Source organism: Homo sapiens, chromosome 7 (assembly GCF_000001405.40).
Source record: "Homo sapiens chromosome 7, GRCh38.p14 Primary Assembly".
Classification (NCBI taxonomy): Eukaryota; Metazoa; Chordata; class Mammalia; order Primates; family Hominidae; genus Homo; species Homo sapiens.
In genome coordinates this window covers 57056914-57345271 of record NC_000007.14, presented here as the reverse complement: position 1 = coordinate 57345271, position 288358 = coordinate 57056914, and the positions used below count along the sequence as shown (strand labels likewise).

Below are 288358 nucleotides of genomic sequence, written 5' to 3'. Positions count from 1 at the left end.
GAAAGAGACATGAGGGCAGGCATGTTTCCACCTTGTTCCTGGCTGTTTCCTGGGGCCTGGAACAGTAGAAGGAGCTCAGGGTAGGTGTTCAGCCCGCATTTGTTGGCTATTTTATAGTGCACCTGTTTGCATCAGAGAGCACAAACTGTTTGCCTCAGCTTGACTTCGTGGGCTGAGTCCAACCCACAAGCGGGTGTCATTTGGCTCTCAGAATGTTTTCGACATTTTTACAAAATTTATTGCCAACATTTAAAAGTCAAGGTTTTTTTGCTGTTGTTGTTGTTTTTCATGAAATCTCACATAAACCTAGATTTGTACCTTCTCCTGGAAAATCAGAAGCTCTGGACCCAAATCCCTCATGACAACAGTGGCTGGAGCTGAGGGGCGCGCAGCCAGCCCCTTCAGACTGCGCGTGGGCTCGCCAGTTTCCTCAGGCCCCACCCCTCCCCGAAGTCTCACACCAGGCCCACTTCATTTGTTAGTGTAACCCACTGGGCCTGTGGATATTTGAGTTGCCACTGCCATCTTGGCCTGCATCTTAGCACTTGTCGCAGTGTGGACCTGTCACAGTGTCCCTGCCAGACAGTGAGCACCTTGGGGACAGGCTTTGTGAGGGAGTCCCCCTGGGGTCCCCACTCCTGGCACATAGTAGGTCCCCAGGTTCTGGAACTGGATTAAATGTTTGTTGTCCAGTGAATCCCAACCCCCGCCCAGCTACCTGAATAGGGGCATGCACTAAACTCAAGCCCCGACCTGAATGTGACAAAAAGGTTGGCCGAGGCCAGGGTTTAAAAATACCCCAGGGCTGGTCAGCTGCGAGATGCTTGGAGGTGTTGAAACAACCAGGCCAGCGCTGGCTGGAGGCCAGTCCACCCACTTTACTCTGTGTGATGTGGGCTAACGGGAGGGGTCACCAGCAGGTCCTGGCATCGGGGGGTGGGGGGTGGGAGGACTAGGTGCAGGCCCCTCCCCCATGGCCCTGCTTGGGAAACGTCAGAGCTGTTTATAAACAGCATGGGGTGACATGACATAATTTCGCATAAAGGGTTACCAGGCAGTGCATGGACACAGGGCAGCCTCCCCTGAGCCACGGTCTCCTGGCATCAAGAAAGCTGGGATGCTGCTATAGCACTGTGGTCTCCCCGCAGCCTTCAGAGCCATGGCCCAGCCCGCCAGAGCCAGGCTTGAAAATAATGCTTCCAGCACAGTCTCCTGGGGGACAGCCAGCATAGGGGCTGGACAGGGAAGGAACGAGCTCTGCTGGAGCACCCACTGGATGCCAGGCATGTCAGAGGCATGAGCTCATGGAGCTGCACACGGGCCTTGGGAGGGAGGGACTGTCATCCAGATGGGGAAACTGAGGCTCGGGGAGTGGTGCCACTGGCTCAATGTTTCCCAGTAAGCAGCAGTGCTGCCATGCCAATCCATGAGACAAGAGTGACGAGAAGGCAGACTGTGTGACACGCTGCTGTTCTGGAGTCCCTGGAACAGCATCTGGCCTTAGCAGGCCTCAGGAGGCAGCTCCCATGGAACTTGGCCAGGATTGAAACCTGCTCTCCCACCACAGCTCATCTCCATCCAGGGCACCCCCATCCTTCCAGATGCTCAGGCCAGATACCAGGGTGTCATCCTCAACTCCTCTCTTTCCCTCACCCCTCACACCACTTGCTGCTCCATCCAGACACAGCCACCCCTCCCTGCCCTGGCCCAATCCCACCTCTCTCACCTGGCCCCTGCAGGAGCCTCCTTCCTGGTCTCCTGCTTCCACCCTCACCCCGACAATCTTGCCTCCATCAGTGTCCAAGATAACACACTTGACTCATATCGTCCATCACCTGAATGTATTAGGATGCAACAGTGAACAGAACACACATGTCCCCGCCAGCGTAGAGCTGGCATTATGGAGTGGGGGAGGAAGGGGGCATCAGACTTCATAGGTAAATTAAATAGATCATGTTTCTGATGGCAGTGAGTGCTAAGGTGAAAAGTAAGCTGGGGAAGGAGGAGGGGAGCATCAGAGAGGAACAAATCTAAGTAGAGGGTGGGGGTGCAGGGCAGGAAAGGTCTCACTGAGCAAATATTTGAGTACAGCCTCAAAGAGATGAGGGATAGGGCAATGGGGATTTCCAGAGGAAGGGCATTCCTGGTAGAGTAAACAGCAAGTGCAAAGCCCTGAGGATGGACCGTGCCTGGCATGAGCGAGGATGGCAGAGAAGAGGCCCGTGTGGCTGCAGCAGAATGAGTGAGGGGCAGCATGGGAGGATGTGAGCTCAGAGAGGTGAAGGGCAGAGCCCATGGAAGCCTGCATGTCGAACGAAGGACTTAGCTTTCCTCTGGGGTAGGTGGGAGCCATGGAGTGTTCTGAACAGAAGAGGGCACAGTCTGACTTCTTTCTGAAAGAATCCCTCTGGCCGGGTAGAGGATGGGCTGTCAGGAGCCAGGATGAAGGGGACAGTCAGGGTGACTGCAGTGGTTCAAGCAGAAGAGAATGGCGAATGGGCCCAAGGGGTGGCTGTGGAGGTGAAGAGGCAGGGAGGACAGATCTTGGATTCCAGATCTGTTCTAAGGTGGAGCAGATGGGGCATGCTGCTGGCCTAGATGTGATCAATAGAAATCAAGACGCCAAGGATGTTTGGGTTTCTGTTAACACAGGAACAGAAAACCAAACACCGAATGTTCTCACTTATAAGTGGGAGCTGAACGATGAGAACACATGGACACAGGGAGGGGAACAACACACACTGGGACCTGTCAGGGGGGTTAGGGGAGGAAGAGCACCAGGAAAAATAGCAAATGCTTGTCGGGCTTAATACCTAGGTGATGGGTTGATAGGTACAGCAAACCACGATGGCACACGTTTACCTGTGTGACAAACATGCAAGGCCTGCATATGTACCCCGGAACTTAAAATAAAATCTAAAAATAAAAGCCAAGGATGGCTCCAAGGTTCCAGATAGAGCAGCCAGAAGGATGGAGCTTCTGCCTTATGAAGATGCCCAATCGCTGTGCTGGGCTCCGGGAAGGATGGGGGTGGGGCAGCCCTTCCCTGGGGGGCACATGGGCCCTGTGTGAAGGTCATCCCCGATACAGTGGCCTTTGCTTTATGAAATTCCCTGCTGATTCATGGCAGGATTCTTCTCCAGCTCCTCCTTCCCATCCCTGTCCCTGAGTCCCTTGTAAATTGTGCAGGAACCACCAGGTCCCTCCTCCCCCTTGATTCCTGAAGAGCAACATATGCTCCTATAGCCCTCATCATGCACCTGGCAGGATCCTGGCCCTTTACCTTTGTGAACTTAGGTGATCATCACAGCAATTCCAGGAGCTGGGGGCTCTTGTTACACTTATTTCATAAATGGAGAAAAAAAGGCCCAGAGAGGTTAAGTCACTTGTCCAGGATCACACAGCTATCAGGTTGTAGAGGCAGGATACGATCCCAGGCAGTCAGGCCTAGGCCTCATGCCCTTAACCACTACACTTACTATCTCACCCTTGGTCATGAGGAGTCAAACTGGGCTTGAAAGATTGGGTGAGGGGAGAGGGCTTCAGTGGCCCCTTCCACATAATAGAAACAGTTGCCATTTTCTGAGTACCTCTCCTGTGCCTAGTTCTATACCCAGGCTTCTTCCATCCTGCATATCAACAGAAGGGGTATTACAAGGATTGCACCCATTCTACAGATAAGAAAACTGAGGCTCAGAGAGGGGAAAAGCCATGTCCACAGTTACAGCCAGGACTGAGAATGTGGAGCTCTGGGACTCCAGACCCCATTCTGTCCCCTCCTCCACACTTCGTGTGCTTGTCACCCACTTCCTACCTTGGTGGTGAGGGGGGTGCTCAGGGGTCAATGGCCACGCTGCATTTTCTTCTTGCTGGAAGCATATGGAGGACAGGAGAAGTGACAGATTGCACAGCTGCACGGATTCCTGCTCTAAGGGCATGTAGATTTTGTCTGGCACAATCAACATGTCTGAGGCCAGCTCTGGGCCAGGTGCTAGAGAGACCTAGATAGGAACACAGAGTGGAAGGTGAGAAAGATCAAGGCCCTAGGTGGCTTTGATGAGATAGACAGTGGTGGGGTTGTCACAGAAGTTCACAGAAGCCTCTCAGAGGAGCAGGTGCACGTGAACCTTGTGCCCTGGGCAGCCTCTTCACCTCTCTGGATCAGTTTCCACCTCTGTGACACGGGGTGGTCATGCCTGCCACCCCATCTCACAGAGCTGGTCAGGACTAAAAGTGAGCACCAAGGGGGCACGCACTATCTCCACCTTGCCCTCTGCTGTCTTCCAGGACAGAAAGAGCACAGGCCCCAGCTTGTTGAAGGCATTCTGGGGACCTGGCACACAGGAGGTGCTCACAGCCTGCTGGAAAGAAATAAAGAAAGAGACTTCTTTGGGACTTATCTTCTTCCCCCATAAGGTGAATTATTTCCATGCAGTTTACAAAGACATAGACCCTCTCAACCACCTGGCAAGGTGAATACTAAGATCTTCTTTGCTTAACAGGTAAGAAAAACGAACACCTAGAGAAGTTACGAGATTTCACCAAGGTCCTAGAGCTAAGAAGGGATGGAGCTAGGATTTGAATTTCACTCCCTCTGCCTCCTCAGCATTCACAGAACTAATCACAGAACTGAACTAATAACAGCTTGTGTTTTGTGGAGCATTTATTACATGCCATGTGTTACTCCAAACACTTTACCTATATTAACTAATATTAGTCTCTACCTCGAATGTGTGGGAGAGGTGATATTTTCTTCCCATTTTACCCATAAAGAAAGAGGTTAAGGGCCAGGAGCAGTGGCTTAGGCCTGTAGTCCCAGCACTTTGGAAGGCTGAGGTAGAAGAATTGCTTGAGTCCAGGTGTTTAAGACCAGCCCGGGGAACATAGCAAGACCCCCATCTCTACGAAAAATAAAAAATTAGCTGGGTGTGCTGGATCATACCTATAGTTCCAACTACTTGGGAGGCTGAAGTGGGAGGACTGCTTGAGCCCAGGAGGTCAAGGCTGCAGTGAGCTGTGACTGTGCCACTGCATTCCAGCTCTGTCTCAAAATAAAATTTTAAAAAAGAAAGAGGTTGGCCGGGTGCGGTGGCTCATGCCTATAATCCCAGCACTTTGGGAGGCCAAGGCAGGTGGATCATCTGAGATCAGGAGTTCAAGACCAGCCTGACCAACCAACATGGCAAAATCCTGTGTCTACTAAAAATACAAAAATTAGCTGGGCATGGTGGTGGGCTTCTGTAGTCCCAGCTACTTAGGAGGCTGAGGCAGGAGAATCACTTGAACCTGGGATGCAGAGGTTGCAGTGAGCCAAGATTGTGCCACTGCACTCTAGCATGGATGACAGAGCAAGACTCAGTCTCAAAAAAAAAAAAAAAAAAAGGAAATAAATAAATAAATGAATGGAAAAGAAAAAAGAAAGAGGTTAAGTAACTTGTGCAAGGTCACAAGTAATTTGCAAAGCCAGGATTCAAACTCAGGCAGTCTGGCTCCAGAGCATGGTCTTAAATCACAACGCCCTGCAGGAGAGGGTTGGCAATGTCAGGCCGGGCACAGAGCCTGGCACACGGGGAGCACTTATTGGATTGTAAAAACCTTGCAAACCACGTAGAGACAAGTAGGGCTTTCCTATTCTGAACCACACTGAGGTCTCCCTTGAGAATTAACTTATTTCTATTTCTTCCTGTGAGTCCCACTTGACAGAGAAGAAGCTGCCCATGGGCCATTTTCCCCCTTTCTCCCCACTCCTCTAGGAAAATTCTGGGCAGCATCCACCAGGTCACTGCTGCCGGCCAGAGGACTGGCTAGAGCAGAGTTTGGCCAGGTTATCGGGTTTTGTGGTCAGCCACCTTTGCCTCTGACCAGAGCTGTCTTTCCAAAACAGAACATTCAGTCACTGCCTGTCCCTGTGCCCAGCTGTCATCCCTGTGCCCAGCTGTCCTTGTGCCCCGAACTTTCTTTCTGCCCACTGACCCGGGGCTTTTCCTCATATTCTTGTCTCTTACTGACATCTCGCGAAGAAGACCGGAGCAGAGAAAAGAGAGTCAGGGGGCAGGCTGAGAGAAACAATGAGGAGACAGAGAGAGAAAGAAGAGACAGAGAAAGAGGCAACAGATAGACAGAAGAGAAAGAGGAGACCAGAAAGACAGACAGAGAAAGAGGAGACAGAAAGAGGCAACAGATGGATAGAGAAAGAGACAGAGAAAGACAGAGAAAGAGGAGAAGACAGAAAGACAGACAGACAAAGAGGAGACAGAGATGGAGAGAAAGACAGAGACAGGAGGGCCCTGCAGGTGCCCTCCAAAGCTGTCTCAAGGGCAGGGTTTGTAAAAATGCATCTTGACCTTCTCCCAAGGCTGCAGCATCTTCTCCCAACAACCCCCAACCTGCCACCAACCCAGCAAGTCCTAAGAGACCTTGGTTTCCTTCCCCCCTCACCTCCATGCAAAATCCCACACCTAACTAACTCCTCCTTATTTCCCTTCCTCCAGGAAGCCCTGCCTGCCCCCACGGCCCCTCTATGCACCCTGATTACACCTCTCTCATACTTTTTGGTTCATTGATAGGTTCGCCTCCTCCACTGGAATGGCAGCTCCTAGAGGGCAGGGTCTGGATCGGTCTGGCTCACCCTACATCCCTGCACTCAGCCTGGTGCCTGACACATAGTAGGTGCTCAATAAATGTTGGTTGAATGAAGGATTAAGCCAGCTGCTATGTGTCAGCTCCTTGGAGAATCCTTCCCTGGTATGGCTTACAACTGTTTGGATTTCATCGTGTGATTTTTTGATTTAGGGTCTGTGTGGTCTCTGGTCCCAAGAAGGCAGAGTCTAAGTCTGCTGTGTTCATCCTTGTCTACCCAGCGCTTAGAACAGTGCCTGGCACAGAGTAGGTGCTTCAATATTGGTTGAACGAATGAATGGATGCATGAGCAAATGAATTGACCACTAGCCCTCTGAAAGTTTTGAATCAGATTTTTTAACCCATTTGAACCAGTTCAAATGTTCCCCATTGCCCTTCAAATCAGACCCCAAGTCCTGCCAAGGCCCATGAGGCTCTGCAAGATCTGGCCCTTGCCATGTCTCCAACCTCTGCCCTTCTCCCGCCACCCCTATAGGCACCAATGTCTCCAGGGTGCCCAGTGTGGTAGCAGTTCTCATCCCCCTCCACACCCCACCATAAGTCATGTCAACAGAGCTGGGTTTGTTTGTTGGTTTTTTCTGTGAAGAAGACTGCCTAGAAAAATGGAGCACTTTTGCACAAACAACCTCAATGTCACCAATGGACCTTGGCCACTGTGGGACAGTCTCCAAGGTTTGGCCAGCCAGCTTCCCAGGGCCCTGACCTGAGACAGGGTTTGCGCCCTGGTCACTCTGTCCCTCTCCCACCCGACCCTCTAAAGGGCTGACTGTCTCGGTGGGAGGGGTGTCCTTGGAGCCTCTGAGTCTGACCTTCATGTTCTGCAGGAAGCCAGGGGAGAGGACCCAATGGAGTAGACCCCACCACATCCTTTAGGCTCAGACCAGGCCTCACCCCCTCCAGAAAGCTGCCTTGGCCACTTTCCTGGCATCTATGGACTCCTCACCCTAATTGAATCTCATATCATGCTTGGCTGAAATTCTCTACTGGACTGTTTATTCCACTGGACTGTGCTCCAAGTGGTTAAGGCCAAGTATTTTCTGTCTTGGTGTCCCCAGAGCCCAGGTCTGGCCTATGAGGGTCATCAGCAAATATGCACTGAATGAACAAAGGATTATTGAACAACTGCTTCCTGCCTTGGTGCATGCTGACCTCTGTCTCTCTCACCAGGATGGGGTCCCAAGGACCTTGTCTCTTTTATCTTTGCTCCTCAGTGTCTAACACTGCTTGACACATTGGTGGCACCATGAAACATGTGTGGAATAAATGAACAAGGCCTTCCTACCATCCATCATATCTACCTCTCCTCCTGGACTGGGAGCTCTATGAGGTCAGGGAGCAAGCCTTACTTATTTCTAGCTCCTCTGAATCTAGCACTGGACCTGGTACAAAGGAGATGCTTGGTAGGTACTTACTGGATGGATGGATGGATGGATGGATGGATGGATGGATGGATGGATGGAATTGAAACTGATGGATCAATGGAGGAATGAATGGATGGTTGGACAGAGTGAATGAATAGAATGGGCAGATGAAAGTGCAGGTGGGTGGATGGGTGGCAGATGGGTGGATGAAAGGCTGAATAGATAAATACTACAGTCCAGGTTGTGAATGTGGGAAATACTGCTTTCCCCCCTACCCCCCACACACAAAAGCCACCATTTTAGAAGAGCTAAAATGAGGTCAGAGAATGACTCAGCTAGAGTTTTTATGAGAGATGTTTAAAATTAAAAAAAAATGAGAAAGATGGGTCTCAGAGGCTCTGAACTTCTTAAGCAAAACCCTATAAGCTGGCCATGCTTTCTTGCAGCTTTTATGTGATAGTTATGGAGGGCCTGCCATATTTAGTGCCCCTGGGTTTGGCCTAGAAGTAGAAAGAAATTTCAGATGTGGACCCTAACCCCAGGTTGCTCAGCGTCAGGCATATGCCCATTCATCCTCAGTGCGTCTTCTTGTTGGGGTGTCCAAATAACAAAGGTTTGGGAAACAAACACAGATTTGTATCCTGACTTCTTTTCTGTGTGACCTCAAGCAAGTAGCTTGGCTTCTCTGAACCCTGGTTTGCTCATCCTGCTTTGCAGGGTTGTTGCAAGCACACAACCTGCCCATGCTTATTAAATGCTGAGCCCAGGCTGGGATTGCCATCGGTGATTGGTAAACACTAAACTGGGCCTCAGTGTGTGATGCTGTTGACTTGCTGTGTGATGCTGTCAGAATGTCGGGAATTTTCTGTTCCTTCATTTCAGCTCAGTGACATTCATCCTTAACAAGGGCCATGAACTAAAGAAGAGCTCAAGCTGGGGAACCCAGTAGACCTGGGTTTGGGATCCTTTGCTCCCCGGCTGCATGGTTTCAGACAAGCCACTGTGCCTGTCTGAACCTCAATTCCTGCATCTACACTGCAGACCTCCTTGCTGTTTCTCAAGCACAGCTATCACCCCTGCACCCAAGCACTCCTTTGGCAAGAGAGCCGAAGAAAGTGAGTTCCTGGCATCCACCTTGGGGAGGTGTGGGCCCCTAAAGGTGGTGCTGCCCACACAGGTCTGCCTCGAGGCACTCCAGAGTAAAGAGGTGTGCAGAGGGATCTGGAAGGGCAAACAGAAGACATCTGGCTTCTCATCCTGTCTGGAAGAGGACCCCCATTCCATGTGGTCCCACTAGCCTACTGATTTATGTTTCCAACAGTTTATACCACATGGCTTCATAGAACATGTTTATTCAGCGGGGTGTGGTGGCTCACACCTGGAATCCCAACACTTTGGGAGGCCAGGGCAGATTGCTCGAGGCCAGGAGTTCGAGACCAGCCTGGGCAACATGGCAAAACCCCATTTCTACTAAAATTACAAAAATTAGTCAGGCATGGGGGCACATGCCTGTAATCCCAGCTACTCAGGAGGCTGAGACAAGAGAATTGCTTGAACCCAGAAGGTGGAGGTTGCAGTGAGCTGAGATTGCACCACTGCACCCCAGCCTGGTTGACAGAGCAAGACTCTGTCTCAAAACAACAACAACAAAAGAACATGTGTATTCATTTTTTTTTCTAGTCTATCCCCCCACCTGATACTCCTGTGTGCTCCATGAGAGGAGAGTTTCTGTGTGTTTTTGTTTTTGTTTTTTTTTTGACATGGAGTCTCACTTGGTCGCCCAGGCTGGAGTGCAATGGCATGGTCTCAGCTCACTGCAACCTCTGCCTCCCGGGTTCAAGTGATTCTCCAGCCTCAGCCTCCTGAGTAGCTGGGATTACAGGTGCATGCCACGACACCTGGCTAATTTTTGTATTTTTAGTAGAGATGGGGTTTCACTATGTTGGCCAGGCTGGTCTCAAACTCCTGACCTTGTAATCCACCCCCCTTGGTCTCCAAAAGTGCTGGGATTACAGGCATAAGCCACTGCACCAGGCCTACGTTTCTGTGCGTCTTGATTGCTTTTCCATCCTCGGGTTCTAAAGCCCAGACAGGCACATGGTCTTTGTTAAGTAAATGTGTTGAATAAATGGATGTATGAATGGATTAGCACATAAAGAAATGAATGCATGAATGGATAGGTGCATGAATAGCTGGGCCTAGCAGAATCAGCTAAGAGGCTTAACCACACACACACACACACACACACACAAACACACACAGAGACACAAACACACACACCTACATATGCATACAGAGGTGCTCCAGCCCTGCTCCAAAAATAAAAATAAGAATCAACCCTTAATGATCACTTACTCATTAAGTATACCAACCCCCATGTTTAGCCTGTGATGTAGGGCATTTCACTGAATCCTCATGACCACCCTCTGCGGTAGGGACTAATGCTATACTTTTTTCATATGTCAACCCTGAGGCTCAGACAGGTAAAGTCACTGATCCCAGGTCACACAGCCAAGAGGTGGAGGAGCCAAAATTGAATCCAAGATCTGATTCCAGAACCATGCCTGACCTTACTAGGCCAGCGGGGTCGCCTCCGAATCTAGATTTTTAGGGTTCCCCAGGGGATTCTGATGCATAGCCAGGTTGAGAACTCCTCGGCCAGAGCACTGAGGTTTGGGGGAGTCTGCTGGCTTTGGGACAGCTGATCCAGCCCCTGTGCTGCCTCGCAGCCTGGTTCCTTATCTCTGACATGGGCGTGATGGCAGCGCCTACCTCAGGGGATTTCAGGAGAACCTAATGAGTTAATCCACGCAACATGTGAAGCAGAACACAGTAAGCACTTCTCACAGCTCCCCTGTGTGCAGACAGATGCATTTCCAACCTCCTAGTGCAGTGCCTGGGACAAGCTGGAAAGGGCATCTCATCAGCATTCAAGAGGCTACTGCATCTAAGAGTGAACAGGGATGCTGGAGCAGTTCTGTCCCCCAGAAAAACATCTTGCAGAAATACTCGCACATGTCCACAGACGTGTGTACCCTACAGACCATGACAACATGGCTCATGATAGCAAAAGCCAGGAAGCAGGCCCAATAGACATGTTTAGGGCAGGGGTCTCCACTTCAGCAAGGCGGACATTTGGGGTCACATAATTCCCTGTTGTGGGGGCTGTCCTTGGCATTGTGGGATGTTTAGCAGAATCCCTGGCTTCTACCATCTAGATGCAGTAGCATGCCCCTACTCCAAGTTGTGACGACAAAATATGTTTCCAACATTGCTGAATGTACCCTGGAGGAAAAAAACAATCACCCCATCCAAGTGGAGAAGTATGTGACATGCCCAAGATGATGGAGCTCATATTTCAGCAAACCTGTGACTTTATACTGCACGAAGTCCCAGGTCACAGTTTTCCTATTTGCTTTTTGTGTGTTACTTAGACTTTGCTCCATTCACAATCATGTGTTCTATGACTAGAAATAATTTCATTTCTTCTTTTCCCATCTGGCTGCCTTGGCATGTTTGAGGACAGAACTTGCACAACACAAATTGTAGCTCAAGTGGATTATGTAACTGCACAGGGATGCTTTTACGGGAATTTAACTTTGTTCAAATATTGAAAATTTGTAAAATGGAGAATAAAAAGAAGAAAATGAATTTTTTTAATGGGATCACCCACAGAGGGCAATTTTCTAGCAGTTTGCTCCTCTGAGTAGCTTTCTCCATTTTGAAATTTTATTATAAAGGTGTGATCACACTGTGTGTACAATTTCAAATCCTGCTAGTTTCAAAGTCTTCAAAATCATACTTCTCATGTTATTACAAAATTTTCTTTGACGTTCTCTTCAACTGTTGTATTTTTTTCTCTCTCATCCTCTGATCTTCCCTAATCCTTAATAATGAAAATTGCAGGCTGAGCGTGGTGGCTCACACCTGTAATCCCAGCACTTTGGGAGGCTGGAGAAAGCGGATCACCTGAGGTTGGGAGTTTGAGACCAGCCTGACCAACATGGAGAAACCCCATCTCTACAAAAAATACAAAAAAAGCCGGGCATGATGGTGCATGCCTGTAATCCCAGATACTTGAGAGGCTGAGGCAGGAGAATTGCTTGAACCCAGGAAATGGAGGTTGTAGTGAGCCAAGATTGCACCATTGTACTCCTGCTGGGCAACAAGGGCAAAACTCTGTCTCTAAATAAATAAATAATGGAAATTGCAAGCTTTCATTGGGCATGTGACCACCCAGAAGAAAATCTACACTTCCCAGCCTCTCTTGCAGCTAGGTGTCCATGTGGCCAATGGGATATAAGTAACTTCCAAGTAATGTCCTTAGGAAGGGGTGCCTCTACTTTTTCCCATCCTCCTTGCTGGCTGGAGTGCAGATGTGATGGCCAGAACCTGAGTGGCCATCTTGGGACAAAGTGGAGCAACAAGAGAGAAGGACCCTGAGTCCCCAGTGAATTTGTGCAGCCACACTACTAGTCCTAGACTGCCACCTCCATGCATCTTTTATGTAACAAACAAACTTCTGGCTGGGCACAGAGGCTCATGCCTGTAATCCCAGTACTTTGAGAGGCTGAGGCAGGTGGATCATGAGGTCAGGAGTTCGAGACCAGCCTGGCCAACATGATGAAACTCCGTCTCTACAAAAAATACAAAAATTAGTCAGGAGTGGTGGCGGGGGCCTGTAATCCCAGCTACTTGGGAGGCTAAGGCAGGACAACCACTTGAACCTGGGAGGCAGAGGTTGCAGTGAGCCAAGATAGTGCCATTGCACTCCAGCCTGGGTGACAGAGCAAGACTCTGTCTCAAAAAAAAAATTTCATTTGAGCCCCTGTTATTTTGGCTTTTCTGACTCTCAAAGGTGAACCTAATCCTAAGTATTACACTAATATTTTGTGCAGAAGGTGTCTCTAACATCCTTTTAGGAATCATTTCCTGATTTTTTTTTTTTGAGATGGAGTCTCACTCTGCTGCCCAGGCTGGAGTACAGCAGTGTGATCTCAGCTCACTGCAATCTCTGCCTCCTGGGTTCAAGCAATTCTCCTGCCTCAGCCTCTGGAGTAGCTGGGATTACAAGCACCTGCCACCATGCCTGGCTAATTTTTGTATTTTTAGTGGCACTTCCTTAGAGAGATGTGAGCTATTAAGGTAGAAAATTCCCTAAAGGGTGACCACAGGGTGTGGGCCAGAAAGTAGGGCAAAAGTCAGCTCCTCTGGCAAAGACAGCTGGGCTTGTGGGAAGAATCCAGAAAGGCTTCTAGCATCACCTTCTCCATTTCTCCTCCACTGAGGGCAACAGAACAGCAGGGAGAAGTAAATGACAAAAGTGTCATTCCCATTTGTGTCACCCTTGGGGTTCAACCAGCTCTGCAGAGGCTAAGTTAGAGTGGAGACCTTTTGATCTGTCCTCACTTCACTGACCTGAGGCCAGCAAGTCAACGTGGATGTCGCTATCTGATGGATGTGTGTCTCCTGGACCCCTGACCACATCCTTCAAGGAGACATTTGTGAAGGATGTGTTTGCTTTGTCCACTGTTGTACTGAACGGCACCAGCATCCAAATAAGCCCTGGCACACAGTAGGTGCTCAACAGATAAATCTTGAATGAATGAATGATGGCATTGGACTCTCAGCCTTGGAAGTAACCTTGGAGTCTGGAGTTAACATGGATTGACTCAACCAGTATTTCCTGAGCACCAACCATGCTCCAGGCCCTATTTTAGGTGCTGGGGATACTGCAGGAAAGAAAAGAGAGTCCCAAGTCCCTGTCCTCAGAGTGAAGGAGATGGGCAATCCATTTTAAAACCCCAAAATATTAATATAACACAGCACAACACAGCATAACATCATATAATCTGATCTAATACAATACCAAGTAAAATGTTTTACAAGGAAATGTAAAACTGGGTAAGAGACTTGGAGATGCTAATTTAGAAAAATAATTGAGGAAGACCTCTCTGAGAAGGTGATGCTCAAGCAGAGATCTGAAGTAGTAAGGGAGTGAGCTGAGCAAATATCAGAGGGAAGTGTATTCTGGGTGGAGAGAACAGCCAGCGCAAAGGCCCTGAGGCAGGAATGAATGAGCTTGGCACATGCCCTTTGTGGTGAGGTGGCCAGGGAGGCAAGGGTTACACCAAGTTTCCCAACTTCAGCAAATCTACAGAACCCTTAACTGGTGGAAACGGGAGATAGGAGAGATGAGCTCTTCACTCTTAAGCCTCTCTGGGCAAACGTGATGTCAGGGACAGACAGTAAATCTTGACTTGTCCCAGAAAACAATGGGCCCATGTAACCAGTGAAGTGTAAGCCTCAAAGTAATTGGCCGAAGGGCTGGGGCATGGGTGGGTCATATGGAATTTGTTAACAGATCTGCATTAGAAAAAGAGCTTCCCACTTGGGGGCAGCAGAAGCTTCTGGCTAACATCAAAAAGATGTTTATTGTGGTGATTCTGTGCAGACATGAAAAATGGAGACTCACCACACAGAGATGTGGAAAGATATCCCCAATACATTAAGTGAAAAGGTAGGTCACAGGACAGTATTACATACTGTACATTCCCCTTTGAAAATTCACTAGTCATTCATTCAGAAAATATTCATTATGGACCTACTGTGGTGTGGAAGACCCAGACGCAGTCAAGCCTGCCTCTTGGAACTGACCACACAGTGGAGAAGGCAGATAACGATCAGATCAGTACACAAATATATCATCCAAACCTTTGATCAGCACTAAGGAAAGATACCTGAAGCTACTAAGGAAAGATACCTGATGCTAACAGAAAGTGAACATATATCAAGTGATGGAAAAAGCCTGTGAGGATGTGCTCCAAAATGTCAAAGGGGTAGTAAGGTTTCAGATGATTCCACTTTCCTTTTTTGTTTATTTGTGTGTTTGTTTTTTTGGATGGGGTCTCACTCTGTCACCCAGGCTGGAGTGCAGTGGCATGATCATGGCTCCTTGGGCTCAAGCCATCCTCCCACCTTAGCCTGCTGAGTAGCTGGGACCACAGGCGTGCACCACCACACCTGGCTAATTTTTTGTTTTTGTTTTTTTAATTTTGTAGAGACGAAGGTCTTGCTATGTTGCCCAGGCTGGTCTTGAACCCCTGGGCTCAAGTAATCCTCCTGTAAAGTGCTGGGATTACAGGTGTGTGTCACCACACCTGGCTTGATTCCACTTTTCTTATGCTCCTCTTTCTTTTGATTGTCTGTAGGTTCTGATTTTTTAAAATAATGTCATGATTTATAATCGAGTGAATAAAAAAAAAACCTCAAAATGAGTAAGAGCAGGACAGCTGCAACTCATGGGTCTGCAGAGGACTTAGACCCAGGGAAGGAAGAAAACACAAGAAACTGATCAACAGAGGCTCGAGTGGGAGGTTGCCTCACTTCTCCATGGACACCTTTTGAACCTTTTGAATGTGTAAGTATTCAAATAATAGTAATAAGCAAAAGTATTTTTAAATGAAACTTTGAGTCAAGTTTTATTTTCATGAAAAATGAAAAAGCAGACAACAGTAGGATCTCAATATAAATACATGAGCTGAGCTGAATTCCCATGGACATCTTAGAATGGTTCTCTCGGGGTCACCTTTTTAGTTTTCTTCTTGTACTTTTCTGTGTCTCCTATATTTAAAATAAGAATAAAAAAAGACAAGAAAGAAAGGCTACTGAATATAGAGCATTTACCACAACAGGCAAGATCTCATTCTGGGTGCTTTACAAACATGCTTTTGCTTCATCTCCACAACCTTCTCATTCCTTACTTTCATTTGGCAGATGAGGAAACTGAGGGTCAGAGAGCAAAGCCACTGGCCAGGGTCACCCGGCTGGATTGGACCCGCATCAGTCAGATCCTAAAGTCTGTTTTTAAACTAGGAAGCTCAAATACCCTTCCAATGTCCTTCAAGGAAACTACTTTGCTTTGAAAATCAGGGGGAAGAAACAAACAAACCAAACAAGAAATATGACTTTTTTTAACCACTTATTTAAGCTCTGATGGGACTTGAGACCAGCTGGGCTTGGAGAGGGTTTCTCAGCAGGGCACTGTTTGTGTTGTGGGTGGGGCTGTCCTGCCTGGCAGTCCCCCATGGCACATCCCTGCCTGCTCGTCAGCCATGCTCCCTTGTCATTGTGACATCCAGATCCCCCCATCTCTGCCAGCCTCCCCTCCTTGAAGACTGCTGGCCTAGACACTGCAGTGACACCAAATTCCTACTGGGGCCTCGCTCCTGCTGTGCTGTGAGCCACTGTGGGTAGATGCCCCCTCCGGACCTGAGAAGCAGGTGCCTCAATGGCCTTGTTTTACAAGGAGACTCAGAGAGGCTGGGTGACTTGCCTGGGTCACACAGCCAAGACTTGGCCCCATGCTATACTGTCTACCCTCTGGGACCAAGTCTTTGTGGTTGTGGGGTCAAAGTGGGGGAAGGGAAAAGATGAGTGGCCTGCAGCCCCAGGCTCACAGGGAAGGCAGCCACCAAGCGCTGTCCACTCTCCAGCCAGCTGAGGCCAGGCTGGGAGAAGCGAAGCTTTGCTACCAGCCTGGGCAGGCCAGGCCTGGCGGCAGGCATGCGGCCACTACAGTGGGACTGGGAAGCCGAGCACTCCCTCCCGCCTGCCCGGCAGCATCCCATGGCCACCCGCCAGGCCCTGCCTGACATCTGGGTCTGACCAGGGACATAACGTGCTGGCATGGGGACAAGGGCTGACTGCAGAGAGACAGAGCCACAAGGCAGGATGGCCAGGGGAGGCGGGCAGGCAGAGGAGAGAGAGAAAGGGAGAGAGAAACAGGCAGAGTGAGAGAGAGAGAGAGCGAGAGACAGGGGGTGAGAAAGAGAAACACAGAGACGGAGAGAGAAGAAAACAGAGGGAGGGAGAGAGACAGAGAAAGTTAAAAGAGAAACAGACAGAAAAGAGACACAGAGAAGGAGAAAAATACAACTAGGAAGACGACTGAGCCAGCTGCCTGCCTGGGTGGGGGCAGCCGTGCCTGCATGTCCTCCATTTGTGCAGGGGCACACACGCCAGAGGCCTCAGGTAGCACTTGCAGAGGTGAGGATGCAAACAGCCCTTTCTCTAGCTCCCACTATTCCCAGAAGCCTTCATCAGCCTCAGCCTCAGCCTCAGCCTCCAAATTCCCACTGTGTGCCAAGCATGCTTCTGAGCACTTCACAGGATTAATCTACTCAATCCTCCTGACAGCCCCAAGAGATGAAGTGCTATCATTATCTCATTTTACAGATGAAGATGCTGAGGCTCAGAGAGCTGGAGTCACTGGTCCAAGGCCATCTGCTAAGGAGTGGCAGGGCCAGGCAGCCACTTAACCATGGAGCAGCTACGATTCCCTGCACAACTTGAGCACCAGCCTGTGCCGGGTTTTACCACAAGCACCCGGATCATCCGAGCAGGCAGTGGTTCTTGGCTAGGGGTGATTTTGCCCCCACAGGGGACATTAGGCTATATGTGGGGACATTTGGGGTTATCACAACTGGGGAGAAGGTACTGGCATCTGATGGGTGGAGGCCAGGGATGCTGCTCAATGCCCTACAGTGCACCGGACAACCCGCACAGCAGAGAATTATCCAGCCCCAAATGTCAGTAGCACCGAAGTTGAGAACCTTCTATAAGGTAAGTTCTGTTACAATCTCCATGTTATAGATGTGGAAACTGAGGCACAGAGAGAGGGTGCCACTTGCACAAGAAGCTCACTTCATGCCCCTGCTCTTCCATAAGACCCCACTGCCAATCTGCATTAAGACACCCCTGCCTCCATTCTAGGCCTTCTGAGTCCTCACTTGCTCAGTACAGATGATGCTTCGCCTCCTCTCAATATACGAAGGTAGTCTTAGTCATTGACAGAAAAGAAGATCAAGCCACAAAGTCACTGGGAATGTACGAATGCCTTAAAATGAATTTGTATTTTATTCACTGCAGCATTGAGGAACATTTGAAAGAAACCATACATGGATTCATGGGGCAAGTATTTCCTGAGCACCTACTATGTACCAGGCCCTGTCCTTGGTGCTGGAGATACAACCGAGAACCAGACAGACCCAGCCCCTCCTGGGTCTTTAGGAGGTGACAGTCTGGTGAGGAAGGCAGATGATAGACAAGAAAACAAACACACATCCAAGGTTACTTTTGACTGTGTGAAATATAATTGTGGGGCAGGAGAAGGGCTTCTAGGGAGGGTGATGTCCAACAGGGCCTCTCTGAGAAGATGAGACCCAAAGGAAGAGAAAGGTCCAGTCTTACGAAGAGGCAGGAATGAAAAGTTCCAGGCAATAGGGTTTGTGCAGTGGCTCACGCCTGTAATGGCAACACTTTGGGAGGCTGAGGCAGATGGATCACCTGAGGTCAGGACTTCGAGACCTGCCTGGCCAACATGGTGAAATCCCCTCTCCACTAAAAATACAAAAATTAGCCAGGCATGGTGGCACACACTTGTAATCCCAGCTACTTGGGAGGCTGAAGCAGGAGAATCGCTTGAACCTGGGAGGCAGAGGTTGCAGTGAGCTGAGATTGCGCCACTGCACTCCAGCCTGGGTGACACAGCAAGGCTCTGTCTCAAAAAAAAAGAAAGGAAAAGGAAAAGGAAAAGGAAAGGAAAGGGGAAAGGAAAGGGTAATAGGAAAGAGAAGAGAACAAGAAGAGAAGGGAAGGGAAGGGAAGGGAGAGGAAAAAAAGAAAAGAAGGCCTGGCACGGTGGCTCACGCCTGTAATCCCAGCACTTTGGGAGGTCAAGGCAGGCGGATCACAAGGTCAGGAGTTTGAAACCAGCCTGGCCAACAATAGTGAAACCCATCTCTACTAAAAATGCAAAAATTAGCTGGGCGTGGTGGTGTGCACCTGTAGTCCCAGCTACTTGGGAGGCTGAGGCAGGAGAATCACTTGAACCTGGGAGGCAGAGGTTGCAGTGAGCTGAGACTGCACCACTGCACTCCAGCCTGGGCAACAGAGCAAAACTCTGTCTCAAAAAGAAAAAAGAAAAAGAAAAGAAATGAAATGAAATGAAAAGTTCCTGGTATAGGGAACAGCATGTGCCAAGGCCCTCACGCAGGTGCTTGCCTGGAGTGTTGAAGTACAACCAAGAGGCCAGTAACTGGAACCAAGTGAGGCAGGAGAGGAGAAGATGAGATGGGCAGTCACAGGAGAAGAGATGTGTGGTACCATGTGACCACTGTAAGGGCTTTGCATGTGGGAAGTGGGAGCCATGGCAGGGTTTTGAGGAGAGGAGGCACAGGGTCTGATTCACGCTCTAACAGGAGCCTCTTGGATGCTTTGGTTAGCTGAATAGTGGCCCTTCAAAGATGTTCATGTCTTAATCCCCCGAATCTGTGAGTGTTACTTTATATGGCAAAAGGAACTTGGCAGCTGTGATTCAGTGAAGGCTCTGAAGATGGGATGGTTATCTTGGATCACCCAGGTGGGGCCAATTAATCACAGGAGTCCTTATACCACCGAGGCAGATGGAGACCTGCCCACAGAGGAGGAGAAGGCAAAGAGGAGAGAGAATGACAGAAAGAGACTGCAGTGATGTGCTTTGAGAGTGGAGGGCGGGGCCATAAGCCAAGGGTCATGTACAGCCACTAGAAGCTGAAACAAACAAGCAGACAGATTCTCTCCTGGAGCCTCCAGAAGGAAGTGGTCCCACCAACACTTTGACTTCTCACCTCCAGAACTGTAAGAGAATAAATGTGTGTTGTTTTCAGCCACTAAGTTAGTGGCCATTTGTTTTGGTGGCAAGAGGAACTGAGTGAGATGTGGTGGGGAGGATAGACTGTAGGAGGGTGAGGGTGGGAGCAGGGGGACCCATGGGGAGAGGCTACTGTGATTGTCCAGGCAGAAAAGAATGGCAGATGAAGAGAAGTGGATGCCTCACTTGACCATCTCTGGTCTGGTGCCCAGGACATGGAGCTGGCCACCGTGTGGTTCTTGTTTTGAAGAAGACTCCAGCTACAGGAGGCCCAAGAACAGTTCTGGGAAATGGGAAGGATGGGCTTAGCTGGGCTAGAACCTCATGTCGGTCAGGTCTCTGACCCAGTGTCCTCATGCAGGGCGGTGTCCTGACCACCCCAGCCTGAGGAGCCCTCCCATGGCTCCTGCTCCCTCACTCGGCTTCAGTTTACTGTGCGTGTTCCATCATCATCCTGTGTGCTACACCTCTGTCTGTTTCTTCATTGTCTGGCCCCAAATGAGGAAGGACTTTGCCCATCCTGCTTTATCTGGGGAAACAGCCCCTGATATTTCAATGTACGTCCTTTTCTATTTTCCCTAAGTGTCGGCTGGTCTGAGAAATAAAGGGAGAGTACGAAAGAGATAAATTTTAAAGCTGGGTGTCCAGGGGAGACATCACACATCAGCAGGTTCCATGATGCTCCCTGATCCACAAAACCAGCAAGTTTTTATTAGCAATTTTCAAAGAGGAGGGACTGTATGATTAGGGTGTGGGTCACAGAGATCACATGCTTCAAGGGCAAAAAAAGATCACAAGGCAGAAGGTCAGGGCAAGATCACAAGGTCAGGGTGAAACTAGAATTACTAATGAAGTTCCATGTCCCACTGTGCACGCATTGTCATTGATAAACATCTTAACATGGTTCAAGAGCAGAGAACCGGTCTGACTGGAATTCACCAGGCTGGAATTTCTGAATACTAGCAAGCCTGGGGGTGCTGCAGGAGGCCAGGGCATGTTTCATCCCTTATATGCAACTGCATAAGGCAGACACCCCCAGAGCGGCCATTTTAGAGCCCCCGCCCCCTGAGGAATGCATTCTTTTCCCAGAGCAGTTAATTATTAATATTCTTTACTGGGGAAAGAATTCAGCGATATTGGCCAGGCATGGTGGCTCACGCCTGTAATCCCAACACTTTGGGAGGCCAAGGTGGGCGGATCATGAGGTCAGGAGATTGAGACCGTCCTGGCTAACACGGTGAAACCCCATCTCTAATAAAAATACAAAAAATTAGCTGGGCGTGGTGGTGGGCACCTGTAGTCCCAGCTACTCAGGAGACTGAGGCAGGAGAATGGTGTGAACCCAGGAGGCGGAGCTTGCAGTGAGCTGAGATCATGCCACTGCACTCCAGCCTGGGTGACAGAGCAGGACTCCATCTCAAAAAATAATAATAATAATAATAATAATAAAGGCATTCTAAGCCATAGGATGAGATAAGAGGTCAGCACAAGGTCATAAAGACCTTGCTGATAAAACAGGATGCAGTAAAGGAGCTAGCCAAACCCACCAAGACCAAAATGGCCACGAGAGTGACCTCTGGTTATCTTCACTGCTACACTCCACCAGCACAATGACAGTTTACAAATGCCATGGCAACGTCAGGAAGTTATGCTATATGGTCTAAAAGGGGGAGGCATGAATAATCCACCCCTTGTTTAGCATATCATCAAGAAATAACCATAAAAATGGGCAACCAGGCAGGGCACAGTGACTCATACCTGTAATCCCAGCACTTTGGGAGGCCAAGGGAGGCAGATCACCTGAAGTTGTGTGTTCGAGACCAGCCTGACGAACATGGAGAAACCCCGTCTCTACTTAAAATACAAAATTAGCTGGGCTTGGTGGCACATGCCTGTAATATCAGCTACTCGGGAGGCTGAGGCAGGAGAATCGCTTGAACCTGGGAGGCAGAGGTTACAGTGAGCTGAGATCATGCCATTGCACTCCAGCCTGGGCCACAGAGCAAGACTCCATCTCAAAAAATAAATTAATAAAATAAAGTCTACTTTTAAAAAATTCAGAAGGTCTGGCTACATGGCTCCCACATTTTTACAGGACCACAATGGCTGCAGTGAGTTCCAGGTGCCTCTGTAGATAAAGTGTGTGTGCCCCACACTGCCAGTCCCTGTGGGCACCTGTGTGATGACTCAGGCATGAAGGGAGAAGTTCCTGGTGAGAAAGAGAACAGGGTGAAAGTGTCGCCTGCAGGAGTGGCCAGTGAGGAGGAAAGAGGAGGGTGACACCCGCCTGTGTCAGCCCCTGCTCATCATCTCCCCAGCAGGAGCCTCCTGTGCACTTTCCACAGGGCAGAGTGAGCCACTCTTGATTCGCCCTTCCTCTGCCCAGGCCTGCTGTGGGCGGCTGCCTATCGAGGTACACAGCCCGTGAAGCAGCCACGCTCTGCCACTGAGGCTTGGCAGTTTGAATGGAGGCCAGCCTATGAGATTAGGCTGGGCAGGATGTGAAAAATCAGAAGCTGCCTGCCTAACTACTCCTGGGAAATTGTTCCCGAGACCATGCCCTTCCTGCGTCTACTTGTAGCATCACTCTTTCATTGACAAACATGTATTGAGTACTAGGCAAGTCCAAAGGAGGCCTTGAAGTAGATACAGCAGGACAGGCAAGTGGCTGGTTCAGTGGCCAGCTGCTGTTTGTACCTGACTACTATTCCTCCCCCATGTTCTGGTAGCAGCACCCTTCCACTACTATCACCACATGTGCCTCTCCAACTAGAGCAGGTGGATGAATTAGGCCTGGGAATCAGCATACTCCTTTCCCCCAGCCCCAGGGATTGGTCTGAGATAGACATGTGACCCCAGTCTGGCCAATCACAGTCAACCCCCAGATATGTGCTGAGGCTACATAGAAAGTCAGCTTCTGCTCACTTGGCTTGTCAATCTGGCAGAACGGAAGCTGGGGGATACTGGGGACTATTTTTGCCACCACATAAGGTGACCCTAACGGACATGGAGGAAAACAGAGCTGAGAAGTGGAAACAACATTATTCCTAAACAACACGTGCATACCTGAATCCAGCCATTCCTGAAGTTGAAACCATCTGGACTTTTCATTTACATAAACCAAAACATTCACAGAAACACACACTATTTTTTTTAAGTCACTTTGAGTTGGGTTTGTTTCTGTCACTTTCAACCAAAAGACCCTTACTATACAAGTGGATGTGTATAGTTGTTTCCAGGCTGGAAAACAAATAGCTATGGCAAAAGCAGACCACGAGACATTCATGTAAAACCTGGGAGTTGATGGCCGGGTGCGGTGGCTCACACCTGTAATCCCAGTACTTTGGGAGGCTGAGGCAGGTGGATCACTTGAGGTCAGGAGTTCAAGGCCAGCCTGGGCAACATGGCAAAACACTGTCTCTACTAAAAATACAAAAATTAGCTGGGTGTGGTGGCATGCACCTGTAATCCCAGCTACTGGAGAGGCTGAGGCACAAGAATGGAGAATTGCCTCCCTCTGAACTTTTTATTTGGTGCTATAAATAAACCCTTTTGGGTCTGAGCCACAGTCAGGTGGATTTCCAGTTACTTTCAGCCAAATGCATTTCTACCTGTAACACCTACTCAGGACCATAAGTTGCTCTGGATTCCCACGATACACATGGAGATACTGAAGTCTGCAATGCAGAGAAAACTTCTGCAGTGTCATGGGGTGGAGTCATGAGCTACTGACTCACAACCCAGTGCTCTTTCCACTCAAGACAACCTCATGGTCCATTCCTTTCATTCAGGCTGCTGTATACATGGCCAACAGCTGCTTTGTAAATTAAACACTTCCCATGGAGGCAGTGATGAAGATGACCTTGCCCCTGAATCTTTCCAGCCTCTTATATAAATCGCCCCAGGTCACTGTCTCCATGCCTTTGGACCCAGGACAGCTTCCCTACATCCTTTAAAATGATGAGATAACCAAATGTAAACCCAGTGCTCCTGGAAAGGTGTGAGTCATGCATTATGGAACAGAAGGTTCACAGCCAGGAGTCTGCCTATCATACTTGTCACCCAGCCTTCCAGGCTTGTGTGGAGCTTGTTCACTGAAAAACTGATTCATCTGCAGCTTGTGGCCAGCTCTGACACTCAGATCATTTTCTGCTCATCTTGTGCCTGGCTAGTCACCTTTAATTAGGTGCTGTCAACTTCCTGTCTTCCTGTCTCTGTCCATGTTGTCTTTCCCCCTATTTTTTTTTTTTTTTTTTTTTTTTGAGACGGAGTCTTGCTCTGTCACCCAGGCTGGAGTGCAGTGGCGCAATCTTGGCTCACTGCAAACTCCACCTCCTGGGTTCACACCATTCTCCTGCCTCAGCCTCCCAAGTACGTGGCACTACAGGCACCCACCACCATGCCCGGCTAATTTTTTGTATTTTTAGTAGAGATGAGATTTCACTGTGTTAGTCAGGATTGTCTCAATCTCCTGGTCTCATGGTCCATCCGCCTCAGCCTCCCGAAGTGCTGGGATTACAGGTGTAAGCCACCGCGCCTGGCCTTTTTTTTTTTTTTTTTTTTGACAGAATCTCACTGTGTATCCCAGGCTGGAATGCAATGGCGTGATCTTGGCTCACTGCAACCTCCGCCTCCTGGGTTCAAGTGATTCTTGTGCTTCAGCCTCCCAAGTAGCTGGGACTACAGGCACACAGCCACCATGCCCAGCTAATTTTTGTATTTTGAGTAGAGACAGGGTTTCACCATGTTGGCCGGGCTGGTCTTGAACTCCTGACCTCAGTGATTTGTCTGCCTCGCCTCCCAAAGTGCGGGGATTACAGGTGTGAGCTACTATACCTGGCCTCAATTTTGTTTTGTTTTGAGACAGGGTCTCACTCTGTCACCCAGGCCAGAGTACAGCTATACAATCACAGCTCACTGCAGCCTCAACCTCCCTGGGCTCAGGTGATCCTCCTGCCTCAGCCTCCTGTGTAGCTGGGACTATAGGCATGTGCCACCACCCCTGGCCAATTTTTGTATTTTTTGTAGAGATGGAGTCTCCTTATGTTGCCCTGGCTGGCCTCAAACTGCTAGACTCAAGTGATCTGCCCGCCTCAGCCTTCCAAAGTGTTGAGATTATAGGCGTGAGACACCGTGCCTGGCCTTTCTTTCAAATTTTAAAAATCGTTTAAAAACATAAAAACCAGCCAGGCGTGGTGGCTCATGCCTGTAATCCCAGCACTTTGGGAGGCTGAGGTGGGTGGGTCACCTGAGTTCAGGAGTTCGAGACCAGCCTGACCAACATGGTGAAACCCCGTCTCAACTAAATACAAAAAATTAGCCAGGCGTGGGGGTGCATGCCTGTAATCCCAGCTACTTGGGAGGCTGAGGCAGGAGAATCACTTGAACCCAGGAGGGGGAGGTTGTAGTGAGCCAAGATTGCGCCGTTGTACTCCAGCCTTGGTAACAAGAGTGAAACTCTGTCTCCAAAAAATAAAAAAAAAGTAAAAACCATTCGTAGCTTGCAGGCCATACAGAACAGTGAGACAGATTTGGCTTGAGGACTATAATTTGCCAATCCATCTATAAGCCACTGATGCAAAATGAAATTGTAGAGAAGGCGTCAGAGATCGATTTTGTTTCTGCCACTCATTAGTGCGTGACCTGTGCAAATGGCTTCTCCCTCCATCCCCACTATCCTCTTCTGTAAAATGGGTCTTTCTGCATAAGCTTTATAGGGCTGTTGTGAGGATCTGGGAAGCCTTGGGCAAAAAGCCTTTAGCACCATTCAGGGCTCTTAGAAGCTGTCCGTGTTAGGTGTTGCTATGAACCTTAAGAGGGAATGAGAGGATAGCTGGAAGAGAGTCAACCCTGCAGAGGCCAAGAAGGAAGAGAGAAACACATTTGTCCTAAGATGGGACAAGGCTGTTTTTTTCCAGGATTTTCAGTAAGAAAATGAAAGAGCATCCAAGCATCTCAGGGCACAGTCCAGGCTGCAAGCTTCTTGGCTGTCTGGCCTCTGCCCGTCTTTCCCACTCTCTGCTCCAGCCTATAGCTCCCTTCCCCACAGCTCTGTGAGCCCCTCAGCTGCCCCGGGACCCTCTGCTCCTCTGCTCCTCTGGGAATCCAGTCCCCTCTGGCTGGATGCCCCACCTTCTCCTGGAGTCTACAACTCAGCCCTCTGCAGCCAGCCCAGCTTCTGTGCGGAATTCCCTGGCAGCTGGTATGAGGGAGTGCCCGGCATCCCCTCCTCATCCTGTAACAGTGGATAAGGGCCAGCTGTTAGCATCACTGCTGTTATTACTATTACACAAACCCTTCCAATGGATCCACACCACCTAAGCAGCACCAGGAAGCCAGGGAAATGCCAGAAGCAATAACAGTCAGCAACTGTGTAGTACCTCCTGTGTACTGTGCTGCATTGCACATAGGTGCCATTCCAAGCCCTTCGTGCTATTAACTCATTTAATTGTCACAACGTATGAGGTGGGTACTGTGTTAACTCCATTTTACAGATAAGGAAACAGATTTAGAGTGGTTAAGTAACTAACCACTGGGAAAGCTAGATTCAAATTTGAGGGTTGGTTCTAAAACCCATTGTTTTAATTAATACCATACACTGCTGCCTTATGGCATTTTATCATTTGAAATAACAACATTTCATTTCCTGAACACTCACCTTGTGCCAGCTACTAGGCTCAGGATTACCTCTGCTCACCCCCAAAGACCCTATGAGTTCATTTAATTATTAAATAGTCCCATTTTACAGAAGATGGAACTGAGGCATAGAAAGATAATACCTCACACAGTGTGGCAAATTGTGTGTGTTTTTTTTTTTTAGATACAGCATCTTGCTATGTCACCCAGGCTGGAGTCCAGTGGCAAGATCATAGCCCACTGCAGCCTCCTGGGCTCCTGCCTCGGCCTCCCAAAATGCTGGAATTACAGGGAGTGCACCCAGCTGCACATCGTGTTTTCTTAAGATGCTCACAGCAGCATCTCTCATCCTCATGATCTATTTCTTCTTCTTCTTTTTTTTTGTTAAAAAACCCCAGCTTTATTGAGATATAATTCACATACCATAAAACTCACCCTTTTAAAGTACACAATCCAGTGGGTTTTGGTATATTCACACAGTTATGCAATCATCACCACTATCTAATTTTAAAACACTTGCATTGCCCCCAAAAGGAATCTCACACCTATTAGCAGTTACTCCCCCTTCCCACCATGTTGTGAGGAGACCCAAACCAGCCCAAATGAAGAGACCACACGGAGAAGTCACACACAGGTGTCTTCTGTGGCACCTGCTGCGCAGCTGCCAAACACACAAGTGAAGACTCTCTGACCAAGGCCAGCACCCCAGCCACCAAGTCACCCTCAGCCTCCAGGGTGTCCCAGCCAAGGCCCCAGACACTGTGGAGCAGAGACAAGCTGTCCTGCTGTGCCGTCTGCATTCCTGACCACAGGATCTGAGAGATATCATTCCAGGTGAGTAGAATGGCTGCTTTACACTGCTCTGCTCTAGGGTGGGTTTGTTATGCAGGAGGAGTAACCAAGCCACAGCTGGTAAGGGACAAGGCTCAGATTTGAACCCCAGTCCATCTGGCTTTGGGGCCATCCCTTAAACCACATGTAGGCTGGATGATCCCCTGGACGTGGAGGAGTCAGCACTCCCTTTCTTGTGCAATTGACTCAGTGCATCAGGGTGATGTGGCCTTTCTGTAGCTGACCTTCTGGAAGCACATAAACGGGGACAGAAATGCTTTCCTTTTGTTTTGTCAGTTTATTGCTGCTGCTGCTGCAGTTGTTGTTTAATACATATGAATTCTTGTTCTTATTTTTTGCTAGTTAGAGTAAGGCTGGGCGTGGTGGGTCTCACCTGTAACCCCAGCACCTTGGGAGGCCAAGGTGGGCAGATTGTTTGAATCCCACAGTTTGAGACCAGCCTGGGCAACGTAGTGAAACCCCATCTCTACAAAAAAAAAAAAAATTTAGCCAGGCACGGTTGCATGTGCCTGTAGTCCCAGCTACTTGGGAGGCTGAGGTGAGAGGATGGCTTGAGTCTGGGAGGCGGATGTTGTAGTGAGCCGAGGTTGCACCATTACACTCAAGTCTGGCTGACAGAGTGAGAGCTTACCTGAGAAGAAAAGAAAGAGAGAGAGAGGAAGAAAGAAAGAAAGAGAGAGAGAGAGAGAGAGAGAGAGAGAGAAAGAAAGAAAGAAAGAAAGAAAGAAAGAAAGAGAAAGAAAGAAAAAGAAGGAAAGAAAGAAAGAGAGAGAGAGGAAGAAAGGGGGGAAGAAAGGAAGCAGGAAAGGAGGAAAGGAAAAAAGGAAGAGAAAGAAGAAGGAAAGAAAGAAAGAAAAATTAAGAAAGAAAGAAGGAAAGAAAGGCAGGTGAAAAAGAAAGAAAGAGAGAGAAAGAAAGAAAGAGAGAAAGGAAGGAAGGAAGGAAGGAAGGAAGGAAGGAAGGAAGGAAGGAAGGAAGGAAGGAAGGAAGGAAAAGTTAGAATAAATAGATAAGGAAACACAAAAAAATCAACCTGCCATCCCCGCCAGGCAGGAAAAAACTCCACGTAACACTTGAGTCTTGTAGAATTGTATCTTCCAGGCATTTAATTCACACAATTTCACTGTGCATCAGCAGGCCAAAAAAGGGTGATGGGGAGAGTGGCCCTTTTTTTTTTCTTTTCTTTTTCTTTTTCTTTTTTTTTTTTTTTTTTTGAGACAGAGTCTTGCCCTGCTGGTCAGGCTGGAGTACAATGGTGCGACCTCAGTTTACTGCAACCTCTGCTTCCGGGGTTCAAGTGATTCTCTTGCCTCAGCCTCCAGAGTAGCTGGGATTACAGGTACACACCACCACGCCTGGCTAATTTTTGTATTTTTAGTAGAGATGGGGTTTCACCATGTTATCCAGGCATATCTCGAACTTCTGGCCTCAAGTTATCTGCCTGCCTCAGCCTACCAAAGTGCTAGGATTACAGGCGTGAGCCACCAAGCCTGGCTGAGAATGACAATCTTAATATGGCAAGTGAGTGTAGTTGGCAGATCCTATTTTTTGTTCAACATGGTCCCAAGCACAAGATGACCCCCCAGATCTGGAGGCTATTTTGATTTGCTAAGTGTTTGTAATGCACCACAGTTGAGAGGAAATTTAACATATTTTTCACGATCATTTTTGATTCTACATAAAAAAGACATTTTTTATCCCTTCCAAAATGGGATTGAGCTACACAGATGGTTTTGTACCTGACTTTTTCACGTAACAACGTACTTTGAACTGCTTTTGTGCAAGCAGCTTTCTCCTGGCCTTGTTCATGGGAAGGAAGCATTCTGGGAGTCCACCTGTGCTCTCGCAGCGTGGCAGTCAAAGTCTAACAGAACACCACAAGCTGTGCAGTCAGGATGCTGAATGAAAGAAGCCAGATGGGAAGAGCACACACTTTGTGCTTCCCTTTATAGAAAGTTCAAAACCAGCAAAAGTCATCTATGGAGTTAGAATTCAAGACAGCCGTTAACCTTGGGGGCGGTGGTGGGGAGGATTTACCAGGAGAGTCATCAAGGGGGCTTCTGGAATGTCCTGTGTACATCTGGGTGCTCATTCCACAAATGTGTCCACTTGGCGAGAATTCACTGAGCTCTTTGTGTATGATGTGTGCACTTTTCCTTGCAATTAAAACACACACAAAAAAGCACACGCAGATGCATGCAAGCACACACACACATACATAGACACACACAAACAGTGTTCATAGAGCACAGGCTGTGCTGTCTGGAAATACATGTTTAATGCTTTTGCCACATATGGGCAGAGGTGAAGGTTGAGAGGACTGGGTATGAAGTTGGGAACCCAGGTCCAAATCCTGGCTCAGCCACTGTTAAATGTGTGACCTTGGGCAAGTTACTTAACCTCTCTGAGCCTCAGTTTCCTCATCTGGACTCTGTACCAAGCCCACAAGACCACAGAAGCAGCCCCTGCTTGCATCTCCATCTGGCTCTTCCATTCTTCTCTGGCTGTCTCTCTAAGCCCACGCCACACTGGCCACCATTCTTGTTCCTATCACAGCGAAGCTCAATGTGGCCTCAGGGCTTTTGCCCTAGCTATTCCTGCTGTCTGGAGTTACCCTTTCCCTGATTTTCTTGTGGCTGGTTCCTTTTCCTCCTTCATGTCTCAGTTCAAAGGTTACCTTCTTAGAGAGGAGAGCCCCTCACTGACCACTCTCCACACCTGCCATCATCAATTCCATTCCCTGGCCTCAGTTTCTTCCAGTGCCTCTCGGGTTCTGAAATTGTCATATTTGCTTTTTGCATTGTTGTTGCTCTTTGCTTGTTATCTGCTTGGCACTCCCTCTAGACCCATGGGCTCTAGGAGATGAGGAATCGTGATTGTCTTGTTCATTGCTACATCTCCATCACCTAAAACAATATGTCTTTGTTGAATTAATCAATCAATCTATACAGTGATCTGATTCTACTTTATGGAATTCTCGGGAAGTTTTGAAAGTGTGTTTTAAACAGCCAGGTTTATAAGAATGAGGGAACTTTGAAAGCTGTTTGAATGTGGTTAACTCAGATAGCTGAGAAGAATCTAGATGAGATAGCACCTCATCTCTCTCAAGATGCTTCGTGAGCTGCGTCTTCCATAATTTCATCTACGCTGAAAGTCACTACACCTTTTGTGACCACCCGCCCCCCACCTCCACCTTTTGCTATTTGCATCTTTTGTTATTGGCCATTTGGCTGGAACAAAATCACTAATATTCTTATTAGTGTATTTATTTCTATGTTGTATTAACATGGTTTTGTTTCGTTTTGTTTTGATTTGTTTTGAGACAGAGTCTCACTCTGTTACCCAGGCTGGAGTGCAGTGGCGTGATCTTGGCTCACTGCAACCTCTGCCTCCCAGGTTCAAGAGATTCTCCTGCCTCAGCTTCCCGAGTAGCTGGGATTACAGGCATGTGCCACCAAGCCCTGCTAATTTTTGTATTTTTAGTAGAGATGGGGTTTCACCATGTTGGTTAGGCTGGTCTCAAACTCTTGACCTCAGGAAATCTGCCCGCGTTGGCCTCCCAAAGTCCTGGGATTACAGGTGTGAGCCACCATGCCCGGCGAACATGGTTTTAAGATGATCAAAAGGTACAAAGAGTGTACAAGGAGGAGTCTGTCTCCCTCTGACTCCTGCCCTAGAGCCAGTTAGTGTTTCTAGGTACCTAGTAAGTGCTTCCAGAAATGTTCTGTGTGGAAACAGGCATGTGGGCTACATCCTCATCTTTCCTGTTTACACAGAAAGGATCTAGTTCAAGACCCTGCTTTATATCTTTGCTTTTTCTTCTTTTTTCTTTATAATTGATCTTGGAGCTGTTTCCATATCACACATTGTATGTGTGTGTCTTAGTTGCACAGAAAGGTGTACTCATCAAGAGCTCAGAGAGTAACTGGTCTCTTTCTCTCTCTCTCTCTCTCTCTTCTTTTGAGATGAAGTTTTGCTCTTGTCACCCAGGCTGGAGTGCAGTGTCCTGATCTCGGCTCACTGCAACCTCCGCCTCCCAAGTTCAAGTGATTCTCCGACTTCAGCCTCCTGAGTAGCTGGCATTACAGGTGTGTACCACCACGCCCAGCTAATTTTTGTACTTTTAGTAGAGACAGGGTTTCACCATGTTGGCCAGGCTGGTCTCGAACTCCTGACCTCAGGTGATCTGCCTGCCTCCGCCTCCCAAAGTGCTGGGATTACTGGCATGAGCCACTGCATCTGGCCCCTTTTTCTTTTTCTTTTTCTTTTTCTTTTTCTTTTTTTTTTTTTTTTTGAGACGGGGTTTTGGTCTGTCACACAGGCTGGAGTGCAGTGGCACAGTCTTAGATCACTGCAGCCTCTAACTCCCAGGTTCAAGCAATCCTCCCACTTCAACCTCCTGAGTAGCTGCGACTACAGTCATTCTTTTTAAAAACCGTAGAACACTGATGGACACCTCGGGCAGCTCCAGTCTTTCGCTTCTGCAGGCAGTGATTTGGTGATGGTCCTTGCATGCACCTTTGGGCACAGGAAAATCACTGAGTCCTTTTGAATCTGGTGAAGTGGCCCGAGAGTTTACCCCTCCCCAACCTCATCTTCACCCCTTCAGCCCACCCCACCCTTGCTGGTGTTTGTGTCTTGGCCTTTTAAGGACTTTTTCAAAATTGACTTTGGCTTCTTGGCCTGAACTCTGAAGTGTCTGAGATGAAAAGATAGCAGGCTTGGCTGAGGGGGCTGGGGGCAAACAGTGAACCTGAGGCCCTCAGCCCCAGCGCAGGAGGGGCCACAGTCCCAAGTCTCTCCCGTCTCCAGCTGTGGGAGCAGGTGATGTGGCTGGAGGAGGAAGCTGAATTGTGTTGGGCTCCAGATGAGTTTGGGAACCAGAAGGAAGCGGGAAGCTGGCCCCACACAGACCCACTTCTCTTGGCCTTCGAGAACAGCACCAAGAGGCACAACATGGGTTCAGTATTTACTGGGGCCTCTCCTAAACCAAACAGGACACCACGGGCAAGTTGGAGCAAAGTCCTGGCAAACCTGAAGACACATCCCGTGGAGCCCCAAGGAGCCGAGGGTCACAGGAGGGGCCCTGCCTTCAAGGCCGTGGCAGACAGCACTGGCACCATCTCCACACAAAGTCACCGAGTGATGTTCAGTCGTCTGAGGCCGGGGATTGTAACTGCCCTGCTCTGATCTAGGCCACAGAAGTGAACAAATCAGTTCGGATTCCCACCCTCTAGAAATTTCTTCAGTTTAGGTGGGAAGAGAGAGGATAAACAGGCAAAAACTGGCCAGGGTGCAGGGGGCTACAGTGGAGAGTGGCCCGGCTGTGGGGGCAGAACAGGGGTACTGCCCAGCCTGGAGGGGGAAAGCCTCCCCAGTCATGCCTCGTCCCAGCTTAAAATGCTTTGGGGCCTCCCAGGGTTTCTCAGGGCTCCTGGGACCATGGCCTCTGCATGATCTTCCCTGACCACCTCTACCAGCAGGGTCAGTGGTGCCAGCTTGGCAACATTTGGTGCCCATGTCTACCTGGGGTCCCTGCATGGCTGCTCCCTCTGCTGGCAGTGCCCTCACCTCCCACCTCCCACTCGTCCTTCAGCTCTCAGCTGAGATGTCACCTTCTCCTCCAGGAAGCCTTCCTTGATGTCCCTGGATAGTCTTGGGGCTATCACATGCTCCTGTACATTCCTCATCCCTGCTTCAGTCACTCTGGATTGGGGTTACTTGTTTGTGGGTGGCCCAAGGTAGCCCAGCATGGCCAGAACCCAGCCCTGTGGCTGACCCTGCTGGATTCAAATGCTAGCTCCGCCTCTTAGCTGTGCAATCTTGGGCCTCAGTTTTCTCATCTGGAAAAAGGGCATAGTGATGGCACCTACCTCACAGGGTGGTTGTGAGGAAGAAGCAATTTAATACACGTACTTAGAATGACATCTGGCACCGAGTTTGCACTCAGTAAATGTTGGCTCTGCCATTATGCCTGTTTTCTCTCCCACAGAACATAGCAGGTGCTCACTTCACATTTGCATGCTAAATTAGTGCAGCCATTCAAATATGCTTGTGAAAATGAGCAATGAGGGGAAAGGCTTAGGTAATTCAGATGCTACTCGACTTGGGATGGGGCTGTGGCCTGATAAACCCACTGTAAGTTGAAAATATCATTTGGTCAAAATTGCATTTAGCACAGCCAACCTACTGAACATCATCATAGCTTAGCCTAGCCTCCCTTAAAGGTGCTTGAAACCTTTACACTTGCCTACATTGGGTAAAATCATCTAACACAAAGCCTATTTTATAATAAAGTGTTGAATATTTCATGTAAAATTATCGTACTCTGTATTGCTAGCCTGATAAAAGATTAAAATTCAAAATTCAAAGTATGATTTCTACCAAATGCCTATCTCTTTCATATCATCATAAACTCAAAAAATCCTAAAATGAACCATTGTAAGTCAAGGATCACCTGTAATGGAAATATTTTTTAAAACACAACAGTAAAGAGTGGAACAGTAATGATTTACAACTATGCAACACACACACACACACATACACACACAGTCCAATACCCTGGCTTGGGGGAAAGAAAGAAACAGACTGTTTAGTGTGGTTTTGTTAGAAGGATGGGACAAAAATTTTTTTTCTTTCTTGTTTGATGTGTGTTTTTTTCTAATCTTCTTTAATAAGCACAGTTTCAATTTAAATGGGAAAAAATAACAACGAATCTAGAGAAGGAACCTGCAAGCCCTCTCTGTTCCATAGAGTTTTCCCACAAACTGGGGCAGTGGGTGGGGTAGGTGGGGTGTGGCAGGGTGGTCAGAGAAAGAGCTGCCCTTTAGAAGTTAAGCAAGAGCTGGAAAACCAATGTGTGCCAGGTGGGGATAGGGTGTGAGCTTGACCAGGGGAAGTTGTGGCGACTAATAACAAAGCAACCCATTTCCTAACTCTGGGCATGGCAAGACATGCTGGATGCCCCCACTCCCCAGACCCCAAGATGGAGCTAGCAACCCTGCCTAACGCCACAGCCCTGTGTTTCCCTGCAGCATAACACGTGTCACACCGCAGCATCTGTAAAGAAAGGGCCTCGCCACATGCCCCTACTCGCATATGTTACCTCACCTCACCTGCCTAATCCTGAAGACCTGCCTGCAAGCAGTAAGGTACTACTGTTAGCCCCATTTCACAGAGGGGGAAACTGAGGCTCAAAAGGTGTAATAATTTGCCCAAGGTTGCCCAGCTGATCAATGACAGAGTCTGAACTTAATAGCATTTGGGCTGGATGTGGTGGCTGAGGCCTATAATCCCAACACTTTGGGAGGCCAGGTCAGAAGAATTACTTGAGTCCAGGAGTTCAAGACCAGCTTGAGCAACATAGTGAGATCTCATCTCTACAAAAATTAAAAAATTAGCTGGGCACTGTGGCATGCACCTGTATTCCCAGCTACTCAAGAGACTAAGGCAGAAGGATCTCTTGAGCCCTGGAGGTTGAGGCTGCCGTCAGTCATGATGGTGCCACTGCACTCCAATCTGGGTGACAGTGAGACTGTGACACACACACACACACACACACACATATTTTAACACCATTTGGTTTTATCCTTGTCCGTGGTGTCTGTGATTTGTCATCTTTTTTTCATTTTCACTAAAGTAGATGTTAACAAATGGAAGGCTGGAAGAATGGATGGATGGGATAAATGGGTGGATGGATGGATGGAAGGATGGATGGATGAATGGATGAGAGATGGATGATGGATGGAGGGATGAATGAATGGAAGGATTGGTGGATGGATGGAAGGATGGACAGATGGATGAAAGGAAGGATGGGCAGGTGGAAGGATGGACAGATGAGAGATAGATGATGGCTGGAGAGATGGATGAACAGAGAGATGGGTGGATGGATGAATGGATGGTTGGGTGGGTGAGGGATAGATGATGGATGAAGGAATGAATGAATGGATGGGTAATGAATTAATGGATGACTGGGTGGATGGAATGCATGCATAGAATGAATGGGTGACTGAATACATAAAAGAACTAACTAAATAAATAATGATGAAAGGCAGGGGACACTAACAGGGTGAAAGGGTTTGTTCCTGGACACTGAATGTGTCCTTTGGAAAGATTGGAAACTGGCAGTTATCAGGGTAAATTGGGCTGCAGACATATTTTGTTTGATCTTCACAGGGTTTTTAATTTTTTGAATTGTCATTATTTTAAAATTAGAAAATTTCACATTGAAAATCTAGACTTCTGGTTTCTCCTGCAAAATTGGGCCAGCACCCATACCAGGAAATAATATACTGGGACTGACGGGGCCGAGCCTTCTGAGTGCTCACAGTCCCCACTGCTCCACAACGCAGCCCTGCTATCGAGGTTGTGTCAGCTGCCATTTATCATGGCAATTTGGGCTGGTGTTTTTCTCAGTACCATTATGAGGAAAATGAAAAATCTCTTACAGGTGGCTCTTCGTCAAAAGTGGAAAATGAACTTAGGTAAAGAGGAAATTGGGAAAGAAGTGTGTCTTTGTGGCCATGGAGAATACTCCTGGGGATTTGATGGATGAGCAATGCATCTTGCCTGAGTGGTTAGGGGCACAGATGCTAGAGCCTGATGGCCTGGGTTCAAGCCCCTATTCTACTAAATACTGGCTGTGTGGCCTCGTGCAAGTCACTGAACGTTTCTGGCCTCAGTTTCCTCATCTGTAAAGCAGAGGTGGTGTCAGTCCCGCCTCACATAGTGTCAATGATTTTCTCTCCGTGGGGCTCTCTAGGTGTGAGCTGCTGTTATCTTGCACAGGGCTGGCTCCCGTCATGTATATGACCTGCCCACCCTGGTCCACAGCAGCGGTTCTCAACCAAGGGCAACTGTGCCCCCCAGTGGACATTTAGCAATGTCTAGAGACATCTTGGGTTGTCACAACTTGGGTGGGGAGGGGCTGCCAACATCTTATGGGTAGAGGCCGGGGAGACTGTGAACAGCCTACGAAGCTCAGGACAGATCCCTGCAGCAAAAGATTCTGCTGCCCCGTGTGCTCCGCCCCGTGTACTACGTGCGGAGGCTGAAGAACCCCGATCTACAGCAATCCAAGTCCCCAGAGGGGCTGAGCCATGACCAGATATCTAGGAGTCCCTGAAGGCTGCCAGAGGTGATTCCCTCCAGACGTGGCAGGAGCCATTCACTCAGGCCTGAGCCACCTCAGCCCTCAGGATCATCAGGCCCCAAGTAGTGCTCTGTCCCAGGGTGCCTGGCCCCAGCCGGCTCCCAGCTCCCACAACAGGCAAGAAATGTGTTCCTAGCACCCCCTGGTGGCCCGGCCCTAAACTACATGATGTTTCCCAGCCCGGAGTGGTGGGAGGGGAGGATGAGGACATACCTCCCGGATGTTTAATCCAGACTAGTTGGGAACATGGGGATTTAACGTCATGGAAGGCGGTAGCCAATGTTCCAAAGACGAATTGACATAGGTTTGAATCTCAGATCGTCCACTGACCATCTGGGAGGCCTTGGACAAATCCTGTGACTCTCCTGGGCCTCAGTTTCCTCATCTGTGATGAGTATGATGTTATTTACATCACAGTTTCGTTGGGAGGATTAAATTAAGTGCATAAACAGATGAAACATACGAGATGCTTCACAAGCCTCCTCTCGGATACTTGTTATTGTTGTGTTCATAGCAATTCATAGCCACTTGTGTTTGATGAACTGCCAGTGTACCCAGAGTGATTTTTTCACTATCAACAAATAATCTTGCTGCAAAGAAATACAGATACAGGAAAGGATGCACAATATATTATCAAATGACCACAGGCCTCAGAAACATTTTATACAATGAGATCTCATTTTTTTGTTTGATATATCTATATCTGTGTGTGTGTGTGTGTGTGTGTGTGTGTGTGTGTGTGTGTGTGTAGAGAGAGAGAGAATCTTGCTTGTTACCCAGGCTGGAGTGAACACAACTCACTGCAGCCTCCACCTCCTAGGCTCAAGCAATCCTCTCACCTCAACCTTCCAAGTAGTTGGGACTACAAGCACCTGCCATCATACCAAGCTAATTTTTGTATTTTTACTAGAGACAGGGTTTCACCGTGTTGCACAGACAGGTCTCGAACTCCTGGACTCAAGTGATCCTCCAACCTCCGCCTCCTAAAGCACTGGGATTACAGGTGTGAGCCACTGCACCCTGCCTGATATATCTATATTTTTAAATATGTACATTTATAACATGTATGAGAAACAAAGACCTCATTTTCTTAGCATATAAAAATCCCTGGCAGATCAACAAAAAGACAATTATCCAAGAGAAAAATAGACAACTTGAATGCTTTGCCACCAGAAAAGGAATATAAATGGTCTTTGAACATATTTTTTAATGTCCAATCTAACATATAAACAATGAATATGTAGATTAGAACTATGGTGAACGCCTTTTTCCCTAGCGGCAAGGCCAAGATCAAGAAGTCCAATAATACTTGGCCTTGGCTAGAATGTGGGGAAACCAGAGCTCACGTAGGTTGCTGGTACAAATGATGATTGGTAGGTACAACCTTAGAGAGCATTTAGACAACCAGTGTCAAGATGTTTAAATGCACCTGCCATATGACTGGGCGATTCAGTTGTTAACAGTGTATCCATCAGAAATAGCTCTGAATACATGGAAAGACTTCTGTGAAAAGGATACTAATTGCAGCATTGTTTGTTGCAGCAAAACCCTGGAAACACCTCCATGACTATCACCAGAAAACTTGTTAGATAAATTATTATATTCAGACAATGGAATTGTGCAAAGAACGCTCTCCTAGTGCTGATCTGGAAAGATCTGCCAAGGTACATTGCTAAGTTGAAAAAAACAAAATCCCAATGCAGAACAGGGTGTGTGGTATGCTTCTATTTAGAGAAATGTGTACAGGAATCCATGCACATGTTTGCTTATCTATGTTCTGGATGTCTCTGTAATGATCCCCAAGAAATGATAACCAGGATGGATTCTGGGGAGGGAAGCTTGGAGTTTTAAAGCTGGGAAAGGGGGCTAAGGATTAGAGGGAGAAGACCCACTGTAAATCCTTTGGTATCTTTTGAATTTTTGCGTGTGAATACATTCCCTTGTTAATTTTTTAAAAATGAACTTTTTAATGCATTGATAGATGACAGAGAGAAAAATGCCTCGAAGGATATGCTCCAAGGTGTCAACAGCACTTATCTCTGGGTGGCTGATGTGAATTAAAAGTGACTTTTATTTTGTTCCTTTTTATTATTTCTTTAATCAATTATTTATTTTGAGACAGGGTCTTGCTCTATCACCCAGGCTGGAGTGCAGTGATGCGATCACCAATCACTGAAACCTCTGCCTCCCGGGCTTAAGCAATCCTCCTAGCTCAGCCTCCTGAGTAACTGGGACTATAGGCACATGCTACCATGCCTGGCTGATTTTTTATTTTTGATTTTTTTTTTGTAAAGATGAGGTCCCACTAAGTTGCCCAGACTGAACTTGAACTCCTGAGCTCAAACTATCCTCCTGTCTCAGCTTCCCAAAGTGCTGGGATTACAGGTGTCAGCCACTATGCCCGGTCTGTTCTTTTTTAAAAATACAGAGACAGGGTCTCACTCTGTCACCTAGGCTGGAGTACAGTGGCACAATCATAGCACCCTGCAGCCTTGACCTTCTGGGCTCAAGTAATCCTCCAGCTTCAGCCTCCCAAGTAGCTGGGACCACAGGCATGCACCACCACTTCTGGCTATATTTTGTTCTTTTTACTTAGATTTTCTAGTTTTAAAAAATAATTACCAGCCAGGTGCGGTGGCTCATGCCTGTAAATCCCAGCACTCTAGGAGGCCGAGACGGGAGGATCATTTGAGCCCAGGAGTTCGAGACCAGCCTGGGCAACATAGTGAAACCCTGTCTCTACTAAAAATACAAAAAAAAATAAAATTAGCTGGGCATGGTGGCGCTCACCTGTAGTCCCAGCTACTCAGGAGGCTGAGGCAGGAGAAACGCTTGAACCAGGGAGGCAGAGGTTGCAGTGAGCCCAGATCACACCACTGCACTCCAGCCTGGGTGACAGAGTGAGACTCTGTCTCAAAATAAAATAAAATAAAAATAAAAAAAATAATTATCAAGGTATATTCAGCTAATTTTTTTTAATTAAGTAAGTAAACACCTCAGTGTTCTCTTGGTAGAATCAGGTGAAGACTAACTTCTACATGAAAAAAAGAAAAGACCAAAAACACATACACTTCTCTAAACAGGCAGATTATTTTCATTGCCAAGGACATTACAGAGACTGAGGTCAGGTGGTTGGAAATATATTCTATGAAAAATCAAGAATTAATACAACAGTCCCTCCATGCACTTTCTGGTCATTGAAACGCCAAGCTTCTAACTCAGAGTTCAAATTCTGACTGCCACTTACCAGCTGGGCAAGTTGCTCCCACGCCGTTGACCTCAGTTTCCTCGCCTGTAGTCTGAGACCACATTGCTGCTGGCAGGCTCGAGTGAGATCATGCCTGTGAAGTACTTGGCTCAGGCGTACTCAGAGACCTCGTTCAAACAGGGAACAGGCAGAAATTCTGCACCCCTCAAGGGTGACAGGGCGGAGGGAGGACAGGAGGGGCTCCTTTGCCGGACTGGGGATTCGTGTGCAACTAGCTGGGCAGGGAGTCCCCCACAAACCGGCCGGCTCAGAGGTTCTTCCGACAGTTTGGAGAGAGTGACACCAAGTGGCCAAGTCTGAAACTACACCTTCAAGCCGGAGGGTTAGAGCCTCTCCCGGACCCCTCCAGCTGCAGTCCTGAGCCAGGCACTGAACTTCCCTGAATCTCAATTATTTTTCTGCTGTGAAATGGAGGTAATGCTGCCTACCTGGCAGAGCGGAGGTGGGAATTAAATGAGGTAGCCCGCAGAGATTCTCTCCAGGGCCGCCATGTTGCACAACTTCAGGGGCCCCATTCATAAAATTGTGCACCGTGGCGGCACCTCTAACAGGTGGCTGCCATTATCATTACTCCCTCAAACACTGAGTTTCCTTCTGTACTCCCCTAGAGCGATTCTGAAGCCGGGTCTTCCAGAGTATAGACCAAGTACCAGTGGGGATTCGTGAGGAGATCTTGGTGGGTACACTACCCCAGTATCAAGTAACATTTCATTCTCTGCCAATCATTCTGATCTCATCTAGGCGACAGTCTCAGTTTGATAGGAACATGACGTCAACGCCTTTCTAACACTTACCTGCCTCCCTTCCAAACTTTCTGTTTGAGAGTGGGCCTCAGACTTAGTGTCTTCAAGAGGCAAAATTATTTGGCTAGAATTTAATAAAGTTACATGTTTTCATAATATTGACTTTTTGTGGTCACCTTCTATTGAGAGCAAGTGGTGCTGGTTTTCCCTTTACAGTAGATGTGGTAGATTGTATTATTGTCAAAGTATTTATTCCATTGGCAATTCCCTGGTGACCCTCCTGATTGAAGTCAGGCTTAGCTGTGTGACTTCCTTTGGGCAACAGACTGTGAGCTAAGCTTTCAAGAAGCGGCTTTGTCACGTGGTTTCTGTCTGCTATGAGAATGGCCTGCCCCAGGAATGGGCTGCACCTTTAACGTGGATCAGAGTAAAGGTGACATACAGCCCAGAGCTGCAGTGACCCACTATCAACAAGCAATGAGAAAGTAACTGAGGATTCATATTCTCAATATGAATAAGAAATCGACCTTTGTCATTAACAGGCTCCTGAGATGCTGGGGCTGTTTGTTATTGCAGTAAAACATAGCTCGAGTTGACTGATGCAGTAGAGATATCAAGTTTCCTTCAAAAATAAATATACTGGGCCTGGCATGGTGGCTCACGCCTGTAATCCCAGCACTTTGGGAGGCCGAGGCGGGTGGATCAAGAGGTCAGGAGTTCGAGACCATCCTGGCCAACATGGTAAAACCCCGTCTCTACTAAAAATACAAAAATTAGCTGGGTGTGGTGGCACACGCCTGTACTCCCAGCTACTCAGGAGGCTGAGGCAGGAGAATCACTTGAACCCAAGAGGCAGAGGCTGTAGTGAGCCGAGATTGCACCACTGCACTCCAGCCTGGGTGACACAGCAAGACTCTGTCTCAAAAACTAATTAATAAATAAAATAAACTGGCCTGGTGCAGTGACTCATGCCTGTAATCCCAGCACTTTGGGAGGCCAAGGTGGGAAGATTACCTGAGGTCAGGAGTTTGAGACCAGCCTGGGCAACATGGTGAAACCCATCTCTACTAAAAATACAAAAAAAAATTAGCCAGGCGTGATGGTGCACACTTGTAGGCTCAGCTACTAGGGAGGCTGAGGTGGGAGGATAGCTTGAACCCAGGAGGTGGAAGTTGCAGTGAGCTGAGATCGCGCCACTGCAGTCCAGCCTGGGCAACAGAGTGAGACTCTGTCTAAATAAATAAATAAATAAATAAATATACTGGCCTGATGCAGTGGCTCACCCCTGCAATCCCAGCACTTTGAGGCCAAGGCGTGTGGATCACCTGAGGTCAGGAGTTTGAGACCAGCCTGGACAACATGGTGAAACCCCTGCATACTCCTGCCCTCCTTATCCTGTTTGGTTTTTGCTGTTGTTGTTGTTTTTTGTTTGTTTGGTTTTTTGAGACAGAGTCTCTTACTCTGTCACCCAGACTGGAGTGCAGTGGCATGATCTCAGGTCACTGCAACCTCCACCTCCTGGGTTCAAGCAATTCCTCTGCCTCAGCCTCCAGGGTAGCTGGGATTACAGGCGCCCACCACCATGCCCAGCTAATGTTTTGTAGTTTTAGTAGAGATGGGATTTTACCATGTTGGTCAGGCTGGTCTTGAACTCCTGACCTCAAGTGATCCACCCACCTTGGCCTCCCAAAATGCTGGGATTACAGATGTGAGCCATCACACCTGGCCTTTGCTGTTGTTTTGTTTTGTTTTGTTGCTGCATATCACCTATCGTCCTCTGACCATATTCACATTTATTTGTTTATTTTCTGTATCCCTGTCGCAATTAGAATGTCAACTCCCTCCTTAAAGGCAAGCATTTTGTGGGTTTGGTTTTTTTTTCTTCCACTTTATAGCCCAGTGCCTAGAACACTGCCTGGCACATAGTAGGTGCTCAGTAAGTATTTGCTGAATGAAGGAATGAGTACATGATGGCAAAGGTAGGCAACAGCAGCTCCAGGCCCATGCTGCACTAGCTTCAAGTCCAGCTGAAAACACTTCTCTTTCAGCCGGGCACGGTAGCTCATGCCTATAATCCCAGCACTTTGGGAGGCTGAGGCTGGCAGATCACTTGAGGTCAGGAGTTCAAAACCAGCCTAGTCAACATAATGAAACCCTGTCTCTACTAAAAATCCAAAAAAAAATAGCCAGGCATGGTGGCAGGCACCTGTAATCCCAACTACTTGGGAGGCTGAGGCATGAGAATCTCTTGAGCCTGGGAGACAGAGGTTGCAGTGAGCCGAGATCGCTCCAGTGTACTCTCAGCCTGGGCGACAGAGCAAGACTCTGCCTCAAAAACAGAAAACAAAAAACCTTCTCTTTCCCAGTGTTCTGAAAAAAGTACAGAATTGAATCCTTGGAATGAAGCACACTGATTGTCCAGGCCTAGCTCAGATGCCTGTATTTAAATCCAGAAGTAGGCTCAGCCCCATCTAAACCATGTGAACTGACAAACAATTTAACAGCATTTCACTGAGCAAAGAACAGTTCATGAATTGGGCAGCCCCTGAACCAGAACAGGTCTAGAGAGTCTCTGGCACAGCCATTAGGTGAAGGAAGATTTATGGACAAAAAAAGGAATGTGACCTACAAAAACCAGAAGTAAGATACAGAAACAGCCAGGTGGATCACCAGAGGTCAGGAGTTTGAGACCAGCCTCGCCAACATGGTGAAACCCCATCTCTACTAAAAATACAAAAATTAGCCGGGTATGGTGGTGCGTGCCTGTAATCTCAGCTACCTGGGAGGCCAAGGCAGGAGAATCACTTGAATCCACGAGGTGGAGGTTGCAGTGAGTCAAGATTGCACCACTGCACTCCAGCCTGGGCGACAGAGCATGATCCATCTCAAAATAAATAAATAAAATAAAATATACCAAGAGGCAGCTTTAGACTAAACGTAATTTAGTGGTTTATTGTTTAGTGTCTCTCTCTTGACCCATCCCCACTGCAACATGCCCAAGGATGGAAGCTTTGGAAAGACAGGCTGTATTTGTTTTGTTTCCTGATGAATCACAAATAGTGCATAGTATGTGCTTAATAAGTGTGTTGAATGAATGTATGAATTAGTAAAACTTAACTTCTACTGCTGTCACCTTGAGGAAGTTGTTAAATGTCTCTGAGCCTTAGTTTCCTAAGCTACAAAAGGCTCTAATGGGACAGGTATGGTGGCTCACACTTGTAATCCTAGCACTTTGGGAGGCTGGGATGGGAGAATTTATTGGGCACAGGAGCTCAAGGCCAGCATAGACAATGTAGAGAGACACCATCGCTATTAAAAAAAAAATAGAAAAAAATAGCCAGGCATCATGGCATGTACCTGTAGTCTCAGCTATGAAGGAGGCTGAGGTGGAAGGATTGCTTGAGCCCAGGAGTTCAAGGCGCAGTGAGTTATGATTGCACCACTGCACTCCAGCCAGGGCAACAGAGTGAGACCCTGCCTCAAAAAAAAAAAAAAAAGGCCTGGCGCGGTGGCTCACACCTGTAAACCCAGCACTTTGGAAGGCTGAGGTGGGCAGATCACTTGAGATCAGGAATTCTAGAGCAGCCTGGCCAACATGGTGAAACCCCATCTCTACTAAAATACAAAAATTAGCTGGGCATGGTAGTTTGCACCTGTAATCCCAGCTACTCAGGAAGCTGAGGTAGGATCATTGCTTGGACCCAGGAGGCGGAAGTTGCAGTGAGCTGAGATTGTGTCACTGCACTCCAGTCTGGGTGAATGAGCGAGACTTCATCTCAAAAAAAGAAAAAAAAAAGCTTTAATGTGTCTTACTGAGGATCAATGAAAGCATATAATGCACATGAGTCATGAGTGCTTAGTAGCACAGAGCCCGCACATGTGGGAGTGATGATTTTTGTGGTTAAAGTTTCTGTCACTGTTGTCATTTATCCGTAGCCTATCTCACCTGCACAGACCTGACACCATGAAGAGTCCAGCATTCTCAGCCTTTTCCCTTAGTCATCAAAAAGAAAAATATTTAATAATGTAAATAGAATTCACCTGACGGCTGTTCTAATGTCCCTTGCATTATATTATTTGAAAGCTTGATTTGCACCCGTAGGCTCAATAAATGAATTTGAGGAAATCACTGAAATGATTTAAAATGAAATGAACTGACACAAACAGTACCTTGTGGCCAGGCTCAGTGGCTCACGCCTGTAATCCCAGCACTTTGGGAGGCCGAGGCAGGTGGATCATGAGGTCAGGAGATTGAGACCATCCTGGTCAACATGGTGAAACCTCATCTCTACTAAAAATACAAAACAATTAGCAGGGCGTGGTGGCATGTGCCTGTTCAGGAGGCTGAGGTGGGAGAAACGCTTGAACCAGGGATGCGGAGGTTGCAGTGAGCTGAGATTGTGCCACTGCACTTCAGCCTGGCAACAGAGCGAGACTCTGTCTCAAAAAAAAAAAAAAAAAAGCAAGAAAGAAAAAGAAAAAGTACATCCTGAAAGGCTTCTAGAGAGATGAGAAATGAAAAATGCAGTGTCTCCTTGTTACTATATAGTATTAAAATGTTCTTAATACTATTCTCAGTTAAATGTTATGAATATTATTCTCAGTAATAGTTAATACTATTACTCAGTTAATACTATTCTTAGTTACTGATCAATATTATTATATTTTCTTTCTTTCTTTTTCTTTTTTTTTTTTTTTTTTTGAGAGAAGTCTCACTCTTGTCCCCCAGGCCAGAGTGCAATGCCGCGATCTCGGCTCACTGCAACCTCCACCTCCCAGGTTCAAGCAATTCTCCTGCCTCAGCCTCCCGAGTAGCTGGGATTACAGGCAACCACCACTATGCCCGGCTAATTTTTGTATTTTTAGTAGAGACAGAGTTTCACCACGTTGGCCAGGCTGGTCTTGAACTCTTGGCCTCAGGTGATCCGCCTGCCTTGGCCTCCCAAAGCGCTGGAATTACAGGTGTGAGCCACCGTGCCCAGCCTATATTTTCATAAAGAAAACAATTTATGAAGGCTTATATATGTTCATTGTGGTTCGCTCTCAAACATCCTCATTTTTCTAAAAGGACATCTGTTTATTTGATCACACATTTTTCAACCACGATTGACAAGACCCTAACCTCTACAGCTGAACAGAAATTATTATATTTGAGGAGGGGATGTCAATGTATAACCAAATTCAGAGATTAAGGTTTGAAACTTCAATTCTGGTATGAAACCAGAATGCCAAATTACTAATTTACAGGCAGGAAATATGACAGTTAACCTCACGTTATTAGCAATCTAAGCAGAACATTTTTTCCCAAGGAAAAGGGAAAAATGTTAAATGACTTTATAGACTTTGGGCCTTTAATTTTTTCTAATGATTAGAGCAGGGAACTAGACTTAGCACCCACTCTCCTAATACAATAGATTTGTATTTTTAGTAGAGACAGGGTTTTGCCATGCCTGGTTCCCAGCTTGTTTCTTAAGTACTGGGAAGCATTACTGGTGCATGTCATTTGGTACCATATATTCACTGCAATTTCAATGAAATTTCCATCAAAATAATTTTTGGAAACGTAATCAGTTCATTCAAAAATGAATCTAGAAAACTGAAGAAAAGTTCAGAAATGGAGAATAATGAATCTGGAATTCCTCTCCAGTTATCGACCTATCCTAAAAGCTACAATAATTAAGTAGGTGAGTGGTGGCTTAAGAACTGACAGACCAGTAGACGATACTGGAGAACTTATGAAGAGACCTACGTGCAGACAAGATTACTAAACAAATAATTTGGGGGCGTTTAAAATGATCTAAACCTCCCCCTATATCACACACACACAAATATATATTCTGGGTAGTTTTTTGGGGTGTTTTTGTTTGTTTCTTTGTTTGTTTTTTGAGACAGAGTCTCACTCTGCCATCCAGGCTGGAGTGCAGTAGTGCAATCTCAGCTCACTGCAACCTCTCTCTCCCTGGATCATGTGACTCTACTGCTTCAGCCTGGGATTACAGGCACCTGCCACCATGGCTGGTTAATTTTTTTTGTATTTTTATTAGAGATGGCATTTTGCCATGTTGGCCAGGCTGGTCTTGAACTCCTGACCTCAAGTGATCTGCCCTCCTCAGCCTCCCAAAGTGCTGAGATTACAGGTGTGAGCCACCACACCCAGCCATTCTGGGTAGACGAAAGGTTAATTATTAAAAATAACTTAAAAAGGTAACATAACATTGCTATGTATTCTTGGTACAGGTAACACCTTCTGGAACCTGGCACAAAAATCAAATATCACAAAGGAAAAGACTGAGGCTTTTTCCTATATAAGAATTAGAAATTCCTGGGAAAGTTACAAACTCAAGAGCCAGAATTTGGGGAAAAATATGTTTTAAGGCATATACTGCACAAATGGTTAATATTTATGACATCACATCTCTTTCATGTAGTTTTGTGAAAGGTGATCCTACAAATTGAGTCATTCTTGTCATGCTCAATGAAAGCAGAATAGAGCGACCGGGGCAGAAAACACTCAGGGTGCATAGCATTGCTCCGAGAATGTAATTCTCTGCAAGCCTGGCTGCAGATACTGCCTGCTGTCACCTGAAACCCTATTTGTCTAAGGCCACTGAAACAACCTGCTGGGAGTCTATGGCTGGTCTTACCCACCACTGTCACTCACCCATCAGAGCGTGCCAGCTCCCCAAAACTCACTAGTGCCAATGAACTTCCTTTCAAGACAATGCACGACATTTTTCCTTTTTTTAATAAAACCTCCAATCTCGGCTGGGTGTGGTGGCTCATGCCTGTAATCTGAGCACTTTGGGAGGCCAAGGCGGGTGGATCACCTGAGGTCAGGAGTTCAAGACCATCCTGGCTAACATGGTGAAACCCCGTCTCTACTAAAAATACAAAAAGTAGCTGGGCGTGGTGGTGGGTGCCTGTAATCCCAGCTACTCAGGAGGCTGAGGCAGGAGAGTCGCTTGAACCCAGGAGGCGGAGGTTACAGTAGCCGAGATTGTGCCACTGCACTCTGGCCTGGCGACAGAGTGAGACTCCATCAAAACAAAACAAAACAAAGCAAAAAAACAAAACAAACAAACAAACACACACAAAACCTCCAATCTCCAGTTTGTTCTTTGGACATATTGAAGGCCACCTGGTCTGTGTGTATGCCCCAAATGACAAGTCCTTCTTGCCAAATAAAACAGTTGAATTTAGAGATTCATCTCTACATTTTGGGTTCAACAGTTTAAATCTGAGGATGAAATAAATGATAAACTCATAGACTAAATTTGCCATCCTGATATATAAATCTGAGGTAGGGTGTGGTGGCTCACACCTGTAATCCCAACACTTTCGGTGGCCAAGTCAGGTGGATCACCTGAGGTCAGGCGGTCGAGACCAGCCTGGCCAACATGGCGAAACCCAATCTCTATTTTTTTTTTTTTTTTTTTTTTTTTTGAGACGGAGTCTCGCTCTGTCGCCCAGGCCAGACTGCGGACTGCAGTGGCGCAATCTCGGCTCACTGCAAGCTCCGCTTCCCGGGTTCACGCCATTCTCCTGCCTCAGCCTCCCGAGTAGCTGGGACTACAGGCGCCCGCCACCATGCCCGGCTAATTTTTTGTATTTTTAGTAGAGACGGGGTTTCACCTTGTTAGCCAGGATGGTCTCGATCTCCTGACCTCATGATCCACCCGCCTCGGCCTCCCAAAGTGCTGGGATTACAGGCGTGAGCCATCGCGCCCGGCCCCAATCTCTATTAAAAATACAAAAATTAGCCGGGCGTGGTGCTGGGTGCCTCTAATCCCAGCTACTCAGGAGGATGAGGCAGGAGAATGGCTTGAATCTGGGAGGTGGAAGTTGTAGTGAGCCGGGATTGTGCCACTGCACTCCAGCCTGGGTGAACTCCAGCCTGGGTGACACAGGAATAATCCATCTCAAAAAATAATAATAAAATAATTGAAAAATTTGGTTAAAACTTTTTACAACTCCCTCAAAGAAAACGAGGCCTTGACTTGGGGAAAGTGATTCTATATATTTTTTTTTGAGACATGATTTCTCTCCCACTACCCAGGCTGGAGTGCAGTGGTGCATTCTTGGCTCACTACAACCTCCACCCCACCAGGCTCAAGTGATCCTCCTGCCTCAGCCTCCTGAGTAGCTGGGACTACAGGTGTCCACCACCATGCCTGGCTAATTTTTGTATTTTAGTAGAGATGGAGTTTCATCATGTTGGCCAGGCTGGTCTCAAACTCCTGACCTCAAGTGATCTGCCCACCTTGGCCTCCCAAAGTGCTGTGATTACAAGTGTGAACCACCATGCCTGGCCTCGCCCGGTCATTCTGCAATCCTTCCTAAGCTTCCATGAGCAGCCATGGTCCCTCACCTCCAGCAATGAGGTACCCTGACATTCCAGAGGAGACCAGAATTTTGAGGACTAAGATCACCAGAATTCACTGCGTAAGCACGCGTATCAACAAAGCTGTGTTAACTTAACTAAAGTTACAGAACAGGATATGGAGTTTAACACCTACTTTTCCAACTCAGCCCTGTATTCCACCTCGTTTGTACATGAGTAAATCTCTGTTCTAGCTTTTACACAGACCAATGTCTCTTCTCTTGTTCTATCATCTCAAACTCAATAGCAAGTTGTACTGATTTGGTTCTCTTCGTAATGTTTCTATCGTGCCCTTGGCACTTCAAGCCTCTACTTATAAACTTCCTCTTTTCTTTCCCTTTCTTTTTGACCTTCTCTGGTTTCTTCCTACCCAACCCTCAATCTCACTTTCTTTTCTTCAGAAACCACATGTGGTTTTATTCACAATTATTTTCTCACTGCCTAGGATAGCGCTTTGCAAATACTAGGATCTCAATACACACTTCTTGGATAAATAAATAACACATATGGATGCTACAAATCTATAAGAAAATATCGCATAGAATTCAGCACAAAAAAATGGGCAGAACTTATGAACAAGTAAGCCACAGGAAAAAAAATATGTCGATTGGGGCTAAGGAGTGAGGTACTGTTATATAGTATAAATAGCTCATGTCAGGATAATTTTGGAGGGAGGGATTTTACCACTATCAGAGTAAAACTGATACATACCCTTTGGTCCAGCAATCCTGCTTCTACCCAGAAATATGCTGTCATATACACAAAGGTACTCACTGAGTCATTGCATGAAATACTCGATAATTGGAAATCATTCCAGAGTCCACCTATAGAAGAACAGTAAATATGTCCAGCTGAAATCTAGATCATAGCCCAGGTGACTCTCTTTAAAGATGTGAATTCAAAGGCCCAGTCTCTCTTCAAGTTGTGGCTCTGCCATCTTAGAGTCCTTTGCTTTCACTGTGTGGGTGAGGGAGAGAGTGAGGAAGGTGTTATGAGATATTTCGTGGCCAGCCTGGAAGTGTTCTCCACCACCTGTGCCCACCACTTAGTTACATGGTCCCACCTCGGTGCAAGAGGAGTTGGGTTCTTTCTGTGTACATGGGAGAAAAATTAAAAAGTTGATTTGGAAATAGTTTCAAGGTCATTTGCTAAAGTGCAAAATGTAAGCTTCGGAATGCATCAAGGAATGATTTCATATATTTAAAAACTGCAATGAGTGTGTTCTTGCCCTTACGTAATAGTTAACATTTCTCTAAATATATTAATAGTTAACATTTTTCTAAGTAACAGTATAGTGAGTGGAATTTTTCCTGTTGCCCTGAAATTAATGACTAGAGTTCAAAGTTGATGTCAAAATGGGCTTAGCGTTTCCATATTCTATTATTTTTTTTCTTTTTGAGACAGGGTCTCACTGTGTTGCCCAGGCTGAAGTGCAGTGGCACAATCATAGTCCACTGTAGCCTCCACCTCCCAGGCTCAAGCAATCCTCCCACCTCAGCCTCCCAAGTAGCTGGGCCTATGGGCACATGTCAACACGCCCGGCTAATTTTTTAATTTTTTGTAGAGACGGGGTCTCACTATGATGCCCAGGCTGGTCTTGAACTGCTGGAGGATCACTCAAGTGATCCTCATCTGGGCCTCCCAAAGTGCTGGGATTACAAGCATGAGCCACCATGCCCAGCCAACATTTCCATATTCTAAAGAGGACTATACTCAAATGTCACCCCCACACCCTAATCATCTGAGAATCCACTCATGTACAAGTCTAAATAGGGAAGATACTGTGGGGAGGAGGAGAGTCACTTGAGCCTTGAGGGGGGGCAACAGTTATACTCTGAGGCTTTTCTTTTCTTTTCTTTTCTTTTTTTTTTTTTGAGACAGAGTTTTGCTCTGTCTCCAGGCTGGAGTGCAGTGGTGTGATCTCGGCTCACTTCAACCTCCACCTCCCGGGTTCAAGCCATTCTCCTGTCTCAGCCTCCTGAATAGCTGGGATTATAGGTGCTTTCCACCACACCCAGCTAATTTTTGTATTTTTAGTAGAGACGGGATTTTGCCATATTGACCAGGCTGGTCTCGAACTCCTGACCTGAGGCAATCTGCTGGCCTCAGTCTCCCAAAGTGCTGGGATTACATGCGTGAGCCACCATGATCAGCCTTTGTTTATTGTTTAAACCATCACTCTTCCTACCTACTTCCATCAACCATGTTGGCCAGGATGGTCTCAATCTCCTGACCTTGTGATCCACCCACCTTGGCCTCCCAAAGTGTTGGGATTACAGGTGTGAGCCACCGCACCCTGCCTCTGAGGCTTTTTCTTCTGTCCCCAGGAGGACTCCAATAGAAAAACGTACAGAGATGCTGGGAGCCTGCTAGAATTGGACATTTGTATCACCTGCCCCAGCTGTGTTTTGTTGAGCTGAAGGATCCACATGGTCACTCAAGTGCAGTCCTCAGAACAAAGAGAAGTATAGTGAGGAGTTGTTGGAGGGTTTGTCACGGATTCCTGGAGTTTGGAAGCCTATGTGAGCCACAGACACTCCCCTTCCAGAGATTTCTTAATGCAGGAGGCTCACTGCACCACAAGGGCAAAAGGAAACTGTAAGGTATTGTGCCTGGAAAAAAAGGATAGGTGGACGGAATGAGTCATCCACAGTCCACCTCTTCCATTCTTTGGAGAATTAATAGATCTTCCTGGCTCTTGCAACTGCTCACAAGGAAGTCCTATGGTCAGAGAAGGGGACGGAAGGAGTAGGGCTGCCAGGCCAGCAGGCAACACGTTATTTGTCAGAGGTCGCATGACCTGATGGTTGGAAGGCAAAGGAAGAAAGCCATTTGAGAGTCCAGATGAAGGATGGGCTGAGGTGCAGTTGAACTTGACCGTAAGAAAACTCATATTGCATCTATGAAGATATCAATGGCTATATCTGCAGAAGACATAGGCAGTTAGAACCAGAAATTCCAGAAAAAAACCTGAGAAACCGCTGAAAAATGACAATTATTTCCTGAATCCCCACTTCTTTCCTTCAACCAACTAGAGAACCTAGAGCATTAGAGGAGAGTAGCACGTGGCTGGTCTCAGGATTAGGCCCTGCTTGCCAATCCTTCCTTCTCCCCTGGGAGGTTGGTGAAGGCACCGAGAGGAGAGTTTAGAATAAAATATTAGAGTAAAAGCCATGATGAGACTGAAGTCTTAGACGGGATGTTTAGTAATCAAAAGTCACTGAAGTTATTGGATCTCCCAGAGAAACCCTTAATGGCCAAAAATAGGTGATCTGATACCTTGTGGTTGATCAAAAAGAGTGTAAAAAAGTTTTATTTTTATTTATTTATTTTTGAGACAGAGTTGCACTCTGTTGCCCAGGCTGGAATGCAGTGACCATCACTTTGCCCGTGGCTTTGTGTGTCACCTATAGGGAGGGTGACTGTTAATGGTGCTGAGACCAGAGGAAGTTCTGGAGAACTGTTTGAGAAAATCTATGCAGCTCACTGCAGCCTCCACCTCCCAGGTTAAAGCAATTCTCTTGCCTCAGTCTCCCTAGTAGCTGGGATTACAGGCACCTGCCACCATGCCCGGCTAATTTTTGCATTTTTATTAGAGGCCAGGTTTCACCATATTGGCCAGGCTGGTCTTGAACTCCTGACCTCATTTGATCCTCCTCCCTCCACCTCCCAAAGTGCTAGGATTACAGGCAGGAGCCACCATGCCCGGCCAAGTTTTATCTGTATTCCCCACTGAAGTACAGCTCCAATAAGCTTAAATTATGTCTTTGAATTAAAAGAAGAAAGTTAAAAAGCTGTATCTTCGTAATGCTCTCTGTTTATTAGTTTTACCTGGAGTTGAGTAAACATTTTAAAATTTCCTTTTTTTTAAGCTATGCATCATTCTTTGTTTATACTGTTGGTTGGTTATTCATTCTGCACCATTACTTTGTCTTCTCCCCTTTTTATCATGTCTTCAGCAGGGGGTTGGAATTCCACATGCTCTCTCCTACATTCATCACTTTGCATTATTTTTCTATTAATGTTTTATATGGTGTCTTTTTCTTGATTCTGACTTTTATTTGGCTAATTTGATTTTCTGCCACATCAGTTCAATCTTTTACTGTTTTGCTAACAATCTGATTTTGGTCATTGCATTTCTCTTCATGGACTGACTTCGTACATTAACTGCAACATCTTTTAAAGCACCTCTTGAATTACAAGTAAGATGTCTTTTGGGGGATGAGGATTACTTGATTTTAAATCCTAACCCTTCCATTTAAAAACTGTGGTGACCTTATCATCATAGAGAAAGGGATAAGCCAAGAACTTTGAATTCATTGTGATATGTTCCATAACAGCAGAGAGAAGCTGGCAGCGTGTATTTAAAGGGCCAAGGGAGATTTGGGTCCGTGGAGACAGAGAAGGCCATGCTAGGGTGTTCAATCTTTTGGTTTCCCTGGGCCAGGGAAGAAGGACTGTCTTGGGCCATACATAAAATACACTAACACTAACAATAGCTGACGAGCTAAAAAAAAAAAATGCAAAAAAAGTCTCATAATGTTTTAAGACAGTTTATGAATTTGCATTGGGCCACATTCAAAGACGTCCCGGGCCACATGCAGCCCATAGGTGGCGGGTTGGACAAGCTTGATCCAAAGATTCAGTGTGATGGAAATAGGAATTGCTGGGTTTGTGTGCTAAGATTAAAAGTCAAAAAAGAGTTAGGTCCTGCAGGTTCTTGTATGATTGAATCAAGTATAAGATTTTATCTTGTAGATAAGTACTTCTTAAGTACACACCCTGGACTCAAGAAACCTCAGGTTATTCTTGTCACATGCCCCTGGATTTTAATTTTATTATCATTATTATTATTATTTGAGACAGGGTCTCACTTTGTCACCCAGGCTGGAGTGCAGTGGCACGATCTTGGCTCACTGTAGCCTGGAACTCTTGGGCTCAAGCGAACCTCCTGTCTCAGCCTTCTGAGTAGCTGGGACTTCAGGTTTGTGCCACCACACCCATCTAATTTTTAAAAAAATTTCTGTAGAGACAGGGTCTCACTATGTTGCTCAGGCTGGTCTCAAACTCCTAGGTTCAAACAATCTTCCCACCTCAGCCTCCCAAAATGCTGGGATTACAGGTGTAAGCCACCATGCCTGGTTTTAAAACATTATTTTAAAAGTACTGGCTGGGTGTGGTGGCTCATGCCTGTAACCCCAGCACTTTAGGAGGCTGAGGTGGGTGGATCATCTGAGGTCAGGAGTTCAAGACCAACCTGGCCAACATGGCAAAACCTGTCTCTACTGAAAATACAGAACTTAGCAGGGCGTAGTGGCGGGCATCTGTAATCCCAGCTACATGGGGGGGCTGAGGCAGGGAGAATCGCTTGAACCCAGGAGGCAGAGGTTGCAGTGAGCCAAGATCGCACCATTGCACTCCAGCCTGGGTGACAGAGTGAGTCTCTGTCTCAATAATAATAATAATAATTAAGCAACATATACTCTATGGCATAGAATGCAAAATCAAAATAAAATGCTAAGATAAACCTGATGTCTGTCCAAGTATCTCTGGTGGCCCACTCCGAGCCTGCAAGAGTGCCTGGTCATTCCCATATACCACTTGGGACATCAACTAGGAGACTCCGTCAGCATCCCCACAACCTCTCCATGCAGGCTTCACTCTCTGAAGAAAGGGCTTCCTCTTAATCCTTCTCACATAAGCCATGAGGGGCTCTGATTAGATCGTTTAGCTGTAATAACATCCCAGCCCTTCAGAAGCCAGTACTGCAAACAAAGATAAACTAAAGACAGTATTCTCCACCAATACTGATGTCTTTTCAATTTATGCAGTCCAGAGTGCTGTGGTCTGCACCGTCCCCTGCCTGCAATGATTAATGGCCTGGCCCTAGCTAGGGTCCAGAAAGAGAGAGCCAGGAGAAGGAGACACAGTGGGTTTTATATTATCATCACTGCAACAAACTCCTTCGGGGGTGTCAGCGCTGACTGTGGGGTTCTGATTATGAAATATGATGCATATTGAATTTAATGACCTTCTCTGCCCTTCTAGTGAGTTCACTGCTTCCCAATGTCATTTTCTGTTCTCATCTGAGTGGTAATAAAAGTTATATAATTGATTATGGTGGCTCTGTAACCACTGTGTGTTTTACGATAAATTGCATTTTGAGACCTTACTTCCCAGGGGAAAAGTGCATCGTCAGAAGGATTATTCTGAGATGGGCTCTGGGACCCCAGTCTCCAAGACAATGGGGAATAAGGTGAAGCTGCCATTTTTTAGGGAATGATTCCCTAAGAACACTCATTTCAAGCAGTTATATATCAAAGGTCAGTGTGGACCAGTGGAAAATGATAAAACAGTTTCCAAAGCAAAAATGACTCTGGGCCAACCAGAATCAATGTAGACTTGACAAGGTCTAACCTGTTACTAATTCAAGAAGGGGAAACCTGGGAGAATATGAACTCAAAACTGGGCAGGCAGTCCTGAATGTCCTATTCTTTTCGTGTGTGTTCAAACTAACCTTTGGTTATTCTCCCATGGGAAGGTCATCCCCATTTGTGGGTAGGAAGGAGGAGAAGAAGAGAAATACTTCGTGAGTGATAACTGTGTACCAGACCTTTGCTAGGCACTCCATGGCACGATGTCACCGACTCTCACAGCACGTGTGTAAACCAGGCCTCATCACCCCCAATTTGTAAATAGTGCAATTTAGGCTCAGCTAACTTGAGTAAAATTCCCAGAATCCCAGATCCAGTGGGGGTCAGGGCCAGGGGTCCAGTGCAGGGGCATCTGATGCCTAGGAGTGTGTTCTGCAGGCCAAAAGCACTCATCTAACCTAGGAGCTCAATAGAGATGCAAACTCTCAGATCCCTGCCTTGCTGAGCCCGTGAAAGGGTGAGAAGCATGCCTTAGACTCCAAGCCATGAAGCTGGCAGGGGATGGAAAGTTTCCTAACACTTGGGGCCATTAGGTCATGCTCCTCTCTTTACTGTCCAGAGGGACTGCTATGTTATGTAGCAGTGACCACCAGAACTTTCAATTCATTCATTAGTCATCCAGCTGGAGGTAGTGGTATTGGGGACAGGGCTGCCCAAACTTCAGTGTCTGACAATCGCCTCTATTGATGGTCAAAGGACAGTTTCCTTAATTCTGTGCTGTAATAGTCATAATTCTCCAGACAAAAAGAACTGGGAGAGAGAGATATGTAGATAAATACATAGATAGATAGATAAATACATACATACATATACACAGACAAATACACATATACATACATAGATTACAAATAGATACATAGATACATGATAGATACATACATACATACATCTGTATATACACAGATAGATACATAAATAGGTACATATGCAGATACATAGATAGGTACATAGATAGATACATAGATAGACACATAGATAAATGATATGTAGATACATAGATCCAGATAGGTAGATGATAGATACATAGATGATATATAGATACATAAATAAATAGAGTTAGAGACATAGATAGGTGATATATAGAGACATAGCTACATACAGATAGATGATTGATAGATACATAGATGATAGATACAAAGATACGTAGAGACAGATGATGATGGATAGAGATAGATAGATAGATAGATAGATAGATAGATAGATAGATAGATAGATAGATAGATTTTAAGGAGAAGGCTCATAACATTATGGAGGCTGACAAGTCTAGACTCTGCAGGTTAGACTGTCAGGCGAGACCTGGGGAACAGCTGATGCTGCAGTGTAAGTCAAGGCCAGCCATCTGCTGTCAGAATGTCCCCTTGCTTAGGGGAGATCAGCCTTTTGTTCTATTCACATCTTCTACTGATTGGATGAGGTCTACCCGCACAAGGTGGGGCGATTTGCTTTACTCAAAGTCCACCAATTTAAATGTCAATCTAATTCAAAAACAACCTCATAGGAACATCCAGAATAATATCTGGCCACATATCCAGATACTGTTGCCAGCCAAGTTGACACATAAAATTAACATCCCATGTATCTTGGTTGTGGTAGTGGTCACACACATCTAGATATGTGGGAAAATGACATGGAACTATACTCATAGATTGTACCAATGTCACATATTAGGTTTTGACGTACTATCATTATTTATTCAATAATTATTTCAATTACTTAAACAATTGTTTAATAATTATTAAGATAAAACCATCAAGGGCACCTACATGGGAGTTCACTGTACTATCTTTGCAACTTCCTGTGTGTCTAAAATTATTTCCCAAAAAAAAAGCTTGATTTTTTTTTTAATCGTGCACATTCCTATCCATTTGTAGCTGCTCCTCCAAATTCCCCAGCTCCAGGATTCTGATCCACTTGGACAATTGGCAGTTTGGTTGCAAATAGGCTACTGCTGACCTCCATGTAAAAATTGTCCCTAGTGGAGACATTATCTGAGTGGAGCTGTGATAATATGTACAAAAAGGAACTGTTTAGCACTTTTTTACTTTAGAGGGGAAAAAAAGGAGTAGCAAATTAGGAGAGAATATAGTACTGCAAGTAAACAATAGTCCTTTGTAATTTTTGGTTTATAGCATCATTCAGTGTTAGAAAAGGAAGGGACAGTGGGGGTTGACTCTTCCAGGTACCTCATTGGACAGATGAGAAAGAGACCAGAAACATAAATTGCCTCCCTCTTGAGTTACCTGTCCAGACACTCTCCTCGTTAGTAACAAAATCTGGACCAGAAGCAGAGCCCTGGGACTCTCAGGGCCTGAGCCAACCAATCACAATATCCCTTCCAGATAAGTTTCACAAGACTTCCAACACTTTGTCATATTTTATTCTCTCCAAAGTCCTCTGTGGTAGGAAGGGTAGATATTGCTAAGGTCATTTTACAGGTGCAGAGACCAAGGTTAGGGAGGTGACTCTCCGTGAGACAATAGACTTGGCAGGTGCTCTTTCCCCTGCAAGAAAGTTAAGTAACACATTTTAAGTCCCACAAAGCACCTGCCTTGGCCTCCAAAAGTGCTGGGATTACAGGTGTGAAATGGGTGTTTTCAATGGAAGAGAACAGACTAGTCAATCCCTAGGATCCAGAGAGAGTAAATAAATAAGCCAATTAAATGTTTGATAAATAAATGAGTGAAAAAAATTCTTGTTGGATCCATTGATCAATGAGTATCTATTAAATACCAGCTATGAGCCTTACTATGATGAAACTAAAGAAAGGAAGATGACACCACTTTTTTTCCTTTTTAATTGAGTTTAATTTTATTATAGATTCAGCTGGGTGCAGTGGCTCACACCTGTAATCCCAGCACTTTGGGAGGCCAAGGCGGATGGATCACAAGGTCAGGAGATCGAGACCATCCTGGCCAACATGGTGAAATCCCATCTCTACTAAAATATAAAAAATTAGCTGGGAGTGGTGGTGCACACCCGTAGTTCCAGCTACTCGGGCGGCTGAGGCAGGAGAATCACTTGAACCTGGGAGGCAGAGATTGCAGTGAGCCAAGATTGCACCACTGCACTCCAGACTGGCAACAGAGCAAGACTCCATCTCAAAAAAAAATTTATTATAGATTCAGGGGGTATATGTGCATAGGTGGATTGCACACTGGTGGGACTGGGCTTCCAGTGTGCTCATTACTAAGAGTGAACATGGTACCCAATGGGCACTTTTTAATCCCTTGCCCTTCTGCACCCTCTCTACTTTTGGAGTCCCCAGAGTCTGTTATTTCCATCTTTATATCTATGTGTACCCACTGTTTAGTTCCCATGTATAAGTGAGAACATTCAGCATATGGTTTTTGTTTCTGAGTTAGTTCACTTAGGATAATGGTCTCTAGCTCCACTCATTTTGCATCAAAGTACGTGATTTCATTCTTTTTATGGCTGCATAGTATTCCACAGTGTATATGCACCACATTTTCTTTATTCAATCAACCACTGATGGACACTTATGTTGCTTTGATGACTTAGCTATTGTGAATATTGCTGTGATGAGCATAGGAGTATAAGACATTAAATCTTTTCTTAAAGAATATACAATTAGTTGCACAAAGAAGAGAAATATCTATTAAACACCAGAAAGCAGGATAGACTACTATGGAACTAAGTGCTTTGTAGAGACGTTTATTGCTGGGTGGAATTCACTGGAAATGGCTCCGTGGAAGTCATGCCAGTTACCCTAAACCAGGCTACAATGGGTAGCTCTTGGAAAGCAGAGAAAAGCTGGGACAGATTTCAAAGAGAATGCCATAGTTTGGATGTTTGCCCCTCCAAATCTCATGTTGAAATGTGATCGCCAGTGTTGGAGTTGGGGCCTGGTGGGAGGTGTTTGGGTACAGGAGGCAGATCCTTCATGAATGGTTGTGTGCCCTCACTATGGTAATAAGTTACCATGAAATCTGATTGTTAAAAAGAGTTTGGGACCACCCCCATCTCTCTCCCGCTTCCTCTCCAGCCATGCGACACACCTGCTCCCCTTTCACCTTACCCCATGAGTGAAAGCCTCCTGAAGTCTTGCCAGAAGCCAAGCAGAAGCTGGCACCATGCTTATACAGCCTGCAGAACTGGGACCCAAATACACCTCTTTCCTTGATCAATTATCCAGTCTCAGGTATTCCTTTATAGTAATGCAAAGTGTGTCTGGACTAACACAGACAATAAATGCCTAAGCTTGTGCACATGCCCATGAAAACCTGAAATGGCCGGAAGGATTTGGACTGGAAGGTGGTGAAAATTCCACTGATGAAGCCAGGAAAAATGTCCATTGATCACATGGAATCAAAGAATTTCTGGATTAGAAAAAACCTTGAAGGTCATCTACCAAACACTTGAATCCTTTCTACAGCTTAGCCTCCTACCATCTCACTTCCTGTTTCCTATGCATAAGAAACAACAATTTGTGTCCATCAATGGATGATTGGATAAAGAACCTGTGTTTTATATATATACATAATGGAATACTATTCATCCATAAAACACAGCAAAATTATGTCTTTTGCAGCAAGATAGATAGAACTAGAGGCCACTATTTCATGCAAAACAACTCAGAAACACAAACACAAATGTCACATGTCCTCACTTATAAGTGGGAGCTAAATAAATGTATATACATGTAAAAGGAGTGTGGAATTATAGATATTGGAAACTCTGAAAGGTGGGAGGGTGAGTGGGGGCTGAGGGATGAGAAATTGCTTAATAGGTACAATGTACATTACTTGGGTGATGGACACACTAAAAGCCAAGACTTTATTACTATGCAATATATGCATGTAACAAAATTGCACTTGGACCCCTTCATTGTATACCAAAATCACAGAAACAAAAACAAAAAACCCTAGAGGAAGTCTCAGTCAAAAGACCTGGAGTAAACCCAAGGTACTGATAACCTCAGAAAAGCAAATTACAAATTAAATATAGGAATCACGTCTCCCAACCTCTTAATTTTACAAGGCAGCAAATTGGATTCAGACAGGTAGAAGGCTTTCCAAAGGTCACACAGCTTGCCAGAGCTCCTTACCGGACACTCTGCCTCCCGACTCCCTGCCAGGTCACATAACACCTGGCCCAGGTCTCTACTGTGCCCAAGAATTCCCTGGCTCTGTTTTGCACCTAACTGGATTTTTCATCACCATGGATGAAAAATGTTAATAACATTTTCTCTCCAAACATCCTTTCTCCAAGGAATAATAGATCAAGGAAAGAGAAAGGTTTGCTGTCATGGAGGGACATTATCATTTTTATACAAATGCTAAAACACTTCTGAGCTCTCAGCCTGAACTAAGCTACCTTAATCTTACCTGTGTCTCACACCTGGGGAAACTTGGTTTAGCAAAAGGAGTCGAATCCGTTTCAAGTGTTCTATCTTAAGCCTCTCAGTTCGCACTCAGTTTGTTTTATCACAGAGTCACAGGAATCAAAGGCCTTCACTGCAGTTTAGGCAGCTTGCCAATACCTGTTTTATAGCAATAAAATATGTACAAATTAAAGAATCTCATGTGGAAAATTCATTCAACAGCCTCAAAAGCCAAATGAATGGTATTGACTTTGAACACAATGTGGCGGCAATCAAACTGGATTGGATCATGCTTTTCAATGTATGTCTACATTTTAAGAAGGAAGATAATTACGAATTATGAAAATAACTAACAGAGACAATGGCACAGCAAAGCTGTTGTTTATGAAACATGAAAGGGACATTTTCAGAGGAGTAGGGGGAATGAGTCGTTCTCAGCACCTGCCAGGGAATAGTGAATATGAGACAGAGACAAAGTACAAGTCTGGCATCGGCTTCTCTCCCTAGTCATTTCACATGGGGATTCGTGCTACTGAGCTTGTATTTGAAGAGGTTGATGTGGAGGTTAGGGGGTGGGGGGCGAGGTTTCCAGCTCTGTGTCCCACACAGTATGGGATTAAATATGCATTAATCACCCTCTACATCACAATTCTCTAATAGAACCAGGCAATACCTAGGTACATGGATGAAAATGTTCTCTGGATGATCAGTTGCCAAGCTCTCTTTCTCTAAATGAAATTATTCTGTAAAACATCTCTTGCAACATGGGGTCTGTGAAACAGGGTTTCTTTTGCCAGTTTTCCTATCAGATGTGAGACCCTGGGGAAGCCATTCAACCTATCTGTTCCTCTATTTCCCCAACTTGAAGGTTAGGGAGGCTGGGCATGGTGTCTCATGCCTGTAATACCAGTACTTTAGGAGGCCAAAGCAGGAGGATCACTTGAGGCCAGGAGTTTGAGGCCAGGAGTTTGAGATCAGCCTGGGCAACATAGTGAGACCCCATTGCTACAAATAAATTTCTAAAATTAGCCAGGTGTGGTGGTGTACACCTATAGTCCCAGCTATGTGGGAGGCTGAGGTGGGAGGATCATTTGAGCCCAGGGGTTTGAGGCTACAATCAGCTATGATCCTGTCGCTGCAATCAGCTATAATCCTATCACTGCACTCCAGCCTGTGCAACACAGTGAGCCCCTGTCTCAATCAAAGAAAAGAAAAAGAAAGTTATGGGATTGGCTAACAAATCTCCAACATGTTGTGTGTCTGTGCTACAATGCACATGGTGTCCCTTGGAGATGTGAATGTGGAGGCCATGTAGACACTTGGGGGAACAGCACCTTGGGGGGAGTAGGCAGCATGATTTTAGAACATAAGCATGTCTAGGGTGTTTGGGGAGCAGCAATGAGGCCAGGGTTGCTGAAGTGAGAGAAGGAAAGAACAGGACATGAGACTAGAGTTAAATGGGGGCCTGATCATGTTGAGCCTTGAAAACTGCTGTGTGTCGCTTTTTACCCTGAGAACAATGGAAGTTTGGTGGGATTGTGAGTTGAGGAATTGTGTGATCTGACTTAGCATTTTACCGGGGTTCCCTCTGATCTGTGGGGTAAGAATACACTGAAAGGGACTGAGGGTAGAATCACAGAGATCGGTTAGGTGGCTGTGATAATCCAGGTAAGAAATGACAGTGGCTGGTTACCAGAATAAGAGCTCTGGAGGTGATGATAAATTGTCAAATTTTGGATTTGTGGGGGAAGGTTGTAGGGGACATTCAGCAGAATGTGGTGCTGCTAATCCTCCCTACCAGCCTTTCATATAACTGAGAATCCCGATGACCTCAAAGACAAATATAATCTTCCATCGTAACACATGTTGGTGACACTGTTCCCAGCTCATGGCTCTGACATCTTCCATTTGCATTTTTAATTTTCCAATAAAGCTTCAAGTACATATATATTACTCGGGTTCAGTTGCAGTATTTGTGAACTTCTCTCTGAATAACAAGTCCTTATGGTCAGACAAAAAATGGCGTATCACAGGCTTTTCCTGAAACAATGCAAAAGTGACTTTTTTTTTCCAAATACCTACCAGCTTAGGCTGAGTTCTCTCAAAAAGCAGAAACTCAGACAAGGGCTTATTCTGGGCAGTTTATTTTGGGAAGTCATCCCAGGGAACAGGAAAGGAGATCTTGGAAAAGGGACATGGAGAAGGAAGTTATGTCAGCCAGTGCATTCCAGAAAAAGAAAATTAGTCAATCAATCAATCTATCTATCTATCTATCCATAAAACATTAGATCTGTCTACATCTATCTATAAAATATTAAGAGATTTATTTTAAGGATAGGCTCATGCAATGATAGGAACTGGCAAGTCTGAAATCCACAGGACAGGCCAGCAGCCTGGACACTCAAGGGTGAACAGATGCTGCGGCCTCGAGACAGTATTTCTTCTTCTTTGAGAAATCTCAGTTCTAACTCTTAAGGTCTTTCAAATGATGGGATGAGGCCCTGCTGTTACAGGAAAGGGGTCTCGATCCAGACCCCAAGAGAGGGTTCTTGGATGTCACACAAGAAAGAATTCAGGGTGAGTCCATAGAGTAAAGTGAAGGCAAGTTTATTAGGAAAGGAAAATAGTAAAGAATGGCTACTTCATAAACAGAGCAGCCCCGAGGGCCATGGGTTGCCCATTTTTATGATTATTTCTTGATGATATGCTAAACAAGGGGTGGATTATTCATGCTTCCCCTTTTATACCATATAGGGTAACTTCGTGATGTTACCATGGCATTTGTAAACCATCATGGTGCTGGTGGGAGTGTAGTAGTGAGGGTGACCAGAGGTCACTCTTGTGGCCATCTTGGTTTTGGTGAGTTTTGGCTGGCTTCTTTACTGCAACCTGTTTTATCAGCAAGGCCTGTATCTTGTGCTGACCTCCTGTCTCATCCTGTGACTTCGAAGGCCTTAACCATCTGGGAATGCAGCCCAGTAGGTCTCAGCCTCATTTTACCCAGCTCCTATTTAAGACGCAGTTGCTCTGGTTTAAACACCTCTGACACAGCCACATTACTAAGGGTAATCCCCCTTACTTAAATAGAAGTGGTTATGGATGTTAACCACGTCTTAAAAATACCTTCACAGCAACATCTAGATTCCTCTTTGATTAAATAGCTGGGTGCAACAGCCTACCCAAGTTGACACATCAAACTCACAGACATAGAAAGTGTAGCCAAATATTTGCAAAAATGGTTGCCATTATTCACTTCACTGTGTATAAGTTCATCTGCAATGCAGCCTTGTGGCTCCTTTCATCCAGAGATAGAGTATATTTGAATCTGGGCTAACCTTGTGATTTTCTGGGACAAATAGAATGGATCAGGAGTGACATTGTTTCAGTTTCAGCCTAGACATCAACAGGATTTGCACGCTTCCTTTTGCTGCAACCTACAATGTGAAGAAGCCCAGGCTAGCCTGATGAAGAACAAGAAACCACAATGACATCCCAGCAGGGGCTGCCCTAGCCTATCCTGTACCCATCTGACTCAGCACCTGCCCACAGAATGCATGAGCCAGCCCAGCTGAGATCAGCTAATTCTGGAATAGATAAGCAGAACGCCCATCTGATCCACACATTTATGAGCCAAATAAATGGTTGTTGTCTTAAGCAACTAAGATCTGGAATGGTTTGTTATACAACAAAAGCTATCTAATACAGAAGCAAAATCAATACAAGGGTGATTTATCAAGCTAGTCACTGCTAAGGGAAATTGGGGCTGGGCTATGAACTTTAGGACTGGTAACCTGAGAGTCAGAAAAGCATTAATTCACTGGTCCACTTCTTAGTTGGTTAAGGATTGCCCCATGGGGTGTTAATGTTTTCAAACCTCCAGAATATGCACACATAAGTGTCCACAGGATTCCTCTATGGGTCCCATGCTGCAACATCAAAGAAGCTCTTGATGCAAAAGCAAGACCCCTGCAGTGCACCTGACTCAAGGTACTGTCAGTTTATATACGGACAAATGAGGCAGAAGATGAACTAAGGGTATGTAAACTGGGGCACAGTGTATTCCCAGTATAGTTGCATGACTACAAACTGCTCAAGCTCACCACTAACTTCAGTCTGTCTCAGACCTTTATAAGGTGGCAGACAGCTGGCAGCAATCTTTAATATAGTGGGTTAATGGACTAAGCTACAATTCCTGCTATTGCAACTGGTCTTGAGAGTGCAATAGATCTATCTCTTCAATCGACCATTCTTTTAAACACTCTTCACTTCGGCCAGCACCTTAGTAAGTCTGGAATACTTACTACAAGATCTTTTTGTGCAAGGGGTCTGAAACCTTCTTTGCTTTGCTCTTCCTGAACCGGGTTTGCTGCACTTGCCATCTCCAGCTATCTCTGAGCATAGAAGCACCAAGAAGAATCTTATTGCTCATTTTCTGCTCACTAATGTGTAGCCATAGCCTCATTTTCTCATGGTAATCAGGAAAGTATTAATACAATATTTCTTCTAAAATTGATTTTTTTTTGCCTCTTGGTCCACACAAATGAAGAATCCAACATGCCCAGGTGATAGCTGTGGTTTCAAGATTAGTGGAATTCTTACTGTGACCCCTAGGGGAAGAATTTCCTCCTTAGAAACCAGAACTTCTTTTCCATCAGGGACTAAAGTTTTGGGAAGAAGAGTCATAAATATTTTAAATGCGTCATGAAGAGTGATAGTGAGAGGATCCAAACCCACTTTCACTGCTTGGTTCCTGGCCCCAGGCATTGGAGTTTCTTGGGGACACCATAGATTGGCTTCACTGCATATACTGCATCCTGGAGGACAAGTCTCCAACACAACAGGATTTTCTTCCCTTGAGCCGGCACCTTCACCAAGACTTTAGCAGATCATTTACATATTGTACTGGAGTGGCTGCTTCAGGGTGATGTCATTTATGATAGAAGCAGTGGATCCCATGGTCATGCACGCTTTGTCACAATTCCAAAAAAATCCTAGGTTGGTGCAAAAATAATTGCGGTTTTTGCCATTAAAAGTAGTGACCCATGTACTGCATGTGAGTCAAGGTACTGTCAATTTATACATTGGCAAATCAGACAAAAGATAAAATAAGGGAATGTAAAGTGCGGCACATGGAATACTTTAAAAGTAATGGCAAAAACGGGAATTACCTTTGCTCCAACCTAATGGATCTCTTGATTTGAAGCAATGTGGTTGGTAATTCCGTATCAGTAAATCAGGCATTCCTTCACCCTTGTATGGTAGTGCCAGCAGAGGCACCAAGGCCAGGGAAGACAGACCATGTTGGGAATAGGTAATAATTCAAATAAACGCAAAATGCTTTCATCTCTAGGTTGAAGGAAGATCAGTTTAATCAACTTGCCACCTAATAACTAGAGGAGTTTCTCACAGATGGCACTGTAATACATGCTCAGAGCCAATCTTTGCTGCTAGCAAGCTAAATATTCAGCAATAGCAACAACTAGATCAATCTCAGACCATGTGTAATGTGCCCCATGACCAACTCTTTAGTCAATTGTATAAGCGCCAATGTAGCCTAAGACAGAGAATGACTAACACCCATCATCGCTGAGTCATCCCATCCATCTGGTCACTAACCAACCACTGTGGGGAAGATGTTCTCTAGCGAGCATTACAATGAGTCATGGACTGGGTGCAGTGGCTCACGCGCATAATCCCAGCACTTTGGGAGGCTGAGGCAGGCAGATCACAAGGTCAGGAGTTTGAGACCAGCCTGGCCAATATGGTGAAAGCTCATCTCTACTAAAAATACAAAAAAATTAGCTGGGCGCGGTGGCGCATGACTGTAATCCCAGCTACTCAGAAGGCTGAGGCAGGAGAATTGCTTGAACCCAGGAGATGGAGGTTGCAGTGAGCCAAGATTGTGCCACTGCACTCCAGCCTGGGCGACAGAGCGAGACTCTGTCTGGGTCAGAGTGGTGTTTTCCCAAGCACTATATGCTACCTAATATTAAGTAATACTAAGTATATTAACCTATCTGTGAGCCACGTCTGACTGTCTTATCTGTAAGCTGATCGGATGGAATATCCATCATGCCCTAAGTATAAGCTCAAGGAGAGGTACTCAATATGGAAGTCTAGACCATCAGTTCATGCTTCCTATTTGTGCTTTCTGGCCTTGTTCTGATCCAACTCTAAATGAGCTATTTCCATCCACAATAAATTGTTGTGCCTACCCAAGCTTGTGACTCCAGTGTCTTTCATAATTTTTAGCTAATGATGGGAAACGTTTTTCTGAGGTCCTGTGGTTGTTCAGTCTCTACTAAGGCACGATAACATGTCTGGAGGTGATTTTTCTTTTTTATTCTTTTCTTTTTTTTTTTTTTTTGAGATGATGTCTCACTCTGTCATCCAGGCTGGAGTGCAGTGGCACGATCTCAGCTCACTGCAAGCTCCACCTCCCAGGTTCACGCCATTCCCCTGCCTCAGCCTCCCAAGTAGCTGGGACTACAGGTGCCCACCACCACGCCTGGCTAATTTTTTGTATTTTTAGTAGATACAGGGTTTCACTGTGTTAGCCAGGCTGGTCTTGATCTCCTGACCTCAGGTGATCCACTCACCTTGGCCTCCCAAAGTGCCGGGATTATAGGCATGAGCCACCATGCCTGGCCCACATAAAACTTTGGAAGCCTATAACCTTTTTCACTGTGGACACCTGTGTCCTTGACATGCACGAGTCTCTGAAGAATGGGAGCTTCCTGGTATAAGGCTCAGCCCCCAATCTGCCAGTGGTTCACTCTGCTGTCACTGACCATATGTCTTTTCTTGTTTCCCACCATATAAAAATAAGTCTACCCTAAACCTTCAGATAAGAATTACGCAGATACTCCCAGACAGGTACAAGGAAGAAGCTGAAGGAGGCTCTGGTACTACTCAACATTGTACTCCAGGTAGAACCACCTTCTCCTTTACCACCTTCCTGAGCTCCTACCAGGACTTCACCACCAATCCACAGTTCCTGGGCCAGTTATTTAGTAGGTGTCTCTCTCCTCCAAGACACAGTGGTGACTCTGCAAGCTACCAGGTGGGTGCTAAGGATATCACTGCAGCTCTCTGAGCCTGTCTATGCCTCAGAAAAGTGGGAAGATGAACTTCATAGAGTTCTTGTAGGGACTAAATGGCGTAAGATGCAGCAAGCAGATGCCGAGTGCCTGTCTCTGTACAAAAGCTGCTTAGGATGCTCTGGTTGCTTATATATCTTTTTTCTGTCTTTTTGCCCAAGAAGTTCTCTGTCTCATTGGCCTGTGTCCCTCAAAATTTGGAAGATGCACCTAGAAAGCAAAGCTATTTTTGCATTGGTAAGCCATATTTGGGATTCCTTCTAGCTGGATTTTGTCCTTGACACAGAATGAACAAACTTCCCAGGGTGCTGAAGAGGAGTCCCAACCCAACTCAGATATCTGAGGAGATTATTGTTGAGGTTTGTTTATTCAATACATACATTTTCAGCACAATGTGTAAAGTCAGTTTTCTAGATGTTTGGCATAACTCAGTGAACAAAGATGACAGTCCCTGGGCCTCTGCATGTTTACTGCTAATTATGGAACTTCTATTACACAGCGAGCACTGCCCTGTGTGTGTTCATTTATGTGCCAAAACAACCTCATAATGTATGAAGCCTTCTATTGTTTACATAAACAAATTGGCTCAATAAACTTGACTATGTCCATTACAAAAAGAAGAATCACGAAAGAAAAAGTGGCTTAAATGGAGTTCTCCAATTAAAAGAGAAAGGATGGAATGTAACTTAAAACACTCACTGTAGAAACACCAACATCTAACAGTTATTTTCTGAGCACGATTAAATTTCATAAAAGTCATTCTTATAATCACAGAGGACATCATAAAAAGAATACTTCATGAACCTTGGAATGAGAAAATTATATACTAGGTCCAGCATAAGAGATGGAAAAGAAAAAAAACAGAGGACTTCCATGGAGATTCTGAGCCAAGGGGCCATAAGATTTTAGATAAATGAATTTAGTACAAAGCAGAGAAAATATATTTGTTTTCAGAATCTTTGAGGTTTTGATCTGCCTAGTAAATTATCAACACTTTTAAAAATTATCTGCATTGATCTAAAGTTTGTCTTTTTTGTAAAAATAGGCACACACTCACACACAAGCATAGTTACATTCACCACAAATCTCTTCCACCTGAAGTTTACCTATAAAGTGATATATTTGTATATGTAAACCCTTGTAAATCAAAACTAAAAATCTGTGTTTTGCAGATTAGAGTGAGCATATTCAGAAAAAATGTCAAATAAAAATTTTGAAATAGTCATTCAGAATTCAGAAATATGTGAAAATGCTTTATCATACTCATGCAATCTGTATTATAACCATAATAATGATCCTGTAGTTACAAAAAGAAAAAAAAATGAAAGTATTACCTCTAGTAACAACATTCCACTGGGAAAAGGGATTACAAAATATGTCTTTGTACTATGTTATCCTCTACTATGCTATCCAATAGTATATTGTTACCATCAGTTATCTACAACATGCGATAAGGTGGGATAGGTTAACGTTGGTGGCAGGATGCATTTCATTCAATGGAAAACAGTCTTAACACATTAAAAACAATTTTATTCCATTAAAATAAATTAAGTTCAAACATTATCTCAAAAAGTACTTTAAACTCCACTGCATTTCATTATTTTAATGTGTAACTGGTAAAATAATTTACTTCTAAGATTCAAAATGCTTCTCTTATACTACAATGCAGAATAACATTACCCTGAACACCTACCTCAAGAATCACAACACTATTATAACCGTCCTCTCCACTTAGATTTTCTTCATGAGTCGTACGTTTAAATGTCCTTAGTGTTCCACGGAAAAGTGTATTAATGGTGCTCACCTAATAGAGAAAGTTGTCTCAGAGCTCTGATGCAGAAACCATTGACCACATGCTTTCACATAAGCACTAGAAATGAAGATATAACATCAAGAAATTTGTGTTTAATTTGCATAAATATTTGCTTTTCAAAACAACTAAAATTATTTCAATTCCAAAAAGTATCATTGTAATTATATCTGTCCAAAGAGAAAATCAATATCCTTCTCCATTTAAACTTACATACAAGTAAGCAACCTATTTTAAATTATTCTCTATAATCAACATGATTAGAGTAATGCCTCAAAACGTTATTGCCTTAGTCCTTTCTACTGTCAATCTATGACATTTACTTTGGCTTGATTTCTACTTTACTTTTTCACATTATTTAAATCTGTATAATATGTTATAGTAGAAACTCTCCAGTGTTTTATGAGGTATATGTATGGAACAAAAGTTTTTCCACATTAATTACATCCATAGAGTTTCTCCTCAATATAAAGTTTGAGGAACTCCTGGAGAGTTTCCCTTCGGTATAAATTCTTCAGTGTACAATAAAATCTGTGATATAAGTAAGGTATTGGGACTTTCTTTATATTTGTAATGTTTTTCTTCAGTAAAATAATCTTGTGCATTTTAAGGGTTATATTTTGTGAAAGATCTTTCAACAGTCATTATATTTATACCAATTTTATTTAGTATGAAATCAACAATGTAGATTGTGATGTCAGCATTCATTAATGGTTTTGCCACATTCTTTAACTTGGTAGGATTTCTCTCCAGAATGAATTCACTTACAGTAAAAGTTGAGCACAAATTACAACCTTTGCTACATTCCCTACAATGGTAGGGGTTCTCAATCATGTGAATTATCTTATATTCAGTAAGGATTGAGCATTGATCAAAGACTTACCACATTCTTCACATTTCTAGGGTTTCTCTCCAGTGTGAATTCTCTTATGTTTAGTAAGGTTTGAGAAGCAGTTAAAGGCTTTGCCACATTTTTCACACTTATAGGGTTCCTCTCCAGTATGAATTCTCTTGTGTCCAATAAGATGTGAGCTCTGGTTAAAGGTTTTGCCACATTCTTCACATTTGTAGCATTTCCCTTCAGTATGAGTTCTCTTATGTTTAGTAAGGCTTGAGCCATGCATAAAAGCTATTCCACACTCTTCACCATTGTAGGATTTCTCTCCAGTATGAATTCTGTTATGTCCAATAAGATGTGAGCGCTGGTTAAAGGCTTTGCCACATTCTTCACATTTGTAGGGTTTCCCTACAGTAAGAATTCTCTTATTTTGAATAAGGTTTGAGAACCAGTTAAAGGCTTTGCCACATTCCTCACATTTCTATGGTTTCTCTCCTGCATGAATTCCCCTATGTTGAGTAAGGATTAAGCACCAGTTAAAAGCTTTCCCACATTCATGACATTGAATGATTTTGCTAAGAGTAGTTGATAAACATTGGTTAAGTCCATTACAACTTTTTTTCTGTCCCTTACACTCACCCACACTTTTCCAGTCTTTTCTTATGTTTAAATTTTCAGTGCCAAACTTTCATATCTTCTCATTATCACTTTTGGGAATAAATGTTTTATGCTTTGCTCAGGCAAAAGGTCTGGAGTAAGATGAGAGGACACAGCTAAAAGAAATAAAAATAAATAAAGAAAAATAAATAAAGAAAAATAAACTTATTAGACTCAGGTGAATATACTTTACAAATACAAAATATAAAATTATACCAAGCACAATAAGATGGCATAATACCACAAGTCCAAACTCCTTCATAGACATGTAAACTTAACAAAAATATATTGGACAAAATGCCTTTGTAAAATCTCTAAAAACCGGTTAAGAGATTGCAGTGCCACAGATGAGAACGATGCAAAAAGCCACATAGAAGACAAAAGAACATTTGTTACATTTACCCACCACAGCCACACCTCCTCCCTAATATAAAATAATGCCTTTAAGTGTAAACTCTCAACTCCTGGCTTCTCTCTCAAAAGTGAAAAAAAGTGGCACATGTGTCCATACTTCTGGCTTTGAGGGATCTTTCCAAAGACTGGTTTCTGTCTACTGTGACACAGAGTGCTGAAAGAAATGGTGCTATACTTTGAATGACAGGTGAGTGTCTGTGAGACACAAGGTAAATGATTGTTACAGCAGCAGAGAGACTGTAGGACCACAGAGAAACAGCAGGTGTACCAACTAATTACAGGCTCTTCAGCAGAAACATGGGCAAATCCACATAACTCAATAAAGGGAACAAAAATCTAGGGAAGAGACATCTTAAGAACAGGTTTGAGAAATTCTCAATATCTAGCTCGGTAAAGTGATGTCAGACACTGCAGGGAAGTAAGCCCCTTTATACAGACTGTGACAGCTGACTTTTTTTAATGTACATATCTCAACCAAATGTTACAATATATATAAAGTGTCAGACTAACATGATCCAATCAAAGAAACAAGTGTGCAGAAATCAACCCTAAAGAAATAAGGATGTATAAATTGCCTTAGAAAAATCAAAAGAACCATCTCAATTATGCTCAATGTGTAAAATGGGAACCAAGAAAACTAACTGTAATCAGGAAAATAAGAATATCAATAAAATGACAAAAAGAAACAAATTTTAGAGCAGAAGTATACAAAAAAATGACTGACAAATTATCCAGTGTAAGAAAAAAAAATACTAAACCTGAAGCTCAACAAACTTCAACTTGGATAAAGAGACTCATAACAAGACACAATATAAGCAAAGTCTTGAAAGTCACAGAAAAGAAGATAATCTTGAATGCAGAAAGTCAAGAGATGTATCATCTGTATGCATGCTCCTGCAAGATTACCAGTGAATTTTTGAACAAAAACCCTGCAGACAAGAGGGGAGTTGGGTTATATAGTCCATGTGCTGAAGGAACAAAACGTTTTAGCAAAATTGTCCTACAAAATTTTTAAAAATAAAGATTTCCCAAGATAACTAAATGCTGAGAAAGTACCTCACCAGTATAACTGTCCTACCAGAAATGCAAGAAGAAGTCTTTCCCATTGAAAATTTAGAATGATAGAAAAAAAACAAATCAGATAAAAATACACAACTCACTGGGAAAGATATGCACATACATAAAAATAATACTTTGTAGTATGATAAAAATTAGGCAGAAAACAATTGTGCTTTAAAATTTGAAAGACATCATGAAAATTAAAACACCCATTAATATATGATATACTTAGTGACATTATAATTTGAGGGCAGATGTAATGAGCAAGAATGTTTATATGCAACTGAGTGCAAGTTGTTACCAGTTTAAAATATACAGTTGTAGCTTTAAGAGATTTTATGTAATTTACATGGGAACCATAAAGAAAATGCAGATACACAATAGAAAATAAAAAAGCAAAGCATGTCACTGCAAATATCAACAAGACACAAAGGAATACAAAGTAAATAGGGACAAAATAGCTACAACAGTCAAATAAAACAATAAAATGGTAATTGCAAGTCATTTCCTTTTAGAAAAGTATTAAAATATTCATGGAGTAAACTTCCCAATCAAAAGGCAAATATTAAATAAAGGGATTTTTTTTAATTTAGAGAACAAAATTCACCTATGTCATGTCTCCATGTCTCCTCACCTCAGATCTAATGATGAAAATAGACTGAAAGCTACAGGATGGAAAAAGACATTCCATGCAAGTGTTAACCAAATGAGAGATGCAGAACTAATTATATTAAGTCAAAAGCTGTCATATTTTATAAAATATAGTTTAAGTCAAAACTCACAAGAGACAACCAAGGACATTATATTATAATAAAATGGTTCATTCACTGGGAACCTATTTATATCTCCTATCAGGGTTCCCAAATATATAAAGCAAGCATTGACACAAATGAAGTAATATAACAAGGGGAGAGTACTTCAATACTTTCAGTAATGAATAATAAAGCATGACAGAACATTAATAAGGGAACAAAGAACTTGAAAACAATGTAAAGCAATTACACCTAAAACACATATACAGGACATGCCACACAACAGCAGAATCCACAATCTTTTCAATAGCTCATAAGAAAATTCTGGATACAACACCCGTTATCTCACAAAACAAGTCTTAATCTGTTTTTTAAACTTGAATCTTACACACTATTATTTTTGGCCAAATTGAATGAAACTAAAAATCACTTACAGAAAGAAAACCAAAAAAAAATCACAAAATATGAAAATTAAACAATACACTCTTAAGCATGCTCTTGTTCAAAGGCTGGAAGACTTCATACTGTGAAGAGGGCCAAACTGACCAAATTGATCTATCTACACATTCAATACGATCCCTTTCAAATTCCAAATTTCACTTTTCCAAAAATAGGAAAACAACTCCCAAATCATATGGAATATCAAGAAACCACAAAGAGACTGACCATTTAAAAAAGGAAAACAATATTGGAGACATTGTGCTTAATGATTTCAGAATACAAAATGAGGGTAGGGTAATCAAAGCACTTTGGTACTGGCATAAAAGTAAAACCCTACACCAACAAAACAGAATACAGCACAGATAAAAACTCTCACATGTATGGTTAAATGAGTTATTAACACCATTTACTGTGGCATTATTCACAAAAGCCAATAGGTAAAAGCAACCCAAATTTCCCTCACCAAATGAATGGATAAATATAATTTGGAATATAAAAATAATGGAATGTAACTCAGTTTTAAAAAAAAAAGACATCTTCTAACATCTACCATAAACATAAATCTTGATGACTTTATGTTAAATTTAACGAGCCAGTCGAAAAAAGAAAAATACTGTATGAATCTGCTTATATGGGATATCTAAAGTAGTTACACTATTAAAAAGAGAAAATAGAATAATGTTTGGAGAAAGACAGACAATGGGAAGTAGGATTCACATGGATTGTGTATTAGTTTCACAAGATAAAAACATTCTAGGCTGGGCACGGTGGCTCACGCCTGTAATCCCAGCACTTTGGGAGGCCAAGGCAGGCAGATCACGTGAGGTTGGGAATTCAATACCAGCCTGACCAACGTGGTAAAATCCCGTCTCTACGAAAAATACAAAAAATTAGCCAGGCATGGTGGCACATTCCTGTAATCCCAACTACTCAGGAGGATGAGCCAGGAGAATTATCTGAAAAAAAATCAAAATAACCACCGCAATTATGCTCAATATGTAACATGGGAACACAGACAACTAAGTGTAATAAGGAAAATAAGAACTGGGGAGATTGCAGTGAGCCAAGATTGCACCACTGCACTCCAGCCTGGGTGACAGAATGAGACTCTGTCTCAATGAAATAACATAAAAATAGAAAACTTTCTACAGATATATTGCTAACGGTGTCAATATATGTAACATAAACTAAACTACATAATTTGAAGTGTTAAGATTGTACATTTTGGTGTGTATTTTGACAATAAAAATAAATAAAATTACAATAGATAGAGTTATGAAGCTTTTCAAAACTTACCTCCAAATCACAAAATGTTTCTCACACAAGATCATACATATTCACCAATAAACAGGTGTGGAAAGTAAGACAATTTCCATGACTACTCACTGACGCAGAGAAAATAACCATCTATCACCAACCAAAATAACAATTATATACAAATTATTTTTAAAATGTGGGTAATATTTATACAGGCAAACAAACATAAAAATAATTATGGTGGCAATAGACGTATGGCTGGTTCATATTTGACTTTTGCTGTACACTGGCTTAAAGTGTATGAAGTTGAATATTGTCATACAGAATTATAATATATAAATCAAAACAAAAACACAATTAAGTAAAATGAGGTAGCCTATCCTAAACCATGAGATATCGACATATAAAGTTGCAAAACAAAAATTTAAAAACATATTAACCTAAAAAGTCTTGAATAAACATAGTTCACTACTGAATCCTTCTAGATACCTAAAATTTTCAACTATGACTGGGCATCCATAAAGAGGAAATATTTGATTTCATTAAAATGTCATCTTTTAGGTTCAAGGGTTACATGTGCAGGGTTTTTACATGGGTGTATAGTGTGATGTTGAGGTTTGGGGTAGGTGAGCATAGTACCCAGCAGGTAGATTTTCAACCCTTGGCCCACTCCCTCTCCCCTCCCCGTGGTCTCCAGTGTCTGCTGTTCCCATCTTTATGTGGCATGATCACTGCTTACTGCAGCCTTGACCTCCCAGGTTCAAGTGATCCTCCTGCCTCAGCCTCCTGAGTAGCAGGGACTGCAGGCATGCACCACCACATACAGCTAATTTTTGTACTTTTAGTAGAGACTGGGTTTCAATACATTGTCCAGGTTTGCCTCTAACTCCTGGGCTCAAGTAATCCACTTGCCTAAGCTTCCCAAATTGCTGGGATTACACGTGTGAGCCACTGCACCTGGCAGAAATGTTTTAATCTGAGGAATGTGAACTACCTCTAAGTTATTAAGCCCATGCAGGCACAGAAATTAGGCAGCAGTTATGTCTCACTTCCCCCCTTGAGCTATGTAATCATTTTGTGAAGCTGCCTGCTCTGCGGAATCTGGACTGACTGATGCAGCAAGTGGCTAGAAATTAACCTAAAATTCCACATGCTGGACAACAAAACCCACACCCTATAGTTCAACGATGTATATTCAATCACTATCAGTGTTATTTCTTGTGCAGTTTATGAGCATCATTCCTCAAAGTGTCACCCAAGAGCTGTGAATCATGGGCCAACCCTTTTGTGTACCAGTGCATAGGTAAACCAGTGTGAATTCCTGACAATATTGTATCAGCCCACTTTCTATTCTTTTGTCTTTATAAACCTTGTAACAAAGGGCAAATGTGGTTCCTATTTGAGGTTACTTCAGTCTGAGTCTCCCAAGCAGCCGTCCTCACCATGGCCTCAAATAAATTCTTTAAAATTATATTTTGTGGCTGGGCGCGGTTGGCTCACGCTTCTAATCCCAGCACTTTGGGAGGCCTAGGTGTGCAGATCTCCTGAGGCCAGGAGTTCAAGACAAGCCTGGCCAACATGATGAAACCCCTTCTCTACTAAAAATACAAAAACTAGCTAGGCATGGTGGTGGGTGCCTGTAATCCCAGCTACTCAAGAGGCTGAGGCGGGATAATTGCTTGAACCCAGAAGGTGGAGATTGCAGTGAGCTGAGATCATGCCACTGCACTCCAGCCTGGGCAACAAGAGTGAACCTCTCTCTCAAAAAAAATTATATTTTGTGCCTTAGCTTTTTTCGTTAGGTCAATATTTCTAGTGTGGTGAGCAGGACTGCAGGTTTCAGAGACTCTCTTCCCACCCCTCAACCAACCAACACTCCTGGACTCGGTGCCTGGCTGACCAGAACCTCTTGCGTTCCTCTGGCTCCAAGTACACTGTTGAGTGTAACGGGCGAGTCCTCCTGAATTTAGACCTCCTTACTGGTTGGTGAGGCCTAGACTTTACTTGAGTTATTCTTTTCAACCCTCCCTTTCTAGAAAAGATGTTTCCATCTCCAGCCACAGGCAGGAGATTCAGGTTTCGGAATTTAAAAGAAAGAAAGAAAGAAAAGAAAACTTCTTTCTCTGTCTCAGGATAGGAGGTCTGGGGTATGATGCTGGCAGTCTAACACTGATGGTTTCACTTTTTTTTTTGTGATAGAGTCTCACTCTGTCACCCAGGCTGGAGTGCCATGGCATGGTATTGTCTCACCACAACCTCTGCCTCCCAGGTTCAAGCGATTCTCCTGCCTCAGCCTCCCGAGTAGCTGGGATTACAAGCATGTGCCACCACATCTAGCTTATTTTTGTATTTTTAGTAAAGATGGGGTTTCACCACGCTGGCCATGCTGGTCTCAAACTCCTGACCTTAGGTGATCCACCCACCATGGCCTCCTAGAGTGCTGGGATTACAGGCGTGAGCCACCGAGCCCAGCTGATTTTTTTTTTAAGACTGCTCTTCTTTCACTCCCTCAAGGAAATCCTTAAGCTCAAACAGCCTGTTGGACTTTGCAGCAAAATTTATAATAGATCACTTGGAGACTTACCATGTCTTTGGAGTACTCATTTGTAACCTTTTCTAACCCCATAAACAGTGTTTGTTTTCCCATTTTACTGACTGTCTCTTTTAGTCTTCTGTCTTGCCTTTGTGGGTAGATGGTCAGCTGAGAAGCAAAGACCCTAGAAGATAGGGCCTGCAGACATGATTGCACCGCATTTGATTATGAATGAGCTAAAACTTTCTGCTCTCTTTGGAGACCCTGGTTAAAGCCATAAAAGACTTTTTAGTTTTGGTCTCATGTGTGTTTATTTGTGTTGGTTTTCAGTCACTTATTCAGGTATACTTTTGATTTAAATTTAGGGTTTAGATTTATAGTGTAATAGCACCCCTTTGCTCTGTCCTGTTAGCCTTCTCTCCTAAGCTAAATAAAAACATATACTCAGAAAGAAAGGAAACTGTTTATTAAAACATTTCAGAGACAAACAACTTTAAATAGTGGTTACCCTAGACCTCTTTAGTAAACAAATATGCCCCATCTCCAAAACTCCCTCTTGATGTAAATTTCAGACTGGAAAAGCCAATAAACAGTAATGTTTGCTATTTACCTGGTTAAAACCTGATTTTACAAAAATTAAGAGCTCTACAGGAAAAAGTTCACTTCAATAAAACTGATATTTAAGTTATATATGTATAAATACATTGATTTGAGGTGTTTTCTCTAACTGACCTCAAATCAATGTACGTATAACTTAAATATCAGTTTTAAATATCAGTTGCTTGGCAGTCAACTGAATTCCTCTCTTCTCAAACCCCTGCTACTATATGTGCTTCCCCTGTCTGTTCTTCCTCTTGTTGATATGACTTTTGCCAAGGATAATGTAAAAACTTCATTGGCCTTTTGGAAAACAAGATCTTCTCAAACTGCCTCCTCTAGGACTAATTCTTCCATTTACTTCTATCTGTCTCACTTCCCTCTTGCCACCTTTCACACCATGTGAGGGGACCTAAAGGAAACTTCTAGCAGCCTGGGAGCCCCTTGAAGAACACAGAAAAGGGTGGCCAGGCTGGGCACGGTCACTCACACGTATAATCCCACCACTTTGGGAGGCCAAGGCAGCTGGATCACCTGAGGTCAGGAGTTCAAGACCAGCTTGGCCAACATGGTGAAACCCCATCTCTACTAAAAATACAAAAATCAGCCGGGTGTGGTGGCATACACCTGTAATCCAAGCTACTCGGGAGGCTGAGGCAGGAGAATCACTTCAACCTGGGAGGCAGAGATTGCAGTGAGCCGAGATCAAGCCACTGCACTCCAGCCTGGGTGACAGAGTGAGAATCTGTCTCAAAAAAAAAAAAAAAGAAAAGAAAAGAAAAATAAAAAGCAAACAAAACAAAACAAAAAGGGAAACAGCCTGTTTCATCCACCGTTCATAAGGAAGCTCATACTCTGGACTAAACACAGGCCCAAGCTTAGTAACCACTCTGACCATGGAGATGGAGCCCAGGGTAGCTCACTTCTAGGTGGTGAGTGAGAGAAACCCAAGCAGCTGGGAAACTTATTTCTGGGAGCTCCACACTCCCTCCTGTTCCAGATGGAAAACCTCTCTCCTCCAGGGAAATGATTCTCACCAGTGGCCACACTCACCTGGAGTCAGTTTAAGGTTCTCACCTGTAATGTCTTTTTTCTTTTTCTTTCTTTTTCCTTCCTTCCTTCCTTCCTTCCTTCCTTCCTTCCTTCCTTCCTTCCTTCCTTCCTTCCTTCCTTTCTTTGTTTCTTTGTTTCTTTCTTCCTTTCTTTTTTTTTGAGACAGGGTTTCCCTGTGTCACCCAGGCTGGAGTATAGTGGTGCAATCTCGGCTCACTGCACCCTCTGCTTCCCGGGCTCAAGTGATCCTCTCACCTCAGCCTCTGGAGTAGCTGGGACCACAGCTACTCTAATTTTAATAGAGATGAGGTTTCCCGTATTGCCCAGGCTGGTCTAAGACTCCTGAGCTCAAGCGATCTGCTTGTCTTTGCCTCCCAAAGTGCTGGGATTACAAGGGTGAGCCACCACACCCAGCCTGTGATGTCTTTTTTCTGACAACACTTCTGACAGCAAATGTGTGCAGCTTGCTGAATACAAACCAATTCTCCAAAACAAACTGGTTGTCCACCAATTCAATTCTGTCACCACCGAGTTAGCACAGATCTCACAAGTTCAGGGCTCAGTCCCACCAACTGCCCCCACTGCAGATGCCAGTCACAAGCTCTGGGGCCCATCTATACTGAGCAACTGTCTATAAATCAGGGGCTCCCATAAGCCCTCACTTCCAATAATTTGATAGAACTTCTCACAGTACTCAGGGAAACATTTTACTTAAGTTTACCAGTTTGTTATAAAATATACAACTCAGAGACTGGGCATGATGGCTTATGCCTGTAATCTCAGAACTTTGGGAGGCCAAGGTGGGTGGATCAGCTGAGGTCAGGAGTTCAAGACCAGCCTAGCCAACATGGTGAAACCCCGTCTCTACTAAAAATATAAAAATTAGCCAGACGTGGTAGTGAGTGTCTGTAATCCCAGCTACACGTGAGGCTGAGGCAGAAGAATCACTTGAACCTGGGAGGCGGAGGCTGCAGTGAGCCAAGATCACGCCATTGTATTCCAGCATGGGGGACAGAGCAAGACTTCATCTCAAAATAAGGAAAAAAAAGAGTGAATCTTATACTATGCAAATTTTTAAAAATTTACTAGGATTTTTGGGGGATTCAGATAGAATGCAGAGAGTGACAAATGAGTCTAACTGTACTACAAATGTATAATCACCCCTAAAAGTGTGGAGATAGAGTCCTGACCTAAGTAACTTTGGAAAGCAGTGTTTTGATTGAAGGCTGTAAGACTCAAGTTTGTATACAAACACTGGAATCTAGTTGGTAAATTCGTTTCCTGCAAGAATATGGGTTAGTAATTCTGAAACTACTTTATATGTTAGAATATATTTTGGAGACAATTACTGCCCATTTCTCAATATAGTTGTAAAACAGCTGCACATAAACAAAGGAAGAATGTTAGAAAAAACCCATGGTTCTGGACTGAAGTTGGAAATGTCAGAATGAAGCCATGTCTACTGTAAACATACATTCAGGATGGATGGATGGGTGGATGGATGGATGGATAGATAGATCAATTGATTGATCGATCGATAGATAGATAGACGTGGGCATATTTGAGTTTATATTTATATACACAATTTCAAAGTCAGTCTCCTGAGAGGTCCAGAAGCAGTTATATCCCAGTATCAATGACCACAACTAGCTCTGTAGATCTTGATTTCTAAATACCATTCTTTAATAAAAGGAAACAAAGCTTGTAAAAATGGATAATTCTAGGGCTGAAAATGGAAAACAGAAAAGCTGAGTAGAGTTTCTTGTAGAACCAGAAAGTTGAAAAGTGGTTTTCAAAAAAGAGAGATGTCAAAACGAGCTTACCTGGCAGACATCCCAATAGCCCAAGCTGGAATAATATGAACAATGAAATGATGATAGCATTGAACTACAACTCACAGAATAAAATAAATATCCATGAGTTCATATGATATAAAAAAGATTAGGTAAATAAGGAAGGAAAGAATGAAGAATGGAAGGAAGGAAGGAAGTTTAAAATTTTCCTTGCAGAATTCCAGAATACTAAACATTATAGATAGATAATTCAGATATAAAATTACCACTAGAACACCACAGTAATAATTATTATAAGCAAGATTCACTGAACAATTCAAAAATGGTGACTGAAAATTCTAGGAACGGTGTGAATTTGTACAGTGCCAAAGCATCGGCCTCCAAATATCAGGCAGATACTTAATTTTTCTTTTAATTTTGTGAAAAGACTTACGACTTTTTTTTTTGGAGACAGAGTCTCACTCTGTCACTCAGGCTGGAGTGCAGTAGCATGATCTCGGCTCACTGCAACCTCCACATCCCAGGTTCAAGTGATTCTCCTGCTTCAGCCTCCCAAGTAGCTGGGATTACAGTGCCACCAGGCCCGGCTAATTTTTGTATTTTTAGTAGAGATGGGGTTTCACCACGTTGGCCAGGCTGGTCTTGAACTCCTGACCTCAAGTGATCTGCCCACCTCAGCCTCCCAGAGTATCTAGGCTCACTGCAACCTCCACCTCCCGGGTTACAGTGATTCTCCTGCTTCAGCCTCCTGAGTAGCTGGGATTACAGTGCCACCATGCCCAGCTAATTTTTGTATTTTTAGTAGAGATGGAGTTTCACCACGTTGGCCAGGCTGGTCTCGAACTGACCTCAAGCGATCTGCCTGCCTCAGCCTCCCAGAGTATCTAGGCTCACTGCAACCTCCACCACCAAGATTCCAGCGATTCTGCCACCTAAGCTTCCCAAGTAGCTGGGAATACAGGTGCCCACAACCACGCCTGGATAATTTTTGTGTTTTTAGTAGGGATGGGGTTTCACCATGTTGGCCAGGCTGGTCTCGAACTCCCGACTTCAGGTGATCCGCCTGCCTCAGCCTTCCAAAGTGCTGGGATTACAGGCGTGAGCCACTGTGCCCAGCTGACTTATGACTATTTATAGCAAAAATGGTAACATTGTAATGTGTAATTCATATCAAGCAGATGTAAAATTTGTAATGATAGCACAATAAATAGAATGAGTTCAATAAAATTGTTCCAGAGCAAAGTTTTTATAATGTACATTGATTAAAATCGCACAGTATTAACTCTACATAGATTGTGGTATGTTAAAGGTGCATATTCCAAACCCTGGAGCAACCAAGAAAAAATGCAAAGAGGTGTCACTTAAATGCTAATAAAGAAATTAAATATTAAAAATTATACAAGGTTGTTCATAGACCTTTTAGTCATAATAACCTAAAGCAGAAAGACACATGGATGAACAAATTACAGGACAATTATACAACAAGATACTCTTCAGCAGTACAAAGGAACCAACTACTGAAGCATGCACCGGGATGACTCTCCTAAACCTCCTAAATTTGACAGGGTGGACAGAAAGTAATACAGACCATATGATTCCAGGCAAAAGTAACGTATGTTGAAAAAAAATTAGTCCAGAGATAGCCTCTGGGGAGAAAAAAAAATGCCTGGGAAAAACAAAAGGGAATTTCTGAGGATAATGAAAACATTCTATTCTTTTTTTTTTTTTTTTTTTTTGAGACAGAGTCTCACTCTTGTCACCCAGGGTGGTGTGCAATGCCACGATCTCAGCTCACTGCAACCTCCCACTCCTGGGTTCGAGCAATTCTGCCTCAGCCTCCTGAGCAGTTGGGATTTCAGGCACCTGCCACCATGCCTAGCTAATTTTTGTATTTTTAGTAGAGACGGGGTTTCACCATGTTGGCCAGGCTGGTCTCAAACTTCTGACCTCAGGTGATCCACATGAGCCACTGTGCCTGGCTGAAAACATTCTATTCTTAAAACAGGTGAAGGTTACATGGGGGGTGTATTTATTTCTTAAAACGGTGAAGTTAAGATTTGTGCCTTTTAACATATGTAAGTCCAACCTTACAGAAAAAAAACCCTACAAAGTAATAATATGGGTGTGGGGAATGGGTTGAAGTATAGACGAAACAAAAATAACACCTGATTAGTAGTTATCAAAACTAAGTGACAGGTCTATTATATTGGTCTATTTTGCATATGTTTAAAGTGTTCTGTGGCCAGGCACAGTGGCTCACATTTGTAAACCCAGCACTTTGGAAGGCCGAGGTGGGCAAATTGCTTAAGGTCAGGAGTTCAAGACTAGCCTGGCCAACATGGTAAAACCCTATGTCTACTAAAAATACAAAAGTTAGCCAGGCATGGTGGCAGGTGCCTGTAATCCCAGCTACTCAGGAGGCTAAGTCAGGAGAATCGCTGGAACCCAGGGGGCAGAGGTTGCAGTGAGCCGAGATTGTGCCACTGCACTTCAGCCTGGTTGGCAGAGTGATATTCATTCTCAAAAATAAATAAATAAAAATAAAACGTTTTGTAGCAAAACAATTGTATAAAAAGGCAAAATCTATCTACAAGGCTAATGTTTAAGATCTTGGTGACCTTTGTTGGAGAAGGAAAGGAGGGGGAAAATGATGGTTGAGGCATACATGAGGCTGGTTATAAAAATACATTCGCTTTGTAATAATTCATTGAGGTTTACATGAATGCTTTGTGCATGCATTTCTGTATGCATGTTATACATCAGTAAATATATTTTTTTGAGACAGGATCTCACTCTGTTGACCAAGCTGGAGTGCAGCAGCAAGAGCTCAGCTCACTGCAGCCTCCACCTCCTGGGCTCAGTGGATCCTCCCACCTCAGCTTCCCAAGTGGCTGGGACTACAGGCACGTGCCACCACACCCCACTTTTTTGTATTTCTTGTAGAGACAGGGTTTCGCCATGTTGCTCAGGCTTGTTTGAACTCCTGGGTCAAGGGATCCACCCGCTTCTGCCTCCCAAAGTGCTGAGATCACAGGCGTGAGACTCCACATCTGCCCCACCAATAAAAATTTTAAATATTACATATTTGCAGAAAAACCCTAACACGGCACCTGAGAATAATGGCAGCATTTTGTTTATTTGCTTGTTTGTTTTGTTTTAAAGTGGAACACATTTGCTCAGGTCACCATGAGATGGATTTTAATGTTTTGAAGTATCTATTCATGTTCCAACATTCGAGTGACCTCCTGGGTCTTTCCATTTTTGCCTGCATTTGGTGAGTGGTATGGTGTGCATTTTGGGGGATGCATTTCTCCCCAGCAAAGTCCTCTCCCAATAATGATGCTCAGCAAGGTTAGGGAATCTAGCACAGGGCCCTGTGCATACAGTAGGGCGCTTGTGGAACTGGGTTGAATCAGAAACAAAATGAGTAGTAGAAGCCAATTCCTACAAAGGATGCTAAATAGGTAACGCAGGTAGGTCTGGAAGACCAAAATCCAGCAGCCAATATTTTTGCATTCATTGGAGAAAACATTTACAACTAGTTCACCAGAAGATGTTGGTGTAAGGTAAGTTTTGGGGACTTGGCTGCACACTATAATCATCTGGAGAACTTTAAAAACATTGTTGCCTGGTGGTGGTGGGCACCTGTAATCCCAGCTACTCGGGAGGCTGAGGCAGGAGAATCTCTTGAACCTGGGAAGCAGAGGCTGCAGTCAGCCTCAATCGCACCATTGCACTCTAGCCTGGGCGACACACACACACACACACACACACACACACACACACACAAAGAAAAGAAAGAAAGAAAAAAATTGTTGCCTGGGACTCACTCAGGGATTCTGATTTATTGGTCTTTTGCAACTTGGCTTTGGGAGATTTTTGGCCCACCTGTCACCTCCAGTGATTCTGATGTGAAGCAAAGGGTAATGTTCATTGGTTCAGTGTGAAGGATGGATTAAATGTACATGATTTCCATGTGGACTGCTGGTATTTTCCCTCATGGATGCTCCTGAGTTTGGGCTTTTGGAAAACAGTTCTGGCCTGTAAAATCAAAAGATGGGCCATGCACGGTGGCTCACGCCTGTAATCCCAGCACTTTGGGAGGCCAAGGCAGGTGGACTACCTGAGATCAGGAGTTCAAGAAGAGCCTGGCCAACATGGTGAAACACTGTCACTACTAAAACTACAAAAATTAGTTGGGTGTGGTGGCACGCACCTGTAATCCCAGCTACTCCATAGGCTGAGGCAGGAGAATCGCTTGAACCCGGGAAGCAGAGGTTGCAGAGAGCCAAGACTGTGCCACTGAACTCCAGGCTGGGCAACAGAGTGAGACTCCATCTGAAAACAAAAAACAAAAGATGACTTAAAGATGTACTCAGTTTTCTGGGCTAAATTGCAGCAAGGGAAAATGTCTTCTTGGCACCTCTATTTTTATGTCACTTGTTTTCAGAGTAACAGGTTGTTTCAGGTGCAGTATTTTTTTTTTTTTCTGAGATGGAGTCTCACTCTGTCACCAGACTGGAGTGCAGTAGTGCAATCTTGGCTCACTGCAACCACCGACTCCCCTGGTTCAAGCGATTCTCCTGTCTCAGCCTCCGGAATAGCTGGGATTACAGGCACGCGCCACCATGCCCAGCTAATTCTTGTATTTTTAGTAGAGATGGGGTTTCACCATGTTGCCCAGGATGGTCTTGATCTCCTGACCTCATGATTTGCCCGCCCCAGCCTCCAAAAGTGCTGGGATTACAGGCCTGAGCCACCACGCCTGGCCCAGGTGCAGTATTTTGATTTAGTCTGTGTTGAAAGGAAACAGCCTAGATACCAAAAAGGGATGAAAAGAATTTGCAGACACATGGAGTGCATTATACATGCTTTTAAATTTATTCTATGGTGAGAAATGAAAAATAAAATATTGGGCCTTGATTTCCTAAACTCAGCCATTCCCCCAAATTATTTCATGTCCTTTCAAGGGTCTTCAGAAGCATTTTTTGGAGGGATTATTCCAAGAGCAGTGAAGGGGGCTAGATGGATAAGAATCTCAATGGAATCCTGCTTCTTCTGCAGAAGAGTCATTCTCTAGAAACTTGAGAGCCCAGGGATGCTGCATAAGTAGCATGGCCTATGGAGGTTCATGGGCTTTGAAATCAGGTGAGGGTGATCCTGAGTCCCAGCCCAGCAGTTTAGTAGTTGCACAGTTTTGGACAAGTCTCTTGACTTGGAACATGTATATAAACCTTGTCTGCAAGAAAAGGCAAAGTGATACTGATTGCAAAAATGACAGCTATTCTTCATCCTTCCCTATATCTATGCCCTTTGGAATGTGCTTTTTCAGCTACTCCCATCAATAGGTAGAGTGTGTTTCTCAAAACTTAAATCTGTCCAGCCTTATTTGTTCTGGCCAATAGAAAGCTGTGAATATGACAGTATGCCAGCTTTGGGCTTAGGCTGAAAAGATCTTAAAAACTTCTGCCTTTTCTTTTGGAATCCTGCCATTCCCATGGGAAGAAGCCCACGATGGAGGATGAGATACCATGATGGGAAGGGGGAGAATCAAGGTGTCTCCATTGACAGCCAGCTCACTCTCAGAAACAGAGCTGCCTCCTCAACCAGCAGCTGACCACATACGCCTGAAGGATCCCAGGTGAGACCAGAAGAATGGCCCAGCTGAGTTCAGCCTAAATAGCTTAGCAGCTCAAATGTAAGCTAAAACAAATTTTGGGTTTTTTATTATTTTTTTTCGAGATGGAGTTTCGTTCTTTTTGCCCAGGCTGGAGTGCAATGGTGCAGTCTCGGCTCACTGCAACCTCTGCCTCCCGGGTTCCAGAGATTCTCCTGCCTTAGCCTCCCAAGTAGTCGGGATTACAGGCACCCACCACCATGCCCAGCTAATTTTTGTGTGTGTGTGTGTATTTTTAGTAGAGACGAGGTTTCACCATGTTGGCCAGGCTGGTCTCGAACTCCTGACCTCAGGTGATCCACCTCAGCCTCCCAAAGTGCTGAGATTATAGGCATGAGCCACCACACCCAGCCTTGGTTTTTGTTTTGTTTTGTTTTGTTTTTTAATGTAGGCATAGTTAACTAATACATACCCTCATTACAGATAGGATGCCAGGATTCAAGAACAGGTTAATTACAAGTTCCCTGACAAACAGCACATTACAGGTACTGATTTTCTATATCACTTATTTATGTGGTGGTGTGCACCTGTGGTCCCAGCTACTTGGGAGGCTGAGTTGGGAGGATCGTTTGAACCTGGAAAGTTGACGCTGCAATGAGCCATGATTGTGCCACTGCACTCCAGCCTGGGTGACAGAGGGAGACCTGTCTTCCCCCCGCCCAACCCCCGCAAAAAAAAGGAAGAAAAGAAAGAAAGAAATTTTCCTTTAATCTATTACCTCCACATCTAAACTCTGGAGGTCAGGGCTGTGGACACATCTGAAGACATGGGATTTCATCCTCCTGGGGCCTCATCATTCTTTTTTCACTGTCTGGTTTCTGGAAGGAGGATGGCCCCTCCTCAAGCAGCAGATGGGTAGCAGTTGTCTACCTGTGGACACTTTCTGCTTGTGAGCCCCATGCTCTCTTTCAGGGCACCACCTCTCCCACCTATCAGCCTGAGGGGAGATGCTGGTAGGAAGGGGGTGTTCCCTTGCCTCTGGCAGAAAAGGAGAGAGTTCAGGCCTTCACCTCCCCTTAAGTCAGGGGAGCCAGTGCTCTCAGAGCTGTGCTTCAACGTGGCAGCCACTGACCACGTAGGGCATCTGGAATGTGGCTGGTTTTAAGTGAGATGTGCTGGAAACTTAAAATATAGAGTGAGTTTCTAAGATTTCCTACCAAAGAAAACTTTATTAATAACTGTATGCCCCCTGGTCTCGAACTCCTGACCTCAGGTGATTCTTCTGCCTTGGCCTCCCAAAGTGCTGGGATTACAAGTGTGAACCACTATGCCCAGCCTGTTTCCTTTTCCTTTAAGCAGTGACTAGAAAAGTTAAATGACACACATGGCTCACATTTTTTTTTCTAATGGAAATTGCTGCCTTAAAGAATTGCCTCTTTTCAAAGCTCAGGCTGCCACCTCAAAAGACCAAACAAACGTCAGGAAGAATTCAGGAAGTGCAGGAGGCCAACAGTGGAACCCAGAAAGGCACAGCCAAGTTCTGCTTAAATGTACGTGTTCCCCTGGAGGAGCCATGTGCCAGCACTGGAAGGAAGCCCTGGAGCAAAGAGTGGAGCCAGCCAAATACCGGTCCTTCGGGCCTCCTGTCCCAGGCCAGAACACAGCTTCTGTCAATCAGGGCCCTGCGCACCGCGCCCGGAGCCCTATCCAATCAGAGGCGCTTGTGTGGGAACTGTCCACTAGGAGGAAGGGGCAGCCTTCCACTGTATGGCGGGGTCTTTAGTTTTCGGACCCGTGGAGCTCCGCGTTTGGTGTCCGTTGCTCCGTCCGGTTTTCTCCGTGAGGCTCCACGTGACTCCGCCATTGCCTCCGTGGACCTGGGACCTGCAGGTACTGGAAGGTCCCTTGGGAAGATGTTGGGACACCACAGAAGACAACCACTGGTGAGTGTGCCGGAGGCGCCTGGTCGGAACCGGCTGTGGGGGGAACCCGGGCCTCCTCGCGGTCGGTGCAGGGACCAGGATTCGAGTCCTCTTCGGCGCAGCTCCGCCCTCAGTCTGCTAAGGTGCAAGATGGTAGCAAGGCGGCCGCCGGGAGCCCGGGCGTCCAGTATCGCCTGGTCCCTGGTCGGTGACTTTGGCTCGCTCCAGCCCTCCCGGGACAGCTCCACGCCCACAGCCCCGCATTTCCCCAAGTTGTGCGGGACCTCTGGGGAATCTTCAGGGGAGAATCCCAACTCGAGGTGCCGCATTCCTGGGTGGGAGGAGCTGTGGTCTGTGGGGTCCTTAGTCCCTCCTTTTTCCTGTTAAAAAACAAAAAACAAACAAACAAACAAACAAACAAAACCACAATTGGGCATGGTGGCTCACGCCTGTAATCCCAGCACTTTGGTAGGCCGAGGTGGGCGGATCACCTGAGGTCGGGAGTTCGAGATCAGGCTGACCAACAAGGAGAAACCCCGTCTCTACTAAAAATACAAAATTAGCCAGGTGTGGTGGCACGCGCCTGTAGTCCCAGCTACTCAGGAGGCTGAGGCAGGAGAATCGCTTGAACCCGGGAGGTGGAGGGCAGTGAGCAGAGATTGCGCCATTACACTCCAGCCTGGGTGACAGAGCAGGACTCCGTCTCAAAAACAACAACAAAAAAATAGGCTCCATTAAAACTGTTAAAAAGCTTAGTTGAGCAAAGAGTGATTCACGAATTGGAGAGAACCCAGCCATGGTTTGTGTTTTTAGGGCTACTGGAGGGGCTGGGAGGAAAGGCTTTCATCAAGTGCATGAGGAAGCCGACCAAATCCAAATTCAAAACTGACGATACTGAGGTAGTCGCCTTATTTCAACTCTCCAGGTGGAGATTTTCTGGAGATTGACAGGAGGTTTGGTTAAGCCTGAATTTTGCTTTCCCTAAGGCAGTAATTTACAAGAAATACATTTAGTTCGATTTTATTTTGTTTGTATGTTGTAAGATCCAAGGGCATTAGAGCCACTTCCATCAAATTCTCTGCTTTTTAATTATTTTAATACTCTACTGGGGGACTGGTTTTCCCCTGCATTTTGTGTGTTGTTTGTATGTGTGTTTGACACATCATGTCTCAAATCGCCCACTCTGATTTTTTTTTTAAATCCACCACTCTGCTCCCCCAGCCTAATTCAGGCTCGCAGTAAAAACTAGTCCTTTATTGTACACTTTTTTTTTTTTTTTGGATGGAGTTTTGCTCTTGTTGCCCAGGCAGGAGTGCAGTGGTGCGATCTCCACTCACTCTGCAACCTCCGCCACCCGGTTTCAAGTGATTCTCCTGCCTCAGCCTCCCAAGTAGCTGGGTAGCTGAGATTACAGGCTCCTGCCACCCCGCCCAGCTATTTTTTTTTTTTTTTGTATTTTTAGTAGAGACAGGGTTTCCCCACATTGGCCTGGCTGGTCTTGAACTCCTGACCTCAAGTGATCTGCCTGCCTCATCCTCCCAAGGTGTTGGTATTACAGGCGTGAACCACCATGCCTGGCTTATTGTACACTTTAGACACAGTATTTTAATTGTTAGTCTTTTTTTCACAGAGCACTGGATGGCACTCTTTTTTTTTATTATTATACTTTAAGTTTTAGGGTACATGTGCACAATGTGCAGGTTTGTTACATAAGTATACATGTGCCATGTTGGTGTGCTGCACCCATTAACTCATCATTTAGCATTAGGCATATCTCCTAATGCTATCCCTCCCCCCTTCCGCCACCCCACAACAGTCCCCAGTGTGTGATGTTCCCCTTTCTGTGTCCATGTGTTCTCATTGTTCAATTCCCACCTATGAGTGAGAACATGCAGTGTTTGGTTTTTTGTCCTTGTGATAGTTTGCTGAGAATGATGGTTTCCAGCTTCATCCATGTCCCTACAAAGGACATGAACTCATCATTTTTTATGGCTGCATAGTATTCCATGGTGTATATGTGCCACATTTTCTTAATCCAGTCTGTCATTGTTGGACATTTGGGTTGGTTCCAAGTCTTTAATATTGTGAATAGTGCTGCAATAAACATACGTGTGCATGTGTCTTTATAGCAGCATGATTTATAATCCTTTGGGTATATACCCAGTAATGGGATGGCTGGGTCAAATGGTATTTCTATTTCTAGATCCCTGAGGAATCACCACACTGACTTCCACAATGGTTGAACTAGTTTACAGTCCCACCAACAGTGTAAAAGTGTTCCTATTTCTCCACATCCTCTCCAGCACCTGTTGTTTCCTGACTTTTTAATGATCACTATTCTAACTGATGCGAGATGGTATCTCATTGTGGTTTTGATTTGCATTTCTCTGATGGCCAGTGATGATGAGCATTTTTTCATGTGTTTTTTGGCTGCATAAATGTCTTCTCTTGAGAAGTGTCTGTTCATATCCTTTGCCCACTTTTTGATGGGGTTGTTTGTTTTTTTCTTGTAAATTTGCTTGAGTTCATTGTAGATTCTGGATATTAGCCCTTTGTCAGATGAGTAGGTTGCAAAAATTTTCTCCCATTCTGTAGGTTGCCTGTTGACTCTGATGGTGGTTTCTTTTGCTGTGCAGAAGCTCTTTAGTTTAATTAGATCCCATTTGTCAATTTTGGCTTTTGTTGCCATTGCTTATGGTGTTTTAGACATGAAGCCCTTGCCCATGCCTATGTCCTGAATGGTATTGCCTAGGTTTTCTTCTAGGGTTTTTATGGTTTTAGGTCTAACATGTAAGTCTTTAATCCATCTTGAATTAATTTTTGTATAAGGTGTAAAGGAAGGGATCCAGTTTCAGCTTTCTACATATGGCTAGCCAGTTTTCCCAGCACCATTTATTAAATAGGGAATCCTTTCCCCATTGCTTGTTTTTGTCAGGTTTGTCAAAGATCAGATAGTTGTGGATATGTGGCATTATTTCTGAGGGCTCTGTTCTGTTCCATTGGTCTATATCTCTGTTTTGGTACCAGTACCATGCTGTTTTGGTTACTGTAGCCTTGTAGTATAGTTTGAAGTCAGGTAGTGTGATGCCTCCAGCTTTGTTCTTTTGGCTTAGGATTGACTTGGCAATGCAGGCTCTTTTTTTGTTCCATATGAACTTTAAAGTAGTTTTTTCCAATTCTGTGAAGAAAGTCATTGGTAGCTTGATGGGGATGGCATTGAATCTATAAATTACCTTGGGTAGTATGGCCATTTTCATGATATTGATTCTTCCTACCCATGAGCATGGAATGTTCTTCCATTTGTTTGTATCCTCTTTTATTTCCTTGAGCGGTGGTTTGTAGTTCTCCTTGAAGAGGTCCTTCACATCCCTTGTAAGTTGGATTCCTAGGTATTTTATTCTCTTTGAAGCAATTGTGAATGGGAGTTCACTCATGATTTGGCTCTCTGCTTGTCTGTTATTGGTGTATAAGAATGCTTGTGATTTTTGCACATTGATTTTGTATCCCGAGACTTTGCTGAAGTTGCTTATCAGCTTAAGGAGATTTTGGGCTGAGATGATGGGGTTTTCCAGATATACAATCATGTCATCTGCAAACAGGGACAATTTGACTTCCTCTTTTCCTAATTGAATGCCCTTTATTTCCTTCTCCTGCCTAATTGCCCTGGCCAGAACTTCCAACACTATGTTGAATAGGAGTGGTGAGAGAGGGCATCCCTGTCTTGTGTGGATGGCACTCTTTTAAAGACTTGGCTTTTGTTTGTAAACATTTCATAGGAGAGGAAATCAGGGAATTGTTCCTTGACACTCCACGGTAAATAATCTTTGTCCCTCTCCTTTGATCTTCCCTAGGTACAGGGAACTGACAGTTTATCAGAATGTCCTTGGGTTGAGGTTTTTGCTCTGGAAACTTGATGGGTTATGTGTCCTTTGCCACAACTGTCTGGGAGTGACCCAAGATGCCCTCACTGGCCACGTGAATTTAGGATGAACAAATGGTGCTGCCAGGTCTTCTACTTGAGGGATAATTATGATTATCTTATTTCTGTCTTTGTAATCTCTTAGCAGGTTTTATGTCACTTATGTCATGGTCTGGTTTAATGATGTAATAAAACAGTTTTCAGCTGATCACCTGAGGTCAGGAGTTTGAAACCAGCCTGGCCAACATGGTGAAACTCCGGCTCTACTAAAATTACAAAAAAATTAGCTGGGCATGGTAGCAGGCGCCTGTAATCCCAGCTACCTGGGAGGCTGAGGCAGGAGAATAACTTGAACCCAGGAGGCAGAGGTTGCAGTGAGCCGAGATTGCACCACTGCACTCCAGCAGCCTGGGAAACAAGAGCGAGACTCCATCTAAAAACACACACACACACACACACACACACACACACACACACACACACACAAAATTTGTGTTCTACCATTCTGAAGAATTCTTTTAGGGTCAGAAATGATTTTATTTTTAATTATATTTTCTAAACACTGTCCAGAATTGCCAGGTGTAATAAAAAACATATAAGATGCACACCAGGCTTCACTGTAGAGGGGGCTTCCAGCCACAACCACAATTGTGCGGCAAAGTGCATGCTGTCCTAAAAATCAGTTAGCAGAATACTCTTCCTGTGTATTTGAGATCTGCATTCCCTTCTAGAGCAGTTTGACCAGTTTGCAGCAAAATAACTGCACAGGGCAGCGACCAGCCATACCACCTCTGTCCTTCAGCACTCTGGCATCTTCAGATCTGAAACTGATTAGGAGGCAATGGAGCCCAGGATCCCAATCAGATCACACATGTGCATTGAGTATGCCAGAGAATATCAAGCTTCCCCCTCCTCCTCTTGCCCCAATGCCCACAAATTGCAGAGGGCACCTGCTAGTTCCCCACCCCTGCAAAACTTAAATCTGCAGCTCCAAATTCTGAATTTAGGTCCTGGGATTTGAGAAAAGAAGAGAACTTTTATCATAAAACTGCAAGTCCTTTTAATTATCAGGCCCAGAGAGACATTAAATTGAGATGGCAATCACAGGTTTTACTCCCCACTTTGAGCTATATATTCATCTCTTAAAACTTCTTGCTGTTACCACAAACTAACAATACCTATACCCACGCACTATATAGCCAATCACTAATAACCCACATACTATATAGCCAGTCACTAATAAGTGTTATTTCTGTAAATCAGTGAGAATTTCTGACAACTTTATATGAACCCACTCCCTGCCCCCATTTTTGTCTTTAAAAATCCAGTTGTGGCCAAGTGCAGTGGCTCATGCATGTGCTTGGATTACAGGCATGAGTCACCTATAATGCCAGCACTTTAGGAGCCTGAGGTGGGCGGATCATCTGAGGTGAGGAGTTCGAGACCAGCTTGGCCAATGTGGTGAAACCCCATCTCTACTAAACATACAGAAATTAGCCGGGTGTGGTGGCACATGCCTGTAGTCCCAGGTTCTTAGGACGCTGAGGTGACAGAATCACTTGAACTCAGGAGGCGGAGGTTGCAGTGAGTCGAGATCGTGCCACTGCACTCCAGCCTGGGCGACAGAGCAAGATTCTGTCTTCAAAAAAAAAATTAAAAAAATCCAGTTGTAACTGCTACTAATTGAAATGTGTATTCAGGGCAAGCTGAATGTATGTTCCTGGGTGGCAATCCTCTAGCCTGGCCCAGACTCTCTGCTTATGTTTTGCTTCAACTTCTTCCTTTTGATCAGTGTGTCCTATAGAATGTGTTAGAGCAGCCTCCATGGGGGGTAGTCTCCTCTGGTTTTACTCTGCTTGCTGTTATATCCACGAATACAAAGCCAGGTTGACCCCACCTAGAATCTGCACATAAGAGCTGGCTTCCACCTGGGATTCACAAGACAGGGCCAGACTTTGAATTGAGGATGGACAGAAAACCCAGGGGAGACATCTTCTGCCTCGTGAGAGGTCAACATAGACATTGTGAAGCCCCCTTTTCAGAGTGGGGTCCTTTGAGTTGTTCAGATTTTGTCCAGTGACCTGCTGCAGTTGCATGAGAGGTTCCTGGTGTGAAAAGAGTCTGGTGGTAGAATCTGTAAGTGTAAGCACCTTGACCATGGGAGGTCAGAGCCACAGAATCTCTAGAGCCATGATCACAACAGTTAGCTGCACACTGTGATACTGGAGTAAGATATTCTTGCCCTTCCTCTTAGCTAATCAGGGACAAGTAATACCACATCTGGATCCAGGATCTACAGCCCTACCAGAGTGACTTCATTCTGTCTTCTGAACCCACAGGGACAGCCCAAGTCTCTCCTGCCTGGATCACCATGGGCCATCAACCCAGGGTCACTGGGGACCCTCTCACCAGAACCAGGGTGTCTTTGAGACATTTGGTGATGTCCTATGCAGACTGGGGTCAGGGTAAACACAGAGTCTAATTCTGCTTTTATTTCAGAGGAAGAGGAATGCATTATCTAGGGTTTGTTCCTCCTCTCACAGAAGAAATCTCCTTGGTTGGTACCCAGATGGGAGTTGCTGCAGCTTCCTGGTACTTGGGTGAAGAACGGGGAGGAGGTTTGTAGATGCAAACTGATAGATAAACCAGTTGCTTCCATTTCATATGGCTATTAGAAAAACACGAAGCAGCCATGACATGGTACCTATTTTCTGGAAACTTTCAGTCTAGAGCAACCAGATAAACTAGCATCATGTACTTAGTACAAAGAAAGGAGGTGTACAGAGGACTTGGCCTTCATCTGGGCCACCTTCTCATGTCGTTATTAGTTCCAGTTTTGCTGCCTGAAAAGCCATTCATGGGCAGAATTGTTGGAATTGTTGTTATGTTTTTGGGGTTTTGTTTTGAGACAGAGTCTTGCTCTGTCACCCAGGCTGGAGTGCAGTGGCATGATCGCTGCTCACTGCATTCTCAACCTCCTGGACTCAAGCACTCCTCTAGCCTCAGCCTCCCAAGAAGCTGGGACTGTAAGTGTGCACCACCACGCCTGGCTAATTTTTGTGTTTTTTAGTAGAGATGGGGTTTCCACCGTGTTGCCCAGGCTGGCCTGAAACTCCTGGGCTTAAGCAATCAGCCCACCTCAGCCTCCCAAAGTACTGGGATTACAGGTATGAGCCACCACATCTGTCTGAGTTATTCTTGTTGTTATTATTACTTCTACTGATTTTATCTTGCTAAGAATAAAAATTCAGCTTCTAATGAAATTGTCCTAGAAAACCTAAGGGTTTTGGTTAAATTGCTTGTTACCGTATGTTATAAATAGGTAAGTGGCTAATTAGGTTTCAAGTATACAAACTCTGGGGGTCAAGTTTCTCCTGTGCAGTCTTAGGAAAGATAGAATTGGACATACTCCAGCTGCAAAGTGATCAGAAGCCTAGGTCTTGCTCCCTGGCCCAGCTCTGCTCAGATCCACTGTCTTCTGAGCCTTGCCTAGGTCTGGCCCAACTCTGGAATCTCCCCTCACAGAACCTGGTAGAGGAGATGAGAGTTTTGTGCTCCTGCCATCTCTTCAGAGTTGGTACTCCCAATTTTTCCAAACCCTAAAGCAGGTAAATGGGAGTAAAATACTATATGTTTAATTTCTGTCTTTTAAAACCATTACTTCTAGAGACATCTCCCCGACAACCTGTTTTCCATTTGCAGATCCAGTAGTTGCTCCACAATTCACAAAAACGTTCATATAAACAACAATGAAAAATCCCTCTGAACTTAATCCTTAATCCTACTTCATGCTTTCTTTCTGTATCCCTCCCATCTGTCCACATTTAGAATCTCTTCTCTTCACCTTCTCATTTCACCTGGAGTCAAATTAAGAACTTTGCCCATGGCAACTTGGTAAATATGGTGTGGGTTTTTCTGTTTTTTTTTTTTTTTTTTTTTTTTCAGTGACTGTTGACATTCAGGGATGTGGCCATAGTATTCTCTCTGGAGGATTGGGAATACTTGGACTCTGCTCAGTGGAATTTGCATAGGGACATGATGTTAGAGACCTACAGAAACCTGGTCTACCTGGGTGAGGATAACTTTAATATACAAATTTTATTCCGTACTAAGGATTCCATATTCTTTCTTCGTAGTGACCCAGGTGACCTCCCTGTTATTATCACACCAAAGGAAATGAACAGTAATTCCGTAATCACTCCCTTGCTCACAGAGACACAAAGGTATCTTTCACCTTGTTCCTCAAGTCTTTTCCTGCCTCAGGGCCTTTGCACTTTCTGTGGCCTCTCCCTGGCATCTCTCTCCCCAGATTGTGCTCTAAAAACTCTTTCTCACTGCTTGGGTTTCAGCATAATGTCACCCCCTGGGAGAGTTTGTCCCTGTCTGTTTCACCTAAAAATGCTTCCCAATCACTCTATCCTCCCTCCCCATTTTAGCGTCTTCCTATGACATACCACTATCTGAAATTCTGTTTTTATTTTCTGTCTGTGACTGCGGTCTATGTCCCCCTCCCCACTCCCCACCCCACACTACCTGCAGAAGAGCAGGGGCCATGTCCATTTGTTCACTGTTATAGCTGCAGTGCCCAGAAGATTGTCTTGCATGGAGTAGATATTCAATAGATATTGGTTAAACGAATGAATGAATATCCTATATGTGATGTTTTCAAACAGAAGAGGTAGTAAAATGGAGGGATTGGACCCCATTTTTTAGAGATAAATCCACACAGCTTCAATCCCAGTGCTACCACGTACCAACTGTGTGTTACTGTGGTAAGGCCTCTGTCCCTTAAACTCACCTGCCAAATAGGGACAATGGCAATCTTCTCTCCACCTTCTAGGACTGTTGTGAGTTATTAATGAGCTTATACACCAAGAGCTTAGAACAGTGTCTGGCATCTAACACCAACCTTTCTTAAGCACTTACGATTAATGTTGAATAGTCTGGCCAGAGGCCCATGATTTTAAGCACCACTGGCTGTTCACAGGCTCACACAGAAACTGTCTCCAAGCATAGTGCCCCAGGAGAACTTCTTGGAAGTGCTGATGCTGCCCTGTGTGAGACCAGCTAGGTCAACATGTGCCTGGAAAAAGCTCTGGTTGTTTACAGCAGGCATCTGGGCTGATGGGTCAGGGCCTGTGGTTAAACATTTTGATTCCCACCCCTGAGACCAGCCCTTGGAAGCTCACGCAGGAGCCGAGGCAGGGAACCTGGAGAGAAGAGGACAAACAGAGATTTCTCTCTGCTAAATGAGAGTGAACCCACTGGCAAGGGTCTGACTCTGTGGATTCCCTCCCACTCCACTCTGGTAGGTAGACTTTGTTATGCATTTTACCTTATTAGTGGCCTGTACTTTTTTTTTTTTTAGACAAGGTCTTGCTCTGTTGCCTGGGCTGGAGTATAGTGCAATCATGGCTCACTGCAGCCTGACCTTCTGGGCTCAAATGATCCTCTCACCTCAGCCTCCTGAGTTTCTGGGACCACAAGTGCATGCCAACACACCTGGCTATTTTTTTAATTTTTTTGTAGAGATGAGGTCTCACTACATTGCCCAGGCTGGTCTCAAACTCCTGGGCTCAAGCAGTCCTTCTGCCTTGGCCTCCCAAAGTACTGGGATTATAGGCATGGGCCACCATACCCAGCAGCCTGTACATTTTTAAAAAGAGAATATTTGGTACTGGATGTCCACATGCAGGGGCATGTAGGTGAAGATGCTTTTGAGCTAAAGCTGCAATAAAAAAAAATGAGTTAGGACTGGGCGTGGTGGCTCACGCCTATAATCCCAGCACTTTGGGAGGCTGAGGTAGGCAGATTGTCTGGGGTCAGGAGTTCAAGACCAGCTTAGACAACATGGCCAACATGACGAAACCCCATCTCTACTAAAAATAGAAAATTAGCTGGGCGTGGTGGCACACACCTGTGGTCCCAGGTACTTGGGAAGTTGAGGCACAAGAATTGCTTGAACCCGGAAGTTGGAGGTTGCAGTGAGCTGAGATCGCACCACTGCACTCCAGTTAGGAAACTAAGAGAAGTGTTGGAAATTTGGACAATAAAAATTGCATTTAACTGGAAATAAATAAGGTAGTCTACCCAAGAAAGTGTGTATGTAATATAGGTAATGGGATGACCGGCTTTAATGCAGTTGACTCGGCTAGCATTTCCACTGTGCTGGGTGGAGCAGTGTCCCCCCACCCCACTTCATGCCAATCCAGAACCTCAGAATGTGACCTTCTGTGGAATTGGGGACCTTGCAGATGCAGATAGTTAAGATGAGATTATACTTAGATTAGGGTGGACCCTAATCCAATGATTGGTATCCTTCTAAGAAGAGAAAGTGGGGGCCAGGCGTGGTTGCTCATGCCTGTAAACCCAACACTTTGGGAGACCAAGATGGGTGGATCACTTGAGGTCCGGAGTTTGAGACCAGCCTGGCCAACATGGTGAAATCCCACCTCTATTAAAAATACAAAAATTAGCTGGGCTTGGTGGTGTGCACCTGTAATCCCAGCTACGAGGGAGGCTGAGGCAGAAGAATCACTTGAATCCAGGAGGCAGAGGTTGCAGTGAGCCAAGATTGCGCCATTGCACTCCAGCCTGGGTGACAGAATGGGACTGTCTCACACACACACAAAAAGAGACAGAGAGAGTGGGGACACAGAGATACAGGAAAGAAGTTCATGTGAAGGAGGAGACAGAGATCAGAGTGATGCTGCTGCCAGCCAAGGACATCAGGGATTCTGGCAGCCACCAGCAGCTGGAAAGACCCTCCCTGGGGCCTTTGGAGGAGTGTGGCCCTGCTGGCACCTTGATTTTGGACTTCTGGCCTCCGGAACTATGAGAGAGTCAATTACTGCTGTTTTGAGTCTCCCAGTTGGTGGTTATTGTTATAACTGCCCTAGGAAATGGATATGCCCATCAATGAGTTGGGGTGGGGGGGTCACTCCTCTTCTCCCAGGGTGAATGAGTGATGGTGGCAGTGGAAAGAGATGTCCCCACGGTGACACCAGAGCAGGAATCTCAGCCCAGGCCCCAAATCAAAGATTCTGATTTAATGGTTCAGTGATAGATCCAGGCCTGGGTATTTTTTTTTAAACAAGTTTATTGAGATATAATTTACATAACATAAAATTCACCCATTTTAAGTGTACCATTGAATGATTTTTAAGTTTCCCAGGTTGTGCAACCGTTACCGTAATCCGGTTTTAGAACATCTTCATCATCCCGATTCTGTCCCTCGTGGGCATGGGTAGTTTTCAAAGCTCCCTAGGTGGCTCCAGCCTGCACCAGGGCTGAGAACTCCTGCTCCCTGGGGAGTCCTGGGGGAAAAGGAGAGTGGTATAAGGTTTCCCCAGAGGTGCTCAGGACTAGTTGACCTTGAAATAAATGTGTAGGTAACTTCAAAACATGCCAGTAGGCATCCACAGAAGCAGTTTTGGTTGCGGTGGTGGGGAGAGGGTGGGAGGCTGGCTGCTGAGGTGGATGAAAGCCCATCCGGGCTGTGGATAGTGTCTGGGGAGGGGGTGAGGAAGGAGGGGGTGGTCCCATTTCCACCCAGCTGGAGAGAGCCCTGTGTCCACTCCCCAGTGCACACATCGTGTCTGCCCTGGAAGTTAGGGTGGGGGATGGGAGCTGGGAACTGGGGTTGCTAGCAGGGAGTCCAGTGGGTGTCAGGAGGCCCAGCCTGGCCCCTGCATGGCCCAGAGTCAGGTACGTGAAGCTCACTGTCCCAGAGGGGTGAAGCACCACCCCCAAGAGCACATAGCAAGGCTAACACAGGGGAGAAGAGGACCCAGGGCTTTGACTCTTTTATTTATTTATTTATTTATTTATTTTTGAGATGGAGTCTTGCTCTGTCACCCAGGGTGGAGTGCAGGGGTGTGATCTTGGCTCCCTGCAACCTCCAACTTCCTGGTTCAACCAATTCTCCTGCCTCAGCCTCCCAAGGAGCTGGGATTACAGGCACACAGCACCATGCCCAGCTAATTTTTGTATTTTTAGTAGAGACGGGGTTTCCCCATGTTGGCCAGGCTGGTCTCGAACTCCTGACCTCAAGTGATCTGCCCACCTCAGCCTCCCAAAGTACTGGGATTACAGGTGTGAGCCACCGCCCCCAGCCTCTACTCTTGTTCCACCTTGGTGCAGCTCCCTGAGCCCTGTGCAATCCTGGAGAGAGTCTGGGGCCAGCTTGGTCCTGATCAGCACCCAGGGCCGGTCTCTGCTGGGCTCCCGCTGGAGCATTTCCTTGCCTGCCTTCCAGCAAGACCTTGCCTTGCCATGTGAGTCTGACCTGAGAAGTGTCTCCTGTCCATCACATCCTGGTCCTCTGCCAGGACTTGGTGGAATCTCTGCCCACTTGGCACCCAGGTCTGTCCTCACCCTGCGATGGCTCTTGGGTGACTCATCAATTTGTGCTTGTATCCGGTCGTCTGTGGCTCTGGCAGGTCCTGGTACCCACAAGGGCTGGGCTGCCAACCAGGGTTGCAGCAGAGGCCTCTGGGGTGAGCCTGGCTTATCCTATCGGTTCCCCTTCACCTCAGAGCGAGTGATTTATGAGTATCACAGCTACTGCTGATTGAATATTCACTGCACACATACAGGACATCAGCTCTGAATAGCAGATCCTCATCGGTAAACGGACTCCCAGATCTCCCCCAGCCTTGGATCCTTTCAGGACCACTGCGTAGATCACACGTGAGTGTGAATGTAGAACAGAAGGATAAGGTGTTTTCTTCTTCATTAACCATATTCCATGCTAGCAACTTTCCAGAAGTTTCCCCTGTGGCTAAGGAATATGTAACAGGTACTGCCTGTTTGCAGCTGCATTCGCTCAGGGTCATAAGGCATCACACGCCGGGCTATAGGAGTTCTCAGCTGGTGGTGTCTGTTTAGACGATTAGTGAATTAAGGGCTTGTTTCTTTGACTTCAACAAGGGACCACATCCCAGTGGGCAATTAACAGACGCTATTTGGGATGGATGGCCACAGGCTCTCTGTGTCAGCGGTGAAGACCCCCAAACAGGCATTGTTCTTGGGTTACCCACAGGCTGAGTTCTGACCCTGCAGTGTCACTGCAGAGCAGGGAGCCAGCCTCCCCAGGAGGACAGGCCGACAGGGAAGACACCTGAGCTGCTTTGTAGGGGAGCTGCCATCCTGGTAGAGAAGGGGCTGCTTTGGGGTTTTTTGTTTGTTTGTTTGTTTGTTTGTTTGAGTCTTGCTTTGTCGCCTGGGCTGGAGTGCAGTGGTGCGATCTCGGCTGACTGCAATCTCCGCCTCCTGGGTTCAAGTGATTCTCCTGCCTCAGCCTCCTGAGTAGCTGGGATTACAGGTGCCTGCCACCACGCCCAGCTAATTTTTTTTATTTTTAGTAGAGACGGGGTTTCACCCTGTTGGCCAGGCTGGTCTCAAACTCCTGACCTCATGATTCACCCACCTCGGCCTCCCAAAGTGCTGGGATTACAGGTATGAGTCACCGTGCCCAGCCTGCTTTGTGTTTTGGAGGCTGCCTGCATGGGCTCCAGGAAGGTGTTTTGATCAAGGTGACCTGAGGGTGCAGCAGCCTTGGACATGTTTGGTGACATGTTCTTGTATTCACTCATTTGAAAAATCCGTTTAAAGTTGCCACCAAGTCACAGTAACTGTATCAAGACCCCAAGGCCCAAAAAGGTGACTTTCATGACCCCCTGCTCCCAGGGGGCCTAGAGTCTACTGGGCAAAAAAGCTACAAGTGAGCTCCTCAGAGTTTGTGACAGAAAGTCTTGTATTTTACCACCACCTACCTGCTTTTTCCCTTTGATTGGTTTGGGTGGTCATGTACCCAGCTCAAGATCACTGAAGCCAGTGGTCCTCGAAATGTCGTCCCTGGACTGGCAGCATCTGCATCACCAGAGAACTTGTTAGAAATGCCAAATCTTGGGCCCCATCCCAGTTCCACTGAATCAGAAACTCTGTGGGTGGGGCCCAGCCATCTCTCCTTTAACTAGCACCACTTACCCTGCACCAGTCATATGCATGGGCACTTGACTGGTTCTTGCCAGTGAGATGTCAGGCAGTATTTGCTGGGTTTTGGAGAAGTCGTTTTCTTCCTGTTAAAAAGGCCAGAGTCTTGGAAGGAGGAGGCCTTGCCTCATGCCCCCTTCCTGCTGCTCTGTGTGTGGTCCTGAGCGCACATGTGCATGGCATTGAAGAGTCAATGTATGGCCAGGAAGGGCAATGTCACTGTCACCAATCAGCTGAGCCTGACTGAGCAGAAAAGACCAGCCCAGGGAGTTCTTATTAACAAGACAGCAAATGCGTTCATAACATTGCTACTTGTAGCCAAGAGCACCCCCAACTGATCCAGGTTCATGAGGTTGATAATGATGTAGGTATGACCAGAACACCTCCCTGGCTTATTATGATGTTGCATAAGTCCTTTTCTTGCTGTGTACCTTTGTGACATCTGTAGTTCAAAAACCTTGGCCAGACCAACTTAGACCCTTTACGATGGCTACTGTCAAAACCCAGAAAATCACAAGTGTTGGTGAGGATATGGAGAAATTAGAACTCTTATACACTGTTGGTGGGAATGTAAAACGTTTGAGTGTAGCCACCGTGGAAAACAATATGGCAGTTCCTCAAAAAATTGAACATAGAATCATCATAGGATCCAGCCATCCCACTTCTAGGTATATACCCTGAAGAACTGAAAACAGGGACTTGAAGAGAGATTTGTCCCCCATGCTCATAGCAGCATTATTCACAATAGCCAAAAGGTGAAAGCAACTCAAGTGTCTATAAATGAATGTTTAAGATGGTAAATTTTATGTTTGTGTATTTTATCATAATTCAACATTTTTTCCCATGTCCATAGAAATGAAATAATAAACTTTATTAAAATTAAACTTTTTTTTTTTAAGAAACATGGCTGGGCCTGGTGGCTCACACCTGTAATCTCAGCACTTTGGGAGGAGGCCAAGGCTGGTGGATCACTTGAGCTCAGGAGTTTGAGCCTGGGCAACATGGCAAAACCCTGTCTCTGCCAAAAGCAAAACAAAACCAAAAGTTAGCTGGGTATGGGTGCATGTGCCTGTGGTTCCAGCCACTTGGGAGGCTGAGGTGGGAGGATCGCTTGAGCCCAGGAGGTCAAGGCTGCAGTGAGCCATGATTGTGCCACTGTGCTCCAGGCTGGGTGACAGAGCGAGACCCTGTCTCAAAAAATAAACAAATAAATAAAAAAAGAAAAAAGAAACATACATACACAACTCTTAAAATCCACACCCTTTCCTTCATTTATGTCTACAGGGCGATGGTCACTGTTGTTCTTGCCGCTCCTCTGAGTTCTGGTCTCATTTATCCAACAGACATCTTGACATCTCCACCTGGATGTTTTGAAGGCAACTTAAGCCAGTGCGCCTGGGTCTGAACTCCTGACCTTCCTTCCCAAACCTGCTCCTCCTGCTGTGTTTGTCTTTGGAGTGACTTCCACTTCTATCCATTATAAGTCAGAAATCACCTCCTCCTCAATCTCCTCCGCTGGCTTAATCCATTTCAAATCCCTTGTGATTGTCCTTCCTAAATACCTGCCAAGGGCGGCCACCCCTGCCAATCTCCTCCAGTGTCACCTCTGACAACTGCAGTGGTACCCGACCCAGCTCCCTGTGCAGACCAGGGCACCGCCCACATTCACATTTTACGACAGGAGCCAGAGTGAGCTTTTCCAACTGCAGATCTGATTGATTTCATTCTAGTTTCACTCTCAGTAATCAATGCCATATGAAAATATTTCACAGAAAAATCCAGCCCCTCCCATTATAAATTGCCATACAGGCTTCTCCTGGGTTGATTTCTTATCTAGTTATAAGAGCCAAGCTGTCTTCTGGGTCTCTTTGGACTGAGTCTCTCAGGTTTGGGGTCTGACCTTGAGGGTGGGTGGGACAAATATCACTGATGGTTGATGCCTTAGTTTGGGTTGTCCCACGTGCAGACTCTGAGACAAGAATTTGAGAGCAAGTAGTTTATTTGAGAGGTGACCTTAGGAAGCTCTGGCAGGGCTTTAGGAAGTGCAACAGGAAAGGAAGGAGGCCAATTCAGGGCGTAGTATTCAGCCAGGTGGTGCAGAGGACAGCTGGAGTTCAGTCCCATGGAGAAATCACACACAACAGAGGAATCCCAGGAGCAAGGGAGCGTGGGTATTTATACACCAACTCCTATGAGTTATTATTTGGGGGTTGTTGGAGGTGAGTGTTAATCCCCTGGCACCGCCCACCTGCCGCAGGTGTGGGTAGAGTGGCCTGCTGAGGTCATGGACAAAAGCCTGCAGGCAAAAAGAAGAAGATATTGGCAGTTAGAAGTGGCTCTGTGCCTGCTGGAGTGTTCCAGGGCTATGTGCAGGGCACGAACAGCACCTGCTCCCCTGGGGATGATGACAGGTGACACTGGGTGACTCAGATCTTCCTGACATAACATGGAGACACGTGGTTAGAAAGCCAGTCCATTGTCTGAAGGAGAAGAGTCCCAGTTTGGTGCTAATATTCTTAACACCTTTCCAACACTGTTCATCTCCATCTGGAACCAAGAAAGAGCCAGCCTTTGGCCTAGCGTCTTTGGTAGGCCATCGTATGTACCTACCTGCAATTGATGATGTTGCTTTGGTTTCTACTTAATTTTTTCCAATAAACTTAAGCATATAAAGTTTGCTATTGAAATAAATTTATATACTTAAAAAATAAATTGATCTTTAAAGTGTTCGATGCCATCCCAGGCTGCCCTCCATGTGACAGGTGGCAGGCAATGCCTAAATCAAGGGGACACAGTGCACGCTCTGCCATGGTCATCTCAGGCCTCTGCCCTCTGGGTTCCAGCCCCTCTCTAACCTGGTTCTCACTTTTCCCTGTCCACTCCATCCACCAAAGCCGCCTTCTCGCTCCCACTAAGTACGTTCTTGGCTCTGGCTTTGTTCCCACCCCACCCCTCCTCCCTCCTTTCTTTTCAATGTCCTGCTTATGCTTGGAGGCCTGACTCCAACACCACCTCCCCACCCCACCTGAGTCCCCGACCACCCCCGCCCACACACTCCCAGTGGGAGCTGAGGACTTCCTGCTGGGGCCACCCCCACTCCAGGATTATTTCATCCTGGTGCTGTGCTATTGACTGTTGACAGGTGGGTCCCCCACCAGCCCCAGTGTTTTGTGGGAACAGAGTCCTGGCCCTCTCTGAGCCTGGCCTGGTGCTGTCTCAGAAGAGCCCATGGTCTGCGCTGAGCCAGTGCAAGAGCAGAGTGGACCGCAGCTTCCTCCTCCATGGCGCTCCCGACGCCCCTCAGGTGACTCCAGCCAACCAGGGGTTCCAGCAGAGAGAAGGATGATTATGGGTGTGACTGTGGCCCTTTTCCTTCCATGGCTCAGGCTGCACTGTGGGAGCTTGTCCCCTTTTAGCTGCTGCACCAGTCCATCCATTTCTTGCCATTGCCCCGTGGAGTCTGTGGCATTAGCCTTTTCTCCGGGTTCTGACTGAGACCAGGTAGAACTGCCTGGGGGCAGTTCTACACTACCTTGAGTGCCTGGTTACAGGGTGACAGCACTTCCAGGGTCTCTGGGTTGGGTTTGGGGAGGCACCAGAGGCCTGAGCAGATGGCTGGGTTGGTTATGCCTGCTGGGCAGGGTACAAAGCCAGGAGTGGGTGGGGCAGGGAGACCATGAGGAGCCTGTGCAGCCCGTTTTGTCTCAGCAGAGGGGTGAGTCCCAGCAGCTTCCCCGGGCCAGGGCGTCAGCCGAGTCCTGGGAGTGCAGGCAGCCCCCAAGCTGGGCATCTGGGCAGCGGGTGGGGGGGGGCTTCAGGGAGGACGCGGTGGGTAGCATATGCCTCAGGGGACGCGTGTGCATGTGAGAGGGTGACAGTGTGTGTATATGTGTGCCTATGAATGTGTTTGTGACTGTGAGAGTGAGGGTGTGTGTATGTGAGTCTGTACATGTGTGAATGTGTGTATGTGAGTGTATGAACCTGTGTGTATGTATGTATGCATGTATGTGTGAATGTGTGTATGTGTGAGTGTAGGTGTGTTGGGGCCTGTGTGTATGTGTGTGTGAATGTGTGTGAGTGTAGATGTATGTGAACCTGCGTGTGTGTGAGCCTGTATATGTGAGTGTGAGCCTGTGTGTGTGTGTATTAGTCTGTGTGTGTATGTGTGAGACTGTATGAGTGTGTGAGCCTGTGTGTGAGAATGTATGTATGTGTGTGTATGTGTGCGTGAGAGTGTGTTTGTAAGGGCGTGAGAGTGTGCGCATGTGTGGGAGACAGAGTGTCTGGAGGAGGCAGGCAGTGGGATATGGGAGCAGGGAGAGCAAGGTGACCTCCAAGGAGAAATGGTGTCTGGGCAACCCCGAGAGCCTGAGATGTGGCCTGGGGGCTACCATGGACGGGAGGGAAGCAGGAGGGTCAGGATGACTCATGCTCTGGTTCTTGTCACTAAAAGTCAGAGCAGCTGAAACTCACCAAGCATCACTCACATCAGACACTGGTCTAAGCACCTTACATGCATTCTCTATATTTTTATTTAACAAATACTTACATTGCGCTTGCTGTGTGGAGGCACTGCTCTAGTTGATTTACAAAACGAAACAAGAAGCATCGAAAACACATTGAATCAACAAAACACCATCATGAATTCTCACAACTGCCCTGTGTGGGAGGCACTGCCACTCCCTCCATCTGCAGAGGGGTAGGGGAGCCCGAGAGCTGGCGGGTGGAGGGCTGGGTGGGGTGGAACTGGCATCTGCCTCCAGGGCTGGGCTCCTCCCATTGGTGATGCCTGGGTTTCATTGTGCTCGTAAAAGCCACGGGTCAATTATGCTTATTAACTGTTCTGCAGGTGGGAAAATGGAGTCACACAGGGGTGAGCAATTTGCTCAGCTTGAAAGTGGCAGAGCCAGGACCCAGCCCAGGCCATGGCTCGGGACCCACTCTGTAACCACTAACTGGGGGCCCCACAGTAATGAGCTATTTGAAGAAAGGCGAGTCTCTGACCTTGGCTGTGCCTCAGTTTCTTCATTTGCCAAGTGGGGCTCTGCTGCCCCTGCCTCTGCCCTGCTGACTTGCAAGAAGAGTGAGAGAATGGAATTGGACGAAGGCTTCCAGAAACTTCCATCAGGAAAGCTCCCTAGCCTGGGAGAAAGCCGGTCCTGGCTGGCTCTGCCTGCAATGCCCTCAGTGGCCAGTCACGTCCCCTCCTTGACCTGCAGGTTCCTCACTGGAGCGGGGGTGGCCCGAGATGAACCCTCAGATGCACCAAGCCCCACACCCTGATTGTCCGGCTCTGTTCTGATGGACAGCCAGGAACTGGGTGTCTGGAGACGGGCAGACTCGACCATTTGAGGCTCGTTCTAGGAAGTGTGTTCAGTGCGGCCAAGCTTGGTGACTCTGGGGCTTCTGGAATGGTTCCCATGCCAGAGAATTACAAAAAGATCCTTTGTACTGAGAAGATAAAGTACAACTTATTCTCTTAGGGACACCTTCCTGGAGGGAAACCAGACAAGAAGTCCAGCCCCAGGAATCAGACTCCCTGGGCCAGGCAGCTTCTGTCTGTCTCCCCGAGTTCTCCGCAGAGGGAGCACTCTCAGAAGAGTCCACCTTTCATTCATACTCCAGCTCTTTTCAGAGCAGCTTCTACGTGCCAGGCATGCTCTAGGCACCAGCGATGCAACTGTGGATGAAAAAGACCAAGGCGCTGTTCTCGGGGAGCTGGCGGGGTGGGAGGGGCAGTGAACAACAAGTACAGCCTGCCCCCGCAAGTACAGTCACAGACATATGTGTGTATGTGTGCACATATACTTGAAATATCAAGTGGCTGGAGGGTTTGCTTTAGACTGGGGGATGTGGAAGTCCTCTCTGAGATGCGCCCCCTTTGAGCAGAGGCCTGAAGGAATTAAATGAGTCTTCCGTGTGTGCACATCTGGGGGAGGAAGTTTCCAGGCAGACGGACCCGCATGTGCAAAGGCCCTGGGTGGAGTGTGCTGGGTGTGTTCTAGGAGGGTCAGCATGGAGGGAACAAGGAGGAGAGCTGGAGCTGAGGTTATGGAGAGCCTCGTGGGTCATGGCAAAGACATCTGGGTCATATTCTGAGATAGATGAGGTGGGGTTTGGCACAGAGGACTTGATGTATTTTGCCTTAATATTTTAAAAGGATCCCTCTGGCTGCCTGTGAGCATGGATGGTGCAGGATCAATGCAGGGAGTCGATGTAGGGAGACCAGCAAGGAGGCGATTTGCCACAGTCAAGAAGGGATGATGGACACCCAGGCCTCCATATTCAGAGTGGTGTGGTCAGGCGATCACATGGTGGCCATCATCAGAAGCTAAAGCCAGCAGGTTTGGTAGATGGTTGGGATATAGAGGAATAAGAGAAAGAGGAGGGTTATGCTGACTCTAAGATTTGGCCTAATCGCCAGAAGGTTTGTAGGCGCCTTTTTTTTTAATGGGAGTGACCGGCTTGGAGGGAAGACAAGGGGCATCAGAAACCTGCAGGAGTGTGCACTGTGTGACCCTGATGCCCAAAGGTGACCCTGGGGCCAAGCAGTGTCTTCACCCTTAGTCTCTAGGGCCCCTGCCCACCTGCAGAAGGGACCCTAAACACTAACCTTTGATTTAAATCCAAAACATTCTTCCCTAACGTAAAGTTGCCCAGGGCAGTATTGGTTTCTCTTTTAAAGGCTCCACCTGGATTCTATTCTAAGGGTGGGGGTGCATATCTAGAAAGGATGGGCAGCCCCTGCAGGGAAAGAATGAATGGGACTGGGTGCAGTGGCTCACACCTGTAATCCCAGCACTTTGGGAGGCCGAGGTGTGTGGATCACTTGAGGTCAAGAGTTCGAGACTAGCCTGGCCAACATGGTGAAACCCTGTCTCTACTAAAAAAATACAAAAATTAGCTGGGTGTGGTGGCACACGCCCATAGTCCCAGATACTTGGGAGGCTGAGGCATGAGATTTGCTTGAACCTGGGAATCGGAGGTTGCACTTGTGGTAGGCGTTATTAAGAAATTATTTTAGGCAGATAGAAAGGAAAAGGGGTCCTTGGGAAGTTTTCATTTTTTAAAGCATCTCCGGAAAAGTTTCTCATAAAGCCTGGGCTCTTAGAGCCAGGCTGGCAACCTTTGATATGCAAATGCCAGCCATTAGAAACTGGGTACACCCAAACATGGAGATTCCGGAGCCTTCTTGCCCTTTCCTGACCTGTTCCTGGCAACATAGCCGCCCCCACATATCCCCACATATCCCATCATGGCGCCCTGTATTTGCATATTAAAAGACTAGGGTGGGAGGGCCAGCTTTTTCATGGGCTACCATGAATGACATGCCTGGTCAAACCAATCCCCTGAGCCCTATGCAAATCAGACACCGCCTCCTCCAGCCTCTGTATATATACCTGGCTGGTATCCGTGGCAGGTGGGGACCTCCTTTTTAGGCTTTGGAGCCCCCATTCCTCTGTCTCTGTACAGGGGAGCTTCTTCCTTCTCCCTTCCTTCTTGCCTATTAAACTCTCCGCTCCTTAAAACCACTCCATGTGTGTCCGTGTCATCTTATCTAATTCGACATGAGACAAGAGCCCTGGTGTTCCTCCCCTCATCGGAACTGTATCACAGTGAGCCAAGGTGGAGCCACTGCACTCCAGCCTGGGCAACAGAGTGAAAGTTCGTCTCAAAAAAAAAAAAAAATTAATGGAAGAAGCCGGGCCTGGTGGCTCACGCCTGTAATCCCAGCACTTTGGGAGGCTGAGGCGGGTGGATCACTTGAGGTAAGGAGTTCAAGACCAGCCTGGCCAACATAGTGAAACTCCGTCTTTACTAAAAATACAAAAATTAGCCGGGCTACTCGGGAGGGCGGCTGAGGCAGGAGAATGGCTTGAACCAGGGAGGCAGAGGTTGCAGTGAGCCGAGATCGCGCCACTGCACTCCATCCTGGGTGACACAATGAGACTGTCTCAAAAAAAAAAAAAAGTAGCAGAGAGAAACCAGTGAAACAGGAAGGCAGAGGAGGTGAAAGAGGAGAGCAGGCAGGGGCCAGATGGCACAGAGCCTGGCAGCCACTGTCAAGGGTGCTGCCGGGCTCGAAAGCTGGGGCATGAGGGCGTCAGGTGAGTGCTCTTAAAGTCCAGGTGGCCTGAGGAAAAGATAAAGCATGGGGGACATTCAGCCAGACAGGACCAGGTCCCACCCATGTGCCACCCCCATTGTGGCCTCTGCCCCTCCCTCCCAGCAGGTGACCCCGCATCCCTCAGAGGCTGAGGTGTGGGGTAAGTGGAGGCTTTGAGTCTCTATTTCCTGAGCCCACATGCCCCCCTATCTCTAGGCAGGGACCCTCGGCCAGCTCAGGGGTAAGAATGCAGCAACGGTCAGCGGTGATGTCCCCTGTGAAGAGCCCTGATTGGATTTCTAAGGCGTCTCCAGCCCCGAGGGCCGCAGAGAGGCCCTGGCCAGGGACCTTTATCCACATGCCTCTCACTCCCCTGATTGAATCTATCGATTCCCTGTCTATCACCACCTTCCCCGAGACACAAGGATGGGATGGTTAAAATGATTTACTTATTTCAAGACACTGGGGCTTGGCAGAGAAACCAATAGGTGAATGTTAGAATGTTTTCCCTTAATTATTCAGGCTCTCTGAAGAAGAATCTGGAATATCTTGCTGTGAATGGAGCCAAGGTAGAGATGAGGCTGCAGCCACTGGAAGGGTTCTCTGAACCACCTGCCCTCCTGCCTGCGTCCCCCCAGAGCACAGGTGTGTTTAATTCACCTGTAGTCAGTGAAAGTTGGTGGAGCATCTCTGCCACATCAAGCACTGGTCTAGCTGCAGGGACACAGAGATGGAAACCATGCGGCCTCGGACCCTTCAGCTACTCACAGTCTATTGAAAGAGGAGGAGTGTTTGGGGCATGATTAGAGCTATAGTTTAAGGATGGATAGACCAGGTTAGGAGTGCGGTGAAGAGGAAATTCATGGAAGGGATACAGAAACAGAGCTGGAAATGTACACAAGGGTGAGGATATTTGATGCTTAAGAATTTTTAATAAATTATTTCTTTTGTTTCTTTGAATACAAAAGAAACCTTTACAAAATTTTAAAAATAAATATTATTATAGGCCACACTCTGATCATTACAAATGACATTAAAATAAATGGTAAAGAAATAGCCCTGGCCAGATGTGGTGGCTCATACCTGTAATCCCAGGACTTTGGGAGGCCGATGCAGGTGGATCACTTGAGCTCAGGAGTTCCAGATGAGCCTGGCCAACATGGAGAAACCCCATCTCTACCAAAAACACAAAAAATTAGCCAGATGTGGGGGTGTGCACCTGTGGTCCCAGCTACTCGGGAGGCTGAGGTGGGAGCTCTCATCTGAGCCCAAGAAACAAAGGTAGTAAGCTGAGATCACATGCCACTGCACTCCAGCCTGGGTGACAGAGTAAGACTCTGTCTCAATAAATACATAAATAAAATAAAACATGGCCCTGCTAGGAATGCTCTGTGTCTTGATTGGGATGATGTTTACTTGAGTAGACACATTTGTCAAAATGCATTGAATGGGACACAGAGAACAGTGCCTTTTACTGGGGAAGGGATTCTCTCCTAGATAACTCCCAGATCAAAGCAGAAACCAAAACTAGAATGATGGTTTCTAGAAAACAACAAGAATAGTTTACACCAGCATCTGAGGGACTCGGCTAGCGCTGTACTCAGAAGAAAATTTATAGTCTTAAATGCTTGTATTGCTCCAGAGTTTCAAAAGGGCGATGGTAAAAGTACTGAGTTCTTAAAAAATAGGAAAAAACAAAAAAACAAAACAAAACAGAACAAAAAACCCAAAATAATCCAAGATAAAATGGGGAGAGGAAATTAAAGATAAGAGCCAACATCGAATATGCACAGGGTGTGGACGGTGAGTTTTTCGGGGAGTTAGTGATGGGAGCACGACACTTTGGAAGTGTATTTTTCCATTTCAGGAGCTGGAGGGTTTTTACGCAGTAGAGTGACTGTGCTTGGAGCTGGATGGAGAAAGACCATGGAGGGTGCAGGGTGGAAAGCTGACTGGGGAAGACCGATAGTCACTGTCTGCCTGGCCTGTTCTTGTTCTCTTCCTGGGCTCTAAGATCTCTCTCTCTCTCTCTCTCTCTCTCCGCCCCCCCCCCCTCTCTCTCTCTTTCTTTCTTTCTTTCTTTTTTTGATGGACCCTCCCTCTGTCACCCAGGCTGGAGCGCAATGGCGTGATCTCAGCTCACTGCAACCTCCGCCTCCTGGGTTCAAGAAATTCTCCCATCTCAGCCTCCCATGTAGCTTGGACTACAGGCACATGCCACCACTTCCGGCTAATTTTTGTATCTTTAGTAGAGACAGGGTTTTGCCATATTGGCCAGGCTGGTCTTGAACTTCTGACCTCATGTGATCCACTTGCCTCAGCCTCCCAAAGTGCTAGGATTACAGGTGTGAGCCACCATGCCCAGCCAAGATTTCTTTTCCTTCTCTAAATCATTACAGGGGGTCTGGATACCAGCTGTGCCCTGCCTCTGGATTATGCAGCCCAGAAATGCAATTTCAAGAGAGTGGGTTGATCTGTGCCAAGTCACATCTTCACCAAAGAAATCTGGGCTCTGATGGGGTCTGTGATGGACTTGTACATGTGCCATCTGGGGGATGGAGGGTGGGGTGGTGGCCAGGATGGGCCTGTCTGGAAAAGAGGCTTCCCTGAGCCAAGACAGTGGGGGCCACAGGGGACTCTGGGATGGGAGGGCCAGCCCAGCCAGGGTCCTTGGGGGATCTGGAGGGGACATGACAAAGCAGGAGGGTAGGAGGGGAGCCAGGAATGGGAAGCTGGGGAAGCCAGAGCAGCAGAGGCTGGAGCAAATCCCATGGGAAAGAACCAGGAATGGGTGGTTCCTGAGGGAGTGGCTCAAACAGCCTCGCAGTGGGGTGGCTCACCTTTAAAGAATGCCTTGCTCAGGCTGGGCACGGTGTCTCAGGCCTGTAATGCCAGAACTTTGGGAGGACAAGTGAGATGAGGTTGGTTGCAGTGAGCCGAGATCGTGCCATTGCACTCCAGCCTGGGCAACAGAGCGAGACTCCATCTCAAAAACAAAACAAAACAAAAAATGCCTTGCTCTTCCTCAATCAAAATCCCACTGGGAGTAAAAATATTGAATGACAGCATGCATAAGAAAAGTGCCCAGGCCAGGAGCGGTGGCTCACACCTGTAATCCCAGCACTTTGTGGGGCCGAGGTGGGTCGATTACTTGAAGTCAGGAGTTTGAGACCAGCCTGGGCAACATAGTGAGACCTCATCTCTATTAAAAAAAAAAAGGAGGAGGAGGAGGAGAGGAGGAAGAGGAAGAGGAAGAAAAGAAACGTGTCCAGATCATAAGAGTACATTTCAATTAATCCTCACCAGGTACACGCACCTCTGCCCAGACCCTCTGTCCAGACCCTAGATAAAGAAACAGCAATCTCACTACACAGAGTCCAACTGAATGCCTCTCAGAGGGCCACATTCTCCTCTTCAGTGTTGAGGAAATTGGATCCAAAAGAGACTTGGGTCTCTTTCAGTTGTTTCATTTGAGTATTCTATGGGCAGATTTTTATGTATTGGACTTCTTGAGATGGGACTTACCTGTGTTTAATTTATCTTGATTTCACCCCACTGGGTAACAAATACAGTGGACCCTGAACAACACAGGTTAGAACTACCAGAGACCACATATACGCAGATTTTCTTCTGCCTCTGCCACCCCGAGACAGTAAGACCAACCCCTTCTCTTCCTCCTCCTACTCCTCAGCCTACTCAATGTGAAGAAGACAAGGATGAAGACCTTTATGATGACCCACTTCCACTTAATGAAGAGTAAATGTATATTCCCTTCCGTATGATTTTCTTAATAACATTTTCTTTGCTCTAGCCGACTTTATTATAGGAATACAACATATGATACATTTAACATACAAAAACTGTTTATGTTGACCAGTAAGGCTTCTGGTCAACAGTAGGCTATCAGTGGTTAAGTTTTTGCAGAGTCAAAATTACATGTGGATTTTCGACTGCATGGGGTTTGGTGCCCCTAACTCCCACATTGTTCAAGAATCAACTGTATTCCAAATGACAGAATGTAATGCCAGACATCTGGAAAAGACTGATGTATTTTTCTGACCACCAGAAGAAAATCCACCCAGGGAATCGGTCAGCGGAGGCAGGCACTCAGGTTTCACGGAGCCATGAGTTGGAGGGATTCTGCCAGCTTGGGTGATGAGGGGCTCACAGGTCCCACGAAGGTGACAGTAGCCTGGGAGCTGCTTCCTTGAAAACTCTGAACGGGCTGGGACCTGTGGAGAGGGACCAGTGAGGGCTCAAGGGACGGGTCTGAGCTGGTTTTTAAAGTTTATCTGTGTTAGAGAAACTGCCGCTCCAACATCAAGAATAAATCAGCTCCATTTCCCATCACCTCGGTTGCTTCTTTTTCCCATCTCTTCCTCTCTGTAAATTTTGCCTCAGTAAGAAAAATGTATTATGGTTTCTGAAGGCAACCACTTCCCCCTGTTCCCTTATGAACAGTTGGGCAAAGAATGAATTTAGATTTTTTTGTAGTGTCAAGGCCTCTCTCATTAAATTACTGCCACCATCTCTTGTCTCTCCTGGTAAGTGAGTTTAATGATCTTTTGCTCCTTATTCTCTTGAAAACTGCTTCATGTGCTTCTGGCTTAGGCAATCTTAATGCTTTGGGCAGCTTTCGGTTTCCTGACTGTAGCCTGCACTCCAGACCTCATCCCCAGCCCGTCCCTATCCTCATCTCCGCCCAGCGCTTCCCGTCTTCCCACATTCCTCTTCTCAGCCCCTGTTCTCTCTGCACTTATTTGCTCTCTGACATTCCCGTATTTTCTACTTCTACTGAAATCCTGATTGTATCTAGTCATGTTTTTTTGATTTTTTAAAAAACTGAAATGTCTGTAATTCCAACACTTTGGGAGGCCGAGGTGGGCGGATTGCTTGAGCCCAGGAGTTTGAGACCAGCCCGGGCAATATGGCAAGGCCCTATCTCTACAAAAAATACAAAAACTAGCCAGGCATGGTGGCATGCACCTGTATTCACAGCTACTCAGGAGAGCGAGGCAAGAGGATTGCTTGAGCCCGGGAGGTTGAGGCTGCAGTGGGCCATGATCACACCACTGCATTCAGCCTGGGCAACAGAGAGAGACCCTGTCTTAAAGACAAACAAACAAACATCCCTGAAATGTTGGCTGGATGTGGTGGCTCACACCTGCAATCCCAGCACTTTGAGAGGCCGAGGTGGGCAGATCACTTGAGGCCAGGAGTTGAAGACCAGCCTGGCCAACATAGAAAAACCCCATCACTACTAAAATTACAAAAATTAGCTGGGTGTGGTGGCGGGTGCCTGTAATCCCAGCTACTCAGGGAGACTGAGGCATGATAATTGCTTGAACCTGGGAGGCTGAGGTTGCAGTGAGCTGAGATCATGCCACTGCGCTCCAGCCTGGGCAACAGAGTGAGACTTCGTCTCAAAACAAACAAACAAATACACACACACACACACACACACACAAACCCTGAAATGTGATGATGACCATTGTGTCTTTATCAACAGCCATTGCTTGCCTGCTTACGTTAGTTGGAGTGGGAGGGTAGGCAGCTGGAAGTATTGGGCATTCCCCTGGCCTGTGCATTTTGAATGATGAATACAAAACTGCTCAATTCACCAAAAGCAATCATGTAAGAAAAGAACGTTTCACTTCTTCATATGGGCCCCTGATTACATGTGATGCAGGTGACAATTACATATGTCCCCTTAACAGTTTGGAAAATTCTAGTGAAGAGAGGAGTTTAATTCCCTTCACACTGAACTGAAACAATTAATTCTCTATAAAAATCTGCATGATGGATCATGTTGCATTTCAAACCTCTACAGACTGTCTCATATAAATGTCTGTTTCTTTTTTTTTTTGAGACAGAATCTCACTTTGTCACCCAGGCTGGAGTGCAGTGGTGCAATCTTGGTTCACTGCAACTTCTGCCTCCCAGGACCAACAGTGGTCCTGGTCTCAGAGTTCATGCCCTGTAGCTGCTGTGTGTCCAGCAGCTGGCAGGGCGAGAGGTTTGCGGGGGTGCATCACTCCCACAGACACACAGCACCCAGCAGAACCCTGGCCTAAAGCCATGCAGCTCTGGGGTCTCCCAAGCCCACCTGGGAGCAGGCCCTGGGGCACAGCTGTGGGGGACAGGGACTTCCAATGTACAAAACAGGCCACAAGCTGGGCAAGCTGCTCCTTCCATAACCTCAGACCTTTCTTCTGACCCAGTCAGGACCAGCTCCTGGGAGCTTGCAGACAATCCTGGGCCCAGAGAAGCAGGCAGATGTGGCTGTTGGTAGCACTAATATGGGTTATGAATATCATCCTGTGGTTATTACTTTACTGACGTTACCCGCCAGCACACTCGATCCTGCACGTGTCCCTTCACTTCACGCTCACGGGGTTTGCATGATGGGATGAGCACTCCCAGCAGGTGATGAAGGTGATAAATGGCACCGGACATTCCTGGAACACCTGTTGGTGCCCAGGGCGGGGCTTAGTGCTCCATTTGAGTCTGGAGACTTTACTCTGCAATAGTAGCTGTGTGACCCCAGGTAAGTGGTTTAACCTTTCTGTGCCTCTTCTTTCTCAACTCTAAAGGAGGATAATAAAGTCCCTGCCCTCAAGCAATCAAAGATGTGTAAGAAGGGCCTGGCACATGGCAGGCAGGCAGTATACATGGTTGGGATTAACCCCACTATACAGATGAGGAAACTGAGGCTCAGAGGCACTGGCCTGGCAGGAAGTAGGAACTGCATCCAGGCTTATCTGATGCTGAGCGCTTTGGCCTCCTTCCCTTATGGCTGCTCCCCACTCCACACTGGGACAGATGCTGGAGGGGCAAACCCCAAATACCCTCCCTAACCAGAAACTGAAATACCAAAATCCACCAGATCCCAGCCCTTATGGCTGCCTTCAGAAGGGACAGAGCAGAGGGCCACCCCCTCGCATACACACAGGGGCTGACCATCCAAGGACCCCAATCACCTAGCTGAGAGCACCCCTGCTCCCATGGGGACACTGACCGCTCTGAGTGCCTGGCATTCAGGCCTCGAGCCACCCACTAGGCACAGCACAGGGCCTCCTTGGAACGCATCCATCTCCAGGGGCCGTTTCTCTGCAGGATGGCGCTGCTGCTGTGGGGAGGACCCCTCCTTCCTTCACGACAACCTGCCCTCACCTGGCTTGTCTCTTGGTAGACGTTGTCCCACACATCTCTGTCATTTGCATGCCACAATGGTGACAGTCTTCCTGGCCATGCTTGTGATAGGGCCTTTTAGTTTCTGACTGACACATTCCAGCCCGGCTTCAACTGCTTTCACTTACAAAGGCAGGTTTCCCTTCCCAGCCTCACATGGCGGTGGTCTCAGTGGAATTCAGGAGGCTGTGGGCTGTGAGGAGGGCAGCAAAGAACCCCAGCCCACCCCAAGCAGGAGATGGCAGGGTCCATCCGGCTGTCTGGAGACAGCCAAGACCCTCGGCCACTGCAGTTCTCCCCACTAAGCCTGGGCCCCCACTCCCGCTCCACACTGGGACAGATGCTGCAGGGGCAAACCCCAAATACCCTCCCTAACCAGAAACCGAAATACTGAAATCCACCAGATCGCAGCCCGGCCTGGTCAGATAGTGTGACTTTCCAACGAAGTCGAAAATACATATTTTTAGAATTAAACTGTAAATGTTGGCAACTAATTCAAATTCAATTGTGTTTTTTTTTTTTTTCATGGAGGGCTTTCTGGTGAAAACCAGACCCCACCTGGGAGCAGGCCCCGGGGGGACAGCTGTGGGAGAAGAGGATCTCCACCGCAAGTGCAAAGAACAGGCCACGAGCTGGGCACAGATGCCTCTTCCCGAGCCTACCTGGGAGTGAAAACCGGAAAACATACTAGACAAATTCTGAAAGAGCTGTAACACCTTATATTATTTTAAAAGTCTGCAGGTTGAGTTTATCCCAGACCCTTTACAGCTTTTTCCTTCTGACTGGTGAGGCCTCAGCTCAAATGTCACCTCCTCAGAGAGGCCCTCCCCCATGGCCCTATTTAAGTTGCCCCCACCAGAGTCACAGTCAGCGACACGCACCCTTCATTTCCTTCTTGGTGCTGAACGCTACCTGCAAGTGCCTCATCATTTGCGGTTGACATCTGCATTGTCCACCAGCGCTTAGGGTCCGTGAGGAGAGAGGCACGTCGCCTTGTGCCCTGGTGAATCCCAAATCCCCGCCCTGAGCACAGCACCTGGCACAGAACAGACACAGGCAATGAGTGCTGCTGAAATTTCCCCATGGAGCCAGTGGTGATCTGTCCAGGCTCTACAGCCCTCCCCCTAAATGTGTTCAGAGATGGGGACACTGGGGCCATCCTCCTTGCTCCACTCCTGGTGAAGAGCCCTCAGACCCATAGGATGGGCTTGTCAATATCACCTTCTCAGGTGAGCCTCATACATAAGCAGGTTCGGTGGGTTAACCAAGCCTACGTCTTTAACCCATGTGACAACCACAGTACCAGGGTTCTGCCATCAAATCTTTTCTATCCTCAGTCCTGCCTTGAGAATTCAGACTCTCCCAGAATTCAGTTTCACAGACTCAGAAGAGAATGTGATGCCAAATTGTTCTGAAATGTTTGGTAAAGCAAGATCAAATGATTACATTTGTGATCTGAAATCATTTGTTTGTGTCATGCCAACCCATATCTCCTCCAAATTATTTTCTTTAAATTCTCCCCAGAACGGGGAGCAGTATTAATTGTTGCCAATGAAAAGACTGCCCCTTTCATCAAAGCCATGAGCTTTATCTGCCATTTTTGAATATAACACTGGCTTAGTGAAAGCGATTGTAAATAGCAGGTCTTCTTTGTGCATTTTATGCTTCCAAATGTGCTAGTTGGAATAAAGAAGTGAAAAGTTTAAAAATCCTCTCTTGTAAATGTTTGGAAATTGCACTAGAGTTATTTCTTGCTCTTTGAGGGGAGAGGTCATCCTGCAAACGCACAGTCACACCTGTTCGGCTCCCCCGGGTTCTGAATGTCACTAGACCCCCACATCCCCCCGACCTTGGCAGGTCAGACTCTGTGAAGGATGCTCACTGTCTGTGTGACCTCACACCAGGTACAGGGACCAAGGGAAAGAGGCACATCTGGCTTGTAGGACAGTCCTGCAAGGCCACTTTTCTGGTAGGGAGGTGACACTTTCAAAGGAATCTCTCATTTCTCCCAGCTCCAGTCAGTTTCAACAGCAGGTGGGGTTTTCTTTCCTCTCAATTATTATAGATTTTTTTTCTAATAATCAAAGTCACAACTCATTTTGAAAGTTTTTAAAAATAGAAGAAAACAAGATTTTAAATCACAAGTGATTCCAACACCAAAGATAAGCAGCATTCGCATTTTGCTATGTAGTGCTCCTATTAGACAATACACACACATATGATCACACACACTTATGCATTTTTGCTTCATTAAAACAGAATAAAGCTTTATGGGCCAGGTGCAGTGGCTCATGCCTGTAATCACAGCACTTTGGCAGTCCAAGACAGGAGGATCACTGAAGGTCAGGAGTTTGAGACCAGCTTGGACAACATGGGGAAACCCCAGCTCTACTAAAAATATGAAAATTAGCTGGGTGTGGTGCATGCACCTGTAATCTCAGCTACTTGGAAGGCTGAGGCAGGAGAATTGTTTGAACCCAGGAGGCGGAGGTTGAAGTGAGCCGAGATCTCACCATTGCACTCCAGCCTGGGCAACAGAGTGAGACTCTGTCTCAAAAAAAAAAAAAAAGAGCTTTGTTTACACTAAACAATATTTTGTGTCCATATTTACATATAGATAACAACAGATCACTATTAGTTTTGGTATGTGCATATGTAGATATAAGTATTACATGAATTTCCTGCTTTTTATTCAATTACAGTTATATCACCTATCAGTGATGTAACTTCAGCCAAGACAGAAGTTTATCTCATAAAAACCAAGACTGGGCCGGGCACAGTGGCTCACGCCTGTAATCCCAGCACTTTGGGAGGCTAAGGCGAGTGTTTCACTTGAGGTCATGAGTTTGAGACTAGCCTGCTCAACGTGGTTAAACCCTATCTCTACTAAAAATAAAAAAATAACTGAATATGGTGGCACGCATCAGTAATCCCAGCTACTCGGGAGGCTGAGGCATGAGAATCACTTGAACCCAGGAAGCAGAAGTTGCAATGAGCTGAGATCATGCCATTGTACTCCAGCCTGGGCAACAGGGCAAGACTCTGTCTCAAAAAATAAAAAAGTAAAAACAAAACCGGAGGTTGTCAGTCTGGGGTGGCATTAGGGACTTTCATTTCCTTCCAGAGGACATTCTGCTATCCGCAGGGTAGAATCAAGGTTCAAGATGACAAGAATAGCTCCAACCATCATATGCTTATTCCAGGAAGCATGTCAAAGGATGGAACAACTAAGAAATGACACTAAAGATATGTGTCAGTCCATCTGCATTGCTATAAAGGAATTCCTGAGGCTGGGTTATTTATAGAAAAGAGGTTTAATTGGCTCACAGTTCTGCAGGCTGTACAGGCATGGCACCAGCATCTGCTCCTGGGGAGGCCTCAGGAAGCTTCCAATCATGGCAGAAGGTGAAAGGGAAGCAGATACATCATATGGCGAGAGAAAGAGCAAGAGAAGGAGGAGGATGTGTCAGGCCCTTTAAACAACCAGATCTCCCATAAACTCAGAGCAAGAACTCAGTCATTGCCATCGGGACAGCACCAAGCCATTGTGAGAGGGATCTGCCCACATCACCAAAACACCTCCCACCACGCCCCACCTCCAACATCAGGGATCACATTTCAACATGAAATGTGGAGGGGACCAACATCCAAACCATATCAAGACAGAAGTTACAGAAGGGGGTCTCCAAAAATACCACCCAACAATTTTATTACCTCCCATTGGCCAGAACCTGGTCACCTGGCCACAACTCACTGCAAGGAAGCCTGGGAAAATGTAGGGTGTGCCCACCCACTAGGAGAGGGGAGCACTGGTGCCAGGGTGCAGGACCACCAGCGGGCATTTATGCTTCCTACTCCTTTCTTCTTATAAAAATCCTTAGAGATTCATCTTTGCATATTTTTCTGACTATTTCCTAGGGATAAATGCCTATTAATGAAATTTGGGACCAAAAGTTATGCACTTTCATTGGCCAGTTGCCAAATTGCCCTCTAGAAACGTTGTACCAATGAACTCACCCAAGAGGTGGGGTTCTATTTCATGAAATGTTTCTCCACCCCACATTTCCTTTTAATCCACACCCTTTGGCCTTTATTAGGCTTACACATCTCTTCAGAATCCCTGCTTCCTACATCATAATCTTGGGATTTAATACATGTTTTTCGTTCAGGTTATTATTAATATCAGATTTATCTGACTATGCATGAACACAGCCACAGCCTTAGGGAAAGAGATGTGTCTTTCAATGGTGAAGAGAATAAAAATTAATAATCCTTAGAGACTTTGAAACTGAAGTGGTCAGGGAAGGGTGGAAAGAACAGATCTCATTCTATGAAGAGCATGGAGGGATTTTCACAAAGCATGTAGTGCTGAGTACAGCAGACCAGGCACCCGGGGGGCACCCAGAGAGCAGCCTTTCCTCAACAGAAGAGGAGTGAGCACCGCACAGAGTTGCAGAAAGGGAATCCCGGACAGGGGTAACAGTAGATGCAAAGGCCCCATGGCAGGCACCAACTTGTCCAGGTTTGCCCAGAACTTTCCCGGTTTTAACACTAGAAATCCCACGTCCCAGGAAACTTCTGAGTCTCAGCCAAGCTGGGATGATTTGCCTGGAACTGCCCCTGTTATAAAACTGAAAGGTCTGTGCCCCACCAGCCCCCTCAGTCCTGAGCAAGCTGAGGCAGTGGGTCACCCTAGACTGGAGCAATGTGCATGACAGTGGGAAGAGCCAGTGACTCTCTTTCGTGTCCCCTCCCCCCTCAACTTCAGAAGTCACCCAGGTGGGCACTGGCATCCAGGATGAAAACTTCCCAGCATCCTTTGCAGCAAGGAGTGGCCACATGACCAGGCAGTGGCCAATGCACATGAGGCCAGTGCACAGCAACTGCCTTTAGAGGAAGGAAGATTTGTGTCCTCATATTCTCTTCTCCCCTCCCTGCTCACTGGCAGTAGATAGGATGGACACTGTGGGGGAAGCTACACCCTAAGAAAGTCAGAGCAGCAAGATGGAAGTAGCCTAAGACCCTGAAAAATGCACAAAGAAGAATCACCCGACTGGCTTGGACTTTCATGTGAAAGGAATGAACCTCTGTCTTAGTAAAGCCACTGTCTTTACTAAGTTCAGGGTCCTTGTCACGTTCACTGAGGCTGTAACATAATTGTTAGAAAGAACAGGAGTGGGAGGGGAGATGGAGTCGGAGAGTCAGGCAGAGGTTAGATCACATCGGGCCTGTAGGCCAAGGCGGAGGAAGAAACAGGCGACACAGGACTCAAGGACAACACCTGCTCCCAGGCAAAAGGAGTTTGTTGTGGGTGCCCCTCCCTGTCTGTGTGTCCAGTGTGTGGATATTCTTTATACTTTGCCCATACTGTACAAATGCTTTTTTTCTATTCAATATTTAGAAGACATTGCATTAAATAGCAAGATGGCAGATGAACATCAGGAAAGAACATTAGGAACATCCACAGTGTTCCATCCAGGAACCTTCACCATGGAAACCCTTGTGCTCATGGGCCTGGTCTCAAGACACATTCAGCTGTTGGGGATCAGAGGCCGCACTCATCGTAGCAGAGAGGCAGGACCAACTGGGAGAGGGTCATTCTGTGACACCTACTGCATCACCGGGCTGTGTGAAGTGACTCAGCTGCCAGAACTCACACAATATCATTCTACACCAAAACCTCACGGGAAAAATCGTAAGTTCTCAGTTTCTCCATTAATAGCAACTCTCAGATTAATCTCCGTCCTCCATTGCTTCTCCATGAAACAACTTTTTATAGCTTTGCTTGGGTCTATTTTTCCATTTATTTTTTATTTTACTAACTGATTGAAAGATATATATTGTGTGTGTGTGATTTTGTCTCTGTCAGCCAGGATAATCATGGTTTAATTCCTATTATTATTATTACCAACATCCTTTAGTTTTTTTAAGCTTTTCAATTCCTAAGGGTATTAATCAGGAACTTTCTGTCTTATGAGACAGAAAAGAAATCCAAACTGTATAAGAGGAAAAAGAATGCACTCATCACTAGCATTGAGAAGTTCCCAAGCTTAGCTTGCTTGGGCTACAGCTACATCACCGTTTCCAGGGTCATCCTGTAACTCTCTCTACTTCCCCAACTTTGGCTCCATGTTTAGCTCCCCGACCCTCAGACTTAAACAGCAGCACTGGCTCCTCCCCAGATCTCCAGCTCCCTGACCCTCAAACTCCAACTGCAGCACCAGCTCCACCTGGGTCTCCAGCTCCATGATCCTCAAACTACAACAGCAGCACCAGCTCCCCCGTGGATCTCCAGCTCAATGACTCTCAGACTTGGGAGGTGGCACTGGCTCCCAACCAAGGCTCCAGCTCCACAAACCTCAAACTAGAACAGCAGCACCAGCTACTCCCTGGGTCTCCAGCTCCCTCAAACTTCAACTATAGCACTGGCTCTTCCCTGGGGCCACCAGCTCCACAACCCTCAACTTACACGGTGGTAGCACCAGCTCCTCCCCAGGTCTCCAGCTCCACGACCATCAAACTTGAACTGCAACACCAGCTCCTCTTCAGCCTCCAGCTCCACAATCCTCCAACAACAACAGCAACACTGGCTCCTCCCTGAATCTCCAGCTCAACAACTCACAGACTTGAGAGGCAGCACCGGCACCTCCCCAAGGCTCCAGCTCCATGACCCTCAGATTTGAACAGTGGTAGCACCAGCTCCTGTCCAGGTCTCCAGCTTCACTATCCTTAAACTAGAACAGCAGCACCGCCGCCTCCCTGGGTTTCCAGCTCCATGACTCTAAGACATGAATGAAAGAACCGGGTCACCCCAGCACTCCAACTCCAAGACCCACAGATTTGAACGGCAGCACTGGCTCTTCCCGGGATCTCCAGCTCCACGGCCCTCAAACTAGATCAGCAGCACCGGCTCCTCTCTGGTTCTCCAGCTCCACAATCCTCACACATGAACAATAGTACCAGCTCCTCCTTGGGTCTCCAGCTTCACTACCCTCAGACTAGAACAGCAACACTGGTTCCTCCGTGGACCTCCAGCTCTACAATCCTCAGAAATGAACAGCAGCAGCACCGCCTCCTACCTTTGTCTCCACTTCCACAACCCTCAAACTACAACAGCAGTACCGGCCTCTCCCCAGGTCTCCACATACATGACCCTCAAAATAGAATGGCATCATAGGCTCCCTCCTGGATCTCCAGCTCCCAAACCCTCAAACTTCAATTGACACACCAGATCCTCCCCACAGCTAAATAGCAGCACGGGCTCTTCCCCAAAGCTCCAGATCCACGAACCTCTGACTTAAGTGGCGGTAGCACCGGCTCCTCCCTAGGTCTCCAGTTCCACGACCCTCAAACTATACACCAGCACCAGCTCCTCCCCAGGTCTCAGGCTCCATGACCCTCAGACTTAAAAAGCCATAGTATGGACTTCTCCCTGGGGCTCCAGCTCTACAACCCTCAGACATGAACAGCAGCAGCACCGGCTCCTCGCCCTGTCTCCACTTCCACGACCCTCAAACTACAACAACAGTACCAGCCTCTCCCCAGGTCTCCAGATCCACGACCCTCAAAATAGAATGGCATCACCGGCTCCTCCCTGGGTCTCCAGCTCCCAAACCCTCAAACTTCAATTGACACACCAGATCCTCCCCACAGTTAAACAGCAGCACGGGCTGTTCCCCAAAGCTCCAGATCCATGACCCTCTGACTTAAATGGCGGTAGCACCGGCTCCTTCCTAGGTCTGCAGTTCCATGACCCTCAAACTACACAGCAGCACCGGCTCCTCCCCAGGTCTACAGCTCCACCACCCTCACACTAGACACCAAGACTACCTCCTCCCCACTCTCCAGCTACATGACCCTCAGACTTGAACAGCAGCGGCTCCTCCCTGTACCTAAAGCCCCATTATGCTCAGACTTGAACAACAGCAACACCAGCTCCCCCACAGGGCTCCAGCTCGAGGACCCACAGATTTAAACAGCAGCACCGGCTCTTCCTGTGACCTCCAGCTCCACTAACCTCAAACTAGAACAGCAGCATCGGCTCCTCCTTGGGTCTCCAGCTTCACTACCCTCAGGCTAGAACAGCAACACCGGTTCCTCCCTGGGTCTCCAGCTCAATGACTCTCAGATTTGAAACGCAGCACCGGCTCCTCACAAAGTTTCTGGCTCCAAGGCCCTCAAACTATAATAGCAGCAGCTGCTGCACCCTGGGTCTCCAGCTCCACAACCCTCAAAGTAGAAAAGCAGCCCTGGCTCTTCCCCAGGTCTCCAGCTCCTCGAGTCTGAGGGTTGTAGAGCTGGAGACCCAGGGAGGAGTCAGTGCTGCTGTTCTAGTTTGAGGGTCGTGGATCTGGAGACCCAGGGTGGAGCCGGTGCTGCTGTTCTAGTGTGAAGGTCATGGAGCTGGAAGACCCCGGAAGGATCTGCTGCTGCTGTCCTAGTTTGAAGGTCATGGAGCTGGAGACCCAGGAAGGAGTCATTTGAACAGCAGCACTGGCCCCTCCCCAGGTCTCAGGCTCCATGACCCTCAGACTTAAAAAGCCGTAGTATGGACTTCTCCCTGGGTCTCCAGCTCTACAACCCTCAGACATGAACAGCAGCAGCACCGGCTCCTTCCCCTGTCTCCGGTTCCACGACCGTCAAACTTCAACAGCAGTACCAGCCTCTCCCAAGGTCTCCAGATCCACGACCCTCAAAATAGAATGGCATCATCAGCTCCTCCCTGGGTCTCCAGCTCCCAAACCCTCAAACTTCAACTGACACACCGGATCCCTCCAAGGTTAAACAGCAGCATGGGCTGTTACCCAAAGCTCCAGATCCATGACCCTCTGACTTAAATGGTGGTAGCACTGGCTGCTCCCTAGGTCTCCAGTTCCATGACCCTCAAACTACACAGCACCGGCTCTTCCCCAGGTCTACTGCTCCACCACCCTCACACTAGACACCAACACTACCTCCTCCCCGCTCTCCAGCTACACGACCCTCAGACTTGAACAGCAGCAGTGGCTCCTCCCTAGATTTCCAGCTCCATGACCCTCAACCTGCAACCGCAGCACGAGCTCTTCCCTGTACCTCAAGCCCCATGACCCTCTGACTTGAACAACAGCAACACCAGCCACCCCCAGGTCTCCAGCTCCACAACCCTCAGCCTTAAGCAACAGCAGCACCAGCTCCTCCCTGGGTCTCCAGATTCACACCCCTCAGATTAGAACAGCACCCCTCCTCTCTGAGTCTCCAGCTCCATGACCCTCAAACTACAACAGCAACACGGGCTCCTCCCTGCATCTCCAGCTCAACAACTCTCAGACTTGAGAGGCGGCACCGGCAACTCCCCAAGGCTCCGGCTCCATGACCCTCAGATTTGAATAATGGTAGCACCATCTGCTATCCAGGTCTCCAGCTTCATGATCCTTAAACTAGAACAGCAGCACCACTGCCTCCCTGGATTTCCAGCTCCACGACCCTAAGACATGAATGGCAGAACTAGCTCCCCACCAGTTTTCCAGCTCCAGGACCCACAGATTTAAAGGACAGCACCAGCTCTTCCCGGGATCTCCAGCTCCACTACCCTCAAACTAGAACAGCAGCACTGGCTCCTCCCTGGGTCTCCAGCTCCCAAACCATCAAACTTCAACTGACACACAGGAACCTCCCCACAGTTAAACAGCAGCACGGGCTGTTCCCCAAAACTCCAGATCCACAACCTTCTGACTTAAATGGCAGTAGCACTGGCTCCTCCCTAGGTCTCCAGTTCCATGACCCTCAAACTACACAGCAGTACCAGCTCCTCCCCAGGTGTACAGCTCCACCACCCTCACACTAGACACCAAGACTACCTCCTCCCCGCTCTCTAGCTACACGACCCTCAGACTTGAACAGCAGCAGCGGATCCTCCCTGTACCTCAAGCCCCATGACCTCGGATTTCAACAACAACAACACCAGCTCCTGCCTAGGGCTCCAGCTCCAGGACCCACAGATTTAAACGACGGCACCGGCTCTCCCCAGGATCTCCAGCGCCACTACCCTTAAACTAGAACAGCAGCACCGCCTCCTCTCTGGTTCTTCAGTTCCACAACACTCAGGCATGAACAGCAGCACCGGCTCTTCCTTGGGTCTCCAGCTTCACTACCCTCAGACTAGAACAGCAACACTTGTTCCTCCCTGGATCTCCAGCTCAATGACTCCCAGACTTGAAAGGCAGCACCAACTCCTCCATGGATCTCCAGCTCCATGACACTCAAAACAACATGGCTCCTCCCTGGGTCTGCAGCTCCAGGACCCTCGAACTACAACAACATTGTTCCTCCCTGGGTCTGCGGCTCCATGATCCTCAAACTCGAACAAGACCTCTCCTCCCTGGGTCTCCAGCTTCCGGACCCTCAAATTACAACAACATTGCTCCTGCCTGGGTCTGCAGCTCCACGACCCTCAAATAAGAACAAGACCTCTCCTCCCTGGGTCTCCAGCTTCCTGACCCTCGAACTACAACAACATTGCTCCTGCCTGGGTCTGTAGCTCGACAACCCTCAAACTAGAACAAGACCTCTCCTCCCTGGGTCTCCAGCTTCCGGACCCTCGAATTACAACAACAATGCTCCTGCCTGGGTCTGCAGCTCCATTACCCTCAAATAACAACAAGACCTCTCCTCCCTGGGTCGCCAGCTTCCGGACTCGAACTACAACACTGCTCCTCCCTGGATCTGTAGCTCGACGACCCTTAGCTAGAACAAGACCTCTTTTCCCTGGTTTGCCAGCTTCCGGACCCTCAAACTAAAACAACATTGCTCCTGCCTGGGTCTGCAGCTCCACGACCCTCAATCTCAAACAAGACCTCTCCTCCCTGCGTCGTCAGCTTCTGGACCCTCAAATTACAACAACATTGCTCCTGCCTGGGTCTGCAGCTCCATGACCCTCAAATAACAACAAGACCTCTCCTCCCTGGGTCGCCAGCTTCCTGACCCTTGAATTACAACAACATTGCACCTGCCTGGGCCTGTAGCTCGATGACCCTCGAACTAGAACAAGAACTCTCCTCCCTGAGTCGCCAGCTTCCTGACCCTCGAACTACAACAGCATTGCTCCTCCATGGGTCTGCAGCTCCACAACCCTGAAACTAGAACAAGACCTCTCCTCCCTGGGTCTGCAGCTCCACCACCCTCACCCTAGAACAGCAGCACCAGCTCCTTCCTGGACCTCCAGCTCAATGACTCTCAGACTTCAAAGGCAGCACCAGCTCCACCCCCAGGCTCCAGCTCCAACACCCTCAGATTTGAGCAGCGACAACACCAGCTCCTTTCTGGGTCTTCTGTTTCACGATCCTTAAATTAGAACAGCAGCACCATCTTCTCCCTGGGTCTCCAGCTCCATGAGACTCAAGCTAGAATAGCAGCACCAGCTCCTCTTGGATCTTCAGCTCCACGACCCTAAGACATCAGTGGTAGCACCGGCTCCTCCCCTGGGCTCCAGCTCCAGGACCCTCAGACTTGAACAAAAACACCAGCTCCTCCCCAGGCCTCCAGCTCCTTGACCCTCATAAACAATCCCTTCTTATGAAATGTAGCAGTCAGGAAAACTGTAGAGGAAGTAAATAAATACATGTTTTCTTTCAAATTGATGTTTCTTTTCTGTTCACGCAAGTCTGGAAGCTTTGCTACTTTCCATCAACCTTGCAATCTACTTATATTCAATTGTAAGATGGAAATCCACCATTTGAAATAATTTTAAAACTTAGTAATTCTTTTTTACTATGATCTTATCTCACAGCTCTAGAAACGATCTTTCCCTTTGCCTGTGCAGAAGTCTTATGAACATTCAAACTATGAATTTAGTTGGTTGAGATTGCTAGAATACACATTATCCCCAAATGTTACTGCCCTCCTTAAAATCTTCTAACACGTTCCTATCATCCGAGCATAAATGCCAGTTTCCATCCCCAGCCCACAGTGCCCAGCACAGCCCTGCCCTCTGCCCTGACCTTAGGGTCTCCCCTCTGCTGTTACTTTCCTGCCAGACAGGCCTCTGTCACTTCCTCAAACCACACAGGCTCAGGCCTGACTCCGGGCCTTTGCCCCTGCTGCGCCCTCTGTGTGGAGTGCCATTCCCCGGCTCCCCATCCTCCTCTCAACCGGCTCAGCTCCAGCCTGCTGGTCAGGTCAACTAACACACAATGTCCTCCCCGCTAGGCCTTTGCACATGCTGTTCTCTTAGCCCGAAACACTTCCCCCCTCACCATGCGTGTTCACTTTTCTAATTTCCATTCATCCTTGGAGTCTCCACTGAAATATCGCCCCCCTGCCTGCCCCCACCACTTGGACTTAATCTTGGTTAGATTGAAAACCCTGATCTCCTGACTCCAGGAAGCTAGATGCTATCATGGCACTTGGAAGTTTCCCATTGCAACGTTTTGCACACTTGTAATTATTCTATTAGGTTGGTGCAGAAGTCATTGCAGTTTTTGTCATTACTTTTAATGAATTGCAGCACCAGCTCCTCCCCGCTTTTGATTGCCATTACCTTTAATGGCAAAAACCAGAATTACTGCTGCACCAACCTAATAGAATAATTTATATTTATTCACCCATCCTCTGTCTTCCCCTCTAGAAAGTAAGCTCCACGAGAATAGGGACCAAATCTACTCCAATCACTCCACCTTCCTTGCACATTGTAAATAATCATTTACCAACTGACTGATAGAGAAATATCTTCATTGTTGCTGGGATGAGCCACGTAACATGACACTCCCCTTTGAAAGTCAATGTCATGGACAGTTAGCATTTGCTTTTCACTCCTGCACCCGTGGCTTGGCTGGGCTTAGGCTGATCTAGTCTGGGCTTGACTCCAGGCTGAGGGTTGGAACCCTGCGTGCTCCACATGCCTCTCATCCTGCAGCCAGAGCCAATGTTCCCTGGGGCACACTCACCTCGTGGGAAAAATCAAGAACATTAAAGGGCAGGCCTGGCAGCGCAGACACATTCCAGGCTTCTGCCTGTGCCACGTTTATGAAAATCTCATTGGCATAAGCAAGTCTTCCAGCCACGAGCAATACCTGTGGGATGGATACGTCTCTCCATCCTCCCTCAGGCCCTGGTAAGGATGTGGATGTGTCATACTCTTACAGGGGGAGTGAAATATTGAGGCCCAACATTAAATCACCTACAGCAAGATATGTCAGCCTCTGTGTCCCCACACTGGAATCATGCTTCATCAGCAGGTTTACCTGAGCTGACTCCCCTTTGCAATGGTGCCTGCAGGTTTAGGCCAATGCTGTTCCTTGTGGAAGACAGAGAAGCCTCAATTGGCCTCTGACTGTTGGCAAGAACAAGATATTAGGTTGGTGCAAAACAACCATAACCCCCAGGTGGCCTGTGCCCAGTAAGACAGGAGAGTGGCAGGAAGAACTGTGGAAGCTCAGGGAGGCTCCCATCCCCAGCCCCTCCCCGCTTGCTCCCATCTCTGCTTTCTTGTTTTTCTTTTTTCTTTTCTTTTTTTTTTCTCAAGACAGGGTCTTACTCTGTCACCCAGGCCAGAGTGCAATGGCGTGTTCTTGGCTTACTGCAACCTCCACCTCCCAGGCTCAAGCAATCCTCCCACCTCAGCTTCCCCAGTGGCTGAGACCACAGGCACATGCTATCACACCCAGCTAAATTTTTTTTTTTTTTTGTAGACACAGGATTTTGCCATGTTGCCCAGGCTGGTCTCAAACTCCTGAGCTCAAGCAATCTGCCCACCTCGACCTCCCAAAGGGCAAGGATTACACACATGAGTCACTGAGTCCACCCTGCTTTCTTTTTCTTTTTTTTTTTGAGACGGAGTCTCGCTGTCGCCCAGGCTGGAGTGCAGTGGTGCGATCTCGGCTCACTGCAGGCTCTGCCCCCCGGGGTTCACGCCATTCTCCTGCCTCAGCCTCCCAAGTAGCTGGGACTACAGGCGCCCACCACCTCGCCCAGCTATTTTTTTGTATTTTTAGTAGAGACGGGGTTTCACTATGTTAGCCAGGATGGTCTCGATCTCCTGACCTCGTGATCCGCCTGCTTCGGCCTCCCAAAGTGCTGGGATTACAGGCGTGAGCCACTGCGCCCGGCCTGCTTTATTTTTCTTTACAGTAACTGGAAACTTCTAATGTGCTAAGTACACGTGTATTTTCTTTCTTTTTTGTCTTCCCTAGAATAGGAGCTTAATGTGGGCAAGTATTTTTGTTTATCTCAGTTATCACCCTATCCCCAGTGGCGGAACAGTGTCCGGCACATGAATTGAATGGTATGTTCTAAATAAATATTTTTAGCAAATAAATAAATGAAATATCCTACAAGAGAAAGCTAGTATTTGGAACTTACCCATCAACAGAATGAAAAAGCCGAAGACCTTTAGCCTGTCACTACCTCTGAACGCACCCAACCCCACAGGAGCCAGCAGAGAAAAAACAAGAACAAAGGTGAGGAAAAGAGCGGGTGCTTCCCCCCGCAACTAAGGACTCTCGAGGCTTAGGCTGAACTTGAGCTGAAGAAAGGACTAATCTAGGAGATGGGTGTGAGATAAAAGTTTAGATTTGTCTGGCCTGGATTTTGTAACACCTAAACACCAGTTATTCCATTCGTTTTTGTTCTTGTTTTTTTGAGACAGAGTCTTGCTCTGTCTCCCAGACTGGAGTGCAGTGGTGTGATCTCAGCTCACTGCAACCTCCGCCTTCCAGGTTCAAGTGATTCTCCTGCCTCAGCCTCCTGAGTAGCTGGGATTATAGGCACATGTCACTACGCCCAGCCAATTTTCTATTTTCAGTAGAGACGGGGTTTCTCCATGTTGACCAGGCTGGTCTTGAACGCCTGACCTCAAGTAATCTGCCCACCTCAGCTTCCCAAAGTGCTGGGATTACAGGCGTGAGACACCAGGCCCTGCTATATTCCTTTCATTATTAACAAATCTGCTATGATAAATCAAAGTGACCAAAACCCTAGGGAAACTTCCCCTGATGTCATCAAGGAGCAGAGACCAGAGACCTATCAGCAGGATGGGGACTAGGGCGAGGCAGGGGAGGGAGGCGTTCATCTGTGGATTATCAGGGTCCAGCAAGGGAGGCATGAAGTTTAAGGGGGCACCAAAAAATTCACTCATCAGGCTGGGCGTGGTGGCTCACACCTGTAATCCCAGCACTTTGGGAGGCTGAGGCAGGCAGATCACGAGGTCAGGAGATCAAAACCATCCTGGCTAACATGTTGAAACCCCGTTTATATGAAAAATACAAAAAATTAGCCAGGTGTGGTGGTGTGAGCCTGTAGTCCCAGTTACTTGGGAGGCTGAGGCAAGAGAATCACTTGAACCCGGGAAAGAGAGGCTCCAGTGAGCCAAGATCGCGCCACTGCACTCCAGCCTGAGCGACAGAGCAAGACTCCGTCTCAAAAAAAAAAAAGAGAAAACAATCTCAGTTACAGGACCTCAGGCCTCCACACAGACACAATCAAGGAGTTTATTTATTTAAAACACAGCCCTGTGTAGGTGTAGGATGGGGAATGATTCTTATTTTCAATTTTATTCTCTTTCTCTGTTGCTTGGCATCTCTGGCCATGAGCCCGTCATTTCTGTAATCAGAGCACAGAATGTGGAGAGGAGAAGGACAGGCCGCCTGGCAATGTGGTCCTGTTTTGCCTGGACCAGCCTTTGTGTGAGGACCTCTGCCCAATGGGCAGATTCGCGTCCCTGAGGAAAGAGGAGGAGCCAGGTAGTGGAACATTTGAGGTGACGGCCCTTCCCCAGCTGCCCAGGGCCCGCTAGGCACCGATGGTCATTCCCAGCATGTGGGGTTGGCCTTTGGGGGTCTGGTCAGGACTCTTGGGGCTATCAGGGTCTGGCAGACCCTGGTCTGGGTGTGAAGACACCTGGGGCATCTCAGACGCCCTCTCTGGCCACTCACACACCCAGCACTGAGAGGCCACGGCATGTCTGCCCACCCCCATGTTCTTGTTCACTTGGCAGCTGGCCAGTCATCGTGGACACTGACCGTAGCTCGAGGGTAGGGTCCCCAAGTTCCTGCTGGGCCAGCAATTGTGCCCCTTGTGCTGCTGTATCTTGGGGTGCCAGCACGGGGTCTCCATAGGGATAGAGACAGTATCTCTGCACCAACCAGTGGGCACATAGCTGTGTTTCAGTACAAACACCAGGGCCAGCTGGACAACGCAGCCTAGGCCCAGCAGCTCTGATTTGCCTGAATCCCAGAGTTGGCATGGTGGGGTCATTGATTCCAGCCAAACCAGAGAGCACGTCCTTGGGCAGGACGAGGAGTGCTCAGAGCAGGTAAATGGAGCTCTGCAGGGAATGACATCTCCTCCGAGAAGTGAGGGCCATGAAATCAATCCAGGGACACTCTCTGAGCACCCCCAGGGTGCACACCCAGCCTCAGGGAGCAGGGAAATAGCCAGCAAGGACAGGTTTTTGCTCTGTGGATGGGCCAGAAAGAGGGGGTGCAGCAAAGGAATCATAATCACAGAGGAGAAAACGGCCAGAGTCACAGCCTGCTTTGTCCCTTTCTCACTGGGTGCTGCCAGAAGTCCAGTCCAAGCCAGCAACTCCCGAGCACAGGTATCAAAATGGACTGAGACCCTCTAATCACCTCCTGGTGTCTTGAGACAGCCTCCTACCCACCAGCCCCCACTGCGGGGCCCTGCACTGGCTTCTCCAAGAAGAAACTGGGAGGCTGAGGGGCTGACCTGCGGGGAGACCTTTCACTCAGTGCCCGAGAACCTGTTGAATGTTTAACTCATCCTTAAAAAACATGCCTGCCTCTTTGTATGTCTAACTCTCTGTAAGGAGCATGTGTTACTTTGCTGAAGAAGGAAAACATCACTCCAGACCACCTGTGCATTTAGCAAACACCAATTCCCAGCCCAGAGCAGTGGATTTGCTGCTGCAAAAAGCAAAAGCCCAAAACCCACGTGGAGCCTTCAAAGGCCGCCTGGCCCCCAGCTCACCCTTCAGAATTCACTGACGGGTGTGTTTGGGGCTGTTTCTTCTTGGTGTCTGGTGTCAGGAAAGAGAAGACACAGGGACACCAGTTGGGGGTTTAATCCCATCAGACCCAATCCTCGGTTCTCTGTGCCCCTTACATTACACCCATTGAGATGCTGCTGGGGCTGAATGAACCACCAGCTGCTGCCCTGAGCAGGGAGTCAGATCTGTCCTTGGTCAGACGGTTGAAGCCATGCACACCCTCTAGGGCCCTGCAGGGGGGTGGGGAGTCACCCCTTGGTTTTATCTCACAGCAAGGATGACCCCTCACTGGGCACCCCAGCTCAGACCTCAAGGGAAACAGGATCTACGGAAGATGGGTGGAAGGATGGGGCCCTGGTGGGAGGACTCACAGGGTAAGAGACCCCACCCACTCAGGCGATTCACACTCAGGGTCTTTGGGGCTCTCAGAGGAAACATTGGTTCACAGTGAACACAGGTCCAGCTATTCAGGGTCACAATTATCTGCAGCAGGCACAACCACCCACTCTCAAAAGATGAATTCAGTAAGGCAGAAACTTAAGCTCAAGATGAATTTTTATTGAAAATGATTTCTGTAATCATGTTTTATTTACCTGTATTTACAGACTAAAGTTTCAATATGGCACCTTAATTCCTTAACGAAGAGAAAGAATGTATATCTTGTGGTAATGGGGACCAGCAGCTCCATGAATCAAAGCTTTCTGTGGCTCGATCTAGTTCAGAGTCTGAGTGATACATTTAATGTGCCAGCAAAAGCCTCTGGTAAACAGGGAGCAGTGTTACAGCCAGCAGAGCCCAAGAGCTTGCCAGAGCTGATGGAGATTGAAGGGAGCAGGTTGGAGCTCCTCCTGAGGCAGAATGAGAGGAAGGCTCTCCCCATCTCCTGAGTGTCGGGCTGGACTCAAAGGGGAGAGAAAATATTTTAAATAAAACAAAACACTGTCGTTGCAATAAAATGTGACAATTCTCTTCTTCCCTCTCCTTTTTTTCTTTTCTTTTTTCTTTTCTTTTTTTTTTTTTTTTTTTTGGACACAGGTTCTTGTTATGTCACCCACCTAGGCTGGATTACAGGGGCATGATCTTGACTCACTGCAGCCTCAATCTTCCAGGCTCAAGTAATCCTCCTGCCTCCTCAGTAGCTGAGACCACAGGCATGTGCCACATCTGGTTTTTTGTTTTTTGTTTTTTTTTTAAGACATGAGGTCTGGCCACATTGTCCAGGCTGATCTCAAACTCCTGGGCTCAAGCAACCTGCCCACCTCTGCCTCCCAAAGTGCTGGGATTACAGGTGTCAGCCATCACACCCGGCTCCCTTCTCTTTCTATTTCACCTGACACTGTCTCTGCATCCCCATCTCTTAGCACTCTCCTGACTTCTTAGATACCCTGGCCTCATCTCTGATCTGCCTGATCTCTGGCCTTTGCACTTGCTGTTCCTCCCACCTAGTACACTGCTCCCTCAAATCACCCGTTGCAGCCCCTTCTTATCCTTCAGGACTCAGCCCACAAGTCACCTCCTCAGAGAGGCCCTCCCAGACCACCCAAAATGAGACAGTAGCTCCACCCTCACGACTCTTTATCCCATATCCCAATCTGTGTCCTTTGTTGTACTTTTCACAGTCTGAATGATGTTTATGTGTTGACCTGCATGCTGTCCATCCTCATAGACTGGAACTTCCTGAGAGTGTCGTGAGATTAGACGGCTCTTACTCACCGCTGTGTCCCAGACACCAGCACAGCGGCCTGTGTTTAAAGGTGTTAAGTGACTGGACAATATTTGTTAAGTGACTGGACAGATACGGAAGTGGACGGTTACACTGACAGTTTTTACAGGGGGACGTGTTGCTTTGCCTTTGACTTGTTCCACTGTTCTCGTATATAACATGGGCCTGACCAGGAAGAGGTGGTGCCTGGACATGACGAAAAACTTTCACACGATCTGTTGGACAATAAACCACATAAGTACCCCTTCTCTATCCCTTATTCTATACCTTCATGGATAAATCACTAGACCTCACGTGGGCCCAGGAATTTTGAAATATATTTTTAAACAAATTGCTAATGTAGACAGCGATCCTAAAATATAGAGAGACATATAGATAGTCGCCTGAGCCCTGCATGCTCTACTCATGACTTTGCAATCCATCCTTCGAGGAAGTCTGCAGTGAAGATGGCCCTTCAGAACTGCGATGAATTGAGTCAAGGGGCTGGATCTTTAGACCCCTGTGTTTACCACCAGTCTTTGGAGATGGAGGGACCTCAGGAAGGGTGATTGGGCAAAGCAGCTCCTGTCAGCCAGAGGCATTTTCTGGGGAGGGTCTCAGCTGTGAGCTCTCAGCAGGCAACCCCCTAGGCAGTGGGGCTGCTTCTGAAAGGCGACATGGGGGACACATCCCAGCATCTGGACCAAGCCATGAGTCTTTCTCACCCGGGCCATTGCGCAAAAGCTTCCCGACAGGCCTCCCTTCTTCCACTCTTGCCCCATTTCCCTATTTTCCACACAGCAGCCAGAGGAAGCCTGTGAAACCTAGGTCGGGTCTTGTGCTTCCTCTGCTCAGAACCCTCCATGGCTCCCACATACTCAGAGTAAAACCCCGAGCTTCATGGTAACCACTGAGGCCCACAGATTCTGTCCCCAAGGCTTCTCTGACCTCACCTCCCACTGCTCCTCTCCTCACTTGGCCGCAGCTGTGGCTCCCTCCCCGGTTTTCCTGGAACATGCCAGCACACCTGTTGCCAACTTTGTACTCATTGTTCTTTTGCCTGGAAGGCTCCACCCTCGATGTCATCCTGGCCCACAGCTTTAGCTCCTCTGGTCTTCGCTCAAATGGTGGCTTCTCAGCAGGGTCTTCCCTGACCATCCTACAGAAAATCAACAACCACCCTCCATAGGGGGCTGAACAAGGGCCCCCCATATGTGTCCACATTCAAACCCCTGGGACCTGTGTGCATGTCCATTGCAAAGGGGCTTTGCTGATGTAGTTAAGTGAAGGATCTTGAGATCGAAAGATGACTCTGGATGACCTGGGTGGGCCCAGTGTAATCACAGGGGTCTTTATAAGAGTGGGGCAGGAGGGTCTGAGTCAAAGGAGCTGTAGCGACAGGGCAGATACTGGAATCATGTGCTTGAGGATGGAGGAAGGCGCCACGAGCCCCGGAATATGAGGGGCTTAAAAGAAAATACAGGCCGGACCAGCACTTTGGGAGGCCGAGGCGGGTAGATCACTTGAGGTCAGGAGTTCAAGACCAGCCTGGCCAACATGGTGAAACCCTGTCTCTACTAATAATACAAAAATAATTAGCTGGACCTGGTGGTGTGCATCTGTAGTCCCAGCTACTTGGGAAGCTGAGGCAGGAGAATCACTTGAACCCAGGAGGCAGAGGCTGCAGTGAGCCAAGATTGCACCACTGCACTCCAGCCTGGGTGTCAGAGCGAGACTCCATCTCTAAAAAAAAGAAAGAGACAAAGACAGAGAGGGAAAAAAAAGGAAGGAAGGAAGGGGAAGGGAAGGGAAGGGAAAGGAAGGGAAGGGGGAAGTGGAAGGGGAAGGGGAAGGAAAGGAAGGGAAGGAGGGAGGGAGGAAAGCAGGGAGGGAAGGAGAGGCAAGGGGAGGGAGAAAGAGAGAAAGAGAGGGAGAGAAGAACAAAGGAAAGAAAGAGGAGAGGAGGGGAGGGCAGGGAAGGGGAGGAGATGGAAGATAAGGGAAGGGAAGGAGGGGAGGGGAATGAAAGGGAGGAGAAAGAGAAGGGAGAAAGGAAAGAAAGAAAGGAAAGGAAAGGAAGAGAAGGGAAGGGAAGGGAGAAAGAAAAAAAAGAGAGAAAGAGAGAAAAAGAAAGAAAGAAGGAAAGAAACAAAGAGAAAGAAAAAAAAAGAAAGAGGTGGAGGGGAGGGGAGGGAGGGAGGGAATAGAAGGGAATGGAAGGGAAGAAGGGAAGGGGAAGGAAAGGGAGGAGAAAGAGAAGGGAGAAAGAAAGAGAGGAAGGAAGGAAAGAAAGAAAGGAAAGGAAGAGAAGGGAAGGGAAGGGAGAAAGAAAGAAAAAGAAAGGAAGAAATGAAGAAAGGAAGGAAGGAAGGAAGGAAATACAGACACTGAAAATGCAAAGAATCCTGCCCTCAGGGCATCCAGCAGGAGCCAGCCCTGTTGACACCTTGACTTAACCCAGTGAAACTGATGGCAGACTCCTGACCTTCAGAGCTAGGAGAGAGTCCATCTGTGTTGTTTGAAGCTATCAGGTTGGTGGTGATTTGTCACAGCAAGCACAGGAAGCTAACACACCCTCCCACATACCTGGGACTTCCTATCCCCAAGCCTGCTGAATGTCTCCCCGTAGCATGGATTAGCAGCTGACATTCGTACCTTTCACTGATTTGTTTATCCCTCTCCACTTACTGAATGTCTGCTCCATAAAAGCAGTGATTTTGTTTGTTGCGAGATCCCCTGCACCTAGCACAGTGCCTGGCAGATAGCAGGTGCTCAGTAAACATCCTCTGCAATGCTGTACCTGAGTCCTGAGGAGGGAGGAGGAGCAGATCCTGGGATGAGCTGGGGGCAGAGCTCCAGGCAGAGGCAGCAGCAAGGGTAGAGTCTGAGTCACAGCCAATCCCATCCTTCTAGGTGGTCGCTGTAGGACCCCTGGATAAACATCCTCCTAGCCCTGCCTCCACGGAGAAGTCCATTCAACTGAAGCCATGGAAGTTGAGGACTCACTTAAGAGCCCCTACAGTGAGACATTAAGAGCATAGACCCTGAAGCCAGGCTGCCTAGGTTCAAATCTCAGCTCTGCCACTCACTAGCTGAGTGACTCTGGGCTAATTAATTAACCTCTCTGTGCCAATTTCCTCATCTACAGAATAAGGATAATGATAGTGCCCATCTCATAGGGCTGTTGTGAGGATTGAAATAGCTAATGCATTTAGCACAGTGCCTGGCACACAGTACACATGGTCTACTGTTCCTATTTGGGTGGAAAAGTCCAGCAAGTTGCAAAGATTGCTAAAAAGCAATGAGAGTATACCAGGGTGTCTAAACTGACAAGCAAAGGGTGTGATTAAAAGACAAACCAGGTTGGCAGCAGAACATTCACTTTCCTTGGCCTGGGCCACAGAAAAGGAATTGAAAGGTAGCCTGGCAATGCTTTGAGAAAAATTAATCACCCCTGTTGCCTGTCTGCCCCTGCCCATCCCATTTAACCTGCACTCTCCCGCACCTTACCCTACCCCTAAAGGGATCCTGGAGCCTCCTGTTGCACAGGCTGGGCCTTGACGTTCACAACACACCCCAGCTCGGCCCAGCAAGTTGTTTTCCAGCCCCATCTGCCCAGACACAGCCCTGTAAAGAGAGGGCTGAATGCAGAGCCAGGGCTGTGTTGACTGCAGAAGGGAAGGAAGAAAATAGATGGGATGGCGTCTGCACAGTGGGGGTTGGTGCGTCGTGTGGGTCTCACATGTGGCTTCCCTCCAACAAGCCCCCTGCACTCTCCACCAGATGTAAGGAGGGAGGGGTGAAAGTGGGGTTTTCGCCAGAGGCAGTAGAGCTGGGGAGGGGCCCGGGCTGTAGGGACCTGTGTACAGGGCATGAGATGTCACTGGGGGCTTCCTATATGAGACACAGTGAGTCATCAGGGTGCAGAGTGGAGGCTCTGAAGGAAGAGCCCAGGGGAATATGGGAAAGAGGTGACATGAGAATCCATCAGCCACCACCCCAGTCCTTCCCTCCTCCGTCCAGGAGCAGGGCGAGGGCCCAGGAGACAGGGTGAGCTTTCTGCGGGAGGGACACCTGCCCTGAGAGGAACCTGGGCTGTCATAGCCGCACAGACACTGCAAGCCAGGAGCAGTGGCCACACCCGTAAAGCAGGGGCATCAGAAGGGGGCAGAGGCACAAGCTTGTCACCCGAGGGCTGTGAGCATCTGTCTTTGTAGTGACCAAGGGGAGACAAAGCAAATGACGGAGATGCCTTCTAGTCAGAAGTGGTTCTCTCCACAGGTCTCCAGGGACAGTGGGTCCAGGGGGCAGGAACGGTGGGGGGCTGTCACGGGTGCCGCATCAGGATGTCCCCTTCTGCCCTGAGCAGCGGGCAGTCCCCTTGAGGATTCCATGTCATCAGCCTCTGGCCCGAGGGCTTCCCAGTGCCTCCCTTTCTCTGTTTTGGGTGACTTGGGCAGGCACTGGCATCTACATCTGTGCACTCTTGGCCCCTGGTGGGTGTGAACTGGGCCTTCCCATCAGACACACTTCAATCGCATCCCACACAGCCCAGGGCCAGGCCTTGGCACCTCATGCACAGACTCAGATGACGCACCCGGGATCCGGGCACTGAGACTCTGCACATGGCCTCATCCCAGTGTCTCAGAGGGAAATGAGGCTTGAATTTCTCCTAGGACACTGGACACCCCGCATCTCACAGTGCTGCATAAGAGGATGCTTGGCGCTACATCCTCCCTGCAATAACCATCATTTAATAAGGCCAGAAGAAGTGGAGAAGGCGCGGCCCACGGGGCAGACATGTGTTAAAAAGCAGCCCCCACCCACGCACAAGCAGCCCTCAGAGGTGTCCAGGCAGCTCCAACCAGCAGATACCGGGCACCCAGAATGTGCAGAGCCAGCCCAGATCGCAGCCTGGATCTCAATTTGCAAGAAAGAACTTGCCGGGTTGAGCAGCTGCCACGAGTCCCAGCGGCTTGGCAGTTTCTCCTGGAGGCTGTTCTCAGAGCCAGACCAGGGACGAGGGCTCCCCCTTGGCCACTATGGGCCCCCGCAGTCTGCACCGAGCTTGGAGTCACCAGGCTGATTTCACGGATGTTTACAGAGCCTGCAGGAGACCATAGCTTAGTGTGTCCCCTGCTAATTAAAGGACAACGGCCAGTTGTTCCCCGTCAGAGATTACAAAGGATGATTGCTTTGGACCCAGGGAGCGGATGGGTGACAGGGGGTGTGGGTCCCTCTTCCCCGGGGTTCCCAGCCATTGGCTCCACTGGGCAGCACCCGGCCCCGCCCAGCCCCTCATGGTCTGGCACTCGCCCTCAACAAAGATGGCGCGAACGGCCTCAGGCGCATCACGTGACATGTGCGTCACGCGACCCACCTGCAAGGCTCCTCCCGCGGTGCTCTTAGCCCTGCAGACTGCTGCCGAGCAGAGGAGCGGGAAGCGTGGTCTGGAGGTTATCCTGGCGGCGTTCTGGCGCAGTTATGGTGCTGCGCGCTGGCGCTGCAGGGCAGGTTGCTGTACCCCCGGGAGAGCCCGTCGCGGGAGCTCAAGAAGCTGGACGGCCTCTGAAGCTTCAGCGCCTACTTCTCCGACAACCGGCGCCGGGGCTTCTAGGAGCAGTGTTACGGTCCTCGGCTGCGAGAGGTGCGTGCTCGGGGCAGGGCCGTCAGGCGCACGGAAGCCCGGCGGAGGGAGTGGGAGTGGGGGAGCACGGGCATCCCGTCAGGCTCCTTCACCTGAGCGCCTTGAGACTGGGAGCCCAACTGGGAGGAGGTTAAAGGTCAGCGGGCTTGGAGGCGCGGGCTTGGAGGACAGGGAGACCAGGGGGAACCAGGAGGGCCGAGGCGGAGGAGGCGGGAGGAGGAAGCACTCCTGCCGAGCCCCCTCCCGAGGCGAAGCCTGAGCCCTAGCAGTGTCCTTTTTTTATGTTTATTTTTAATTTTTAAAATTTTTTGAGACTGGGTTTGGCCCTGTCGCCCAGGCTGGAGCGCAGTGTTGCAATCCTAATTTCTGGGCTCAAGCGATCCTCCCACCCCAGCTTTGCAAGTTAGCTGGAGCCACCACGCCTGGCTAATTAAAAAAAAATTTTTTGACCGGGCTCGGTGGCGCACGCCTGTAATTCCAGCACTTTGGATGGCCGAGATGGGCAAATGACCTGAGGCCAGGAGTTCGAGACCAGTCTGGCCAACATGGTGAAACCTTGTCTCTGCTAAAAATATAAAAACTACCCGGGTGTGGTGGTGCATGCCTGTAATTCCAGCGACTTGGGAGACTGAGGCAGGAGAATTGCTTGAACCCAGAAGGCGCAGGTTGCAGTGAGCCGAGATCACGCCACTGCACTCCAGCGTGGGTGACAGAGTGAGACTCCGTCTCAAACAACAACAACAAAAAACAACTTATTTTTTTTAAGGTATAGGGTCTCACTATGTTGCCCAGGCTGGTCTCAAACTCCTGGCCTCAAGCCATCCTCCCACGTTGACCTCCCAAAGCACTGATTATAGACATGACCCACCCAGACACTCGTCTGGCCAGAGCCGCAGGCGCTGCACAGAGCTGGGCCCAGGGATGGGGAGGAGGGGACAGTTTAGACGTCCTGAGGTCAGCTCTGCCGAGGCAGGAGGGTCCCTTGGTTTTCAAGTTCAGATAGAGGACAGAACGTGACAGGCCAGGGATGCCACCCCTGTTCCCCTCCTGACTTGGATGTGGTTAGCAGAGAAGTGGGACCAGGTGAGATCTGAGCCGCTTTTGCCTGGTCTCCATCCTCTTTTTCTGACTTTGCGGCATTCAGTACAGGAGGAAGAGAGGAGAGGACTGGGTGCCAGTGTGTGCCCTACTCACAGTGTCCTAAGCAAAGCCCCCCATCCCCCCAACCAGCTTTCCTCCCTGTGCCAGGCAGTGGGTCATCTGCCTCTTAGTTATGCGTCTGAACTTTCTTGCCTCGGACTGGGATGTGGCCCTGGGCTCGCTCCTGTCTTGGGAGATATTGGGCCCCATCCACTCCGAGAAGGAACTCCTGGCTCCACTAGCCCAGGTGCACAAACCACTCTGGCAGTTGACCTGTCATCAGCGAGTTATCTGTCCGTTCTGTCAAGAGTCCCCGCTATGTGTCAGGGCTTGTGCTAGGCCTGGGGACACAGCTGTGCAGCACACTGGTCCCAGATCCCTTTGGGGGCCTAGGAGCTGAGTCCGGCCCTTCTTTCCACAGTAAGGCCCCACCCTGGACATGCCGGTTTCTTCCACCTTCAACGACATTGGCCAGGACTGGTGGCCGCAGCCTTTTTTCGGCCAGATGTGGTACGAACAGGAAGTGACCCTGCCAGAGCGATGGACCCAGGACCTGCACACAAGAGTGGTGCTGAGGATTGGCAGTGCCCACTCCTATGCCATCATGGTCAGTGTGGCCAGGAGGAGGCAGGGTGGGTGGGTAGGAATGGCTGCTGAACAGCATGGGACCCCCAACTGCCACCCACAGCCTATCTCCTGGGGTGGGACAATGGGGTGCCCAGCCTTGTCCTGGGGGCTGTGCCCTGTGTAGGGGGATAAGTGGCCTGATCTACCCCATTGGGATATCATTCTTCCCGTCTCGCTGGCAGGCCCCTAAGCCCCATGCTGCAGGTTATGTGAGGGAGTACCTGATAGCAGGGCCCCTCCTCATGCCCTGACCTGCTGCCCCCTCCCCATATCTCCTGTGTCTGCAGTGGGTGAATGGGATCGAAGCGCTGGAGGGTGAGAGGGGCTGTCTCCCCTTCCAGGCCAACATCAGCAGCCTGGTCCTGGTGGGTCCCCTGCCCTCCCACCTCCACATCACTGTCACCATCAACAACACACTCACTCCCTCCACCCTGCCACCAGGGACCAACCACGATATGACCAACACCTTTATGTGGGTACCATCCTGCCTCAACCACACGCACACACCTTCCTGCCCAACCCTGTGGTCTTCCTGCTAGGGACAGGGTGGCCTTCGCAGAATGGAGGCCCTGGATCTGGGGAGACTGGGGAGGCCTGTGAACTGAGGTCAAGGGACCCAGGGCAAGGGCCCAGCGAACCGTAGTCCTCCCACCCTAGATATCTCAGGGGTTACTTTGTCTGGAACACAGACTTTGACTTCTTCAACTATGCAGGACTGCAGCGGTCTGTGCTTCTGTACACAACACCCACCACCTACATTGATGACATCACCATCACCACCGGCGTGGAGCATGACAGTGGTGAGGGTTTCTGGTAGGACCCTCCCTCAGCAGGGCCAGGGTGGCTCTGTTTGTTCCCTGTTTGGAAATTTCTCCCAGGAAAAAGGAGCTGCCAGCATCTCTAAACCCTCACAGGTTCCCATCCCCCTAGGAAGCTAAAATCCAGCTTGTCTGAGTGGGCACAGGCTCCTGAAATCACCCATGTGGTTGACCTGGCTTGGAGAAGAGGGGTCTGGCCTAAGGTGACACAGCTCAGGGTGGCAATCCTGTCCCTTCCCCATGGTGCTGCTCTCACTCCAGCTCTCCTTGCTACACATCGTGCTCAAGGAACAGGCAGCTTCGGGGGGCTGGGCACAGTGGCTCACTCCTGTCAACCCAGCTCTTTGCAAGGAGGCCCTGGTAGGAGGATCACTTGAGGCCAGGAGTTGAAGACCAGCCTGGGCAACATAGCGAGACCATCACCACAAAAAATTAAAAAATTAGCCAGGCATGGTGATTTGTGCCGGTAGTCCCAGCTGCTGAGGCAGGAGAATCACTTGAGCCTGGGAGGTCAAGGGTGCAGTGAGCTATGACTGTGCCACTACACTCTGGTCTGGGCAACAGAGGGAGACCTTGCCTTTTATTTATTTATTTTTTTTGTGATGGAGTCTCACTCTGTTGACCAGGCTAGAGGGCAGTGGTGTGATCTCGGCTCACTGCAACCTCTGTCTCATGGGTTCAAGCGATTCTCCTGCCTCAGCCTCCCCAGTAGCTGGGATTACAGGCACCCAACACCACGCCCAGCTAATTTTTGTATGTTGTTAGTAGAGATGGTATTTCACCATGTTGGCCTGGCTGGTCTTGAACTCCTGACCTCAGGCGATCCATCCACCTCAGCCTCACAAAGTGTAAGGATTACAGGCGTGACCCACCGTGCCCGGCTGGGATGCTCTGTCTTTAAGAAAAAAAAAAAATTCAGTTGTTTTACTTTTTTAAAATATATCTTTTTCTTTTTCTGAGATTAGGCCTTGCACTATCACCCAGAGTGGAGTGCAGTGGCGAGATTATTGACAGCTGTTGTGGGGCCGCAGTACTAAGTTTAAAAGAATTAAGGCTGGGTGTTGTAGCTAATGCCTGTCATCACAGCACTTTGGGAGGCCAAGGTTGGCAGATCACTTGAGCTCAAAAGTTCAAGACCCGCCTGGGTAACATAGTGAGACCCTGTCTCAAAATAAATAAATAAATTAAATTAAATGAAAAATAAGAATTTAAACAGAATCACAAGGCAAAGACAAGGCAGCATAGAGCAGTTGCAAAGGAAAAGTATTTTGGAAGTTAAGTGCAGAATAGCCAGGGCGCAGTGGCTCATGCCTGTAATCCCAGCACGTTCAGAGGCCGAGGCAGGTGGATCACTTGAGCTCAGGAGTTCAGACCAGCCTGGCCAACATTAGCTGGGCATGTTGGCGTGTGCCTGTAATACTAGCTACTCAGGAGGTTGAGATGGGAGAATTGCTTGAACCCGGGAGGTGGACGTTGCAGTGAGCTGAGATTGCAACACTGCTCTCCAGCCTGGGTGACAGAGTGACACCCCGTCTCAAAAAAAATAGTGAAGTGCAAAATACACGGTTCACCCTGAGAGAGAGAATTCAGGGCAGGCTGCTCACAAGGATGAGACAGCACTGATTATTACAAGGGAAACTCCCTTTAAGGCGCTGGGAAGAGGTGTTACTCTAAGAACATTCTGGGTCGTCCTCTTGGTGCACATGCGCAGTAGCTGCACTTGCTTGTTCACAGGTCGCATGTCTCAGTGCTGTAGTTGTTGCATCCAAAGGACATGGTCACTTTCTTGACGGCGTACCCTGCCTCAAGATCGTAGCTCACTGCAGCCCCGAACTCCTGGCTCAAGCAATCCTCCCACTTCAGCCTCCCAAGTAGCTGGGGCTGCAGGGGCTGCTGGGGCTGCAGGCATGCACCAACATGCCCAGCTAATTTTTTTGTATTTTTAAGGAAGAAGTGGTTTCCCTCTGTTACCCAGGCTGGTCTTGAACTCCTGGGCTCAAGCGGTCCTTCCATCTCAGCCTTCCTGTGTTGGGATTACAGGTGTGACCACTGTGCCTGGCCAAAAAAGTCTTTTTTTAAATTTAAAAAAAGCGCCGGACACGGTGGCTCATGCCTGTAATGCCAGCACTTTTGGAGGCCACGTCAGGTGGATCACCTGAGGAGTAGGTGTGACTTCTACAATTGGTTTGGTGGAAATCAAATCCAAGTACTACTACAGCCGATGGACAGGGGACCAGGCCTTCTGTGATGGTGAATGATAGCATCCCCAAAAGTTAAAAATACCAAATGTGTGACAGTGCTCCCGTGACTGGTTAATAGGGTGATAGTCGGTAGTCCATGGAGATGTCTTATTTAAGGGGAACATGTGGGCAATCTTAGTTTTATGGTCCTGAGGTAAGAACCAGATGCCAGGTATAGTTTCAGTATAGTCACCCCCAAGTATTATAGGCCTGGAGCGAGGAGGGTAACATGCCCAAGTGGGATGAGGATTTCTAGAAGGTTGGTAGATTAAGAGACCAAAATTTGGTAGGAGATATCCATGTTGGGAGGGTGGTTTTGACTGAAATGTGCTATGTCCAATGAACAAATGAATGTACTATGTAATATTAAGCATTTTGAGTACTGGTCGATATCCATGTGGAACTAGTTCTATATGTAAGTGTAGTATTATGTACGATAGTTAAAGAATTGCTAATACTTGCTTATATTCATGTGGAGCAAGTTTGTAATGTCATATAATCTGAGAATATACTGTGTACAATCAAGCATTGATAGTGCTATATATTCATGGAGACTAGCAATAACGCACAAAGTACATAAAAGTATTAATGTATTAGTGCTGATGGTCAGCACTTACATAGTAGTTAAAATGCGCGCCAAAAAGAATACAGAGAATAGTTTAATTAGAATCTCGGCTTTGGGTGTTGATGGTGAAGTGGGAATGCTTTTTCTCTGAGTTGTCCTAGGGAGGGGACTCTCCATTTCTGCTTTACAAGACTGGTGTATTGGATTATACTACAAGGGCAGTTTCATTTAAGTAGTTTATTTTCGATTAGGGTGGTGAGTGGTATGAGGGCAAGAATAATAGAGAAATATATCATAGATGCTATCTGTCCGATGGTAATAAAAGGATGTTCAACTGGCTGTCCTCCAATTCATGTGAGTGTGAATAGGTCGGTGACTAAGATTCAGGACAGATATTGACTTAATGGGCGGAATATGATGCTTTGTTGTTTGCCATGTGTGGAGGGCAGGAACAACTGCTAGAATGAGAATGGATAATCGAAGGGCCAGTACGCCTCATAGTTTATTGGGGATGGATCATAAGATTGCGTATGCAAATAAAAAGTATCACTGTGGTTTAATGTGGGGCAGGGTATTTAGGGGGTTGACTAAGGTGTAATGATGTGGGTCACTCAGGAGGTCAGGCGAAAACAGTACTAGAATTATTAAAAGGAGGAGGAGAAAAATTAAACCTAGAATATCTTTGGTTGTATAGTAAGGGTGGAAGGTGATTTTGTCAGAATGTGATGAAATTCCTGAAGGATTTTTAGACCCTGTTTCGTGTAGGAATAAAAGGTGGAGAAGTGTTAGGGCTATTATGGTGAAAGGTAAGATGAAGTGGAAGGCGAAGAATCGTGTAAGAGTGGCTTTGTCAACTGGAAATCCACCTCCGATTCATTGGACAAGGTCAGTTCCAATATATGGGATGGCTGATAGTAGGTTTGTGGTTACGGTAGCGCCTCAGAATGATATTTGGCCTCATGGAAGAACATAGCCTATAAATGCTGTTGCTGTGGTTGTGAGTAGGAGCATAATGCCACTATGTCAGATTTCTAAATATATGAATGACCCTTAATATAAGCTTCCGCCGACGTGTAGGAAGAGGCAGATGAAGAATGTTGAAGAGCCATTAGTGTGAAAATAGTGGACTCTTCAGCTGTAGTCCACATCTCGGTTAATATAGGCGACTGAAGAGAAAGCAAACGAGGTATCTGGTGTGTAGTGTATGGCCAGAAATAACCCTGTGAGGATCTGGAGGATTAAGCAGGTACCAAGAAGTGAGCCGAAGTTTCATCATATAGAGATATTAGATGGTGCGGGGAGATCAATGAATGAGTAACTAATGATTTTTATTAGTGGGTTTGTTTTACATGTAATGGTCATTAGTGTTCTTGAAGTACAGTGATGGTTTTTCATATCATTAGTCATGGCTATAACCCATGTGGGAATCATGACATATGCTTTATTCTTACTAAGTGTTCTTTTGTTATGGGATTTGTAGGTTTTCCTTCTAAACCTTCTCCTATTTATGGGGGTTTAGGGTTAATTCTTAGTGGTGCTGTAGGTTGTGTTGTGTTGAATTATGGTGGGGCTTTTATGGGATTAATAGTCTTTTTTATTTATTTGGGGGGGATGATGGTTGTTTTTGGATATACTGCGGTGATGGCTATTGAGGAATACCCTGAGGCATGAGGATCAAGTATTGAGGTTTTAGGAACTTTAGTACTGGGGCTACCAATAGAGTTGTTGTTACTTTGATGAATGGTGAGTATGATGGGGTGGTCATCATAGTTAATTTTATTAGTGTGGGAAGTTGAATAATTTTTGAGGGTGAGGGGCCAGGGTTGATCTGTGAGGATTCTCCGGGTGCTGGTGGTTTATATAATTATGGGTGTTGATTGGTGGTAGTTGCTGGTTGAACACTGTTTGTTTGTATTTATGTTGCAGTTGAAATTACTTGGGGTAATAGATTAGATAATTAAGAGTAAAGTTAAAAAGGGTGGAATAAAAAAATAAAATTTAATTAGGCGTTTTTGAGTAGTTATGGTAATGGAGGCTGTGATTTGGGTCTGTGAAATTGTCTTTGGTATGAACTTTTCTAGTCAAGTTAGATCTAGCAGAAGTGATGCCAGGTTTTGGCTTGTAGATAGGTTTGAGTGAGGGGTTGTACGATGAATTGTGATTGAGTAGAATCCTAATATATTGGAGAAGTTGAATGTTTGTAATGGATATGTTATCTTAAGATTATTAGTTATAAAACTAAGTTCCATTGCCAGTAAGAGTCCTAGGACGGTTACACCCAAGGCTGTAAGTTTTAGTTGTTTGGGGGGATGAAGTTAGGGATAATGCTGTTGGTGATGAGAAACCCAGGGAAGATACTGCTGACTATAAAGCATTTAATTGGGTTTATTAGGGAAGGGTTATTTTCGTCAATGCTGATTAGGGTTGGGAAGCGGGGTTGTCCTATTAGAGCAAAGAAAATAATTTGGATACTATAGACTCTTGTTAGGGAGGTGGCAATAAGAGTAGTAGAGAGGGCTCAGGCTTTGATATATGATGTGTTTGCAGTTGTGATAATGAGATCTTTAGAATAAAAGCCTGTGAGGAAAAGCATAGCCGTAAGTGCTAGGCTGCCAATAATAAGGGAGGAGGAAGTAAGGGGTAAAGTCTTAAATAGTCCTCCTGTTTTTCGGATATCTTGTTCATCGTTGAGGTTATGGGTGATGGATCCTGAACATATAAATAATATAGCTTTAGAAAAGGCATGGGTGCAGATATGTAGGAATGCTAGGTGTGCTTGATTAATGCCAGTTGTGACTATTATAAGGCCTAGTTGACTTGAGGTGGATAACGCTACGATTTTGTTGATAACATTTTGTGTTAGAGCACAAATTGCTGTAAATAAGGTGGCAATAACCCCTAAACACAGTGTAAGGGTTTGGATTAATATACTATTTTCTATTAAAAGGTGGAAGTGGATAAGCAGGAAAACTCCTGCTACAACTATAGTGCTAGAGTGGAGTACGGCTGAGGCTGGGGTTGGGCCTTCCATGGTGGAAGGAAGTCAGGGGTGGAGGCCAAATTGAGCTGACTTTCCTGCTGCTGCTAAGAGAAGGCCAATTAATGGAAGAAGGTCGGGGGAAGGATTTAGGATAAATGCTTGTTGAGGTTCTTATGTATTGCAGGATGAGAGGAATCATGCTATAGCTAAAATGAAGCCAATATTGCCAATGTGGTTATATAGAATTGCTTGGAGGGCTGCTGTATTAGCATCTGCTCGGCCGTGTCATCAGCCAATCAGTAAAAAAAGACATAATTCCTATGCCTTCTTATCTGACAAGAAGTTGAAAAAGGTTGTGAAAAAAGGTTGGTGGTAACTAGAATATTGTGGTGAGGAAAATAAATATTTGAAAAATTGATTAATGTTGGGATCTGATTTTATATACCATATTGAGAATTCTCTAATAGATCAGGTGACAAATAGTGCTACTGGGATAAATTTTATGGAGAAGTAGTCTAGTTTGAAGCTTAGTGAGAGATTAAGGTTTGGATTGTTATTCCATATCAGTTTGAGATGATGGCTTCTTGGTCTATATACACAAACATTGTGGGAATGAAGCTAATGGTGAAGGTGCATACAGTAGATATTTTTACGTGATATGGATATGAGTTCTTGTGAGAGTTGATTAATGTAGTGATTGTAAGGTTAAGGAGATTAAATTTATAGTAATGGAAAAATACATGATTATTACTTGTATTTGGAGTTGCACCAATATTTTTGGTTCCTGAGACCAATGGATAGCTCTTATCCTCTACAACTTGAGAAAGCCATGTTGTTAGGCATGGGGGCATGAGTTAGCAGTTCTTGCATACTTTCTCAGTAAATAAGAAATTGCAGACTTCTATTACTAAACCCACAATCTAATGTTTTGATTAAACTATACTTACAGGGTATAAAACCTATAATAATCTTAGGGTTTAGGGATAATAGGAGAATAGGTGCAAGGTGTGTAAGTATTAGCATCTTTTCTTGTGTGGAGGAAGGTTTAATACTGTTAATGTAATATGTAAGTGTTCCTTGTGTTGTGATAAGCATGTATAGGGAATAAAGGGCTGTGATTAATATATTAGTCCTATAAGCATAATGATGATGTTTGATCAGGAGAATGAAGCCACCATTACAAAGAGTTCTCCTATTAGATTAGTGGTGGGGGGTAAGGCAAGGTTAGTAAGGTTTGCTATAAGTCATCAAAAGGCTGTTAGTGGGAGTAGTGTTTGAAGACCTTAAAAGAGTAATATGATTCGGCTATGGATTCACTCATAGTTTGAATTTGCTAGGCAGAATAGTAAGGTTGAAGTAAGTCCATGGGCAATTATGAGGGTAATTGCACCGGTAAAGCTTCAGGGAGTTTGAATGAGGATAGCCTTAATAACAAGTGCTGTATGACTTACAGAGTAATATGCAATAAGTGATTCTAGATCAGTTTGTCGTAGACAAATAGAGCTTATCATAACTATCCCTCATAAGGATAACATGAGGAAGGGGTAAGGTGTATATTCTGTCAGGGGGCTGAGGATAAGGGTAACCCGTATTATGCCATAGCTGCCTGGTTTTAGGAGAACTGCTGCAAGTACTATTGAGCCTGCAATAGGGGCTTGTACATGGGCTTTAGGAAGTCATAGGTGAAGTCCGTGTAGGGGTATTTTTACTATAAAACCCATAATACATGTTAATCATACAAGGTTATTGGATCAGGAAATTAATAGTTCTTGGGTGTTAAATATTATTATTATCGTGTTCAGTGAACCGAGGTATTTTGAGTATATAAATAAGTATAGTAAGCAGGGGGAAGAGATCCCACTAGTGTATAAGATAAGAAATACGAGCTTGCATTGAGGCGTTCTGGTTGGTTACCTCAGGGGGTGATCATAATTAAGGTAGGGATAAGTGTAGCTTCAAAGAGAATATAAAATATAATTAGTTCTGTGGCTGTCAATTCCATAATTAAAGAAAATTGTAGGGAAACCAATATGGAAATAATAGAGCTTTTTCCATGGGGGTGACTCATTGGAGAGGTGGTACTGGCTTGCTATAATTCTAAGAGGTAGTAGTCAGGCTGTTAAGATTAGAAGGGGTGATGTCAGCAGATCAGAAGAGAAAGTTAATGAGAAGTTGAATAGATTGTCATTAAATTGATTAAAAAATAACAGGGCAATGAAGCTGATGATTAGGCTGTGAATAGTCATATTGATTCAGATTATAGAGTTTTTAGAGAGTCATTTTATTGGTAGCAGTGTAATTATTGGAATAATAATAATTTTTAGCATTGAAGTAAATTTAGGTTATGTACATAGTCTAGGCCATACATGTTGGAGATTGAAACTAGTAAGGCAAGGCCCGCTGTGCCTTCGCAGGCAGCAAATACTAGGAGGGTAATGGGTATTATGAATGCTAGGGTGAAATGTATATTTAAAGGTATAAGGGTATTTATGATGAATAATGATAATATTATTCCTTCTAGGCATAGTGGGGATGATATCAGGTGGGATCAATAGATTAATATCCCCAGAAGTGATATGGTATATGCTAATATGATATTGATACAAATAGAGCACATTTGGTTAATATGTTCTATCATAATCTAATGAGTCAAAATCATTTATTTTGACTTAAACTATCTACCAAGTCAGTTCAGTCTAATCCTTTTTGAGTTCATTCATGAGTTAACCCTAGGACTAAAATGGTAACTAGTATTAAGAGCTGTGCTGATTATTAGTGTCAGGTTGCTTGTTTGAAGGGCTCATGGCAAGGGTAGTAGTAGGACGATTTCTAAGTCAAATAGGAGGAATGTGATGGCTACTAGAAAAAATTTTATGGAGAAGGGAATGTGGGTGGGGGGTAATGGGTCAAATCTGCATTCGTAGGGGCTGGATTTTTTTTATATAAATATTAAGTTGTGGGAGCCAAAACATAATAACTATTAGCGATAGAGCTAATAGGGTGTTGACTGCTAGGGCAGGTTAATTACTCTTTTTCGGATGTTGTCGAAACTGATTGGAAGTCAATGGTACTGTTTATATACTAAAAGAGTAAGATCCTCATCAGTAAATAGAAATATAGAAGAATAGTCATACTACATCTACAAAGTGTCAATATCAGGCCACGGCTTCAAAGCCAAAGTGATGGCTAGATGTAAAGTGGTATGTAAAGTTGGCAGGGGAGACAGATAGTGAGGAATGTTGATCCCATAACGATGTGAAGTCCGTGAAAGCCTGTAGGTGTAAAGAATGTTGAGCCATAAATTCCATCAGAAATAGCAAAGGGAGCCTCAGAGTATTCTGAGACTTGTAGGAGGGTGAAGTAAATACGTAAGGTAATTGTGATAAGTAGTGCTTGAATTATTTGTTTTCGATTATTTTCTATTAGGCTGTGATGGGCTCAGGTAATTGAAACCCCTGATGCAAGTAATACAGATGTATTCGGGAGGAGTACTTCCAGAGGGTCAAGGGGAGAAATGCCTGTTAGGGGTCGGTGTCCTCCTAGTTCTAGAGTTGGGGCTAGGCTAGAATGGTAGAATGCCAAGAAGAACCCAGCAAAAAAAAAAAAATTACTTCTGAGATATTAAATAGAACTATTCCATATTGGAGGCCTTTTTGGACAGTTGTTGTATGGTGGCTTTGAAATGTACTTTCTCAGATAATGTCATGTCACCATTGATATATAGTCAGTGTATTGTTTAGTAGGCCTAAGGTTAAAAGAGTAATAGAGTTAAAGTGAAGTCATAATAGCTAGGCCAGATGTTATTAGGAGAGCTGAGAGAGACCCTGTTAACAGCCAAGGGCTGGTTTGACTAAATGATAGGTGTGTGTTTGGTGGGTCATTATGTGTTGTCATATAAATAAAGGCTTACTAATAGCATGAAGACACAAGTTTGGATAAGGGCCACAGCGAATTTGAGAGTGGTCTATAGAATTAGAATAATAAGGGTGATTGAAGCTGTGGGAAGATTAATAGTTGATAATACTAGTGTGGTTCCTCCAGTTAAGTGTATGAGTAAGTGACCGGCTGTAATGTTGGCTGTTAAATGTACAGCTAGTGCCATTAGTTGAATAAGTGGACTAATGGTTTGGATGATTACTAGTATAGGGGTAAGTGGAATGTGTGTGCCTGGTGGTAGGAAGTGAGCTAAGGAGTTTTTAGTTTTAAATTAGAAGCCTGTGATTACTGTGCCTGCTCATAAGGGGATTGCTATACTGAGATTTATTGATAATCGGGTAGTTGGTATAAATGAGTGGGGTAGAAACTCAAGGAGATTGGCTAAGGCAGTAAAGAGAATTAGGGATATTAGTATAAGGGATCAGGTTCATCCTTTAATAGTATGTGTGATTATTATTTGTTTTAGAACAAGTTGAACTAGTGATTGTTGAATAGAAATCAATTGGTTATTGATTAGGTAGTTGGAGGTTGGAAGGAGTGTGGTGGGAAAGAAGATGATTAGTGCTGCTGTGGGTAAACCGAGGATTGTCGGGGCAGTAAATGAGGTGAGCAGATTTTCGTTCATTTTAGTTGTCAAGGGTTGTTACGTTTTTGTGTTTTGATTATTTTTGGTGTAGGGGGTGTGTGGTAAATGAACTTTGATAGTTTTAATTGAATAATGGAGAATAAAGTTATGATTGTTGATACAGTAATAATAGGTCGTGTGGAAGTATCTAGTTGAGGCATTCACTGTAGAGAGGTGTGATTTCTCTCAGTCTTTAACTGAAAAGGTTAACGCTGGGGTAGCTTTACAGTGATATTATAGTGCAGATGTAGACCAAGTTTTGAAAGTTTTTAATGGGACTAATTCTAGAACAATAGGTATAAAACTGTGGTTTTATACAAATTTCTGCACATTGTCCATAGTAGACAATGTTTAAGCATCCAGGGATTGCATCTGTTTTTAACCGTAGTGAGGAAGTAGTTCATGAGTGCAGGAGAGCTTTGGGTGCGATTAACATGCAGATGGGAATTTCTCTTGGGATGACTGTTCAGTTATTGACTTCCAGGAGTCGAAGTTCTCCTCGTTTTAAGTCGGCTGTCGGAAGCATAAGAATCGAAGCTTAATTCTTCAGAATCTGTGTACTCGTAGCTTCAATACCATTGATGTCCAATTGTTTTAACAGTGAGAGAGGGGTTATTGATTTCATCTGTTATATACAGGCTGTGTATGGATGGGAGGGCAATTAAGATTAAGCTGATGGCAGGCAAGATAGTTCAGACAGTCTTTAATTCGTGGGCATCTGTGGTGCTAGTATGAATTAGTTTTGTTGTGTTAGAGAAATAATGTATAGAACCAGGGAACTAATTAGGAAAATAATTATAAGAGTGTGGTCATGGAAGGTAAGTAGTTCTTCTATAGTAGGGGATGAAGCGTCTTGAAGACCTAATTGAACTGGATGGGCCATTAAGATATATAGGGCTTAACCTATAACTTAACTTTGACAAAGTTATGAAATAATTTTACTAATATCTTATCGAGAAACTTGTAGAGGTTATGGGATTGGCTTGAAACAGTCTGTGGAGGTTCTATTCCTTCCTTTTTCACTTAGGTCTTCATGTAGGTTGGTTCTTCGAATGTGTGATAGGGTGGTGGACAGCCATACAGTCATTCTAAGTTGGTAGATGGTTGTGCAATTGTTAGAACTTTTCGTTTTGAAGCAAAGGCTTCTCAGATCATGAAAATTATTAGCATTACTGCTGTTAGGGAAATAAATGAGCCTCTGGATGAAATAATATTTCATGTGGTGTATACATCGGGATAATTGGAGTAACATCGAGGCATACCGGATAGGCCGAGGAAATGCTGCGGGGGAAAAAAGTTAAATTGGCACCTCTAAATATGATGGCAAAGTCAGTTTTAACATAGATTTGATTAAGCGTATAACCTGAAAAAAGGGGGAATCAGTGGACAAAGCCTCCTATAATAGCAAATACGGCTCCTATTGATAAGACTTAATGGAAATGGGCTACAACATAATATGTGTCATGTAAAACAGTATCTAGTGTTGAATTGGCTAGTACAATGCCGGTTAGACCTCCTACTGTAAAAAGGAAAATAAATCCCAGGGCTTAGAGTATTGTGGGAGATTATTTAATGTTACTGCCTTGTAGTGTAGCCGATCAGCTAGACTTTGACACCAGTAGGAATAGCAATAATTATAGTAGCTGAGGTGAAGTATGCTCATGTATCTACATATGTTCCTACTGTAAATATGTGGTGAGCCCATACAATAAACCCTAAGAAGCCAATTGATATTATGGCTCACACTATGCCCATGTACCCAAATGGCTCTTTTTTTCCAGAGTAGTATGTTGTGATATGGGAAATTATCCTGAAGCCTGGTAGGATGAAGATACAGACTTCGGGGTGACCAGAGAATCAGAATAAGTGCTGATATACGATAGGATTCACCTCCACCAGCTGGGTCGATAAAAGTAGTATTAAGATTGTGGTCAGTTAACAGTATTATAATGCCGGCAGCTAGGACTGGGAGAGAAAGGAGTAGGAGAACTGCTGTAATTAGGACTAATCAGACGAAAAGGGGTGTGTGACATTGGCACGTAGCTGGAAGTTTTATGTTAATAATTGTGGTGATAAAGTTAATGGCCCCTAAAATAGAAGAGACACCTGCCAAATGGAGTGAGAAGATGGGTAAATCTACAGAGGCTCCCGCATGTGTTAGGTTTCCTACTAAGGAGGGGTTAGACTGTTCAGCCGGTTCCAGCGCCGGCCTCTACTACAGTGGATGCAAGTAATAGTAGGAAAGAGGGTGAGAGGGGTCAGAAACTCATATTATTTATCCGGGAAAATGCTATGTCGGGGGCGCCAGTTATCAGAGGGATTAACCAGTTGCCGAAACCTCCAATTATAATTGATATTCCTGTAAAGAAAATTATGACAAATGCATGACCGGTAACAATGACATTGTAAATTTGATCATTTCCTAGTAGAGTACCTGGTTGGCCCAGTTCCACTCGAATAAGGAGGCTTAAGGCTGTACCCACTATCCCTGCTCATGCACCGAATAGCAGGTATAATGTCCCGATATCTTTATGGTTGGATGAGAACAATCCACGGTTGGTGAACATAGGTGAAGTGAGAAAAGGTAAAAAGGCCGAGTAAGCATTAGACTGTAAATCTAAAGACAGAGGTAAAAAGGCCGGGTAAGCATTAGACTGTAAATCTAAAGACAGAGGTCAAGGCCTCTTTTTAGCAGTCCTGAGGTGATTTTCATGTTGCATTGCAAATTCAAAGGAGCACCTTCAATCCTGCTGGGGCTTCTCCTCCTTTTTTCCCCCAAAGGCGGGAGAAGTAGATTGAAGCCAGTTGATTAGGGTGTTTAGGTGTTAGCTAAATTTTCATGGGTTTAAGTCCCAACAGTCTAGCCATGGCTTAGCTTAATTAAAGTGATTGATTTGCATTCAATTGATGCAGAATACAGTTTTGCAGTCTTTAGGTTTTTTGCAGAAACTAAGTATAATTCACTTGTTAAGAGCTTTGAAGGCTCTTGGTCTTACTTAACCTAAATTTCTAGATTATAGGTAGCGTTAGTGGAGAGATTGGTAGGAGGAGGGTAGAGAAGATGATAAGTGGGGGGAGAAGTAATATGGGTTTTGTGTTTTCAAACTACCATTTTATTTTTATATTATTGGATGTGGGGAATATTGTCACTGAAGTGGAGTAAACTAAGCATATGTAAATATACAGATTGAGTAGAGTTATGATAGCTATAATGGTTGGGATAATAAGACTTATTTTTTGTAAACTCTTGAATGGTGATTCATTTAGGCAGGAATCCTGTTAATGGGGGTAAACTTCCTAGGGATAATAAAATTGATAGAATTATAGATAGTAACCATGTTAATTTGTTTCAGGCGTGAGATAGTGATAGGGTTGTGGTGCTTGAATTCAGGCTGAGTGCTAGGAATACAGTGGTGGTTAAGATGAAGTAAATAGGTTAAAAGTGGTAATGTTTGGGTTATATATTAGTACTGCTGTTATTCAACCTATATGAGTAATTGGGGAGTAGACTAGAATTTTATGTAGTCGTGTTTGGTTAAGTCCTCCTCAACTGCCCACTGTAATAGGTAGGATTGAGATAGATAGGAGGATGTTCGTGTTTACTGATGGAAAAATTTGATGTATTACTGAAATAGAGGCTAGATTTGTCATGTGAGGAGGAGTATACCGGATGTTAGGAAAGTTCCTTGAGTTACTTCTGGAGCTCAGAAGTGAAAAGGGGCTATCCTTAGTTTTATTACTAAGGCTGTTACTATTATTAAGGATGAAAATTGGTTAATAGTATTTATTATTGTTCACTGTCTGGAGAACAGGTTATTGGAGAGAATACTTATTATGAGGACTGTAGATGTGGTTGCCTGTATAAGGAAATATTTAGTGTCTGTTTCTGTAGAGCGGGGGTTTGTTTTTTTAACTAAGATTGTGATGAGGGCTAATATATTTATTTCTAAGCCTGTTCAGATGAAAAATCAGTGTGAGCCTAGCATTGTGATAAGAGTACCTGTAAAAATAGTAAGGTAAAATAATAAGTTGACCTTATGGGTTAATTAGGACGGGAAGGGTATAACCAACATTTTCGGGGTATGGGCCTGATAGCTTATTTAGCTGACCTTACCTTAGGACGTGGTGTGATAGGTAGCATGGGGAATTTTGGATTCTCAGGGGTGGGTTCAATTCCTATAGTTCTAGAAATAAGAGGTTGAAATCCTCTGTTGTTTACTCTATCAAAGTAATTCTTTTGTCAGCCGTATTTCTTACATTTGAGGTGGGATGCTGGAGATTAGGATGGGTATTGAGATATGTCATATACAGAATGCTAGTGTAAGTAGTAGAAAATTTTTTCATAGGAGGTGTGTGAGTTGATTGTAGCCGAAACGGGGATATGCTGTTTGAATTCATAAAAATAGGGAGGTTAAGAGGAGGGTCTTGGTAATGAAATATGTAGCATAGAGTTCTGGTGAATATATAGTGTGTAATGTTCCTAGAAAAATTGTAGTAGTTAGGGCATTTATTACGATAATATTCATGTATTCTGCTATGAAGAAGAGGGCAAATGGACCTGCGGTATATTTGACGTTGAAACCTGAGACTAACTGATTCTCCTTCTGTTAGGTCAAAAGGGGCTCCATTAGTTTCTGCTAATGTAGAGATAAATCATATTATGGCTAGGGGTCATGATGGTAGGAGCAGTCAGAGGGACTCCAGAATTGCTGATCCAGAGAGAGTGTCTAAAAATCTATTCTCAGAAATGAAGGAAGGCCTTATGTCCGTGAAACAGCAGATAGTATTAAAATAATCATTGTACTACCTATAACACAAGGAGAACTGGAATAGAGAACCAGAAGATTGCTGTGGTGACAATTCTACTGACTCCATTGATGGGGCACACCCCATTCTAAGTGGGAAATCTGTTTTTAGACAATTGCATTAAAAAGTTCCTGTCACTGGGTATGGTGGCTCACACCTATAATCCCAGCACTTTGGGAGGCTGATAGGGAAGGATCTTTTGATCCCAAGGTAGGAGGCCATCCTGGCCAACATAGCAAAACCCCTTCTCTACAAAAAATAAAAATAGTGAAAAATTAGCCAGTTGTGGTGGTGAATGTCTGCAGTTCTGGCTATTCAGGAGGCTGAGGAAGGAGGATCCCTTGAGCCTGGGAGTTCTTGAGGCTGCAGGGAGGTATGATCACACCACTGCACTCCAGGCTGGGCAACAGAGTGAGACCTTGTCTCTAAAAAAGAGAAAGGAAAAAGTTTTCTCCCTAACCAAACCACAATCAGCTGACCAGTGCCTGTCACCCATGAACTTGAACACATGTGTTCTGACCCCACCAGAAGGAACGAACCTGTCTTAGTTCAGGGAGATCCAGGGTTTGCATAGCTCTTCTCCAGGACTGAGCTAATACTCACATTTGCCTCCCCTGTTCTGCTATCAGCTGGCTTGATCTTTTCCTCTTCCTTTGTCTTTTAACATCTATTTACACCAAAGCTCAGTACTGGCTTCCTATGGCTGCTGTAATACATTACCACAAACTTAAAAAATTTTTTTTTAATGATTTTGGCCAGGCATGGTGGCTCACACCTGTAATCCCAGCACTTTTGGAGGCCGAGGCAGGCAGATCTCTTGAGGTCACAAGAGTTCAAGACCAGCCTGGCCAACATGGCGAAATCTCATCTCTACTAAAAATACAAAAGTTAGCTGGGTGTGGTGGCATGTACCTGTAGTCCCAGCTACTTGAGAGGCTGAGGTGGGAGAATCGCATGAACCTGGGAGGCAGAGGTTGCAGTGAGCCGAGACCATGCCCCTGCACTCCAGCCTAGGTAATAGAGTGAGATTCCTTCCTAAAAAAAGAAAAAAGAGAAACCAAACTTTTAAATAATTTTATTTTATTTTTTTAAAAACTGAGATGGGGTCTTAAACTCCTAAGCTCAAGCCATCCACCTGCCACAACCTCCCAAAGTGCTGGGATTACAGGCATGAGCCACCATGCCTGGCCTAAACCATGAATTCAGTGACTCAACGTAATATGTGTTATCTTATAATTCTGGATGTCACAAGTCTAAAATTGGTTTTTCTGAGATGAAATCAAGTGGCATCCAGGATCTATAGGAGGATCCATTTCCCTGTTTTTTCCAGTTTCTAGAGGCCACCTGCATTCCTTGGCTTGTAGTTCCTTCTTCCGTCTTCAAGACCAGTGGTGTAGCATCTTCAGGTCTCTCTCTGCTTCCATTGTTGATCTTACTTTTTTTTTTTTTTTTTTTGAGACAGTGTCTCGCTCTGTCACCCAGGCTGAAGTGCAGTGGCTCGATTGGCTCACTGCATCCTCTACCTCCCAGTTTCAAGCAATTCTCCTGCCTCAGCCTCCCGAGTAGCTGGGACTACAGGTGCCTGCCACCATGCCTGGCTAATATTTTTGTATTTTTAGTAGAGATAGGGTTTCGCCATGTTAGTCAGGCTGGTCTCAAACTCCTGAACTCAGATGATCCACCCACCTTGGCCTCCCAGAGTGCTGGGATTTCAGGCATGAGCCACCACACCTGGCCTAGTCCCATTACTTTCAGTGGGAAAATCCCCAATTACTTTGGCACCAATATAATAGTAACATCAAGGATCACTGGTCACAGATCAGCATGACAGATATTATTATAACATAATTATAGAGTGGGCGTGGTGGCTCATGCCTGTAATCCCAGCACCATGGAAGGCTGAGGTGGGTGGATCACCTGAGGTCAGGAGTTCAAGACCAGTGTGAGTAAAATGGTGAAACCCTCTCTCTATTAAAATGCAAAAACTTAGCCGGGCATGGTGGTATATGCCTGTAGTCCCAGCTATGTGGGAGACTGAGGCAGGAGAATCACTTGAACCTGGGAGGTGGAGGTTGCAATGAGTTGAGATCACACCATTGCACTCCAGCCTGGACAAGAAGAGCGAAATTCTGTCTCAAATAATAATAATAATAATTATTATTATTATTATTGTTATTCTGGGCACAGTGGCTCATGTCTGAAATCCCAGCACTTTGGGAGGCCAAGGCGGGTGGATCACATGAGGTCAGGAGTTCAAGACCAGCCTGGCCAACATGGTGAAACCCCGTCTCTACTAAAAATACAAATATTAGCTGGAAGTGGTGGTGGATACCTGCAATCCCAGCTACTTGGGAGGCTGGGGCAGAATTGCTTGAACCCAGGAGGGGAAGGTTGCAGTGAGCTGAGATCATGCTATTGCACTTTAGCCTGGTTGACAAGAGCAAGACTCTGTCTAAAAAATAAATAAAATAAAATGAAGAGGAGGAGGAGGAAACAGCCAGGTGAGGTGACTCACGCCTGTAAAGGAAGAGGTGGAGGTGGAGGTGGAGGTGGAGGTGCAGGTGGTGGTGGAGGTGGAGGTGGTAACAGCCAGGCGTGATGGCTCCTGCCTGTAGAAGAGGAGTTGGAGTTGGAGGAGGAGGAGGAAACAGACAGGTGAGGTGGCTCACACCTGTGAAGGAGGAGGAGGAGGAGGAAACAGCCAGGCAGGTGGCTCAGGCCTGTAGAGGAGGAGGAGGAGGAAACAGCCAGGCACACTGCCTCCTGCATGTAAAATGAGGAGGAGGAGGAAACAGCCAGGCGTGGTGGCTCACCCCTATAAAAGAGGAGGAGGAGGAGGAAATAGCCAGGTGTGGGGCTCACGCCTGTAAAGGAGGAGGAGGAGGAAACAGCCAGATGTCATGGCTCATGCCTGTTAAAGGAGGAGGAGGAAACAGCTAGGTGTGGTGGCTCACGCCTCGAGGAGGAGGAGGAGGCAGCAGCGGAAACAGCCAAGTGTTGTGGCTCACACCTGTAAAAGGAGGAGGAGGAGGAGGAGGAAGAGGAAACAGCCAGGCATGGTGGCTGATGCCTGTAAAAGAGAAGGAGGAGGAGGAAACAGCCAGGCATGGTGGCTCACGCCTCTCAAAGAGGAAGAGGACAGCCAGACACAGAGGCTCACGCCTGTAGAGGAGGAGGAAGAGGAGGAGGAGGAGGAGGAAACAGGCGCGGTGGCTCACACCTGTAAAAGAGGAGGAGAAGGAGGAAACAGCCAAGTGTGGTGGCTCACGCCTGTAAAAGAGGAGGAGGAGGAAACAGGTGTGGTGGCTCATGCCTGTAAAAGAGGAGGAGGAGGAGGTGGAGGAAATAGCCAGGCTTGGTGGCTCAGGCCTGTAAAGGAGGAGGAGGAGGAAACAGTCAGGTGAGGTGGCTCATGCCAGAGGAGGGGGAGGAGGAGGAGGAGGGGGAGGAGACAGGCACAGTGGCTCATGCTTGTATAAGCGGAGGAGGTGGAGGAGGAAACAGCCAGGCGAGGTGGCTCATGCTTATGGAGGAGGAAGAAACAGCCAGGTGTGGTGGCTCACGCCTGTAAAAGAGAAGGAGGAGGATGAGGAAACAGCTAGGCTTGGTGGCTCACCCCTGTAAAAGAGGAGGAGGAGGAGGAAATAGCCAGGTGTGGTGGCTCACGCCTGTAAAGGAAGAGGAGGAGGAAACTGCCAGGTGCCGTGGCTCATCCCTGTTAAAGGGGGAGGAGGAGGAAACAGCCAGGCATGGAGGCTCACGCCTGTAAAGGAGGAGGAGGGGGAAACAGCCAGGCATCATGGCTCATGCCTGTTAAAGGAGGAGAAGGAGGAGGAGGAAACAGCCAGGCATGGTGGCTCACGCCTGCAAAGGAGGAAAAAACAGAGTCATGTGCCTCACGCCTGTAAAGGAGGAAGAGGAAGAGAGGAAGGAAAAGGAAACAGCCAGGTGTGATGGCTCACGCCTGTAAAGGAGGAGAAGGAGGAGGAGGAAACAGCAGCTCACGTGTGTAAAAGAGGAGGAGGAGAAAACAGTCGTGGTGGCTCACGCCTGTGAAAGTGGAGGAGGAGGAGGAAATAGCCAGGTGCGATGGCTCAAGTCTGTAGAAGAGGAGGAGGAGGAGGAAAAAACAGCCAGTTGTGGCCGATGGCTGTAAAGGAGGGGAAGGAGGAGGAAACATCCCGGCGAGGTGGCTCAGGTCTGTAGAGGAGGAGGAGGAAGAAACAGCCAGGCGTGGTGGCTCACATCTGTAAAGGAGGATGAGGAGGAGAAAGTAATAGCCAGGCAGTGGCTCCCGCCTTTAAATGAGGAGGAGGACAACAAAGAACCAGAGGAGGTGGCTCACACCTGTGGAGGAGGAGGAGGAGGAAGCCAGGCTTGATGGCTCACGCCTGTAAAGGAGAAGGAGGAAGAGGAATAAACAGCCAGGCACGCTGGCTCCTGCCTTTAAATGAGGAGGAGGAGGAAGAGGGAAAAGAAAGCTGTCAGCGTGTACCACATCTTGGAGGGCAGCATCCCAGATCTGCGGAGTGTTAGCTTCAGACTGGTACATTCACCGAGCCTTTCAGGGCTGCCCCATCTTCCTACCAGGCTGCTCATTTCTTCTTTTTTCTCTTATTATTTTTTTTTTTTTGGAGACAGTGTCCCTCTGTGGCCCAGGCTAGAGTGCAGTGGCGTGATCTCGGCTCACTGCAGCGTCTGCCTCCTGGATTCAAGTGGTTCTCCTCTCTCAGCCTCCTGAGCAGCTGGGATTACAGGCGCATGCCACCACACCCAGCTAATTTTTTTGTATTTTTAGTACAGACGGGATTTCACCATATTGACCAGGCTGGTCTCGAACTCCTGCCCTTGTGATCTGCCTGCCTTGGCCTCCCAAAGTGCTAGGATTATAGGCATGACCCACCACGCCCAGCCTTAATTATATTTTTTGTAGAGATGGGGGTCTCACTGTGTTTCCCAGGTTGGTCTCAAATTCCTTTCCTCAAGAGATCCTCCCACGTTGGCCTCCCAAAGTGCTGAGATTACAGGTGTGAGCCACTATGCCTAGTCTTAATTTTTGTATTTTGGTATTTAGTATTTTTGTATATTTAGTAGAGACAGGGTTTTGCCATGGTCTTGAACTCCTGGACTCAAGCAATCTGCCCACCTTGGCCTCCCAAGGTGGAATCTCACTCTATTGCATCCAACAGGCATGGAAGAGGCTCTGCTGTGGCCTGCTCAAATTCCTGCTGTGGAAAGCAAGAGAAGGTGCTCCTTGAAGAAACAGGGGGATCCCACCGATCTCAGGGGTTCTTTCCTGGCCTGCAGCCCTGGATCGTCCAGACTGTGCTGGGGTGGGGAACCGACCTTGCCCTTCTTGGCTGGGGCTGAGAGTGAGGGTCCCGCTTCCCCAAAGGCCTAGCCCGGGGTTCCAGCCACAGGCCCCACTGGGCAGCGCCAGGCCCATCCCGCCCCTCTAGGCCTGGCACTCGCCCTCAGCAAAGATGGCGCGGATCGTCTCAGGTACCTGATGCGACCTGTCCGCAGCCTCCTCCTGCACTGCTCTTAGCCCTGCAGACGGTGGCCAAGCAGTGGAGTGGAAAGCGTGACCTAGTGGACAGGTGTGGCCTGCACGGCGTTTGGGCCGCTGTTGCTGTGTGCTGGCACTGCAAGGCGGGATGCTGTACCCCAAGGAGAGTCCGTCGCGGGAGCCCAAGGAGCTGGGTGGCCTCTGGAGCTTCCCTGCCGATTTGGACAACCGACGCCAGGGCTTTAAGGAGAAGTGGTACCCGCGGCCACTGCAGGAGGTGAGGACTCGGGGCAGGGCCTGGAGGCACCCGGAAGCCCGGCAGTGGGAGAGAGGAGCCCCAGCCCCCTGCAGGCTCCTTCCCCTGGGCATCCCGGAGCTGGGGGCCCAAAGGAGGTTAAAGGTCAATGGGCTTGGAGCGGGACTAGTGGATGGGGACCCGGGGAAACCGGGAAGACCAAGGCAGAGGAGGTGGGAAGAGGAGGAAGTGCTCCTGCAGAGCCCCCTCCTGAGGTGAAGGGTGAGCCTGGGCAGTGTCCTTTTTAATGTTTATTTTTAATTTATAAATTTTTTTGAGACTGGGTTTGGCCCTGTTACCCAGGCTGGAGCTGAGTGGTGCAATCCATTGAGCTCAAGTGATTCTCCTGCCCCAGCCTTGCAAGTTAGCTGGGGCCACCACGCCTGGCTAATCAGAAAAAAACCTTGGACAGGCTAGGTGGCTCACTCCTGTAATCCCAGCACTTTGGGAGGCGCAGGCGGGCAAATCACCTGAGGCCAGGAGTTCGAGACCAGCCTGGCCAACATGGTGAAACACTGCCTCTACTAAAAATATAAAAATTAGCCAGGTGTGGTTGGTTCATGCCTGTAATCCCAGCTACTTGGAAGACTGAGGCAAGAAAATCGCTTGAACCCAGGAGGCGGAGGTTGCAATGAGCCGAGATAACACCACTGCACTCCAGCCTGGGTGACAGAGTGAGACTCCGTTTAAAAAAAACACTGAAAAAACTTTTTTTTTTTTTTAAGATACAGGGTCTCACTGCATTGCCCAGGCTGGTCTCAAATTCCTGGCCTCAAGCCATCCTCCCACGTTGACCTCCCAAAGTGCTGATTACAGGCTTTTGATTACCCACACACTCATCTAGCCAGAGTGGCATGTGCTGCACAGAGCCGGGCCTGGGGATTGGGAGGAGGGGACAGTTTAGACGTTCTGAGGTCAGCTCTGCCGAGGCAGGAAGGTCCCTTGGTTTTCAAGGTTCAGATAGAGGACAGGACATGACATCAGGCCAAGGACGCCACCCCTGTTCCCCTTCTGACTTGGATGTGGTCAGTAGAGAAATGGGACCAGGTGAGGTCTGGGCTGCGTTTGCCTATTCTACATTCTCTTTTTCTGACTTTGAGGCATTCAGTACAGGAGGAAGAGGAGAGGGCTGTGTGCTAGCGTGCACCCCACTCAGAGTGTCCTAAGCAAAGCTCCCCCATCCCCCCAACCAGCCTTCCTCCCTGTGACAGGCAGTAGGTCATCTGTCTCGGGAGATATTGGGCCCCATCCACTCCCGAGGAGGAACTCCTGGCCCCACTGGCCCAGGTGCACAAACCGCCCTGGCAGTTGACCTGTTGCAGCAAGTTATCTGTACGTTCCACCAAGGGTTCCTGCTGTATGTCAGGACTTGCGCTAGGCCTGCGGGGGGGCACAGCTGTGCAGCACACTGGCCCCAGATCTTTTTGGGGACCTAGGAGCTGAGCCTGGCCCCTCTCTCCGCAGTCAGGCCCCACCCTGGACGTGCTGGTTCCCTTCAGCTTCAACGACATTGGCCAGGACTGGCGCCTGCGGCATTTTGTTAGCTGGATGTTGTACGAATGGGAGGTGACCCTGCCGGAGAAATGGACCCAGGACCTGCGTGCAAGAGTGGTGCTGAGGATTGGCAGTGCCCACTCCTATGATATCGTGGTCAGTGCAGCCAGGAGCAGGCAGGGTGGGTGGGTGGGCATGGCTGCCGACCAGCATGGGACCCCCAGCAGCCACCCACAGCCTGTCTTCTGGCGTGGGATGGTGGGGGTCCCTGCTCTGCCCTGCCCTGGGGGCTATGTCCTGTGTAGGGGGATAGGTGGCCTGATCTACCCCATCGGGATGCCATTCTTCCCATCTGCCTGGCAGGCCCCTGAGCCCCATGCTGCAGGTTATGTGAGGGAGTGCCCAATAGCAGGGCCTCTCCTTATGCGCTGACCTGCCACCCCCTCCCCATATCTCCTTTGTCTGCAGTGGGTGAATGGTGTCAACACGCTAGAGCATGAGGGGCTGACATCAGCAGCTTGGTCCAGGTGGGGCCTCTGCCCTCCTGCCTCTGCGTCACTAATCAACATCAGTAATATGCTCAACCCCAAGAGGGGGGGTCCCTGCCACCAGGGACCATCTGCTACATGACCAACACCTCCAAGTGGGTACCATCCTGTCTCCACTGCACGCACCCACCTTCCCATCCCACCCTGTGGTCTTCCTGCTAGGGACAGGGTGGCCTTCGCAGAGTGGAGGCCCTGGATCTGGGGAGGCTGGGGAGGCCTGTGAGCTGAAGTCAAAGGACCCAGGGCAAGGGCCCAGAGAACCACAATCTTCACACCCTAGGTATCCCAAGGGTTGTTTTGTCCAGAACACAGACTGACTTCTTCAACTACGCGGGACTGCAGTGGTCTGTGCTTCTGTACACGACACCCACCACCTACATCGATGACATCACCATCACCACCGGTGTGGAGCATGACAGTGGTGAGGGCTTCTGGTAAGATCCTCCCTCCGTGGGGCCCTGAGTGGCTCTGTTTGTTCCCTGTTTGGAAAGCTCTCCCAGGAAAAAGGTGCTCCCAGCATCTCTAAACCCCCACAGGTTCCCATCCACCTACAAAGCTAAAATCCAGCCTATCTGAGCAGACGCGGGCTCCTGAAATCACCTGTGTGGTTGACCTCACTTGGAGAAGAGGAGTTTGGCCTAACGTCACACAGCTCAGGGCGGCTGTCCTGTCCTTTCCCCACGGTGCTGCTCTCACTCCAGCTCCCCTTGCTACACATCATGCTCAAGGAACAGGCAGCTTTGGAGGAACAGGCACAGTGGCTCGTGCCTGTCCTCTCAGCTCTTTGCAAGGAGGCCCTGGTAGGAGGATCACTTGAGGCTAGGAGTTCAAGACCAGCCTGGGCAACAGCGAGACCATCACCACAAAAAATTAAAAAATTAGTCAGGCATGGTGATGTGTGCTGGTAGTCCCAGCTACTGAGACAGGAGAATCACTTGAACCTGGGAGGTCAAGGGTGCAGTGAGCTACGACTACACCACTGCGCTCCGGTCTGGGCAGCAGAGGGAGACCCTGTCTTTTTTTTTTTTTTTTTTTTTTTTTTTTTTGTGATGGAGTCTCACTCTGTTGACCAGGCTGGAGGGCAGTGGTACAATCTCGGCTCACTGCAACCTCCGCCTCCTGGTTTCAAAGGATTCTCCTGTGTCAGCCTCCCGAGTAGCTGGGATTACAGGCACCTGCCACCATGCCCAGTTAATTTTTGTATTTTTTTTTTAGTAAAGACAGGGTTTCACCATGTTAACCTGGCTGGACTTGAACTCCTGACCTGAGGTGATGCACATGCCTCAGCATCCCAGAGTGTAAGGATTTTTAAAGTTTTTTTTTCTTGTTTTAAATATATCTTTTTCTTTTTCTGAGATGAGGCCTTACACTGTCGCCCATGCTGGAGTACAGTGGCGAGATTATTGACAGCTGTTTTGGGGCTGCAGTTCCAAGTTTAAAAGAGTTTAGGCTGGGTGCGGTGGTTAATGTCTGTCTTGGGAGGCCAAGGTGGACAGATAGCTTGAGCTCAAAAGTTCGAGACCCGCCTGGGCAACATAGTGAGACCCTGTCTCAAATAAATAAATAAATAAATAAATAAATAAATAAAATTAAATAAATAGGAATTTAAACAAGAATCACACAGCAAAGGTGATGCAGCATAGAGCAATTTATTGCAAAGAAAAAAGTATTTTGGAAGTTAAGTGCAGAATAGCCCGGGCACAGTGGCTCATCCCTCTAATCTCAGCACTTTTGGAGGCCGAGGCAGGTGGATCACTTGAGGAGTTCAAATCAGCCTGGCCAACATTAGCTTGGCGTGGTGGCGTGTGCCTGTAATACCAGCTACTCGGGTGGTTGAGATGGGAGAATTGCTCGAACTTCTGAGGTGGAGGTTGCAGTGAGCTGAGATTGCAACACTGCACTCCAGCCTGGGTGACAGAGCGAGACCCCTTCTCAAAAAAAATAGTGAAGTGCAAAATACACAGTTCACCCTGAGAGAGAATTCAGGGCAGGCTGCTCGTAGCAATGAGACAGCACTGATTATTACTGGCGAAACTCCCTTTCTGGGAGTCTTCCATGATGAATTCCTAAGGAGCTGGGAAGAGGTGTAAGCACGTTTTGGGCTGTCCTTTGGTTGCGTATGCATAGTAGCTGTACATGCTTGTTCACATGTCACATATCTCAGCACCATGATTGGCACGTCTCAAGGACGTGTTCGCTTCCTTGACTACCTACCCTGCCTTAAGATGTATCTTACTGCAGCCTCGAACTCCTGGCTCAAGCAATCCTCCCGTTTCAGCCTTCCAAGTAGCTGGGGCTGCTGGGGCTGCAGGCAGACACCACCACGCTTGGCTAATTTTTTGTATTTTTAGGGAAGAAGTGGTTTCCCTATGTTAACCAGGCTGGTCTTGAACTCCTGGGCTCAAGCGATCCTTCCACCTCAGCCTCCCCAAGTGTTGGGATTACAGGTGTGACCACTCTGCCTGGTCAAAAAAATCTTTTTTTAAATTGAAAAAAAGTGCCAGACACGGTGGCTCACGCCTGTAATCCCAGCACTTTGGGAGGCTGAGTTGAGTGGATCACATGAGGAGTAGGTGTGATTTCTACAATTGGTTTGGTGGAAATCAAATCCAAGTATGACTACAGCTGATGGCAAGGGGACAAGGCCTTTCGCCATGGTGAGTCATAGCATCCCCAAAAGTTAAAAATACCAAATGCATGACAGTGCTCCCGTGTCTGGTTAATATGGTGATAGTCACTAGTCCATCGAGATGTCTTATTTAAGGGGAACGTATGGGCAATCTTAGTTTTATGGCCCTGAGCTAAGAACCAGATGCCAGGTATAGTTTCAGTATAGTCAACCCCAAGTATTATGGGCCCGGAGCAAGGAGGGTAACACATCCAAGCAGGATGATGATTTCTCGGAGGTTGGTAGACTAAGAGACCAAAATTTAGTAGGAGATAACCATGTTGGGAGGGTGGTTTTGACTGAAATGTGCTATGTCCAATGAACCAATGAATGCACTATGTAATATTAAGAATTTTGAGTGCTGGTCGATATCCATATGGAACTAGTTCTATGTGTAAGTGTAGTATTATATACGATAGTTAAGAAATTGCTAATACTTGTTTATATGTGTGTGGAGCAAGCTTGTAATGTCATACAATCTGTGAATGTACTGTGTACAATCAAGCATTGATAATTCTATATATTCATGGGGACTAGCAGTAATGCACGAAGTACATAAAAGTATTAATGTATTAGTGCTGATGGTCAGGACTTACATAGTAGTAAAAATGCGTGCCAAAAAAAATACAGAGAATAGTTTAATTAGAATCTCAGCTTTGGGTGTTGATGGTGAAGTGGGAATGCTTTTTCTCTGAGTTGCCCTAGGGAGGGGACTCTCCATTTCTGCTTTACAAGACTGGTGTATTGGATTATACTACAAGGGCAGTTTCATTTAAGTAGTTTATTCTTGATTAGGGCAGTGAGTGGTATGAGAACAAGAATAATAGAGAAATATATCACAGATGCTATCTGTCCGATGGTAATGAAAGGATGTTCAACTGGCTGTCCTCTGATTCATGTGAGTGTGAATACGTCGGTGACTAAGGTTCAGAACAGATATTGACTCCTGGTTTATTGGGGATGGATCGTAAGATTGTGTATACAAATAAAAAGTATCACTGTGGTTTTATGTGGGGCAGGGTATTTGGGGGTTGACTAAGGGGTAATTATCTGGGTCGCTCAGGAGGTCAGGCAGAAACAGTACTAGAATTATTAACATGAGGAGGAGAAAAATTAAACCTAGAATATCTTTGGTTGTTTAGTAAGGGTGGAAGGTGATTTTGTCAGAATGTGATGAAATTCCTGAAGGGTTATTAGACCCTGTTTCGTGTAGGAATAAAAGGTGGAGAATTGTCAGGGCTATTATGGTGAAAGGTAAGATGAAGTGGAAGTTGAAGAGTTGTGTAAGAGTGGCTTTGTAAACTGGAAATCCACCTTCGATTCATGGGACAAGGTCAGTTCCAATATATGGGAAGGCTGATAGTAGGTTTGTGATTACTGTAGTGCCTCAGAATGGTATCTGGCCTCATGGAAGCACATAGCCTATAAATGCTGTTGCTGTGGTTATGAGTAGGAGGATAATGCCAGTGTTTCATGTTTCTAAATGTACGAATGACCCATAATATAAGCCTCCGCCGACGTGTAGGAAGAGGCAGATGAAGAATGTTGAAGGGCCATTAGTGTGAAAACAGCGGACTCTTCAGCCGTAGTCCACATCTCGGTTAATATGGGCAATAGAAGAGAAAGCAATTGGGGTATCTGGTGTCTAGTGTATGGCCAGAAACAGGTACCAAGAAGTGAGCCAAAGTTTCATCATATAGAGATATTAGATGGTGTGGGGAGATCAATGAATGAGTAATTAATGATTTTTATTAGTGGGTTTGTTTTACATGTAATGGTCATTAGTGTTCTTGAAGTACAGTGATGGTTTTTCATATCATTAGTCATGGCTATAACCCATGTGGGAATAATGACATATGCTTTATTCTTATTAAGTGTTCTTTTGTTACGGGATTTGTAGGTTTTTTTTCTAAACCTTCTATTTATGGGGGTTTAGGGTTAATTCTTAGTGGTGCTGTAGGTTGTGTTATTGTGTTGAATTATGGTGGGGCTTTTATGGGACTAATAGTCTTTTTTGTTTATTTGGGGGGGATGATGGTTGTTTTTGGTTATACTGTGGTGATGGCTATTGAGGAATACCCTGAGGCATGAGGATCAAGTATTGATGTTTTAGAAACTTTATTATTGGGGCTACTAATAGAGTTGTTGTTACTTTGATGAATGATGAGTATGATGGGGTGGTCATCATAGTTAATTTTATTAGTGTGGGAAGTTGAATAATTTTTGAGGGGGAGGTGCCAGGGTTAATGCATCAGGATTCTGTGGGTGCGGGTGCTTTATATAATTATGGGTGTTGATTGTTCGTAGTTGCTGATTGAACATTGTTAGTATTTATGTGGCAGTTGAAATTACTCTGGGTAATAGATTAGATAATTAAGAGTAAAGTTAAGAAGGATGGAATAACAAAAGAAAAAATAAAATTTAATTAGGCCTTTTTGAGTAGTTATGGTAATGGAGGCTTTGAGTTGCGTCTGTGAAATTGTCTTTGGTATGGACTTTTCTAGTCAAATTAGGTCTAGCAGAAGTGATGCCAGATTTTGGCTTGTAGGTAGGTTTGAGTGAGGGGTTGTACGGTGAATTGTGATTGAGTAAAATCCTTATATATTGGAGAAGCTGAATGTTTGTAATGGATATGTTATCTTAAGATTATTAGTTATAAAACTAAGTTCCATTGCCAGTAAGAGTCTTCGGAAGGTTACACCTCGGGCTGTGAGTTTTAGGTGAGGTGATATTGTTGTTTGGGAGGATGAAGTGTAGGGATAATGCTATTGGTGATGAGAAACCCAGCGAAGATACTGCCGACTATAAGGCATTTAATTGGGTTTATTAGGGAAGAGTTATTTTTGTCAATGCTGATTAGGGTTGGGACGTGGGATTGTCCTATTAGAGCAAAGAAAATAATTTGGATATTATAGACACTTGCTAGGGAGGTGGCAATAAGAGTAGTAGAGAGGGCTCAGGCGTTGGTATAGGGATGTGTTTGCACTTTTGATAATGAGATCTTTAGAGTAAAAGCCTGTGAGGAAAGGCATAGCCATAAGTGCTAGGCTGCCAATAATAAGGGAGGAGGAAGTAAGGGGTAAAGTCTTAAATAGTCCTCCTATTTTTCAGGTATCTTGTTTATTGTTGAGGTTATGGATGATGGATCCTGAACTTATAAATAATATAGCTTTAAAAAAGGTGTGGGTGCAAATGTGTAGGAATGCTAGGTGTGGTTGATTCTTGCCCATTGTGGCTATTATAAGGCCTAGTTGACTTGAGGTGGAGAATGCTACGATTTTGTTGATCACATTTTGTGTTAGAGCACAAATTGCTGTAAATAAGGTGGCAATAGCCCCTAAACACATTTTAAGGGTTTGGATTAACATATTATTTTCTATTAAGGGGTGGAAGTGGATAAGCAGTAAAATTCCTGCTACAACTACAGCGCTAGAGTGGAGTAGGGCTGAGACTGGGGTTGGACCTTCCATGGCGGAAGGAGGTCAGGGGTAGAGGCCAAATTGAGCTGACTTTCCCGCTGCTGCTAAGAGAAGGCCAATTAATGGCAGATCAGGGGTAGGATTTAGGATAAATGCTCGTTGAGGTTCTCATGTATTGTAAGATGAGAGGAATCATGCTATAGCTAAAATGAAGCCAATATCGCCAATGCGGTTATACAGAATCGCTTGGAGGGCTGCTGTATTAGCATCTGCTCAGCTGTGTCATCAGCCAGTTAGTAAAACCAGACATAATTCCTACACCTTCTCATCTGATAAAAAGTTGAAAAAATGTTGTTGGTGGTAACTAGAATTAATATTGTGGTGAGGAAAATAAGTAAATATTTGAAAAATCGATTAATGTTAGGATCTGATTTTATATATCAAGAATTCTATAAGAGATCAGGTGACAAATAGTGCTACTGGGATAAATTTTATGGAGAAGTAGTCTAGTTTGAAGCTTAGTGAGAGTTTAAGGGTTTGGATTGTTATTGAATGTCAGTTTGAGATGATGGCTTCTTGGTCTATATACACAAACGTTGTGGGAATGAGGCTAATGGTGAAGGTGCATGCAGTAGATATTTTTACATAATATGGATCCAAGTTCTTGTGAGGGTTGATTAAGGTGGTAGTAATTGGTAAGGTTAAGGAGATTAAGGTTATTATAGTAATGGAAAAATACGTGATTATTACTTTTATTTTGAGTTGCACCAATATGTTTGGTTTCTAAGACCAACGGATAGCTCTTATCCTCTACAACTTGAGAAAGCCATGTTGTTAGGCACAGGGGCATGAGTTAGCAGTTCTTGCATACTTTCTCAGTAAATAAGAAGTTGCAGACTTTTATTATTAGACCCACAATCTAATGTTTTGATTAAACTATATTTACAGGGTATAAAACCTACAATAATCTTAGGGTTTAGGGATAATAGGAGAATAGGTGCAAAGTGTATGTGTATTAGTATATTTTCTCGTGTAGAGGAAGGTTTAATGCTATTAATGTAATATGTGTTTCTTGTTGTATTGTGATAAGTATGTATAGGGAATAAAAGGCTGTGATTAATATTAAATCCTATAAGCATAATGGTGATGTTTGATCAGGAGAGTGAAGCCACCATTACAAAGAGTTCTCCCATTAGATTAATGGTGGGGGGTAAGGCAAGGTTAATAAGATTTGCTCTAAGTCATCAAAAGGCTATTAGTGGGAGTAGTGTTTGAAGCCCTCTGGAGGGTAATATGATTTGGCTATGGATTCGCTCATAGTTTGAATCTGCTAGGCAGAGTAGTAAGGACGAAGGAAGTCCATGGGCAATTTTGAGGGTAATTGCACCAGTAAAGCTTCAGGGGGTTTGAATGAGGATAGACATAATAATAAGTGCTATACGGCTTGTGGAAGAATATGCAATAAGTGATTCTAGATCAGTTTGTCGTAGACAAATAGAGCTTATCATAACTATCCCTCATAAGGATAACATGAGGAAGGGGTAGACTGTATATTCTGTCAGGGGGCTGAGGATAAGGGTAAGCCATATTATGCCGTAGCTGCCTGGTTTTAGGAGAACTGCTCTAAGTACTATTGAGCCTGCAATAGGGGCTTCTACATGAGCTTTAGGAAGTCATACGTGAAGTCCGTATGGGGGTATTTTTACTATAAAACCCATAACACATGCTAATCATATAAGGTTATTTGATCAGGAGATTAATAGTTCTTGGGTGTTAAATATTATTATCATGTTCAGTGAACCTAAGGTATTTTGAGTATAAATAAGTATCATAAGTAGAGGGAAGAGATCCCACTAGTGTATAAAATAAGAAATATGAGCTTGCATTGAGGCGTTCTGGTTGGTTACCCCAGGGGGTGATAATAATTAAGGTAGGGATAAGTGTAGCTTCAAAGGAAATATAAAATGTAATTAGTTCTGTGGCTGTGAATGCCATGACTAAAGAAAATTGTAGGGTAATCAATATGGAAATATAGAGCTTTTTCCATGGGGGTGACTCATTGGAGAGGTGGTACTGGCTTGCTATAATTACAAGAGGTAGTAGTCAGGCTGTTAAGATTAGGAGAGGTGATGTCAGTGGATCAGAAGAGAAAGTTAATGAGAAGTTGAATAGATTGTCATTGAATTGATTAATAAATAATAGGGCAATGAAACTAATGATTAGGCTGTGAATAGTCATATTGATTTAGATTATTGAGTTTTTAGAGAATCATGTTATTGGTAGCAGTATAATTGTTGGAATAATAATTTTTAGCATCGAAGTAAATTTAGGTTATATACATAGTCTAGGCTATAGGTGTTGGAGATGGAAACTAGTAAGGCTGTAAATACTAGGAGGGTAATGGGTATTATGAATGCCACGGTGAAATATATATTTAAAGGTATAAGGGTATTTATGATGAATAATGATAATATTCCTTCTAGGCATAGTAGGGATGTTATCAGATGGGATGGATAGATTAATATCCCCAGAAGTGATATGGTATATGCTAATATGATATTGATATAAATAGAGGGCATTTGGTAAATATGTTGTATCATAATCTAATGAGTCAAAATCATTTATTTTGGCTTAAACTATCTACCAATTCAGTTCAATCTAATCCTTTTTGAGTTCATTCATCAGTTAACCCTAGGACTAAAATGATAACTAGTATAAGGGCTGTGCTGTTTGTTAGTGTCAGATTGCTTGTTTGAAGGGCTTATGGCAAGGGTAGTAAGTAGTAGGGCGATTTCTAAGTCAAATAGGGGGAATGTGATGGCTATTAGAAAAAATTTTATGGAGAAAGGAATGTGGGCGGAGGATAACAGGTCAAATCCGCATTCGTAGGGGCTGGATTTTTTTTATATAAATATTAAGTAGTGGGAGCCAAAATGTAATAACTGTTAGTGATAGGGCTAATAGGGTGTTGATTACTAAGGCTAGTATTAGGTTAATTACTCTTTTTCGGATGTTGTCCAAACTAAATGATTGGAAGTCAGTGGTACTGTTTATACTAAAAGAGTAAGATCCTCATCAGTAAATAGAAATATACAAGAATAGTCATACTACATCTACAAAGTGTCAATATCAGGTGGCGTCTTCAAAGCCAAAGTGATGGCTAGATGTAAAGTGGTATTTTAATTTGCAGGGGAGACAGATAGTGAGGAATGTTGATCCAATAATGATGTGAAGTCCGTGAAAGCCTGTAGGTGTAAAGAATGTTGGGCCATAAATTCCATCAGAAATAGCAAAGGGAGCCTCAAAGTATTCTGAGACTTGTAGGAGGGTGAAGTAAATACGTAAGGTAATTGTGATAAGTAGTGCTTGAATTATTTGTTTTCGATTATTTTCTATTAGGCTGTGATGGGCTCAGGTAATTGAAACCCCTGATGCAAGTAATACAGATGTATTCGGGAGGAGTACTTCCAGAGGGTCAAGGGGAGAAATGCTTGTTGGGGGTCAGTGTCTTCCTAGTTCTGGAATTGGGGCTAGACTAGAATGGTAGAATGCCCAGAAAAATCCAGCAAAGAAAAATACTTCTGAGATAATAAATAGTACTATTCCATATCAGATGCCTTTTTGGACAATTGTTGTATGGTGGCCTTGAAATGTACTTTCTCAGATAATGTCATGTCACCATTGATATATAGTCAGTGTATTGTTTAGTAGGCCTAAGGTTAAAAGAGTAATAGAGTTAAAGTGAAATCATATAGCTAAGCTGGATGTAACTAGGAGAGAGGAGAGAGCCCTTGTTAAGGGCTGAGTTTGACGAAATGATAGGTGTGTGTTTGGTGGGTCATTATGTGTTGTCATATAAATAAAGGCTTACTAATAGCGTAAAGGCATAAGCTTGGATAAGGGCCACAGCGAATTCGAGAGTGGTCAATAGAATTCGAATAATAAGGGTGTTTGAAGCTGTGGGAAGGTTAATAATTGATAATACTAGCGTGGCTCCTCCAATTAAGTGTATGAGTAAGTGACCGGCTGTAATGTTGGCTGTTAAATGTACAGCTAGTGCCATTGGTTGAATAAGTAGACTAGTGGTTTTGATGATTACTAGTATAGGGGTAAGTAGTATGGGTGTGCCTTGTGGTAGGAAGTGAGCTAAGGAGTTTTTAGTTTTAAAGTGGAAGGCTGTGATTACTGTGCCTGCTCATAAGGGGATTGTTATACCTAGATTTATTGATAGTTGGGTAGTCGGTGTAAATGAGTGGGGTAGAAGCCCAAGGAGATTGGTTAAGGCAATAAAGAGAATTAGGGATATTAGTATAAGGGATCAGGTTCATCCTTTAATAGTATGTGTGATTATTATTTGTTTTAGAACAAGTTGAACTAGTGATTGTTGAATAGAAATCAATCAGTTATTGATTAGATAGTTGGAGATTGGAAGCAGTGTGGTGAGAAACAAGATGATTAGTGCTGCTGCGGGTAAACCGAGGATTGTCGGGGCAGTAAATGAGGTGAGCAGATTTTCGTTCATTTTAGTTGTCAAGGGTTGTTATGTTTTTGTGTTTTAATTATTTTTGGTGTAGGGGGTGTGTGGTAAATGAACTTTGGTAGTTTTAATTGAATAACGGAGAATAAAGTTATGATTGTTGATATAATAATAATAGGTCATGTGGAAGTATCTAGTTGAGGCATTCACTGTAGAGAGGTGTGATTTCTCTCAGCCTTTAACTGAAAAGGTTAACACTGGGGTAGCTTTTTTTTTTTTTTTTTTTTTGAGACGGAGTCTCGCTTTGTCACCCAGGCTGGATGGAGTGCAGAAGCGCGATCTCAGCTCACTGCAAGCTCCACCTCACAGGTTCACGCGATTCTCCTGCTTCAGCCTCCTGAGTAGCTGGGACTACAGGTGCCCGCCACCATGCCCAGCTAATTATTTTTTTTGTATTTTTATTAGAGATGGGGTTTCACCATGTTATCCAGGATGGTCTCGATCTCCTGACCTCGTGATCCACCTGCCTCAGCCTCCCAAAGTGAGCCAGGCTACATATTGAGAATTTCTCAAACCTGTTCTTAAGATGTCTCTTCCCTAGATTTGTGTTCCGTTTATTGAGTTATGTGGATTTGCCCATGTTCCTGCTGAAGAGCCTGTAATTAGTTGGTACACCTGCTGTTTGTCTGTGGTCCTACAGTCTCTCTGTGCTGTAACAATCATTTACCTTTTGTCTCATAGACACTAACCTGACATTCAAAGTATAGCACCATTTCTTTCAGCACTCTGTGTCACGGTAGACAGAAACCAGTCTTTGGAAAGACCCCTCAAAGCCAGAAGTATGGACACATGTGCCACTATTTTTTTTTTTTTCACTTTTGAGAGAGAAGCCAGGAGTCGAGAGTTTACACTTAAAGGCATTATTTTGTATTGGGGAGGAGGTATGGCTGTGGTGGATAAATGTAACAAATGTTCTTTTGTCTTCTATGTGGCTTTTGGCATCATTCTCATCTGTGGCACTGCAATCTTTTAACTGGTTTTTAGAGCTGTTACAATGGCATTTTCGTCAATATATTTTTGTTAAGTTTACATGTCTATTAAGGAATTTGGGCTTGTGGTATTATGCCATTTTATTGTGCTTGGTATAATTTTATATTTTGTATTCATAGAGTATGCTTACCTGAGTCTAATAAGTGGTATAATTTATTTATTTATTTATTTTTAGCTGTGTCCTCTCATTTTACTCCAGACCTTTTGCCTGGGCAGAGCATAAAACATTTATTCCCAAAAGTGATAATGAGAAGATATGAAAGCTATGGCATTGAAAATTTAAAGTTAAAAGACTGGAAAAGCGTGGGTTAGTGTACGGGACAGAAAAAAGTTATAGTGGACTTAACCAATGTTAATCTTTCAATGTGATGAATGTGGCAAAGCTTTTAACTGGTGCTTAATCTTTATTCAACATAAGAGAATTAATACAGGAGAGAAACCATACAAATGTGAGGAATGTGGAAAAGCCTTTAACTGGTTTTCAAACCTTATTCGAAATAAGAGAATTCGTACTGTAGAGAAACTCTACAAATGTGAAGAATGTGCCGAAGGCTTCAACCAGGGCTCACATCTCACTGAACGCAAGAGAACTCATACTGGAAGGAAATCCTACACATGTGAAGAATGTGGCAAAACTTTTAACTGGTTCTCATACTTTTCTCAACATAAGAGGATTCATACTGGAGAGAAACCATACAACTGTGAAGAATGTGAAAAAGCTTTTATGCATGGCTGAATCCTTACCAAAAATTAGAAAATTCATACTAGAGAGAAATGCTACAAATGTGAAGAATGTGCCAAAACCGTTAACCAGAGCTCACATCTTATTGGACACAAGAGAATTCATACTGGAGAGCCACCCTACAAATGTGAAAAATGTGGTAAAGCCTTTAACTGGTTCTCAAACCTTACTAAATATAAGAGAATTCATACTGGAGAGAAACCCTAGAAATATGAAGAATGTCATAAGTCTTTGATCAATGCTCAATCCTTACTGAATATAAGATAATTCACATGATAGAGAACCCCTACAATTGTAAGGAATGTAGCAAAGATTTTAATTTGTGCTCACTTTTATTGTAAGTAAATTCATTCTGGAGAGAAACCCTATACATGTGAAGATATGGCAAAATCCAGCCTTCAGGCCTTATAATACATAAAATTATTTATACTGGAAAAAAAAATCACTACAAGTGTGGAGAATTTGACCAGGCCTTTAACCAGTTCCAAACCTTTATTGTACATAAGGGAATTCATATTGGACAAAAATCTTGTAAATGTAAAAAAATGTAACAAAGCCTTTAACCAGCCCTCACACCTTAATGAACCTAAGAGAATTTATTTTTAAAAACAATTTTTTTTAAAGATGGAATCTCACTTTTTCACCCAGGCAGGAGTGCAGTGGCACTATCTTGGCTCACTGCAGCCTCTGCCTTCCTGGTTCAATTGATTCTCCTGCCTCAGTCACCTGAGTAGCTGGGATTACAGGTGCATGCCACCACACTGGCTGATTTTTGTATTTTTGGTAGAGATGGGGTTTCAGCATGGTGGGCAGGCTGGTCTCGAACTCCTGACCTCAGGTGATCCACCTGCCTGAGCCTTCCAAAGCCTAAGAGAATTTGTATTAGAGAGACCCTACAAGGGTTAAAAATGTGACAGAACCTTTAAGCACATCTCAGGCCTTACACAATATCTGATCATTCTTTCTACGGAGAAGCCCTACAAAAGCAAAGAATGTGGTAAAGCTTTCAACTAGTCTTGAACCCTTATTATACATGAGAATTAATACGAAGAGAAACCCTACAATAAGGAATATGGCAATGTCTTTAAAAAGTCCTTAAACCTGAATAAATGTAAGATAATTGATATTGGAGAGAACCCCAGCAATTGTAGAAAAAAACATGTGGCAAAGCCTTTAACTGGTTCTCCATCCTTATTAATTAAACAATTTCATACTGGAGAGAAACTCCACATACATAAAAAATGTGATGGAGCATTTAACCACACCTCAGTCTTTTCTAAGAAACAAACCATACTGGTGAGAAACTCTAGAAATGTGTTCAATGTGGCAAGGCCTTTAAATGGTAGTCACACGTTTATGGTAGGTAAGATAATTTATACCGAAGAAAACTACAACTATGAAGAATGTGGCAAAACTTTTAACAAATTCTCACACCTTATTGCACTAGAAAGGATTTATGTTAGAGAAAAATTGTACAAATACAAGAATGTGAAAAGCCATTAATATCCACTCACATCTTAATATCAGAAAGTTCATACTTAATAAAAGCATTAAAGGCCGGGTGTGGTGGCTCACGCCTACAATTCCAGCACTTTGGGAGGCTAAGGTGGGTGGATCATGAGGTTAGGAGTTCAAGACCAGTGTGGCCAACATGGTGAAACCCCATCTCTACTAAAAATACAAAAATTAGCAGGGTGTGTTGGCATGTGCCTGTAGTCCCAGCTACTCGGGAGGCTGAGGCAGAATTGCTTGAATCTGGAAGGCAGAGGTTGCAGTCAGCCAAGATCAAGCCACTACACCACAGCCTGGGTGACAGGAAGACTCTATCCATTATAAATGTGATTACATTATAAATGTGATTACTATAAAAAGACCTTTCAGAAAATATAGGTCTTTAAAGACTATTTATTCTGAAGACAAACATTACAAAAAGAGGATTGTAGTACCTTTACTTGCATTACAGATTTTATTGTGCACATTTTATATTAAAGGAAAACCCTGAAGCAGATGCTCAGACTTTGTTGAACATCAGAGACTTTATATTGGAAAGTCTAAAAATGTAATGAATGTGAAAAAACATTTGTACAAAAACTACAGCTTAGAAAACACCAGTTTATGCTAAATATTTTTGCAGATCTAGTAAATGGGGAAAATATATTTAATCAAAAATTAAGTCTATATAAACATTTGAGGATTCACAATAGAAAGAATGAAGGCACTGAAACTTCAGACATTACACTAAATCAGAGTGTTGAGTGTAAAAAAGGTCCAAAGGTAACACTATATACATTGTAAAGTAGATTTTTTTAGAGATTTATAGTTACATTCGAGGTATGCTTCTTTTTCTGTGAAAAACATTAGATTTTCTGAAAAGCAAATAATAATGTATCTGAAGTCTCAGATTACTTCATGTTGATTCTTTCTTCCCGTTGTGAAAGTATTTGTGTGATTGTTGCATCAGAGATATGAGAGATAGTTTTTTATTAGATGTCCATTATTCATGAACTTTTCTATGGAAGAGTAAGGACATTAAGTTGTAAGATGCATAATGAAAATGTAAATGGAGAGGCTCTTTGTTGTTGACTTAACATTGTTTTAGTGATGTATAAGGCAGGTGTTCAGAGTAATATTCTGAATTCTAGTGAGAGGAAAACGTTTGAATATTAGTAGTAAATTATTTTATCAATTGTACTTTTATGTAAATAAAATGCAATAAATTTTTTAAAAATTTAAAGATTATGTGTGAACATAATTTTTTCATTAAACAAAGTTGTTTTTAATATGATAAAACTATAGTGCTTTGAACGAAGTGTTAATTTGCCATCTTAAGGTTCTAAGTAAAAGACGGTAACAATATACTATTAATGTAGGGGAATGACATCTCTAGTAATACCTTTTTTGCCAGTGTTTTTTGTTTGTTTGTTTGTTTTGAGATGGAGTCTTGCTCTGTTGTCCAGGCCGGAGTGCAGTGGCACGATCTCGGCTCACTGCAACCTCCGCCTCCTGGATCCAAGTGTTTCTCCTGCCGCAGCCTCCCAAGTAGCTGGACTGCAGGCACATGCCTCCACACCTGGCTAATTTTTGTATTTGTAGTAGAGATGGGGTTTCATCATGTTGGCCAGGCTGGGCTCGAACTCCTGATCTCAGGTGATTCACCTGCCTCGGCGTCCCAAAGTGCTGGGATTACAAGTGTGAGCCACCACACCTGGACTGCCAGTGGTTTTTAACTGCAAATAAGTTGAAGAATTTTTTTTTTCCCATAGGTCAAATTTGTATTCAGGCAGAAGTCTTCTGCAGGGGCAGAGCCCTCATGGAGAACCTGCGCTAGGGCAATGCAGAAGGGAAATGTGGGGTTGGAGCTCTCATGCAGAGTCCCCACTGAAGCTGCCAACTGGAGTTGTGAGAAGGCCACTATACTCCAGACCCCAAAATGCCAGATTCACTATGAGCTTGCACTGAGCACCTGGAAAAGCCACAGGCATTCAATTCCAGTCCATGAAGGAGCTGCTCAAGGCCATGAGGGCCCACCCTTCGCATCAGCATGATCCACGTGTGAGACATGGAGTCAAATGAGATCATCTCAGACCTTTAAGATTTAATGACTGACCCGACCCGTTGGAATTCAAACTTACATAGGGCCTGTATCTCCTTGGTTTGGGCCAATTTCTCCCATTTGAAATAGAATTTATCTAATGCCTGTACCCCTATTGTATCTTGGGGGTAACTAACTTGCTTTTGATTTACAGGCCCATAGGCAGCAGGGACTTGCCTTGTCTCAGATGTATGTAGACTTTTGCGTTAATGCTAAAATGAGTTAAGACACTGGGGGACTGTTGGGAAAGTATGTTTGCTTTTGAAATATAAAAAGAGCATTATATTTGGAAGGAGCCAGGAACAGAATGATACCCATGGTCTTCTCATGATAGTGAGTAAGTTCTCATGAGATCAGATGGTTTTATAAGTGGTAATTTTTCCTCCCTTCCCTCTCTCCTGCCACCTAGTGAAGAAGATACCTGCTTCTCCTTCACCCTCTCCCATTATTGTAAGGTTCCTGAGGCCTCCCCAGCCATGTGGAACTGTGAGTCAATTAAACTTCCTTTCATCATAAATTATCCAGGCTTGGGTAGTATCTTTATAGCAGTGTAAAAAGAGACTAAGGCACAAATATAAGATAGGGCTGTCTGTGTCCTAGATGCTTCATAATCAGCCATAATTATTCCTGCTGGAGTTTCTTTGTAACTCTCAGCCACAGATGGAAAATATTCATGGTGAAACTGTAACATTGATTCTGCATGTGCAGAGGACATCTGTTCCCAGGCTGCCTCTGAATTTAAATAAAAATTCTGCTTTTTAAATTTTCTGATTATCTTTTGTTTTGTGTCTTTTTATGTCTATCCAAATGATGTGTCCATCACAGCTCTTCCCCTTTTTTCTGTACTATGGCTACAGCTTTCTCACTGTTCTCTCTGTACAATGTCATTTCACACAGTACTTTGTAGGTTCTGATGAGAAGTTTGGAATTTTTTAATATGGTGAAAAACTGTGTTAAACTTGGGAGTTTGAGCTTATTTATAGCTTCTCGATGTAACTTCCAGATCACTTAATTGAGATAAGAGGCATACACTGTCTACAGGTGAGAAGATTAAATCAGGAAGCACTGTTTGTCTTAGTAAAAATTTTTTATTAGATTCTAAGACAAAGTGTAGCATATACAAAATTAGTTAGAAAATATATTTTAGAAATTAAACTTATCAGAGAGTTAATATTAAGGGATAATTAAATGTAATTTTTATCATATATTTATAGCACAACTTATGTTTTCATGCAGAATCATGTATTTTTTAGTGTGAATGTTAAATGTTGCAAATAAAATGAGCTCTGTGGATTTACAATTTGGAATATTTCTTTTTTCATATTAATGTTACAATCTTGAGAGATTTTTCCATTATTTTATGATTATTTTTGAGTGGGTGAGGTTCACAGTCTATAGTTTTCACTCTTAGTCACCTAAGTGTAGCCAACATTTTGGGCATTTTTCTGGGAAAATTTTGGAGATTATGGCAGCTTTTGGGTTAAAACATTTACTCAGTTGTTTTTCATGCAAAGACGTTTATTGTGTTCACAACCAATCATGTGACAGAGGGCAACACCTGATTTTCAGTGTCTTCCATTACATTGCCATCAGCACCAGAAACTAAAGGTGCCCAAGCTGAAAGTAAAAGCCCTAAAGCACATTGGCTCGTCCCATGCTCTGCTGGACCCACAATATGCAGAGTTTCTATTGCTATTGCTGACAAATTAAATAACAAACAGCACAGAAAAACTGAGGAAAATGCATTGATACATTTTTTAGTTCTTTATAGAAATTTATGGTTTCTAAATATTATAAGTTAAAACAATTTCAACATGCAGATATCTCTAAGTTCTAGCTAGATGATGGTACTAATGTTGGAATCACTGATCATTTTGAGCAACAATTGCCCTGTTTGGTCTACTGCAAAGCAATTATTTCTCTTCTAAACGTAAATAGTGAAAAGGGTTTCTATGATCGTAAGTATACAAGGTCTTTTAAGATGATCACTAAGATTAAAATTCACACCTATTTAGTAACATAAATTTTAATTATTTTCTAACAGAAGTGAAGAAGCAGTAGAAATAAATTGTTAAAATGAGCTCAAAGAAACTACACATGTGGTCATTAAATAACATTTAAAACCACATTGTAAGCGACTGATTAGTAATTCTAATTTGTTTCATTTTAGTAACTGAGAAAACAATATTCTTTAATCATTCCATATGAAAAAGTATTCTTTTATTAGTGTTTTCAAAACTTTCAGGAACTTTAGAGCACTCAATGAATAAGGTTGTACATTTAGATCACAAATTTTAAATAAAATAATAGGCTTATTCTAGCTTTTTTTTTTTCAGATGGAGTTTTACTCTTTTGCTCAGGCTGGAGTGCAATGGCGTGACATCGGCTCACTGCAAGCTCTGCCTCCCAGGTTCAAGTGATTCTCCTGCCTCAGCCTCCCGAGTAGCTGGGATTACAGTCACTGCTACCACACCCGACTAATTTTTATGTTTTTAGTAGAGATGGAGTTTCAATACATTGGCCAACCTGGTCTCAAACTCCTGACCTCAAGTAATCCACATGCCTGGCCTCCCAAAGTCCTAGGATTATAGGTTTGAGCCACTGCACCCAGCTTCATTGTAGCTCTTAGTGTAAAAGCTATTTTTCAAAAGTATCATTAGTGACTCTTAAGTAATGAGAGGAATGACGTGGTTAGAAAGCGTTTACCAACCAAAGTATTTATGTTAGGCTTTGTTATGAGTACTTTGAATGCAAAATGAAGTTCTCCATACTATCTAAGGGTCAAAAAAGTTGTTTTTAAATTCTGCTTCATTTCTACTAAATTAGAAAATTCAAACTAAAAATGTTAAATAAAAAATGGAAAAAAAAACATTGAGTGTGAGGGGGCTGGCCATAATGGTTAATATTAAAACTCAATATCTGGTGGTCTCTGATTGCATCCTGGTTCTGACACTTATGGGCTGTGTGACCTGGAGGTAGTTTCTTGACGTCTCTGTGCTTGACTGTTCATCTTTACAGTAAGGATAACACTACCTAAATCCTAGGTTTTTGGTAAAATTAAAGCAATTAATACAAATAAAGGTGTCAGAAGAGTGCCTAGCATATAGTGAGTGTACAGAAAATTTATTAGCTCTGGTGATTTGTATAGTGTTTTAGATCAGAACCAATGTTAAGCCTGGGAACAACAAGGTGTCCACACCAGGGGGTTCAATCCATGTTCATTTTAATTGGTCAGTTTGGGACTATAATAGTCGATGGATATTTTTAATATTATCCTTGGCAAATTTTCATATATTCTCATACAGCATGAATATAAATACTAAAGAAAGATCCCTCATCTTGTACTGCTTTTTACCACTCTAGAAATGCCAGATAATAAACACTTAAATGCTGAGTGTTGTTCAGTTTTAAAATTAGGCAAAGAGGCAAATTGTTTTCTGATCTACTTGTTTAATAAATTATTTTTTGCCAACTAATTTTTTATGTTCACTTGATAAATTTAAAGGTAGTTTAAAATCAATATTTAAATAACTTTTCTCTATAAGTGAAGGAAATCATTTATCTTGAGAGAATTTTACTTTAAACAGTTGCTTTAGAGTCTGTCTTTGAAAGTATTCTATTATCAAATAAGACCAGGCGTGGTGGCTTATGCCTGTAATCTCAGCACTTCATAAGGCCGAGGCGGGCGGATCACCTGAGGTCGGGAGTTTGAGACCAGCCTGACCAACATTGAGAAACCCCATCTCTACTAAAAATACAGAATTAGCCTAGCATGGTGGGACATGCCTGTAATTCCGGCTACTTGGGAGGCTGAGGCAGGAGAATCACTTGAACCTGGGAGGTGGAGGATGCAGTGAGCCGAGATCACACCACTGTGCTCCAGCCTGGGCAACAAGAGCAAAACTCCATCTCAAAAAAAAGAAAGCAAGCATTGTATTATTCTGAACAGTGATAATTAACATTTTATTGAGTGATAAGCCATGTGTAATTAAAAATACATGTATACTGTTCCTGAAATTATAAGATATGAAGAAACATTTATTTCTCTGGCCCTATTTTTTAAAGTTAATAAAAAAAACACATGTATTACTGGGATATTTGGTTGACAAATTAAAATTGTATACATTTATGTGGTACAGTGTAATGTTTTGATACGTGTATAAAATATGGACTAATTAAGTCAAGTTAACTAACATCTATCACCTCACTTACCTATCATTTTTTGTGGTGAGACATTAAAACTTACTGTTATTTTGAAATATACCTACATTATCATTGATTATAATCGCCCTACTGTGCAATAGATCTGAAAACCTCTTTATCCTGTCTGTAAAACTTTGCATTCTTTTATCAACAACAGCCTCTGATAACCAATTTTTCCACATTCTACTTTGTTATTTCAACTTTATTAGATTCTACACATAAGTGAAATCATGCAGTATTTTTCTTTGTGTGTCTGGCTTTTGTACTTAGCAAAATATCCTCTAAATTTATCCATATTTTTTCAATTGACAGTGTTTCCCCCTTTTAAGGCTACATAATGTTCCATTGTGTATACTATTATTCTAAATGTATATACCATATTTAGAACAAAATTGTAATTTATATATTCATCTATTGGTTGGAAAACTCAATGTGTAATGGAAAAATATTTGTTTGAAAGCATGTATTAACATAATTCAGCATATAAATATCTCATTAATAATAGCAAATTTGTACTGAGCATTAACCATAATACTATACATGTGTTAATAAATTTTGTTCGCACAGTGATATGGTCTGGCTGTGTCCACACCCAAATCTCATTATGAATTGTAGTTCACATAATTTCTATGTGTCATGGGAGACACCTGGTGGGAGGTAATTGAATCCTGCAGTGAGTTACCCTCATTCTGTTGTCTTGATAATGCGTAAGTTCGCATGAGGTCTAATGGTTTTATAAGGGGCTTTTCTCCCTTTTGCTCAGCACCTTTTCTCTTCTGGCCACCGTATAAAAAAGGACATGTTTGTTTTCCCTTTCATTGTGATTGTAAATCTCCTGAGGCCTCCCTGGTCATGCTGAACTGTGAGGCAAGTTAACCTCTTTCCTTTATAATTTACCTAGTCTTGGGTATGCCCTCATAGCGGTGTGAGAATGGACTAATACACTCAGTAACTTAATAACAAAGGTATTATTATTATCCTCAATTTACAAAGAAAGAAACAGAGCCACAGAAATAACCTGCTCACAGTAGCAGAGCCAGCATTAAAACACAAGGAACTTTGACTCCAGAGATAATACTGTTGAATACAACAATAAAAACACTTTCAAACAGAAAATAAGTTATCTTTAACATCCATTCTTAAAAATTTAACAAAAATTAAAAATGGACACATTTGTATTGTTATATAGGTATGTATGTGAATGTATAATATAAATGAGAAATAACTTCATATAAGCCAGAAAAATCATTATTTTAATGAATAAAATTGAAAAGCAGTGAAATTAATTATTATTTGCAGATGATATCTTCGTTTTCTTAGACAACAAAAGCAACTAAAAGGCTATTTTAGAAATCTATTCAGGTGGGTAGGCAAAATTCTCAGAAGACCCTCAGGTTCCCACTTCAGTGCACACCTGCTGTGTAATCCTTTTAGTGTGAGAAAATGTGTGACTGTGGCGGGACATTATTCATGTAATTAGGTTACTAATCAATTGGCTTCCTGTTTATCATAAGAGAGATTATCTTGATTAGACTAAACTTAATCAGAGGTGCTTTTAAGAGAAAGAGCACATTATAGAAAAACATCCCTGCTTCCCTGAAATTAGTCAAACTTCCAGGTAAGCCAGATTGTAAGCTGCTTATGGTGGCCACATGGCAAAGGACATATTTTTATATTGTCTCTATTTCTGTCTTCAACATGTTGCTTTCAGTAGGGAGAATAGGAGGATCTCTTGGCAGGGAAAAAAGAAGGGATCTCATTTATGCAAGAAATAATCACCCCTCATCTGGGACAGCTTAAGAAAAACAGAGACCAGAACATGATCACATGAATGGGAAATAAAGGCAACTTGGTTGCAAGGGCTCCCTGGCATTAGGAAGCAATGTCTACACAGCCGAAGTAAATGGTCAGCCTCTGGGATACCAACAGTCTACCAACAAGGCTGAATTCTTTCTCATTCTGATTAAATTAGCATTTCTGCACCATTCAGGTAACTCAGTTTTACATAATTCATGACAAAAATGCCATGCAGACAGGTGAGTGCCCTCCTAGAATTGAACTTATCATGAAAAAACATACCCAATTCTTTAATTTCCACATTGGAAAATGTTGAAAAAACAATTTATTAATAATAATCTGACGTTATAATTTTAGAGAATTCTACTATTCTGTAATAGAATATTGAACTTTGAACACCTTAACATGAATATTTCTTGAATGCATAAATTGTTATGTAGATAGTTTCTCTTAGATTAATGCAATAAGACTAACAATCAGAGAAAACATTTGAAATAAAAGTCATCAGAACCACATCTTTCAAAGGCTTGGCATAATTGCCATGCTCTTTGAAATGGTCAAGAAGCAAAGACAAGAGTTTGGCTTTGCCAATTATTAAGTCCTTGAGCTTTTGAAATCTGATATCCTGGCTAAAAAGTTAGGAGGGACTGTTTTTTAGGTGGCTGCCTAGAGTGTCCAATGCAATGTGAGAAGAATTTTAATATGCAAGAAAATGCATGTTAAATACACATATTACTCTTCTCTGATTTGCCTTAACACAGAGATTGGAAATTGCAAATGTAGTCCTTCAATTTAGGGTAAGTTAACAAAAGACTCATGTTTCAGCTGAGCAAGTTATTGTATGAAACTTATAGGTAATAGATGTCATTAGCTGCAAAAAACAAAATAATGTGACTAGATTCAGTAATTGTCTAGCCAGGCAAATGATAGACCAATTAGATTAAGATCCTAACAGGTGCATGTAGAAAGCATTTATGTGCAATGTTGTGACCTTCCCCCAAACACCTGTCTCCTTACAGAGATACCAATTTTTCCTGAATGACTCAGGGTGAATACTGGGGACTGAGAATGCTCAGTGTTCAGAGTTGATTACTGGGAACAGAGTTAACACATTTCTTCTATATTATGAAGAAATTTTATGAATATTACTCTGCCTCAGAATGGGTTTTTATAAAAGATTGTTCATGTATAACACTCTATTTGGATTCATGGAAATTTTCAATATTCCATTTAAGTCAGAGACACTGAAATGTCAACCAAATTTCATAAAACATGTTTGAATGAGATCAAACCTTTCTTAGCTAAGAATTTTATTTCATCAGTAAATTTAGAGGAAAATAAGAAATGTGTGTACTCTGGGCCAAATCACAGTGTTTGCGACATGGGAACAATTCAGACAAGTGCTCTTCAACATCACATCACTTTTTTTTTTTTTTTTTTTGAGAAGGAGTCTCACTCTGTCACCAGGCTGGAATGCAGTGGCACGATCTTGGCTCACTGCAGCCTCCACCTCCCAGATTGAAGCGATTCTCCTGCCTCAACCTCCCTAGTAGCTGGGACTACAGGCGCATGCCACCATGCCCAGTTACTTTTTGTATTTTTGGTAGAGATGGGGTTTCACCATGTTGGCCAGAATGGTCTGGATCTCTTGACCTCGTGATCCGCCTGCCTCGGCCTCCCAAAGTGCTAGGATTACACGTCATCACTCTTAAAGTAGTAATAGCACCACATCAATTTCCTGGTACCAGCTCGCCTGTTTTTCACTGATATGAAGTGCAGAAGGCATTGAAACCATGAAGAAGGGTGATATAAATGGAATACTTATATGAAGTACAGTTGTTAATAAAAAGCATTTGATACTGTACAACTATAGGTAAACGATTAGTAGGAGATAAAAATATTTTTACTTTAATTGACAATAACTTTATTCACAATATTTCCATTTCAAATAACTATTTTTGCTCTATATTTGCTGGTTTTTTATCTGATATTACCTGAGCGCAATAGGAATCAACAAAATGAATATTATACCACAATAATTTTATTAATGCATATGCTTAATTTGCTGAAAATATATTAGCTTACTATTAAATATTTATACTTTTATTGTGTCATTTTTTGCTCAGAAGTGGCCGTCCTGCCAGAAAACTGCTATTCTCAGCTCTGCTCACATTGACTTTGCTCAGCATAGTGATTGGAAATGATGTGTGGATAAAAAGCAAATATGTCTTCTTTGCATCTTTTTTCATCTGTTGGGTGAAGGAAGAGGAAAATGCAGTTAGAATATTTTTACAAATCTAATCTCCGAATAATCACAAAGAAGTTTTCTTAACCAGAAATAAACCAAAGGGGATGTCTATGTAAGCAGAAAATGTATTATTTTGCTAAGCCTTTGAAATTTTAGGGTTTATTACTATGGCAATCTGCATTGCTTTAACAAACATATTAGTCTTTCAGTTTTAATTCTTCTGGATATGATTCAATTTCCTGATGAATCTGAACTGAGAGCAGAATAACATTTTTAAAAATTAAAGATGTGGGGAAAAAATATGTTGACTGAAATAAAATAGTCAAAAAGAGACAGACAAAACAGAAAGTAAAATGATGTTCTCCAGAAGCAGAAAAGAGAGAAGACAGTTTATTGGACATTAAATTGTACTTTTTAAAGATAAAATTGATCCAGAGATCTCTTTCAAAAAATGTAAATATACTTAAAAGTACTAAACATATAGTTGAAATGTACAACTTTAAAATGTTTAAGATAGTAATTTTATGTTTTTAATCACAAATATTTATATGTATCAAAACGTTATATTTTTCAAAAATTACTTCAAATAACAAGTGTTTTTCTCACTCAACATATATTCAAACAATAAATAGATGGTAATTTTAGACTGCCTTTTTTACTACTCATCTAGGCAATGAAACACAACCACCTGAGAAAAGAAATAAACAAGATAATTAATAAAATGGGGCAATATTTGTACAGGCAAATATCACATAAGTAACTTTTATAGGCAATAGACATGTCTGACTTATGGGGCCAGGCGTGGTGGTTCACGCCTGTAATCTCAGCACTTCGGGAGACTGAGGCGGGTGGATCACGAGGTCAGGAGTTCGAGACCAGCCTGGCCAGCATGGCGAAACACTGTCTCTACTAAAAATACAAAAATTAGCCAGGCATGGTGGCCCACCCTGTAGCCCTAGCTACTCAGGAGGCTGAGGCAGGAGAATTGCTTGAACCCAGAAAGCAGAGGTTGCAGTGAGCTGAGATCTCACCACTGCACTCCAGCCTGGGCATGACAGAGTGAGACTCCATCTCAAAAAAAAAAAAAAAGAAAGAAATGTCTGACTTATACTTGTTTCTTTAAATTTGCCCCAAGTGAAACCCAGCAATTTATATTTTAATTAAACACCACATTTTTATAAATAATACAGAGTGAAAAATTACCATCCAAATCATAAATATAATGTTAAAAACAAAAATACAATTTATTAATCAAAGGAAACCTATATGAAAAAAATGCAGTAAAATGGAGTTAAAAAATGAAACATGTTGACCTACAAAATACTGAATATTAGCATAGATGTATCAGAAAAATAATTCTTTAAATAACTAAGTTTTCAAATGTGAACTTTGGCATGTTTAATTATTGGCATGCAATGTATAGCAGTAAAATTTCACAAAAAATGCATTATAAGAATTAATAAAAGACTAATGAAAGTGGAACCTTTTAATTAATAAGTATTTAAAAGATACTAGGTAATGTTATGTTATTAATATATGGGTGCTATTACACAAAATATAAGATCTATAATACAGCCATATGAACAAGAAAATAATATTGCAAAGCAAAAAATATATAATTTTTATAATACTGTGAGATTATATATAAAATAAATATTGGTATTAAATTACATCATTATTTAGTTACAGGTGGAGAAAAATGAGTAAAATACTAGTGATACGTGTAATGGTGGTGGATGAATTGCTTTTAACTCAGGGATAAAAGCTACAAGACAAAAGTATTAAAAATACATATAATTGAAATAATTTGTTATTAGATACACAGTATAAAAATGTAAAGTGATATAAATCATGTATTGAGAGTAAAATCGTTGAGTCTCTATACATAGAGGCTCAATTGTTATTATCTTAAGCTAGACTGTTACGAGATGTTTTATGTAAGTCTCTTGGTAATTAAAAGAAAATTTGTAGTATATACACAAAAAGGAATCAAGAGGCTGGGAGTCGTGGCTCACGCCTGTAATCCCAACACTTGGGGAGGCTGAGGCGGGCAGATCACCTGAGGTCGGGAGTTCGAGACCAGCCTGACAAACATGGAGAAACCCCCATCTCTACTAAAAAAACAAAATTAGCCACCACATTAGCCATGCGTGGTGGCGCAGGCCTGTAATTCCAGCCACACGGGAGGCTGAGGCAGGAGAATCGCTTGAACACAAGAGGCAAAGATTACAGTGAGCGGAGATCACGCCATTGCACTCCAGCCTGGGCAACAACTCAAAACAAAAAAAGGCCGGGCGTGGTGGCTCAGGCCTGTAATTCTAGCACTTTGGGAGGCCGAGGCGGGTGGATCACGAGGTCAGGAGATCGAGACCATTGTGGCTAACATGGTGAAATCCCATCTCTACTAAAAACACAAAAAAAATTAGCAGGGTGTGGTGGCGGGCGCCTGTAGTTCCAGCTACTCGGGAGGCTGAGGCAGGAGAATGTCATGAACCCGGGAGGCAGAGCTTGCAGTGAGCCGAGATCGTGACACTGCACTCCAGCCTGGGCAACAGAGCAAGACTCTGTCTCAAAAAAAAAAAAAAAAAAAAAAAAAGTAAGCTCTCTGGCTCTCTGGTGCACACCTTCTGTAATTCTTATGCCTTTGGCCATTTTGTGATGTGGAAATATGATTCTCATCAGATGTCAATGGGTTGGTCTTGGACTTCCATAATCTAAAATTGTGAGCTAAGTAAACTTCTATTCTTTATACAATACCAACTCTAGAATATTCTGTTATTAAAGCAGAAAATGAAAAGATTCACAGAATGTCTAAATAGATTTTAAGGATCAACAGTATGCTTCACACAGGTGACTTATTTTAGATTTAAGGGCACACATAGGTTAATGGTTAAAGAATTTTAAAAACCCATACCAATAATAATTGAACGAGTGTAAGTGTGGCTATATTTATATCAGAAAAAAACAGACTTTTAGAAAAAAATCTGTCCCAAGAGACAAAGATCACTCTATAATAAAAAGAGGATAATTTGGCCCTCCGGCCCCGCCCCACAGGGTGGCCTGGCAGTTTGGTCTGGAGCAGCTGAAACTGGTTTGAGCGTAGCCGCTTCCTGCCGCGACTGGCCGCCCTGGGGAGCGCTGGCGAGGCACCGACAGCGGGGGTCCGATACCTCTGCCCGCGGTACTCTCTCTCGGGCGGGGCGGCAACGCGGACCCGTGGACTAGCGAACCCGGCAGCACGACATCATAAAATAAACCCATCAGAATGACACCTTCTCAGGTTACCTTTGAAATAAGAGGAACTCTTTTACCAGAAGTTTTTGCAATATGTGGAAGCTGTGATGCTTTGGGAAACTGGAATCCTCAAAATGCTGTGGCTCTTCTTCCAGAGAATGAGACAGGTGGAAGAAGCTAAGATTGTATCAGAATGAGGGCAATGCCCTAAAACCTGTCTTAGCAGAGCCAGCATGTTATGGAAAGCAACCATTGTACTCAGTAGAGGAGTATCAGTTCAGCATTGCTACTTCAAAGGGTACTTTTTAGAACCAAAGACTATCGGTGGTCCATGTCAAGTGATAGTTCACAAGTGGGAGACTCATCTACAACCACGATCAATAACCCCGTTAGAAAGTGAAATTGTTATTGACCATGGACAATTTGGAATCCACAGTGGTGTTGAAACTCTGGATTCTGCATGGCTGGCATGTCAGACTGAAATAAGATTACGATTGCATTATTCTGAAAAACCTCCTGTGTCAATAACCAAGAAAAAATTTTAAAAATCTAGATTTAGGGTGAAGCTGACACTAGAGGGCCTGGAGGAAGATGAGGATGATAGGGTATCTCCCACTGTACTTCACAAAATGTCCAATAGCATGGAGATATCCTTAATATGTGACAATGAGTTCCAGTGCAGGCATTCACAGCTGGAGTGTGGTTATGGCTTACAGTCTGATCGTTGGACAGAGTACAGCATACAGACAATGGGACCAGATAACCTGGAACTAATCTTTGATTTTTTTGAAGAAGATCTCAGTGAGCACATAGTTCAAGGTGATGCCCTCCCTGGATGTGTGGGTACAGCTTGTCTCTTATCATCCACCATTGCTGAGAGTGGAAAGAGTGCTGGAATTCTTACTCTTCCCATCATGAGCAGAAATTCCAGGAAAACAATAGGCAAAGTGAGAGTTGACTATATAATTATTAAGCCATTGCCAGGATACAGTTGTGACATGAAATCTTCATTTTCCAGTATTGGAAGCCAAGAATACCATTGGATGTTGGCCATCGAGGTGTGGGAAACGCTACAACTGCCCAGCTGGCTAAAGAAAATACTATTGCTTCTTTAAGAAATGCTGCTAGTCACGGTGCAGCCTTTGTAGAATTTGATGTACACCTTTCAAAGGACTTTGTGCCCATGGTATATCATGATCTTACCTGTTGTTTGACTATGAAAAAGAAATTTGATGCTGATCCAGTTGAATTATTTGAAATTCCAGTAAAAAAAATTAACATTTGACCATCTCCAGTTGTTAAAGCTCACTCATGTGACTGCACTGAAATCTAAGGATTGGAAAGAATCTGTGGTCCAGGAGGAAAATTCCTTTTCAGAAAATCAGGCATTTCCTTCTCGTAAGATGGTTTTAGAGTGTTTGCCAGAAGATGTAGGGTTTAACATTGAAATAAAATGGATCTGCCAGCAAAGGGATGGAATGTGGGATGGTAACTTATCAACATATTTTGGCATGAATCTGTTTTTGGATATAACTTTAAAAACTGTTTTAGAAAATTCTGGGAAGAGAGAATAGTGTTTTCTTCATTTGATGCAGATATTTGCACAATGGTTTGGCAAAGGCAGAACAAATATCCCATATTATTTTTAACTGAAGGAAAATCTGAGATTTATCCTGAACTCATGGACCTCAGATCTCCGACAACCCCCATTGCAATGAGCTTTGCACAGTTTGAAAATCTACTAGGGATAGGCTGGGTGCGGTGGCTCGCGCCTGTAACCCCAGCACTTTGGGAGGCCGAGGAGGGTGGATCACCTGAGGTCAGAAGTTCAAGATCAGCTTAGTCAACATGGTGAAACCCAGTCTCTACTAAATATACAAAAATTAGCTGGGCACCGTGGTGGGCACCTGTAATCCCAGCTACTCGGCAGGCTGAGGCAGGAGAATCGCTTGAATCCGGGAGGCGGAGGTTGCAGTGAGTCGAGATCACACCATTGTGCTCCGGCCTGGGAAACAAGAGCGAAACTTCGTCTAAAAAAAAAAGAAAGAAAAGAAAATCTACTGGAAATAAATGTACATACTGAAGACTTGCTCAGAAACCCATCCTATATTCAAGAGGCAAAAGCTAAGGGACTAATCATATTCTGCTGGGGTGATGAAAGCAGTGATCCTGAAAAGAGAAGAAAATTGATGGAACTTGGAGTTAATGGTCTATTTTATGATAGGATATATGATTGGATGCCTGAACAACCAAGTGGAGCAACTGGAATGCCTGAAGCAAGAATTGCCAGAGTGTAAGGGCTGTTTGTGTCCCACTGTTAGCCACTTTGTTCCCTCATCTTTGTGTGAGGAGCCTGATACCCATGTGGATGCCAATGGCATTGATAATGTGGAGAATACTTAGTTTTTATTGCACAGAGGTCATTTTGGGGGCATGCACCGCTGTTCTGGGTATTCATTTTTCATCATTGAGCATCGTTGATCTATGCCTTTTGGGCTTCTCATTTCAACGAAACAATAATGAAGTATTTAACTCTTTCACTATAGTTCTTGCAAGTATGCTATTTAAATTACTTAGCCAGGTGTAATTGCCAGTCAGTCTCTTTACAGTGAGAAAATGTATTGGTTGGTAATATAAATATTTTAAACTAAATATATAAATCTATAATGTTAAATGTTCATTAAAAGCATAGCACTTTGAAATTAAATATATAAATAGCTCATATTACACTTACAGCTTTTCGTTTGATCAGGTCTGAAATCTTTAGCACTTAAGGAAAATGACTATGCGTAATTATACCTGACCATGGAAAAAATAAGTACCTCAAATGCATGCATTTGCACTGGTGATTCCAACTGCACAAATCTTTGTGCCTTCTTGTATATAGGTATTTTTTACATGGGTTGACATGCACATAACAGCATTTTCTTTCAGTATGAACCTTGAGGCTGCTGCCATTTTTCCACTTAATCAAACCAGCCTGAAGGTGAACCTTGAAACTTGTTTCATAAATCTTTCAAAAGTTGTTTTACATCGATATTAAAATTTCAAGATGCTGCAGGGTAATTTAATGTATAAAATATTAGTAAGAAAAAGTATGTATTGCATACTTAGTAGAATAGATCACAACATATAAATTCAATTCAGTGCATGCTTTAACTGTTAAGCATGAGGTTGTACATGTTTACTGTTAGGTCCTTGCATCCATGGTGCTAAATGAGTATGAGAAGATGTCAAGGACTGGACATATTTTGTTGCCTTAAAAAAAATGGCTGTAGGCATTTTAAATATGCTTATTTTGTGTGTCTCACTACCTATTACACACTGTTGCTTTGTGGGTTTTTTTGTGTATGTGTGTCTGGAACAGTAGTTAAATTTCCATGCAGAAAAATAAATGTACTGAATTCTCATATTAGTATTCTTTATTGTATATCATGCATGTAATTTATTTAGAAATGTAGAAGGTCTTACTAAATGTATATGCATGTGTTTCACATTATACTAGGATTTCTTGGATTAGAAGCAGATTGTGTTAACTGTAACTTAAGAATGAATATTAAATAAAATAATACAGATTTTGTTTTCATTACAAAATGAAAAAAAGAGGATAATTTGTCAAGAGGATATAACAATTAAAAAATATATGCACCCAATATTGGAGAACATAAATATATAAACATATATAAACAGAACTTTAGAAAAAACAAATATGACAATAATAGAGGACTTTGTTACTCTACTGAAAACAATAGATTATTCAGACAGAAAACTAGAAAGAAAACAATGTGCTTGGATAGCGCTGAGGAACACTGCAAACCCCGGACATATGTAGACTATTTCATGTAGCAGTATGAGAATACACATTCTTATCAAGCACAAATGGAACATTATCCATGATAGACCATATCTTGGGCCAACAAAAACAACAAGCTCTATTCAAATTTAAAAAGATTAAAATTATAGCAACTTCTTTTTGTTTTTTGTTTTTGAGATGGAGTCTCGCTCTGTCAACCAGGCCGGAGTGCAATGTTGTGATCCGAGCTCATTACAACCTCCACCTCCCGGATTCAAGCAATTCTCCTGCCTCAGCCTCCCAAGTAGCTGAGATTACAGGCATGCAACACCATGCCCAGCTAATTTTGTATTTTTAGTAAAGACGGGGCTTCACCAATGTTGGTCAGTCTGGTCTCAATCTCCTGACCTCAGGTAATCCAACTGCCTAGGCCTCCCAAAGTGCTGGGATTACAGGCAGGAGTCACTGCACCCAGCCATATCAGTTTTTAAAATTACAATTTAATAAAACTAGAAATCAATAGCCCAAGAAAAATTTTAAAACTCACAAATATGTGGGCAGTAAACAACATGTTCCTGGACAACCAATGGGTCAAAGAGAAAAAGCAAAGGGAAATCAGAAAGTATAATGAGAAAAAAGAAAATAGAAACAACATACAATAAAAAAAACCCACAAAACCGTTCTAAATCAGAAGTTTATAATGCTATATTTCTATATTAACAAAAAGGAAAAGATGTCAAATAGAAAACATAACTTTAATTCACAAAATACTTGAAAAAGAACAAATAAATAATCCCAATGTTAGCAAAATAAGGAAAATAACAGGCCGGGCTCGGTGGCTCACGCCGGTAATCCCAGCACTTTGGGAGGCTGAGGTGGGCAGATCACCTGAAGTCAGGAGTTCGAGACCAGCCTGGAAACATGGTGAAACCCCGTCTCTACTAAAAATGCAAAAATTAGCCAGGTGTGGTGGCAGGCGCCTGTAATTCCAGCTACTCAGGAGGCTGAGGCAGAAGCATCGTTTGAACCCAGGAGGCGGAGGTGGCCATAAGCCGAGATTGCACCACTGTACTCCAGCCTGGGTGTCAAAAGCAAAACTCTGTCTCAAAATAAATAAATAAATAAATAATAAAAATAAATAAAAGAAAAAGAAAAAATAATAAAATTAGAACAGAAATAGATTTCATAAATATTGAAAAGACAAGAAAAAAGATAAAAAGCAGAGAAAGAATTTACATGTAAAAGGTATTTAACATTTTAAGAAAAAAAGAAGAGTAAATTCCCATTTTTATTTTTTAGTTGAATGATTAAGTGTCTTGTCTTTATTTTGTATTTATGCTTACAATAAGCAGGTCCAAAAAATTTATCCTGAACTCATGGACATATGATTTCCAGTAGGGTTTGTATTTAGGCATCAGAGGTGTGGCCTTGTGTTTGTGAAAGAGTGTTTGTGGAAAAGAAGAAGACAGAATAAGAGAAGGTGTTATAAAAAAAAAAAACCTATGGGGGCTGGGCGCAGTGGCTTATTCCTGTAATCCCAGCACTTTGTGGAGGCCGAGGCGGGTGGATCACCTAAGGTCAAGAGTTCGAGACCAGCTTATCCAGCATGGTGAAATCTCATCTCTACTAAAAATACAAAAATGAGCTGGGCATGGTGGTGGCACCTGTAATCCCAGCTACTTGGGAGGCTGATGCAAGAGGATCTTTTGAACTTGGGAGGAAGAGCCTGCAGTGAGCCGAGATCCTGCCACTGCACTCCATCCTAGGTGAAAACAACAAAACTCTGTTTCAAAAAAATAAAAAAAGAAAGAAAGAAAAGGAAAGAAAGAAAGAAAGAGAAAGAAAAGGAAGGAAGGAAAGAAAGAAAGAAAAAAGAAAGAAAGAGAAAAAGAAAGAAAAAGAAAGAAAGAAAGAGGGAGGGAAAGAAAGGAAGAGAAAGAAAGAAAGAGGGAGGGAAAGAAAGAAAGGAAAAGAAAGGGAGGGAAAGAAAGAAAGGAAATAAAGGAAAAGAAAGAAAGAAAAGGGAAAGGGAAAAGGAAAGGAAGGGAAGGGAAGGGAAGGAAATGAAACGAAAGGAAAGGAAAGGAAAAAAACCTATGGGTAGGGAACAGTACCCAGTTGGTGAAAAGACTGGCTAGTGCTACGGACACTGGTCCAGACAGGGTAGCTCTGACTTATAAATGTGTGCATGCAGGCAGATGGGAGGGATGGATGACCCAGAAGCCTAGGCTAGTGGAGAAAATGGGTCACTGGTGCAGATTCAAGATCTGGGCATAAAAATAAGCCATGAGTCCTCTCGGCACTTACATAGCCTATTGGCAGAAAACTCTAGAAGGAGAAGTTCTCTCAGCACAATTTCTGAGGGTGAAGCCTTGTCATGGGAGGAGTGTGGCTACATCACTGCCCAGTGTGCATGGGTGTGAGTGTGCAGGAATCACTTTCTAGCAACAGGGTGGGGACAGGAGCCTGTCCTCAGAGTTGCTTTCCTTTGAGTTCTCAGTTTCCTCTGAACCCGGATGAGACCTGGAATCACAGGACAATTCACAGCGCAACAGCTTGTGTGCAGAAGAATAGAGTCTCCATTCCCCAAAAGACCCACAGTCTCCCTCCAACCAAGGCTGCTGTGATGTCTTTGTTCTCACACCAAATATCTGGCATTTGCTGAACACCAGCCAACTCTTCAACACCAACTGGATGTTCAACAACTCAATTCTGACAGAATCCAGAGTCACCATGACCCGACCACTTCAGGACTCAGTTCCTCAATATAGTCCCCAATGCACATGCCAGGGACAAGCACCAGGGGCCCATCTATACCCCTAAGCAGGTATGTATAAATCATGGGATTTCATAAATTTCTCCCTGAAGTTTAATAATTTGAGAAAACTACTCACAGAACTTGGCAAAACACTCTACCTATGTTTACCAGGTTACTATAAAGAATACAATTCAGGAAATGACAACTGGAAAAAAATGTATAGAGCACAGAAAAGTAAGTGGGAGAGAAAGACGGGGTGGGTAGTGCGTCCTGGTAAATAGTTACAATTAAGAAAACTCCCTAATGCTTTGTGTTCCGTAAGAACAGCTTACTGCAAAGAAAGATCCTTACCATTATGACTGAGATGATATGCCCACTTTTAGATATCACAGATTCACAGACTCCACATTCCCATTGTTCTTCACACACATTTAAATAATTTTGTCTTCAGGATTCAGAATAAAATATTTGTTAAGCAAACTTTGCTTAAGTTTCTCTCTTTCCCCCAGACCCCTGGACTCTGCCCCACCTCCAGTCTGAGCAAACATACAACCCCTCTTGATGTCCCTCCCAAGAACAGGCTGACTTCAGGGTGCAACATTCTCTAATCTTGCGTTGATTTTGCCACCCTCCATTCTGCCCTCCTCTCCCACCTTCTTTCTAATCTTGCTTGCTCCTCCATATGAATGACAGCCCTTTTCAGCCTAACTTTTGAGACGTTTGCAGATATTATATTTGGTGCTTCCCCCCATTGCAACACTACTTTATTTATTAATTTTATTTGAGACAGAGTCTCACTCTGTCACCTAGGCTGGAGTGCAGTGGTGTGATATCGGCTCACTGCAACTTCCGCCTCCCAGGTTCAAGCAATACTCCTGCCTCCGCCTCCCGAGTAGCTGGTATTACAGGTGCCCGCAACCACACCCAGCTAATTTTTGTATTCTTAGTAGAGACAGGGTTTCACCATGTTGACCAGGCTGGTCTTGAACTCCTGACCTCAAGTGATCCACCTGCCTTGGCCTCCCAAAGTGCTAAGATTACAGGTGTGGGACACCGTGCCCAGCCACAACATTACTTTAGAATAAAGTTACTTCTTACCTACATCTAAATTTATTTTATTTGACAATATCTAAAAACAGCCCCAAAACAATAACAATTACATTCTGACAGAGGACATCACAACCCTCCTCCCATCTCAACTCTCACTGCACCTGCCCGTGCATCCCCACAGCTGAGATGGTGACATATACTTTGACCCAGCTTACAGGCATTGTAATAACTCTTACACATAGGCACAGCCAAAGAGAGAGATTTTGACTCTCATAAATAGGACTAGGGCCATGGGTAAGGTCCTGGGTCTTCTACTCGTATGAAAATCACAGATGATTATGACACCCATGCATATTGAATAAACCCCGTGGGTGGTAGAGTAGAGAAAGTCTCATAACAGGGCCCAGAACACAGGTGAGATTGAGAGTCCTGTATGAACACACAGCCAAAAGTAGAAATTGTCACATGCCCAAGTGTACACAAGTCACAATTGAGGTTCTGAATCTCACACCCAGGGGCAGTCAAGAGTTGGAATTGAGACTCTCATATACGGATCCAGTCCACAGGTGAAGTGGGGACTCTCCAACCAGGATTCAGCACAGCACTGAGGTTGTGACTCCCCTACTGGGACACAGCTTGGAGAAGAAATTGGGGCTCTCATGAGAGGATGCAATCCACTGTTGAGATTGTGACTCATGTACTTGGACCTAAGTCTCAGGAATGGTTGAATCTTACACCCGGAGTGGGGAAATGTGTGGAATTGGGAGTCTCATTCCTGGGCCTTCCTTCAAGTTTAATTGTGACACGCACTTCTACCTAGAACCTTAGTAATTTGATAGTCCTTCTGGGCTCAACACACAGATATCTTATGAGTTATACCTGGGCCAAGTACCAAGGTACTGTGACTATATTGCCTGGCTACTTCCCTGAAAGGTATTGTAATGTATCTCTTTACTGAGCACCTAGGTGAAGTAAATCTTCTCCTGCCTGGACCCTGCCCACAGGTGAAGTTACGACATATCACTAAGCCTAGTACTTAATGATGTGACTGTCCTGTCTTGTTTGTGCCCTGCCCTGAAGAAGCACTGTGACATTACTGGTCTAAGTAAAAAGGTAATTCAAGTCTTCTGCCTGGGACATGTGCACAGGGGGGATTGTAAATATCTCTTGGCTTATCAACATGATGATGTGATTCTCCTCTCTTGTCTGGAACCTTTTTCTAGTTGGGATCACAACATATTGCTGGGCCCAGCACTGGGTGATGTTATTCTTCTCCCAGGGCCCAGCCCACAAATGGCATTGTGGCGTCTCTCTGGGCCTAGGTGATGTGACTCTGCTTTTCTGCCTGGACACTTTCCACAAAAGGAATTGTGACACGTAGCTGGACCCAGCTCCCTGGTGATGTAACTGTCCTGTCTTGGCCCTGTGCAAAGGGGGCATTGTGATATATTGCTTGGCCAAGCAGCTAGGTGATATGACTCTCCTGAATAGGCCCTGCACTGAAAGAGGATTTTCACTCATTGCTGGGCCAGTCATATAGGTGATGTGTCTCTCCTCTGTTGCCTGGACCCTGCCCAAGTAAGAATTGTGGCATATCACTTACCCAGCACCCAGGTGATAGGACTCTCATGTCTGCTTCCTGATGACAGGTGAAATTGCGACATATACATGGTCACAGCTCACAGGTGAGATGATGACTCTCATACCTGGATCCAGCTAAGAGAACAGATTTTGACTCTGATATCTAGGCTTAGGGCAACAGATAAGGTCCTGGGTCTCCTACTTAAATAAAGGTCATAGTGTATTATGATATCAAGGCATATTGTATAAAGCCCTCAAATGATACAGTGTCATAACAGGACCCAGAACGAAGGTGAGATTGTGACTCTCATATGCACATCCATCTGATAGAATTGTCACCCTCACACATAGACAGTTCTCACTGGTGAGGTCCTAAATCTCACACTCAAATGCAATCCAGACTTGGAATTGTGACTGTCATATATAGATGCAGCTACAGGTGAGATAGTGACTCATTTTTTAACCCAGCTCACAGAAACAGCAATGAAACTCATACCTGGACCCGGTCAATAGCAGAAATTCACAATCCGGGACATTTTCCTGCTAAAGGTATAAGAGTCAACACCTCTTGTGGGTTTGAGTTCAACTATGCAAGTCAGTCACAACAGTGGACTAAATCAATGCACGAGAGCCCAAATCTCACCAACAGACTGTGTTTTGATAGGGGAAGCACAGCCCCCAGGTGTTCTAAATCCTGGACTTGGTGTTATCATCTCATCTGTCGATTGGATTGATGCATGAGAGTCACAATTCCAACTTGATTGCCTCTTGGTGAGCGATTCAGAACCTCAACAGTGGGTTCTGTTAATGTGGAAGGCTGATAATCCTTACTTTTATTTGAGTTTGCATACAACAGCCACAGTTTTACCACAGTTTTAGCTGGGCTCTATTTTGGCACTCTTTGTAGCATTTGAGGGCTTCATTCAACGTGCATGCAAGTTGTAATATTCCGTGACCATCCTACAAGTTGAAGACACAGGACCTTAGTTTTTGCCCTAAGACTACAAAGGTCAAAATATCTTCAGGTGTGAGTCATCATTCCACCTGTAAGCTGTGCCCATGTGTAGTTCCCAATTCCAACTGTGGAGAGAGACCAGGAACAAAGTTTGGATCTCCTGGGTGCTGGCCAAAGATATGTCACAATTGCCACTTTGGGCAGGGTCAAAAGTCTCCCCTGAGTGCAGGGGCAATTCAGGAGAGTCATATCACCTAGGTACTGGGCTCAGCAATATGTCACAATGCCCCTTGTGGGCAGGGCCAAGGCAGGACTGTTACATTACCTGGAAGCTGGACCCAGTGATATGTCACAATGTCTCTTGGGGGCAGGGTTCAGGCAGGAAAGAAGAGTCACATCACGTAGGTGATGGGCCTAGAGATATTTCACAATGCCTTCTGTAATTAGAACCCAGAAAAAAGAGTTATATCATTTGGGTTAAAGGTCTTGTGATATGTCACAATCCCAACTAAGGGCAGGACCCAGGCAGAAAAGGAGAGTCACTTCCTTTGATGATTGGTCCAGAGATACATTACAATTTCCCCTGAGGACAGCTCTCATGCAGAAGAGGAACTGAATATACTGCATGGCCCAGGTATATGTGACAATCTCAACTGTACACTGGGCCCAAGCAACAGAGTAAAATTAATCAGAGGCTGGGAAAATGTATATGTCACAATTACACCTGCAGAAAGGTTTAAAGATAAGATTTAAAACCCCACAAATGTCCTGGCTTCACTTATGACAGTCAACATATCTTGCGAGATATGGTTAAGTATTTGACTCACAACCTCAACAGTGGACTGGCTGTGTGCATGAGAGCCTGAACCCCACTTACAGTGTCCCAGTAGCAGAGCCACAGCCTCACAGGGCTGCTGAATCTTGGTGTGGGAATCACCATGCTACCTGTGGACTGCGTTCACATATGAGAGTCATAATTCCAACTTTGACTGCCTCTGAGTGTGAGATTGAGGACGTTGTAAGGAGGCTGTGTTCAGGTGGGAGGGTGACAATTCATACTGTTAGCCAGGTGTGCATATGAGAGTCACAATCTCACCTGTTTGCTGCTCCCTGTTATGACACTGTCTGTACCACCTGAGGGTTTTATATGGCACATGTGAGATTCACAATCTGCTTTGAGACATTTGTGCTTGCCCAGGCATTTGTTAACAATCCCAAATGTAGGATCATGCCCATTGCCCTAAGCCCAAGCATGAGAGTCAACATCTCTCCTATTTTTGGTTCCAGGTAGGAGAGTCATTTTTGTTCCTGTGATCTGGTTACAGAAATTGGTCAACATCCCTCCTGTGGCTCAATCCACATGTGACCGACATGATCCAACTGTGGACTGTATCTGTCAGTGAGATTCAGGAACTATTTTGCTCTCTCCCTATATAAAGGTGACAATTTTAACAGTCAGCTGAGTGTGCATCCAATAGTCACAACCTCAGTGTTGTGCTGGGTCTTATTATGACACTCTCTGTACCATCTGAGGGCTTTACACAACATGCATGTGTGTGGTAATCACCTGTGATTTTTCTTAAAGTAGAAAACCCAGAACTGTATTTTTTGGCCTAAGCCCAGCTATGAAAGTCAATACCTCTCCTACTGGCTGGGTCCGGGTATAAGAGTCATCGCTGCGCCTGTAGGCTGAGTCCAGCTATGACTCACCATCTGACCTTTGGACAGATCCACATTGGATGGTCAATATTCTAACTGTGTATCGTGTCCTCATATGAGAGTCAAGACTTCACCAATAAGTTTTGTCAATGTGTGAGGAAGACAATTTTAATTGTCAACTAAGTGTGCCTATAAGATTCACAATTTTACCTCGGTGCTGGACTCTGTTTTAACACTCTTTTTATCACTCAAAGACTTTATAGAATATACATGAGTGTGATATATTGTGTGATCTTTCTACATGTAGAAGACCCAGATCATTGCCTGTTTTTCTAAGCCTAGCTAGAAGAGTTAAAATGTCTTCTACTGGCTGGGTTCACATATGTGAGTCTTCATTATACCTGTGAGCTGGGCCTAATGTGTGACCATCCCACCTGTGGGCAGAGACTAGGAGGGAGAATCACATCAACTAGGTGCTGGGCCAGCAATATGTCAATATTTTTACTATGGGCAGGGTCCTGTCAATAAAAGTCACATCTCCTGGGTGCTAGGAAAAGCAATATGTCACAATCCACCCTGTAAACACGTTCCAGGTAGAAGACGGTCACACCATCTAGGTGATGGGCCTAGTGATATGTAACCATTCCTCCTGCAAACAGATTCAAGGCAAAAAAAGAGTCACATAACATAGGTGATGGTCCTAAAGATATCTCGCAGTAACCCCTGCGGACTGGCCCAGGCAGAAAGGGAGAGTCACATCACCTAGGTGATTGGCCCAGAGATATGTCACAATACCCTGGGAGGGCAGAGCCCAAGCAGGAAAGTCACATTATCTAGGTGCTCAACCTAAGAATATTTCACAATTTAAACTGCAGGCCGGGCCCAGGCAAAAGAGAAAAATCAGTCAGATACTGAGTGAAACTATATGACACAATCACACCTGTGAAAAGGTTCAGAGATAAAATTTACAGTCTCTCACATGCCCCAGCTTCAGGATCAGAGTCAATACTTCCTTTGAGTTGCACCGAAAATGCCTATTGTGGCACCTCCTCTGTTTTTTCAAAGGAGTTCCAGGCTGTTAGAGCTTGAATATCCACAATTAATTAAGCCAACTTTAGGGCCAGGTGTGGTGGCTCACGCCTGTAATCGTAGCACTTTGGGAGTCCGAGGAGGGTGGATCACCTGAGGTCAGGAGTTCAAGACCAACCTGACCAACATAGTGAAACCCCACTCTTTTTTTTCTTTTTTAGTATTTAGTAAAAATACAAAAAATACAAATAGCAGCCAGGTGTAGTGGTGGATGCCTGTAATCCCAGCTACTCGGAAGGCTGTGGCAGGAGAATTTCTTGGTCTTGCGAGGCAGAGTTGTAGTGAGCAAAGATTGTGCCGCTGCATTCCATCTCAAAAAATAATACAATTAAGCTGACTTTTAACCATGATGCTCTTTTTAAAAAAAATTATTTAATTCTCTTACTACTTGACTTTAGTCATGTAAAGTGCCAATATTTCTGACTTTTGAACTTCACTACCATAACCTCCCAAGTGAAACCAATGAGCCTTTCTTTTTTTTGAGACAGTGTCTCCCTCTGTCACCCAGGCTGGAGTGCAGCGGCCAAACTCGGCTCACTGCAACCTCCATCTCCTGAAACCAATAAGCTTTAATTAAGGTTATGAAGGTAACGACAAGTGTACAAGGTATTTTCAAAAAGGTGGCAAGCAGTTTTACAAATCTGGAATCTTCAAAGGTAGCTCAGAAAAAGGAAAATCCAAGATGGTTGGTGGAGGGGAAGAGAATCAACAAATATTCACACAGATATCAAATCAGAAAGGACTCATTTCCTAAGCCAGAAATTGAACCCTGAACCCGGGCTGCCACTGTGAGACAGCAAAGCCCAGCTACTGAGCTACAGCATGGAGCAGTCTCCATTGGAGTCTCCCAGAAGAAGCCTCCAGCAGCCAATTTTGAGCTTGCAAAGGTTTTTAACTGCTCAAGATCATTTTTAGAGTTAAGTATAACATAAATTTCAAAATTTATGTATGCCAGATGGTAGAAACCAAGAGAAAATACTGCCACATGGCTACAAGGTCAAGCTCCCAAGAACATAAAACAAGAGGGAAATTTCATCCATTATTTTCTTGCTGTTGTTGTTGTTTGTTTCAGGGACTTCTTTTTTGTTTCTTTGGGGGTATTTTTTTTTTGAGATGGAGTCTTGCTCTGTCTCCCAGGCTGGAGTGCAGTAGCGTGAACTCAGCTCACTGCAACCTCTGCCTCCCAGGTTCAAGCAATTCTCCCTGCCTCAGCCTCCTGAGTAGCTGAAACTGCAAGTGTCTGCCACCACCCTGGCTAATTTTTGTATTTTTTGTAGAGATGAGGTTTCGCCATGTTGGCCGGGCTGGTCTTCAACTCCTGACCTCAGGTGATCCGCCCACCTCGGCCTCCCAAAATGCTGAGATTACAGGCGTGAGTCACCATGCCTGGCCTGTTTCAGGGACTTCTGACTGGAAGTTTCAACATGTGATCTCTGCGCAAGATGGTGGCCCAGAGTAACAGAAAAGATAGGAAAGGAAAGAGAGAGAGAGAGAGAGAGAGAGAGAGAGAGAGAGAGAGATTGAGAGAGAGATTGCCTATGGCAGGGCAGGAAAGGTGAGGAGCTCAGGAAAGCCAGAGAAAGACCCAAGCATTGCACTGAATCAAAAGTTTAGGTGGCTGCTTGTTGGTTGTGAAAGAATCTTTTTTGCAGTCCCATCTGCTCTCAAGTTTCCCACTTTAGGGAGGAAAAATCTCCACATGTTCCATGATTCTGTACTCACCTAATTCTGTCAGTCACAGCCACTAGCAAAAAGTGCAAGGCAAATTAATACAAAGACAAGTCCTGGTTCAGTGGCTCATGCCTGTAATCCCAGCACTTTGGGAGGCTGAGGCAGGTGGATCAGCTGAGGTCAGGAGTTCAAGACCAGCCTGGCCAACATGGTGAAACCCCATCTCTACTAAAAATACAAAAATTAGCCAGGTGTGGTGGTGGGCGCCTGTAATCCCAGCTACTTGGGAAGCTGAGGAAGGAGAATCGGTTGAACCTGGGAGGTGGAGGTTGCAGTGAGCCAAGATCTCACTGCTGCACTCCAGCCTGAGCGACAAGAGTGAGACTCTATCTCAAAACAAACAAAAAAACAAACAAACAAACACAAAGACAGCAATGGTTAACATTCCATAATGCCCAATCTAATTTTAGCCGAGAGGGACTTTACTGAGAGGGGCCTCTAACCCCCTAAATTTTAGGAAAGACTCTAACTTTTCTAAGTTGCACCTCAAACACAAGTTTTTCAAGTGTTCTTGCCTTTTATTAAAAGAGACCTTTTATCTTATCTGTCTTAGGAGACACTCTAACGCCACTAAATTGGGCTACTAACCCGATCCCATTCTTTACCCAGGTATGCCACCACTTACAAAAAGTTAGCCAATTGGTAATTCAGTCTATTTCCTTTGAGTTGTGGGTTTCCTTGGTATCATCCTTTTGTAATTCACTGAAAAGAAGCTTCCAGAAATGGCCCCAATTCAGAAACGAAGATTGGGTTCTTGGATCTCGTACAAGAAATAATTTAGAGCCTTATGCCTATAACCCTGGCTTATGCCTGTAACCCCGGCAATTTGGGAGGCAGAGGCGGGAGGATCACTTGAGGTCAGGAGTTCGAGATCAGCCTGGCCAACATGGTGAAACCCCATCTCTACTAAAAATAAAAAAATTAGCCGGGCATGGTGGCGCATGCCTGTAATCCCAGCTACTCCAGAGGCTGAGGCAGGAGAATCTCTTGAACTCAGGAGGCAGATGTTGTAGTGAGCCGAGATGGCGCCACTGCACTCCAGCCTGGGTGACAGAGCAGGATGCTGTCTCAAAGACAAAAAAAAAAAAAAAAAAAAAGATAGAAGAAAGAATTTTGGGTGAGTCTGCAGTGCAAAGCAAAAGCAAATTTATTAGGAAAGTAGAGGAATAAAAGAATAGCTACTCTCTAGGCAGAGCAGCAATGTGGGCCACTCAACTAAGGATATTTAACAGTTATTTCTTGATTATATGCTAAGCAAGGGGTGGATTATTCATGAGTTTTACAAGAAAGGCATGGGCAATTTCCAGAACTGGGTGTTTCTCTTCTTTTTAGACCATGTAAGGTAACTCTCTGATGTTGCCATGGCATTCGTTAACTGTCATGGCGCTGGTGGGAATGTCTTTCACGTGCTAATGCATTATAATTAGCGTGTAATGATTCCTGAGGACAATCAGAGGTCCCTTTCATTCCCACCTTGGTTTTGGTGGATTTTTGTCGCTTCTTTACTGCAAACTGTTTTATCAGCAAGGTCTTTGTAAAATGGATCTCGTGCCAATCTTCTATTTATCCTGTGACTTAGAAAGCCAGGCCTCATGGAAATGCAGTCCTGTAGGTTTCAGCCCCATTTTACCCAGCACCTATTCCAGATGCAGTTTCTCTGCTTCAGATGCCTCTGACATAGCTACAGGGTGCTGGAATGTGGCTAGTGTGAACTGCAATGTGCTAGAAAGGTAAAATACAAGATTACATTCAAAGATTTAGCTTCAAAAATGTATATGCTTTATTAACCATTACATGCTAATCACATATTAAAATAATAATAATTTGGATATATTGGGCTGATTAAGTTGTTGCAATCAATTCCACCTGTTATTCCACCTGTTTCTTTCTTTTTTATTTTGAGACAGAGTCCCTCTGTTGCCAGGCTGGGGTGCTGTGGTGTGATCTCGGGTCACTGCAACCTCTGCCTCTTGGGTTCAAGCAATTCTCCTGTCTCAGCCTCCCTAGTAGCTGAGATTGCAGATGCCTGTCACCACGCCCAGCTAATTTTTCTACTTTTGGTAGAGCAGGGGTTTCATCATGTAAGCCAGGCTGGTCTCGAACTCCTGACTTCAGATGGTTCACCACCTCGGCCTCTCAAAGTGCTGGGATTACAGGCGTGAGCCACTGCGCCCAGCTCCACCTTTTTCTTTTTACTTTTTAACATTTGGCTACTAGAAAATTCAAAATTTACATGTGGCTTATATTTTACTGCAGAGGATTTCCTCCCTTTTGAAATCTCAGGCTGCCCGCATGTATTAGTCCATTTTCACACTGCTACAAACAAATAGCTCAGACTGAGTCATTTTTTTTTTTAAGTAAATTGAATCATAGTCCTACATGGCTGCAGAATCCTTGGGAAACTTAAATTCATGACCATGACAGAAGGTGAAGGGAAAGCAAGGCACATCTTACATGGTGGAAAAAGAGAAAGAACCGGGGAGGACGTGCCACATTTTTAAACTGTCAGGTGTCTTGAGAGCTCCCTTACTACCACCAGAACAGCATGAGGATAATCCACACCAATGATCCAATCACCTCCTGCCCGGTCCCTGCCCTGACAAACGGGAATTACAATTTTTTTTTCTTTCAGAGGAAGTCTCTCTGTGTCACCCAGGCTGGAGTGCAATGGCGCCATCTCGGCTCACTGCAACCTCCACCCCCTGGGTTCAAGCAATTCTCCTGCCTCAGTCTCCCGAGTAGCCGGGACTACAGGCACACTGCCACGCCAGGCTAATTTTTGTATTTTTAGTAGAGACGGGGTTTCACGATATTTGCCAGGCCTGTCTCGAACTCCTGAACTAGTGACCTGCCGGCCTCGGCCTCCCAAAGTGCTGGGATTATAGGTGTGAGCCACTGCACACGGACGAGAATTACAATTTGAGATTAGATTTGGGTGGAGCCAGAAAGACACACCATGTCACTGCAAAGGATCCGCAGCAAGGAAGGTCATAAAATCCTACATTTTAAAATAATTGTCATTATTTCAATTTATGAATAAATATTATATATCATTTATAAATGCATATGACATTATACACAAGGTTAAATGCAAATATCCTCTGAAGTTGGCCTGGCTCCGATCGAGGAAGAAGCCCTGCCTGTGAAGGCTGCAGCCTAGGCTGTTATTTTTGCTTCACTCAGCCCAGTGTCTGATCAAATATTCCCTCACTCAGGGCATGAAGGGTGGGGCCTGAAACCTTATCCAATCAGGAGCCGTGGACTAGAAACTGTCCAATCAGGCTTGCAGCTGGAAAGAACAGGCTACTTCCGTAATTTTGCGGGTCCTTTGTGTTTCTCTGCGTCCAGAGCTGCAGTTCTCCTCTTCACTGCTCTGTGTCCTCTGCTCCTAGAGGCCAAGCCTATGTGTCCTTGTGTCCTGCAGGTATCTGCAGATTTATGGCTAAAAGACCAGGACCCCCTGGAAGCCGAGAAATGGTGAGTGCTGGGTCTGTCATCGTGAGAGAGGGGTGGGGGCTGATTGGAACCGGCAGAAAGTGGCTGTAGCAGGTCCCAGACTTTCTTGCAGTCAGTTCCAGGGCCTGCCGACCCAAATCCTCTTTGGCCCAGCTCGGCTCTCGTCCCCTCCAGCCGCAAGATGGTGCCTGGGCCAGCACCTGGCACCCTGGGGTTTTTGTCTTTTTCCTCTGCAGTGGCTTTACCCTGGACTGGAGGCCTCTCTGGTTTGCTCTGCACTCCCAGCGCCTCATCTCACCCAGATTGTACAGGGATAGGAAAGTCATCAGGGGAGAATCCTGACTCAGGGTGCAAGATTCATGAGTGGAAAGAGCTGTGGTCCTGGGGTCCTTAGTTCCTCATTTTTCCTTTTAGAGATGTATGGGAGTCACTGTAAAAATGAGAATCTGATCAAAGTGTGATTCAAGAATCATAGAGCACCCAGCTATGGTTTGTGGGTTGTGATCCATGGGAGAGACTTGAAGAAAAGTCTGTTATAAGTTGCATGATGAAGCAAACCAGATTCAATAATTGGTTTGGTACAGTTATGTAGTTTCCTTATTTGTGAGATCCAGGTGAAAATTTCTTGGTTATGTCATCAGAGATTAATTGGCAGTCTGTGGTTGCCTAGGCCAAATATTTTCTTCAAGATAGTAATTTACAAGAAATGTTTTTTTTTTGTTTGTTTGTTTGTTTTTTATTTTTGAGAGGGAGTCTCGCTCTGTCCTCCAGGCTGGAGTGCAGTGGTGCGATCTCACCTCATTACAACCTCTGCCTCCCAGGTTCAAGTAATTGTCCTGCCTTAGCCTCCCGAGTGGCTGGAATTACAGGTGTGTGCCACCAGGCCCAACTAATTTTTGTATTTTTAGTAGAGACAGGATTTCACCATGTTGGCCAGGTAGGTCTCCAACTTTTGGCCTCAGGTGATCTGCCTGCCTCAGCCTCCCAATGGGCTGGGGTTACAGGTGTGAGCCACCGCACCCAGCTGATTTTTTTTTTTACCTTTTATTTTAGGTTCAGGGGTACATGTGCAGGTTTGTTGTATAGGTAAAATCATATCATGAAGTTTTTGTGTACAGATTATGTTATCACTCAAGTACTAAGTATAGTACCCAACAGATTTGTTTTCTGATTTTCTTCATCCTCTGATCCTCTACCCTGAACAGACCTCTACCCTCAGTGTCTGTTGTTCTCTTATTTGTGTCCACGTGTTCTCATTATTTTGCTCCCACTTATAAGTGACAACATACAGTTTTTTATTTTCTGTTCCAGCACTAGTTTTCTAAAAATAATGATCTCCAGTTCAATCGACATTGCTGCAAAGGACATGATGTTGTTCTTTCTTATAGTGCATCATATTTCGTGGTGTTTACATACGACGTTTTCTTTATCCAGTCTACCATTGAAGACATACAGGATTATTTCTTGTTTTTGCTATTGTGAATCGTGCTGTAATAAACATATGCGTGCATGTGTCTTCATGGTAGAAAAACTTACATTCACTGGGTATATTCCCAATTGCGGGATTGGGAATGGTAATTCTGTTTTCAGGTTTTTGTCAAAATGCCAAACTGCTTTTCTCAATGGTTAAATAAATTTATACTCTCACCAGCAGCATATAAGCATTCAATTTCTCCACAACCTCACAAGCATCTGTTTTTGTTTTTGTTTTTACTTTTTATTCTAATTGTTTTTATTTGAATTATTTCTTTTTTTCCCATTAGTCTAGTGTTTTATCTATCTTATTATGTTTACATAGAATTAACTTCTGGTTCCTTTGAATTTTTTTTTTTTTAAGACAGAGTTTCACTCTTACACCCAGGCTGGAGTGCAGTGGTGCGGTCTCAGCTCACTGCAACCTCTGCCTTCCAGTTTCAAGCAATTCTCCTGCCTCAGCCTTTGGAGTAGCTGGGATTACAGGCATGTGCCACCACAGCCAGCTAATTTTTGTGTTTTTAGTAGAGATTGGCTTTCACTATGTTGGCTAGGCTGGTCTCAAACCCCTGAACTCGTGATCTTCCCGCCCTGGCCTCCCAAAGTGCTGGGATTACAGGAGCAAGCCACAGCACATGCGTGGCCCATTGAACTTTTTATAGTTATTTATGTCTCAAACTTCTTCATTTCAGCTCTGATTTTGGTTATTTCTTGACTTTTGTGAGCTCTGAAGTTGGTTTGCTCTTACTTTTGAAATTCTTTTAATTGTAACATTAGATTTTTAAATTGAGATCTTTCTAACTTTTTGATGTGGATGTTTAGTGATATACATTTTGTCCTTAACACTGCCTTAGCTCTAACCCTGAGATTCTGGTATGTTGTATTTCGGTTGTAATTAGTTTCAAAAATTTTATTTCTGCCTTAATTTCATTATTTCCAAAATAGCCATTTGGAAGCTGATTATTCCATTTTTATGTAATTGCATCCTTTCACATGTTTTTTTGTATTGAATTATTCTATACATTTTCTTTTTAAAATTAATGAGAAAGATAAGAAGAAATAAAAATGCTGTGCTCTTAATCCAAATGCTAAAAATTATTCAGCACTTAGTACCAACTCCCAGGGTGCTATGAAAATTAAATCACAAAATGTGTTATTCCCAGCGCAGTGTTCTGTGACATGCTCCTGAGCACACAATACCTGCTTAATAAACATTTTATTAGTACATGTGTACAGGTTTCCCAGGTGCAGATTCACTCAGACATTACTGTCTTCTGTTGTCCCTGTAAACTTAAAAAAGCCAACAAAAATATAGCATTTCAGGGTGGAAATTGGTTGTTTTTATTTGTAGCAGTAGTATTAGTATTGTGACAAATGTGGTGTGTGTAAGGGACTCTGCTGTGCCTGCTTTCTCTTGCTAATGCTAATAATGTGTCTGCGAAAGCACAATCAGCATTTACAGGGGACTTGTAAAAGCCCATTCCTGGACCCTTTTGGATCCTGCAGAATCACGTTGCATAGAGCGGGGCCAAGATTACCAAGTGATTTATAAACTTGAGGGGTTCAAGATACTTTCAGGAGAGTTTAGTTCAACCTTTGCATCATAGGAAGGCTGCACTGCCTGCCCTGTTTCAGTTTGGTAGGAAGAGGTCAGTGCGGTTCATGCTCCCATTACTGTAAAGAAAATTGTTGGTTTCTGATAGGGGAGGGCAGGGACAAAGAAACTTATATTTTAATAGTTATGGAGAAGCTTGTTGTTCTCTCATTGCTCTTAAATCTTTTCAGTTATAAACAACAAAAATGGGTGAATGTTTTCTGCAAGTCTCGGTCTTTCTGCCGTGGGTGTGTGTGGTGGTAGCAGGTGAATAGGTTGTGCTTTAAAGGCATATTCTCAAGATGCAGGTTTGATATGTCCAGAGCATCTCATCTGAAAATACATTTCAGAGAAAGAGGAGGAAAAGAAACAAATCACTTTTTCTCAGGTGAGCATGTCTCAGATCAAGCGCAGTGTCCACTGCTGCCTTTTGGAATGCCTTGTGTTCAGATCTTGCAAATTTTTACTTCTCTACTTGTGCTGTTGATCCCTAATGAGTTTGTTTCAACTATTTTTTGTGATTTTTATGATAGTCAAGGGGTTCTGAAAAAAATATTTGTTTTCTATATGCCATAGCATTCTATACATTTCTCTTCATCTTGGATTCTTGTATATCATGCAGAATTCTTAGAACAAATTTATGACCTACGATATTTAAAATGTTCCCATTGTAGCTGTTGAACATTAGAAGGTGTGGATACTCAAGATTTCTATTGGGGAAATACCGTTGTCTTTGGAGATTAGTGAAAAGTGAAACATGTTCTATTGAGGTTTCATCTGTGTGCTCTATTAGTTCCATGCAGGACAGTGTTTAGAAAATGCTCATTTAAACAGGGTGGCATTTATTACACAGAAAGTTCTGAAAAAACTGTTAGGAGATACTTGCTTTCCAGGGTGCTAAGGAAAGACTACTTAAAATTACTGATAAAAATTACAGAACAGGGAAGTTATCTGCACCTTCAACTTTGCATAAAACTGATGTTTCTTTTTGATTAAATTTAGGCCAGACACAATGGCTTTGGCTTGTAATCCCAGCACATTGGGAGGCCGAGGCAGGTGGATCACGTGAGGTCAGGAGTTCAAGGCCAGCCTGACCAACATGGTGGAACAACATCTCTACTAAAAAAAAATACAAAAATTAGCCAGGCATGGTGCATGCACCTGTAATCCCAGCTACTTGGGAGGTTGAGGCAGGAGAATTGCTTGAACTCAGGAAGTTGAGGTTGCAGTGAGATTAGATGGTACCACTGCACTCCAGCCTGGGTGACACAGCGAGACTCTGTCTCAAAAAAAAAAAAAAAATATATATATATATAATAAAATTAAATGTAGATTATAATTTACTTTTCTGAGAGGAGAGAAATGCCACAGCAGTGATGTTGTGTTGTGTGTGCATCAGCACATAATAAAAATGTGTCCTAATAAAGTTGATAACAATTTTATTCACTTGGTTCAAGATCTCTATGACATTTTTTTCCACTCTAGAGTTAATTCTTATTCTCTTAATTGTTAAGGACACTTAGGAGATTTACTAGCTGAAGTGCATAAACCATCACATTTAATCTGGAAGCTGTCCTTTCCTTTTAGATGACTTTTGCTTATATTTGTCTTTTAAAAATGAAGGCTCTTATCTTTATTTACAGGTGAGAGAAACTGGGAAAAACCCAGACTCTGCCATTTACTGGATATTTGACAAAATATTCTTACTAGGCTAGAAACATTGGTGAGCTTGCTAAAAATTCAGAAATTCAGACTTCCTCGGAAATCTCCTGAAACAAAATCTCACAAGATCTTTAGTTTATTGCACATACTAAGACTTGAGAGGTATCTTCCAACTCATCATGACTGTTCTATCTGAGAAATATACACAACTTATTCTATATGATGTAAATATAGCACTCAAAAATAGACATGTCCGGCCAGGCGCAGTGGCTCATGCCTGCCATCCCAGCACTTTGGGAGGCTGAGGTGGGTGGATCACCTGAGGTGAGGAGTGCAAGACCTGCCAGGTCCACATGGAGAAACCCCATCTCTACTAAAAATACAAAAATTAGCCAGTCATGGTGGCTCATGCCTGTAGTCCCAGCTACCCAGGAGGCTGAGGCAGGAGAATCGATTGAACCCTGGAGGTGGAGGTTGCACTGAGCCAAGATCATACCACTGCACTCCAGCCTGGGCAACAGAGTGAGACTCGGTCTCAAAAAAAAAAAAAAGAAAAAAAAAAGAAAAACAGAAAAGAAAAAGACATGTCCATGTTGATGCCCTTAATTTTATAATGTATCATCCAGAAAAGTATCAAATCTACAGCAGTATTGTGGATCTTATGCTATCCTCTTTTCTCAGAGTTAGAGAATACTTCAGTGTTAAAAATTATCTTATTGAATAATTTTAGTCACTCTTGTAAGTGAGAACCACTTCTTTTTACTCTCTTTTTTAACTTGAGTCAAATAAAAATCTCTGCCTATGGCCGTGTGGTAAGTGCTTGTGTGTTCATGAGTGGTTTTGTTTGTTTGTTTTCCAGGGACTGTTGACATTCAGAGACATAGCTATAGAATTCTCTCTGGAGGAATGGCAATGCCTGGATTGTGCTCAGCGGAATTTATATAGAGATGTGATGTTAGAGAACTACAGAAACCTGGTCTCCCTGGGTGAGGATAACTTCAGTACATAATTCCTAATATATTGCTTTTCTCTTTTCTAAGATGTTTTTGGTAATTTCTGCTTTGCATGAATGAATTTTAGATCTCCAATTTTAAGAAAATCTTGGGGATTCATTGCTGTAGAACAAATTCTTCAAGATGTTTTATCTTGACCAGAACTTTTGCCTTTCCTGAGCTTATGTATCTTTTGCTCTAGGTTAGTGGGAATTCCAAAAATGCCATGGCATAAAAGATCGTTGCCCACACATTAGAATTCAGTTGCTGCCACCAATTTTTGATTCAGTAGTACTGAGTAGTGAAATTAAGGACCTACAAATTTAAAATATTTTCTGAATATTTAGAAAGTTCTATTATGAATCAATATTAATCTTCTAGAATTTTCTATTATATCCTCTAAGCATAATACTAATTTGGTAATTAAAGAATTCAGCATGATCTATGTTACTTTTTTTTCTTAATAAAACAGGTATTGCTGTCTCTAAGCCAGACTTGATCACCTGTCTGGAGCAAAATAAAGAGTCCCAGAATATAAAGAGAAATGAGATGGTAGCCAAACACCCAGGTAGGTGAGAGCGAATGAAGCAGATGAGACAGATGAGAGGTACACAAATCAAGGAGGCAGCCAGTCCTTAAAATGTGGTCTGGGGAGCTGTGCTTTGATGAAAAGAGTTTCTGAGAAGCTCAAGTCATTTTTTTCTTTTGCTCTCACATAGGGACACCTCCTGCCTCATGCTGTTAAAGTCTCTAAGGATTCCACTTCTGCTTCAATAATCTTTCTTCAAGTTCACAGTGTGAGCCAAAGTTTTCTTTAAAGGTTATCAGGGACTGCGCAAACTGACTGCTTTGCCATTGCTTTTGGGGACACACTAATATCTGCATATTTTTGAAAAACTCTAAACCATTAAAATTTTTTTTTGCATCATGTCTAAAATGTGTGAGAATAGTAGTTTCTCTTTCATTGGTGGTCATCCATTTTTCTGCACATGCCATTCTGTTTTTATTACTATAGCCTTGAAATATATTTTAAAGTTTTTACAAATTTTTTACAAATTTTTTAATTTTTTATATATATTTATTTATTTAGAGGCTTGGTTATCCCCCCACTTGCTGTGGGGGGATATGCAAGCAGGGTACCTTTTATGTCTTCATTTTACTGTGTTGCATATTTTAGATATAGACTCATAAATGGTATTGCTGTATTATATAATAATTTCATTTTAGATTATTTAAAGAACGCTTATGATGTTTTTATGATGGCTGTATCTTTTTTCTCATAAAAAACAACTTACATAGGTTTCAATTTCTTTACATCATCAACAGTTGGTGTTTTAAAAAAATTTATAGTGGCCATCCTAATTGATGTAAGGTGATTTTGTTTTGTATTGTGATTATGTTTTGCATTTTTCTATAAATTATTAATTTTGTGCAACCTTTCAAATGCTTCTTCCCATTTGTATATCTTTTTTATTAAAATTTAGTTTAATCATTTTTCCATTTCTTTTTTTTTGAGACGGAGTTTCACTCTTGTTTCCCAGGCAACAAGGGCAATGGTGCGATTTCAGCTCACAGCAACCTCTGCCTCCTGGATTCAAATGATTCTCCTGCCTCAGCCTCCTGAGTAGCTGGGATCAGGGATGTGCCACCACACCCAGCTAATTTTGTATTTATAGTAGTGGTGGGTTTCACCATGTTGGTCAGGCTGGTCTTGAATTCCTGACCTCAGGTGATCTGCCCACCTCAGCCTCCCAAAGTTCTGGGATCACACGTGTGAGCCACCGCACCTGGCTCATTTGTCCATTTCTAAATCAAGTAATTCAATTATCGTTGTCTAGTTCTAGGAGTAGTTTGTGTATTCTCAATATTAAGTCTTATCACATGTGATTTTCAAATATTGTCACCGATTTCTTGGGAGACACTGTCACTGTATTAAATGTTTTATTTGATTGCAGAAATTTTGAAGTTTAGCCCAATTAAATTTTTCTGTTCTCCTCTTTGTTGCACATGCATTTGATGGCATATCTAAGAAAATGTGCCAAGACCAATGTCATGTCTTTGCACTATACTTTTTTTCTAAGAGTTTCATTAGGTTTTTCTTAGTCTAAGTACTTTGTTTAAAATATTTTTTGTATGTGATGCAATTAAACCATTCAACTTCATTTTTTCAATGTAGATGTCCAGTTTTCAACATTAGCTGTTGAAGGGATTATATTTTCTCCATTGTCTGCTCATGGCAAACTTGAGGCAGATTATTTGGTCATACACAGAAGAGTTCATTGCTGGGCTTTCTATTTTGTTCTATCATGTCTTTATCTGTCTTTTTGTGAGTACCACATAGTTATTGTTATTGCAGCTTTTTATTATGTTTTGAAATTATGAAGTATAGTGCCTCTGTGTTTTTCATGTGTGTTTCTCTAGATTTGGTTCATAATAAAATTTAAAAATTTTAAACAATATTTCAGGAATAAATATACTTTTGGAATTTTGATACAGATTATATTAAATTTGTTCACCACTGTGGGTTATACTGACATCTTAACAAATTAAGTCATCACTTAAATATGTTGGCCCTTGAGAAAAAATATTAAATTAATTTAAATTATTTGACCCTGTGCAAGAATACAGTGAAGAGTGTGTTTATTTCCATGTATTTTTGATTTGCCAGTATTACTTTTTTTCTTTTTAGTTTTATTCAGTTTGGGTTAGAAAACATATACTGTATGATTTTGCTCTTCTTATTTTTTTTTTGACTCAGATTTTCTCACTCTGTTTCCCAGACTGTAGTGCAGTAGCACAATCTTGGCTCACTGCAGCCTCAACCTCTTGGACTCAAGTAATCCTTTCACCTTGGCCTACTGAGCGGCTGGCACTAGAGGCATACCCCACAATGCTCAGCTAATTTTGAATTATTTGTAGAGACAGGGTCTCACTGTGTTCCCAAGGCTAGTATCAAACTTCTTGCCCCAAGTGATTCTTCCACCTTGGCCTCCCAAACTGCTGGGATTACACCTGTGAGCCACTGCACCTGGCTGATCTTTTGAAATTTACCAAGACTTATGTGTTCTAACAGAACGCACCAGGTGCAAATAAGAATATTGTGTATCCACTTGCTTTTGACTGGAGAGTTCTGTACATGTCTGTTTAGCCTATTTGGTTTGTGATATGGTGTAGATGCCCTCCAAATCGCATGTTGAAATGTAATCTCCACTGTTGGATTGGGGCCTAATGAGAGCTGTTTGCATCATGGAGACAAATCCCCTCATGAATGACTTGGCACAATCATAGAGTTCTCACTCTACTAATTCACATGAGAGCTGGTTGCTTAAAGGAACCTGGCTCCTCCACCTCACACTCACGTCGTCTTTCACCATGTGACATGTTTGGTTCTTCTTTGCCTTCCACTATAATTGTAAGCTTCTTCATATCCTCACCAGAAGCAGATGCTGGCATATACTTCTTGTACAGTCTACTGAACTGTGAATCAAAAAAATCTTTTTCTTTATGAATTACCCAGTCTGAGGTTATTTTCTATGGCAATGCAAAATAAATTCATACACAATATAATATTCTTCAGGTTTTCAGTTTTTTTAATTGATTTTTTATTTAAATTTTTTATTATTGAAAAGGAGGTCTTAATGTTTATAATTTTGTGTTGCTATTTTATTTCTTGCTTCATTTCTGTCAATATTTGCTTTATATGTTTTGAAGCCCTGATGTTATATATGCATATACATATAGATAGACATAATAATTATAGATTCCTAGTAAATGGACTCATTTTACCATTATATAATATCAATCTTTGTCTCATTCTAGTAATCGACTCATTTGCTTTCATGTGTCTATAAAGACTTTTTCTTTGTGCTACATTGGAGATTCTGTAAAACATCTTAAATGTTACAACAGTATATTTTAAACTGGTAAAAAAATGACTTCAGTTGCATAGAAAAATTTGTCCTCATTATATCTACCCCATACTTCTTATTGATGTTGCTAATTATATCTTTTTATGTTTTATGATTTTTATGCTTATATTTTTCAAATTTTAAAGAATAACTAAAAGTATTTTCTGCACCATCACAATAATGCCACAGAATTTTACTTTTTGTATATGCATATGTTTTTCAGAAAGTTATGTATTTTCATATGATTACATATATTTTTCATCATGTTATTTTAAGTGGAAAGACCTCTTTTCAGCATTTTATTTAGGGCACATACAATGATTATGTGCCAGCATTTATTCATTCTGGAAGAGTTTTATTTTTCTTTATGTTGTAGTACATTTTTCTGGTTTTATTATTCTCACCATGAAAATTTTTTTCAGCCTTTGACCATTTTACACAGTTCTTTTCTGACCTGCAAGGTTTCTGTTTACAAATTCACTGGCTGTCTCAGAGGACTATGCTTATAAATAATACCTCACTTTTATCTTGCAGCTCCCAAGATTATCTTCTGGTTTGTGACTTTTGAAACTTTGCTTAAATTTGTGTTGCGGATCTTTTTGTGTATATCCTAGTTTGTTTGTTTAGCTTCTTCATTTTTTACATACTTTTTTCTTACTTTAAAATTTTTTCAGTTATTCTTTTTTACCTCCACCTTGTTTATTTTTATTATTGCAAGTTTTGTTGGTATTCTTATTTTTCTTATTTTATTTGGGTGTCTGGTTTTCCATTTTTCTCATTGAGCATAATATGGATTATCTTAAATTTTAAAAATCAAGATCTACATCTTTGTTTTTATAGTTGCTTTTTCAAAATTTTTGATTTTTTTGATTGGACCATGTTATCCTCATGTTTTATATACATTGTAATCTTTGTTTGAGATTTAGACACTAACATAAAACTACCTTTCATGATCTTTATAATGCAGCTCCTTCCTGTCATAGCATGACACCAATTGTCTTTGGTAGAGATTCTGGGATTCTCACAAACATGTTCTCAGGATGTGTTTTGTCTGCAATTTGTATTTATTTTTCAATTAAAAGACTTCTTCATATTTCTTCTTAGTGGTCAGTAACTACGTTCTACACCTATCTTCTGCCCATCATACTGCAGTCTTTCTGCAGTTGTAACATTCACTTTTGAGCTCAGAAGACTTAAAGCTGTTATTAAAGGCACTATGTTCTTCTACTGGGCATGAGGAAGGGCTGTGTTGGGTAAATGTAGCAGACTTTTCTTTTCTCTCTATATGGCTCTGGACATCATGCTCACATGGTGCACACACTTACTTTATTTATAAATTTCCAACAAAGGTATTTTGATCACTATGATTTTGTTACATTTATACATCTATGAAGGAATTATGGCCTGTGGTATTTTGATATGGCATTTTGCTAATGTACCTTGTGTAATTTTATATATTTCATGTGTAGAATATATTTATATGAGTCCAGAAAGTGGAGTAACTTGTGCTTTTTGTGTCTTTCAGTTACGCGTTCCCATTTCACCCAAGACCTTCAGCCAGAGCAGGGCATCAAAGATTCACTCCAAAAAGTAATACCAAGAACATATGGAAAATGTGGACATGAGAAATTACAATTTAAAAAATGCTGTAAAAGTGTGGGTGAATATGAGGTGCACAAGGGAGGTTATAGTGAAGTTAACCAATGTTTGTCAACTACCCAAAACAAAATATTTCAGACTCATAAATATGTCAAAGTCTTTGGTAAATTTTCAAATTCCAATAGAGATAAAACAAGATATACTGGAAATAAACATTTCAAATGTAACAAATATGGCAAATCATTTTGCATGCTTTCACACCTAAATCAACATCAGGTAATTCATACTAGGGAGAAGTCCTACAAATGCAAAGAATGTGGCAAATCCTTTAACTGCTCCTCAAACCATACTACACATAAAATAATTCATACTGGAGAGAAACCATATAGATGTGAGGAATGTGGCAAAGCCTTTAGCTGGTCTGCAAACCTTACTAGACATAAGAGAACTCATACTGGAGAGAAACCCTACACGTGTGAAGAATGTGGCCAAGCCTTTAGGCGCTCCTCAGCACTTACTAACCACAAGAGAATTCATACTGGAGAGAGACCCTACAAATGTGAAGAATGTGGCAAAGCCTTTAGCGTATCCTCAACCCTCACTGACCACAAGAGAATTCATACTGGAGAGAAACCCTGCAGGTGTGAGGAATGTGGCAAAGCCTTTAGCTGGTCCTCAAACCTTACTAGACATAAGAGAATTCATACTAGAGAGAAACCCTATGCCTGTGAAGAATGTGGCCAAGCCTTTAGCTTATCCTCGAACCTTATGAGACATAGGAGAATTCATACTGGAGAGAAACCCTACACATGTGAAGAATGTGGCCAAGACTTTAGGCGCTCCTCAGCACTTACTATCCACAAGAGAATTCATACTGGAGAGAGACCCTACAAATGTGAAGAGTGTGGCAAAGTCTTTAGCTTATCCTCAACCCTCACTGACCACAAGAGAATTCATACTGGAGAGAGACCCTACAAATGTGAAGAATGTGGCAAAGCCTTTAGCTTATCCTCAACCCTCACTGACCACAAGAGAATTCATACTGGAGAGAGACCCTACACATGTGAAGAATGTGGCAAAGCCTTTAATTGCTCCTCAACCCTTATGCAACATAAGAGAATTCATACTGGAGAGAAACCCTACAAATGTGAAGAATGTGAGCAAGCTTTTAAGTGGCATTCAAGTCTTGCTAAACATAAGATAATTCACACTGGAGAGAAACCCTACAAATGTGAATAATATGGCAAAGTCCACCCTCAGGCCTTATAATACATAAAATAATTTACACTGGAAAAAAACACTACAAATGTAGAGAATGTGGCCAAGCCTTTAACCAGTTCCAAACCTTAATTGAATGTAAGAGAATTCATATTGGACAGAAATTTTATAAATGTAAAAAAATGTAACAAAGCCTTTAACCAACCCTCAAACCTTAATAAACCTAAGAGAATTTATTTTAAAAAAATTTTTTTGAGTTGGAGTCTCCCTGTGTCACCCAGGCTGGAGTGCAGTGTCATGATCTCAGCTCACTGTAACCTCTGCCTTCCGGGTTCAAGCGATTCTCCTGCCTCAGCCTCCTGAGTAGCTGGGATTACAGGCGTGTGCCACCACACTGGCTGATTTGTGTATTTTTAGTAGAGATAGAGTTTCACCATGTTGGCCAGGATGGTCTTGAACTCCTGACCTCAGGTGATCCACCTTTGTCAGCCTCCCAAAGCCTAAGAGAACTTATATTACAGAGACCCTAGAAACATAAAAAAAGTGACAAAACCTTTAAGCACATCTCAGGCCTTACATATTATCTGATCATTCATTCTAGAGAGAAACTCTACAAAAGCAAAGAATGTGGTAAAGCTGTTAACTAGTCTTGAACCCTTATTATACATAAGAGAATTAATACTGAAGAGAAACCCTACAATAAGGAATATGGTAATGTCTTTAAAAAGTCCTCAAACCTGAATAAATGTAAGATAATTGATATTGGAGAGAAACCCTGCAATTGCAGAAAAAAATGTGGCAAACCCTTTAACTGGTTCTCCATGCTTACTCACTAAAAAATTTTATACTGGAGAGAAACTCTGCTTACATAAAAATGTGACAGAGCATTTAAGCACACCTCAAACTTTTCTAAAAAAGAGAAATCATACTGGTGAGAAACTCTAGAAATGTGTTAAATGTGGCAAGGACTTTAAATGGTAGTCACACGTTATGGTAGGTAAGATAGTTTATACTGAAGAAGACTCCTACAAATATGAAGAATGTGGCAAAACTTTTAACAAATTCTCACACCTTATGGTACAGGAAAGCATTTATACTAGAGAAAAATTGTACAAAGAATGTGAAAAACCATTAATATCAGGTCACATCTTACTCAATATCAGAAAGTTTATACTTAATAAAGGGATTATAGGTCAGGTGTGTTGGCTCATGCCTATAATTCCAGCACTTTGGGAGACCAAGGTCGGTGGATCATGAGGTCAGGAGTTCAAGACCAGCCTGGCCAACATGGTGAAACTCCATCTCTACTAAAAATAGAAAAACTAGCTGGGTGTGGTGGCGTGCACTTGTAATCCCAGCTACTTGGCAGGCAGAGGTAGGAGAATTGCTTGAACCGGGGAGGCAGAGGTTGCAGTGAGCTGAGATAGAGCCACTACACTACAGCCTGGGTGACAGAGCAAGACTCTGTCTCAAAAAAAAAATTATAAATGTGATTACTGTAAAAAGACCTTTTGGAAAATATAGGCCTTTAAAGTAAAGACCAGTTATTCTGAAGACAAACATACAAACTTAAAGAGGATTGCTGTACCTTTACTTCCATTACAGATTTTATTGTACACATTTTATATTAAAGGAAAAATTTGAAGATCTGAGAAGATGCTCAAACTTTGTTGAACATTAGAGAATTTATATTGGAGAGAAAGTCTAAACATGTAATGAATGTGAAAAACATTTTTTCAAAACCTCCAGCTTAGAAAACACCAGTTTGTACTAAATATTTTTGCAGAACCAGTAAATGGGGAAAACATATTAAATCAAAAATTAAGTCTATATAAGCATCTGAGGGGTCACAGTAGAAAGAATGAAGGCACTGAAACTTCATACATTACACTAAATCAGAGGGTTGAGTGTAAAAGAGATCCAAAGCTAACACCATATACATGTTAAAGAAGTAGTTTTTTTCGAGATTCATAATTACCTTCGAGGTATGCTTCTTTCTTCTATAAAAAAATAGTTTCTGAACAGCAAATAATAATGTAACTCAAGTCTCAGATTCCGTCATGTTGACTCTTCCCATTGTTTGTGAAAGTATTTGATCAGTTGTTTCATCAGAGATAGGAGAGATTGTTTTTTATCAATTGTACGTTTATGTAATAAAATGCAATAAATTTAAAAATTTTTTAAAGATTATGTGTCAACTTAATTTTTTCATTAAACAAAGTTGTTTTTAATGTGTTAAAACTATTGTGCTTTGAATGAAGTATTAATTTGTCATCAGATTTAATGGGTCCCATTTTACTTAAGGTTCTAAGTAAAAGATGGTAACAATGTACTATTTGTTAATGTAGGGGAATGACATCTCTAGTAATCTCTTTTTTGCCAGTGTTGGTTGGTTGGTTGGTTGTTTGTTTTGAAATGGAGTCTTGCTCTGTTGCTTAGGCTGGAGTGCAGTGGCATGATGTCGGCTCACTGCAAACTTTACCTCCTGGGTCCAAGCGATTCTCCTGCCTTCAGTCTGCCAAGTAGCAGGGACTACATGCACATTCCACCACGCCTGGCTAATTTTTGTATTTTTAGTAGAGATGAGGTTTCACCATGTTGGCCAGGCTGGTCTTTAACTCCTGATCTCAGGTGATCCACCCGCCTCAGTGCCCCAAATTGGTGGGGTTACAAGCGTGGGTCACCATGCCTGTCCTGCCAGTGGTTTAAACTGCAAATAAGTAGAATAATTTTTTTCTCATAGATCAAATTTGTATTCTTTTTTACCCTATTTAGATTTCTAAAAAAATTTTGTGGGTGGATAGTGTGCATACACACTTATGGCATATATGAGATATTTTAACACAGGCATACATTAGTTAATTATCACAGCAGCGTATATGAGGTATTCCTCAACTCGAGCACGTATTTATCCTTTGTATTACAAGCTCATTATACAGTTTTATTTTAATATGTACAATTGAATTATTACTAACCATAGGGTCATTTTATGGTCATAAAAATTGCATGAGTATAATTAATATACATTTCTGAGTCTTGATTAAATATTTTTTAAAAATTGTTTTGTATATTTTTGGTACTTGTGGCCTCTCTGCTGACAAACAAAAACAGACTTTTAGTTTTGATTTACATAGAGTTATATATACAAATATATTACTCTAAAGATATATCAGCCAGGCACTGTGGCTCATGCCTGTAATCTCAGCACTTTGTGAGGCTGAGTGGGGCAGATAATTTGAGGTCAGGAGTTCAAGACCAGCCTGGCCAACATGGTGAAACCCCATCTCTACTAAAAATACAAAAAATTAGCTGGGTGTGGTGGTACATGCCTGTATTCCCAGCAACTAGGGAGGCTGGGGCAGGAGAATCGCTTGGTCCTGGGAGGCAGAGGTTGCAGTGAGCCAAGGTGGCAGACCTGCACTCCAGCCAGGATGACAGAGCGAGACACCATTAAAAAAATAAATAAATATATATACATATATATATACACACATATAAGAAAGTTATGTAGCAAGTGAGTGTGTTTGTGTGTGAGTTTGTATGCATTTTCAGAACAGAAGAACAATATTGAAACAAAAAAGATTATTTTAATAAGGTGGATAATTAAAGAGAAACCTGGAAACCTCAGAGATTCTCAAAAAAATCTATATTCTGTGACTTGTATTGAATTCATTACCGTAAAATTTTATCCCACCCAAATCTTATCTCAAATTGTAATCCCCATGTTTCAAGGGAGGGACTTGGTGGGAGGTGATTGGAATATGGGGGTAATTTTCCCCCATGCTGTTCTCATTATAGTGAGTTCTCAAAGGATCTGGTGGTTGCATAAGTGGTGTTTTTTTCTGCTCTGCCTCTCTCTTGCTGCCTAGTAAAGAAGGTACTTGCTTCTCCTTTGCCTTCCACCGTAACTGTAGGTTTCCTGAGACCTCCCCAGCAATGCAGAATTGTGAGTAAATTAAACTTCCTTTCTGTATAAATTACCCATTCTCTGGTAGTAACTTAATAGTAGTGTGAAAACAAACTAATACAGAAAATTAATACAGGTAGTTTGGGGCACTGCTATAAAGACAGTTGAAAATGTGGAAGTGACTTTGGAACTGGGTAATAGGCAGAGGTTGAAACAGTTTAGAGAACTCAGAAAAAAATAGAAAAATATGGGAAAGTTTGGAACTTCCTAGAGGCTTGTTGAATGCTTTTGACCCAAATGCTAATAGTGATGTAGATGATAAAGTCCAGGCTGAGGTTGTCTCAGATGGAGATGAGAAACTTAATTTTTAAATGGCAGCAGAACATAAAAGTTTGGAAAGTTTGCACCTGACCATGAGGTAGAATATAAAACCCCATTTTTTTGGAAAGAAAATCAAGCCACTGCAGAAATTTACAAAAGTAAAGAGAAGCTGAATGTTAATAGCCAAGACAATGGGGAAAATGTCTTCAGGTCATGTCAAAGATCTGAGACAGTTTCTTCTATCACAGGCCAGGAACTCTAGGAGGAAAAAATGGTTTCATGGTCGAGGCCCAGGGAGGGCCCCACTGCTTTATGAAGCCTTGGGGCTGGGTGCCCTGCATCCCAGCTGCTCCAGATCCAGCTGTGGCTAAAAGGGGCCAAAGTACAGCTTGGGTTGTTCCTTCAGAAAGTGCAATCCTCAAGCCTTGGTGGCTTCCATGTGGTATTGGCCATGCATGTGCACAGAAGACAAGAGTTGAGCTCTAGAAACCTCTGCCTAGATTTCAGAGGATGTATAAAAATGCCTGGGTGTTCAGGCAGAAGTCTACAGGGGCAGAGCCCTCAAGGATAACCTGTGCTAGGGCAATGCAGAAGGGAAATGTGGGGTTGGAGCCCTCATGCAGAGTCCCCACTGAAGCTGCCTACTGGAGTTGTGAGAAGGCCACTGTACTCCAGACCCCTAAATAACAGATTCACCATGAGCTTGCACCGTGCACCTAGAAAAGCCACAGGCACACAATTCCAGTCCATAAAGGAGCTTCCCAAGGCCATGAGGGCCCACCCATTGCATCAGCATGGCCCACATGTGAGACATGGAGTCAAATGAGAACATCTCAGAGCTTTAAGACTTAATGACTGCCCCATTGGAATTCAAACTTGCATGAGGCCTGTAGCTCTTTGGTTTTGGCCAATTTCTCCCATTTGTAATGGGAGAATTTATCTAATGCCTGTACCTCCATTGTATCTTGGAAGTTACTAACTTGCTTTTGATTTACAGGCTCACAGGTAGCAGGGATTTGCCTTGTCTCAGATGAGACTTTGGACTTAGACTTTTGGGTTAATGCTAACTTGAGTTAAGACTTGGGGGACTGTTGGGAAAGCATGTTTGGTTTTGAAATATAAAAAGGGCATGAGATTTGGAAGGGGCCAGAGGCAGAATGATACTCATGCTGTTCTTGTGATAGTGAGTGAGTTCTCATGAGTTTGGATGGTTTTATAAGTGGTAATTTTTCCTGCTCTCCATCTCCTAGTGAAAAGGATACCTGCTTCTCCTTCACCTTCTCCCATTATTGTAAGGTTCTTGAGGCCTCCCCAGCCATGCTGAGCCGTGAGTCAAATAAACCTCTTTCCTTTATAATTTACCTAGTCTTTGGTGTGTTCTTCAGCAGTGTGAGAATGGACTAATAGACAAAGTAACTTAATAACAAAGGTGTCACTATTATTTTCAATTTACAAAAAAAAAAAAAAGAAAAGAGCCAGAGAGAGAAATAACTTGCTCACAATAGCAGAGCCAGTATTAAAACAGTATCAACTTTAACTCCAGAGATAATACTCTTGAATAAAACAATAAAAACACTTCAAACAGAAAAGAAGTTACCTTTAACATCCATTCTTAAAAATTTAACAAAAATGAAAATGGATACATTTGTATTGCTATATATTTGTATATATGTGAATGTATATTACAAATAAGAAATACTTCATATAAGCCAGAAAAAGATAATTATTTTAATGAATACAATTGAAAAGCAGTTCAATTAATTATTATTTGGAGATGATATCTTTGTTTACTTAGAAAGACAGCAAAAGCAACTGAAAGGTGATTTTAGAAATCTATTCAGGTGGGTAGGGAAAATTCTCAGATGACCCTCAGGTTCCCACTTCAGTGCACACCTGCTGTGTAACCCTTTTCTCTTGAGCATCACAAAATGTGTGTGACTGTGGCAAAACAGTATTCATGTATTTATATTACTAATGTATTGGCTTCCTTTTTATCATACGAGAGATTATCTTGATTAGGCTAAACTTAATCAGAGGTGCTTTAAGAGAAAGAGCACATCATAGAAAAACATCCCTGCTTCCCTGAAATTAATCAAACTTCTTGGTAAGCAATGTCGTAAAGTGTTTATGGTGGCCACATGGCAAGGTATATGTTTGTATATTGTCTCCGTTTCTGCCTTCAACATATTGCTTTCAGTAAGGAGAATAGGAGGATCTCATTGCAGAGGAAAAAGAAGGGATCTCATTTATGCAAGAAATAATCACCCCTCATCTGGGACAGCTTAAGAAAAACAGAGACCAGAACATGACCTCATCAATGGGAAATAAAGACAACTTGGTTGAAAGGGCTCCCTGGCGTTATGAAGCAATGTCTACACAGCTGAAGTAAATGATCAGCCTCTGGGATACCAATAGTCTACCAACAAGGCCGTATTCATTTTCATTCTGATTGCATTGGCACTTCTGCACCATTCTGGTAACTCAGATTTACATAATTCATGACAAAGATACCTGCAGGGTGCGGTGGCTCATGCCTGTTATCCTAGAACTTTGGGAGGGCGAGGTGGGTGGATCACCTGAGATTGTGAGTTCAAGACCAGCCTGATCAACATGGAGAAACCCCGTCTCTACTAAAAATATAAAATTAGCCGGGCATGGTGGTGCATGCCTGTAATCCCAGCTACTCAAGAGGCTGAGGCAGGAGACTGGCTTGAACCCTGGAGGCGAAGGTTTCAGTGAGCCAAGATCATGCCATTGCACTCCAGCCTGGGCAACAGGAGCAAAACTCCATCCCCTCCTGCCAAAAAAAGGAAAAAAATACCATGCAGACCAGTGAGTACTATCCTAGAATTGAACTTATCATGAAAAAGCCTTGCCAATTCTTTAATTTCAACATTGGAAAATGTTGAAAAAAATAATGAATTTATTAATAATAATCTGACTTTCTAATTTTAGACTATTCTACTATTCTATACTACAATATTGAACTTTGATCATCGTAACATGAACATTTCGTGAATGCATAAGTTGTTATGTAGATAGGTTCTCTTTTAGATTAACACAATAAGACAATTAGAGCAAACAATTAGAAAAAACATTTGAAATCAAATAAAAGTCATCAGATCCACATCTTTCAATGGCTTGGCATAATTGCCATGCTCTTTGAAAGAAGCAAAGGCAAGATTTTGGCTTAGCCCAATTATTAAGTCCTTGACCTTTTGAAATCTAATATCCTGGCTAAAAAAAGCAGTAGGGAATATTTTTTGGGTGGCTGTCTAAAGTGTCCAAGGCAATATGAGAAGAATTTTAATAGTTAAGTAAGAAAATGCATACCACATACACACATCACTCTTCTCTACTTTGCTCTAACATTGAAAGATTAGAAATTGCAAATCTAGTCCCTCAATTTCGGGTAAATTAGCAAAAGATTCATGTTTCAGCTGAGCAAATTGTTGTATGAAACTTATAGGTAACAGATGTCATTATCTGCAAAACACAAAATAGTATGATTAGATCCAGTAACTATCTAGTCATGCAAATGATAGACCAATTAGATTAAGATCCTAAGAGGTGCAGGTAGAAAGCATTTATGTGCAATGTTGTGACCCTTCCCCAAACACATTTTTCTGACTCCTTACAGAGATACCAACTTTTCTGAATGACTCAGAGTGAATACTGGAAACTGAGAATGCTCAGTGTTCAGAGTTGATTACTGGGAACATAGTTAACACATTTCTTCTATATTATGAAGAAATTTTATGAATCTTAAGACAAAGCCTTTTTTTTTTTTCTTTTTGAGACGGAGTTTCACTCTTGTTGCCCATGCTGGAGTGCAATGGCGTGATCTCGGCTCAACTCAACCTCTGCCTCTCGGGTTCAAGTCAGTCTTCTGCCTCAGCCTTCCGAGTAGCTGGGATTACAGGCATGTGCCACCATGCCTGGCTAATTTTCTATTTTTAGTAGAGACGGGATTTCTCCACGTTGGTCAGGCTGGTCTCGAACTCCCGACCTCAGTTGATCCGCCCGCCTCGGCCTCCCAAAGTGCTGGGATTGCAGGCATGAGCCACTGCACCCAACCCAGAAAGGTTTTTAATAAAAGACTGTTCGTGTATAACACTCTATTTGGATTCATAGAAATTTTCAATATGCCATTTAAGTCAAAGGCACTGAAATGTCAACCAAATTTCACAAAATGTATTTGAATGAGATCAAGTCTTCCTTAGCTGAGAATTGTATTTCATCAGTAAATTTAGAAGAAAATAATAAATGTGTTTACTTTAGACCGTATAACAGTGTTTGCCACATGGGAACAATTCAGACAAGTGCTCTTCATCATTACTCTTAAAGTAGCAATAGCACCACATCCATTTCCTGGTACCAGCCAGCCTGTTTTTCACTGATATGAAGTGCAGAAGGCATTGAAACAGTGAAGAAGGGTGATATAAATGGAATACTTATATGAAGTACAATTGTTAATAAAAGGTAGCATTTGATATTATACGACTATAGTAAGATGATTAGTATGAGATAAAAATATTTTTACTTTAATTGACAGAATATCTTAATCCACATTATTTCTATTTCGAATAATTTTTTTTGCTCTATGTTTGCTGCCTTTTTATTTGCTATTACCTGAGCTTAATAAGAATCAACAAAATGAATCTTTATTTTACCACAAGAATTGTATTCGTGCATATGCTTAATTTGTTGAAAACATGTTAGCTTTCCATGAAAGATTTATGCTTTTATTGTGTCATTTTTTGCCAAGAAGTGGCTGTCCTGCCAGAAAACTGCTATTCTGAGCTCTGCTCACTTTGACTCTGCTCGGCATAGTGACTGGAAGTGATGTGTGGATAAAAAGCAAATGTGTCTTCTTTTCATCTTTTTTGATCTATTGGCTTTAGAAAGAGGAGAATGTGGATAGAAAATTTAGAAAAAAATCTAATCTCCAAATAATCATGAAGAAGTTTTTTTTAACCAGAAGTAAACCAAAGGGGAAGGTGGTTTGTGCAGAAAATGTATTATTTTGCTAAGCCTTTGAAATTGTAGGGTTTATTAGTATGACAACCTGCATTGCTTTAACAAACATATTAGTCTTTTAGTTTTAATTCTTCTGGATATGATTCAATTTCCTGATGAATCTGAACTGAGAGGAGAATAACTTATTTGTTAAAATTAAAGACGCAGGAAAAAATATGTTGACTAAAATAAGATAGTCAAAAAGAGACAGACAAAACAGAAAGTAAAATGATGTTCTTCAGACGCGGAAAAGAGAGAAGGAGAAGACAGTTTATTGAACATTAGATTGTACTTTTTAAAGATAAAATTATCTAGAGATCTGTTTCATATAATGTAAATATACTTAAAAGTACTAAACATATAGCTTAAGTATATAACTTTAAAATGTTTAAGACGGTAATTTTATGTTTTTAATCACAAATATTTACAACTCTCAAAAAATAGTTGCATTTTTCAAAAATTACTTCAAATACCAAGTGTTTTTCTCACACAATAACATAGATTCAAACAATAAATAGACAGTAATTTTAGACTGCCTTTCTGACTATTCATCCAGACAATAGAACACTGACAACCACCTGAGAAAAGAAATAAACAAGATAACTAATAAAGAAAATGGATCAATATTTATACACGCAAATATCACATAAGTAACTTTTATAGGCAATAGAAATGTCTGACTTACGGGGCTGGGCGTGGTGGCTCACGCCTGTAATCCTAGCACTTTGGGAGATTGAGCCAGGTGGATGATGAGGTCAGGAGTTCAAGACCAGCCTGGCCAGCATGGTGAAATGCCATCTCTACTAAAAATACAAAAAATTAGCCAGGCATGGTGGTGGGCACCTGTAGTCCCAGCTACTCAGGAGGCTGAGGCAGGAGAATTGCTTGAACCTGGAGGCAGAGGTGGCAGTGAGCCTGGATCCTGCCACTGCACTCCAGCCTGGGTGACAGAGCGAGACTCCATATCCAAACAAACAAACAAAAATAAGAAATATCTGACTTATACTTTTTTTTAAAATTTGCTCCAAGTGAAACCCAGGGATTTATATTTGAGTTAAACACCACATTTTTTTTTTCTTAAGACGGAGAAGATTCACTCTTGTTGCCCAGGCTGGAGTGCAATGGCATGATCTTGGCTCACTGCAACCTCCACCTCCCAGGTTCAAGCAATTCTCCTGCCTCAGCCTCCCGAGGAGCTGGGATTACAGGCATGCACCACCACGCCCAGCTAATTTTGTATTTTTAGTAGAGACGGGGTTTCTGCATGTTGGTCAGGCTGGTCTCAAACTCCCAACCTCAGGTGATCTGCCTGCCTCAGCCTCCCAAAGTGCTGGGGTTACAGGCGTGAGCCACCGTGCCCTGCCCTGTTAAACACCGCATTTTTATAAATAATACCGAATGAAAATTACCTTCCACATCATAAATGTAACGTTAAAAACAAAAATACAATTTAATAATCAAAAGAAACCTGTACGAAAAAAATGCAGTATAATGGACTTAAAAACAAAAATAAAACATGTTGACCTATAAAATATGGAATATTAGCATAGATGTATCAGAAAATAATTCTTTAAATAATTACAGTTTTCAAATATGACTATGAACTTATGAAAATCTGGCATTTTTAATTATTGGCATGCAATGTATAGTAGTAAATTTCCACAAAAAAATACATTAGAAGAATTAGAAAAAGTCTAATGAAAATGGAACCTTTTAAAGTATTTAAAAGATACTAGGTAAAGTTATTTATGTTATTAATATATTATTGTTATTACACAAAATATAAGATCTACAATACAACCATATGAACACAAGAAAATAATATTCCAAAGCAAAAACAATTTAATTTTTTAGAATACTGTGAGATTATATATAAAATAAATATTGGAATTAAATTATATCATTGTTTAGGTATAAGTGGAGAAAAATGAATAAAATACTAATGACACCTGTAATGGTGGTGCATGAATTACTTTTAACTTAGGGATAAAAGCTACAAGACAAAAGTATCCAAAATACATATAGCTTAAATAATTTATTATGAGATACACAATATAAAAAATGTAAAGTGCGATATAAATCGTGTATTGAAGAGAGTAAACCTGTTGAGTCTTTCTATGCATCGAAATAGCATTGTTATTATCGTAAGCTAGAGTGTTATATCTATGAGATGTGTTATGTAAATCTCTTGGTAACTAAATGAAAATTTGTACTATACACACAAAAGAAAAAAGGAATCAAGCGGCCGGGCGCAGTGGCTTATTCCTGTAATCCCAGCACTTTGGGAGGCGGAGACGGACAGATCACCTGAGGCCGGGAGTTCGAGACCAGCCTGACCAACATGGAGAAAATCCGTCTCTACTAAAATACAAAATTAGTCAGATGTGGTGGCAATTGCCTGTAATCCCAGCTATTCGGGAGGCTGAGGAAGGAGAATTGCTTGAACTTGGGAGATGGAGGTTGAGTTGGTGCCATTGCACTCTAGCCTGGAAAATGAGAGTGAAACTCTATCTCAAAAAAAAAAAAAAAGAAAAAAAAGAAAACAAAAGAAAGAAAAGAAATGGGAATCAAAGCATATAATAACAAAAGCAAAAAAAAAAAAAAACCTAGAAAACACAAGAAAAGAGAGCATGAAAAGAAAACCAAAGACATTATTTTGTTGGTGCAAAAGTAATTGCAGTTTTTGCCATTAAAAGTCATGGCAAATCAATAATTTTTAAAATATCAAATAATTTAATTATCTAATAAAAACGCATCGCTATGGTTTGAATGCCCCCTTCAAAATTCATGCTGAAATTTAACTGTCATCGTTATAAAATTATAAATTAGACCTTTAAGAAGATATCAGGTTTTGAGGGATCTACTCTCATGAATGAATTAATGTCATTGTTTCCAGAGTGGGTTAGCTGGCAGGAAATTGGGTCTATTATAAAAGTAAGCTCTCTTATGTTCACCTTCTGTCGTCCTCATGCCTTTGGCCATTTTGTGATGTGGAAATCTGATTCTCATCAGATGTCAATGGCGTGCTCTTGGACTTCCATAATCTAAAATTGTGAGCTATGTAAACTTCTATTCTTTATAAAATACCAACTCTAAGGCCGAGCACGGTGGATCACACTTGTAATCCCAGCACTTTGGGAGGCTGAGGCGGCTGGATCACCTGAGATCAGGAGTTCGAGACCAGCCTGGCCAACATGGTGAAACCCCTTCTCTACTAAAAATACAAAATTTAGCTGGGTGTCATGGCAGGTGCCTATAATCCCAGCTACTCAAGAGGCTGAGGTGGGAGAATAGCTTGAACCCGGGAGGGGGAGGTTTCAGTGAACTGAGATGGTGCCACTGCACTCCCACCTGGGCAACAAGAGCAAAACTCTATCTCAAGAAAAAAACAATTTACCTCTACATGATGAGCCACATCTCTACTCAGTGTGTGAAAAATACATTCTTTTTTTTTCTGCCACCCCAGACTTCTGGGAAAGGAGCCTGGAGCTGTGCCCAAGCATCCCAGCCTTTGCCCTCAATTGCAAACAGAGTGGAGTGTCTCTTAGCTCAGGAGTTTGTGCTACTCAAGAGTTTGCACAAACACAAAGCTGAGAAATACTGCTTGCTGAAAGGGGTGTAAAAGGCAAAGGACAAACCAGTTGTCCTCTGAAGGGGAGACACTTCTATTCTGTGTTGGCTACGATCTTGGAGAATGCAGGCAGGGAACGAGTTTTGCCCATTTTCCAATGAGAGACCCCTTGTGGTAAGAGAGGCTCTTCTCTCTCTACCTGCTGAGTTACTTCATCTCTTTGGTACCAAATTTCCTCATGTTTAAAATTAGGGAGTGAAACCACACATCCCCTAAGATTCTTTCCTCTTAGCCGTTCTATGAGTTAATTAATGAGATTTGTTTTCCCATTAGCATACATCCAAAAAGGTACTCAAGGTAGATTTTCCATGTTTCCTCGAATCATGTAACTGCCCAAGATGGAGTGGTAGTGTTTGGAGGAGAAGCCCTTCCTTGCTTCCTTTATTTCCATTTTAGAGACAAAATCTCTCCCTGTCACTCATGCTGGGGAGCAGTGGTGCAATCCTGTCTCATTGCAACCTCAAACTTCTGGCCTCAAGCAGTCCTCCCATCCCAGCCTCTAGAGTAGCTGGGACAACAGGCATATACCACCATGTCCAGCTAATTTTAAAAATTATTTTGGGCTGGGGGCGGTGGCTCATGCCTGTAATCCCAGTACTTTGGGAGGCCGAGGCAGGCAGATCACCTGAGATCAGGAGTTCGAAACCAGCCTGGCTAACATGGTGAAACCCAGCTCTACTAAAAATACAAAAAATTAGCCAGGTGTGGTGGTGCACGCCTATAATCCCAGCTGCTTTGCAGGCTGAGGCAGGAGAATCACTTGAACCCAGGAGGTGGAGGTTTCAGTGAGCTAAGATCACACCACTGCACTCCAGCCTGGGCAACAAGAGTGAAACTCCATCTCAACAAAACAAAACAAAACAAAACAAACAAACAAAAACCAAAAATAAAAATTATAATAAAATAAAATTATTTTGTAGAGACAGGGTCTTACTATGTTGCCCAGGCTGGTCTCAAACTCCTGGCCTCAATTGATCCTTCTGCTGCCTCAGCCTCCCAAAGTGCTGGGATTGCAGGCTTGAGACATTGTGCCTGGCCCTTCATTGCTTTTTAATAAACTTAATTACCTTCATTTGAATACCTTTAGAACTACATTGGTTTTGTATTTCGAGGCTAGAGTTGATTTCCATAAATAGTCATTTTGAGCCAGGTCTTTTGAATAAAGTGAGTGGTCAGAGATGATGCCACAACTTTGGCTAAAACAGTTTCCCAGAGAGCACGCTGTGAACTCTAAAATACTGTGTGCTGGTCACCATACCACAGTTCACTCTTCTTGCAAACTCAGTATTGCAAATTAATAAAACTTTTTAATTCAATTTATTTTATTTTTTTTAGACAGAGTCTCACTCTGTCACACAGGCTGGAGTGCAGCAGTGTGATCTTGGCTCACTGCAACTTCCGCCTCCTGGGTTCAAGCAATTCTCCTGCCTAAGCCTCCCATCTGGCTGGGATTACAGACATGTGCCACCACGTCTGGCTAATTTTTGTATTTTTTTTTGAGATAGAGTCTTGCTCTGTTGCCCAGGCTGGAGTACAGTGGTGCGATCTCGGCTCACTGCCACCACCGTCTCCCAGGTTCAAGCGATTCTTATACCTCAGCCTCCCGAGTAGCTGGGATTACAGGTGTGTGCCACCATGCCCAGCTAATTTTTGTATTTTTAGTAGAGATGGGGTTTCACCATTTGGCCAGGCTGGTCTTGCACTCCTGGTCTCACGTGATCCTCCAACCTCGGACTCCCAAAGTGCTGGGATCACAGGCGTGAGCCACCGTGCCTGGCCAATACCCTCCTCTTACGTCTGGATTAGACCTGCTGGCTTGCTTCTTTTTTTTATGAGACAAGGTCTTGCTTTGTCCTCCAGGCTGGAGTGCAGTAATGCAATAGTTCATTGCAGCCTCCTGAGCTCAAGAGATCCTCCTGCCTCAGCCTCCTGAGTAACTGAGACCACAGACACATGCCACCACTCTCACCTAATTTTCTGTAGAGGCAGGGTCTCACTATGTTGCCTAGGCTGGTCTTGAACTTCTGGCCTCAAGTAATCTTCTCACTTCAGCCTTCCAAAGGGCTGGGATTACAGGTGTGAGCCACTGTGCCCAGCAAGAAATAAGAAGGTTTAATTTATTGGTGTGAGCTGTCCGGTTGGCTGTGCAGAGAGCCGCTGATGTGAGTGGATTCAGGGCCAGGGTGAGAAGCCGTGATCCTTATGAGCTTCTCTGCACCTCCACCTTTTGGAAAAGGGCAGGGTCCCCACAGTCAGACTCCCCACCAGCTCTTGGTAGGCCCTGACTCAACAACCTTCTGATTTGTTGTCATTGTGTTTCCTGGCATGTGGCACTAAGCACTATTTTTTTTTTTTTTGAGTCAGGGTCTCACTCTGTTGCCTGGACTGGAGTGCAGTTGTGCAATCTCAGCTCACTGCAACCTTGACCTTCCAGGCTCAAGCAATCCTTCTGCCTCAGCCTCCAAAGTAGCTGGGATCACAGACACCTGCCACTACACCTGGCTAATTTTTGTATTATTATTATTATTTTTAGAGATACTGGGTATCCCTATGTTGCCCAGGCTGTCTTGAACTCCCGGGCGATCCTCCCACCTCAGCCTCCCAAAGTGCTGAAGTTACAAATGTGAGTCATCACAACCCGGACAGAGTTTTTTAAAAACCAACTTGAGATTTTATTTCAAAATTTAAACAAGATTTTAAAATGTTTAAATTAGGCTGAGTGCAGTGGCTCATGCCTATAATCCTAGCAATTTGAGAGGACAAGGCAGGAGGATTACCTGAGGTCAGGAGTTCGAGATCAACCTGGCCAACATGGTGAAACTCTGTCTCTACTAAAACTACAGAAATGATCTGGGTGTTGTGGCACACGCCTGTAATCCCAGCTACTCGGGAGGCTGAGGCAGGAGAATCGCTTGAACCCAGGAGACAGAAGTTGCTGTGAGCTAAGATTGTGCCACTGCACTCCAGCCTGGATGACAGAGAGGGACTCTGTGTAAAAAAAAAAAAAAAAAAAAAAAAAAAAAAAAAACTAATAATAAATAAACAAACTAATTAAATGTTTAAATTATTTTCTTAGCTGGGCATAGTGGTGTACACCTGTGGTTCTGGCTACTTGGGGCACTGTGGTAGGAGGATGGCTTGAGCCTGGGAGGTAGAGGCTGCAGTGAGCTATGATCATACCACTACACTCCAGCCTGGGTGACAGAGCAAGAACTTGTCTCAAGAAAAATTATTTTCCTCTGAGTCTCAGGTATTCTAACAAGGCTTGGCAGCCCCCATTTTGTGGCAAGGGCCTGGCAAACAGGTTCCGTGTGTATCATTGAGGTCGTTGTGGAGTAACATTTCCTCGGGCTGCATCAGCCTGTGGGTGAAAGTAAAGTTGGGTGCGGTGGCTCTCCCCTGGATTCCTTGATGCTTTTAATACCCTGAGTCCTCCACCCCACTCTGAGCCACATTGACACTTGTGCACCAAGGTGTGTGGTGTGGCCCCAGTGCCCACAGGATCACTTGTGAGAACTGCTCCTTCAGCCCCACCTGTGGCCTCTCCTTCTCCAGGGTGAAGTCTGGTTCCTGATGTTCATGCCATGCCCCTTCTCACCAGGGTGCATGGGCATCACTGCCTCCAAAACACCTGATTGAAACCTGTTCCTGGTGGGGCCACCTCACCTGTCCAGGATGGCTTTCTCTGAAGCCAGTTCTCCCACCACAGAGGGAAGTAAAGAAAATTTTGAAAACTAACAGGGCACAGTGGCTCACGCCTGTAATCCCAGCACATTGGAAGGCTGAGGGGGGCAGATCACTCAAGATCAGGAGTTCGAGACCAGCCTGGCCAACATGGCAAAACCCAATCTCTACTAAAAATACAAAATATTAGCCAGGCATAGTGGTGTGCGCCTGTAGTCCCAGCTACTCAGGAGGCTGAGGCAGGAGAATGGCGAGAACCCGGGAGATGGGTTCTGAGCAGCCATGAAGAGTAGGAAGATAACTCCACCTACCTCTCGCTGGGTCTATGGGGAAAACATTGATTAAAGCAGACCAGGTCTTCAGAGAGAGACTAGGTTTGATGAGTAAGAGATTCAAAAAGCTAGAAGGAAAGGAGGATGTTTAAGTTACTCTTACTGCATAATATATAACCCCAAAACTTTAGGTGCTTAAAATAGCAACCTTGCTGGGCACAGTGGCTCACACCTGTAATCTCAGCACTTTGGGAGGCCGAGGCAGGTGGATCACCTGAGGTCGGGAGTTCGAAACCAGCCTGACCAACATGAAGACATCCTGTCTCTATTAAAAATACAAAATTAGCCGGGCATGGTGGCAGACGCCTGTAATTGCAGCTACTCAGGAGGCTGAGGCAGGAGAATCACTTGAACCTTGGAGGCAGAGATTGCCATGAGCCGAGATCACACCATTGCACCCCAACCTGGACAACAAGAGTGAAACTCATTTTTTTTTTTTAAAAAAAAAAAGGCCAGGCACGGTGGCTCACGCCTGTAATCCCAGCACTTTGGGAGGGCGAGGCGGGCAGATCACGAGGTCAGATCGAAACCATCCTGGCTAACACGGTGAAACCCTGTCTCTACTAGAACTACAAATTTAGCTGGGTAGTGGTCGGCTCCTGTAGTCCCAGCTACTCAGGAGGCTGAGGCAGGAGAATGGCAAGAACCTGGGAGGTGGAGCTTGCAGTGAGCCCAGATTGCGCCACTGCACTCCAGCCTGGGGGACAGAGAAAGACTCCCTCTCAAAAAAAAAAAAAGTTTTTTTTTTCATGGTTCTGGGAGTTGATGGGTTCAGGTAGGTGATTGTCAGTAGGGGTCTCTCATGCTGTCGTAGTGGCTGGGCTGGAGTCTTCGCAAAGCCTTCTTCAGTCCCATGTGTGGAAACTGATGTTGGCTGTCATCTGAAACCTGTGCTGGGACTGTTGATTGGAACATCAAAATGTGGCCTCTCCCTGTCATCTGGGCTTCCTCACAGCATGGTGGCTGGGTTCAAAGAGCAAGCATCCCAGGAGGACCACGGAGAAATGGTGTCCCCTTTCATGACCTACCTTGAATCACTTCTGCCAGTCACAGACCTTCTTGAATTCAAGGGGAGGGAGCACAGACCCGACCTCACCATGGGAGCAATGTTAAGGTCATGCTGCAGAACAGCATGTGCTATTATTATTATTATTATTATTAGGGAGTCTTGCTCTGTCATGCAGGCTGGAGTGTAGTGGTGCAATGTCGACTCATTGCAACTTCTGCCTCCTGGGTTCAAGTGATTCTTCTGCCTCAGCCTCCTGAGTAGCTGGGATTACAGGCGCCTGCTACCACACCCAGCTAAATTTTGTACTTTTAGTAGAGACGGAGTTTCACCATGTTGGCCAGGCTGGTCTCAAACTCCTGACCTCAAGTGATCCACCTGCCTCTGCCTCCCAAAGTGCAGGGATTACAGGTGTGAGCCACCGCACCCAGCACATGCTATTAGTAAAAAGTCAGAAAACAGTCAGGTGTGGTGATTTGCACCTATAATTCTGCACTTTGGGAGGCCGAGGTGGGCAGATCACTTGAGGTCAGGAGTTTGAGACCCGCCTAGGCAACATCAGACCCGCATATCTATAAAAATAAAAAATAAATATAAAATTAAAAGTCAGAAAACCAAAGATATTGATGAGGATGCAGAGAAAAGGGAATGCTTATACACTGTTGGTGGGAATGTAAATTATTACAACCCTTGCAGAAAACATTATGGAGATTTCTCAAAGAAATAAAAACAGAACTGCCGTTCAAACAGCAATCTCACTACTGGATATCTTCCCAAAGGTGGCTCACACCTGTAATCCCAGCACTTTGGGAGGCTGAGTTGGGCAGATCATGAGGTCAGGAGTTCGAGACCAGCCTGGCCAACATAGTGAAACACCATTTCTACGAAAAATACAAAAAATTTAGCTAGGCGTGATGGTGGTAGGTGCCTGTAATCCCAGCTACTCGGGAGGCTGAGGTAGGAGACTCTGTTGAACCTGGGAAGCAAAGGTTGCAGTGAGCCGAGATCGTGCCATTGCACTCCAGTCTGGGCGACAAGAGCAAAACTCCATCTCAAAAAAAAAAAAATTGAGTAAATGGGTTATTTCCCCAAGATTGCCTTTTTAAAGAAAACCAGTTTTATAAACCTGTTTTCTAGAAAATCAGTTCTGTAAACCAATATTCATCAGGCTTATCATGTGGCTTTTTAGATTTTGAATTATTTTTTTGTGAGGATTTTTATTAGTATGTTTCCTAATAATGGGCCATGTTTAAATTTTTTTGTTATATTTTTGAAGTATGCCTTACTTGATCATGTTGTGATATAATTATAACATATGCTGCTTTCTCTTTGCTTGGATTTTAAAATTTTGCAGTTAAAATTATTTTCTTTTTTGTGTGCTTTGTCAGGTTTCCACATCAGTGTTACACTAGTATTTTAATGGCTTATTTTATTCTATTCTTTTATTTTCAAATTTTCTATATCCTTAAGCTTAAAAATGTCTCTTTTAAACAGTATATAATTTAGGTTTTTTATTATTAGGTTTTATAATTTTTGTATTTTAATTGGAGCATTTAGTTTGTATAATATAGTTAATATACTCTTTGCTTTCTATTTTCATCAAAAATTTGAATAGAATAAAAAGCTGACCTCCCCCAAGCAAGAGGGAATTCTCTGGCAGATTGCCTTTGGACTTGAATTACAACTCTTTCCTGAATCTCCAGCCTGCTAGCCTCTTCTATTATGAGTCAATTCCTTAAAATAAATCTGTATGATATATATTTAATATAATTAATATATAATGTGGCTGCTACCTAGTAGAATTAATATATGCTTAATATGACATATAATATAATTACAGTAGTACCCCCTTATCTGGGGGAAGGATTATGTTCCAAGACCCTCAGTGGATGCCTGAAACCACAGATGTATTTTTCTCTATACATACATAGCTGCGATAAAGTTTAATATATAAATTAGGCACAGTAAAAAATTAACAGGAATAACAAATAATACAATAATTATAATAATATGCCAGCATGTTTCTTTTTCTCTTTTTTCTTGCCTTTTGGATTGATAGACTTTTTTACCATCCTAGCTTTTTCCTCTCTTGCCAAGTTACAGATCCTGTTCTTTTAACGGTTACCCTACAGATTACAACACATAGCTTTCATATATTTTGGGTGTTAAAACAGCTGGTGATCCCAGAAGGTGGAAGAACTTGGAGATAATTGGGACATGAAATGATCTACAGCAGTTGGTATTCTAATCTCTCTTTTCTTCATAGTTCTTCTTTTCTTGCTTCCATTTTTCACATCTTGAATTTTTCTCTTCAAGGAAATGATATATTTCTTTTCAGTGCAAACCCAGTGTTTGCTCTTGATTTTGAGCTTTCTTTTGTCTCTCAAGACGTACAAAGCAGCTGCCAACTATTCCATGGTTTCCCAGCTGGAGGAGCCCTGCCCTGCACCCTTGCAGCAGCCCTGAAGCAGACAACCCAGGGAGCACCCGCTGGGGCACCCCCGGCTGGCACCAGCATACAAAGTGGTCAGAAATGTGCTGTTAGCCCTCAATGGGGCTGCTTAATAAATCACAGTTATACTTCCCTCTTTGGTCCAAAAGTTTTGAGAGAGAGAGAGAGCACGAGCATACGTGTGTGTCCTTCACAGGACACCATATGAAAGTAAAAAGGCAACCCATAAAATGGGAGAAAATATTTGCAAATTACATTTCTGATAAGACACATCTGTTAAACTCTTACAAGTTAATAATTTTATTTAAAAAATGACCCAAGTAAAACAGTTAGCAAAGGGTCTGAATGAACATTTTGCCAAGGCAGATAAACATACGGCCAATAAGCACATGAAACGATGCTCAGCACCATTTGCCATCAGGGACATGAAAATCAAAACCACAATGAGATACCATGCCACACCTACCAGAGTGGCTGAAATTTAAAAAGACAGCCAGAACAAGTGTTGGCAAAGATGTGGAAAAATCTTTGGTCGTGGTGGAAAAGAGATTTATTTTGCTGGTAGAAACCGCTAATGGAAAAGGTTAAGCATAGAGTTACAATTTTTTTTTTTTTTTGGGCACAGGGCCTGGCTCTTCACCTAGGCTGGAGCACAGTGGCACGATCTCAGCTCACAGCAACCTCTGCCACCCACACTCAAACAATCCTCCCACCAGAGCCTCCCACCTCACCATTACCCTTGCAATGGAAAGAAAAAGCCTTATCAGATATACCTTATCAGATATATAATTTGCAAATATTTTCTACAGTAGCTATTTCTAGAGTGGCTGGGACTATAGGTGCCACCATACCCAGCTAATTTTTGTATTTTTTTTAGAGACACGGTCTCACTTTATTGCACAGGCTGGTCTGGGTATCCTGAGCTGAAACAATCTACCTGCCTCGGCCTCCCAAAGTGCTAGGATTACAGATGTGAGCCACCTTACCCAGAGAGGTAAGGGTAGTCATGCTTGCCAGACCTACAGAAATTTTTCTCTTGGTTTTGAATATACTCAAGATTGATTGGATAGGTGTACTGAAGTAAAAATGATATCATATTAGTTAATTTTAATTAGCTAGATGTTGGGACAGAAATGTGAAGGCCACATAGTCTGTCAACATTAAATTTTAAAAGAACTGAGCACTGAATGGAAGACAAGGACATCAAGGGAATACATGTTAATGCAACTTCTTTACAGGTGGAAATGTAATTCTCACATAGGAGACTCATTTATTATGTAGTTTTCATCTTGGCAAGGAAGACTGCTCTTTCTTTATCCACAATCGGTAATTTCTAAATCTTTCCTAGCCTAGGGCATGGAGGCCAAATACTACTGTGGGTCAAGTGGGTCCATCTTTTTCTTAGGTGACTGTATCACATATGCCTGAAATATAATTTTAAATATGAGATAATAATATCACCTCCTGCCTAGCTATGACTACAGGCAGTCTAGCACCAAAGGAGGTCAGAAGTTCCCTCTTTATATTTAGTCCATCTTTCTGTTCAACGCATTTGTAGATTGAGTGGTTTTTGTATTACGAATCAGGTTTATTCTCTCCCAAGGCAGGAAGTTTTCAATTATTACATTTTTTAATACACAGCAGGTGGATTTTGTCTGAAAGATGGTTTTATGCCAGGATATCGTTATTTGTTTCACTATTGAGCTACGGAACCTTAGAATTATTTTAAATATTGGGAAGGTATAACCTGTCTCCCATGAAAGACCTTTGTAGTGGTAAATTTGTCAACCTTGATAATTTTACTCAAACTTTTTTTCTTTTTTTTTTTGAGATGGAGTCTCACTCTTGTCACCCAGGTTGGAGTGCAATGGCATGATCTCAGCTCACTGCAACCTCCACCTCCCAGGTTCAAGCAATTCTCCTGCCTCAGCCTCCCAAGTAGCTGGGACTACAGGCGCCCACCACCACGCCCGGCTAATTTTTGTATTTTTAGTAGAGACAGGGTTTCACCACCTTGGCCAGGCTGCTCTCGAACTCCTGACCTCAGGTGATCCACCTGCTTCGGCCTCCCAAAGTGGGCTGGGATTACAGGCGTGAGCCACCGTGCCCGGCCCAAACTTTGTGAAGAAAAAAAAAAAACACCCACATTTTAAGTAATAATTTTTATGTATTTGTATCTAGGTCTTGGGGGGGTTTTTTTGGTCTATTTTATTATATAGGAGTGAGAATTTAAAGCAGTGGCTAGGGTTCTGAAGTCTGTGGGTCAAATTTTTAGCAGGGAAGGGGGATGTTGAATGGGTTCACTGACTTGCCAAACTTTCTGAAATATAATTGAGATTTTTATCATGTCTTTATATTCTGGAGACAGATTACATATTTAGAATCTCAAAGAGGTTATCTACCTAAAATATTGAAAATTGTAGGTACAAAGTACTTTATATAATTAAAAGTGTGCATCATCATTTATAGTGATTACTGTGCTGAAAATAATGTATTAATTTTAAATTTTGAAACAATTCTAAACAAAAGTTACAAGTACAGTATATAACCTTTTTAAAGATATTTGAGATGGATGCTTCTCTTTTGTCCCTCTAAATACCTTAGTATATTTCTCTTCTTTAAGGATATTCTCCTATATAGCCATAATATACCATCAATATCAGAAAGTAACAAATGTATGTTATACACACACAGACACACACATTTATATATATGTTTTGTGTGTGTGTGTGTGTGTGTGTGTGTGTTGAAAAATATAAGTGTACACTTCAATCTCCAATTTCAGTCCATCATTAGAGGGGCCCTAATTTTCATCCCTCCCATATTTGTATTGTCTTTCTGATGGTGAGATACCATTATCCTCCATATGTGTACCTATTTGATCAATTCTCGAGTAATTAATCCATCACCTCCTTTAGGTTCTTCCCTTTCTTCTCTGAAAAATATCAGGGAAGAACCTGAGGGAGGTGATGGATTAGTTAATTGCAGGGGGATTAGTGTAATTAAGGGGGAGGCAGTGGCCCTGCTTACCTCTCTTGTGCTGTGATGTCTCATGCCAGGCCATTCTTCTCATATGGATGCCCCCTCATCCTTTTTAACTCAGACATCTCATGCTAGTCCATTCTTCTCACGCCCTATTAGAAACGTTTCCTCATTCTGCAGGCTGTAATACCCTGTTCTGGGCCACTGTGGTTTTCTCTCCAGCATGGACACCTACCTTTCTCAGTCTCACGTAATGACTTTTGGACTGAATTTTTAGGAAGAAATGTGGAAAAGAAAGAGCCGAAGTAATTTTGAAGTGTTTAAAACACAATATTTAACTGTACCATAGAATTAATTGATATGTGAATAGAATAGATTTTTGATGCCTAAAAATGTAGAAACATTAGTAAAATTGTAATTTTGGACTGCCATAGAAAAAAGTAATGGAGATAAAAAGCTCTGAAAAAACTTAGCTTGGAAATTAAAATTATCTGCCTATGCGTACAAGTGTTACAGAGTTTTCATTGATAATATTTATATATATTTTGATAAACTAAGTAGGATGTCCCCCAAACTTACTAACAGTTGAAACAAATAGGCTGATATTTAGAAGGAAGAAAGTTTTAGACTTTGGGGCTTCTGTTTCTTGCACTGCCCAGAATTCTTTAAGTAAGCAGATGATAAATACGAGCTAATTGTGCATATCAAAGAATCAAATGTGAAGATTTGTAGTTCATTCTTAACTAACTCAAGTTTTTAATGATAGAATGCTATAAATTGTTTATTATGTTACAGATGGAAATAATTACAACAATAACATAAAGGATGAGCTCTTCCATAGCATGCTTGTCCTGGTTCAGAGGATAAATTTTAACTGAATGATTAGTAATTAACTTTATGTACATCAGCAGTGTAAGTGCTAAGAATTACTGATCAAGCAGATGACATGAAAATGAAAATGATTACTTCTACCCTCAAAGGAATTTCCAGGAAAATGCACACTGCTAATTATGTTTAATTGCATAAATGCTGTAGTAATGTACATTTAAAGTGCCATGTAAATAGTCAGGAGTTTTTATTTGGATTTATGTGCTAACTTTATTAGTCTGATAGGATTGATTAGAATCTTGAAACAAGTAACTCACTATTGTGTATAAATTTGGAATTTACAGTTTATTTTGGCAATTTTGTAAAAGAACTTATTTTATTCATGTTTTTGACTTATGTTTTTGTCACACCATGAAAATAAGCCTTCTGTATTTAAACTAACTTTATATCTACTGTATAATACTCAGTGCCGCAGCTGTCACACTGAAAAGAATATCATACTTAGTCTAGTTTAAAACTTCAATTTCTATCACAAACAAGCTATATGACCCTGGACAGATCACTTTGAATCTCACTTTCCTTTTCTTTTTTTTTCTTTTTTGGAGATGGAGTCTGTCTGTGTCGCCCAGGCTGGAGTGCAGTGGCGTGATCTCCGCTCACTGCAAGCTCCGCCTCCCAGGTTCAGGGCATTCTCTTGCCTCCGCCTCCCAAGTAGCTGGGACTATAGGCGCCCGCCACTACGCCCGCCTAATTTTTTTTTTTTTTTTTGTATTTTTAGTACAGATGGGGTTTCACCGTGTTAGCCAGGATAGTCTCCTTCTCCTGACCTCGTGATCCGCCCACCTCGCCCTCCCAAAGTGCTGGGATTACAGGCATGAGCCACCGAGCCTGGCCGAATCTCTTTCCTTTTCTCAACAAATATTTACCTAGCCTTTTTTTTTTTTTTTTGAGATGGAGTCTCGGTTTGTTGCCCAGGCTAGAGGGCAATGGCATGATCTCGGCTCACTGCAACCTCCGCCCCCCTAGGTTCAAGCGATTCTCCTGCCTCAGCCTCTCAAGTAGCTGGGACTACAGGCGTGCACCACCACAACAGGCTAATTTCTGTATTTATAGTAGAGACAGGGTTTCGCCATGTTGGCCAGGCTGATCTTGAACTCCTGACTTCAAGTGATCCGCCCACCTTGGCTGGGATTACAAGCATGAGCCATCGCTCCGAGCCTTACCTAGTCTTTTCTAAGCCAAACACTGCACTTTGATTACAAAAAAGTAAAAGAAGGCCAGGCTCATTCATGTATGTAATTCCAGCACTTTGGAAGGCCCAGGTAGGAGGATTACTTGAGCCTAGGAGTTCGAGATGAGCCTTGGCAACAGAGTGAAACCCCATTTCTAAAAAAATATTAAAAATAAAAATAAAACACTTTGGGAGGCCGAGGCAGGCAGATCACGAGGTCAGGAGATGGAGACTATCCTGGCTAACACAGTGAAACCCCGTCTCTACTAAAATTACAAAAAAATTTGCCGGGCGTCGTGGCGGGCACCTGTAGTCCCAGCTACTCGAGAGGTTGAGGCAGGAGAATGGCGTGAACCCGACAGGCGGAGCTTGCATTGAGCAGAGATCCGCCGCTGCACTCCAGCCTGGGCGACAGAGAGAGACTCCGTCTCATAAATAAATAAATAAATAAATAAATAAATAAATAAGAGCTGTGGTAGGGTTCCCTAAGAACCTGTGGGTATGGGAAGGTGGTAGAGTGGAGATACTTACACAGGAATGCTGTGCACTATGAGTGACTACCCCTGCCTCACAGAGGGCTTGAGATAATTGTGTATATGAATGTACTTAGTATATATATTACATATGTAAAATACCTAGTAAATCTGTAAATTGTATAAATGTTAATTTTAAACATATTTTTATTTGTGCATTTTCATGACTTAGTTTTAAGATCCAAAAAGAGGAATGCAGAAAAGGGAAAGCAGGGATGGTAGTCAATGATGTACAATTAATAAGCTAAATATTTCATTAATCCTTACTTTGGACTTCTGTTTTGGTTGAACTCTTTTGGTTACAAAGATTTGGGGCAAATGTGTGCTCTTTGTAATTCAGTACAGATTGCTGGGCAAAGCTCTTTTCTGCTGAGAGTCAGATTTAAAAGATGGTTGATAACTTATTCTTTTCCTTTTTAAAACATGGTTTAGATGTGTAGCTTGGGTTCTTAAATTCTGTGCAGGTAAATATTGTGCTCAAGTTTTTTATGTCACATGACTATTTAGTCTGAAGGGTGCACTTGCTTTGTAGTTGCTGAATATTAATGCTACTCCTTGCAAACCTTTTGAGTATATTGCTTTCCCTTGACTGTGTCAGGTATTTAATATCAGTGATAGAAAGAATCTTAGGGATTGCTTTTATTAAAAGTTAATAAACTTTAAAAAAAGTTTTAGTTTGAAATTTTGAGCCTGATTTTTTATATGTGGATGTTTGCCTTTCTTGTTGAATCAACATGAATTATATATTTGTTTGAAATGTAGTTGGATATTTAGATAACTCCTGTTTTTTGATGTAACAGATATTCAGATATATGGCTTGAAATTTTCTTCCTATAAAAACTAGGACTTGTTACAAAATGTTTTTTGATTAGAAAAGTAATATGAGGCCGGGCACGGTGGTTCATGCCTGTAATCCCAGCACTTTGGGAGGCTGAGGCGGGCGGATCACGAGGTCAGGAGATCGAGACTATCCTGGCTAACACGGTGAAACCCCATCTCTACCAAAAATACAAAAAATTAGTCAGGCGAGGTGGCGGGCGCCTGTAGTCCCAGCTACTCGGGAGGCTGAGGCAGCAGAATGGCGTGAACCCCGGGGGCAGAGCCTGCAGTAAGCCAAGAGCGCGCCACTGCACTCCAGACTGGGCGACAGCGAGACTCCATCTCAAAAAAAAAAAAAAAAAAAAAAAAAAGGAATATGAAGGAGTATATGGCATTTTAAGAGGACATCACCATTGTTAAATTTTGTTATATTTTCTGCATCTTAGGCATAGTTGTAATAGCATATTCATTTTGTATACTTTCTTCATCTAATGCTATGGCAAGCATTTCTGTGTGTCAGAACTTTAAAAACTAATTTTCAACGGCTGAATAATATTTTTATAGGTGTATCATCATAAGCTTAGCCTACCTCCCATTGTTGCACCTGGAAAGTCTCCCCCTGCCACCACACACACACTTCTTTATTGTTAAAATAGTACTGCAGTATTTTTCTCTGTGTGTTTCATTCCTAGAAGTAGATGGCATGGTAAAGGATGTTAACTGAAAATGTCATACCAACTAATACAGTTTCTATAGTGTGTGAATGCCCATATGTATCTCATCCTTGCCAGTATTGAGTGGAAATCTCTTTTATTTTCCTGGAGAAGTTGGTTCTTTAGGAGGAGAGAAGCACTGGGGAGTATCTTCAGGGTGGCTGAACTTTGAAACCTCTTCAATAAATAACTTCCCACTCTGTAATTTGCCCACCTGTATTACCCCACCCCCAAGCCTCAGACTTTAGGAAATGGCATCAGGCCTATACGTCTGGAGAGTTCAGAGTTCTTTGAGGTAAATCATTCCTTCCAATGGGACCTAGAATTCCTTGAGTTGCAGAATTTTACTGACTAGACCCAGGAGGTCTCAGGAGTCCAGAGTTGATTGGAGCTTGGCTCAGAATTCCAAGGGGGCCTGTAACTCCATGAGGCCCAGATTTCCTGGCTCAGGAAAATTGGGAGGCCTGGGATACTGTGGCTTAGACCCAAGCTGAAAGATGAACACAGATCTTTATGGCTTGAAGGTGTATGAAATTATGTCACTACATTAGAGCAGCACCTCTACTCACCTATGGGAATCTGCAGCTGAGCTGTGACACGTAGAAGCTGGCCATGTCCAGATTGGTGGTTCTGAAATGGGCAGCCATGTGCACATAGTTGTACAATGTGAATGAAGCTCACTTGTTGATACTCCATGGCCAGCATGCTGTGGAGGTAACGTTCCCGAAGGGCAGCTCGAGCCCACTGCTCCTGGGATTCCTGCGATTCTTGAGTATGGGACACTCTTGGATTTCAGGAACCTCTGGCTTCAACTGCCCCAGCATCCATCGGGGCAAAGCCAAGGCTGAGGCCATCAGGGCCCCAGGGTAACTGGAGCATGGGCACAGGAATAGTCAGTGGAGTCTGCATTGTCTTGGCGAGGTCTGCAGCTGCTCGGAAATCTCTTTTAAATGTCAAATTTGGTATTTACTAATTCAGTATTAGACCAAGATATTACATTTTAATTTATGTGCCTTTGATTACTTATTTGAAATTTTAAAAAAAGTACTGTTCTTTATTCTGAAATTTTGTACTTGCAACTTTTTTAGTGTCAGAAGTCTTCTTTTCAAAACTTTTTTTGCCTAGCTTTTTATTAAGTATAGTCACAACACTAATGACAGTTTCATTGTTATATTTCTTGTGAATGTTGTAACTTAAAAATAAATGAGTGCAGTACTCATTTATTTTTAAAGAAATATCAGTGAGATGCTACCTGACTTCAAACTATACTACAAGGCTACAGTAAACAAAACAGCATGGTACTGGTACCAAAACAGAGATATAGACCAATGGAACAGAACAGAGCCCTCAGAAGTAATGCTGCATATCTACAACCCTCTGATCTTTGACAAACCTGATAAAAACAAGAAATGGGGAAAGGATTCCCTATTTAATAAATGGTGCTGGGAAAACTGGCTAGCCATAGGTAGAAAGCTGAAACTGGATCCCTTCCTTAAACCTTATACAAAAATTAATTCAAGATGGATTAAAGACTTAAATGTTAGACCTAAAACCATAAAAACCCTAGAAGAAAACCTAGGCAATACCATTCAGGACATAGGCATGTGCAAGGACTTCATGTCTAAAACACCAAAAGCAATGGCAACAAAAGCCAAAATTGACAAATGGGATCTAATTAAACTAAAGAGCTTCTTCCAAGTCTTTGCTATTGTGAATAATGCCACAATAAACACACGTGTGCATGTGTCTTTATAGCAGCATGATTTATAGTCATTTGGGTATATACCCAGTAATGGGATGGCTGGGTCAAATGGTATTTCTAGTTCTAGATCCCTGAGGAATCACCACACTGACTTCCACAATGGTTGAACTAGTTTACAGTCCCACCAACAGTGGAAAAGTGTTCCTGTTTCTCCACATCCTCTCCAGCACCTGTTGTTTCCTGACTTTTTAATGATTGCCATTCTAACTGGTGTGAGATGATATCTCATAGTGGTTTTGATTTGCATTTCTCTGATGGCCAGTGATGATGAGCATTTTTTCATGTGTTTTTTGGCTGCATAAATGTCTTCTTTTGAGAAGTGTCTGTTCATGTCCCTCGCCCACTTTTTGATGGGGTTGTTTGTTTTTTTCTTGTAAATTTGTTTGAGTTCATTGTAGATTCTGGATATTAGCCCTTTGTCAGATGAGTAGGTTGCAAAAATTTTCTCCCATGTTGTAGGTTGCCTGTTCACTCTGATGGTAGTTTCTTTTGCTGTGCAGAAGCTCTTTAGTTTAATTAGATCCCATTTGTCAATTTTGGCTTTGGTTGCCATTGCTTTTGGTGTTTTGGACATGAAGTCCTTGCACATGCCTATGTCCTGAATGGTAATGCCTAGGTTTTCTTCTAGGGTTTTTATGGTTTTAGGTCTAACGTTTAAATCTTTAATCCATCTTGAATTGATTTTTGTATAAGGTGTAAGGAAGGGATCCAGTTTCAGCTTTCTACATATGGCTAGCCAGTTTTCCCAGCACCATTTATTAAATAGGGAATCCTTTCCCCATTGCTTGTTTTTCTCAGGTTTGTCAAAGATCAGATAGTTGTAGGTATGCGGCGTTATTTCTGAGGGCTCTGTTCTGTTCCATTGATCTATATCTCTGTTTTGGTACCAGTACCATGCTGTTTCCCTTATTCATCCAAAAAAAACATTTTTTCAGGTATCTGCTATGCTGCCTGTTTTTATATAACTATGGTGTTTTGGATAATAACACATTATTTCAGCCCTTCTGAATACAACTCAACTAGTCATCTTGATGTGGTGCATTTAGATCATACATGAGTCACCTGCTTCTCATGCTCACACTGGCTAAAATGTCAGTACCCTCAGTGAATGCGTGAGATTAAATTAGTAAAATGCAAATAGTATTGTAGAAATACACATGGTTTTCACTAAGTTATTAGTCTTTTTAAATGAGGCCTGTCATTATGTCATCAGATCTAAAACTCATCTAATGTCTGAATAGTGGGTTTCTATGAAGCATGGTTATGTTTATTCCCTAATGATTTTACATCTGGTCTGGCCAAATGCAATATTCTAAAGTTTATCTTGTACTAATTGCTCTAATGATCTCTAGCTTGCATTTTCTGGAAAACAGAAACTATCTAAAATTAGATTGTGATTATTAAATAAATCTGGTTCAAATAAGGAAAAAAAAAAGAGCTTCTGCACAGCAAAAGAAACTACCATCAGAGTGAACAGGCAACCTACAGAATGGGAGAAAATTTTTGCAATCTACTCATCTGACAAAGGGCTAATATCCAGAATCTACAATGAACTCAAACAAATTTACAAGAAAAAACCATACAACACCATCAACAAGTGGGTGAAGGATATGAACAGACACTTCTGAAAAGAAGATATTTATGCAGCCAACAGACACATGAAAAAATGTTCGTCATCACTGGCCATCAGAGAAATGCAAATCAAAACCACAATGAGATACCACCTCACACCAGTTAGAATGGCAGTCATTAAAAAGTCAGGAAACAACAGGTGCTGGAGAGGATGTGGAGAAATAGGCACACTTTTCCACTGTTGGTGGGACTGTAAACTAGTTCAACCATTGTGGAAGTCAGTGTGACGATTCCTCAGGGATCTAGAACTAGAAATACCATTTGACGCCGCCATCCCATTACTGGGTATATACCCAAAGGATTATAAATCATGCTGCTATAAAGACACATACACACGTATGTTTATTGCAGCACTATTCACAATAACAAAGACTTGGAACCAAGCCAAATGTCCAACAATGATAGACTGGATTAAGAAAATGTGACACATATACACCATGGAATACTATGCAGCCATAAAAAATGATGAGTTCATGCCCTTTGTAGGGACATGGATGAAGCTTGAAACCATCATTCTCAGCAAATTATCACAAGGACAAAAAACCAAACACCGCATATTCTCACTCATAGGTGGGAATTGAACAATGAGAACACATGGACACAGGAAGGGGAACATCACACACCGGGGCCTGTCGTGGGGTCGGGGGAGGGATAGCATTAGGAGATATACCTAATGTTAATGACGAGTTAATGGGTGCAGCACACCAACATGGCACATGTATACATATGTAACTAACCTGCACGTTGTGCACATGTACCCTAAAACTTAAAGTATAATAATAATAAAAAAAGAAATATCAGTGAGATATAATTCACATAATCACTGGCATGATTCATATAGTTCACCCCTGGTCCTTAGGGGATATATTTTGGTATATGAGATTTATAGAAAGTAAGAACTTAAAAGAATCTATAGGTTATCTAATTCAAACAGTTAAAACCTACCCACTTCTGCTTTGAAAGCCACTTCTTAGAACTTGCATTGTCTTGGCAAGGTCCGCAGCTGCTCAGAAATCTCTTTTAAATGTCAAATTTGGTATTTACTAATTCAGTATTAGACCAAGATATTACATTTTAATTTATGTGCCTTTGATTACTTATTTGAAATTTTAAAAAAAGTACTGTTCTTTATTCTGAAATTTTGTACTTGCAACTTTTTTAGTGTCAGAAGTCTTCTTTTCAAAACTTTTTTTGCCTAGCTTTTTATTAAGTATAGTCACAACACTAATGACAGTTTCATTGTTATATTTCTTGTGAATGTTGTAACTTAAAAATAAATGAGTGCAGTACTCATTTATTTTTAAAGAAATATCAGTGAGATGCTACCTGACTTCAAACTATACTACAAGGCTACAGTAAACAAAACAGCATGGTACTGGTACCAAAACAGAGATATAGACCAATGGAACAGAACAGAGCCCTCAGAAATAATGCTGCATATCTACAACCCTCTGATCTTTGACACTGATCTTAGAACCACTCTATAGAACATGCTACCTGATCAAGAATAAATCAACACCTTGCTTCCCCTCTTCTATCCATTAGATATCCAGGTAAAATAATATCTCTTTTCCTGATATTTCTCCTTTACTTACGCTCTAGCGTGCCCTATGGCCAGCTGTAAGTTGCCCTCTACTTTTAGAGAGCCCTTTGCTATGTTTCTGCAAAATCTACTTTTTCTGATTCATGTAATTCAAAACTAGCCCTATTTTCTTCCATATTAAAACTCTTTCTTTCTTAATTAATGCTGGCCCAAAATAGAAATTAGAGGGAAAGTCTTATTCCAGGATCTGAAAGACTAACAGTATTCACAAAAATACTTGATTTTTAAGGGGGAATGTGTATTGAATGATCAATTAGAATTTCAGGTAATGGGAAGAATTTCGAGGAACATTGAGGGACAGCTCAGAGACAGTATCTAAACTGTCAATTTGAACTCTTTTCAGTTTAGCAAAAGAACTTACAGAAACTTGGTATATATCTTATGAAACGCTGCAGACCCTAACCTAGGTCAGGCAATACCTTTTACTACAAAATTGGGATAATCATTTTCTAAATCATGAAGAAAATGTTCTGAGTAGGCTGCAAGGATTTCTCTGGTAACATGATGATTTAAAAATGAAGCTGTCCACTTGAACTGGGTTGTATAAAGTATGCTTTTATTTCTGAGTATAGCAAGAAAGATCATAACATACCTCTTAGTGCCTCCCAGCCTCCGACATGTAGCAAGTGAAAGCTGTTTGAATTGGCAAATGAGGTAGTTATTGAGTAGCTGGTTGGAATGTTTGCTACCAGCTACAGAGCAGAATTGTTACTTAGTTCTTAGTACTGGTGCAATTACAGTAATTAGAATAAGTAAACTTCTTTTAAGATAATTGCAGGGCCAGGTTATATAGAGCCTATTTAGCTTGCCTTTTAGTGTTAGCATGTATATCAGTGTGTATGTTAAAGGATATACTAATAGATTTTGAGGAGATGAAATTGTCTTATAGCAAATTCCAGATCAATATATGTATGGGATGCCTTGAAAATGATTGGTATCTAATGTAGTCCAGACCAGCGGCTCCCAGTTTTTTGGCACCAGGGACTGGTTTTATGGAAGACAATTTTTCTGCCAGGGTGTGTGTGGGTGTGTGTGGGGGGGCAGGGGATGGGTGATGGATGGTTTCAGGATGAAACTGATCATGAGGCATTAGATTCTTATAAGGAGGACGCAACCTAGATCCCTCACATGCGCAGTGCACAATAGGGTTTGCATTCCTTTGAGAATCTGATGCTGCTGCTAATCTGACAGGAGGCGGAGCTCCAGCAGTAAAGCTCACCACCACTCACCTCCTACTGTGTGGCCCGGTTCCTAACAGGCCACGGACTGGGGGTTGGGGACGCCTGATCTGGATTGTTCTTCACAGATTAAATCTTCACCAGATTAAGCTTATGAAAAAGTAAAACAAAGAATAGCGCCCTCCCTTGGCAAAACATTTTGGTGTGATATCTTTTCTTCATTTTACAGCCAGATATAAAGAAAAAATAAACTTCTACTTTTAAATTTCCCATCCAGCACTTAATTTCTCACCATTTGGCTTCTCCCCTTAATGCAAAACTACTTTTATTAAAGGTCAGTAAAAGGCATTCTGATTGTATTTTTCTTTAACTTATTTGGCATTATTGACCATTTTTCCTTGAAACTCTTCCTCACTTTTTGTGCTGTTGCCTCCTGATTTACCTGGTTGTGTTGAAGCTGCTTTATTAGGATCCTTTCCTATGGGCCACCTTTAAATGTTGATGTAATCTGGCATATTGCCCTATGTCATCCTTTATTTACTAGAATTTCTTAATTTTCTTTTTATGGAGAGGACAACATGAACATAAGAATTTCTTAATTTCATCTACCTTTCAAATCATTTTGGGAAGCTTCTTCAAAGTAGTCCTGGAAACACTTGCCTAGATATTCTGGGCTTTGGGTCAAGGATGGAATATTCATCTATTTTGAAACAGCTCCTGGGATGACACTAATATGTATTTTAGTTAAGAACTGTAGTTTGTTACTGTCTCATCTCTTAATAATAGGTTTCATTTGAGGTGCTTTTTAAAATGTCAAGCCCAGTGCATTTAATTAATAGAGTAAGTATCTTGATCAAGGTCACATACTTGTATGTGATTGAACTAGGATTTGAATTTGAACAAAATTGATTTCAAAACCCAGGAGAAAAACGAAGGAAGGAGTTAGAGGAACAAGATAGAAAAGCTCCACAATGTTATCACCAGCTCCTCTGAGGCTTTCCTCTTGCCTCAACTCTAACATGGTAAAACATTCTGAAAGGACTTAAAGATTCTGTTTCTAAAAATCCTTTGCTTTCTTTTCTATACAATTGCTACAAAATGGTAAAAGTGGCCCCTTGTATCTGCAGATATCCCAGAAAGTTGAAATGCTTATTGAAATGATACTCCATCTTTCAAAGCCTCATTGAAATGTGACCTCCTTTCCAGGCTGGTGTGATTTCTCGGTTTCCTGAAATTCTTTCTCTTTGGGGTATTTCATTCATGGTCTTGATAAAATTCTGCCTTGTTTATTTGTTCGTTGTTTGTTTGCATATCTTACTTCTTCTACCATACTAAACTTTTTAAGGGCAAAGACTACATCTTATCTTTGCATTCCTCATTCATTTATTTGATAAAAATTTAATGATCACTTATAAAGTGTCAGATACTACTACTTTTAGTCTCAGAAAATCTAGAGATTAATAAGAAATGGATACAAAGTTGAGATGCTGAGTAAAGCAAAGATAAGCAATTATCTTTAAAGCAGGACTTCTCAGATCCTTTTATTATAAATACTGTAGGAACCCAATCCCAAAGACCTGAAGAAACCTGACATTAGCTATTATAAACAGATATTATTGTGACTTTCTTCAAAACCTTATGAACAAATATTTGATGAATGTTTTATTGTTAGGCTTGAAATTTAACATTCATGAGTAGTGACGGAATATATGGCTTTCATCAGTGAGACCTCAAAGATAAGAAAGACATGGGTTATTTTAACCTGCTTATTAGGTTAATGTACAGTGTTGTATTACTGACTCTAGTTACTCTTGTTTCATTATTTTCATAGAGTAACACCTTAAATTGTAAATATTATATTTTGTTTTAACAAGAACAAAGAAATTTTTAATCCAGTTATTTACTCTTAAGCTGCAGTAAAATGAGGGAATGATAACGACATTGTTGCAAAACATGTATAGTGCATTTCAAAGTCAAAATAAATGTAAAATAGACATTAATTTGGAACATTAAAAAATATTGTGTTTATTAAAATATTAGTTTGAAGAAATATGAAATGTTACAGATAGTCTTTTTATCTTGAGTAGTTTTTTCTTAAGCCAGTATATATATTATTCTGAACTCTATTATTCTTAAATGTTTTCTTAATAATGCAGAAGTACACTGGATTTGGGTTGTTTCCACAGATTTCGTGTTTAAGTAGAGTTTGATTTGATAGGACTGATTATAGTTCTCTATTCTTTTGCATTAATGACACTACTTCCTTCCCTTTAGTAAGGCCAATGAGCAAGGATCAATTGTAGTAATAAGTCACTTTGAGGTTATTAGAACAAGGCTGCTGTATTTTGTCTTGTAATTATAGGCCATCTGACATTTTGCTATGGAAGTAAATATTATCTACTAAATGTGAGTAGAAATTAATATTAATGTCCAAACTCAGGCAGAGCCTCACTGCTTTCAACATTCCTTTTTATTTATTTTGAGGCCAGTACCCTTTAGTGTCAATAAATTGCCAAACTTACTCTTCTACTCCATCCCCCTGCATCCCTGTTTCAAATGTTTATTCCCTTCTTAAGGCTACTTCACCTTTGATCCTTATTCTTAGTAGTTACACTAGGGTCCTTTCTTTTTCTGTGAGAAAACATGAATAGTAATAAAATATATTCCACTGCAACTACCTATTATTGATATTGAAGTGTCCACTGTGCCAAGGTATGATTCTAATGAGATCACTTATTCCTCACAACCACTCTGTGTTGTTGTAGGTACTGCTGTTATCTGCATTTCATAGATAAGGGCGCTGACACACAGAAGTTATGGTTTGCCCAAGGTCACAAGACGAATTTATTGATGGAACTGAGATAAGAGATTTCAAGGAAATTTTAAGCTCTAATGGACTACTATAACCTTTGCCCCTAGACTTTTTCAAAGTTACACAACTACTTTCTCACAATTATTGGTACTTTTGAAAAAAAAGAGAGATAGATTAAGGGTATGTGATACTTACGGAAGCACAGAAAAATTGGGAATACACTTAATTTACACCTTCAGGGTACTTCTTAGGAAAAATTTCCAGGGAAGAATAGTATTACCAAACTATTTTCATATTTCTCAGGTGCTGTATTTTCCTCTGCTACCAAGTAAAAGGACTGCTCACTCATTACACAATGGTTTGTTTTTAGAGCTCCCATAGCAATGTCATACAGTCACAGTGATTTGAGTAAGGTGACTTTGCTTATGGGAAATAAACTGTATTTTATCAGGCTTATTTAAATGACATTTTGATAACCTCTGTGTTATGATACTAGAATCATTAAGACAATACAATAACCTACAAATATCTCATCTGTATGAGCTTGCTCAATGGGTTTTGACTGAGTACTTTCACTGAGACTGTTCACTGAATCAGTGTTATTCTTGAAAGGACATAGATCTATTATCATATCTTGTAAAAGGTTCTTTTTTCCCTCTTTCTCAGCCTGCTAAAGAGGTTAGGATTTAGTTTCAGGACAGATGGGGGATTTGATACTAGGGGTAGGTAAAAGTACTCAGTCTGACAAGATTAAAGGCTATTGAACTTAGTTTCTCTCTTCTTCCTCTTCTAAATTTTGAATTGCTTTATCCTTTACTTTTCCATTTGAAACTCATTGTGGGTAGTGCAGTAAAAGCAGTGGCCCTGGTGCTCACACATGTAATCCCAGCACTTTGGGAGGCTGAGGCAGGAGGATTGCTTGAATTCATGAGTTTGAGATCAGCCTGGACAACATAGTGAGACCTCATCTCCTAAAAATGTATTAGCTGGACATGGTGGCATGCACCTGTAGTCTCAGCTACTTGGGAGGCTGAGGTGGGAGGATCACTTGAGCCCAGCAGGCAGAAGTTGCAGTAAGCTGTGATTGTGCCACTTACTTCAACCTGGGCGACAGAGTGAGACTCTTCTCAAAAAAAAAAAAAAAAAAAAGACTAAGTGGGCCAGGACAAAGAGGTCAAGAAGCATGTTCCTTTCATCTGCTCAGAGTCTGGGAAGTATAGTATGATTAAGGACATGAGATTTGCCATTCAGATTGAGCTGTAGCTGTGCTACTTGGTAGAGATATTTGTCATTGGCAAGTTACTTCTCAGAGGTTTTGTTTACTTACTTATCTGTAAAATTGTGTAAAGAATCTTATGCAGAGTTTTGTAATTATTGCAGTCATTGAATGCATGTAAAGTGCCTAGCTCAGTGTCTTTCTTATAGTTATTGAATAAAAATATTAAGTATTATTGTTAATGAAGATACTGGTGAAATATCCCATGTCAGATATGGTCCAACCTGGTTAACCAGATTAGGAAGGTACTTGGGAATTTGGGGACAGAGTCTTTAATGGATAAATGAGAGTGGGTATTTAGAAAGGCAGTAGAACATGCTGCCTAGTGTCAAATACTGACATTACCCCTTATTAACTATTTGGCACTAGCAAGTTATTTCATTTTGTTTCCAAACTGTAACAATAATGATACAGATTGAATATCCCTAATCCAAAAATCTGAAATCTCAAATACTCCGAAGTTTGAAACTTTGAATGCTGACATGATGCTCAAAGGAAATGCTCATTGAACCAATTTTTGGATTTTGGATTTTCAGATTAGGGATGCTGAACTGATGAGCAATGCAAATATTCTAAAATTTGAAAAAGCCCCAAATCCAAAACGCTTCTGGTCCCAAGCATTTTGGATAAGTGATACACAACCTGTAGTATCAGTCTCATGGGATTATAAAGGTTAATTAAGTCAATGCTTGTAAAATACTGGCACACAGAATAATTTACAACTTACTGGCTGTCATTGTCATTATTTTCCATGCATAGTGGTATCAGTGCTAGATGATTTGGGGGTTCAAAATTTGAAAAATGCCCCCCAGGGGACATTTGTCAATGTCTGGAAGCATTTTTGGTTGTCACAGCTGGGGAGGAGAGAGGCTAACTGGCATCTAATGGGTAAAGGCCAGGGATGCTGCCAAGCATCCTTCAACGAACAAGACACTCCTCACAGTAAAGAATTGTCCAACCCAAAATGTCAGTAGTGCCAAGATTGAGAATTCCTGCAGTACAGCTGTCTGGATCTGTAGTTGTCAGCATCTGCAGTAACCTGCGCCTGATGCTTCCCTTTCATTTGCTCTGTAGTATCTTACTGGACTCAATACTCATTTTTCTCTTAACTCTTATCCCAGTATTCCCAATCATTATATTTGCAGGTAGCCTGTTCTCAGGCATTCTTCTTGACCTCTTTGTAGTATAACATATTATCAACCCCTTTAAAGAGTTAAAAGTAAAAATTAAATATTATATAATTTATGGTTCTTGTAGAAAAACTGATATACAAAGAGAGAAAATTTAAATGTTTCACTACCTTTTCCATCTAGAAATAAACACTATTAGAAACTTGGTATATTCCCTTTTATTATTACCCTCCCCTCAGCCTCCCAAAGAAAGAAAAGTTTATAAAATATACATTTTTATTTTTAAGAAACTAAATTCTAAAGACATTTAGTAAAAGGTGAGTTTCCTTTTTTCTCCTGCCTTCATTTCCAGTCCTGTCTCTAGAGATAAGCATTAAACTGGTGCAAGTCTTTTGCCATTTTTTTATACTTTTATATACGCCAGGCATTCCCATGTCAATTTTTTTGTGTGTAAACAGTGCCGTGCTATAAGTACTGTTCTGTGACTGTTTTTTCCCTGTCACTGAATATACTGTACATATATTCCTGTCTGCATATTCTTTGCAATTATGTGGTATTCTGAAATATCTCTATCATGATTTATACAGTCAGCTATTAATGAAGATGGATGCTTATAGTTATAAACAGTGCTTAGGTTCCTTGGATTTCTAGGCATACATATAAATGCTTCTGTAATATACATTTCTGAAAGTGAAACCCTGGGTCAAAAGGCATGTAGATTTAAATTTTGATAGATTGCCAAATTATTCTTCAGAAAAGCTGTACCAGTTTACAGTTTCACCAAGAACCACACTGATGGTTGAGTTATTTTCTTTAGGCTTATTTTAAGCATGGGTTTTTCTCTGAATACTTTAGTCACATATCTTAGTTTTTTATGTGTAATACTCATTTTGTTTGTATTTGAGTAATTTTCACATAAGAAGAGTTAGAGAGATAGGTAAGTAGGCAGATGGATTACATGATTTTTTGTTAATTTTTAATTTCGCTACCTTCAGAGAATATGATCTGTAGGTTCCAGTATTGATTTATTTTTCTGTGTAGCCTTACATAGGATCAGCTTATTTAAGTATTCCATAGGTTTCAAAAATATGTTTATTCTCTGGGTAGAAATTTCTGTGTATATATTTGACAATTAAGCATATTATTTAAATCATTTTTACTTTTTAAGCACTTGATTTATCCATATCCAAAAGACCTATTAGTCTTTTAACGTGGAATTTGCTAACTTCCCATTGTTTCCAAGTTTTTGCCTTAAATATTTTAAAAATTTTTGTTATTTATGTTCTTGCCTCTGTCATATCAAACTTTCATGTCTTTCTAATTTCCTTAAATGAATCACAGAAATAATGCAACTACTTATTGAGCACTTAATGTGTACCAGGCACTGTGCTTAGATTTCACATATATTATCTAATTTATTCCTCATAGTTCATACTCTTATACTAATTCGATATGTAAGAAAACCAAAAATGCAAGTATCTTGCTCACTATAATTATGGAATTATAATAACGGAATTATACAGTATGTATTCTTTCTGGACTGGCTTCTTTCACTTACCAGTATACATTGGTCCATGTCTTTTCATGGCTTGTTAGCTAATTTCTTTTTGGTGCTGAGTGATATTCCATTTTCTGGATGTACCACAGTGTATTTATCCATTCAACTACTGAAGGACATTGTGATTGCTTCCATATCTTGGCAGTTATAAACAAAGCTGCTGCAAATACCTGTGTGCAAGACTTTCTGTGGATCTAAGTTTTTAACTTAGCTGGGTAAACATCAAGAAGAGCAATTGCTGGATCATTGCCTTGTGTCCTTACTGCTCTTAAAGATCAGATCCTGCTCTTAAAGATGAGATCTGTTCAGTTTTTTACTTCTTAGAATGGAGTGGCAACTTCCAAGCTCCTTATGTACAGAACCAGAAAAAGCAGACTGAGTTCTCAACTACTTTTTGGTACCCATTTTTTCGGCCTCCTTACTCTGAATGAAACTTGTCTCTTTGAGGGTCATTTCCCCTGTGGCATATAACTCTCTCAAGCGGGAGCTTTTGTTTCACCTCATGAGCCTCAAGGTGGGAGATGGTCTTGGTTACTTTCCTTATTTCTCATCCAAGTTTGTGTTAAAGGCTTCTGTTTCTTTGGGTCTTCCAATTTAGAAGGAAATAGAAATCCCTTTAGTTCAGAATAAATTGTTCTAAGAATTAAATATAAAGTTCTCAATTATAGGATAAAATAATTAAGGTCTTATTGATTTGGCTTTTCTAATTGAATTCAATTCTAGGGGAAGAAGTGCTTTGATTTTCCTGCTTCCTTGATTCTAAGATAAGATCTACTCTGAAACATATAATCAAATTTGATTTGAGGGAGGTTAAATAGTACAGTCAATTACATTTTGATTATGAGACATTTGTTTTTAGAAATATTAGGGGGCAAAATTGTATCTTAGAGTTGAGGAAATGGAACAGTTCTCAATCTGTTATGAAAGGTTTACTTTGCCCAGAGGCAACTTAAAAAGAAAACTACAACTAGCATAGAAATAACTCAAGCATAAATGTGGAGCTGAGAACTAGAGAAACACCTGTTACACAGGAGCTGTGTTGAATTGGAATCAGAAATTATCTTTTTCTTGGCCAGATGATACCCTTTGTTGTTTGCAGTGTTGACTTTGATAGAGAACACCCAGTTAGTGTAGTTATGTTTCACATTGTAGTTGGTCTTAAAAAAATAGGAAACCTAATCATTTATCTTTAAATTGCAGTTTTCCCACGTGTTTGATAAGTTTTTAAACTTTTGTAACCATGGATAAAGTTTCTTGAAATACAATACAGTTTGGTTTTAACACCACTTGGGAATTGAATTAGAAAGCTTTGGTCCATAATTTCAGTGTAAGTAGTCTAGGAATTGATGGAAGTTAATTTATTTATATATCCCATGATACGTTAAATATCTCATAGCTGAGTTCAGGGTATACAGCGTATTACTTCACATAGTCAATGTTAAGAATTTAAAAGATAAAGAAAAAATCCAATGGGAAAAAATATAATCTTAACTGAAAGTATAACTATGTATTTGCTAATTTTTAAAGAGTATTAAAAAAGCAGAAAGCATTTAGAAATTTGATGGCAGATAGTACTACAAGGTACACACTGTTTAGAATAAAGGGAGAAACCTTCATCACTGTTTCCAAAAAGGGAAGTTACTCAAAAAAGCGTGGGGTGGGGCGATGGCAAACAGTCCAGTCCTTAACTAGGAAAATCATGAACCACTTTTACTTCTTTTTTTTGAGACAGAGTCTCGCTCTGTCACCCAGGCTGGAGTGCAGTGGTGCGATCTTGGCTCACTGCAGCCTCCGCCGCCCGGGTTCAAGCAATTCTCTTGCTTCAGCCTCCTGAGTAGCTGGGATTACAGACATGTGCCACCATGACCGGGTAATTTTTTTGTATTTTTAGTAGAGACAGGGTTTTGCCACGTTGCCCAGGCCGGTCTTGAACTCCTGAGCTGAAAAGATCCCCCCACCTCGGCCTCCCAAAATTCTAAGATTACAGGCGTCAGCCACCATGCCCAGCCCCCACTTTTATTTCTGATTTTAGTAATTTGAGTCTCTCTTTTATTCTCAATCTAGTTTATGGGTGGTCAATTTCGTTTATTCTTTTGAAGAACTAACAATTGGTTTTGTTGATTGTTATTTTTTTGTTTGTTTTTTTTTTTTTTTTTGAGACGGAGTCTAGCCCTGTCGCCAGGCTGGAGTGCGTGCAGTGGCGTGATCCCGGCTCACTGCAACCTCCGCCTCCCGGGTTCAAGCAATTCTCCCGCCTCAGCCTCCCGAGTAGCTGGGATTATAGGCACGCGCCGCCACGCCCAGCTAATTTTTGTATTTTTAGTAGAGACGGGGTTTCGCCATGTTGGGCAGGATGGTCTCAATCTCCTGACCCCGTGATCTGCCCATCTCAGCCTCCCGAAGTGCTGGGATTGCAGGCATGAGTCACTGAGCCCGGCTGATTTCTATTCTTTTCTTTCTTTCTTTCTTTCTTTTTTTTTTTTTTTTTGACACAGAGTTTTACTCTTGTTGCCCAGGCTGGAGTGCAGTGACGCTATCTCGGCTCACTGCAACCTCTGCCTCCTGGGTTCAAGCGATTCTTCTGCCTTAGCCTCCCAAGTAGCTGAGATTACAGGCACGCACCACCACACCCAGCTAATTTTGTATTTTTAGTAGAGACAGGGTTTCACCATGTTGGTCAGGCTGGTCTTGAACTCCTGACCTCAGGTGATCCACCCTCCTCAGCCTCCCAAAATGCTGGGATTACAGGCGTGAGCCGCCATGCCCAGCCCGATTTCTACTCTTAAAATCTCTTCTATTTATCTCTGCTCTAATCTTTATTTTTTTCTTGTTTTTGCTAGCTTTGAGTTTAGTTTGCTCTTCTTCTTCTAGTTCCTTATAGTGTAAACATATTGTGTAGCCTTGTAGCTTTCATAAATGGCACCCATTGCTTCTCTCACCGGATGAGGTCCCACTTAGGTAGACAGGAATCAGTCCTTCTGGCCGACCAGAGAGGGTAAAATGTTACGAGTTAGGTCTGCACTCTTCCCGCCCATTTGAAGGGAATGAATTGGGAGTTGGTTTGCTGCCTCCTCCAGACCCAGATAAACTGCAGAAGGGGTGGGACAGGATCACAGAAAAATGTCACAAAAGTTTTACATGTTTTTTTTTTTTTTCTTAATTGGGCATTTGCTTTGTTGCTATAGACATTTGACTGTTTTTCACAGGTCCTGTAAGGTTAATTCAACTAGTTTCTGGTTGTTTTTGGTGTTTCTGTGAGGGAATGAGTCTGCGAGCTTTTTAATTTGCCGTTTTGCTGATGCCACTCAATAATGCTTTTTAAATTATGAAAATAATAGAATCATGTTGAAGGAAGTTTGCAGCCCCCAGAAGTATAACAAACTAAGAAAAAAATCTCACCCTCATTGTACTAACCCCAGAGTAGCCACCATTTACATTTTACTGTATTACCTTTCAGACTTTTATTTTTCTTCCTCTCTCTTTTCCCTTTGTCCTGCGTCGTCTTATTCCCCCACTCCTCACCACCAATAAAAAGGGAAAAAACTGAAAAAAAGCCCTCTAAACATGATTTATTGAGTACAGTGTTAATATTTTAATTAGCATACTTTTGTTTTTAATTTCCCAAACATTGTTGTATATACTAAAATTTTCATTTATATTTCTAAAAGGAAATATTGTAGATATTTCTGGTAACATCCAAATGCTTGGGTTTTATTCTAGTCTTTCTGCCTTCAAGGTTTAAGAGTTAAGAAAGAATCAGGTGTGGCCAACCCGTGTTACTTTCCTGTGACTTAGACCTTTATGGCATTTTTACATCTAGTAAAAAGTGGCATGCTCTCAGTCAAAGGGGTAAGCCCAAACCATGTGGAAAGGATCTTATCTCTTTTGAAAGCTAATATAAAAAGAATTCCTCTTAGACATATAAATATTGTGACATCAGTTACTTACGCTAAACATGCTTATTATTCTAAGTGAATTATTAACAATAAATACTTTAACTCTGTGCCATGTTAATTATCATAATATGATTTCTAATTTGTTTTAACCTTAGGTTATATATACCTTGAGACCATTTATATTTTGTTATACTTGTAATAGTTACTATACACTAGACTATGTATATTGGACTAGACATGGAGAGTCAAAAAAGTGTATGTGATCAGAGTGGAAATCATGCCGTAGCTTCCTTCATGTCTACCTCGAGTAGAAGCGGTAGAAAAAGTAATTACCTAAGATTTTTTTGGATTCTGGTTTATGGAGAAGCACCCTTATGTTTAGGCTGATGGGTGGCTAAATTAGAAAGTATTTTTTGTGATTTAGAATTTTATATGGAGATGTTCATTGTGATTAATTATTCTTTGTATTAGCAGATTTTTGCTTTTTGTAGCTGCATGATTTCTTTTGGTCATCCATTATTGTCTATTAATAAAGAAAAACTTTATTTCACTGAAGCAGTGATACATAATCCAACTTGGATTTTTTTTAAAATCACTGAATTTTTTCCTTGGGAATACATTACTGTTAAAAATGTAAATTATTAGATAATTACTTTTAATGAATATAAGTGGTATAATTAGAAGGCTGAAAAGAATCCTTGGAAACATGAGTCTAATTTGATAGCTACGAAACTGAGGACAAGACACTCTTTGTAGCATATTTTCTAATGTCATTTCATTGTCTCACCAAGAAGTACTTGCATAAAGCAAGTTGGATTATAGCATCTGTTGAATATTTAAGGTTGGGTAAAATGGGTGAGTTTAACAGATATTTTCCCTTATTTCTTTTAGGGGAATCTGGATTGGGAAAGTCGACATTAATCAACTCATTATTCCTCACAGATTTGTATTCTCCAGAGTACCCAGGTCCTTCTCATAGAATTAAAAAGACTGTACAGGTATGGATATTAGTATTGTTAATTGATGATAAGCTGGAATAATATTAAGACATACAAAGCACATGTTGTAACTTTTATTATGCTTCCTTAGAGGTAAGATGCAATTTTGCCCTTAGCCAGTGTAAGATGGTAAATATGACTTCATAAAATTAAAAAGAAGAAGGAGTACAGTTAATCAGAAGAATTATCTTGACTAGAACTTTCCAATTGTCCTAAGACTCTCCTAGAGATGAAACTGTGACATAGTAACCAATTCTCCTGGAGTTGTACTATCTAGTATGATAGTCATTTGCCAAATGTTTACATCAGTTAAATGAATTAAATTAAAAATGCAATTTCTCTTTTGCTCCAGATACATTTCAAGTGCTCAGCAGCCACATGTGGCAAGTGGCTGCCATTCTATGCAGCACATATATAAAGATTTTCATCATTTCAGAAAATTGCATTGGACAGTGTAGAGAAAACATGATTCATAGAAAAGCTATTGTTATTTAAATACAGTGTTCTATATTAGTCAGTGGGGTAATACCATATCATAGTTGAATGGCAATAGCAATTCTGTAAGACTCCCAAGGTATATGTGATCTAATTTACTGCTTCTCAGTCTTTGCTATGCATTCCAATCCTGGGCATCCTGTTAAATTTAGTTCTTCTAGTAGTTCTGAGATGGGCTGTGTTTCTACATTTCTAACAAGATCCCAGGTGGTGCTGATGCTGCTGGATGGTAGATCACACTTTATAGAGCAAGGGGCTAGACTCTAGATATGCACTTTTTATTAAATAGTACAGCAGCCTGTAGCCGTATATGGCTATTAATCTTTGAAATGTGGGTAGTCTGAATTGTGATGTTCTGCAAATATAAAATATACCACCGATTTCTAAGACTGAGCATGGAAAAAATCTCCATAATTTTTTTATATTGATTGTATACTGCAGTGATCATATTTTGGATGTATCAGGTTAAATAAAATTGATTAATTTCACCTTTTTCCTATTTTAAAAGTGGCTACTAAGAAAATTTTAAATTGCTTATATGATTGACATGGTATTTTTATTTGGCAGCACTGCTCTAAACTGTTGATGAAAAATACTGTTGGTGGCCTCTGCTTGTGTAATATATAGGACATGAGCAGAGAGGAGGCAAGTGAACAGTTCTGGCTGGAGTAGGCTTCATGGAGGCAGTGATGCTTTTAGCTGGATTTGAAGAAGTGGAAGTGATCATCCCAGTGCACAGGATGGAAGGACTGTCTGTATATTCTGGGCAGTAACTCATACATATCAAACTGCAAGATGGAGTTTAGTAACTAGAATCTCAAAGGAGTAATTTTGCGAAGTGAATATCTTATTTCTCCTTTTTAATGTTCCTCTCTATTATAGGATTTTTTTGGTAACCTTCATAGGACTTGAGATTTAAAATTACCTGCAAAATTATGCTGTAAAATCTTGATCCTACCTGCTTATTTATTTTGCCTGACGTGCCTGAAGTGGAGTGGTAGAGCTTTAGAAGTAACTGTTGTGGCTATAAGAGAACATGAATTTATCAAGGGACAGAGTCTGGGAGATGAGATTTTTGGAAAACCCAGACTTAGGACTAAAGGGAGTGAACTATCAGAGAATTGCATGGAAATGTCAGTACGATATGAATCAGAGTAATTGAATATCACATTTTATTCACAAAGGGGGAGATTCAAGAAGCTGGATTGTAAAGTAACAGTAAGGGTTTTCTGGATGTAAGGAATGATAAAAATGTACAATAATACACTTTTTTTTTGAGATGGAGTCTCATTCTTGTACCCAGGCTGGAGTGCAGTGCACGATCTTGGCTTACTGCAACCTCCACCTCCTGGGTTCAAGCAATTCTCCTGCCTCAGCCTCCCAAGTAGCTGGGATTACAGGTGCCCACCACCACACCTGGCTGATTTTTGTATTTTTAGTAGAGATGGGATTCCACCATGTTGGCCAGGCTGGTCTCAAATTCCTCAGCTCATGTAATCCATACGCCTTGGCCTCCCAAAGTGCTGGGATTACAGGTGTGAGCCACCACACCCAGCCAACAATACACCTTTATGTTTGTCTCCCAGAAGGGAGTTTTAGTAACGTGGTGAAGATGAATGATGGCAGATATAGGAAGTTTGAAATAGAATAGATGATGAGAAGAGGGAGGACTGACAATACAGAGTATTGCCACCCCATGTATATCCAAGAACACTGCATTGGTAAAGGATATCCATAGAGGAGCTAAGGGTACCTTCAGTGTCTTGAATTATTAATAATGATGACATCATCCCATATGTATTGTGGATTTATCTCATATGTATTGATTTTATATATGATAGAAATGCTATAAACAAAAATTTGTTTAACCAAAATACCACATTCACCTAGACAATTTGAAGAAACAGAAATTTATTCTAAAATTCCCTAGTTTAAAAACAACTTGATATGTGTTCTGAAATATATTATTATGTATTAATAAAAACTCACATATTACCTTAGTAATATTGCTAAAAGGCAGTTTCTTTTAGATTTTATGAGCTTCAGTAGTAGCTAATCTACAGTTTCTTGTCTAGTATTTAAATAGATAATATAAAGATGAACACTCTTTCATAGAAAGGTCATCCTTCAGTAACTGCTTTGGGAGATTTATGGGGTTTTATTTTTTTTGAAACAGAGTCTTGCCCGGTCGCCCAGGCTGGAGCGCAGTGGCACAATCTCGGCTCACTGCAAGCTCCGCCTCCCGGGTTCACGCCATTCTCCTGCCTCAGCCTCCCCAGCAGCTGGGACTACAGGTGCATGCCGCCATGCCAGGCTAATTTTTTTATCTTTAGTAGAGACGGGGTTTCACCGTGTTAGTCAGGATGGTCTCGATCTCCTGACCTTGTGATCTGCCCGCTTCCACCTCCCAAAGTGCTGGGATTACAGGCGTGAGCCACCGCACCCAGCCGAGGATTTATTTTCTTTATTTAAAAAAATATTTTTGGCCAGGCGCAGTGGCTCACGCCTGTAATCCCAGCACTTTGGGAGGCCGAGGCGGGTGGATCACAAGGTCAAGAGATCGAGACCATCCTAGCTAACACGGTGAAACCCCGTCTCTACTAAAAATACAAAAAATTAGCAGGGCGTGGTGGCGGGCGCCTGTAGTCCCAGCTACTCGGGAGGCTGAGGCAGGAGAATGGCATGAACCCGGAGGCGAACCCGGAGGCGGAGCTTGCAGTGAGCTGAGATCATGCCACTGCACTCCAGGCTGGGTGACAGAGCGAGACTCCGTCTCAAAAAAAAAAAAAATACAAAAAGTAGCCGGGTGTGGTGACATGCTCCTGTAGTCCCAGCTACTCAGGAGGCCGAGGCAGGAGAATCACTTGAACCCAGGAGGCAGAGGTTGTAGGGAGCCGAGATTGCAACGCTGCACTCCAGCCTGGCGACAGAGGGAGACTCCGTCTCAAAAAAAAATTAATGTTTTCCTCTATGTTATTTTAGGAATCAAGCAACATGGGAGGTGTTGAGACAGCACAAGCGGGCAGGGAGGAGCGTTGAAGAGCAGGCAGGCTCGCTGGGAAAGCGGAGGTCGGGGACAGGGAGACAGCGTGGGATGGAGAGGGCATCTGAGGGGAGACGGTCAGAGGTCGACTGCTGTCCTCAAGCCCTTTTTCAAAGTCATCCCACCTCTTTGAAAGGCTCATTTGCCATTTAACAGCTGTTGACGTTTCTTTAAAAATGAATCTGAGGGTATGTGGCTGGGAAGCAGGCACCAGCATCAAGAGGCGGAGGAAAAACAAGGTCCCTGGGCTGAGGATCCCACCCTGGGCAAAGCCTGTAGTGCATAGAAGTGGCGGGAAACTTAGGGGTCCAAGAGGCTGACCTACAGGGAGCTGGCCATTTGCACCCACCCTTCCTATCCTAGGCAAAAGAGGGAGCGAGCTGAGGTAAAGTTAGAACTAGGCTTCTTTAAAGTAACAGATTAAGCACTATTTAATTTCTGGTCTAGACCTCAAAGGAGTTAAAACAGGTGATTTCCACCAGATTTTCTTGGTTCTGGGTTTGTTCCATGAGAAGCTGTAGGTTCAATCCTGTACAAGTTCTAGAACCTTCCGGAACCTGCAGAACCTATTTGGGCAGTTGAAGTGAGTGGAGAAAGCAGGAATCTCAAAATATCTCAATATGAAGACACCACTCCTTCCCCTCTCTTCACTGCCCTCACAAAAGCAGGTCCTCCACGCCACTGCTGCCTACTCACACCGCTGCACTCTCACTAATAAGGCCATTTCTTTCTTGACTTCGCTGTGCTCTTGGCCCAGTGACAGTGATCAGAAATAATCAGGGGCGATCAAGCCCATGCTACCCTGGACAGGGGGTAATATTTCCATTGAGGGCCTCCCTAGTGGCTTTCCCTCTCTGAGCAGCGGGGACATGTGACAGCACAGGGCAGCCCGTGGGGGTTATGGCGGGGTGAGAAATCTTCCTGTGGCTGTGGAATTCTTGATAAGGTGGCGAACGTGTTGTGCAGCGGCATCCTGAGGGCTGCCCGCCCTCCCAGGCGCCCAGGGCGGGCAGGCAAGCTGCACGCTGTCATCGCCTAAGTCAGCGGCATTGGGCACTCTTAATTACAGGGGAAGCAGAATCTGATTGCACTTTCTGTGCCAGCTCCTGACTTCGTTTGCATTGTCCTTTTTTTTTTCTTTTTCATACCTCAATGTACTAAATCTGAAAGATGTTTAGAGCTAGATTTTCACCAGCACGTATTCAGAAATGAATACGGGGATGAGGAATATCATTCATTTATCCTTGCATTGGCTGAGCAAATATTTATTGAGTGCCTGTTGTATCCAGGTGCTGTGCTTGGTGATAGGGGGATTCTCAGATTTGTTTTCTAAGGTGAAATAATTGGAATTTGGAGCCACTGATATTTTCCATGATCATCACAAGGGAGAGGGGAGCTATAATATTTGGATATCATAATGTGGTAAACTGGAAGTAATCAGCCCAGAAGACGCTGCCTGGTTCCTGGAAGGTGAAGATTGAGATGCAGGCCCATAGTTGGGAAGCTCTGCCTTAGATCTGGGCTTTGTGTTGTTTCCATTAATGAGGCATAAGGTGGAAAGGTGGTGCCTGTCATCTGGGCTTGACAATCTCAAATGCCCTAGAAGAAAGTCTTCCCCTCCTATGCCCATTTCTCTTTCTCTTTTCTTTTTTTTATTATACTTTTAAGTTCTAGGGTCCATGTGCACAACGTGCAGGTTTGATACATAGGTATACAAGTGCCATGTTGGTTTGCTGCACCCATCAACTCATCATTTACATTAGGTATTTCTCCTAATGCTATCCCTTCCCCAGCCCTCCACCTCCTGTCAGGCTCCCGGGTGTGATGTTCCCCGCCTTGTGTCCAAGTGATCTCATTGTTCACTTCTCACCTATGAGTGAGAATATACAGTGTTTGGTTTTCTGTCCTTGTGATAGTTTGCTGAGAATGATGGTTTCCAGCTTCATCCATGTCCCTGCAAAGGACATGAACTCATCCTTTTTTATGGCTGCATAGTATTTCATGGTGTATATGTGCCACATTTTCTTAATCCAGTCTATCATTGATGGACATTTGGGTTGGTTCCAAGTCTTTGCTACTGTGAATAGTGCCACAATAAACATACGTGTGCATGATTTATAGTAGCATGGTTTATAATCCTTTGGGTATATACCCAGTAATGGGATGGCTGGGTCAAAGGGTATTTCTAGTTCTAGATCCTTGAGGAATCGCCACACTGTCTTCCACAATGGTTGAACTAATTTACACTCCCACCAACAGTGTAAAACTGTTCCTATTTCTCCACACCCTCTCTAGCATCTGCTGTTTCCTGACTTTAATGATTGCCATTCTAACTGATGTGAGATGGTATCTCGTTGTGGTTTTCATTTGCATTTCCCTGATGACCAGTGATGATGAGCATTTTTTCATGTGTCTGTTGGCTGCATAGGTGTCTTCTTTTGAAAAGTGTCTGTTCATATCCTTTGCCTACATTTTGATGGAGTTGTTTTTTTCTTGTAAATTTGTTTGAGTTCTTTGTAGATACTGGATATTAGCCCTTTGTCAGGTGGGTAGATTGCAAAAATTTTCTCCCATTCTGTAGGTTGCCTGTTCACTCTGATGGTAGTTTCTTTTGCTGTGCAGAAGCTCTTTAGTTTAATTAGATCCCATTTGTCAATTTTGGCTTTTGTTGCCATTGCTTTCGGTGTTTGTCATGAAGTCCTTGCTATGGGTCTTAAAATCTCTATGGAATCTAAATTTGGTGTCAAGTTAGCTTATTTTTTATTGGTCTACTTTGAGTGTAAATGAAAACAGATGAATGCTACCTTCCTTAACAATAGTCTTTTGTTAATTTTAAATCTGAAATTTTTGTTTTGGTAAAATTTTGAATTTATATTAAAGCTTTTTTAGCTTTATGCCCCCTAGCTATTAACAGAAGCAAACTCTTGCTGTTTATTTATGACAGAACACACATGCAGGACTTGAAAGATGTTACTAACAATGTCCACTACGAGAACTATGGAAGCAGAAAACTGGCAGCTGTGACTTATCATGGAGTTGATAACAACAAGAATAAAGGGCAGCTGACTAAGTAAGTATATATTTTTTCTCCAAAAAAGGTATTCTTTCTGTAGTCAATAATCATATTGTTTCATTTTCATTAAATTTCTCCTGGCTCCTCAGTAGAAAATTTGGATAATGTTCTCTATGCACAACAGCATAAATGTATATTGTTATGCTTTGTTAATAGTAGACACTTTTTTGAATGAACCATTTTGATGGAGTTTTCACTTACAGATTGTGTGGAAACAAAGGACAGGCTTTAATAAAAGGAATAGGTAGATGAATTTATTCTTGCTTACCTTCTGTAATCCTATTCCAGGGAGTAAATTAGCTGGAGTTTTGGTTTCTTCTTTTGGTTATTAGAGTGGTGTAAGTGACTACGAATTGTGTAGCTTTGTCCTATTGAGCTTGTATCTCAAGCTGTGGTGTTTTTATGTGGGGGTCGAAAAAAGAGATGTGTGAGGAAGCTGGTAACCATGTCTGTGCCCTCCTTTTAAAAAATTTGTCATTATTGAAGATCATAATTACACCATATGTCACTTAACAATGGGGCTATTCTGAGAAATGTGTCATTGGGCTATTTCATCATTCTGTAAACATCATAGAGTGTACCTACACAAACCTAGATGGTAGAGCCTTCTACACACCTAGGTTATGTGCTCTAGCTATTGCTTGTAGGCTATAAACCTATATAGCGTGTTACTGTACTGAATGTCATAGACAGTTGTAACATAATGTTAAGTATTTGTGTATCTAAACATAGAAAAGGTGCAGTAAAAATACAGTATAAAAGATTAAAAATGGGATATGTGTATAGGGCACTTGTTGTGAATGGAGCTTGCAGGACAGGAGCTTGCTCTGGATGAGTCAGTGAGAGAGTGGTGAGTGAATGTGAAGGCCTAGGACATTACTGTACACTACTGTGGACTTTATTAACACTGTACACTTGGGCTATACTAAATTTATTTTTTAAATTTGTCTTTAATAATCTTATTTTGCTGTAACTTTTATAACTTAAATTTTAAAAAACTTTTTGATTCTTTTGTAGTAACACTTAGCTTAAAACACAAACACATTGAACAGATGTACAAAAATATTATCTTTATAATCTTTATTCTATAAGCTTTTTTCTATTTTAAAAGTTCTTTCTTTTTTCCCTTCAAACTTTTTTTTTTTTCTTAAAAACGAAGACGTAAACTTACACATTAGCCCAGGCCTACTCAGAGTCAAGATCATCAAGATGCTACCGGGCAGTAGGAATTTTTCAGTTCCTAGGGGCCACCATCATATATGCAGTCCCTTGTTGACTGAAATGTCATTATGCAGTGCATAGCTGTATTACAAAACCATTTTAAATAACGGGCATTTGTAGCTAGGTGTTAGCTACCATTAGACGAAAATCCTAAAGGATCAACTATATAAATACGAAAGACAAGTTCTGAAAGTAGCTATAGTGTTTTCCATAGTGGTTAACATGCCTTATAATGGAATAAAAAAATGTCCCTTCTTAAATATTTAAAATATAAGATTCTGTTTGAGGTAAGCCTCAGTACGTGAACAAAAGGAAGGCTTTTTATCTCTTTTGAGCAAAATGTTTATTGAACAACTTTGGCAAAAAATGTAAGGATCCATCATAGTGAATATTGTTCATAAAATCCTAATTCACTTTAAACTCATTATCATTAACGATGAACTTTTTAACTCATTAAAAGAAACACATACACAAAGCTACTGATAATTTTGTATGTTAAAATACTACCAGTACATATTTTTTGTTAAATATATGTACTTATTCAATATATTTTTTAAATGTTTGTTATGTTGTAGATATAAGGAATTGTTTATTTGTGCTGGGATTACAGGCATGAGCCACAGCGCTTGGCCATATAAGGCTTTTTAAAGTAGTGCTGTTGGATGCAGGTAAGATAATTCAGAGAAAAATTGTAAACTTTACAGTATCATGAAGTTTTTTTCTAAATATACAAAATTCTACTGTGTGGATACATGAGTTAAACTATATCCCAGGTGAAAACATAAATAGTAGAATTCTACTGGAAATATATCTCTTAAAGAGAGGAATGATGACCATACTTTGCCTATGCAAATATAAAAAATGTTTGCATTGCTAAAACGCAAATTGCTCCAGGAGCTAGCATAATATTTTATGTTAATAATAAGTAGGAAAATAAACATTTTAGAAAATAAAGCCAAGTGGGGAATGGCTGTAATTGGAATGGATATTTGATACGATTTGATAAATTAGATTGTTACTACTTCATTGAATAACACATACTGAATCTGAAAGAAATCACTTAGAAGTTTTATCGATTGGTTGTACCTTACATTGTCTTGAAAATGTTAGCAATTTCAAAAAATATTTTTGTTAAATTTTTCTTTAAAAATCATTAACAACTTATGGTTCTTTAGCTGATGTAAGGTGCTTTTCCTCATAGCTCAGTACATATCCATGAATAACTGAAAAGAAAGACTAATGTTTAAATAAGTGAAGTAAGCAGGTGTGAGTTTAGGCTTCTTTTAATGTTCTTTTTGTATTGCTCTCACGTGACTCTCCATAGCAATGTATTCTTTGATAGTGGTAGCGAGGAGGGGTTGAGAGTTGCAAGAATTTTGGCATGGAAGGTGAACCTATTGAAAATTTATAGTTAAATTGATCTTTGGCAATGTATGCTTCACAAAGTGCTAATCACACTTTGGTTTTAAAATATAAGCCAAACTTTTTAAAGATGTTAGACATTGAATAGTAAAATACATTCATGTGCCACATAACGATGTTTCGGTCAATGACTGACTGCATATACGACAAATTCCCATAATATTATCATGCCATACCATAGAGCCTAAGTGTGTAGTAGGTTATACTATCTAGGGTTGTGTAAGTACACTCTGTGTTGTTCGTGCAATGACAAATGAATTTCTCAGCATGTATCCCAATTTTTAAGCAATGCATGACTGTAGATCAATTTATCTTATGTTTAAATTTTCTGAGGTAGTTTTGGGCAAACTGTAGAGTCTATTGAAACATGAAATAAAAAACCAAACACCGCATATTCTCACTCATAGGTGGGAATTGAACAATGAGAACACATGGACACAGGAAGGGGAACATCACACACTGGGGCCTGTTGTGGGGTGGGGGGAGGGGGGAGGGATAGCATTAGGAGATATACCTAATGTTAAATGACGAGTTAATGGGTGCAGCACACCAACATGGCACATGTATACATATGTAACTAAACTGCACGTTGTGCACAGGTACCCTAGAACTTAAAGTATAATAAAAAAATAAAAAATTAAAATTAAAATTAAAAATGTAAGTGTAGATGTCTGAAAATGTGCCTTTCTGTTATGTCAAGAGCCCTAGAACAATTCTATTTTAGAGGGACTTAAAACAAGAATTAGATTGTGTGGTTTAAATCTGAAGAATTAGATTGTGTGGTTTAAATCTGAAGACTAGATGAACTTGTCCAGTCAGCTATAATTCATCTCAAGGTTAGATCTAGAGAAGTGGATGCTATTCTTAGCAGCTATCCAGTAATTACCTGTTTCTGACAAAGAAAGTATGGAGCCATCTAAGTGCTTCTTATATCCTTAGAGAATGTATCTTGCATCCCTGTATGGAGGTTAGTGGATGGTTGGAAGCCACAGAAACGGTAACCTCTGAAATCAAAGAAAATTCAGCAAGGGTTTGTAAAGGAAAGGGCAGAAGAGTTGGTCATACCCAGATTGCTGATCTCTTAAAGGAAGTGATCCCCAATAAGAGAAGGGCCGTCTCTTTTTTTTTCTTTTTGCTAAACATCCTTCTTGAAGTTTTATCTGCCTCCTTTTTCCTTGATCTTCCTTGTACCCTTTACTTAAAGTCACATTTGATTGGTGACTCTTTTTCAGAACTAATGTCTATCATTGGTACCAATTGTGACAATAGATACCTTGCTCCAAGTTGGGGGCAAACCCTAGTCTCTCTTTCCTTTATGTTAACTTATTTTTCTCTTCTTTATAGCCTTCTCCATCAGTCATCTTGGGAAAACTTTATAAGTGAATGACTAAAAATACAAGTTTCAAAGGTAGATCCTCAGAATTCTTGATACATGACAAGAGTTTTCATTTTGTGACCTACTAACCACTGGAGCAAAAGTATGTAAATCTACTTGCTTACTGTGTTCTTTAGGAAAGACCACCACACATAATTTAAATGAAACATGATTGTCTTTTATTACACTCCAAATGTGGGTCGGGTGTAATGCAGCAAAGTAGAACTTGACTAGGTCATCCTTCTGTGGTGGCTCTAATTTTATTGGTCACATGAAGGGGTGTGGCTTGCAAGAATTTTAACCTGATAAAGACAACCCTAGAAGGAGCTAAATCTTTGGGGATTTAGTTTCATATTCAGGTTATGTTGTAACCATTTTCTTTTTCTTGTTTTACTAGGCTTTTTCCATTACTTTGTCTGGATTTTTAATTTCGCTGGTAGGTTTGTGAGCTTTACTACTATATGTGTGTGGGTAAGAGTTTCCTATTAAAAAGCAGGCAGGCAATGATATAACTTAAATGGTTTTTCCAGCCATTTAATAAAAGGTTTTACTTGGAACAAAATAGTAAATGTGAAGACAAAAAGTGATCTCCCTACATTTTCTATATTGTAAGCACAATTGTTTGTTTTGATTTTTAAAAAATTAATCAAGATGACTAGAAGTGAGGTGTTAGTTTAAAAATTAAAAATTTGAAAGATAATTTTTACTGGTGAGAGACTTCAAAAAATTCATTTTAAATATGCATGAATGAACATTTTTTCACAGTATTTGAGTATATTTGGTCAGATTATTTTTACAAGGCTAAAATCTTACAGTATCTTAGCTGTTAGATATTGCAGATTTCTTTTAGAAAGTACACACATTTAGCAGATTTAGAACTTTGAACAGACTTTCAGAAGACAATCGCACAACATATTTATTTTCATAGTGATTTAGTGTAATGATTATGAAAGTAATTTGGGAAATAAATTAGCTTTAGCAAATTTTACTGTAATTTTTTTTATTTAGGGCACATACCTTAGTAATTTAATTGTGAAAGCTATGCGTTTGCCTTTAATTGAAGCTTTTAGCATGCTTTACTTTAAATGTACTAAACCACTAATTTTTGTTCCTTTAGATATGATACAGTTGAAAGCATGTAAGGCGGGGGATTGTTTTTCTAAAGACATAGCAGTTTTACTATACAGGGATTTTTAATATTTAAATTTTGAATTTAAAAGAAGATTTTTTTCTTTTTCTTTGAGATGGAGTCCTGCTCTGTCACCCAGGCTGGAGTTCAGTGACACAATATTGGCTCACTGCAACCTCTGCCTCCTGGGTTCAAGCAATTCTCCTGCCTCAGCCTACCAAGTAGCTGGGATTACAGGTGTGCACCACCATGCCCAGCTAATTTTTGTATTTTTAGTAGAGACGGGGTTTCACCATGTTGGCCAGGCTGGTTTCGAACTCCTGATCTTGTGATCTGCCTTCCTTGGCCTCCCAAAGTGCTGGGATTACAGGTGTGAGCCACTGTGCCCGGCCTAAAAGAAGATTTTGAAACATCATTGCATGTTTTCTCTGCAGTCTCTTATTTTTCCCCTAGAGTTATTTAAATAATAATTTAGGTGGCAAAATTACCTGCTCCTTCCCAAGGATAAAGTAAAATAAACATTTTATAGATAAGTTATGTAAGTAGGAATAGATATTTAATTCTCTCTGATTTCTAATTTAATGCATTTACAATCACATTTATATTGTTGAATAATATTAAGTTGCTTAAATACACATATTCAGTTACTAAAGGTTAGCAATTAAAAATCATTTTTAGATTATTTCTTTTCTAGAGCTTAAAAAAGATTTTTGGGGTGTTAGGGGACAGTGGGAATTATAGACTCCTTGAAAATCTAGCAAAAGCTTTGGACCCTTTCACCAGAAGAATACTGGCAAACACAAACACACATTTGGTATGCTGTTTCAGGGCAGTCACCGACACTGGGTGTGCTCAGGAGATCAGAAGCAACTATATTAAAAACACCTGCCATTAATATGAGGCATATATTATTAAGAAGGATCTCATCAACTTTTAACAAAAAAAAAAAATTACACTTGAAAATGTATTTCAGCTGACTCCAGTTTTTGTTTTGTTTTTTGAGATGGAGTCTCACTCTGTCACCCAGGCTGGAGTGTCGCGGGGCGATCTCGGCTCACTGCAACCTCCACCTCCCAGGTTCCAGCGATTCTCCTACCTTAGCCTCCTGAGTAGCTGGGACTACAGGCATGTGCCACCACACCCAGCTAATTTCTGTATTTTTAGTAGATATGGGGTTTTCTCATGTTGGCCAGGCTGGTCTCTAACTCCCGGCCTCACTCCCGGCCTCAGGTGATCTGCCTGCCTCGGCCTCCCAAAGTGCTGGGATTATAGACATGAGCCACTGCGCCTGGCCTGGACTTCCTCTTCTGAGCGCCCTGCTGACATGTCCTGATGATGACTGTTCCTGCAGAGGTCTGCAGAACCCCCAGTTACCTGGCCCTGAGATCATGGAGTGCTCCCTTGCCCAGGCTCCCTTGCCCAGGGAGGCCCCGCCTCTCCTGACATGCTGGAGGGGACCTGCCTTAACTTTCTCGGGTACCCTCTCCTCCCCTCCCAGGTCTCCCGATTCCTGTTGGTGCAACCCCAGAGCTGCTGCACAACGGAAGAGGCCTTGGCACACCCCTTCTTCCTGCAGTACGTGGTGGAGGAAGTGCGGCACTTCAGTCCCCGGGGGAAGTTCAAGGTACGAAGCCTCCTGACCCAGACCCTACGGCAGTTGCCGCCAGCTCCCCAAGTGCAAACCTCTAAGCCGTCTCCTCTCCCAGGGGTCCTTATACCCCGCGGGTTTCCAGAGTACCCACCCCTCCCCTCCCAGCCGCCCTGTGATGGCTTCAGAGATGGCAGGTGTCAGCCCACTGGCTCCGTCCCTGAGGATGCTGGCCAAGTGGGAAGTGGGGGACACTAGGAGGGCCCCGCAGAAGCCATCGAAGGCTTCGTGGCAAACGAGCCCAGAGAGTCCTGTGCTGGAGGGGCAGGGCCTGGCAGGGCGTGGGCTGCAGCCCAGCTTCTCTGCCTGGCCCTGCAGGTGATCGCTCTGACTGTGCTGGCTTCAGTGCTGATCTACTGCCAGTACCACCGGGTGAACCCAGTGACCCGGGAGATCGTCATCCGAGACCCACCCCTACACCCTCCAGCCTCTGCGCCGGCTCATCGACGCCTACGCTTTCCGAATCTATGGCCCCTGGGCGAGGAAGGGGCAGCAGCAGAACTGGGCAGCCCTTTTCAAGAACACACCCAAGGCCGTGCTCCTCTCCCTGGCCGAGGAGGACTACTGAGGGGCTGGCCAGTCAGGGAGGGCTGGGGGCCAGGTGGGGAGGGGAAGCCATGGAAATACAAGTCAAAGGGGTAAGATGCATGCAGGCCTCTGCAGAAGGAGCGCTTGGCCCTGGCCTGGAACCCCTGGAGCTGAGGCCACGATCGCTTCTGTGCACAAGGGAAGCGGGTTTTCCTACCACACAGCAATACCTACAGGCTGGGGCAGGCCCTGGGTTGGCAGAGATCACACTTGGCCTGAGAACCAGGAACCCCCTGCTCCTCCACTTCCTAGATGAGCCGCCATCTCCGTTTCTTTTTAGGAGAGGCCCAGAGTTACTGACACTAGGGCCCTCTTCCCTTAGGGTCCCAGGGTGAGGATGAAAGACACAGAAATGTCTGAGATACACAATCGCAGGAGATTTTATTGACCCCATGACATCCAGTGACAGTGTGGGAGCAGGCTACTCTCCAGGGACATGTTTCTGGAGGCATATGGAGAAGGGGGCCCAGGTGAGGTGGCTCACACCTGTAATCTCAGCACTTTGGGAGGTCGAGGTGGGACGATCGCTTGAGGCCAGGAGTTCGAGACCAGCCTGGGCAACATAGTGAGATCCTATCACTACAGAAATTCAAAAAATTAGCCAGGCATGGTGGTGCATACTTGTAGTCCCAGCTACTGAGGAGGCTGAGGTGGGAGAATTGCTTGAGCCCAGGAGCTCAAGGCTGCAGTGAGCTGTGATCTCCACTGCACTCTAGCCTGGGCAACAGAGCAAGACCCTGTCTCAAAAAAAAAAAAAGAAAAAGAAAAAAGAAATGGAAGGGGAAGCTTCTGATATTTCTCTTTCTGGAGTACTGTTTGCTTTGTGATTCCCACAATGCACTGCTTCACCTAGTACATCATTCGGTTCTCCCAGACCTTTTAGGACTGAACTGTGCTTTAGATAGTTACATGCCTGCCTGTTACACAGTGGAAACTAGTTTTCTTCAGAGGGACACGAAATGACAGATGAGGCCATGAAGAAAGCATTCTCCTTCCACAGCAACTAGCTAGGAAAGCGAACACACAAGTGATCCTCCTGCCTCAACCTCCCTACTAGCTGGGACTACCAGTGTGTGCTACCATGAAGGGCTAATTTTTTTTTTTAATTTTTAGTAGAGATGAGGTGTGTGTTGCCCAGGATGGTCTTACTCCTGGGCTCAAGTGATCCTCCCACCTCAGCCTCCCAAATTGTTGGAATTCCTGTTGTGAGCCACTGCATCCAGCCCTTCATCACATATCTAAAAACAATCACCAGAGGTAGATGTAGCAGGTGTTATTGTTATTAACTCCATTTAACAGATGAAAAACACTGAAGCAAATGGAAGTGAAAAATTGGGCTTTTAAAATGGAGTTTTGGCCGGGCATGGTGGCTCATGCCCAAAAGTGGTAGAGATTGAGAAATAATTAGCATTAACTCATCAACAAAATTCAAGTATTTTGATTGTTAATACTTTCAGCTTGATCCCAGTGCAAGAAAACAATCTGAAATGGGAACAAATATTTATTTTTTTTTTTAAAGTTCACTACTATATGGATTTTTTTTTTTTTTGACGGAGTCTCACTCTGTCACCCAGGCTGGAATGCAGTGGTGCAATCTCAGCTCACTGCAATCTCCGCCTCCCGAGTTCATGCCATTGTCCTGCCTCAGCCTCCCGAGTAGCTGGGACTACAGGCGCCCGTCACCACGCCTGGCTAATTTTTTGTATTTTTAGTGAAGATGGGGTTTCACCGTGTTAGCCAGGATGGTCTCAATCTCCGGACCTCGTGATCCGCCCACCTCGGCCTCCCAAAGTGCTGGGATTACAGGCGTAATCCCACCTGTAAAGCCACCATGCCCGGGCCATTATATGGAAAAGTTTCAAGAAACTGAAACATTCAACAATAAAAAATTAATTGGTAAGTTATGTTTTTTACCTAAAGGAATATTGTGTAGTCATTTTAAAAAACTTTATAAATTTCTAATTGTAAGAGAAGATAGTAATGATATACTAAGTGAAAAAAATTAAAAATTTACTTCATTTAACCTCAACTGTTATGTTTTCTTTCTTTCTTTCTTTCTCTTTCTTTCTTTCTTTCTTTCGTCTTTCTTTCTTCTTTCTTTTTCTTTCTTTCTTTCTCTCTCTCTTCTTTCTCTCTCTCTCTCTCCCTCCCTCCCTCTCTCTCTCTTTCTTTCTTTTTTTTTTTTGATGGAGTCTTGCTATGTATCCCAGGCTGGAGTGCAGTGGTGGGATCTCGGCTCACTGCAACCTCCGCCTCCTGGGTTCAAGTGATTCTCCTGCCTCAGCCTGGCAAGTAGCTAGTACTACAGGCACGTGCCACCAAGCCCAGCTAATTTTTGTTGTTTTATTTTTAGTAGAGACAGCGTTTCACCGTGTTTGTCAGGCTGCTCTCCAACTCCTGACCTCAATCTGAAATGGGAACAAAGATTTATTAAAAAGAAAAAAAAAGTTTGCTACTATATGGATTACAGGTGTGAAACACTGCACCCAGCCTTGGTTTTTTGTTTTGTTTTTTTGAAACGAAGTCTCACTCCGTCACCCAGGCTGATGATCCACCTGCCTAGGCCTCAGATGATCCACCTGCCTAGGCCTCCCAAAGTGCTGGGATTACAGGCATGAGACACTGCGCCCAGCCTCTTTTTTTTTTCTTTTTTTTAAAATAGAGATGGGGTTTTGCTACGTTGACTAGACTGGTCTCGACCTCCTGACCTCAAGCAATCCTCCCATCTTGGCCTCCCAAAGTACTGGGTTAACAGGTGTGAGTTACTGTGCCGGCCCTCACCTGTTTTTTTTAAATGCAGAAACATTACTGGAAAGGCTGCAGTGAGCTGTGATCACACCACTGCAGTTTAGGAGTGTGAGACCTTCCTAGGTAACAGGGTGAAACCCCACCTCTACAAAAAGTACAATTTTTTTTTTTTTGTAGATGGAGTCTCACTCTGTCACCCAGGCTGGAGTGCAGTGGTGTCATCTTGGCTCACTGCAACCTCCGCCTCCTGGGTTCAAGTGATTCTCCTGCCTCAGCCTCCTGAGTAGCTGGGATTATAGGCACCTGCCACCTTGCCCAGCTAATTTTTGTATTTTTACTAGAGACGGGGTTTCATGTTGGCCAGGCTGGTCTTGAACCTCACCTCAGGTGACCCACCTGCCTCGGCCTCCCAAAGTGCTGAGATTACAGGCGTGAACCATTGGCCTCTACCCTTCTCTTTACTAGAGCAAAGGAATATTTCCATTTCTAGTTACCTAGTTACCCACTAGGTCAGGGAAGACAGAAACTGCTTTTAATATTCTTTTGCTGCTTGAAGAATTAACTCAATCATATGCCCTGACCAATTCACATGGAATTAAACTCTTGGGTCTAGCAAATGGTGTTTATTTCACTAGGGGGAGGAGAAACCTTTATGAAGTAGGTCTACAGCGGAGCCAACCTTATCTGTTGCTATAATTTTGCCCCAGTTTTTAAAGGCCTCATTAAAGATATCAAGGCCATGATTCCACAGGGATTTATAAACTCATCAGGGACATGTCAGGGAATGAGATAATGAAGACAACACACTATTTGGTGAGTTATCGCCGGAGCCACACTGTATTTGGCTGTGAGCACTGTATATCGTGGCTTAATTAGAGACACCCATTAACCAGGAGCCAGAC

The 288358-nt window shown here is 43.4% G+C and overlaps 1 protein-coding gene, 2 long non-coding RNA genes and 27 pseudogenes across 7 annotated transcripts; 10 read left to right on the top strand and 20 right to left on the bottom strand.

Annotated features, from left to right (window-relative positions):
* Positions 70418–71019, bottom strand: LOC100419779 (zinc finger protein 195 pseudogene; annotated as a pseudogene).
* On the bottom strand, positions 99344–102592 carry LOC105375298 (uncharacterized). 2 transcript variants are annotated; one of them, XR_927303.3, is made up of 3 exons: positions 102250–102592; positions 102036–102132; positions 99344–99575 (listed from the first exon to the last, which is right to left on the bottom strand). It is a non-coding gene; the product is annotated as an uncharacterized LOC105375298 (long non-coding RNA). The 2 variants fall into 2 exon arrangements; XR_927304.2 differs by lacking the exon at positions 99344–99575 and adding an exon at positions 101857–101894.
* RNU7-157P (RNA, U7 small nuclear 157 pseudogene) lies at positions 118206–118271 on the bottom strand (annotated as a pseudogene).
* On the top strand, positions 123098–124103 carry LOC105375297 (uncharacterized). Its single transcript, NR_136269.1, has 2 exons — positions 123098–123248; positions 123691–124103. It is a non-coding gene; the product is annotated as an uncharacterized LOC105375297 (long non-coding RNA).
* GUSBP12 (GUSB pseudogene 12) lies at positions 141603–144448 on the top strand (annotated as a pseudogene).
* MTCYBP5 (MT-CYB pseudogene 5) lies at positions 147500–148634 on the bottom strand (annotated as a pseudogene).
* On the bottom strand, positions 149226–150948 carry MTND5P7 (MT-ND5 pseudogene 7; annotated as a pseudogene).
* MTND4P5 (MT-ND4 pseudogene 5) lies at positions 151205–152577 on the bottom strand (annotated as a pseudogene).
* MTND4LP4 (MT-ND4L pseudogene 4) lies at positions 152571–152862 on the bottom strand (annotated as a pseudogene).
* Positions 153345–154131, bottom strand: MTCO3P4 (MT-CO3 pseudogene 4; annotated as a pseudogene).
* MTATP6P10 (MT-ATP6 pseudogene 10) lies at positions 154134–154810 on the bottom strand (annotated as a pseudogene).
* MTCO2P10 (MT-CO2 pseudogene 10) lies at positions 155070–155693 on the bottom strand (annotated as a pseudogene).
* On the bottom strand, positions 155132–157380 carry MTCO1P10 (MT-CO1 pseudogene 10; annotated as a pseudogene).
* MTND2P6 (MT-ND2 pseudogene 6) lies at positions 157824–158858 on the bottom strand (annotated as a pseudogene).
* On the top strand, positions 158928–158999 carry NMTRQ-TTG13-1 (nuclear-encoded mitochondrial tRNA-Gln (TTG) 13-1; annotated as a pseudogene).
* Positions 159071–159864, bottom strand: MTND1P4 (MT-ND1 pseudogene 4; annotated as a pseudogene).
* GUSBP10 (GUSB pseudogene 10) lies at positions 165116–179602 on the top strand (annotated as a pseudogene). Its single transcript, NR_030766.1, has 4 exons — positions 165116–165403; positions 166886–167071; positions 167744–167897; positions 179253–179602. The product of NR_030766.1 is annotated as a GUSB pseudogene 10 (transcript).
* MTCYBP29 (MT-CYB pseudogene 29) lies at positions 170910–171915 on the bottom strand (annotated as a pseudogene).
* Positions 171981–172495, bottom strand: MTND6P29 (MT-ND6 pseudogene 29; annotated as a pseudogene).
* On the bottom strand, positions 172503–174279 carry MTND5P6 (MT-ND5 pseudogene 6; annotated as a pseudogene).
* Positions 174404–175966, top strand: MTND4P4 (MT-ND4 pseudogene 4; annotated as a pseudogene).
* MTND4LP32 (MT-ND4L pseudogene 32) lies at positions 175860–176129 on the bottom strand (annotated as a pseudogene).
* Positions 176621–177392, bottom strand: MTCO3P10 (MT-CO3 pseudogene 10; annotated as a pseudogene).
* On the bottom strand, positions 177392–178072 carry MTATP6P8 (MT-ATP6 pseudogene 8; annotated as a pseudogene).
* VN1R27P (vomeronasal 1 receptor 27 pseudogene) lies at positions 184740–185113 on the top strand (annotated as a pseudogene).
* Positions 194745–198492, top strand: GPCPD1P1 (GPCPD1 pseudogene 1; annotated as a pseudogene).
* Positions 205408–227596, top strand: ZNF479 (zinc finger protein 479). Of its 3 annotated transcripts, none has more exons than NM_033273.3 (5): positions 205408–205664; positions 212934–212986; positions 218554–218680; positions 219159–219254; positions 224120–227596. In NM_033273.3, exons 2-5 carry the CDS (start codon positions 212948–212950, stop codon positions 225430–225432), a joined length of 1575 nt encoding a protein of 524 aa, NP_150376.1. In that variant the 5' UTR covers positions 205408–205664; positions 212934–212947; the 3' UTR covers positions 225433–227596. The 3 variants fall into 3 exon arrangements, with proteins under 3 accessions (NP_150376.1, XP_011513906.2, NP_001357058.1); XM_011515604.4 differs by lacking the exon at positions 224120–227596 and adding an exon at positions 206318–206469 and having other exon boundaries at positions 219159–219262; NM_001370129.2 differs by lacking the exon at positions 205408–205664 and having other exon boundaries at positions 212836–212986.
* A 25784-nt stretch (positions 227597–253380) lies between these two features.
* On the bottom strand, positions 253381–253778 carry LOC107986740 (gem-associated protein 7-like; annotated as a pseudogene).
* On the top strand, positions 270589–277323 carry SEPTIN7P15 (septin 7 pseudogene 15; annotated as a pseudogene).
* On the top strand, positions 283967–284960 carry PHKG1P4 (phosphorylase kinase catalytic subunit gamma 1 pseudogene 4; annotated as a pseudogene).
* Positions 284961–288358: the final 3398 nt, after the last annotated feature.

Excerpts from the sequence above, each read along its gene's own strand:
- ZNF479 (NM_033273.3), top strand. The coding sequence starts at position 212,948 with ATGGCTAAAAGACCAGGACCCCCTGGAAGCCGAGAAATG. Across the intron at positions 212,987-218,553 it reads CCCCTGGAAGCCGAGAAATG|GGACTGTTGACATTCAGAGA; the intron begins GTGAGTGCTGGG and ends TTTGTTTTCCAG. Across the intron at positions 218,681-219,158 it reads CAGAAACCTGGTCTCCCTGG|GTATTGCTGTCTCTAAGCCA; the intron begins GTGAGGATAACT and ends TTAATAAAACAG.